Source organism: Coloeus monedula (genome assembly GCF_965178545.1).
Source record: "Coloeus monedula genome assembly, chromosome: 9".
Taxonomy (NCBI): Eukaryota; Metazoa; Chordata; class Aves; order Passeriformes; family Corvidae; genus Coloeus; species Coloeus monedula.
The window spans coordinates 18,739,144-19,027,501 of NC_138789.1; the positions used below are offsets into that span (position 1 = coordinate 18,739,144).

The 288,358-nt window shown below is 37.5% G+C and overlaps 1 protein-coding gene across 2 annotated transcripts; it reads right to left on the minus strand.

The window, feature by feature from the left end:
- Positions 1–27,179: 27,179 nt before the first annotated feature.
- Positions 27,180–183,041, minus strand: ADGRL2 (adhesion G protein-coupled receptor L2). Of its 2 annotated transcripts, none has more exons than XM_082286729.1 (21): positions 182,499–183,041; positions 150,796–150,968; positions 98,648–98,861; positions 78,088–78,197; positions 71,664–72,464; positions 63,576–63,872; positions 62,931–63,034; positions 61,903–62,088; positions 60,222–60,260; positions 57,155–57,338; positions 55,145–55,267; positions 54,676–54,881; positions 53,420–53,593; positions 52,181–52,390; positions 50,994–51,214; positions 49,649–49,715; positions 41,643–41,734; positions 39,591–39,759; positions 35,840–35,968; positions 35,321–35,417; positions 27,180–29,150 (listed from the first exon to the last, which is right to left on the minus strand). In XM_082286729.1, exons 2-21 carry the CDS (start codon positions 150,866–150,868, stop codon positions 28,396–28,398), a joined length of 4,251 nt encoding a protein of 1,416 aa, XP_082142855.1. In that variant the 5' UTR covers positions 150,869–150,968; positions 182,499–183,041; the 3' UTR covers positions 27,180–28,395. The 2 variants fall into 2 exon arrangements, with proteins under 2 accessions (XP_082142855.1, XP_082142856.1); XM_082286730.1 differs by lacking the exon at positions 27,180–29,150 and adding an exon at positions 32,194–32,234.
- Positions 183,042–288,358: the final 105,317 nt, after the last annotated feature.

Genomic DNA, 288,358 nt, shown 5'->3' on the forward strand with positions numbered 1-288,358 from the left:
TCAAAGTAATAGAATAAAATGTTTACAGTCAACATGGGGTTAATGCTTGAAGCATTGCTGATGGTGTGATCACAGGCTGAAAGTATGGGGATATAAAGACATGTTTGGGATGCTCAAATTACTTTTCCCTTTGTCTTGGGAGGAGAGGCAGGGCAAAATAATTGAAATAAGCATTATAGCAGTGCTTCATTTATTTAGATTTCTAGATGTTCAACACTCTATTGCCCCATGTTTTTTGTTTTTGTTTTGCAATACATAAACAGCTCCAGCTGTAAACATGACATCTCCTTCTTCTGTGCATCCAGTCAATCACTTTCGGGAGATTAGAAATGAAACTGTTTTGCATTTTCCAATATAATAGAGTTGAAAGCATTTAGAACCCAGTAAGTTTAATATTGGAAGCGTGAGCATGTTTTTTTGTAATAAATTGTGTCTGATATTTGCTCTAAGTAAATGATGAAAAGATCAACTTCAATGAAGTACATGAGAACAGGGATTCTAATAATGAACTTCATGTTCTCAGAAGAAGAACCTTGGAATCATCTCAACTGAGGCCTTTGAAAATATCTGCTGTCCTTGATCAAAAGTACCAGTAGATAAAGGAAGGTTGGAAATAGATAGAATCCTAGAGGTAGGCCCTGGAAAATTCTCTCCTACCTGGCTTTTATTACAAGCTAAAGAGCACTCCAGACTTGCCTTGGATGCAGTTCAAAGCCTGGAGTGTGAACATCAGGTAAATGCCTGAGAGAGATAGAGAGATAGAGAGAGAGATAGAGAGATAGAGAGATAGATAGATAGATAGATAGAAAGAAAGAAATTTATATGCCTTTATATATATGAACATAAATATGTATGTATATGTATATAGATATCTGCAGCACAGACTTCCAGTGTTATGTGATTGAAGCTGTGTGACCTTCTACGTAAACCTTTTCTCTACCTGCTGTCCAGATCAAAGCTGAAGCAGAATGCAAAGTCACAGGTAATCAAAGAAGTGAGCTCCTTTTTCAGCTGTTTAATTATTAAAGGAGGTTTCTACCTAACTTGTTTTCTGTAATATAATCCATGACACTGTACTTTAAAATCGATAGTTCTTTGGTTAGGACTGAAAAATGTAACAGGACATTTCAACATCACTGGAAAGGACTGATTCTTACGCAGTACCTCACCACTTGCAACTACAGTTCAGAAATGATGATTCAACCATGGTATATTTACGCCTGAAATCTCAGTAAGATGCCATGGGGAGTAATAAAGGCCCAACCTTTTCATATGCAGTACCTCAAAGAAATGGACAAAAAAGAATAAATAATGTTGCAGCTCTTACCCTAAAATTAAATGTATTATCACAACAGTTGTCTGTCCTTGCCTTGTGCAGTATCAGATTTCACCTTGTAAGACAAATACCTGAGCCTTAAATAAATTTCTAAATAGAAAACAATTACTGGGATCCTTGATTATTTTTCTGAAAATAGGAATGACACTTATGTAGCTGTTAGAATAGTGAAAGGAGATCTCAAACTGTCATTATCAGAAAACATAAACCATGTACTAGAAAATGCCTCAAAAGCAATGGAAAGTGATGGGTGAACTGGCCAGGCCTCAACAGCATATCCTGTAAACACCACTGTCAGACTGACTCTGGTCTGCTGTGCAAGTCTGCCTGTATCCTACCACTCTTGTGGGGAAAAACATGAGGTTTTGCATGGGGGATATTCCACAGAACCTTTCACCATGTGGTGTTCAGGCAGTCTTGGATTAAAACCAGCATGGATTCAATTCCTAAATGTCAAAGTGATTTCTGGCTTTTGGAGTCAGTAGGAAAACCATGGTAACTGGTTTAAGGTACTGTTGGACTGGATCTGGTCCCCATGAGTAACAAATAACAGAAGTTGTTTAATTCTCTGCCCTTCTGCATTAACTGTATCTTTGTTGTAACCTTTGATTTAAAACCTTCCTTGAAGATGCCTCAATCCCACCTACTTCAAAGCACCGTGTGTGTGAGACCCCAGAGTGGCTGTTGCCTATTCGGAAGAACAGCCAGACCTTGAGGAATGTACTCAGCAGCTGAGGTCTAAAACAGTGACTGAGGAGGAGACTGCAACCTGTGGGTCTCAAAATGCCCCCTAGCCCTACAAAACAAGTATTTGCAAATGTAGTAGAGGAAAGGGAAGCTAGAAAAGCTGGTCTAGCCAGGTTTTCTTTTTTCAACAGGTGTGAGGACTGGCAAGAAGGAGGATGTTAAACTCATATTCAGTTAAAGAGAACTTTAAGCAAGTAAATAATTTGTTATCCTCAATGTAGAAGGTGTTGTGCAGGATATGATTGAGGAGGGATTTATATCAGACTCTGTTCAGGGAGTTTGTGTATCACGTGATAACTGGTACTCAGCATGTCTGATAAAAAGGATTGTGGAAATAATTTTTGAAAGTTTTTTTTTTAAGTTGAGTTGATTTATGATTTGGAAAAATTCTTCTGAGTCTCCTCAGAATGTTATAGATGACATGGAACCAAAAGAAATATAGTGCACCATGTAACTAATCTTTTAGCTGCCCCAAGATATTATTAGTACCGAAGGCTGTGGGCTGAGAATGGGAGCAGCTTTTGAGAAGTGAGGGAAATATTTCTATTATTAAAATGGGGCAACCTGTGTTATTCATCCCTGGCCATTTGAAAGTGTGTTATATTCTTTTATTAAATCATACTGCTTTTATTAAGAAAATCCAAGTGGGTCCTTCTTACTTTCATGCTACCTGTAGAATACACTGAAGTTCAGTTGGGGAAAAGAAAATCATTCTGCTTTCATCCCAAAGTACACCTTATTGAGAGTTGTAAATAGACTATCCTCTCATATGCAAACTTGCAAAGCAAGATTTGTGCCACTCGTCTCAGAAAAAGGCAATTTGAAGTTGTACTAATGTCTTTGGGGGGATATAATTGTCCAGAAGAATGAAGGTACACTAAGGTCTAGGATGCAAGTAGGTAGAAAGTTCATTCTGATTTAAGCAACTTAGTTATTACTTGGATTTGGTGGAGCCAATAAAGTTTGTGCAGGACATTTTTCATGGTCCTTCTTACTTACGTTGAGCAAAGACTGGTGAATAGCAGCAGAGACAACTGTGCTTAGAGCCAGAGATTGCAGCTCTCAGCCTCACTTTTTAGCTGCACAAAAGTACAGCTTACCACTTGAAATTTCCAGCCAAGATGCTTCTCTGCACTATATCTATTATCATGCACGCTTTTCTGCACTAAATAAGCCGTTTTACTAGAAAGAATTCACCACAGGAAGTGGTAATATCATGTCTATTTAAACTGCATACAGTCTATTTCCATATGAGCATTAAGATACTAGCTAAAAGACTTGCAGAACACCGGGTGTCTGTATTGTTTCCTTGGCTGTTCAAGACTTGGAGAAGCTATAAGTAGGTGTAGCTCAACTAATGTCAGTAATAATCCTAAATCTATAGTTACTTGGGAGCAGATGAGCAATCAGGACATTTAAAAGCTGCAGAATGTTGTGAGTAGGACATGTGAAGGACAACAAAGTAGCAGCACAATGCTGCTATTTGGGTTTTCAAAGAAGACATGCAGTTAGATGATATAGGAAATCACTGTGCGACTCAGTCATTGGAGCTGGCTGAAATGACCTGTGTTGTCATGTCTCTGAAATGCTGGGATCCTAAATCTCCTCCCAGGACAGTGCAGTGGGGGCTGACACTGTGTTACCCATTACATAGTGTTTGTGTCACCAGTGCAGTCAGCCAGCATCTGGCAAATGGGAAAAAGTTTTCTCATCGTCTGTGGAGCTGAGCTCCTCTCTTGCCTCTCAGAACAGTGTTACAACCACCAAAGGCAGAGATGGGACTGCAGTGAGCTCTCATGTGGCAAAGCTCAGATATGCTATAGCTATTGCTCATGTAGGTGTTTGTACTCTTTTATTGTATGTACTACTTTTATTATTAATTATTAAATATTTATCCAAACAAAACACATTAAACAAGAATTAAGTAACTATTTTCCTCCACCTCATGACTCTGTAAATAGGGAGGTGGGAGCTTGGACACGTGAGCCTAAGTGGCTTCAAGGCAGAGAATTGTATCCAGGTTTTAAAACTGATGAATGAGCATGCCTGGTCTGTGAGAAGCCTGATCTATGTGATTATATTTCCTAGACAAGTCTAGAGAATGAGAAGATCAAACAATAGTCTAATTTGTGAATCCAGACTGGACTTTGGTGGAAATTTGGGATCGATTTCATTTACATTTATTAGGATGTGTGATTCATGAACAAATTGCTATGTACAAAGTGAAATTAATGCATCACCTGCAGTCTCTTGTGTGCTGTACATGCAAGCAATATTAGCCATCCCTCAGTGTTGGAGGAGGTATTGTTGATTAACATTCACAAATATTCAAACCCATGAAAACATATGCATGTGATGATCCTTATGAGTCCCTTCCAACTCAAAATATGCTGTGATTCTCTGATTCTTCTATGAAAAAATTTCTTGTTTGTCTGTTCTGGACTTAGAACCAGTAAAGGAAGATGTTTTCTGGTGGAAAAATTAAATGTGTGTGTCAGCCAACTGCTTTCAAGACTGGAGAGCTATTGAGTTATGTAAGTGGACTGCAGTTTTACATGAAGGGGTCTGTGGGATTGGAGCTGTCATGACTGTGCTGTCAGGAATTGATAATCGTTCTGCTAATGAACCTTTTCTGCTAATGAGCCTTTTCTGCTAATGAGCCTTTTCTGCTTCCTATAACTGAACTCCCCAATATCCTCTTCTGCAATACTTAATATAGAAGCACTTGGATATTTCTGTCTATAGTTCTGGATATCCTCTGCCTCTTGCTAATTTCCCTCTAGAAACCTCTTTTTGAAGTTTAGACACTTGAATAACTTAAATGACCTGACTATCAATGAATCAAAGCCAGATGTAAGAGAAGTGACACAGGAAGCATGTTTATGGCTAACAAGCTAATTGTGTGTGAACAGGAGACCAACATTGTAACGTTGACTTTGACACTAAATGTGCTACCAAACCTCTTTGTGTCTGTATTCAGTAGTCCACAAAATTAAGATGATGATACCTATTAAACACAACTAAACAGTGTAGAGAATTAATTTATTAATGTTTACAAAGGACTTTGATATCCTCTAGCAGAAGGTACTACACAATTTCTAAGTGTTAATTCATTATTCTCTATTATCGGATTCAATAGGACATGTAGTATAAATCTTTAAAAAAGCAAACAAAAAGCTAATCAGGAGTCTCTTATTCACACTGTCAAAGCTGGTAATGACCAAGCAGTCTTGTTTGTGGAAGTACAAAAAAAAAAGTCATCCATGCTACTTGATATGTTGAAGCAGCAATTAGTACACATTGTAGAGAAAAGAAGTGGAGCTAGACCAGAAATGAGCCTTGATGAGCCTAATTGCCTTTAATTATCCCTAAACATTTTCTTGTTGTCTGTCCTATAAAGGCAGAAGAAACCCTGTCGTTCTAAGAGGAAATAAGGCTGGGTTTTGTTTTCGTCTCTTAGAGGGACATAATAGCCACCATGGAAACATGTTCTTAATCAACGACATTAAACTCCTGGCTGCTCTGCTTCTCTTGAAACTGCCTAGCTTCATTATTGTCATGGGGAAAGGGGAGGGGAGGGGGTTTAATCACTATTTAGCTTTTCTTAGCAAATTAAAATATTAATTACAATACATATTATTTTATCTTTGCTAAAGCTATTTGTAAGTATTGGTGAATAAGAGCTCATTTCATGTTGGAGTAATTTATTCTCAAACTATTCAGACTTACGTTTTTCAATTCCTGTTAAAAAATCATTGGGTCATGAAACACTGTATTCCAAGAGCCAAGAAAAAACTAAAATGTGATTACTTCAGTACATTCAAATGCCATGGGAAGCTGAGCAATGGAAGGCTAGATAACTCCAGACCAAGGACAGATGTTTCTCTTTTATTCATATTTACATGATGGAATGCAGTAATCAACCTGATTTTTTTTTTAATTTTCCTTTTTTTAATTTCACAGAATAATGGAAAAGAGGAAATTTTTGGTAAAATAAACTATCATAAAAAATCCATGGCCTCTGCAAATCTACACCTCTCAAAGCTTAAATATTAATTACGTTAGTTTGGTTGGTGGAATACAGAAATATGAAGGGATTAGAAAAGTGATTTATAAAATGAGCAGATCAGCACTATTATGCCTTTTCTTGTGAGCATCAGATAGTTTTTCTTGGTGTGTCTGTGCCGAGACCTTTAATTTCTAAATAACTGACTGTGTGTTTGAGTGTGTGTGTGTTGAGTGTGTACAAGTGTGTAAGAGTGTAAGACACACACTTTCACACACTCACATCATTATCTGTTCCTTTCACCTTAAAAAGCAAATTCTCTAAAAGTGTGGGTTATGTGTGCAGAGAGGGTCAACCAACCCAAACAATATTTTTAATTGTAGCCATGGGATATTCATCTCAGAAGACATGCCATGAAGTCAAAGGATTTTCTTTTCGTAATTGCAGAAGCCTTACACAGACTTCCTCCTAGACATTCTTGCTGACCTGCATTATTGATGTGGTCTGGTTCGCTGGTCTTTATTTATTTTGTATGGCACCTTGTTCTCCTGCCCCAGTGCCATGTCTTCTGAATCTTTTCTGGTTGTTCTCTTTATTGTTGCTGTTGTTCTTATGGTACTAGTAAAACCGAGAAAAACACATTATGAAGCCTGGCTACAGCATGCCTTCTGACAGCAGAACCAAAGCATATGATCATTTCTCTTTCCTTCTTTCCTACCCAAGCACAGATAAAACCAGCATTTGCTTAGTCCTGCAGGCCTATATGTCACAAAATTCAATTTTCTTTTTTTGTATGTGGGTGCTCTTGCCAGGCCCGTAAACGTAAGAATTTTTTCCCAGACCCACACGATTGCAACGCCATCCTTTTCTTGCAACTTACCGAAATTTGTGACTCAGGAGATGAAGCTGGGTCTCTAGTCCAAGATTTTTTGGAGTGATGGAATACTAAATATTTTACATCTTGGAGGCTTCAAGGGTTTGGACCATTCTGTAGGACCATTAAATCATTTTCTGAGTTATTTTCTTCTCCCATGCTCAAATTAATTTTCCTTATTGCATACAAGCAAAATTTCACAAGACTTCCACCCTGCCAAACCGTTCAGTTTAATTTTCATATTCTATAGAGCATACCTACTAAGAGCAGTAGCATGTGGGCTTGATATAAGCAATGCCTTTCCCCACACTTGGGTTGTCACTTTAAAGAGTTCATTGTGTTACAGCTACTCACAGACCAGATGCTCTTTGCCATAGTTGCTTTCCCCTTGCATTCAGGATGTGTAACTTTGTACAGAGATTTACAGAAGTGGTTTAAACACATACAGCTTCTGCTATTGCCTTTACAGTTACCTCCCCCATTAGGTTTCCTGGAGCAACTAATGTAAATTCCTAGCTGAACTAAGAAATTAAATCCTTAATAGTAAAATATCTATATTATCTGCTCAAGGATGATGAATTGGTGGTTTTGTGTAGGATTATATACATCTTATGTGCAGATTTTTGACCTTCCTTTAGACATATGTTACTTATGTACTTAGTGAGGAATGTGGTTGGCTTTCCAGAAGGAGCTTGGATCAGGCCCTTTGAAGGCTTTGTTTATGCTTCTCTGTGGCAGAATCAATGCAAGAGAGCAAATGATTGCTATTTGCCACTTTACCTGTGTCAGCACAATTTTCCTATGAGCTGAGAGGAAACCAGGAGTTAGAAGGATTTTGGGGGGTAGAGGGGAGAGAAGTTAATAGATTCCATATTAGTACAGCTGCCAGGTATGTAGCATTTTATTTGCTCTGTGATATTTGCTTGCTGTATATGAGGCAGCAGTTGAACGGAGGGTTTAGTCCTGAAATCAGGTGTAGTAGCTGGTCTGCCACAGAGTCCAGTTTGGATTGGAAGCCAGAAGCAGCTGATTTTCAAAGGGAAAACCCTGCATCTATGTCTCACCAGTCCCACTGATTTCACAGCCTATGTAGAGGTCTTAGCTCCTCTTTTTCTCAAAGGTACAACTCTATCTTCCTGAGGATATTGACTTTGAAGAATGGAAGGGTTGTTATGATCCCCAGGTCAGGGAAGACTGGATTTCCCAGCTCTCGGTAAGCTTAGAGAGCCTGAGGTGGGATCCAATAGCCTGTTCTAGAAATGCTGAAAGGTGGACAAAGCATCAGCTTCTTCTGAGTTCCTGGAGATCCTCTTGATGTAGATTTTTTCCTTTTTTTTTTTTTTTTAATGCGAATGAGGGCTATATTCAAAACCTTTTAGTTTCATATACGGATACCTAAAATTATGTGCAACTTACTTTGAGCCTAGGAAACCTAGGGACAGATGAAGAGATCTTACTAAGTGGTCATCTTAAGCTGCCATCAACACTTCACTGCATCCTTCTGTGACAGTTGTTTTACTAGATTGCATTTCTGTTGGTAAAGAAGTTGCCCTGAAGATAAAGAAGCCTCATTAGACTGACTGTGTGAGGTCAGCCATGTGCAGTCTGACATTGACCTCTAAATTTGATCATCAAGAAACCCTTGACCTTTATGCCATTTCAAAATCACACAAATATAATTGTGTTGCAGTGTGATGATGTAAAAAAGATAACTAAGACAGTGCTAGCATAAGAAATACTTCAGTGTCTGTTGAGTGGGCCTTTGCCAGAATAAATATGTTCTGTTCCTTGTCAGAGTTGTTAAGTCCATCTAAGTGCCCAGCAGTATGGCTACACAGCTTCCAGCAATTAGCTATTTATTTCAGAGGTAGCTATTATTTGTGGAAATGCAGGGTGCAAGATATCCTAGGAACATCCTCCTTATGTGGTACAGTTATGTTAATCCTCTTAGTTCCTTCAGAGTCTGCAACCTGGTGAATCTGTGAAGGTGCCCCTTAAGAATAAGTAATGGAGAATAGAAAATATTCTAGTATGTAAAAGGTTAAATTAGATTGTTCAAGGAAGCCTGACTCAAACCAATGCTGTGGTATATGAGAGTGAATATTTTCCACTAACATAATTTTTTCAAAGTTTTAATTTGTGTTTTCAGTGCTACCAAGCATGGAAGCTTCTGTTTCAGGCAGGATCAAATGGGAAACAGTAACACACAGCCAAACAGCAGTTCAGTATTGAAAGCAGAAGCCTTGACTCTGGAGGCTATTGAGCTGGTATCTTAAAGTGTAAAAACGTACTTCTGAAATTGCTAATAAATCACCATCCATGGTCTCCAAAGGGCAATTTTGTTTTGTATGCTATACTTTTGCTTATATTAATTAGAACTGTCCTCATTTCTGATCTTTGCTGTATTTTCTTCCTTCACTTCTTCCATTACTCAGCTGCAAGCTTGTGTTTTATGTGCAGAGTAAAAGTTAGTCCTGTGTAAGCAGCTTGTATGTGGTTTATGTACCACTGAATTTTACTCTACTGTATTGAACCACAGGTGACTGAAAAGCTGCCAAAACTTGTGTCCACTATCAGCCTGAGAAGGACATCACCTCTTAGGCAATGCTCTATTGCCTATTGTGGCTAAGAATTCGTGTAGCACTGTTATGAAATGGGTTCTCAGCCTATAGCATTTTCAGACACAAAGTGGCATCACCTAACTCAGTTGAAAACTCACGGACATTGGAATTGAAAGTTATCTTCTGCTGTTGTAATAGATTTACTTTTTTCCTGGAAAAAAAAGAGGTAAATCCAAAGGTCGTGTATATATATATACACACATATGTATACATATATACCTATATATACATATAGTGGGCAGAAGTACCTCTGATAATCCATTGGAACTCAGTAAAAGATAAACCAGATGTATTTTGATATATTTCTGAAAGTGTCATATAAAACACAGACAATGCAGTTCATACCACTGAATGGTTGACTGTGCATGAGTAGATGCCTTCCTTCATTCAGGGAGTCCCCCTATTGAAAAATCTTCCTGGAAACTTAAGTCCAGCCTCCTGTCTTCTCATTGGCAATGAATTTTTAGTTCCTACTACCTGTAAAATTGAATGATCAGCTTTTATCTGGCTTCAGAGTTATCTGGAAAAAAACCTGGAATCTTCAATTGCAGCTGAAAGTGAATTTATTTCTAGCATTAGACGCAGGTTCAAGAAGTCCAGTAGTGATGAAATTTTGGATATAGTCCAGCCTCTCTTCTTACAGTTGTGTTTGACATTTCAGGGTTTATTTTATTTTAAATAACCTTCTTAACTATGCTTTCAAGATAGGTTTTCGTTTTCACCTGTTTGACACTGTCAGCAATGAAGGCCAAGTAGTCAATACTTCTGACTTAAGATTTATTTTGCAGCCCAAGTTTGGCTTTAAAATTTTTCCCACAGTGTAGTAGATAAAATTAGGATAGAAGAGAAAGATGGAAATGAAAACTGAGACTCTAAAGATATCAGAACTAAAGTCCATCTTCTTCATATTATTCCTAAATGTAGTGAAAGGCAGCAAGAGCACACCTGGCTAATTTTCCCTGGAGGACTCTTCTCCCCTTCATGATGAATAACAAAGTTTTAGTTCAGCCCAAAACTTCCAGTTTTTTCTCCTGGCAACAGGTAAAGTAGTTACCATGTCATAGTTTGCAGAAGCTCTAGAGCAGGCACGTAGGTCTTGCTATCATTTTCCAAATCCCTTATTTTCAAAGAGGGTGGTTGGAATTGAAAGTGTTTAAGTACTTGTTTCTTTTTGAGGAGGACTCACCTGACACGTGCAAGTAACCTGAGTCTGTATGGAAAAGCAGACTTAGAAACTCAGGAAGATGCAGCTTGCAAGGAGAGGAACAATCTTCTCCTCCCTGAGTGCTTCTGAAGTCCAAAAGTACAGGAAAGAACTTTCACATTTGTCATCCCCAGACTCTGTACATGAATAGGTATATTATGAAACTGGAAAGAGCTGGGTCTTTTTTTGACAGGTAAATGATAAGGTTTTGAGTTACTCCAAAACACTTCATCTTCCATTTGTACTAGGATTTCAGAAAGTAATTGTTCCTTTTGTAAGACTTTCTACACCTTCCCGTCACCCTTAAGTTCCTATTTCTCTGTGTACCAGACCTTTTACAAATGGCAGTCACTGCAGATATGGACATTAAAAAAGCCACTGATGTTTTGAGAGTAAAGGTTGTGACTTTGAAAGAGATATGAGATGTGTATATATGTTGTATTTCGTTTTGATACTGAACTGTAATATGCTTTTTTAAATTTGTCAGCATTTGTATGGTATGGTATAACATTTGTATGGTAACAGTTTTATGCCTTTAAGAATATCTATGTGGTTGAAACAAAGATGAAGACTCATAATTCACAATATTTCCAATTTAAATCACAGAATTAAATACAAACATAAAAGGATTTTTGTCATTATCTCCTTGCTTGGTAGAATGATAATGTATTTGAATATAAAATAGCAAAGGTTGTAATATCTCACTTTTTTCTGCTAAACCGCTTCATAAGGTTGTGTGTCTCCAACAGAAAAATATCTGAGAGGCAAGATGTTCTAAGATGAGGTTAAATGAATGAAAGTATTGTGGATTTTCTGAAAATTGTGAGCTTCACAAGCACTGTTACATATTTTACTGTCTTCAAATCAGCAGGAGTGCAAGTCCTTATCTTTGCATATAATTTTGCTGTGATTAATATTAAATACTGTGTGATGTTTTAAGGATCATGGCCTCAACTAATAAATATGGAAACATCTTCAACTTCTGTTTTCTGTTTAAAGGAATTAGACATGTAATAGCAATTGCTCTGTCTCTTAGAATGGTCCCCTGAAGTCCCATCTGGGATGCTCTCTGGGCAGATGTCTTCACTCAGTGTCTAAAATGACCCTAGATACCATTGTTTAAGCACAGAATTATTTTTGTTGTTTATTGCTTGGCTGCTCCTTGTGTCTTAGAGGGGCAGAGAAACCTCAGATGTAATTAGACAGCCTTGGAGATTTGCCCTATGAGTGTAGATCCAGACTGTGGCTTTCTCCCAGCTGGTCCTGAGGCTGAAGCCTGTAAAGGGCCTGGTGGGAAGCAGCTGTTTAGGAATCTCTTGAACCTTTAAAACAAACCTGCCCCAGAGACCTCCCCAGTGTCCTGTCGGTGCTTAGGCTGGTCCGTCCTCTCTGAGCAAGGACTTTGGCCCACTGCCTTTGATCAAGAACAGGGTACAAGAGACTTGTTTGTCTGAGTCTTTCTTCAGACAAATTGCTCCAGAGAAGAGACCATGAACAGCTAAACAAAATAATCATTAGTAAAAGCATCTGTCTCATCATTTTGGAAAAGTATTTAAGACAAAAATCTTGAGGGAGATTTTTCTGCTATATGAGGACTGTTCTCCCAAATGTCTTCACTTCTGAGCTACATCACCAAGTACACATTAAATTTATCTGTATTCAGTGGATTAATACAGAAGAATTTTTGATTTTGATTTTTGAAGTTTCCCACAAGCTTGAAGAATTATATGAGAAGAGAGTCTGACATATCTCAATCAAGATGGGTTAAACAGGAATTCAAAGCTGAATTCAGAATTGAAAACACAGTTGCAGCTAACCTGTATTCCTTCTGTTTTGAGCAGGAATTGTAGAACTTCAAAGTTTTTTCTCAAAGAGATGCTGATAAGAAAAAAAAAAGGAAAAGCAAAATTCATTGAAATTACTTGCCGCAGTTATAATTTATTTATTGTAACAATCAGTAAGGAGCTCTACAATGCTGATGTTAGATAGTTGCCTGACTATATTCCTAAATCTGAGACAAGTTACGATAATTTCTAAGTAATAGTGTCAGAACTTTGTAGCAGGACTGTAATAGTGACTCAGACAAGAATTTAGCTAATAATTTTCATTGCAGCAAATACTTTAAAGCTTTTTAGGTACCTAAAGATACCTTTTAAAATGCAGCTCCTTCATTTTGGCATTCTACCAAAATCTCAGTCAGAGAGATGCCTTTTGCAGCCTGTCAGAAGGTCAGTAAATTCAGTTTATTTTAAAATAAAGAACATTTAGATAAGCTCTGTATTATTCTTTAAGTTTAGAATGACAAATTAGGGGAGACTTTCTTTAAAAGTTTTCCAGGGAAGGACATGACTTGTAGTTAACATTGTCAGGACTATAGCTCTAACACACTTTTAAAATACATATATTAATTTTATAACTTCACTTTATATTAGTTTTATGCAGCTCCTGTGAAACTTTTTCTCAACAACATAACATAACAAATGTTTTTAGGTACTCCCTTTTAAAGGTTGAATTTGGAAAGTAAACAGGAGATTTGAGATATTGATGTAAATGGAATATTTTTATTAGAAAACTGTCAGGATTTGTTTATTTTAAAATATGCCAAATTAGCTACAATAAAGATTTCCACCAGCTCTTTGTTTTTCACATGACAGAAAGAGGACCTATATTGGATCCTTCCTTCAGTGCCATTATGTCTTCATGTTTAAATATCTCACTGGACAAATACTTGATCTTATTTTAGTCCATCATTAAAATTCTCACGCTCCTAAGCCAGCATGCTCCAATGTTTGGTTTATTTGATTTGCTGTTTCAATTTTTTCACAATTTTTTGCTTCTATTTCTTCTTCTGTGATTTTTGTAACTCTGTTGTCATCCTGCTTCCTTTCGGTAAATTTTTGTTTTCCAGGGGCTCATGTTATATTCAGAGTGTTAATTTGTCTCAAATAACGTTGCAGCCACAGTGAATAAGCTTATCAGCCCTGTGAGATTTCTGTCCTTTCCTCCTCTTAATTTTAAGCACTTCTGGGAAAAGAATGGTGTCTGTTGGTTTTACTGTTTGTTGCCTCCTGAGTGCAGATGACCCATTGTGAGAGAAAGCAATGAGCCGTGCCGTGCTACTGAGCGCTGCAGAAGTCAGGGTATGATACTGAACAAACTCATTCTCTGTCCTTCACTATGATTTGTACTATCCCACTCTTTATTGAATTAAATGTGTTAATAAAGGACTTATGTAGCAGCTAAAAAGGAGTTGGCTGTCATTTATCAATTAATAACCCATGAAAACTGGCGTTACATAGTGGTAGTAATCGTACCCATGGTGTTAGGCATATGCTACATAAAAATGCAGTCACCTTGAAATAATATGGACAAATCAGCTTGTAACCTACAGAATACTACTAATAATGTAGTTCTAAGCACTGTAGGACTGAAGTTTGTCTCTTAGTCATCTGTGGATAGATTGTGCAAAATTTTATTTTTTTGTTCAAGTTTTGGGTGATCAGATTGGTTGAGCTGCCTTTAATTCTGAAACCAGGGACTCCTCTTGTACATCCTCTTACATAAATGAAGTACCTGTAATATTTCTTGGGGAGGGCAGAGGGTGTGTGTCATGGTTCATGGCAGACAGGTGTGGAAAAACAAATTTTAAGCAAATTGGTAGGATTTTATTGACTTCAACAGCTAATTCCTACAGCCATAGAATGAAGGCCGTGATATGATACAGTTCTCATTGCTATTCTCTTCTAAACCCAGGCTAATACAAGGTCAGCTGCAGTCATTTTACTGCTAGAGGAGAAAAGGGCCTATGCAGCTGCTGGGCTGCAAGTGGTATTATGTGCTTCAGGTCATTCGTGCTGCATTAGACACTGCTGCTGCACAAGCTTAGAGAGAGAATGGCATGAAACAGGAGTACATTTCTGCTTGGTAGCACTTACCTGGGCTTGCTCTTGGCTTTGGAATGAATGAGAAAACTTGGAAAGAATGAAGCTACGTTATACAATTATAGCAGTCTAGCACAGAGGTTATATAAAATGCTGAAGTGTCTGCCCTCTCCTCCTACAGTACTGTTCAATGAAACTCCTCTTGGCTCACACCCCCAACTACACCAGTGTAATTTAATCTTCTTGGACTCTTGGCTCTTTTTTGGCAAAGTCATTGATTCAATGAACTTTTCCTGTTATGACGACTGGAACAGATACTGAGACTGTTCAGACTTTGTTGCCAGAATGTCAGACAATGAATGCAAATGATGGCACAGCATTGTTTGTGTTTACGTTTTCAACATCCATTGTCCTTTCTGTTCATACAGAGGAAGGTGTCGTCACTTGCCAGAAAGCTTGCAGTTGACACTGCTGGGTGAGGTGTAACGAGAGAGTAGCAAATAAGAGCACAAAGAGGCTGAAGTAGTAACAGCAGTGTGATGACCTAAAGCCTGTTTAAATCAAAAGCAATATGCTCATTGACTGCAATTATCTTCGGAGTCTAGAAAGATGATGCAAGGAAAAAACCCCAACTGATGAAATTTCAGATTTTATATATCAAGTTATCCACTCTTTCAATATGCTTTGAGCTGAAAATACAGTGAGTTACTTGGGACAACAATTGTCTTTTGTCTTTATGCTTTGTGGTATCTGGCATGCATAGGGAAAAGGCTTTCATTATACCCTCTATACACACCTCCAGAACCACCTCCTTGAAATAGTAGAAGCTACAGTACATTTGTAGTTCAAAATGTTCCTTTCTCTGATTTTAACCTATTGCTTAATAAATGAAAATAATATGCACCACACTGAAAAAAATAAGCACAGGCATTCATTTCAGAGTTGGAGCTATTTGGATGAAACTATAAATGTGGCAGTTGTGCCAATAACTAAACAATACTTTTTTAGCTTTATTGTTGGAGCATTTTACACTTCAAGTGAATGATATGCTTCTGATCGTACTCTGTTGGTGTGTACTCTTTGTGATTGTGTCAATATGACTAGTTGCTAAGGTTGAAATAGGTAACTGCCACTAGAAATCTGTGAAAGCAAATTAATTAAAATACTTTGTTATGTAAGAGAGCGCTGTCAAAGTTCCCATTTTGTGTCAAGTTCAGAGAAATGCTAAAATGCTGCCCTTTGGAAAAAAAAAATATTCTTTCAGCTATACTGACAAGGATTCACTTCAGATTTTATTCCAAATTCATAAATGTGTCTCGTGTAAAAATCTGGGCTGTAAATGCTGCTACCTCTGTGCAATAGGACAGAGGTTAATGGCCTCTGGAAGCACATCAGCATAAGGAGAAATGAGGTCAGGATATAGGTAAAGATTATGTTGTCTGGAATGTGAAATCAGACAGTCACACTTTTTTTGTATAAGCTGTAGCAGGTAAGTTCTCAGATAGGATGTATGTGACAGAAAAAATTTGGGGCACTAGGTAAAAGAAGCATCTCTGTTGAGAGACTTATTCCCAAACCAGGCATTCTGGTGGACATTTTGTGTCAGGGCCCAGGAGGGAGGCACTGGCCATATCTACTGGGCACACGGTGTTGCTGTAATTGGCTCATTCTTCCTGTAGATGAGGGATTTGTTGTTAAATCCTTTCCAGGTGATTCAAAGCAGAGACATCAACCCCTGATGTCAAAAGGGTGATTGCCTTAATTTTCCTTTTGTACCTCCATCTCTATAAAAAGCTTTCAGTTGGACTGGAGCAAGTGAACAACTGCTTTTTGCTCCAGATACAGCTTTGAGAATACAGGTTTTAAGCTTCTACTGACAATGAACATGGTTTATCTGTATTTCAGACAGTTGGACGAAAGCACGAGCTCCTCTAAAGACAAATGGTGTGTCAGCGGCCAATTGCAGGAAAGATAAAGGATTCCAAAGGCTGTGAATATTGCAGTCAACTATCCAGGGCTTATTTAATATCCTTTTATTCCAGCTTCTTTCATCACTTTAGTCTTTGCTAGTCAGAATATAAGTTGTTTGGCTGAATACATTCACAGAGTATGATACAATAACTTCGGCCCTATTTCAATAGAGAGTAGATTACCTGTATGTCTTGCTTGCCCTTCTACTCTTCTTCTGTTTCTATAAAGCAAGTCTCCCATCAGTCTTTTCCATTTTCTATTTTGATCATCATCTTCTTGTCTCCTTTGAGCTACTGTGAACAGGAACTGAAGATAAAGTGTGTGTTTATAGGTAGCATTTTAAAACAGCTGCAATTTCAGTGCTGGACCAGCCCTCTGATTAGACAAGTGGAAAAGCTATGATGTATACTCTATAATAAATGTCAGAGCAAAGAACTAAAAAACATCCTATTAGGAGCTAGCAATAGCCAGGAAGTAAAAGAACCTGTGTCAAAAAGCAAAAAATTTCAAGAGCAGAACAGAAGTTCAAGGGTGACAAAGAAAAGGATTACAGCCACAAAGAAAAGGATCACAGCCCTTTTGGTGAGTAAATACTTTTAGACAGGTATTGATCTAGTGGGCGAAAAACAGTGTGTGCTCTCCTTTGTGAAATAGCACTTACTGGGGGTGATGCAGATGGAACAAGGTTATGAGTGGTGAAGAAACAAAGCATTTTTCCATGGGGGAAATAATTTTGAAAAATCGAGGTATTTTTTGCCTTTATTTTTAATGTCCAGTACTCAAGTCTAAGAATCAACAAACTGAGATACAGAAAGATTCCCTTAATGATTCTGAAGAGAAATCACAGTCTCACTGAAGTCAGCAAAAACCTTTGCCATTGATTTAACTGGGGCCAGGGCTTCACTGCAGGCTTTGCTGTTATGATCACCAGTCTGGTGCTGATGGCAGAACAAAACATGACAACAAAGAACTATATTGCAGAAGTTCCCGTCTTCTGTTGTCTTCACTTTACCTCCAGTTGAAAATGTTATTTATTTGAGGCCCAGTGCTGGGCTTGGAGTACATGGTACCTGTTATTTTCTACCAACTGGATGAGTTGACATGGATTCCTTTACTCTTAGGGTCATTTGGCTAATGAAAGAAACTGAATATGCATAAATATAAATGGATGAGTTGTCTTGTTTCCTACAAGGAAATAACACACTAAATCTTGTCATCCCCCACCCCCAACTGTTCAATTATTCGTTACCTGTTGAGAGAAAATTGATTAAGTAGTGAGCATTAAATTTAGCAGTGATGCTACAAGAAGGAGTGCATGGATGTGGAACAGCACTGTCTCTGCGATAAGGTAATAAAACAGAGGGGGTGAGCAGCAGAGAGAAATGGCAGGAAATAGACGGCACCAGGCACCAGCCCTCACTCTGTTCCCGTTAACTGGTGCAGGACCGGAATAATCTCACAGACCTCAATCAAAATATGCTAATTTTGGATTGGCATAAATTGAGTCAAAAACTTATTTGGGCATAACCTACATGCTCTGCCACTCCCTGTTGTAGCAGAACTCCTGCTTGTGTACTGACTTGTAGCTACCATGAAATGATTTTGATAATCTGTCAGTATTTCAGTAAAAATATTCACTGATGTTGTATCAGGAGGCTGCAGTATTTTTCCATAATTCACCAAAGCCCGCCAGGTATCTTCCTGATCTCTCAAATGTAAGAGTTAGGAATTCAATTTCATTCATGATATTGACTTTTTTCAACTGGGTGCTTTCAGTAAGTCAGAATCACAGAATGATTTGGGTTAGAAGAGATCTTAAAGGTCATCTACTTCCACCTCCCCTGCCCTGGGCAGGGAGCCTTCCATTATACCAGGCTATGCAAAAGTCCTGCTGCCTCTAGCACCCAGGACTCACAAAATGCAGAATTCTGAGCAGATTCACATCTGGTGAACCTTTGTTTGGAGCTACCACTTTTTTCTTGCCAAGAATATATACTACTTTATTCTGTGGCACATATAATATTCATTCTGTGGCACATATAATATTCATTCTGTGGCACACATAATACTTCATTCTGTGGCACACAGCAGACAGCAGCATGTTGAATGACCATGTCTCTTGGAGACACTTTAGGTCACTTGTCCTGTTTGTGAGGACAGGTGAAGACTAAATATTTAATATGCAGAAGCCCCTTCCCTTGCGTGCTTTAAGCATCATCACCATTCTTTCACAGAATGTACCTTTTCTGTAAGCAAGTGGTGCTAGGTGTCTGAGGATGTGAGGCTGAATCTTTGTACCATCCATGGAGTACATGAGTCAAGGCAAAAAAAAATGTCCTTTAAATTGCACCATTTGCTAATGGATGCCTTCATAACCCTGTTCCTGGCTGGTGTTGCAAAGTAAGCTACCTGCTTACTTTGGATGTTGGACTATTCAGAACTTAGCTTGGTGTACTTTCTGACCATTTCAAGAGCAGTCTGTATCTTCCCAGTGAACAGAGACCTTGAAAGCTATTCTATTCCTGATATATTTAATCAGAAACATGTGAAACAGGTATCATTTTCCGTATCACAGAGTGAAAAGTAATGAAAAAGGAATTCGTTTTTATTGGAAGGAAATGTTTATCTAAATAATTTCTCTAAACAGTAAGTTGGCAAGCGTTCTGAACCTAACTGATTGCAACTAGTTTCTGGAAGACTTCTTTCAAACTACTGAAACCTATGAATCAGTATGTAAAGACACAAACAAGGCTAGTGTTATTTGAACAATTTTCCAGATCCTAATTCCTCTGCTCTAAAAAATATATTTGATGTTTCCTTTTCCTGACAAAGGCAAATCAAATATTAACTAAATACATTTCAATGGAGTCATCATATTCTATGAAAGAGCTGAGGAGCGGGCAGAAAGAAAAAGAGGAGTTGTTTGTTTTCACCAGGGCAACCAAGTGCTTTTCTGTGTGTATGTTTAGTGAGTGAATCAGACTGCTTTAGCACATGATTGCTTAGATTGATAATTATTCAAGAAACAATACCACCTTGGGAAAATCTATGGTAATAAAAAAGAAATCTGGATGGGCTGAATAACCTTTTCAGGCAGATATTTATCTTCAAATGAAGTTATTTCTTGTACAGTTTCTAGTCTTCAGAAAATGCATTATTGGTTGGTTAGAAAAAAATCAGACTGTTAGTGTTTAGAGTCTGGAGTTCAGGGTGGCAGTGAGATAAAGCACTAATGGATGGTATTCTCAGATGCATGGAAGGGAAGATTGTTAGACTTTAAGTGTAATGTCAAAGTGGCAATATGAGCTGAATATGTGCATCTGTACTCAGTGACAACTGTTACCAATATGAACAGATAGCAGGTTCTAATTAAAGTTACAAGCTAGAGGGAATAAGCATTAAGAAAAAAAGAATAATTCCATGAATAAATAGCACTTGATTTATCAGTTCACTTAAAAGGTCTAAAAATTAGTATTTGAAATTAATTTACATACAGCATCTGTCAAACCATACAACAATAATGAAGTCAACCTAATTAGAACACTTACAACTACAAGCATATTCTTATCTTGACATGGGGAGACCAAGTAGTCTCCTAAGTGCCAGCTAATGTGCATCAAACTTTTGCTGAGACCTAGTAAGCTACCTGCTTACTTTGGATGTTGGACTATTCAGAACTTAGCTTGGTGTACCTTCTGCATCTGCATTATGAGCAACTTCTGTGTGCTCACCATAAGCAGGGTCATTCAAGCAAATTACACAGCACTTTGCAGGACTGTAACTGTAGGTTCTCCTATATAGTTGTCACTTCTACTTTTCCTTACTTTTAGTATTCATTCAGGACAGTCAGTAATAATTTAAATATGAGACAAACATTATCTCTGCACATATTTTTAGAACTTCTAAGAATGGATATAGACTAGACTCCTTAAATGATGCTGAGTACAGTACTGTGTGTACTTACAGCACCCCTGGATGGGTAAAATTGCCTTGCTGGTACTAATCAGCCTTGTTCTTAGGGAAGGGTGTATTTGTAGCTTTAGGAAACTTGCCTAGATAACTGATGGGAAGCTTATGGTAAGGTGAATCCCTAATCAACTTTCTCTTGCTAGGTGTTTTGACAGTTACCTTCATTTTCAGTGATTTTTGTGAGTAGTAGAGTTTTGGTCCATTGAAGTAAGTTGTTTTTGTTATATTGGATTTTGAAAGTGTGCTTTGAAAATTTCAGTACATTGGAATGAAAAATTTCTTGACTGCTTTCTGTAAGCATATTGTCATCCAGCAAAGCTAGGTCATACCCGTGAATCAGCAAGTTTGAAGAGTTTGAAATGCCTCTCTGAAGCATTTTGTCAAATACCCAGACAGATTGACACTACTGCGATTTTTCTGTCTTGCCTTGAAGGGGCAGCAGATAGTGGTGCTGTAAAGAAGAGAAATGAGAAAGGGCAAAATTATTTCTGCACCTCATTTGCTTTGTATTATCCTTTTATTTTCTTCTCTATCTGTCTGTATTCCTCTTCCTCCCCAGCTTTTGAAAAAAGGTCCAGGCTCTTTCAGCAACCTCTAATGTGCTTGGAAACCTTCACTTTTTTGTATAAACTTGCACATGTTTGGGCTTTGTCATGGAGATAACCCTGTCGTCAGTTATTTCAGCTATGTTCTCCTCAGGAAGGATTTAGCAGTAGTTTCACACTAAGCTACTCCCACCTGAGGGAAATGGGGAGTTGAGAGCCCCAGCCAGCCCTTGCAGCCATAGTGTGGCTGTCACTGAGCACGGACACTGAGGGAAGCAGGTGCCTGTGAGCAGCTGTGCAGGGCGTGCTGAGGGCTGCCCACTCTGCCAGCCCCAGTCTAGCTCTCTGAGCCCCTTAGCTGGCAGCTCTGTGTGGGAATTGAGGGTCCTGACTGCCCAGCTTTGGCTGGAGAGCACCTCACACCACCTTGCAGGTCCCTTGGCGTGGTCAGTGCCTTGAACATGGCATGGCATGGCCCTTCTGCAGCCTCACACAGTCTGTGCATGGGAGGGACACCAGGCCTAAACTGTGGTGTTTTTGGGTACAGGCAGGAGTTGTGACCCTTTCTCAAAAGGAACGATAAACCTGGTGTGGTCAGAGCCTTCAGCTGCCATGCGATTAAAAAAAAACAAAACAAAACAAAACAAAACAAAACAAAACAAAACAAAACAAAACAAAACTGGGAGAAATTTTAGAACCTGTTTTCCATAGCAAAGGGATACACATGGGCACACAGAGATTTGGAAAGATTGCCAAATGCAGCTCCCACTGCAGTAATGGCAGATCCGTGGGTGCTGCAGAGCCCTGGTGGTGGCATTTACACCACAAAATTACTCCAGCCTAGTTATTGTTAGGAAGGAGCTCCTTTGTACCCTAATTCCTGGATTATGGCATTCAGGGGCTGCACTGGTAAACACAGCAAGGCAGTGACACTGCTTACGGTGCCTGGCTTGCCTTGGCTCACTCTGCTGCAACGACAGGGCTGCAAATGCACAGTCACCAAACTTGGGATGATAAAAAGGTTTTACTGACAGAAACATACATGTCCTCCAGGTTAGAATTAATTCTGTCCCTGAAGTAATGTCTGTGGTACCTGGGATTTCAGTGCCTAAATTCCACCAGTTTCACTGTAAACAGTGCTTTTTGGGTCTGACATCTAGCAGATCCACATTTAAGCACAAACTGCAGAGGAAACATTGCCAAAAGAGATGTAACTGCTTAGGGCAAGAAAATTGTGCCTCTCTAACGTACTAAAATTAAGTCAATCGTGCAGCTGTTGAGACTAGAGGGAATGGTTGATGTAATTTATTTGGATTTAAAAAAGAAAAAAAATCCATATAAAAATATCCCTACCAAGAAGCCATTAAAGCAAATGAGTATTAAGGAAGTGAGAGCTAAAGTAGTTGTGCATTAGAAACGAAGAGGTAGAGCAGGATTAAGTGGTCGGGTTTTTTAGCATGGCAAAAGGCTAATGGTATAGTGCCCCTACACTGTTCAACTGGTGCTATCTGAAAATGGGGATGAACATGCTGTTGGAGGGGTGGCACTGTTTGCTGTTAGCAGAGAATTACTTCAGTTAATCAGAACTAGGGAAGATTGTGATTGACCTGGGTTAACAAAGTGAATAAATGGGCAGTGTGATGCAGATGAAATGCAATGCTGAGAAATGCAAGGTTGGGAACACATTCAAGAGAATAATTGGAAGTATTTGTAGGCTTTGCTGGGCTCTAAATTAACCATAACTATTTAGGTCATTACTTACTATGACCAGCGTAGTGGAGTAGTGTGTTGTGAAGGGATCCTATGAAAACAAAAAATAATGTGAGACCGTAGTGGGTGGCAGTAGCACAGAACAGAAGATACAACTGCCATCCATAAATCAACATGAACAAATCCATAATTATGTTCTTGCCCTGTCTCTTAAAGCATACTGACAAAAAGTAACTCTGAAGACTGGCAATTAAATAATTAGAAAGATGAAGGAGGCTTTTCGTTTAGAAAGAAGTTAAGTAATAGGAGACAGAGGGCAAGTATTTAAAACAACAGTGTTAAGAATACAAGCTAAGAAGCTTCTATTTATATTGCCAGTGCAAAAAAAGAAGCAAAGTGGTTTATTTAAATACAACTAACATGAATTATTTTCATGAGAACCTCATTAACCTTTGGGAATCATTCTGTTAAGCAATCATGGAGGCCAAATGTTCAGCAGCATTATATTATTTTAAAACAATTCCAATGCTACCATAGGACTGGAACAGTTATTCCAACACTATCTACAGAGATTCAGCTTCTCCATTAGAAAATAGAGTTACTAAGCTGCTGCCTCCTATTTGGAAACCTGAGCTTTTAATGTGCATTGGTGTTTTTGTGCTCAGCTTTGTTGTCTAAACTTTGAACTGGTTGGCAGTGCAGTTTACATTGTGCCAGGGCTCCTACTCCAACATATAAAAGGAGGCGTGTACCCAAGGAAGAAATGGTTCAGTACACAAAGTTTGCTGTAGAAAAATTTTCTTTATGGAACTACCTATTCCAAGTGTAATTTATGTAACTGTGACTTCCCCCATCTGGGATCCCAAAATGATTTCTGCAGCAGCTGGTGCACTATATTGAATGGTCCTTTAAAATCTCCTTGCTGCTGAGTTGAGGCTTGTGTGATTTTCAGTAGCATTTATAACCACTCAGGCTGCACCATGGTGTGATCCACTGCACATGCCAGGAACTTTGATGGGGAGCGGCTGAGATTAATGATGACATAATACACTAAGAAGAGATATTAATGCTCTTAGGCATGAATTAATGAAATACCATTGAGAATTTATCCTTCATGAATAAAAGGATTTGGAAGTTGTCGTTCTAAAAACCACATAAAGATTTTACTGAAAAAAACCCCAAACACTGTTGAAACAGACAGGGTCCTAATGAAGCCTTACTCCAGATTTTTGGTAGTGCCAGATGATTGAGCTTCAGCCATTAACTGTATTCCTACTCATTTACAACGTGTTTGTGTAAATGAAAGGTACAGATCTCTTGCTTCCAGGACTGTGGCAGTGATAATTTTTATCTCCAACTCAGTGCAAAGCTGGATTCCAAGCTGTGGTGTCATTGTAGAGTAGAGACCTAGCATACCAGTGGCCTCCATAAATCTGGGATCCTCATCCCACAGTGCAGCCATATAGCAAGATCCTTGCTTACTGAATTGGTAGCACTGCTCGTCATAAATGTGGAGGGTGACTGTGACCATTTATTTCTTAAAAAATTAAGGTATGCTTTACTGTGACCTCTCTGGGGTAAGTGTCTTTTAGGGTTATCAAAGAACTAAAGGATTACTGCTGAATCCTGTAATTTTTAATTCTTCATTGTCCCCTAGAATTAGTGAGTTAAAATGTTGCGTGTCTCTCATTATGATTGTCTACCTGTAGCTTCTCTTGATTTTAAAAAGTAATTTTATTCAGGGATAAAGCTTTACTGTATGTTGTCATATAATCAAGTCTAGAAGAGAAGTTTTATTTTTGAGGCAAAGTGGGATAACACCAGCTACAGCACACAGGGACTGTTTACTTTTTTTGTTGCTCTGTTAATGTTTGTTCAGAGTAGTTAAAAAAAAAATCCTTAAAACTTAGGACATCAAGTATGACACATATTTTATCCATAACTTATGGCAATTTGAAACACCTTTTATTGCCTACATAAGTGAATATATGTAAACTTTATTAGTAACTTCATTTCAAATTTAAAATAAGCAAAGGTGTATTGTAGAATTTACAGATAAAGGTTAGTTTTATCTAAAAAGTTATTACCAGTGTTGCATTTCTTCATGTTATGGTTCACTTATGTAGAATTGAGATGTATTTTATATTAAACAATGCATAGCACCATTATACAACAGTTCACTAAATGCACATCCCATTCAATCTTTTGTAGGAATTAGTATAACTGGACTGAAGTTACAAGGAAGAATTGAACTGAGCCAGTAGGGTTAACACTGATACTAACAGGAGATTACCAGCCATAAGAAAATTACAGCTCTTCTGAAAGTGCCTAAAACAGCAACATATGGTGGGCACCATCATAGAAACTGGTTAACTGATGACTCTGAAGAAACACTCGTTTCCATTAATTCTGCTGTCATTATTTCACTATTCTTGAACTCTTCCTCTGAATTCTTCTGTCCTTCTGATCCCAAGACAAGATGGCAGGAATGTTAGAAGAGAACATAAAGAAATTACAATAAGCTGTCAACTATATAATTATACTGTAACCTACTGCACTGAGAAGTTACACCAACAGAAATTTGGCAATGTATTGGCTGCTAGCTAAACACAGGACACTCACTAGCTCAACATTAAAAAAAAAACCAGACAGGCTCACTAAAAAGCAACATCTACGTTACAAAGAAGCTAACAAAAGAATTCCCTTATGATACTTAGGTTCATCTTAGGTTCATCAGCTGCATTTTCTTGTTTTAGGAATACTTGTTACATTTGCAATTGAATATGTATTTAAGATCACAATGCTACAAACCTTTCTCCAGTATGCAGTTTTGCCACCTTTAGTTAGACACAAAGGAGTACTTGCTCGAACTAGGGTTGAAGATTCTGCAGAAAGTTGGTGATGTTATTAGGTCATGTGTACTGTAATTACTTGAGCACCATAATTTTGAAATCCTTAAGAACATGATTTCAGAAGGCAGCAAGTATGCTTCTGTCTGACAGACTAAGGGAAAATTTTTGCTCCAAAGAGTCTGCTGTATACCCTGAATCAGAACTAAGTCTTTTTTCATAGAGACTTCAGATTTTTAAAGCATCTCTACTGAACAGAAGTAAACTATTTCTGATTAAGTTTTAAATGTTTCAGTGACTTTACTGCAAACACAGTAACTTCTAAGTGTTAAGGAACTTACTGGCAAGAGTTACCAGTAGGGCTGATGGTGGAAGTTGCTTTTCTCCTCATGAACAATTGTTAGTGTCACAGTCCTGAACAGATATATTGAGTTACCTGAACCCCAGGGTTCCATGTCAACCTGGATTTTAGTTTTTTAGTTTGAACCTTCTCAACAGCAGGAAGTCTCACCCAAAACATTCTTCTGAAATCCAAACTTCTTAAAAATTCATTGACTTATCTTCCAAATGGACTTTATATATTCCAGTGCATTAGAAGGTAACAATTGATACAGCTTTCAAGTGATTTTTTGCTGTTATCATAGAGTCACAGTGGCCACACACAAAACTGTAGCCTCTGTGATGATGGGGCATTAATTTATTTGAAAGAACACAATTTTGGAAGTGGTGACAAATGCAGTCCTTGATGCTATCATCTTTGAAAGGCCCCGGATGAGAGGAACAAAAGAGGCTTGGGAATCAACAACAAAGATTTCAGACTTCCAATTTAGCCACTGATTTGTAGATAACATCTTGGGCATCAGCTGCCTTCTGCAGTTCTCTAGCTTGATAAAAATAGGGACAGTCATGCTTATTCATCTAACACAAACCAGTGCCATGATGGATGAATTATTTAGATAGCACTCAGAGCGCTAGCCAAATGCTGCTTATTCATGTTTTCCCCACTGCAACAATGTATCTTCATCACTAATAATTAACTGCTAATTACTGTTGCTGAGAATATGATAGTGGCGTTTACCACCTTATTTTTAATTTCAGTGCAGATGCCTACTTAAGAGTTATGTAAATACATGAAATTACAGTACCTTTTCCTAATGACCCTGCTATATCTGGGCTTGATCCTATTCAATTGTGACAAAAGAATAGTAAAGATGACCTGTCTTCTGTAGAGCTATAGACAGTTCTGTTGAATTCTCAACACTTAAATCATGAAACGTAAAGACGCCATTCTAGGCAGGACACATCTGGGTCAAAGGACTGCTGATGCCAATTATGCTTTGTACATAATAATGCACATTTTACCTATTTGGAAAAAAATTCACATTTATTTACTGTCAAACAGGTGTTAAACTTTACACTGGATATTAGTGATGGGCTCATTATTAACAGGTTTACACAAAGGGATGAAAAAAGCAGAATTTTGTTGAAACAATTTACATTTCATTAGATTTTTTATCATAAAATAAATTAATTACTAAATATAGGCAGAAGGAATATGGAAGAGTAATAGTTATGTTTTATTTATTTTTTTTTAAAGGACAGGCACCTTTTATTCACGAGAAAGCTTGTGAGAAGTGTCCAGTGTCCCCTTTACCCCTTACCACCCAACCCTGATTAAAGAATGAACAGGGAATTGAGTTACAATCTTTGTTAGCTACACCAAATTTGTGCAAGGCTTGGCATAATTGGCTTCTAAAACAACTTTCTCCCCAAATTATGTTTTTTTGGCAATAAAAATTCAAAACTTAAGAATAAAAACTAACTAGTCAAAGCAGAACACTGTTTACAGTGAAAAATAAGTGAAAACAGGTAGAACTTGCATTTTAAACAAACTATCGTACTATGAACAGTGTAAGAAAAACAGCTTATAACATATGTGCAACCAAGAGCTTTTCACAATATTTTCTTCAAACTCTTTAAAATTATTTTTTAATGACAATTATATTTCAGTTGGACACAAATGTATTTATTTTACCCTAGCAATAGAACAAAATATAATTTCTTTAGCCATTTTTTCATGAGAACGGTTCATTGTACAGTTGAGGAAATATATGAAATAAGGCCTGTGGCTTGATTGCTAGTGGTTAGACATGTATTCAATCTTTGCCCTAATGGAAAAGATTTGCAGTGAACTGCAAACTGATGCAGAATATCTCTCCTGCTTTTGCAAGTCTTGTCAGGAATAGTAAGGTACAGTAAATTTGTCCCACAGGATTTTAAAGCCTACGCCTTGTATATAATACAATGTAGGCCTAGGAAAAAAAAATGGTGCAGCCATATTTACAAATTTAGTTCACAAACTGCTGCAGTAAAATGGCTGGAAAGTGTTTATTTCTCTTTTTTTTTCACAATTTTGTTAAATTCAGCAGCAGAAGATATCTTAAATACCTTGTTGGTATTTCTTTTCTTTGTAACAAATAATTCATTTTAGTATACTCTGTGTATATACAAAGTTTTTGTTTATAAAAATTCACAGAACTGCGAGGTCCAGTCATCCCTGTTACTGGAGAACCACAGGGTCAACAGAATTGTCTCTTCGAGCAGATATGAGGGAGCCTGCATGGGGCCAATTAAGTCTTTTTAATACTTGAACGTGGCCTTTAATATTTCTTTGCTACACTATTAAAGGCTTGTCACTAGTTGCATTTGTCCTTCTCTAACATCTCCTTCTGGAATACATCCTTCTTTGTTAATGGGAATGATATAGCCGTCGCTATTACCCCTGCTGATTTGATAGTACATCTGAAGCTGATGACCAGCTCCTAGGTTTGGCATGCTCTTGTAGTAAATGTCCTCATTTTCACTCCTCCTGGAGGGAGAGAGGTCTTCTTCAACATCGGGGCTGCTCTCTGGGTAGGGAGAGTCTCTGAGGTTGGGCATGCTCGTGTAAAGAGAGTCTCTGTTGGGGGACTGGAGGTGGTCGTCAGCCTCGGCTGTCAGCTGTGAGACGTAGCTGTCAGTTCCCTCAGTCTTCACTTTCTTCTGGGGCTGGTACAGAAGGGAGTGAGTCCGCTGAGGAATGAGTGGGGCCTCCAGCTCTTTGTGGTGGAGCTCCAGCCCGGGGGTGTCGCTGTGCATCAAAGATGAGGCGTCTGCCACGATGGCGTCATCTTCGCTACTGCTCCCGCCGATCACAGCCTTGGCTGGCAGTGCCCGCTCCAGGTTGTGGTTCTTGCTGCTGCCCCGCAGGTTGTTGTGCACTAACTCTGAAATGATCATTTTCTCAAAAGCAGTATCATTCAGGCTTAGTCCACAGTCTACAACTTGCACGCTGTCGTTATAGTCTCCATTGCGCAATGAGTAGCTGTTGTTGAAATTACCATTTAGCGGTAGAGTATCCATGGCACTTGTATCCCTGGCATTGTTCAGTGAATGTCCTGAAATGGAAAAGGACAGCTCTGGTTATTGCCTGACATGCTTTTATCACTTCATTTTTTTTTCTTTTTAACAAAATTCTTTAATGTAGTTCAGGACAAAGTTGTACTTGGAAGTAAAACTTGAGAAAAGTTAGGTTATTGAACATTCCCAAATGTAAACAGTTGCACACCTTATAGGAAAGATGCATTCTAAAAATAGTAACGTGTGTTTCCTGTGGGGAATAGTGGCATTTGAATTTCTTAATTTAGTATCAATTCTGTGACTTTTCCACAAGGAACTGTTCACTCCATGCCCTTGCATATGTAATGCAAAGCAATTCATTTGGAAACAACCGTGTTTTGAAGTACACCACCATGATTTAGAAAAAGAAAATTAACAGAATTTGTCCTAAACGACACTAAATTAAAAAGGAATTAGATCACAGACATAACTGAAGGTAAATGTACAACATAAACCCACATAACTGGCAGGCAACTACTTTAACAACATTTCTAACATTTTTTCCTGGTTTTTTTTTTTTTTTTTGGAGATGAAGTAAAGAAAAGAATGAAAAAAATGGATAAATACAAAGAATTTATGTTAAACAAGGACAGCCATCTTTCACACTACAGGGACCAGGGCCCACAAGCACCATCCAACAACACGATAGACAGCAGGTGGAATGACTCACTTTGGACAACTCACATCATGTCTGTCTGCTCAGGCTATCTGGCCTAAGAGTAGCTGATATATAAAAGAAAGTAAAATGATTTATTGTAACATGATGAAGAATTACTGAGCTTCTCAGCAACTTAGTCAGAGCAAGGGTTCAGCAAATTAGATTACTAAGCAATAACAGCTTTTCTTTTCCCACTTAACATAATTTTTTTCACTAATATTCTGCCTGCCAACAATGGCCCCAGGCTCCTAAAGGTCAAAGTTTGCCTGCAGTCTGCATCAGTCACAGTGACAGCGCTGAATGAACCAGAATAGTTAATTAAGAGTTAGGCCCACAGCTACCATGGGCATGGAAGTCAAATGCAGAAATGTTAGGAATTTCTGTAAGTATGGGTCACAGAAATTAAATCAAAGAATAAATATTAGTTGTGGAATGGGAAGAGGAAATCAGCCATGGCTGATATTTCATAGCTGTTGACGAAATGACAAATTGGGTAAGTCTGCTGAAAACATGAGAAGGAGTTTAAGAGGGGGAAAAATGAAGTCTTATGATGATTAAAGTCTTTATGCTTTGGGTTTTGGCTTTTTTTTTCCCCAATAACTTGATAAAGAAAAGGTTTTCCTATAGACACAAAGACATGTAAACTATGACAGCACAGTGCTTCCCAAGCAAAGGAAAAAAAAAAGAAAAAAATAAACTTTGCAAGAAATTAAACAGTCTGAACCATGGAAATCAGATGGTTAGAGCATTCCTAGAAAAGCACTTTATCTACAGATATGTCTGGAAGTAAAGAAAGAATGAAGCGACTTTACTGAAATGAGACTGACCACTGTGAGGCTGCTGCATAATATGCAAGGCTTGGAGGAGTATAAGGGAAAAGCTTCTTGAAAAAGATTTTACATTTTCTCATTTTGTGGATTTTTTTTTCATAATTAAAGCTGCAGCTTATCCTAGAAAATTCAATATTCTCTGGAAATATTGTTTTCAATTAAAAAATAATTGCATTTTCTCATGAAAAGATTTTTGTCTTCAACTTTAAGGAATAGAATAATAATTTCCAAATAAATTCTGAGCAATTTGCAAGTCATTTTGCATTTGTGTTATTGTTAACTCTTCTCCATGTGTATTGATTTTAACAGTGATGAGGGTTGTTTGAAAGGTCTCTTTAAGCTTTGATTAAACAACTTTGCAGTTTTGCAATTCCATGTATGTTCCAAGATTTTTCTTGCAATGGATTTAGCTGTGCAGAACATATGGCATTTATAAAAGTAGACAACACATGGACCACATGCTGGATTCATTTCCCTCATGAAAGTGATTTAATTCTGTAATTTTAATTTTATTTTCCTCTGCTAAACAGATATCAAAATACATCTGATAACCCAAAATGAGTTTTCTATGATATACTGCAGAGTTAAGCATGCTAGAATATATTCAAATTGGTTTGATGAGGCAAATTTTGTTGCCCATGATCAGGTAATTCATTTGAAATCTTTCATAGCCTGTAGCAAGATTACTGTAGAAATGTAAAAATATAAGTAAATTGTTAAGCATTTCGGCATGACACTGCTTTGGTTTTAAACAGCAAATTATTTCAGCATTGCATAACTTGTGTTACCAATAGGGTTTGCTACAGACCTCATCTTGTTTCCCAAAAAGCAGTATGCAAGTACTTTTTGAATGTGGAAACATTTCATTTGCAAATTGTGAACCACTTGCCCGCTGAGTCTACTTCATGACCGCTAGTTATGTTTTAATTGTGCCCATTAAGAATCATGCTGAAAAAATTTACATTTGATAGGCAAAGTTAAGTTTTACTCCCATACTTGTCTCTCTGTAGGTTGCTAGAGGAAAGCATAAGGAAAGTAAGAAAACAAGAGAATGAAAATAGAAACTACAGTTCAGTTAAAAAGGAAACTTGAAATAAAAACTGGAAACAAGGTTTTATGAGCTCTTTTTCAAAGATTTATCATTCCAGTTACACTAAAGTGATCTTATGACTCATCAAACAATATCTGCAAGGTATTTACTGATGAATTGCAACATTGCTAAAGCAAGTAGATAATGTAACAACAAAATGTTAGGTAAATGATGACACCCTTTATTCCTACAGAACTAAACTGTTCTAACTGTTAATATCAAGATTTTCCTACAGGAAAATGATCTCCCATAAAGCTGCACTATACTATAGTTTAGATCTGTTTGATGCTGGATACAGTTTTCTACACCGGGGTATCCAAAGGTGTCAAGATGCCTTGCACTGCTTTTGTATCTAATCCATTCCATAAGCAGGATTTTCTCAACAAGCTTTAGAGTCAACCTTATATTGCAGAGACATGATACCTCTAAGTGATATATATCTTGAAGATGGGCTCTCGGACCATGTGGTGTCAGTCCTTTAATAGTATATTAAGATTTATGCCACCTGTGTTAAAAACATGGATAATTATTGGTAAATACTGTTAGGGCAAAGGCATTACTATAATATAGTGCAGTTTTACAAGCTGACATTGGCAACACTGTATTTCTCTGATTTATTTCAGAAATTCAGACTGTATGGCTGGGGTATTGCAACTTGAGTTTCTATCTAGGGAAAAGAGGGAATTTGGAGCGAGCCAAGAAAAGCAGTTTATTCAGGAAGTATAAGCACACCTGGTGAGTTAAACACAGGAGCTGAAGGGGCATTACATACAACTGTTTCAGCGAGCAATGTGTTATAGGGGTTGTTAGTGCCGTGTGGTCGAAGAAGAGGGTTTGTTAGTAGGTAATTGCCAGTCATTCCTAAAGCAAAAGAAACAGAAAAAAAAGTCAGTTCCTTAATTTTAGCCTGACAGTTTCAATAGAGAATAATTTTTTATTCATCATGAACCACAAAGGATTTTGAAAATGTAATTTAGCTGAAAATTTCTGGGTGTATTTGAGCTATGTATTTGAAATGGGAGCAGGAAAATACAGTTAGATTCCAGTAATTCATGGGTGCTGTCCAAATCCCCAAAGTAAACAGATAGTGAAAGTGATATTTACTAATGTATACAAAATCACTGTTACACAAGAGTAGCAATTAAATGTTTAGAGATCAAGGTACTACATAAAGCTTTTGGAACTTTAAAAATGATAGCATGGAACACTTCTGTCCAGAACTGAGAGAACTGAATTTCTCAAACTGAAAGGTATTGAAAAACCTCTTATGACAGGATCAGAGCTGTTACTCATTTTATTAAAAACGCAGAGATACTGGAAGGGAATTGCTGTTTTCAAACAGACAGTGGATGACAAATTGCAAGAAGCATATCTTAGTATATGCAAAAGTATGCATGCTGAGGGGAAAGCAAAATATTTGCTCTAAGAAATCAGAGCATTCACATTTTCTCCTGGGACATTCATGCTGCAAATACATATGCCAGGTTTTAAAAAAGAATTCCTCAAACAACAAGTTTCTTTAAACTATCAGTTTACAAACAATGTAAGACAAAGAAAAATATTACATGAACGGACTTCTTTAAACCAAATTTACATGCTAATGCAATACCATTTAAACAACTCTCAGAATAATCAGAAAAAACCCCAGCATATTTTGAGAAACTATTAAAAAGTCAATCAATCTCTGATTTCTAGCTACTACAAGAAAAATGGATTGGAATAATGACAAAAAAATCCCACACAAAATGCTGTCATTTAAAAATTAATTTAAACATTTCAGTAAGATAAAATCCAAGTTTCTTTTCTATTACTTTGCAAAGCAGTATATCAGGATCAGTGTATTACAGACCCAAGGAAAACTAAAGAGACAGCTATATTTTTAAAGTATAAATATTTTTATTTGGCATGATATTATATATTTCAAATACTAATGCTTTTGTACTCCCATAGCTACTTAGTAGCAGAAATGAGCAGGAATTTTTAATACTCAGAGAATTATTGTCTGACTATGCAAATCTTATTTGAAAGTTTGTATTAGTGATTAACTAAAAAAATTATCACAGCTTTTTTCCATTGTAAAGTACTTCTTACTAGAAATAATAACTGAAATATATTTTGCTTGGGGTTGTTTTTGTGTACTATATTTAACTTGGTTAGAATTATTGTGTGTAATTTATAGTTAAGAATTTTTTTCAATCCAAATTTCTTTGCCACAAGAAAAAAAAAGCTTAATTAAAAGTTTTATTTTTATTTTAAAGGAAAAATGACACTTGTCATTAATTATGGAACTACTCTTATACGTATGTATCACTGAGATAGTGACAATATTGTAACTGAATAGAGTTGATACCAATTTTTCTAATCATGGCAGAACATCTCCAGTGACTTGAGCCTGGAACTTGAAACAGGGAGAAGATTCCAAGACCTCTGTTCAACACTGAATTAACTTACAGAGCTGCACAGTTAGAGCAAACCTCAGGAGTCAGACAGCAAATTAGGGTAAATACCAACTTTATGTGGCTTGTGCTTTTGGAACTTTCATAAGACATTGAAAGAGACATGAAAAAATATACATTTTCTACCTAGGAGAAGTTACTTAATTTTGATTTTTGCTTGAAGAACACGCAGGATTTGTAAGAGGGGTGGGAAGAGCAGCGAGACACACGTCTTGCCCACTTTCTATAGATCAAATAGCAAATATAGAATCATACTTTCTGATACCTTTTCCTTTGCAAACACCATGATTTTTACTTCCAAAATGAATGGAAGTTAAGTACATATCCCTGCTATCAAATCCTGAATTGGAATTTTCCGTTTAAAACTTTCTGAGTTGAGCAGGAATAGATTGCAGTGATTGCAGTGAGACCAGGGCTGCCTGCTCTTCACGTAAGGATGTGGGTAGAAGAACAGGCTTCAAACCTGGCTTGCACAGAGCAGTCCTCTCTCCACTGCTGGCTCAAACTGCCTTAAAAACACAGGGGGAAGGGGAGAAAGGGAGGGACAATCTGTCTCAGTTAATACCCTTGTCTTCTATCTGGACATGAGAATGAGGTTACAGATTTCAAAGTCTATTTGAGCTGAGAAGTTTTGAGTTTTGACTTCTCTGTGCCTGAAAATCTGGATTCTATTCCATGTTACAGATATGATGCTCTTTGAAATAGAAAAGATAAATGCTTTACAGACATCTTTTGCATAGAAATGATATCAATTAGATTTCACTGGGAAAATTTCTGCACCTAAAAGTCAGTCAAATATGCATTAAAATGTTACTGCACTCATATTTCTATTTCAGATTCAACCTATAAAGGTTAGGAAAGATTTAAAATTATGATCTTGCTTTTAAGCTAAATTATTGATGAAACTAATTCAAATACATTCCCATGAATTGAAGAATTCAACTTCTATAGCAGGGGCCAGTTAAAGGAACATGGTTTTCAGAAGTGCTGGTGGATAACTTTAAAACTCTGCTTTTAGAGAACATTTGTTCCAGATTTTTTTTTTAAACATTCTTTTCATTTCTTCTGTGTTAAATGATATAAAATCTGTATTAAATTTATGGATTCTAAAACTGAAATGTTCCCAGTGACTGACCTTGATTAAGTGTTGAAGTGCTGTTGATGTCACCTGAGATAAAAGACGATTCCGATTGTTTTCTCACAGTGTCATTCCACATCCTCCTTATCCGACTCTGTTAACATAAAGCAGTGAGACAAAAGCATAGTAGGTTACAAGAAGATTTTTTCCTACTCATGTGCCATTATGTAGAATACTTCTATTAATTTTAGCCTAGAGAAAACCATTCTTCTAGCACATAGTGAAAATTCCTTCTTTTTTTATTAAAACTCTAATTTATTAAACGTCATTTAAATGAAACATGACAGTATAAATTTTCCTATAAACCAGCCCCTAATTAAAAGAAAAATTAAGGTGTTTTTATTAGACCAAAGTAAAAGGAAATGTTTAAAAAGAAATAATTCTACTATGCAGAAGCATGTATTTACCATCGAAGTGACAATTATGAGAAGACAATTAGTCCTTCTGATTGGAAAACATCTCAGTAGGCTTTTCATAAATAAGGTAATTAAAAGATGCTGTCAAAATCTTTGTTACCTGAGTGCCAGAGGAATAGCGAGCACTTGTTCTCGTTGTCGATGCCTTCACTGAACTGTGGGGACTCTCAGTTGGAAGTCCTCCACAGCAGTAGGAATGTCGGAAGCATTTCCCATATTCCTTACGTACCTATGGGGGAAAAATTGCTTAGCACACGAAATAGTCTTACACATGAACCTTGCATTGAAACTACTCACTTTTCAAGCAAATAGATAATTCTTGTCTTTCAAATTGCTGGCTGTTAGCAAAACCACTTATTTCTCCCTACTCAGTGGCAGTATTAGCAGCTACCCAGGAATTTTGAACCCATTATTTCCAAGGTATACACACACTTCTTAGAGATGACCCTGAATAATCATTACTGAGTCAGTTACAGAATTATTTTTATATCATTTTCATTATGTAGATTGATATCGTTAAGTTTACCCAAATTGAATGCTGGCTGAAAATAGTGGTTTTTGTAAGAGCTTTTAGTACAGAAAGCTAAGAAAGCCTGTCTTCCCATCCTAGCAGGCAAGAAAGGCTGAGCACTGCTCAGTACTGCTCCTTATGTGATGATTTCCAATAAAAAGTGCAAAACTTGCAATGCCTGTAAAGGCATTTTCATATAGAGTTACTCTGTGTAACTCATCCAGCTGCTGCTTCAGATGGTGACATCTGCTCTGGCACTGAGCTCACAAACACCACTGCCCCACTGCAGGCACAGCTCCAGCTATGCTGATGGAGGCATTTGTCAGTGTTCCAGTCACATTTTGAACCATAAGGGCTGGGAATGAAGCACCTTTCACTTTTAGGACCAAAACATAAAATTCTAATTCCTGTCTGTGTTGAATATAGAAGTATGAATATACCTATGTTTATGATTTTTTTTTTTTCTGACAGAGCAGCAAAATTAATTAATGACTCCAGTATCTGGGCTGCATTTATTCACCTTCTGTTTCCAGAAATCTACTGGAAACTTTAGTTTTCTTATGTGTGATAACGATTGCTATAAAAGTAATCAGGATCATTTACAGAGCAGTTAATTCTCTTATATTCCATGACTGCTTCACTGACTACTATTTTCAGATAACAGAAGAGTGTGTACATGTCTTGGCAGCAAGACTGTATCACTGAAAGGACACAGTGGATAGAATTTGTATAGATATGTAAGTCTAAATTCATAAATCTTCCACCAGATTACATGGGAATTTAAGTGTCTCTTCTCCATCAATGAGACTCGTGAGTTTCTGTGAAAAGTGGGATTTCAGCTAATCTGGAAATTCTGCCTGACCTATGAATAAATAAGACAGAAAGTTATGTGTATGCAAAAAGGGGACAGCAGAAAATGCAAAAAATTAAAGTGTGGATTTACATGCGTAATGTGCTGTTTTCGACTGGAGTTTTACTCACAGAATACATACTGTGATGTTTCTATAAACCACAAGGTTGAAGAAAAGCTGAATAATTTGTACTTTAAGCAAGACACAATAACTCAGATTTTTATAAAAGTATATGGTACATATTTTAAGTCAACCCCTATCTATATCAGCACAAAAGACATGTAAAGAATGAAAACAGAAATGAAACAACTCAGAATTATAATTTTTAACCCTGTAGTCTGGGAAAAAAGGTCTACATAGATCATCACTAGGTGGTATAATACCTAAGAAAATACATTCCTGAACATTAATGGATATTAAATGCTCTAAACCACTACACAGTAGAGACAATAGCAATCAAAACTGTATTTTTACCCAAATACCACCCTCCAGGGTTGGTTTTGCCTAATGCCTATATTGCAGTGAATGTACATTATCTGTCAGGACTGCACATCCCACTGTCATTATTTCTAAATTATAGCTTGTTGGAAACTGATGGAAGCAACAGCACTATCATCTCGTCAGAACTGGAAACATAATAGTTTCCACTTCCACAATTCTATTTCTCTGTTCAATTTAGTGACCAAGTAGTAATAACAGAATAAAAAGACTACATTAGCTATGCAGACAGAGGATAGGACAATATCCAGTCAAAGGCAGTGACACTTAAAAATCTAAAATGGCAGCTTTAACATTCTTTCAGGTATAAATCTTATTGCTCTAGGTTATGATTTTTCACACCTGACTGGTATTTTAATATTGCTTTTTGCTGACTCCACTTTATATAAAAACAATGCACAGCTGTAAAAAGAAATAAAAAAGAAATCTGTTTCTGATTTTCAAGTCCAATACAAATAGTAAAAAGGGAAACATTATATGAAACCCTAACCTAGAAATTATTTGCATTTTGAGAATGTTTGCATTTTCTTCCCTATCTTCCTTCTTCTCTTAGGCTTAATCTTCTCTTTAAGTGTGCTTTTTGTTCTCTCCAACTAAGAGGAGTGTCATGTTCATCTGGGTAAAATTCTATCTACCAATCTTTTCCTAAAACACCTCTGAATGCCATTGTCTACACCAAATTTAGAGATGCTGGTAATGTTAGAGCTGGTACAGTTGAGAACATGAGCACAAGATTTTTGTATTTACACAACAATGCTTTATCCAGTGGTCTCAAACCATCTTAAAAATATCAGTTAATTATGTCTCTGGTGAGCTAACTATAATGGGAGTTAATAATTGCTAGGTCTCCAGCCTAAAATTGGTAAAAATACTTAGAATATAAATATTGCGAATTGGGTATTTCCAAATGTAGGACATACTGCATTTCAAGTTAGGTTTGTTTGGGTGGGATTTTTTGATGTTCATCCTTCCTCTCAACTCTCATTACTTCCATTTGTCCTGCCTTCTAACAAAGGCTGTCAGCTTTTCCATGCACTGTTCATTAAAGAACCTCTAAAGCATCCTTGGAAGCAATCTCCACCTTCTGGGGAAGAGAAGGGGTGCATGGAACCCAAAAAAAGTCCCACAGGCTGTGCCCTTCACTTTCCTTCTCTCCTGCTGTTTGCTCCTCTCTCCCCTTCAAGCTTTCTCTGTCTCTCTCTCTCCTTCCAGCAGATCTGCTCCTTCTGGACCCTTCTGCTTTCATCCAGTGAAGGGGAGCAGAACTAATTTAGCTCATCCCACTCGTGAGGAACACTCCAGTGAAGAGCACAAAGCTATTGGGATATTTGGGGGAGGCATACACTTGGAAAAAAAGTAATGCTGTCATCTTTTCCATCTTCAGAAAACTATTCCTGTTAGCAGCTGTCTAGCATTAATGACTACTTTTTTCTAAGGTGTGTCAAAGTTCATAATAAAATTAATTTTTACATCCCACTTAATTTTGTAATGAACAAGCTCACATAGTACAATCCCTGCCTATCACCCACAGTTTTATGTGGCAGCTTAATGGGATCTCAGGAGAGTTGCTCTGCCTCCATTGGAGAAAAGAAGATCATTTCCAGGCTGATATTGTAACTGATTCTTTGTTTGCAGCACTGCAGCAAAGGCAGGACTTGTTTCATGTGGACATAGAAGACTTTTGGCTCTAAGTCCAGGCTAAAATGTACCACATTACCAGTGTCAAACAGTACATTTTCTATAGCAATTTTCTTCACAAAACCTCAAAACTTTTCAAGCCCAGGTTGGAAATGCTGCATCCATGTTAAACCTACCTGGGTCACAGAGCAGTTACATGACTCCCACCAGCACAAACAGCAAGAACTGCTTTGGAATTCTAGTTCCCTCCTCAAACTACTTCACATTGCTAATTTTATCTCTATTTTCTTAAGAATTATGTGTGGCATTTCTAAGGAGTTAGGGAACATTCATCTGTGGTTTTGGTAACTTACTTTCTTTTGAAGGGCACAATGAAAGATGAAAATAAACATTCCTTGGAAAGCATTAAATACTGTGAAGAGATATGTCATCACCACGGTCCCCTCATTTATAAACAGCAGACCAAATGACCATGTTAGGCCAAGGAGACACAGGAGAGCAAATGCACCCAGGACCCAGGATCTGTAAAAGAAAATTAATTTTAGTAACATTACTTATGAGAATGTACTTTGCCAAATCCAATATTAACATTTCAGTTCCTGCAGTTGGCTTTTACTAGTTTCACATTCAAATGTAAAAATTCCTTGGGTTTAACCTTTTATCTATCAAAGAAAGAACAATTCCATTTAGTACTCTTAGACTCCAGTGAAAACAGCAAGAGTAGATATAACCTTTGTCTTTCTCAAGAACAGCATAGGATGTCAGAACTATTTTGAAATGCAGAAGTATAGCACAAGCCCCACCTACTCCATTGCTTTATCTGCTTTTAGAGAAGAGATTGATAAATCTGGCTTAGCCACTAATCACACCATATATTTTAAACAGTGGTGCTGCCATATGACACTAAGTAATGTAACACAAATGCATAAAGGTTAAACAGCAGATTAAAAGCCTAGAGCCCAAATTGCTAATGCTTCGATAAACTCAGCTAAACTGAAGCTAGAGGATGTAACTTCCGCATGAAGAAACCCTGCTGAAATGCGACAAAAATATGGATATTGCTTTACAGAACAATCTAAAAAAGATTCCATCATGAATAAGTTAAGGAAAAGGAATTGTAGCAAACAGCACAGAATGAAAGGGAAAGGGAATTTAGTCAGTGAATTCCACATCTAACTAATGATCTTACTTGATAAATGGCTTATTATCTTCATAGCTAGAAAGCATTATAAGCAGAAAAGAGAAACAAAATTATTAGACAGAATTGAAACAGAAATTAATAAGAGCATTTTTAATTGTCTATAAAAATTAGTCAAAATTAGGAAATTTAAAATGCAGAGGCAAGCAATTTAAAATTATAAAGGCATTATAATAGTTTAAAAGTCTTTAGCAAATCAGGTATCTCAAAAATAGTTAATTAAAATTAAGGGATATCCACAATATGACCGAGTTTGTAAAGTTAAAAATCATGCTAGAAGTTTGTTAATGTAGGGTTCTATCTTACCCAGGTAAGTCCGTATTATAGTAGCCATCACAAACACGGTAATTACTGGTGTGGATGAGAAGACAGAAAGAGGAAAAGGAAGAAAAGAGAGAGATGCTAAAGATTAGCTCTCTCTCTCATCATGCAACATGCAATGAAGCTGATACTGACCTATCTAGAACATCTAGTTCACAATGTTATCCTTACTGAAAGTCTCCCTTTGCCATTTCCAACGTTCAAAGCAGATCTGTAAGACCCTTTCACATCCAACCCTCAGTGTTAGAAAGTTGCACCATCCCTTCAGTGTTGGTAACAAAAACCTTGAATACAACGTAAAGCTATACAGAATACAGTAAAAAGCTATCTAAAGGAGCAAAAAGCTGCCAAAGCCTTGTTAGTTATATAAAACTTATATTACTCTGCAAAAGGGATGCTACAGTAGAACACCATGATAAAGTAAACATTTGTTAAATTAGCATGAAAACAGCAGATAATCTTCAAGTTAACAATAATAATAGAGTCAATTCTCTTGGGAGAACAGGATTACGAGTAGAAACTGCTCAGAATCCCTAAATCAAAAAGTCATTTAACAAAACAAACTTAATATAATCATATCAGCCATGCAAACAGGAACATAATTTTTGACTGCATTTTAAATGCAAATGAAATTACTACAGTGCTGTGGCATTTCCGTGAAACAGTTTCTTGGCACTAGTTCCAGGCTGAAATTATCTAATTTTGACCGGCGTTTGTGACATTACAGCAACAATGTGACGAAAGCAGGATTGGCTCTGTTGGCTTCTAATTGACATCTGCAGTTGCTGGGAGACAATGGCATGTGCTCCTAATGGAGAGTAGCTTTCAATCAGTTCAGCAATCAGAAAATAATCATAGTTCTCATACTTGAACACAAAGCACTTACTTAATGTTTTCCAACCTGCTAGAGTCTGGTTTCAAAGTGTTTGAGTGCTTCACCATTTTGCACAATGTGATCACCAGGAAGATAAGATTCAGCTGTCAAAACAGATAAGAATGAAATTAAACTACTTCAAGTAATAGGCTGAATAATGATGATGTTATCAGCTAAACAAAAACCCTGTAGTTTATTTCCAAGTAAGTAGTGAAAATTGGTAACTATATTAGATGGTCTGCAAATGGTGATTGCAAGTAAGAATGAGAGGATAAAAATATTAGAAGTCCTTGTTTCACCTACTTTCCCAAATGCACCACATCATCATGAACCACCATATTTAACTCGTTCAACACTTGCCATTATCAGTCTAGCTCTGTCCTCCAGCATGCTGTGCTCATCATCTGCTCACCTTTACCTGTCACCTCTGGCCCTGTTCCCCATCTCACTCTTCAAGGACTGTGGTCACCCCTTTACTGGGCTATACTAGTTGTCTTTTTATCACCCCATCCTGGTTTTGAAATGTTTTTCACCTTTGCTGGTTTCTCCTTTTTTTTTTTTTTATTCCCTTTTGTTCTCACAAATCCTACTGGGGTCTTGAAAAGAGATTAAATGTAACTGGAGAAAAAGAAAAATAGAGAAAAAAAGAAGAAACACAAAGATGTCGCAAATGCATCAGACAGTGCCATAGACATACGCCGGTGGTGCACCCTCCTGCTGCCCTCTTTTCCTTTGTAGTCTGGATTCTGTCGAAGTGAGACTGTGTGTGCCACTTGAAGGACTGTGGCATCTTATTCTTGTTGTGTCATTCATATAGGTAACACCATGGAAGACACTGAAGGAAATGTTTTATCATTTTCTTATTGTGAAACAGGATAACAGAGATCAAAGGTACTGGGTGCCTTTCTCCTATCGATTTCAAAGCCTGTGAAAAGCACTGCAAGCCAAATACAAGGGTGCCTGAAGAATATGGGCTGAAAAGTGGTATCCAATTAATTTCAGCAATTAGTTTGTGCCGTCCTATATCACACAGACAAGTCGGACAAAATTGTATCTTTGAAACCAGTGAGAGCCATGTCCTTTCAGGGAGAAGACACATATCCTTATCTTGTACTACAGTGGTCCACATGAAGTGGCTGGAGCAAAAGCCAAGAGAAGATGGAAGAATGGACATGCTTAGACATCCCTGTAACACATATGTTAGATAAAGAAACCCATTCCTATAATCTTCCATATCTATATATATATATATCTATCTGCAACTGGTTACTGATAGAGCAGGTTATATCCAGTCTCTCAATTTGGGTAGCCTTTGGTTTGAGACACCTTAAAAATTTTCACTGTTTTTGTAACATTGGGGATACCAGTTCATGCCAGAAGTGTTCCTGCAGCTGTGCCTCAATGGTCAGAAATGTCATCGAAATCCTAATAAAGAGCTGGTCTTAATCTTGAAAAGATGAGTATTTTGAAGGTTCTGATCCGAGTCTGTTAATATGACATGTATTACAGAACCAATTCTACTGCTATGGGAAATCACTCCTGCTGCTGTCTCAAAATCAGGATGGACAGCATGAACTATAATGCAGTTCTCAACACCAGAAAAGTGTCTGGCAACTTTTGACCTTATCATGCAAAGTATAACATTTTTACAATTGTATGTTGAGATTAATAGAAAAAAGTGTTTGTGATGCAAATAATGAAAATAAGCTTTTATGATTGATTTCTGTTTGTGTTTCAAGAACTGGCTGAAAATACCTAACCTTTAAGCTGATGTATGTACATGGTGTAGGTTAAGCATATTTCCATTGCTGCAAAATGTAACAGAAGTGTCAATAATTCATGATCTTGGTGATTATCTTTTATGATTCTTACAGGAAATTACTAACCAGATGAGCAAAACCATTTCACTATATCACTGTGATCTCTTCCTCTTATCTAGGTTTTCATTGTATGGCATAACTTCATTGGGAAACTTCACGAGAAAACAAGTTGCTTCTCTCCCTCGCCGCCTTTACACCTGACAGGACAAGGGCTCTGCACCTGATCTGACCCTCAGTTCCACATCTTTGCACACTGACTTTATTTTTCTTCATTTAAAAATGTTTCTTGCACAATTTGGTAGCTGACATAATGTAAGCTTTTTCAGCCTGCTTAAAATAAAATGCAACCTCAATTTGCTTTTTGTGAAAACAAAGAGATTAAGAGCTAAGATGCATGCCCTGTGTCAATCCTAATATGTACATCAACTTTGGCTGCAACCTATGCATCCAGGAGTGCACAATCCAGTTCAGAATAGTATTTACAGCACAGCTGGAAGCTAATCCTTGCCTAAGTAGCTACTCTGGAGTATCTTGTATTGTACGGGCATCATCATTCTTGGATCAAAAACTCATCGATATGGCTTAGCCCACAAATGACTGCTTTATGAAACAAGAGGGGTTTATCCTCTGATTCTTTGTACAACTGAAGTGCTGGTTTGCCACACGACAAATAAAAACTTTTATTCACGTACTGAGGTTCCTTCAGTGACATGTGAGCAGACATGGCCTTACCCCACAGACTGAGCCAAGCTCCATTGCATTAGGTTTTATGTAGGTACTCAGCTCTGTCTGGGTGTATGTCCATGCTGCACCAGGGAACAACTGCACAAAGCAGTTTCTTAAGTGACACTGTAATTATAATTTATGTACAGACCCACAAAACCAGCCCACAGAAATAATAATGCTGTATCACAGCAGCTGAAAAAGTCCTTCCAAGAAAAAAGGAAAAATGCTGTACTTGAAGACAAAGTAACTATGACAACTGAGCACATGATACTTGTTTCTCCATCATTGTGAAATATTGCATAGTTTTCAGTTTCAGCAGTCAAAAGACCATGGTTTGCCACTTGTTCTAACATGCTGGCATCTCTGTCACACATTATATTGTTATAAAAACCCTATTTTGCCCACTTACGGATACTGTAACCAAACCTTTCTATAGATCTGTTTTTGGCTCCCTTACTGCTTTTCATCTAGAAATTGATTGTTTTGAAGGAACTCATGAGTTAAAGATTTCGGGCATGCTGCCTTTTTTTTTTTTCTTTTTTCTCATGAAAGGTACTAAGCAGTGAGGGAAGGGAACTTGTTGGAAAATAATTGCTTTTATAAGGAATAGCCAAATTACTTTTCTTGGTGAGAAACATGTAGCGGGGGAGAAGAAAACACAGAAAGAAAACACAGTTTTGTATTCATTTGTACAAGCAAAGCTTTTTCAGCTCTGAGCAACCTGGTCTGGCTGAGAGCTGAGCCTGTTTTGAGAAGGCTTGACCACACATCTCCTGAAGCCCCTTTCAACCTGAACTGTGTCTGTGAGGACTGAACTGTTACTGATCTACAAAAATGAATCAGTAGATGTTTTCCAAGCTTTACAGATGGTCTAAGACACCTTTCTTTAAGAAGAATGTTCACCACAAGCATGCAGTACTCTGAGGTCATACAAAGGCCCACATGAATGGCAAGATGGACTTTTGAGAGCAATCTTCTCAGAGAAAAAATGGGCCTCTGACAATGGTGGCATTACATCACTTCATGTAATATAAATGGTTAGTGACTGCTGGGCCTCATCCTGACAACTGGGCTGCATTCATCCCAGATGAGCCAAAATCTGCAGCTGAACCTCTTCTTCAGTGTTAATAAAAAATATATATATGTACATTGTGCAAACAGACACACAGATGCACAATGTATACATCTCAAACAGTCCTAAAATTATACCCTTAATCAAGTCTGCAAAATCTCTCTCATGCTGCGTGTCTGCAAATCAGACCAACACTCTTTCAAAAGCTAAAAACAAGGAATTAAAAATCTGGTCAGGCATCAGGTTTGGATTTGAAGATTCTGCTATGATAACAAAAAGTGACAGAACACACAGCTACAGAAGGTGGAGCTATAATATGAGATCTTTTAAAACATTAGCTGGTAATAGTAAGCAAAAATTTTGAATCGGTAGTGTTTAATTTATGTTTATGCTTGATCTAGTTTCCAAAACTTACTGTCTACTGGAAGAGATGGCATACTGGATAGAGAACTAGCTTAATCTATACCCTGAATCTAGAATTTTGTATAAAGTAAAAAAAGAAAAAAATTAGAGTATCTTCTAAAATACTAGTTCCTTGTCATCTCTTAATATGACTAGTGTAATTAGATAGAACAAAGCGAAAGAAAATTGATATATATTAAAAAATAACAAGTTACTACTTTAAATATAAAATATGAAGAATTTTTTTGGTAATAATCAAATGCAGCACCCTGGAAGGCCATGCTTGTTTTACAGGGAACACACATATGGCCATTTCTCATTTGGATTATCAGAAGAAACTGGACATGAAAGAATGTGTAAGTAGGAAATTTGTCTTTCTGGCCCCTGAAACCTATGTAATTTTGAGAGAGGGAGTGTGTCCAACTCAAATTAACTTTTTAAAAAAGTGTGTGTACTAACCTGCACAGGAGACTAATCAATTTGAATTAGTTGCAGGTACAATGAATTAGTAGCAAAATAAAACTAGATTTTGCAAAAATTATGATAAATTTCCCCTGTAATTAATAGATAAATACCATTTATCAAGTGTCTACTATAGAAAGATAAACATGTATTATTTATAAAAATAAGTTTACAAATACAGTCCATTTTCACATGTAGGGCTAAGTTATGTGTGCATCTGTACATCCACTGACTTTGGTAAGCAATACTTCAACTGGTGAGAACATCTAACACATTCTGTGTTGCTGAAATGGGGCATCTTAGTAATTTTTGCTTAGGCAACCATTGGTAGACTAATCTGTGAGCTGGGAAAAGCAAACTGCAACAGTTTTGGCTAAATTAAACCGACACCACCTGTTCCTTGGACATGAATGAGTATGGATCTACATAGCAGTCAAAGTGCTCCGGCTTTTCTGACCACAGATTACAGAAGTGCACTGTTTGTTTCATAGCCATGAACCTGCTCAATGGAATCACGTCCGCCTTGAGCTTAGCAGCTTAAAATTCATTCCACACAGCCTGCAGTGCTGACATGGATATGATAAGACAGAAGAACAGGGACACCACTCTGAAGTAACCTAGCTGAACTGCACATGTTCTGACCCTTTTTGAACTCCCCGGAGCTTTTGTTACCTGGCAAATGCAGCTCTAAAACTGCTCTTGTATCTCCAGATCTTTGCTCTTAGCCATGCAGAAGCCTATTTCTCCCTGGGACTGGCAGCGAGAGAGGTGCTCTCTGAAGGCTTCTAAATGAGTGTGCACACTGAACTCTTACTGCACGGAATTAATTATTAAAGATGCAGATGGAGCTGTCCAAATGATAAGAACAGCTCCTGACGTATCATGATCCAAGCTTTCATTAAACCATTTCAGGCATACTAATGGTTTCCCACCGCTCATTACTTACATGCTCTTTTCTCATAGATATAATAACCCTGGTGCCCAAAGGCATGACAGGCTATAGAAATACTGAAGTTAAAAGTTCCTCAGAAGATGTACTGAGGAACTTCATACTTCCCCCTCATACTTCACGTTCTCATTTTGTGCAAAAACGTGCACAGACACAAGTACAAATGCTTATAAATTCAGAGAAAAAAAATTATAGATTAAAATAGAAAGCAATACTGTCAAAAAAGAGTTTATGTGCATTGACAGTACTATTAAACCGAGAAACATAAAAGTGATTTGAGCAACATGTTAAAAAGCTTACCAAAGAGAAATTCTCACATGCTACTGACACTAAGTAAGCTGCACTACAAATATAGCTCTTTGGTTACAGTGCACATGACATATTATTTTTCAGCCACTACACTTGTCACACTTCCTCCTCTGGTTTCTCTTGCTTTCTCAGCTGGGACGATTAGAGGGCAAAGCAATTGCCAGAGAAGAATTACTCCCAGGAACTGTGCTGTGATTGCTACCTGCTGTTTCATATTTTTCAAGTTGGGAATACTGCTCCCAAAAGCCTTCTGCGTCTCAGTCTAAATGATTTGCTGGAGGATAATAATGTCATGGCCAGTAAATAATAGTGAACTATGTCTGTACATGGTCAATATGATTAAATGTCCTTCACCTCTATTCTCACTCTGACCTGGTTACGAGGAAGTGAAAAAGCCGTCAGCAAAGCCCAAGGCTTCCCATGTGAAATGCTATTTTAGAGGAAGGGAGAGAAATATCGGTGGCTTAGCAAAATACCCCCAGTAACAATAAAATAAGGAACTACAAACAAAAAGCAAAATTATCACCACACAACCAGAATTGAGGTGACTTAACTATTGCAGCATGAAACTCAGAACAATTTCCAGAATAATTACAACAACTGCAAGGAGCAATTTTATGCTGAAAAATATTGTCTATCATATTGAGCATACTAAGCCTATCTTTCTAAAACTTTCAATTGCAATTGTAGGTTTAATTAAAAAAAGAATCCCCATCATTCTGAGATACGATTTAATTTGAATGTATTTAGAATAAACTGTACAGTTATTATGGTCTATACTTAAATCTTACAAACACTATAATTTTTCTAATTCATCTCATACACACATTAGTTTTGGCATCTATGCCCATGTCTTTGAAAATATGCCAATGAACTCTAACAACTTCTACATTGTACAACTATCTTTTCTTAAGTGACCGCTCAAGGATTCAAATAGTTTTTGATACAAACAGAGTAAATGGAACCAAAACCTTGGCCAGGCACATTTTAAAATAGAAATTGCCATAATCAAAGTTATCAGTTTGTACTGTGAATACAAAAAGTGCTGAAATAATATGTCTGGCACATAGATCTATAAAAATCAAAGAAATTTCAAAATTATGCCTGATGCATATGCTTCACACTGAAAAAACATATTTCTGAATATGGAAAAATACAATTCCTGAATTTTGAAATTCAAGTGAACTGAAATTCTGTTAACATTTCAAACTCTACTACTGTGAAACGGCAGGAGAACATGCAACTATTTAAAATTTCAAAAGCATGAAAACAGATTAATTAATCCTTCCAAACTATCAGCAATTATGAGAAAAGCTCTCTATGTACATAGGCCATGTCCCCAGCACCAGCCTTCTACAATATTTCCCAAGTATAGTCAGGCTTTAAAGATGCAGAGTTAGCAGAGAAAACCAAAATGAGAGGCAAAATGCACATCTCGAATTCACTTTCCTCACAAATTCCTCCACTGTTTAGTGTTGGTATTATTAGTCTGAAATAAATGGGAGAAGTTTTCTCCCTGGGCTGACACATGACTAAATGCTTTTTACCTGAAGTGCTCAGAGAACTGGTAATTGATGTACGAATGCAACATTCTGTGTTACGTGGACACTGGGGCACCCAGTTGTGGGTGCATAGATGGGTGTGCAGGCACACAGGGACTTCAGCAATGAATTTGCACAGGCTTTCTACTGGTTATTTAACAGCCCATTATTTATGCTAGAACAGAGGAACTTCTATGTCTGACAGGCACTACGTGTAACACAAATACGCACAGAAGTAGTCATGGAAAAATGTGCATATGCAAATACACTTACAAATACTGTGTAAGTGAAATGGAACATAAAATTTATTTAATTATCCAATGCATTAGAATACCCTTTTGAGATAATTATGTTGGGTAATTAGCAGTTAAATTCTAGAATGTGTACAGTAGTGACTCAATTGAAAGCAATAATAATGGTTCCTTTTAAAAAACCCCTGTGTTTAGTACTTCATTGATCTTTCATGTGACTACACATGTCAATATGACCTTCAGAATTCAAGCCATTAGGAAAAAATGGCTATGCTGAAGTGCCACCACAGCTTTGACAATTAATCATTTGGTCAGTACTCTTTAAAGATTTCTACATATTTATATAACCATTGGTCACATTACAAATTGTTTATAAACCTTTTCATGGAATGTCTTGTGAATAAGGATGGCATTGAATGAAATTTTATATCTTTTTAGCTTTGCTGGGAGGCAACCTAAAAGGAAAGGGAAAAACAAAGTTCTTACCAGAATAATAAAGGTAACAGGTCCAATGAAACTCCAGATAAAATAGTTATCTACATGTAGCCAGCAACTATTGTGGAAAAAAGAGAATGAAAAGTGAAAGGTGCATTAGCATCACAGTCCAATAAATGGAAAGTGCGAAAATACTTCTTAAGGTAACATTTTACCAATAAACAATTATGAACATTGCCCAGTATCACTTATTCCATGGACAATACCTAACCTGAAACTCTTCTGATGAACCTTGTATAACAATATGATTGAACCTGAAACTATATCAGCAGGAATAACTAACATAAGGAGAAACAAAACCAAAACAAGGTCTCCTTTCAGTCAAAAGGTTTGGTGACAGGTGCTATCATGGACTAATGAAATTAACATCAGTAACTATTTTTTGCAGGCTTCCCATGTGATCTTCAAAATCTGCTTTTAACTTTATATCATATGTGAACTGCTCACTCCTGAAGAATATGAGACAGAAAATGTTCAGATGCCATGTTTTGCTGAAAAACAATATGGTATAAATAACATGCCCCATCTGGGAGTTGAACACTAGAAAAAGAATACGTAAGATACCAGACTAAATGACGTGTAAACCTGTTAGGGCAAACTTCACTTAGCAATTCATTTTTCATAAAGCCCAGTTCCCTGCTGAATTCTCTTATTTGTCTTTCATCAGTAGCAAAATCAAGCAGCTTTCTTGTAGTCAACAGTATCTTCCCGTTCTGTAACTAATTTCATCAAAGGACAAAATAAACACTACTGAAAGGCAAATTCATGCCTCCAGCAACTCAAATCCTCAGAAATGTTTTCTGTCTACCTTCTGTCACTTCCTATATATATCTGTATTTTTGTAAATAAAAGGCAGTGGCTAATTTTAATCCCACTCTACTCGTCTGATAAAATACTATTAAAATAAAACATAGAGGTTGGAATATTGTACTGCCATAATTCAGGCTGAGAGCTAGCCAGAGGGGCAGCTGAACAAAGAGATCTAATGAAGCATTAGCTTAAAACTGGGTGGTTAAGCTTGTCAGATACTTTAAGTTCGGAAATTTTGCTTAATATACATCTGAGGACAAGAAGTTATTTACTTTTTCAATTTGTTTCAGGTCAATCTTCTGTGTTAAAAGAAAGACCATAATTTAGAATCGGTCTCTCTAGAGTACAAATCCCCTGAACCTAGAGAATTACAAAAGACTTGATTGTAATTTGTGCACAGCATTGCCATTCTCTTACCAATAAAGCTTTCAGATGGTATTTTAGTCTGTCAGGGACCCTCTGACAGCTAATAGGCTTTAAAAAATTATTCACTTGAAAAACACTCAGGTCACTTGCAATTACTTACGCTTTCTCTGTTCCGTAGCTCTTATAGTCAATAGCTGCTGAAACACCCACTACTGTAGCAGGGAAGAGGTAGCCAGCAACATAATAGTACTTCTTTCTAGAATATTCACTTTCAAATACTTCTACTAACATTAGATAAAGCTGCACTCCTTCTAGACACATCCAGGCAAAGGCTGCCAGGAAGAAAAAGTGTAAGAGACCTGCAAAAACCGGACATGCAATCTGCAAAGAAAGAGAGAGATGGAAATGTAAACCACAAAACCTTCACATCATTACCTCTCCAACTGATCAGTGTGCAAGAAAACAGCAGATAGTTCTATTAGAAATCCTTCACAAATTTAGGAGCATTTTTCCTATCTCAAAACATACTCTGAACATTTGAAAAAACTAATATGTGCTCAGTAGCTAGAGAAAATGAATTAGCTGAACAGTGTGAATGAAGATAAGGAAATTGCACCCTCATCTCCCAATGATCAATTACAGAGTGGACTTTTTAATTTTATAAGCAACTTTTAAATTTTGAAACTGGTATGGTTTTAGGACTTACAGTTTAGATAATCCTAGATATGAACTGTTGGTTCTCTATGCATAATGTGATACTGCTTATTTAAAATTATTAAATGTCTGCCCAGTGATTTTTGTCTGCTGTAATTTGGAAATTTCTACTGTTGTAACAGAAATCAATTTGGATTCTCTCCCCATTGGTCAAATTCTGGATGAAACTATGCTAGATTATTAAATTTCAACCCAATGAATCACATCAGAATTAATTTTACCAATACTACCAAAATACCTGCTTGAATGTGAAGTGTAAAAAATGTGTATACAAATAGAAAAGGCTTTGTACTAATATATATATAAATGTAGTCAATAGCTGTTAAGAAATTTGAATATGTATAGGAAACATCTATGTTCCTAATAGTCAACATTCAATTTCATCTCCTTTTTCAAAAGTCTAACCACCTGCTTTGTTAATAGTCAGTGTTTCTCAACTGAAAATGAAAAGCATATTTTGGATGGATATAAATACTATGTATGAATACATCTTCTTATTTTCATGCTGAGCTTTTATTTCAGCCTTGCTGTGTTAGAATGCTGAAAACTTGTCAGTGTTATCATGTTTTAATTCAAATCTGTTTCAAACAGTCATTTCAGAGAACAAGATCAGTACACAGAGAGAAAACTTACCTTGTACTCTGTCTTATCGATGCCTATTAGGAAAATGAACTCAGCAATGAATAGGTTGATACAAAGGTTCTTGTGAATAGTGTTACGATCACTTTGCAGGCCACGGAAAAAACAGAATGTGAAGATGCAGATGGCCAGGCAAACAAGAGAGATGACAATTCCCACCCAGGTGATGACAGTGAGGAGCAATTCGTGCACTCCATCTTTGTACTAGAAATAACCAAGAATGGAGAAAATTAATATGACTCTTTATGAGTATAAACAAAAACCTATTTTCACAGGTAGCATCCAGAAAAGTTACTTGTTCATTACATGAGATGGGCAAAATGTACTCAGTAATTTCTCAGTCTCATGTCAGCTTCCCAGAAGAGCAAGATCAGGGTAAGTAGAAGAGGAGGAAGGTCTGAGAGAAAAATGTGACTATTTTATCTAGATTAGATAGCATTTTTACTTTTCCTATGGCTTACTGGAGACTGGTTGGAAATACGAGCAGAGAAACATAACATTTTTAAGGTACCACTAGACTGATCCAAAGAGAGAGGAGAGCTTTCCCTGGGACTTCCTATGAGGGCACATGTTCTTTCCTACAGACCTGCAACTCCACAGCAGAGAAGAAAGCAATGTTTTACACACTGATCAGGACAAAATGCAGAATATGCTGCACGTGTGATTCTGGCTTCAATCTCATATTTAGCTAAAGGAGGTTCCTTACTTCGGTTCTTTGCAGCAACCTTTTTGAATACAATGGCTTTATGAGAAGTCCCATATCCCTGCAAATATTGCATGGTCTGGGCCCCCTGATATCCAGGAAGTGTTTTAAATAGACAACAAAATTTCTGACTATGAAGAGGTGTTTAAACAACCAGTATGGAAGTTCCTTGACCTTCCTCTTTAAGGAGAGCTGGCACTTGTGCTTCCAGGGAACAGCAGCCACAGCTGTTTCTACAGATACTCTGTACTGAGGGAGAGTCTATAAAACAGTTGTAAGGTTGGTCAGTAACTTTAAAATACGGCTTGTAGAAAACTCTTGTCCTTCCTTGTTATTTTTTTCCCCTGTTATTTTGCTTGCAACTTTATGGATGAGGAAGAAAAGTGCTACAGAAAGCAAATTGCTTAGGAAAGAGTGGGTAGGAGCTATAAATACTAAAGAAACTTCAGCAATTTTGGATCTTGCTAAAAATTTAAAGCTGAGTCTTTTAAGTTTGTTCCCTGCTGATGGCTAGAAACATCGTTACCTACCACAATTTCCCGACGAGCCATAAGAATTGCAAAGTTGGTGAGGTGACTGCAAGCACACGTTGTATGAGTTTTATTTGTGTCAACCAGTTTGCAGCCTTGAGTTGACCAGTATCCCATCATAGTCCTCTCTGAGTAGTTCCAGAAGGAACAATTTGCATTGAAATAATTGTCAGGCTGGGAGATAAAAGGATAACACAAAATGAGGATTTTACACACTAAGATGGCAATAACAATCGTTTAATATGTGTAAAGGGTAATTCAGATTAAACTTTGCATGTTTCGGACAATAAAGTTTTTCATCAGCAAAATTGTGGACTGTGTTGCACAGGGAAGACATCTAGTTTAAAAGGGACTTTATAGTCCGAAGCACTCTGAAGTGTAGTCTCAATTACTGTAGACCCAATTTTAAACAATTACAATTACCATCTTACGATTTTATGCATGGACGGCACATTATAGCTATTTTTGCTTTCTGGAAAGTTAGGACTGTGAATTTATTCTGAAGATATTTTTTCCTGTAATTGACAATTTAAAAATAGGATTTTTTTCCTTTGATTCTCGCCTTTGGTCAGGCCAAAGTCATGTGAACAGATATCACAAAAAAGTTCACTCTTCAATGCCTATCTACTTTGATGAAAATCAATCCAACCAGATTTATAAAAACAAGCAAAATGAGAGGAAAATCTGACCATATTTTCGTTATCACAGTAGTGATTGTTTACTTTCCCCACATTGAGACATGAAAAGAGAAAGGGCCAAACTTAAGACCAAAAAAGCACATCAAATAAAATACCATGAAGAAAATATACATAAATTTAAAGTAAAACAAACCAAGATACCATACTTTATTCTTTGCTGAATAAATGAAATTTAAACAATTTGTATAGGTTTCCATAATTTGGTCCAAAATTAATGTATAAAAAAAAGTGTCAATAAAACTTACTACATCAAACCATCAAGAATCTTAACAGTTATTTTCTACCCTTCTACTAAGGTAAGAGTTAATTTTCAGTTAGAAACAAATTAGTCATTTACATTTTCATGTTGATGACTGAATTAGCTTTCATTAAGAATACACTTAAGTTCTAATAATCACTGAACCAGGCTCATTTAATTTTATGTTCATAGACTTAACTTGTGTCTCTGACCTAGTCCAACATTTAAAATTCAAATGGAAAAAAAAGGTTATTTTTCTGCATTGCTTTTCTCTCCTGCTGATTTTATGACCTTCCCATTAATTCATTAGCATAACTCACATCAATGTGCTCCAGTGTGAAATGCACGGGATCAGTCAGGTACACCCGGCTCGACTCCTTGTTGATGGAGGCCGCGATGACGTGGGAGTTGACGGCGATTGTGCTGTTCCGCCCCGCCAAGTCACTGCCTAACTTTATGGTTGCATTTTCAGTACTGAGGAAACGACCCAAACTTTTGTAAATAATGAAAACCAGTTTTGCTAACCCTACAAACGAAAAAAAAAGCCCATCATCATCACGCCACAGAGGTCTACAGAAAGACAGCAACCTGTGCTATATTGACAATCAAGCGTCAGTAAACTGACAGGTATTTTCAGGCTATGGATTTGAAGAAAAACGACCAGGTACCCATGATAATCTAGAAAAAGCCACAGAGCAGCTTTGTTGTGTTTTGTTTTGATGTTTTAACCAGGTAATGTAGGTTTTATAAAAGTTAATGGCATTCCACTGCTCCGTGCCCGAGGCTCACCGTTCCTGCTGTTCTGTTTCATGGTGCGTGCAGAGAGCTGAATCCAGTTGCCTCCTTTACCAGCCTGAGGAAATCTCAAGTCCTGCACCTGGCCCTCAGTAGAGAGCACTGCAACATCCAAAACTGAGCAGACCAGAGAGAGAAAAAAAAGAAGCGTTAAAACAGGAGAATGCAGAGAAAGTCTCTTGGCCAGATTACAATATGCCAGACGACAATCTTTCCCCCCAGTCTTTATTTAGTTTTCTCACATGGCTGTCTGTAAGGCAGATTTGTACTGCATGCTTCAATCACACAGACTTAGCTTCTTTAACTAAATCTAGTGCACACTGCTAAAATGACAGCACTCCAGTAGTGATAACGACATCAAACCTTGTTCAAATTTGTGCCCACAAAACATCCACTTAAAGATACCACACATGTGTTGCAGTAAAATGCTAGTTTTGAAGATCTTAATGTCTATGCAGTATCCTCTGTTGACAAATTTAGAACTTTAAGTATTGATTTAGATATAAAGTTTTTTAAACAGTCAGCAAAGAATACATAAGTGGTATGCCATGTATTTAGCTAAATCAGTATACACAGCAAAAAATTATTTCTGATTTTTTCCTAAATCTAATTCTGTATATTTATAGGAAACCATTTCATTAGCTCTGCTAAGAAACATTTAAATTGAAAAATCAGATGCCACTCAACCGTCCTTAAGCATTACTTTTATAACACACTGTATATTGGGAAACTTTCATGGGATTACCACTGAATGCTGGATTTGCTTGGATAGATAAAATCATATAGGTGAGAGTGGACAATTGGCTGACAAAATCTGTGTTATATTAAACCAGACTAGCTGCAGGTCTGAACTGTAGACTAACAAAAGGTATGAAATTAGGAAATGCCTTCTCTTTCTCCAAGCCATACATATATATGTGCACCAGGAATTCAGTCTTGCATGGCATCAGGAAAGCATTATTATGACATGAAGACAGCTTATCACAAGAAGTAATATTCAGAGTCTACTCGGCTCCATGGAACTGCTTGTGTACATCCCGAGGCAGACCTATGATTCTACCCACATTCCTTCAAAACAACTGGTGCAGTTCCTTTGATAACAGACTGTAAGACTTTTCCCCATACTTTCCCAGTATCTTCCTACTCAATTAAAAACCAGGCAGAATCATCTTCTACAGTTACAAATATGCAGACACTGAAACGTGAAAAGTCTCATTTCTGCAGTCTATTCCAAGTCTCTATCTTTGTACTCTGCATATTAGCAGACTTTCAGGTTCCTTGTACCTCACTGAGACTACATTAATCTCTGTAAGAAGTCAAAGGAATTTTAATTTTATGCATAGCAATGATTTTTGCTTTAACACATCCTTCGCAACAATATTTGCACATCTCTAATACCAAACCCCTTCATTTCTCTGTCACCACTTAAATTCTAAATTATGCTCCAACTATCTCCAGCTATTCTGCAGTCTCTGGAGCATAGCTATTCTGCATTATGGGAGATGTAGTTCACTGAACACATTTTTACCTGAAGGCAGTCATGTTTAATATAAACATTTGGCCTACACTGAGTGCCTAAAATATTTAACTGGCACACTGCATTGCAAAAAAGTAATTTAAATTCATCAGGAACAGTTTGCATTTAACAGAAAAGTATTTTCTGCAGCTCTACAGAAAGCAGTTACCTCTAAAAAATCCATACCCTGCCTTTTAAGTACTCTTCATATCCATACAGTCTGCTAATGATTTTTCAGTGATAAATCAACTTTGCAACATCAACTACTTTCCATTTTTTACCGTACTAATGACACTAAAGAATAAGGCTAATTTCAAAGAACCAAACAAGAAAGGTGTGTTTTCCCCACTTTGGAGCGCTCACCTTTCCATCAAACGTTGCACAGCTCAGCCTTCAGAAAGTATGTCGCTATCTGGAGTATTCTTTCCTCCTTTTGTGTAAAGCAATACACAGCACTTTAACTTATGCTTGAAAAGAAGTTTACTTACCAATATTTTCTGTGGGCATTGAGACTCTACTTGGTTCTACAAGATTATCAGCCAAGACAAAAGCCCCTTCTTCTAATGTATCAAGTAACATTGTTGCTGCGTGGGCTTGCTCTGAAGAATTCATGTCCTTCCAGGACTCCAGAGCTTCAGGCCTGAGCAAGTTGTCCACTGTATCCACAACTGCCTGCATTCATTAGAAAACTATCATTAGGTCTGAAGCCCTAGGCAGCTGGGGAAAATTTCCAATGTTATATGGCAACAATTATAATACTTAACTGTCAGAATGATTTACTGTGATTTAATGGCACTAGAACACTATTTTCAACATTAAAATATTTTCCATCCTCTTGTTGGATTAGCATGAATAGAAGCGCAGCTAGCCACTAGCACTGTGTGGTCTCTAAGCGGTAAACATGCAAATTTGACTTGTTTTGTATCAGATATAAGCATGGTATTATTAATGTGCTGAAAAATGTAAAAATAAATGCCAGAAGTCTTGCCTGAAGCTTTCATCTTAATGTCAAAATGTATAAATTCGATTTAAAAATACTAACGCCAAAATTAGCACTCTGCAGTTTAGGCTAAAATGACGATAATACTCCTCTGGGAACTGAGCCCTGCCAGTGCAGCCACAGCACTATAAACTACTTGTCTATGACAAACTGCCTTCTTTATTACAGGAGGCACGAAATGAAGCTGACTCAGTGGATATAAATTAGCCCTGGCTACTCTCACTCCCCCTCCTGTTCCTGTACCTGTTCATAGATACTTAGAAGGATTACCAACTCCCATTCCTGCACAAAGGTCAGTTACAAAAGGAAATCAATAAAGCAAACAAGATGTCCACTGACCGTCCCTGTTCTCAGTGACGGCAAAACTGCAAAGCTGAATAAAAGCTGGTATTTTAAAAATTTTTACTTGTAACAACTCTATCATCATGTTTTAAGCTTCACTGAGCTGCATATAAGGTAACAATAATAAGGAAGAAGAAGAATTCAGTGACATGATTACGTTATTTTACAAAATAATCCAATCAGAGTAATCAGTTAATCAATTGAAGGCAGGCTTTTACATTAATGCATAACGTTGGTGTGCACTGAGTATGCTGTGCACTGAGTACACCAGGCACTGCTGTAACACCCTGTTTACTCTGTCCCATTTACCTGCTCCTAATGTGTCATTAAGCATATATATAATTTGTTTGATCAATTTAAAAGCATTGGAAATGGAAACAGAACACATCATACAAACAGAAAGATGTCAGTCTGGAATACTATATTGTGCAAACGAATAGGAAAACTTGGTCAAGGCTATTGTCAGAGCAAGATTAATTAGCCTAATCCATTTTAATATCCTCTTTCTGTCTGCACTGTGAGCCACCACAACCTTCCTGGCAGGTGGAAGGTACTTCGAAGTGGCATTAAAGCCTTTTTTCTTTCTCTAATGGGAGACAGAATAGTCAAAATGCTCACACTGATACTGCTGCAGCCATTAACTGGAGTGGAACAGAAATTGGTCTGCAGAGGCCAGATTCATTAGTCACTAAGAAATACAGATTGGAGCCTCTAATCTGAGGTACAAATGAATCCTCTGTCACAAAGTGGGAACTTGCTTCATTTGCATAGTGTAAGTCAGCTTTTGATTTGTAATTTCAAGAGGTTTATTAGTCTTATCTAAGCAGAGAAGCCCATTTGAGACCTACAGAAAATGACACCAGTTGGAAATTAAGGTTCTGCTCTGGTTTCTCATGTATTGCCATATAGCGCTGACGGTATGCATTCATTGATATGACATGCTTTTCGTTTATTATGGGATAACCTAACTCTGCATTTTCCTTGTGGAAAATCATCACCAGTCCATTAATATTTCTGAAGCACTTCTCCTCTCAGACAGAGGCAAATGGGTGGGAGAACCCCACAGCCCCTGTGACACAGCTGTTGGAGGAGCCCCGTTACCGCTCTTCTTATGATCCTATTTAGCAACAAAAAGGAAGCAGAAAAACCCACTCTACTCAAACCATATCTGCTGGATTACCCTTTACTGGTAAAAAAAAAATTCAAATAACCTATTACAATTGTTATTATTATTAGAGAAATTAATTTCTTTCCACATATTTGTCTCTTTTTTCCAAATTTCTGTATAACTGGACATCTCCCATCCATTCCAGGGCTTTAGGATAAAAGACAGAAGTGCCCTGTACAGAGAAATCACTTTTCAGTAAGAGTGTGAATTTTTTTATTGTGTTGTAAAGTATTTCAAAATTCTTTCCAAAAATAATTCTTACATTTCATCTCAGAGGGTACAAGTCAAAATCAGTATTTTAAGAGAAGTTTTGAAAAAATGTGCAGTAAACTCTTTCAGAGCCAGGCATGTCTGTTCAAGGACTTTTTTCTCCCCTTCATAGGAGTGAGGTGGCATTGCTGGCATTGTACTGCAGAAAAGGAGCTGGCCACTGCAGGCAACCATTCTACAGCTGATGAAAGGAACTGGAAATCAGGCAGCAATGTGTTACACGCCTTCTGTATAGCCTGGTTAATGGGACACATGCCAGACATTTTACTAGCGAAGTTAGAGAAATGTTTTCTTTGCTTTGTATCCTCAAGTCACTGAATTGTAACAATTCTTAAAACTGTAAGAAAGAGTGATTTTACTAGGCATAAGAATACACACAAAGCAAGCTATATAATGTACATTTTTCACGCAAGCAAACTAACTCTAAACAGTCTTTGATATAAAATTCTACCAAGCTGAAGTAATTTCTTTGAGTTGCCAGCTTTTTTCCCCTACCCAAAATTTTATTACAAGAGAGATGTTACTTCCAATTCAGATAATAATCCTTTCTGCTCTTTTAGTTTTAAACAAGTTAAGGTACAAGAGGTATGAACTTTGATCTTAATTTTTTTTTTCTGAGTGTTATACCTGTGCAAAGCCAACATTTGTAAAGTTGATATGGGGCACAATACACATTTATCAAAGACTGAAATACATAGGATCATGCAGCAAGATGATAAAGCGTGGCAGGTTGCTGAAGCAGGGAGAAAGCAGGGTGACAGCACAGGAGATATACCTTAAGGTAAGCCCTGCACGTCTTCTCTCGTTTTTGGAGCTTTTTAATAAGGAAAAAGAAAATCAGAAGTTAGAAAGATTCTGGAAAACTTCAGAAAGAGAAAAAAAAATACTCTGGTGTTTCAAATCCCGATTCTGAATGATAGCCTGGACATTAATCTAGTTTCTGTCCACGATGACTACAAAAAAACATCACACAGGAAATGTTTTTTCCCAACTGTGGTTTAAGCCCAGCTGGCAACCAAATACCACACAGCCGCTTGCTCATTTGCTCACCAGCAGGATTGGGGAAAGAATCACAAGGGTAAAACTGAGAAAATCCATGAGTTGATATAAACACAGTTCAATAGGTGAAACAAAAGCCGCGCATGAAAACAAAATAAACCAGGGAATTAATTCACTGCTTCCCATGGGCAGGCAGGTGTTCAGCCATTCCCAGGAAAACCAAGCTCCATCACATGTAATGGTTACTTGGGAAGACAAACACCATTACTTCAAAGTCCCCCACTTCTTCCTAATTCCCACCAGCTTTATATGCTGGGTATGATGTCACATGGTCTGGAATACCCCTTTGGTCAGGTGGACTCAGCTGTGTTCCCATGCACTCCCAAATTCCTTGTCAGTTTGGCAGTACGAAAAGAAGAAAAGGCCTTGATGCTGTGAAAGTGCTGCTCAGCATTAACAAAAACATCTTTATATTATCAAAGATATCAAAGGTATATTTCAGCACAAATCTGAAACGTAGCCCCATACTATCCACTGTGAAGAAAATTAACTCTACCCCAGCCAAAAGCAGCACAGCAACAAAGGTTGTCTAGATTCAGGTGTCTAGATATCTTTTGCCCAAATGGTGGGATTTGTACGAAAAGGTCGAAGGAAAATATCTGTGTGTGGGCACTTGATCTGTCTCTGGGGAAACTATTTTAAGGGCAGCTAGGGACTGTAAATAAAACTATTGCCAAAATAACAGAGAAGTGCATGGATCTCTCTCTCTAAAGGAGGATGAAAAAATATTTTGTCTGTGGCTTGCTGACTAGGCTGACGCAAGGAAGAGGCTGAGAAACACAGCATTTCCTCTGAGAAAAAGAGGAAAGGTAATAACACTGTAATTTGTATTTAAACCACAAAGACACATTTTCTCCGAAATGTTTCTTGGAACATGTTTCCAGAGAAAACATTAGTTCACGTTTTAGGTATGTGTAGTAAGGCATTTTTATAAAGATCAATTATAAGTCATGTTGGTGTCTTTAGAAGTCTAAGAAAGTGCTATTATTCTGCAGGAAGTTTGATTAAAATAAAACCCTACACCTATGCGGAATCCCACTGATTTTATTACATGTTCAGGGTTAAAAGGATCACTGGATAAACATGGTGAATTGTTACAGAATTTTTGAGAGCTAATACTCATTTCCCTCACACTAGTTATAATGCATTCCAGATTTTAATATGGGACACAGCTATGTATTTTAGGACCAGTCAGCTATTGTGAATTATATCTTATTCCCTAAAGAAGGTAATTACAACTTTCTGCTGTGTATTTACTGCTGTTTTCTCTCATATGCTTATTCCAGACCTATACACATGCAGGAAAAAAGTATAGATTAATATTTCTGAAAGGGAAAAAATACAAAACCCAAGAGCAATTGTTATCCCAGCAGGAGGAGGCAATGAGAGGTGTGTACCTTGTTATAACTCCTTCCAGCAGAGTCTTTTTCACTGGGCCGTAGTTCCTGAAGCTGAGCATCTAAAATGTCCACGAGCTGTTCCATCAGCCTTACTGATGAACTAACATCGCCAGCAAAGACCGGTCCTTTGGTGTGTTTAGCCAGCTCATTGGCCAGACTAGCAGCATTTTCTCCACTTCTGATCTGAAATGACAGTTTATATTATCTCAGCAGGGTCCCTTGTTCTGCTTGCGGCTCCTAATTCCAATTCCCTGTGTACCTTTGTTGTGGTGAAATAACCATTTGCACATATACTGAAATCTGTAACTAATTGAGACCAATAACATTCTCTTTATCTCAGAAGATTAAAGGTTCTTAGATCCGTGACACACAAAAGCAGTTCTTAACAGCCATCAAAACCAGAAATCTGAGTGGGACTTTTGGGCTCGATCTTCTATTCATCCTCACTTTTATTTTACTGCCATTATCAGACAGTAAGAAATCTGTTTGTTCATACCAGTGATTGAAGCATTTGAAAGTCAAGTAGCCTTGTACTGACAACAAATTATCCAGTTTTCATAAACTTTTTAAATCTCAGTAGGGAAGGAAAACACAGAAAGTGGTTCTGTGCTCTAATCCCACTGTTATCAATGCACTCATTGACAAAAATCTATTTATTACAGTGTAATTTTTACTGAAAAAAAACCCCCTTGCCATAAAGCACAGGTTTTGCTGTGTGATTTATAGTATTTGATTTTTTAAGCAAATATTGCTCTCGCTCTTTGAAAACAAGCAAAGCCACTTTGTTTTAAATAGTGATGAGAACATGTAATCACAAATTCAACAGAAGAATTTCAAGAGGGCATTCTAAAACACACATAAGAACCAAACTGTTGGCCAGTGCTTTGCACATGGAGTACACATAAATCCTTCTACTTTTAATGAACACAGAGTAATAAGGACAGTTTCAACAAACTGAATTATTAATGCTCAGAGTTAAAATCCTTAATCACCAGTGTACGCCAGATTAAAAGGTTTCAACCAACCTTCTGAGCCAGCTGATTTACCCAGTGTGAGGTACAGTTGCTAAGATCAGGGCCTTTGGGGTTCCACATTCCCGTTAAGACAACGCAGAGATACGAGGCAGTTCCTACAACAGATGTAGAAAACTACAGTGAAATGGAAACCATTTTTCTGCATGCATTCTGGAAATTGGCTTCACTGTCCTCCTAAACAACATTAAATTCTGAATGCTGCTAATGGTAGTACTTGACAATAATTGACAAAAACTTAAGGAAATAATGTAGATTACAAAGAGCAATAAAAAAAGACAGTGAAAAGTACCAGACGTTTTCTGCAAACAAACAAAAAGCCCTTGATTTTTCCTGGAGCTCATCCAGAGGGGAGTTCATAATGAGAATGGCAGCTGTAAGCATATTTCACAACAGTCCTCAAGCAATGCCCTAAAATTTGACCTGGATTCTCAAAAGTGCAAGCGCAAGGTAATTCTGTGCCTACACTCAAGTGACGTTTGCAGATTATAACTTGACCATAGCCTGTAGATACTGCACCCTCTGGGTAACAAAAAATCATGTGACAGCCTGAGATTAAAAAAATATTCCTCATGAGAGTGCTGCACATTATTTTTGAAATGCGTGCTTGAAATCAAGATATATTTTTAAAGGCAATACCTCGTGTTCCTTTGGGACAAGGGCGTTCGACCATCATTCCTCTTTGTGTTTGGGGCCAGCTAATCCCCCTGGCCTCAGTCGGTTCACAGAATCTCTCTGGCAAAGGGAAAAAACTTGTCACGGGAGGAATTTTGGTTGTGGAAACTGGCGGTGGTGGTTTGGGTCCTCTGCTTCCTTCCTTTGTTCCTCCAGCTAATGTTGTGCTTACAGGACCTTTCTGTGACGTAGTGCTAGTGGTTGACACTGTGGTTTTGTAAAGCTCTGCTGAAGAAGTTATTGTCACTGCTGTGGTAGGCACTGCACAGGGAAAAATCAGAGTAATAACAAAGTAAATTACTTCAGAATTATATATAAGAAAAGTTATTTAAAACTTATTTATGCAGCTTTAAAGGATTCTCTGGTGTCTCCTTTCCTTTATCTTAATATTACTCATTGCTATTCTGGGTGTTTAAGATATAACTTTGACTGACTTTTTTTGGGTGTTTTTTTTTATTCCCAGCTCACACTGCTACGACGTTTCAGCACATTCTCCAAATAATCTCTTCTGTAATAAAAATTGATAGTTACATTTCTAAAAGCTTAAAGGCATACTAGTGAGTTATCAGTACATAACAAACACGCTCAAAGCAATTAAAGATTACTTAATCACATTTGCAGCAGGAACAACTCAATAGACAGAATAATTTGAATCAGTGTGCCATGAAAAATGTAGTCCAGCTTTAACAACAAAGGCAGTGGGCTGTAACTAACGAGACCATTTTTGAAAAACAGACCCCAAAACTTCAAGTCACCCAGTACACACCTTCCAGGGCAATAATTATGATAACATCTTCCTACCCAGTAGTCATTCTGCTTGAGAGAACTGCAGCACGCCTGATTAGCTCCAAACAGAGGCTGCACCCAGCAGGTACGTGTTGTTCTCCTCTTTGAACATTTGGGGCCTTAACATCCTTTTTTGATAAAGCAGGTATGAAGACACAACTCATACAAGCCCATTGCAAAGACTGAGGTTTCCTCTTTTATGAAACACCAGGACAGGCTTAGGGCAAATCACTCCAGCTCAGGATGTGCAGCCGCTCCTGCACTGACCCACAGCAGGAACTCATGGCTGGAGCTGCTGAGGTACAGCCCAAGCCATGCCAGGGTTTTCAAGCTTTGGAGAGATAGTAAAAGTTAATGCTAGTGGAGTCTGGAATGCCTGTGCAACACCTTCACATGTATATTGAGAAACAATGCAAGTGAGCAAAGTAACTGCAACAGTTATCATTATTTCCAAATCTTCATTAGTGTTCAAAATGCTTCACAGGCACAGAAAAGTACAGATCGTTGTGCTGAGAACAAATATGCTCATGAAAAGTATTTTTTGCATTTTTCTTCTGCTTTTTTTCTTGTTCTGCTAGGCCCTTGAACTCTGACTTACTGGAAAATAAAGCTTCTCTAAATTAAATCATATATAAAATAAAACCAAAAAAAGAGCAATCTCACTTTTTTCAGCAGTTGTTTTGTAAGTTAGTGTTTTGAATAATATTAAACTTCAGTAGTTCGGCAAATAATTTTCTCAAAACCCTTTCTCAATTATGTTTCATTTATATTAAGAGGTTTAAAATATTAATTTATCTTTTTATTTTCACATGAAGTTAGGGTGGAGTTTTTGAGCATCATGATCTGTTTTTCAAGACTAAAGGCAGATATCTGCTTTTTATCCCTCTCCTGCTCACAAATGAGGAACTTCTGCAGAGCCTGTGTAATTGCGCTGAACTTGTGATACAGCCAGCTACAATTGAAACCCTCAGATCTGTCCTGCAAGTGCTTGCCTGACATCTTGTGAAACTTCTCTAATTTTGTTTTGATTACAATGCATCCAGCCTTCTAGTGCTTCCCCAATTAACATTTGTCAAAAGCATTTGCAATCATTTGCACAAGTGTCAAACAAGGCCTGCTGAATCAGGTCCTCGGGAAGAGGGAGCTCGTGGGGATGAAAAATGATGCAGGGGACAACCAATTATTACAATCCATCCCCTAATACACTCTGCTAATTAATATATATTTAATCATCAAAATATGTATTAGCATTATTGCAATTACTATTCAAACCCTGTCATGTTTAGGACAGTTTTGTCTCAGGAGCAAAATATCACTGTTAGAATTTGCAAAAACACTTTGAAATTCAGCAGTGGGGGAACAATTTTCAGAAAATATTTGGTGTTGCACCCTGAGCTAAAATAATTCTGCTGTCATTACACAACTTTAGTTAGTACAATTTTCGTGCTATCCATTAAAATCAATTTCAAAGCCTATGACCTATGATTCAAAAATGACCTGCATAGCACAGTAGTACTACATACTTAGAAATATATTAGTAATCCCACATTGTAGGAGAAAGACTTTAAACCACCTCTCTCAAAAAACTGAAAAAAATTGCAGACAACTTCTAAGAGCTTTTCTCTTTAATCAAATTTTAAAAAAGAAGTCAGCATATTTAAGAATGCACCAGGAAACTTCAGACAGTGCTGGAAGTCTGGGAAAGAAGGTGGTTGAAAAATAAGAAACAACACATCACTTCAAGGAATATATCTAGCTTGTAGAAGGCAGGTCATTTTGTCTTTAATGACCTGTGCAAACTTAATCTGCTTGGCCATTCTCCTGAGCTGCAAGAAGACACATGACAGCTGCCACCACCTGATGTGTCTCCTTCTGAAAGCTGAGGGCGGTGGCATCTGCGGGCTCCCATGCACTGCCTTGCAGAGCACTTTGCCAATATAAGATAATGGCAGTGATGATTAATAGGCTGCAACTGAGAAAAACAAACTCCATGTCAAGGTTATTAACCTATTGCTCTAAGCAGTAGGGTGAAGATACGTAGTTTTTGTCCAACTCCAAAAAAGCCACTTTTACAATGCAAGATTCTATTTTGACTTTTTGACTAGGCTTGATATGCTGAGGAGAAAACCAAAACCTCTTTTGCCTCCTTTTTTTATTAAGAATAGGTGCTTCTTATTATCAGTTGAAGACAGTCTTATTAAAATTAAGAAAATAAGAGAAAAGAGCAGTAAGAAGTAAACCCAAAGACTCAAACTGAGGCATAATTAATTTACATTTGTTTCATGCAGTTCTTAGCAGCTGATTTAAACAGTTATGTATCCTATCTGTTACTAAAAATGAAGACACCACTGGAGTAAAACTTAACACCTGTTTAACAGTGTGATGTCTATAAAAAACTTAATTGCTGTAGGACAGCAGGGGAATAGTAACTTTCTTTCCCCAACTGACAGTGAAGAGCAGATTTAGAGAAGGCCCACAAGCTATCTAGTATTCCTTGCCAACAGGTTTTTATTCTAAGCAGGCATGAAACAAGCTTTTAAAAAAAACCTAAACCAAGCTAAATCAAAAATATCCCCACCTAAAATACAACTCTGACCTTAGATTTACAATTGTGTTAGAATGCCCAGATGATGTGCCACTTCTGAAAATACTAATGGTTTCATTCTCACCTCTGGAATCCAGGTCATTTGAGAAATCAGCTGCATAGATTTTTCAGTTAAACGTATGTTGTTATAGGTATTTCAATTTATTCGGACACATGAAAATCTACGTGCCCACCTTTATTCTCAAAAGGGGTCATACATGGAGAAGCTATGTAAAGCAACAGGGATCAGAAACCAGTGCAGATCACAGTTTTCCTGCCTTCTGCTTATTACTGCTCTGTACCTGTTTTCATGCTTCAGTGAATAGCAGGGACGGTACTAAGAGTCACCTAATTACCTATAGGTCCCAGCTATTATGTTAGCCAGTACTCTATTGACCCTGCCAAATCCCATTCAATTGAAAGTGAAATGTTTACACAGCCATTTATTATCATCTGAAAATGATAACAAATGTGACAAAAAAATTAGCAAAATACCTGTGGTTAAGAAACGTGCTATCTGGTCCCCATTTTTCATTTATCTTTAGTCTATTAGATTTGATATACCAGTACAGACCCAATTTACTTAATTTGCTGCATGGCTTTATTGTAGGTTCTTGGTGTTGCACTAGTTCCCTATTACTTCAAGCCTTTGGTGATGCTACTCTCTGAGTTTCTGTTCTGTCCACACTCACAATATCCGTGTCTTCCTGCAGTGATCCAATAATACTTAATGATGGGTATCAGGGTACAAAAGGGGAGAAAGCTTCAGTCTGAACAGTTAGCACAAATTGGGATGAGTGTAGATGAAATCTCCTCCTAATGCACTAACACAGAACAAAAGGATTTATCTTCTTTTTGTTACCAAGGAAACCTTACAATGTAATACTCATATTCACTTCTTAGATGGAAAATTCCCTCATTCTTCTTAGTCTTTTAACTTAAAATTCCTTTAAAAGTTCCTATTTCAGCAAGGATTCATTTGGACCCTTGGTACTTCCTGTAGAAAGAATGTAACTGGATATATCCACTAAATTTACCAAGGATGTAAAAACTCTGGTATGTCTCATTTTTTTCAGTGGCTTTTTGCAAGGCCTGATGTGTTTTATTTAATTTTTAAATTAGGGTTTGATTTTTAAATGCCTTTTACACTTAACCTTATAAAACATGCTCTTCTGCAACATGTGAGTGGTACTTGACAGCTGTAGCTCTGAAAACCATTTCTACATCTATACCAGAGATGCAGCAGCTGCAGGCTGGATGTTTTACATGTAGCATTGTCTTGGCAGACACCTTGCAAATGCATTGTCTTGGCAGACACAAGCAGTGCAGAAACAGAAGGACCCCTTGCAAACACAGCTGGGGCATTTGCTCAGCATCAGATGTGCAGACGTGGAGCTCAGGGACATGGTTCAGTGGTGGACTCGGCAGGGTGAGCTTTATGGTTGGACTTAATGATCCTTTCCATCATTCTATGATACATCTGTGTACTATAATTTCCAAGAGAAGCAAGAAGAAAAAATAACATAAAAAGAATGAGGTTAAGGGAGGCATTTTAAGGGCAGCAGACCCCACTGTCTGAGTACTAAAGCAGTAGCCTGTCTGTAGCACCTACAGTTTTAGAAATCTGAAGAGTTTCTCCTGAAGATTAAGAAAATAAGGATAGATGGAAAGTTGCAAGAAGAGAAGATGGTGTAGCTGTGCAGCAAGAACAAGGTCAACATTAGGTTAATTGCAGTGGTATTTCAGAGGTTTCAAAAGAGAGATTTAAAAATGAAAGAGACAACAAAGAAAACAAAGCCAGGAGTTTCAGGACATGGATGAGCCCAAGTTTTGGCCCTGGAGCAAATGTGAGGCGAAAGTGCGACTCAAGTATGACAAATTTGTCTTTCAGATAGGAAGACTGGTGTTTTTGAAGCACTCAGTAGCTGGACATTGCGGTATATACAAAAACTTAATAGCCAAGACAAGATAGGGAAAAAAATAAAAATCAGTGTATGTCTTATCTATCATTATTTCTCACATGGCAACGGAGAGAACACAGATTACTGAGTCTTCCACAATGGTCCCAAGTTAACCATTTGAAAAGAAAAGGCCATGACTTCCAATTTTGAGACACTGACCTTGTGACACCATTAAATACTTGATATTAAAGTACTGCTGCAAAGGACACTAAAAGAAGGTTCTTGTGTTAGGTGATGTACAGAATGTCATCGTAACTCCTATGTTTTTGAGTAGACGGTTAAGAAATCCGAGTTGACCACAAAAAAATCAAACCAAATCAGAATTAAAGAAGCACAAAAATGCCCTTCATCGTGTGCTTAAAAGCTGATATAATTCTATATGAGATAAAAAATCTAAATGTGTATTACACATATAGATCCTTTATGTAATAGTCAAAAGACTGAGCTTCAATTTATACAGACTTTATGCTGAAACAAAGAAGAACTGGAAATATAATAGAAATAAATATAAAAGTAGATACTGTACAGAATTTCTCCTTACTCTTACAGCAGTACATCTCAAGGACAATTATGTTAGATAATTTTTCCTTTCATTTAGTAGTTTCTAACTACAGGCAATTGGCTTAGGCAAAAGAGGAAATGACCTGAAACATATTCTTAGATCTGCTATGTACATACCCATACAAAATTAAAATATTGGGTATTGGCTTTATCTAAGGAAAAATACAGTGTGAATATATGCATCATATGCTCAAGTAAAATGAGTGTCTTCATATGGTTTCTATATTTTAAAAAGACCAGAATCAAAAGATATCTACTGATGTCCTAATGCATTTAAAACCCAAACTCATAACTTACTCAAATATTTCTTCTCTGTCTTCATGGGTGAATGGGCACATGGCTCAGAGGAGAGGCAAGCACCCTGCAGTGTGCCCTGGACCCATTTTTGCCTCGGTCTGGTTGGAATAAACTATTTCTGCTCCTGCCTTGCATGCCAGCAAGGAACCCAGGAACAGAAAAGGGTGCTGGTGGATACCCAGATCTGGTTTTGAGAGCAGATGGGATGTGGCTAGCACATGCACTGTAACTTAAGATCTTAGAGACTCTCTCATAATAAAAACATCATGAAATGTCTTACTGGAGACCTTGGAGGTTTACTAAAGCAAAGGAAGGATTCCACAAAGCTTTTTCTCTCCCTGCTTTTCCTTTACACTTTTCCTTCTATGCAATGACTTAAAGATTAGCTTTTTCACAGCAGCTGCCTGAACTGCAAAAGCTACTTAGAGCCTGCACCTCCATTTTCTCCTCTTAGTTTTAAAGCTCTGAAGAATTTAGAATGCATTTTTGTCTCAATTGAACTGAATGGAAAGTGGCATGCATGAGAATGTACAAAATGAAAGCTGTAATTTTTTTTTAATTACATAGGTGGTTTATCTCTCTGCTAAGAGCAACCCCAAAGCCTCCCTGAGGAATGGACTTGCTCGATGTACAGAGAGCGAAGCTGGCCAGTTCCCCGAGCACCTGAAACCTGCCTGAGCCTGGCCATATATTGCCAGGGAGGTCTGCAAGAGACTGGACAGATCACCCTTGGCTCTGGAGATCACTAATGTATTGGTTCTATACCGCCCTGTTCTGCTGCCTCATATGCAGTTTTGTACCTGGAAAAGCTGTATGTGTGTTGCCATAATTGTATGCATATTAGAGTTTGCACTGCTGTGCATGAATCAGCTTTGCTGAAGCAGGACAGCTACTTTTCATGTGGAGAAGCCATTATTACTACTTTTTTGAAGCAGAAAAAATGGCTGCCAAACATGCATAGCACTTAGATGAGAGAAATGAAGTATTACCTTCATTGCTAAAGCAGCTTATCAACATTCTGTTCCTTGCTGCATACATCTTCTGCCACAGAGCATTTCTCCTGGTATTTACTCTCCTCTGTAGATGTAGATGTATGTGGCTGTGCCTGTTCATGTCATTTTTAGGGATTTCTGAGACCTAAAGACCTCTGTTTTTCTTTTTCCTTTTGACAGTTAGTATCTTCCCTTTTAGGTAGTAGCTCTAACTTCTACTGAGCTGAAATGCAATTGTAAGGGACTTACTGAGAAATCCACTAAAAAGATGTCAGACAATCTTGTCTAACCCGACATTAGAAACTGTGCAAATAAGGCTGCGGAAAAATACTTATTCTTGGTATTGCATGTTAACCCCACACGTCTCCTCTGGGACCTCCCAGCACACACTGCTCTCCACTACTGGCGCCAAGAAGTTAAAAGGTCTGCATGTATGCTGTAATCAATTCAGAAGCAGGTAATACCGAGCGGATGGGAACAGGCTTTGGGCTCAGCATGAAGCAACTCCAACTCAGTTTAGCTATAGGAGTCAAACTGACTGATGGTATAAAGCAAATAATTCCCCAACTCATTCTCAAACATAGAAAAGCTACACACTTGATTCATAGAAAAAAAAAAAAAAAAAAAAAAGATAAAAGATAAAAAGAATAGCACGAGCCTGTAAACCAAATAAAGTAATTCTATTTCTCTTCACAGGTTCTGCAAATTTGTCTTGCACTGCTGTAATGCTGTACAGCTCAGCACGGTGCAGACAAACAACCCATCCTTTCCTTTGTGCCATGAGCTAAATCTCAGACTAAAAATATTGTAACATATTTCTGCGAACGGAAACACAAAGAGATCAAAAAGGAGAAAGAAAAGAAATTCTTACCTTGGGCAGGATCAGGTGGGCCAAACTCCAAAGAGTATCGCAGAATGAAGTTGTTATTCCACACATACAGCTGGTTGTCTCTGGGGTTGTAATCCACTGCGGCGATGTACTGGTACTGATTGGGAAAAGGAATGTCCACGTGCTCGCCTCTGCTTAACCTGGTGTTGTAGATGTAATCGATGGCATTCCTGCCGGTCTCGCTCTCGTTGTCCTGATACACTGACCGCACCACGTACAGGACACCACATATCATGAAAGCATTGGATGCTGCCCGCTTGTCGTAGGTTGTTTCCCAGGTGGCTTCAAAGCGCAGAGTGTAGGGGTTCAGCTGGCTAATTACTATCATCCCGTTGTTTTGCTCCGTAGCATAAATTACCCACAAGCCATTTTCATCAACTGCCAAGTCAATATCAGTCTTTCCTCCCCATCGGTATGGAGAGGTGTCATGGTAATTAGCATAATTGATTATGGCCTCTCCACTCTTAATTCTAGTCCTCAAGTCAAATTTTACTATGTTGCGAGTTCTCTCCTTGTTGAAAAAGACAGCACCGTCATACACTACAAATCCAGTACCATCCACTCGGTTTGGGAGTTTGTACGTCGTCTGCTGGCGTCCGTTTTGGAAGTCCTCTAAAGAAGCATATTCTATCAAAGTATCGGTGCGATACGGAGTCCATGGCATGAAGTATATTTTATCTGCAGCCTGGAGAGGGTCTTTGCACCAAGCACCTGCTTTTTGTTCAGCTTCATATAAATACGGCGAGTCCACAATTGCTTTCAATGTCCCCGGGCAAACAAAAACTAACAGTCACAGAGAGAAGTAAGACAAGAATTACGTCAAATTAAGACCGTCTCATAATAAAAATTTAAAATAAAAAGAAAAAAATAAAAAGGTAGGTAAATCATAATGACTGTGTCAGGAAGAAAAAAAAATCAATTTAATTTGCACTAGATTATACCTTATGTTATAATTAATGCAATTATCACCCTTTATCATCCACTTTTCTTAAAGTTACCATGTTCTTGCTGTACCAGTGTGGAAAGTGGATGGGAACTGTTTTCACTAGTACAGACCAAGGCTCAATGGCATACACAGACAGCTGAAAATGTAGAGCTACTCTTGCATTTTCATTTCAGACTTTTAGTGAGTACACATTAACTCTCCAGAGCTTTTAACTGGTGTGCAGCAGTGTGCTAGGTCATTTCAGTCCAAAAAAAATCACATCAACTTGTTTAGAACTTTAAGAAGTGGTGAGGCTGAAAAAGGAGGTGCCTCGATTAAAAATAAAGAACAAAACAAATCATCAGGTATATAGAGAAAGCAATTAGGAGCAGAGAAAACAAAACACAACCAAAGCAATGAATGAAACAGACCAGGAAACCCTGTAACCATGGCATGCTATGGAGAGGGTTCTGGAAGCCAGGCAAGATGACACTTGATTAACAAGAATTTACCCAAGGGTGAGAGAAAGAGAGGGAAAGAAAGACAAAGAGAAAGGGAGAGAAAAAAGCAAGGGAGTCTTCCCTCCAGCCCAAGTACTTCAGACACTATACCCCGCCACCTACTTTAAGCAGCCAAGTCACTTTTTTGCAAACAGTCGACTTCTTTATGAGGTGTACTTATGAGATCCTGCTGATTATCATAATATAAGAGTGTTGTGGGGAGGGGAAGGGAAGAGGTTAACATCCATAAGGCACATAACAAGGAGCTGGGGTTTGGACTGTATACGTTATTTACCTTTTTGCTCCACTTCTATTTTAAGCATCGGAAGAAAAATAAAAAAGTGCAAGGAAAAAAGAAAGAAGATTAACATAAATTGACTATTAGTCTAAAAGATTAAATTAGTAACAGACGCTAAATATAGGGAGAATAAGAACTGCACTATATTGGATAAAGAGAAACAGACAACAGGATAACCTAGCAGGAGAGAGATTCTACGGTTACACAAATGAACATGGATCAATCATTTTAGTAGATTAAGGAGGGAATACAGATTTGCTGGCATGTAGTTTCACTTAGTGAACCTGAATAAATAATGAATTTCTTTACTAGTACATGCTATACACACTCTTCTTCTAAAAGTATAATGCTAATGAAGTTGTTTTTTAAGCAACATATGAATTTATCATATATGTGCAAGTGCACATATACATATTATATTAATTAGATAATTAGAAATAAAAAATTCACTATATTAATTATATAGGTTTGCATATGTGATATTAAACCTCCCCCCATCTTTGTCCCACACATTTCCCTGCTTTTCTTTCTTATAAGGAAAGCAGCTTGCACACTTCGGCTCTCCTTAGGCTTTATTCTATTTGTTTTCCTGAATGTTTATCTTGAGACCTTTTGCCACTTCTTAGTCTATAACTGCAAAACCAGACTAGAAGGAATAAGCAAAAACATCTAGGAAAAAAAGAAGCAAAAGCACAGTAAGCAAGAGGAAAAGAGAAGAAAAAATTAACAATTAGCTCATTCAGATATTCTCCAGCATCATCGATTAAGCCCGAAACAGCAAGCTAGTATGCAAGGACAGCCATATTGTTTAAAACAAACATCCATCCTGCCACTATACACAGAAGACATAAACGGAACCCAATTAACAAAGTTATATTACTATAGCAATTTTTCCCTCAGGAAGTTTTAAGGAAGTTACAGAAAGATATATAGCTGAAGCCCAGCTAGTAAATAGCTTTTCAATAATTATTTGCAATAAAACCTATTTCATATACACTGTGGCCTTTGAAGCATCCTCCCTTGGTTTCATAAAATGACCTGGAAAATGACAGATGTACCAATCTGTGTAACAGTAGCTGCTGATACCAGGGAAGTGTATCAAAACTATTTGCACAGCTATTACATTTTCAGTATTACAGTATTAGCCTGAAGAATGCCTTTGTATGTTTCATATAAAGTTTTGGATTTCCAGTTTCATTTAATAAAATTACATATGATTATTTTGAAAGTGATATTGGCTGATCTGATCTAGTGTTTCATCAGGAAACAATTTCATAACTTTACAGGGGAACCAGAGGGGCTTAATATTTTCAAAATGAACAGTAGTTTTCCTAGCCTTTGTACTGTTATACATCTTTAGGTACAAGACTCGCTTTTCTGCAATTTGTAATTCTGGAGTTATTCAAGTAAACAGAAGATATATTCTGAGGTGAATTCTTGGGTTTCACCATTAGTATTAATGACTTTCACATGATTCTGTTTGTAAACTTCTATGCATGTGCTTATTTCTCACCAAAGAGCAATATTGATATTCTACCTGCTTAGAATTAGTAATAGGAGAGGGGGGGAAAAATAGGGATAACTAAAATCATTACCGGCATGTCTGCTCTGCAAGCACTGGTGTACAACAGCTGTACATTTTTCAGGGACAGATGGGCTTATTGAAATAAAAAAATGCTGCAAAGTCCAATCAATACAAACAGAGAGAGAATAAAACACTTTAAAATGTTTTCTATTGAATTCCTGACTCCAAAATAGGCTTAAAATAAAAATGCACAGATGTACAAAATGGCACTTTTGATGTTCTTCTTTATAAAATGGCTGACTTCTGTTAGTCAAAGTGTCAACATACATTGTGCAGCATAAGTGAGAGAAATGTCAAGTGCAGTACTCTCAATTTCTTTGTAATTTAATCAATAACACTCTTATTTCAGGACAAAGCAATGCCTATAAAATTTGTCTGGAATTTTAGTTGGAGATCCAACTGAGTATCTGAAAAGTTGTTTTGTTGAGGTTTTTTTTTTTGTTTACACTTTGAGATGCAAAGAAGTAAGCTTTTATTAAATACTTTCAAACTTAATTAAATTGACAAAATTAAGTACTTTCAAATGAGTAAAGCAGCCATGTATTTTTGGAGGCCAGCAAAACATAGAGGAGCTGATAAACTGCATTTTGTACAAGGGTGACAGCAACTCCAGTGCGTAAGGACTCCCACCTTTCACCACAAAACCTATTATGACTGCTGTTTTTCATCTCTCGTGGACTGAAAGCTACCACAGTGAGTACTGCAAATTTTTCAGTCTTACAGTAGCTGAAGATGAAATTCAGAAAAAGTAAGAACTATAAATTAACTTTGGTTAGAAGTGTTGTGATCACTGAACTCCCTTCCTGGGCCCACAAAAGCTTATCCTACATTCCTAATGAGTCTCTTACACTGAGACAGCTGCTATTTGCAAATCTAATAATTTCAGTCATTCTGTAAATTTAAATATAGAGCACTGGAATAAGTAAGGAAATAAAACTTTAGACTTGATAGCTGGAGTTTACCAGGCATCAAAAAAAGAGACTTGGAAAAATAACAGGATAGGCTTTTTGGGAAAGGGAAGAAAGACGGTCAACAATCAAAATGGCTACTGAAGCACAATGTGATTTGAAATCAACCTTCAAAACTTATTTTAGTAACTGGCAATCTTTTGATGACTGGTGGTAATGACAGGTGATGCCTCTTACAGTTCTGGAATTGGGCAGTGTCATCACTGTACATGCTGCAGTTAACAAACTCCAAAACTTATAGACTTTGAAAAACGGGAAAGTATCCCGAACCCTGAATTATGATAGACACAGAATTACAGGGTTCAAAGGGTAGGCCAATGCAACTGACAGTAAATAAAAAATAAACACTTTAAAATTAGAGTAACTACAAGTTAGAGTACAGGGTAGGCCGCGCTGTTGCACTATACTTCTGAAACTGGAAAAGAAAAGATTCCTGGAGACAGCAATACCCAATCAGTAGAACATATCCACACTTCTCTTCCTAAAACAGCACAAGAAATTATGTTTGAACATTATTTGCATTACATTTTTTCCTTTATGAGCTAGCCTACTGGAACTGGAAACGTTAACTTCTTGTCACTTGACTGACCTCATGGTTTGGAATCAGATGCACTGCCCTCTTTTCAGAGAATTTGGGAATGAAAATAGTGCTAAAGCAGAAGTGGTCTTTGTGGAACAAAACTTTGGTTAGATTGGGGTAAGACATCACTCCTCAAAAGTGGCACGAGAAGAACAGTTACAACAAGCCACCAATACTACACACAGGAGGAATGGTACTAGGGATCACTGTTTGCAGTAGGCTTCCAAACCTACAAATGGTACAGGGAAAAAAATCAGCAAGCAACCATTTCACAATGACACAGCAGAAATGAAGAAAAACAGATGATCTGTGCTTGGCCTTTGACAACAGTGAAGGTTCAGTGCAGTGAAGCAGTACAGAGCAGTATTTCAGTTTCAGAATTCTAAATTTTGCAGGAGACAGTATGGACAGTTTTGACATAGCTTTGCTTATGCCAGAACTCATTTCCTTCCTTTTTCAATATATACTGTCACCACAGTGTTTTTGCATCTCAGACTTGGCCTGTTTCCTGTACCAACAGAAAATACGACTTTGGTTAAGGATTACTGCAGATCAAGAAATTCACACTTAATAGTAACTCAAGGGAATGATCAGTGCACTGCTCAAATTCCATTGCAAGCACAGCTATTTTTCTGTCGAGTTACGGGACGAGAGAGAAGTCACTGCAAAGAATGACCTTACAAGAAAGCAAAACCAGTTAAAAGTGTAGAATCTGCAGAACTTTCATGATTGTGCACAAATACCAATAAAAAAAGGCATTAATTATTACAAGGAAATAAGAAGTATGTCTAAAGCTACTGAACTTTGGCATTGCAAATAATATTGTACAAAACTGCTGAAGTAGCCATAACTTCACATTTTTCTATCTCAATATCATTTCACTATTTAATTTGATTTCAGTGAAAAACTCTATTTTAGTAGCTGATTCAAGGCACAACTGATATTTTGTCTTTAAATTAAAAGCGAACTTTTCTTTCTCACTCTTTTCCCCTCTGCTTTTAAAGAACACAGTGTGAGTACCTTATTAATGAATTATTCATTCTGAATATGCATTCATTTATAACGAAGCACAAAATCCTTTTACAATGTCCCCCAACTGGGTCACTTGCCTCTGAATGTCAGTGCTGGGTTTTGCTGTGCACCCAAAGTCACCACAGCAGCAGGTAGCCTTTCAAGTAGATCATGATTAAAATTGAAGTCAATTCCTGCTTTACAAGTCTGTGAGCCAAGCCAATTTGTCAGCAACTGGTTGCGGGCAAAAGTACAAATTTCTATCTGGTCTATTGAATAGCTAATTTGAGTTTGTTTTCTGGAAAAACAGTAGCCTTAAAAGCCAAACACTTAAGAACACAGACAGACACTTGGCCAGCATCACACCATGGCTTCCTTCCACACTTTGTGAAGCTAATTGGAGGCCCTAGTCTGCAAGTGCTTTGCATGCATAATGGGTCCATGGGCCATAAACATATGCTTCTTTTCCATGTAACAGCACTCCCGCTTCAATTGTGAGGGCCAGAGGAAGTGAGCAAGAATAAAAAGATTATACTTACTGTAAGGAACACATTCATACTGAACTTCTAGATATTTGTATGTTCCAGGACAAGGATCAGGAAACACATCTGACCCAGTAACTACTATACACTGTGTTCGGTTGTTGCACCTGTAATGGGAAAAGAAAGCAAGCTAATTAATTTAAAATTACATTTAATTTGCAAGTTCATACTAAAGGACTACATTCAGTGCTAACTCTCTTCACACTTGGGCAGTTCAATCTGTAAGACAACAAAGTTAATTAATACTAATTAGCCAAAGTCCAAAAGAAGGCTTCAGGACAATATTTTAGTTCAGGCTTTATACTTTTAAATTTGGAGATTGATGTTATCTTCTGTCCCCATTGGTAGAGATAGCTGTACCAAGTACCAAGTTTATACTGATTTGATACTATTGTTCAAAAATATGAAAACAAAATGCAAAGATGATATAATTGAAAAAATGTGCAATTTTGAATAATGTATAATAACAACACTGAGTAATTCCTTCCATCTTTAGAGAAACACATACTGCTGAACGGTTTTACATCTCAGAAAGACTTTTCTTGTGATTCAAGGAAATTATTTTGGTTGGAAGAGCTACTGTAGACAAAGAACGTTAGCATTTCCATTTTAATTATTTTAGGAGCAATTGGTGGACTCTAAGCTTCCTCTGCTAGGCTACAGGAAGCAGTAAAGAATGACCACTTGAGGAAATAAGAAAAACAGTTAAAAAGAAGAACTGCAAGAAAATTAATTAAAATGTACTTTTGAAGAGACTAAAACATAAAAAATATTTGCTTTACAATGAAAGAAAATGCATTTTGATACAAAGAAGAATTTTATTACAATGCCTCTAATTGTGAGGATTTACCGAACCTAATGTTTTTGAAGGTTTTTTAAACTACTACTACTACTAGATTTTAGATTATTATTATTATTTTTTTCAGAACAAACAAAAAAAAACCAACCAAACAAATATTACCTTGGAGGTTAAAAGTGAAAAAAAAAAATCACCTAACCTTGAAGAGATGGTCAAAATGTAATACAGAAAAACAGTCACAAGGAAGAGGAAGAAAAGAAAGAGAAGGTCAGGGAGTTTGGTGACTAAAAGGCAAAGAGCTTGGCTGATCTTCTCAGGGGTTAGTTTTGTTTGTCAGCAAACTGAATAACAGAAGTCTGAACTTAAGTAATAGACTAGCCTTTGACTCCAGCTGTACATCAACTTCTCTACTGCCCTACTTCTTCCCATACTCCCTGAATACCACATATCCAAAGCTAAAATAATCTGCCTTGTATCAGTGGCTTTCCACAGCTGAACAGTGCCAAGAGGTATTAGAATAATTCATGCTACCTCATAAAAGGTAGAGCAAACACAATTCAAAGAACTCTAATATAAATCACTTCCTTTTTTATATAGTAATCAAACTAGCACAGAGCAGGTCAGGACATGCTGTGTCTCTCTGCTGAGAAAACTTGGAAACAGCAGCTCTTCTTACTCGATCAGTTAACTCTTCCTCTTTTTTTTTTTTTTTAGTTGCTTATTTCTACCATCATAAGGCTCATAACTGCAGAACTAATTGGAAATAGTCAGGGATTTCTGTACATACACAACCATGGATACGGATAGAAGGTGGGGAATCCACCTGCCACCTTTTCCAGAAGGCACAGCCAGGTCCCCTGCACAGCTATTGCACAAATAATGTTGCCCCACTCCCATCCCAATGGAACAGTCAGTCAGTGCAGCAGCTCGTGCAGGATGTTAGAGAGTCTGGAATGACTCTGACACATCCAAGGGCTTTAGACCCAGGCTGAAGGGGGAAAATGTGCAGCCAGCTTGCTGAGAAAACCCCTGTACTCAGTCTGTAACGCTGAAAATGTACACACAGCCCCTCCCACAGAGGACAAAGTGCTGCTCTTGTGTGGTGTAGAGGGAGGCTGTAGAAGCAGGAGAAGGCAACACCGCCCCAAGCCTCGCAGGCCTCTCTGCAATATCCCTGATACAGCGTTTTTTATGTGCCACACCTCAGGTACACTAACCAGCATGAGAAAATCTGGGATGTAAGATTTTGTAACAAATTTCTTTAAATTAGTGTTTCTTTAGCAAAAACCTCACGCTGAAACCAAAATAATTCCTACAAGACTCCTCCTGGTACATCATTCAGTATGATGGTTTCCACAGCTTTGAGCTGTGTGAAAATTTTATTTTATACTCAAATGAGCAGCAATTAAGACAGAATTATTTATTTGTTATTTATGTTGGGAGAAATTGCTTGAGAATGAAACTAACCAAGGTCGTATTTAGCGGTGGGAAAAAGATGGACTCATTTCCCTGTGAAGAGTTGTTTTTTTCAGTTTCATTTTCCCCCAGTAAAAGATTCATAATGCTGTCATCAGCCACAGAACTGAGAAGAACTTCATGCCAGATTTTATCAAAAGGATGTGTAACAAGAATTCAGAGGAAAATGCAGGTTTTTCTCTTTGTACAGTAAGTGTCAAACTTCAGGCATTGAGCAGTGTTTATAGGAAATTGATGACAATCTAAAAACTTTTACTATTCCTTTATGAAAAATTTCACCTGCTGTGCATATGGTCAACTTTTGCCCACCTTTGGCCAAACCTAGAACTCCAATTACAAAACAATGAGCTATACCCACTGCTGCAGTAGCTACCAGGCCCACCAGCACTTCCTCAAGAAGTGCAATTACTTGAATGACTATATGAATAGTGTATTTGTGCTTTAAGTTGTAGGTTTTCACATTCAAATCACTGATTTTGCTGCACTGTTGGCTGTATTTTATAAAACCTGAGTAATTTACAAGCACTTCCAAGATTTCAAATTAAAGACACTTGATTATGATATTCACAGTTTAAAAAGTCTACATTCAGGTAACTATTTTTTACATAGTTAGAGTTCATATTTCCATTAGAGTGAGACCTTCAAGAAAAACCCACAGCAACTATAGCAGCTGTCAATCCCAATTCATGGGTTAAAGAGAAGACGTGAAGAATGAGTGGAATTTGTAGTAGTAGTAGTTCTGAGACAAGTAATTCAGGGAATTTACACTACTGTGATTTGTTCTATGGATAAATTAAAGTCTCCTGTTCACTGCACTGTTTTTCTTTGTAAAACCAGGGATACTCCTCTGTTAGCTTTTGGCCTATAGTTCTTCTGCTATCTGCAAAAACCATTTTACAAACTGGTAAGGGTTTCAGCTGAGCTTCTTTAAGTCAAGAAGCACAGAACTCTGTGGTATATTGGACAAAAGAGACTCCGCTCTCCACAGAACAGCACTAATCAGCAGATTATCCTACATGGGACAGATTATCAAAGGTATCTCATCATTGCCATAGCAGAACTTCATTATTTTGAGAAACCTCTACACTTAGTGTGCTTGAAGAAGAGGATATTGCACTGTTACAGTCTTAAATCTGGTGACCTATTCATTTTTGTAATGGGCAAGCATCTTTTCTGTCACAGGATTCTCCAAAACAAGACTATTGTGGAAATAAAGTGCCTGGAAATTTGCAAAATTGGCCTAGACACCATCAGGAAAAAAAATCCAAACCTCAAAAACCTGAACTGACAAGTAACTTGGAAGTCCCTCATTCATTTTACACAAAGTTATTTTTTCCACACGATATACTGTTAATTTGGTCCATCTATTCAAACACTTTAAAAATTGTTCCAATGAAGGTGTTATACAAATCAGTTGTAATTTCTGCAAACTTAAGAAGACAAATCACAAATACTTTGGTGTTTAAGTTCTCTGTAGCTTTTAAGTAACACTTAAGTGTTCTGCAACCTACGTAACTGCATACTTCCCCAGCCTAAGTTAAAATAGAGACATTTTCAGGGAGTTATGTACAATCTTAAAATTCATATGATCTCACAATGAGAAATGTTTTCACTCTCAAGAAGAATTCACAATATTCACAAAGATTTATGATACAATGACTTTGTCATTTACAAGGAAATACAGCAGATCAGCAAAGAACTCTGTATAAACTCAGTAACAGTTAATTTAGGTAAGGTAATATATGAATTAAATTTGAAAAACTGCTAAGGAAAAGACTACCTGTAGTAGTGAAAGAATGATAATTCAGGTTCTTGTGCTAGCAGCAGCAACAGTTTTGCAAGGGGAAATGCAGGAATTACCACTATTCTCATGAATGCAAGGAGCAATTTTGTACTCTGACACTCCTTTCTTCTGTATTTTAGTATGAATGAAGAAAGGTTACATCTTCATAATGCACATGCATCACTTAGAGTAATCTAAAAATCAAATGGAGTGGTTAATTAACAGTTACAGTATAATATCTGAACTCCTTTCACCTCAAGAAGAAGACTGTGCAAATGAGGAATGGCCCTTCACATTTCAGATGAATACAGAAAGAAAAGAAAGCAAAGCAGCTCCAGCAGGGCTGTTATTATCTTCTGCTCATGATGTAGCCATGTCCCTGCTGCATCCATCCTCTCTGCTCAGCTTTAAGGACTGCTGTACTTTCCATGATAATATGTTTGTATTTCAGTTCTAATCTTGACTTGTACAATTCCCAACAAATTGCTTTTGCTTTTTTAAAAATTATTATTATCTTATGCTTATTATTGCATGTTTTCACGTGCAATGTATAGAGATGAGATTCCATGTGCAATCTATTGTGTGAGGTGTTTTAATCAATAATCTTGTTCTGCTGATTAAGCAGGGGCTTCTGTTTTGGCAAGATAACATTAGTTTCTCCTGTCATGCTCCCAAAGCTATTGAGAATCTTCAGAAGATCATTAGATATGCTACAATAAAGCTTTGGTACATTCTCTTTTCTTTCTTAAATTACTTCTTCACTGTCCTATTCCTCGTCACTGCTGGCACTGCATTATTATTACAGCTCCCCTGAAACTTGCACTAGAGCTATGTCTGCAGGCCATAGGATGCCATTTTCAATTGAAGCTTCTGCTTGAAAATATAAATTAAGAAAATTTCATTATCTCCTGCCAAGGGCCATTATTCACCATTGTTCTAAGGAAGATTAAAAACGCACAGTCTATGGACTTGAACAAATACTCCAGCATTAAAATGAAAAACAGTGTATCATGACTGGACCAGAAAGTGAAGCACTGGGATCTGAGATTCTGGAAAGAAATTAGCACTGCATGGATCAAACCAACTGACTAAGGGAAGAGGTCATCTTCATGGGTAAGTCACATCTGACACAAAAAGATACAAACAGATCCTTTTCAAGTGGTTCTTGCAGTTTGCAAAAATAAGGTATGTATGAAATAATGTCCACATTGCAATTTATCCTTCTAATGCTTTTTTTTAATGCATGCATAACTTTGACAAAGATAGTACACAAAAAAACCCCATCATGTTATTTTGAAAAGGATATGGATAAATGCATAGCCAAAAAAGAACTATCAAAATAATTTTGCATATTCCTAATGGTGTATTTCTGTAAATGCAGCGTTTCCTTAAGCAGGGTAAAATGCAAAACCAGAAAAGTCACATTTAATAAAGAAAATTAATTTTTACTAACATTGATACATTATAAAAACTATTTTGGTATGTTTTGAAACTTTCAAGTCAGTTCTGACAATATTTCTCTTTCAGCATATTGATTAAATACTTAAAAGCCAGCACGATGGCATGTTCCTGCATATCGCCTGCAGCAACCTGCTTAAACACCACTTGAGGCACGTAAACTCCAAGTTGTAGCACCACATACTCCATATGGTCTTCTTGTTCCTTATTCACCCTGGGTGAGCTGCAGTCTGAGTAAAAAGATATGGGAATATGGGATGAATGCACTTCATGTGATGACTTACACTGAAAAATTCCTGAACCTCATTACCCAGAGTAAGTAGCTGTCTTTACAGATATATTTCTAATGGTCTACAACTGCCATGTGAGAGGTGTTTTTGCTTTTGTATGCATATTCACTAAACCTCCACTCCTGTCATTAAATGCAAAGTTACATATGTATGAAGAAGTTAGATATTACTTAAATGTTTTATTAATTTTGTCTTGGAAAGTATGTACAAAACTTACATATAACAGAGAACAGAGATTTTATTTTAGGGGTGTTTAGATACATAAGTATACACAAAGACATGCCACACTAGATAAATTTAAAGGAATGTATTTAAATTCTGAGTTTCAAATTCACCTCACAAGCCATACATTATTACATACTGAGACCTAATGAGTGAGCAATTTAAGCCTAACCAAAACCTGGAAAAAAGACCTGCTAAGAAAATCCAGCCTTCCTATAAAGCTTGGATTTGAAGCAGGATTGGCCAGCCATTGCTGCCATTTCCACAGTGCTCAAGCACTATCCTTCCCATGCAGGATGAGTGAGCAGGTGCATCCTATAGAGCCACATGCTATTAAGGATAGATATATAATCCTGGGACTGGCCTTTTAAAACCCAGGAAGACACACTGAAAAGGTTGCTTATTTCTGTGTAAGATTTTCTAAAAATTATTTTTAAGTTAGAAGCCCCAAAACTATTATAGGGGAATGAGCACGCAAAAAGAAAATAGCACCTATTTTACAGAGCTCAAAGAGAGAACAGATTTAGTGAGCTGTGCTTGGTAGTTTTCATAATCTAAGAATAAGAAGGAGATACATGAGCAGGTATAATAGCAGAATTTGGCCACAAGAGCTGTGTCTAAATATTGGTGACTCTCCTACGACTGCGAAAGCAGTGAGGCATCCTAGAGCTTGGATGGAAAATTCATGAACCAGCCCTGGGATTTTCCATGCACCTGGCAACATGACCATTACAGTAATAAATCTGGGGGATTTGGATGACAAACATTTGGGGCAAAGAAAGAAAAGGCTTTTTTCCTTCTGTTTTCTTTTTAAATATAATATTAATGATTTGTTGAATCTTCCTAATTATCAAGTAAACATATATAAGGAAGCTAAATAGTGTATAATTAATATTGTAGGAGAAGGTGCACCATAGCCTTGTTTCCATTTGCCCAGTAAAAAAATGCAGTAATATTTAATTGTGCTTTCCTCATACAATGTAATCTTGTGGGAGTCTGAGGGTACGCATTAAGCATAAAAACTCCAAACAGACATTAAAACACAGCATAAAACATGCAACTCCCATAGGTCTCTTCTTAGAATTACCCAGTCTGATTCACTATCAATGAATGTGTATGGCAAAGTAATTTAACAATATTTCTTGCTTTCAACCTCTTCTTACAACTTTAATACATTTAGTTATGACCCATTTGCCCTTTGGTATTCATGTCTCTAAGTTCAAAGCAATCACTGTTAAAATGAGGAATCTTCTCACTTACCCACCTCTAAGCTATCAGAAACAGTTTTTTCTTGTTACAGTTCATCCTTGTTCTAATACTTTGCTTATTGCTGTAAATGCTATTATTATGGGGTTATCATTAACCTGAAACTGGAGCATCAGATAAAACAGGGAGAAGGGAAAAAAAAGAAAAACAAAAAGAAAATGAGGATTCCAGTGGCATATTTAACTCCTGCTTTCTCTTGGTATTTTTAGGTGCTTTCATAATTCCACTTCTCTATCTCTGCTACTTTCTATCACATATACCAAAGGCCTACTAGACCAATCAGAGCTTGTGAGGAGATGGCTGTAAATCAAGGACAGTAAAACTAAGTATCAAAGATGCAGTGATGTGTGCAAAGTAAATGGAACAATCTCCTGGTGAGGTCTTTGTAGGTGCAATCCTAAACCCTGTAACAGTATGAAGAAGAAGAGACCTGTTCTTTAGAGAAAGTGTTCCTAATGCAACCCCACCTGACAAATAAGAAATGAAAATACAGTAATTTTTCATAATAATAATATTTTTCATATTATTTATGTGGATGCATATTTGCAAGCAAGCTGCAGCATGGGATTACAGGCAGTGTACATCTTAGAACACAACTAAGCCAAGCAGATCCACACTGCTGAAAAGTAGTAAGTTCAAAAGAACCAATTAAATGTTTCACCATTTAGACAAAATAAATAGCCTGCAGCTATGCTTACTTACTAATGAAAACTTTACTAGTGCAGCATCGTCGTATCTGAGCAATTTGCACAGATTATTCACACTGAATGAGCATGAGTGCAGCAGCATGCCTTGTGTGTTGAGCAGGTTTCAGGGAGAAATGTGGGGCTGTGTAATAAACCCAGAGCTTTACGAAGGGGCATTTATTTCAGAGACACAGTGCTAGAACAGAGCTATAGAAAATCCAAGAGAAAATCCTGAAGCACAGTGTCTGATCCTTAGGAATAACACTGCAACAGACTTGCAGGAGAAGAGACTACCAGGTAGAGAGCACAGGATAAGAGTAAAAACCCTTTAAAATTCTTTTTTTGCAGCACTGTCGATCTTTTTTATCCATGGCTTGGTACGCAGCATATTCATAATGTAGTTAAAAGTTATTTAACTTAAGACAGCTTCTGAGTCATTATTAAATGAGTAACTGGAAGAATTACAATACTGAAAACATGTAGCCTTATCCTTCATATTAATTTGCACAGATCTGAAATACATTTTAAACAATCACCCACTTTAATTACTAAAATCAGGTATTTTAGATGACAGGTATGATTTGCTACTGCAACTTTTGAAACACAGAAGCCTTCGTACGCTTTCAATCCTCACACTTCCACCAGACCTCCAGGTCTGTGCAATGCAAATTCAGCGTGATTCACAATCGGTCTCCTGAGTTTAATACCTCTCTTCTGCTTACAGAAATGCATATTCAACAAAAAACTCTTTTGCCTCTAACAGGAAATTAAGATTTTGTCATTTACAGAATTGGCCATTGAGACAACCAGATGCCATAGAGCCCTTTGGTTCCCTGTGCAACAGGAAGGATGAGGACAATTTCACACGGGGCATGCAGTGGGAACAACCTTAACTCAACTTTAACACATGCATTCACCTTGAATAATTAAAAATACTATAGCCTGTATCAATTAGGAGAAATTATTTATAAAAATGTTCACCTATTGCAGTTGGCATATGGAAAAATGATCATATTTTTAACAAGGGAAATGGGAAATCGCTATGGGATGCCCTACTTAGATTAAATTAGCAAGATCTTGTTATCAGACCATATAAAAGATGCACCATAATAAGACGTGACCTTGCAGAACCTTGGAGCCAATCTGTGATTTTTTTCCCCCTATAACCCTTCCTAATTATCTGCAAAGTTACAGACCCTTTTGTGGCAGATTATTTTTCTGTGAATAGTGAGGGGTTTTGGGCTTTTAAATATTTAATTAGTCTTCTGATATGAGAATTGTTGCACATGCCAACTGCTTCGATTTTCAAACTGTGTTCATCCTAATTATGTTCAGATTTAGATTGGTCATCCCAAACCTCTCACTCTTGTAATTATTTACTCCTTAAAGATCATTCAGCAGAGAAATATTTTTCACCCTTATGGCTCTTTCTTTCCACAAATGGCTTTTCTGGTCCGTTAATTACCCACTCAGAGGATTAGAGTTTGTAATAATGCAAGAGATCCTGCATGTAAGATGAGTTTTACAGGGTGAAAAAGAATAAATTGTTTTTTGTAAACTTGCCTTGGGGAATAACCCCTTTTTGGGTTATCGTTTTCATCAACAGAGGCCATGTGCCCACTGCTGCATATCCACCAATTCCATAGGGCTACAGAGTGACTCATTTATACAGCTCAACAGAACTCAGAGCAAAATGCTGAGCAAGAGGCAAAAGACAGTTTGGTTATTTTAAGAGATTTATAAAAGTGCAATCCGCTAGCAAGAAGGTACAGTCCTTTTTCTCATAATTTTTAGTGCAGATTTCATGGCCTTAAAGTTACGCATATTTAACTGGTAACTAATAATAAAATTACAACTTTTCTCATTTCATCTTCTGATTTTTTCCAGAAGTGCTGTCCCTTGGTAGATCTTTAATCAACCCTGTAACAGTGGTGTCATTTCCTATTAAAATGTGTCTGAGAGTCCTCACTACAAGTACTTTCTTTTCTTCTGAGAGGAATGCCTGTCACAAAAGCACTGTTATTCATTACCCACAGGGATGTCTGGATCTAATTATCATCTGGAAAGCTTGCAGGGCTTCCAGGTATAGGACTTCCCCTGCAAAAGTATGCTGTTCTAACTTGGAAAGCACAATCCCACTTTTTCTTTGCAATCTGAAGTTAAGGGATTAAGTTACTAATTTGAACTGTTCACTCTGATTCCTTGAACTTCCAGTTTTAAGCCAAACAAAGTTTAGGGGACTGCTTCCGTTTGCTTGTTCCCACATCTGCAAAAATCCTGTATATTCTGCAGCTGGCTTTTATACAAACCAAGCAGATTCACCACTGTAAAACATGTATCAGAAAATTCACTAGCCTCACTTTGTCAATGCACAGAAAATCTTTAATTGTGTCAAAAATATTCATGATCTAATCCTTTTATCAAACTGTCTACCACTGAAGGAGTCTCATGTGCCTGCACAATTAAAAACCGCATGTTAGCCATACATAATACTGTGTTACATTTGATGCAAATCCTTTACTATTGAAATAAGCATTGGGCTGACAGCAGGAAGTGGCTGATAAGAAAGCAACAAGGCACTGCTGATGGCATTCATGATAAGTGAGCTCTAACTCATATGAGTTCTGTCTACAGTACATTACCCAAAGTGCTCCTGTTTTAAATGTGACTCCAGGAGGTGTTCTTTTGCTGTATCTCTGTCACAAAGGCAGCAAAATTATACAAGAAAGCTAAATACACAAAGTAAATTATGTTTTTCATACCCACCAGTGATGCTGGCACCAGAAAAATATACTGAAAGTAATATCACTGCTGCTACATCCTAGATGAGAAAACACCTACAGTTTCATGAGTGTAACAGTACAGTTGAACTCAATGCCTGTAATAAATTCAGTAAACAGGGAAAGATTATGGGTTCGGAACTGTCACGTTATTGCTACACTTACAATTCAGCCTACAAGAAAGTATTTAACAGACAGAGCACAAACTCTTGAGTTTTGGTGAAACAATTTTACAGTGCTGCAAAAAGGTGTGTATTAAATACCTTTCCAAATTGCTCCTTCATCACATAGAGATATATCACAAGAAGCAAGGTATCTGAGAAGCAATGAACAGTAAGGTTAAAGATCATAGATTACTACTAAGAAAGGAATATAGATGCCTTTGCACCTACTACAGGAAAATACACATCTTCCAGATGAAACGTTGTACAGGTTGGTGACACCAAGCAGGAGTAAGACTTCTTCCTCCAAGGTGGTCAAAGTGCATGACTTTGGTCAGGGCAGCTTGCCCAATGAAATGATTTTTCTGCCTAATTTCTTCTCTTTTTTTCTGTTTAGCATGTATATGTGTATGTGTATGTGTGTGTGTGTGTGTGTGTGTGTAGTAGAGCAACTTGAAATTCAAAGGTTCCTATAGTTACTGTATTACCCAGTAAACCTGAAAAAAATGGCTTTCCATAGTAAATCTGTAGTAAAGCTTCTGTACTGCAAGTGTATTGTAAATCAGGTTTGACATAGAAAAAAATTCTTCGTGGTAAGAACCTTTCCTTCCCATTGATATGTCTAGAGTGGGCTAAAAATATCCCGAATACTGAATATTTGGTCTATGTAACACTCTTAAGACTGCATTAACTTCATTGCAGTAACTTGTTTTATAGGCTCAGTTCATCATGACCTATAAAATGTTAAGCTGAAGTGCTTTAAATATCTGCTAACACCATGTGCAAGCCTGGGAGTACAAGGCACTGTGCTGTGAAGCGGCAAAGACAGTGCTCTTCTGAGAAAGTAGCACACACTCTTATGTCACTGATATAAACAGGGTAAGCCTGCTCAATAATGTATGAAACACGCAGCCAATCTTTATACAAAGCAGGAATTCTAGTTGAATTCTTCGTGTGATTTTATTTTACCAGTATGACATTAGCTTTTGAGATTGCTTCTTAAAACCATAGACGCTGAGTATCTCCCTAGACTAAAGGACACACACGCAAACTCCTTTCATTCACAGTTATTACACAAAGGAAAAAAAAATTAAAAAAAGACTTCTTTCATTTGTGGCAGTAGTATTTTTGCTAATTATTGTTCTGCAATATGGAGAAGATAAAATGCAAAGACGGAAATTATCTATGTCTTTCAGTAATCACGGCCCATTTATTAAGCAATTAAATTGCAATTTTATTATTAGAGAGGAAAAAAAGAAATGCTGTAAAATACCACTATTGCTTGTATCTTTGATCCTTAAACTCTTCCATTTCAGCAACCTCATTAATGTCAAAGTGTCATGAATATGGCCACCCCTTTTTAGAATGTATACCCTGGGCACAGGCAGAATCTATGGAATTCAATAAAGAAGATTTTTCTTGTTGAATTCTACTAAAAGCTTAATTGAGCCACAAAGGTCAGAAGGTTCTTTTTATTGTAAGTAGGAGATTATTCCATGGCAGAAGGAAATTTACAGAATGAGATCTGCTAATTTCTATGCTACTCTGTAGACAGTTTTTAATTTTTAAACCCATGTTACTCTTCAATTTCTTTCCTCTGAATTAAACATCTTCATTCTAATAATCTTTAAATTCTATTTCCTTTGTGTTACTAATGAAAACTTTTCACTTTCATGGCTACTGTTGACTTTTAACACTAGAAAGTACTCATAATTTACTTACATGTATTTAATTCATATTAATCTGTCCTAATTTATGATCCATACCCTGCTCTGCCCACCTTCATGTACCTTTTCCATGTCAGTTCTGTTTACTAAGTGATATTCAACAGATTTCCTATAGTGCAATGAACCTTAACAGGCAGCTTTTAATTGCCTCGCATAGGAAACCACATCACTATTAATTCCACAGCAACAGTATAAAATAAAACTATTGCTTCTCAGACTCCAGAGCAATTAGACCTCTCGGCTATTTGGCTAACTCTGCTTCATGATACCCAGTGCAGTTAATTATATTTTTTGATGTTAATAGTCTCTGTCAGTTTCAAGCATAACTCCTCTTTGATGAATATTTAAATTATATTTGAATAAAAAAATAATCTTGGTTACATTTCATATTCAGCAGTCATCACAGCTTAATAAAGGTCTCCTCAGAAAGGGTAGAGATAAATGGCTATATGAACACATGTATGAAGTCCTAAATCAACTTATCTGATAATGTAGCTGTTCTGGCTAAGTATTATAGAGGTTTTATTGGGGTGGGAGGAATTAATAGGCTTCAACTATTACATTATTATTATTCTATATGAACTAAATTTGGCACAGCAATATATAAGTAAATCAGAATTTTTAATAATAAAGTTCTGACTGCAACTGAACCAGGAACTTATATTGGCTAGACTAGAAATATGAAAACCATGTAAAATTCATGCAAACTCTTTCAAGAGGACACAAAATTCAACTGAACAGTGCTGAAGCTTAAGCAATGTTGTCTCAGTCAAGTTCTCAAAAAATTAGCAAATTACTAAGAGAAGTAATTACATACCCAAAACATACAGTACGTGATTAACTGGGCTAAACAGTGTACACACTTAGTAGAGCCCATTTCAGCAAGCAGAAAAAACCACAAGAAAATCACAGGCTGAAGCATGTATTTTGTATGATGCTCAAATACACAAGCAACAGCATATAATACTTAAAATTTTATTTATACATATGTATAGTTCATTACATTTATTTTCACCCCATGAATAGCAAGGAATGACTGATGAGTATGTATATATGATCCTGCCAGATAACAGATCTGCTGACTTAAGAAGAATTTGATTGTGGTTTGCCAATAATAAAGGAAGAAAACTACTTGAATGTAAGATATGAAAACATTAAACAGAATGTCAAGCTACATCCTAGTAAAATAATGAATCCCATCTTTGTTGAAGCAAACTAAATCTAAATTTTAAATGTAATTAGTTGGTATGAATGATCCTTTTGTTGTTTCTTTTGTAGCTTGTCCAATGTCGTGACTACAGCCACGCGCCCGTGTGTTATGTGCTTGCACGTGTGTAGTAAAATTTCTTCTGCAGAAAATTAAAATAGAACACACTGCAAAATGATGATCAAGTACCACTGACAGCTATTTCCCCTCACCTGACTGCTAAGAACCTCGTAATATGAGGATTTGTATTTAATTTACTAAGTAAAACCATGATAGAACCACCCCATTAACAAAACCTCCTATTTTTAATGAGTAAAACTAGACCTACTATTTTCAAATTAAGAATTAATGATAGTGAAAATACACAATGCCAGAAAAGGTTCATCTCAGTCACGGGTACTGCTGTTTTCTGCTGTAATAACGCCAAGAACTGTGGTGTGTTTCAGGAACCTTCTAGGCTCCATGATTATGCCTTGTTCAGGAAAACAGTCTACATGTATTTCTGCTTTTTTATTTGTATTTGAGTCATAACTAAGTCTTGTGACTAACACATAGAAAACAAAACATAAATCAATCTGGCCCCAGCTCGGTATTGTGAAAAGTTTAGTTTCAAAATAAAGAGCATTTTAAGCTTCTGCTACAACAAAATAGTCACAGGGTTGACTGCTGTACTAAGAGCTATGTCTGTTTCAGATTAATTAAACCTTCATTTTAAAAGGGCGCTTAAGAAAAAGATATATAATGTTGATAATGTTGTATGGTAAATGTTTTGTGAAGCAGCTGTCAGGAAGCTGAAACAGAAAGCGCTGTCATGCCAAAGCAAAAGGTCCTTGTTAGTGAGAGCAGCCTCAGTACCACAGAACCTCCGATTTGTGTGAATTCCAGGAACGTACCCAATCCACAACAGCCTGTGCTACCCTGTCATCAGCACTGGGATTTCTCTGACATAAAAAGGAAAGACATGCAGAAAGCAGAAAAAGGCAAGGTGTGCCTCTTATTCGAAAACACTTTTCACCTCATAGTATCTTTAGCAAAGAAAGGCAACCTTCGGCTGCAGAAGGAAAAGCAAGGGAAAAAGCAAGGATAGCAGCAGGGGTCAGCAGAGCCCTTGCCTAAGCCTGGCAGACCCCCAAAGTGCATTGTGACATTATCTCAATCACAGGCAGCTCCAAAAGGCAAAGGATAAAATCCAGCCCGTGAAAAAGGCTAAGTCATACCAAGAAATGCAAATCTGAAGTGTGCTGCAGTTTAAACACTGAATCAACCATGGGCCCTGTCTGAAGGCACTGTTTTTGAAAGAGGCTCTGAAATGCTTCTCTTTGGAAGTCTTGCAAAGGCTGGAATTCAGCTCTGCAGCGACCCTCTGCATTCTACCAGCAAAGCACCCTGTGCCAAGTTTCCTTCTGACTACACCTCTTTGCTACGATGAAAGAGATTCATTGGTTATAGATTTTACCCAGTGTCCACCCAAGCCTGGAGTCCAGTGGAAGATTTGCTTTATTCACTCACATTATGGAACAGACCAAACTTGTTTTTACTTGAAAGGACACTAATATGGTGTGACAGTGCTTTCTCTGCTGACCTGACAAACAGGAACAGGAAAGAGGGCTTGAGAGATGAGTCTTCTTTGGAACAGACCTCATTTTGTTTTCTTTTAAAAATGTCTTACTCATTTATATAAACGATTTTTCAAAATGAGCTATTTCTTGGATGTGTGAATAGATGGAAAAGAATGAACATCTCCAGTCTCCCAATCTCCCATGGGTTGGATTAAGAAAAAATAAGTCTTAGGAGAAGGAATGGGTATGTTCCTTCCTTCAGCTTTCCCTTGGTCACTCAGCGGGGCAGGGGCATGTCACTTAGATTCTGAAAACCCTCTGCTGAAGTGCAGCTGTCTTGCAGAGAGATGATGGACATAACAGGTTAAGAGCATTGCCATGTGAGAAAAGTTCATGGTAACAAAAACCCAGGCATGAACTCTTCACTGGTGTCATGATGGACATGGTAATTGAAGGTACATGTGTTGCTTGTGCTATAGATAGAACAGGATACATGCAACAGAAAAAATAAACACTGATGAAGAGGATTTATTCCTCTTTTAATCCTTCGGTTTTCTGCAGCAATGTTTTAAAACGGAAGAGTATTAAAAAAATTACAGTTGCCTAAGTTCATCTATTATACCTGACATATTTTTATGTTTAAGCTTACCTATGGAAAATGAGGTTTGCTTTGTTTGTGCAGATTTAGAAAGCAAAATTATACCAATTAACTATGCTTAGTAATGATGTAAAGTTCACAAAAGCCACAATTATAGTATAAATTGTACGTGAAAATAGAATTTAAAGGCTATTTCAGTGCAGAAGTGATGTAACTGCCTTTCTGTTGCAGATCAAAAACCAGATCAAAAATAACTGAATATCCCAACTGTGAGAGCACTGTCTTTTAATATAGATGTTTACATGGTCTGCAAAGGAAGTTTAAACATTTCGAATTTTCTTCTTTTCAACATTTGTTTACAACAACACTCTTGGTATCAGATCAGAGAGCATACAGTTCCTATTTAAAAATTCAAGGTATTTTAGCCTTTGCTAGGAGGGAAGGCGTCTTCCTTCTAAACTTAACATTAACTTGGCTGTCAAGAGTAAATGTTTGAATTTTGCATCTAGGTAAATGATTCCAGATTCTGAGTGGATAGGCTTCCTTTTCTTTAAACAAAAAATAATAATTTTCTAACCCCAACAATAGCTATAAGTACAACTGCTTAAAAAATAAGGTGTACAGATAGGAACAGGACCCATCATTTTTAAAATATGGGGTTTATCGAAATTTAAAATTATATTATTCAAAATTGTTATCTGCCACACCATCCAAGAATATATTTAAACACAACGTCAGTAAAAAAAAAAAAAAAAAAAATCTAACTGCACTGTCCTTGAATCATGAAGATAGTTATAGTGTCCAATTGTGACAATAAATAACCATGAACTTTTCCTAAACAAAAAATTTAGGACTAGGAAAAATTATTCCTACTAAACAACCCCTATTTTTAATTCAAAAAGAATGGTCCCAGCATGCAAGAACCCAACTTAGCATCTCATTATTCCTCTATAAAATTACATACATAAGAGACTTTTGATTTGAAATATATTTTAAGTATGTACGCAGAAGTACTTTTAAATATCCATTATTATTTTAACCTAATAAAACAGACCCCCAAACTCTGTGTGGTACCTAGGTAACCTTTATGCTTCTCCTAACAAAAAGCTATGATCCAGACCAGGGCTTTGAAGTTGACATTGGAGACAGAAAATCTTCAAACACCCAGGTGGTTTGAACAGAACTCATGCGATCCGCCTGCAATCCGCTTGCCACGGAAATGGGTAAGACAAGGTCATAAGTAAATTTTATGCTGTTAATTTTCAAATCTCTGCCATGCCTAAAAAGAGCAGTATTAGCCTTATCAACTTCCAAGTTTCATGGCAGTTTCTGCTACAGCCACACAAACACACTTTATGAGCAAGCAACTACAGCAATTTTCTCAGGCTGCTTTGCATAATTTAATTTGTTTTTAAATGAAAAGGAAACAGAGATTTGTCCCTGCTAAAGGACAGCAGAGCACAGAGGAGTTTGACTACTTTAAGATCTAACTGCCTGAAACGTGGTTCCTCTGGCACTCACTTATGCTACTTGCTCACCAAATATTCCAGAAATAAGCTTACTTCTGTACTGAACTGCAGTGTGTGGTAGAATCTCTCAAACTTGACAATATGCAAACGCTGGGGTTAATTATCAGAGAAGTGTGAAAGAGGAGAAGGAGTTTCTAAAGGTCTAGTCTCTTTCTTCAAAGCTTTAATTTTAACCATGACAGTCTAAAGTTTACATAGAATCTAAATACATCTGAAAGACTTTATTCTGGAATAATTGGGATGTAATTTCAATCAGGGACTAAAAATTTAATAACTACTTTACAAAGGTAAAAGCAAAGCAATGAAGTCATTAGTGTTCTAGTCAGGCTTCCCAGGAACGCATTAAGTTAAAAATCTTTTGAGAACTGCTGAAAAGAAAGAGGTAGAAAAGATTAAGTAGCAGCTCATTCTGAGAAAGAAGAGCTGATGCATCAGTGGACACCGGCAAGGTCTGTGTGCCACTATCTCAAATTCTCTAGAAGGGGAGCAGGGCACGTGATTACACGGCTTTGTGTTAAACTGGAAACCTCATCTTATTTTTCAATCTTCAGATTTCACAGTATTGATCTCATTAAGTTAGTGTTTTCACCTTGTAATTGCAGTAAATGTAGTTGCTGTGCAAAAGCTGTGGAGTAATGTTGCAAATGAATAATGAGTACTTAATAATTGCTGTGGAACTACATTTAACTGTATGTCTAAAATGAATCGAGTGGTCAAATGCAGCGGTAACACGGTTGACTGAAGTGATAAAAACAGGTCCTTAAAAGTAAACACTGCAAGATTTTAAGTAGAAATACAGATACTATTGCTGATTACTTCTAAAGGTAGGGAAGAAAAGCTTTCCCTGTCATCAAAAGTTCTTTTTTTTTCCTATTAATTAAATAAAAAGGAAAAGCAATGAACTTGATAGTCCTTCAGGTGAGACTTCTCTATGCAATTGCTGCCATCAAAATACAGCTGATGTGTTACTTTACTAGATCAGCACAAGGATATATACTGAGTGCGAAACAACAATTTTCCTTAGACAACAAAAAACTACAATCACCGATGCAGTTATAAATAAATGAGATATAAGAACTTCTAGTATTTCATAAGAAATTTGCAACATTCTTCTATGCTTGCAATATAGCACAAACTGAGCAATTTTGGAAAAGATTAAGCAAGACAAGAGACAGCTTTTCTACTTAATGACAGGATCTAAGAAAGAAAAATATGAAAGCAAACTTCCAAATTGCTATAAATGTCAGACAAAAAAAAAGAGAACAAAAATGAAAAACTCTTAGCATAGATAATCTGAACCAATGTCCTATATGTGATCACAACTTTATTTTAATTTTGAACAAAGCATAAAGGTAGAAGATGGGGGAAGTTCAAAAATAGACTATGCTATCATAAACTTACAGCTGATTAACTGAAAGGACTGAAAGGGAAAGACAGAAATTTCAGCTTTCCAGTAACAGTCTGATGTCACTTCAAGCAAGATTGTGCCTCTGTATTTGTCTCCGACTACCTTAATCTGTATATTTGCTGTGAACATAAGGACGACTTTGATCAAAACACAACATGCATTTTACACAACAAGGAAGTCTACAGAGAGGCACTACATTTACAAAAGCAATTGAAGGTGGTTTCAAAGGGAGTTGACAGATTAGAGGATGATGACACTGCTGCTGCAGTCTCGATGGAAATCTGGCTTGATCTAATTAACAACTACGAACTAGAACCACAAGAAGATAATTCAAACATGATTTAAAGAAGTTATATTACCTTTTTAATAGTGTAGTGATGGAGCCTTTCCCTTACTGATCACAAAACAAGTCACAGGTTCAACACAGAACAGGAATAAAAGACCTGATATCCTTAATTTACCTCCAGCATTTGAAATTGAAGTCTGAGGTCCAGCCCAAATATTTGACTACAGAAGTAGAAAACATCCACATATTCACATAAAAATGATAAAAAAAAATTAAGAGTCCCACTCATGAAAACTCGACTGAATTGGTAAATCAAAATGGAAAGCTATTTTAAAGAGGTGACTATGTTATTAAGTGTTACCATGTTCAAACGGAGGAAATGAAGCACAGCAGGCAGGGCAACCTGCATATTTCATTTGACACATCTGTGTACATGCACCAGAAAGCTTCCAGGTTATCCCCTCCCCTTTCTGTTCAGATTCCCTACCCTAGGAAAAAGACACTGGGAGGAAAACTTCCAACCAATCCTGAACTCATTCAGGCTTTTAGTTTAAGCCAGTAGCAATGCCAGTGACTGATTTGTGCTGACATTTCCACAACTGTCAGTAGTAGGTGACTGCTGCCTGCAATTAGCACAGGACTTCCTCTGAAGCTGAGCTCTCATGCACCTTTTGCACTAAAAATACTTTTATTGGCAGTTGGGAACGTGATTTAGAAGTGAAATTGGCAGTGCCAGGCTAATGGTTGGATTCTATAATCTTAAAAGTCTTTTTCAAGCTAAATGATTTAATGGTTCTTGGTTGGCTCTTCTGTCTTCTCTGAATGACGAGCACTGTCACTAAGAGAATGTAACTTGTGCTTATATGCACATGTATGCTTGTACACACATGTATAATGACATATAATCATCCTGGCATGTAATCATCCTGGCATTTTCTATTGGAGGGAACTACTGTTGGGAACTATGGCAGTGATTTACTGCATATACTGAAAAATACAGCAGGTATTTGGAAACATTCTCAGGGCTGTTTGACCACCTGAAAGACAAGGAGATAGGGAATCACCAAATAACTGAATTGTTTCATTCTCCTTGAAGTTATCTTCCTGCTTTTTAACGTTTGTTTACAAAACTTAAAAAACCCCAAAACCTCTAATTGCAACTGGTAGTTTTTATTTCCTTTAAATATTATTAGATAGAAACAATACTACCTGAACAGCAAAGTGGCAATTACAACTCAACATTTCTTACAGTATATACCTCTCTCTGTATTAATGCAGGCATTTTTCCACTTTGGTCCTCACCATGATATGTGCATTTTTACCTTTGTGTCATAATTTTGTAGGCGTCTGGAAGGAAGCATTCTGTGTTCTCCATCTGGAAAGGGTCAGCATCACAGATCTTGTCGTCTGTCCGTCCATAGTTAGCACTTTCTATCATGATAACATCGCTTCCTGGACACCGCAGGTCAATGGAGTAGCCTTCACAGGAGAGCTCCCTCCTAACCAAACCAAACGGTAGTGCTGCTCGGCTGAAACCTTAAAAAAAAAACAAGGACAAAATGGGATTGAACCTAAAGGATATACTGCACTGGACTGTTCTTCTTCTGTCACATAAGCACTAACTCTCATGTGCTGAAGGAAGTGCATCTTTACACCGTTTGACCCGGTACCATGTTAAGCGAGGCATCTTTCATGGAACTGTCACATCCCTACACCACGGGTGCTGTGTCCTTAATCTGGGAAAGGAGGAAATTCCTTTTCACTGCTTCTAATCCTGGGCAGAGCAGACAGTGGTGCCTGTCTGCATGGCTACACTGCACGTTCCAGTTTCCACCTCTTTTCTCTCTGCTTCTGTCTCCACTCCTTGGGCACAGTCAGACAGGCTGTGTCTGGAAGCGGGAAGCAGCAGAGCAGGCAGGATTTGCAGAAGTGATTTTAAAAAAGAAAACAATAGAACCACAAAAAAACCCAAAGCCATAGTTCCAACTTCCAACTTCATTAGTCTTTCTTACTTTGTGACTCCTTTTCTCCAGGAAGAGTTGGTTACTTTTGCTTAGCTATTTTGTGACCTCAGCATGGACATGATCCAATATACATGCTGACACTTCACCTAGTTGAACTCCAGTGCTCCTTACCGTGTCTTTTACATAAATTAAACTACATATAGATAAGATTTTGAAACAAATACAGAAAGTATCAGTACCACAGATGTGTACTGTATAAAATCTTCCCATCTCTCACAAAAATGATGTGTTTCAGAGAATTTTAATTTTTAACATTTTTCTACATAAGAGAATTCCTAAACATAAGTAACTTCTCCAATGAAATAATTTAGAAACAAAACAAGGTTCAGCTATTCATCCAGATGTTTAGACTTTTAGAGACATTTCTTAATGCAAAAGAATATATTACATCAGAATAAAACTATCTGTATACTACAGTTTCTTGTACACAGTTACTGATGGATTATTATTAAACAGTATTTCTGTTTCTTACAAAATTGTGTGACTTTTGGAAGATGAGCTGAGTAATGTGGTAATGTTAAAAACCTATTTCTTTAAAATAGAAAATCCTAAACTTTCAGCAGAATTTCCTATTTTTAAAAAATGTTTTCATAATACAGTAGCACAAGGCCATTAATATTTCTGTGCAGGCTTTTGGAGACCAGTTGTGACAGCAAAAATAAATAGCTGCTAAGTATAGAAAGTTGAAGCTCTATGGTTTTTGAAAACAAAGAAAATAAACTTTTGTTAAAAAGTATGATGCATTAGAAGAAGCAAGGAAGCAAGTATCTAAAAAAATCAAGAACAACTTGAGATAACCCCTTGATAGTAAATTTTCCCATGAACCAGAGGCCATCACTTTTTCTACTGAATTAATATCTGTGGCTTAAAACTCCTACTACATGAAGACGATTATTTAAGACTGCAAAAGTTTTTTATAATGATCATGCAAGTAAAAGGATGTGGCTCCCTGGCAGCCAGAGCCCATCTTCTCATCCACCCCCCTCCTCTACCTGCATGTCCCTGCGTTGCCCTTGCACCAGCACCAGCTTTTGTACAACTTGTGTAATGAACTTATGCCAGAGGCTGCTCTGATCCTTACCTCCCTCTCCTGCAGGACACTGATGAGGTCCCAGAGGAGCAGATCTTTGAGTGGGTGTGAATTTGCCCAGCCACAAGGGGAACAGCTGGCCAGGGCCCAGTGACCAGGTCTGCCTTTATATTCTGTGGAACCATATCCTACAGGAAACCAGTACTGTTACCCTGCCAGTATGTTTCAGTAATTTTTAATAAGGGAAGAAGCCATATTGCTGTGGAAAGCATCAAGTTCTGTCTCAAATTCACTCCTGGCCGTCAGTTCAGCTGCACATACCATGAGCAATAACAAACACTATTATTAGAGGCTTGCTGAGGTGCCATGGGCTGAAAGCTGGAAAGACCTAAAACACGAATGCCTGGCATTAATACCCTACACGTTCCTCCCATGCAGCAAATTAGTACAATGAAGACAGAGTCGCTCACGGCTCAGTGAGGGCGTGAAACGGGCACAGGGAGGGGTACATGCTGAGTCCCCACCACACGTGAATACAGCAGCTCCTCTGATTAATTACCATCACAACAGCCACAGTGGGATCAACTGTAATGTTGCTAGTCACTGCCATTCCTACATCCTACTGCTCCTGCCAAATGTAATGCCGACCCTAGGAAGCTTATCCCTCCAGCTGGCAGCAATGGTGCCTGGATCTCCTGTAGTCAGCAGGGATTCCCTGGCCTGCGGGACCACCACGGCCTGGCTGGGGGACTCCACCCATCCCACAATTTTTGTATTTCTATCAGCAAGAAGGGGAACAGCACCTACAGCTGTCCAAAGAGGTGTTTGCACCAGGGCAGGAGGAAAGGGGCACAGGGCACATCTGCTGAGGTGTCAGTGGCTCCATGTGCAGCAGCAGCTCAGGATAGTTATGGGGTCAGGGCTGACAAACCCACACCCAGCTTGCTGTGACCAGCACTGACCCTTACTGCAGATCCTGCAGCACAGGCTCCACTTCTGCTAGGAAATACTCTGAATTCAAACACAAGACCTCTGCAGTTTGCTACACAGAAATCAGCAGCCTGCAAATCTTACTCCATCATCTATGGCAACAGCTATAATGACTATGAATGTGTTTTATCCTTCCGTTTTTCCCCCTACAGGCATCTGCAAAAAGTTCTGTATTAGGACAAACATTAAAAATATTAGAGCAAGGTTAGATCACTTCACAGGCAACAGAGGACACACCTGAGATTGCAATGTAGGTGTTACATTGCAAAAGCAGCAAGCAATAAAGCAAAACAATGCAGCGTACATTAGGTGGGAATGCTGCTCTAAGGAATCTCTGTGGTGCAGAAAGAATTTTAACTAAATAAAGTAAATAAATTCAAAGTCCACTAGCAGAGCTGCTGTGATCTTTATGCTGAAGCTTTATTTGTAATTTTTTCCTATCACCAAAGAAAAAATAAGTGTATCAACAAGCAAAGTGTAATTCAATCCATCTTGCAATCCTGACAATTGAAGAAAGAACTTGTGGGAGGCCCTGTAAGCGAAAAATCAATATTACAGCTTTGTGCCGTGCAAATGTGAATACTGCCAAATAGCAGTGCTTAGGGTAAAATGAACTGTTTTGCTCCATTTTCTCCTCTCTGAACAAATGATTTTGAAATGACAGCTTTTTTTTGGAGCTATAAAACGTCAAGCAATAACTCCCTGTGCTTTAGGCAAGTGATTGGAATAAATACCTCTTGGCAACAGGTGCAATGACTTAGGACTGAAATTCATTTACATTCAGGAGATAATTCCCGATAAACAGATGCACTGCCACAGGATGGAAGTCTGAACAACCGGCATCTGAATGCTTCAGCATCATCCCAGAGTTTTTTAGATGTAAGTTATGTGGCTCTGTCAATAATTACTGTTGTCACCAGTAACTTTGTATCTCCAATGCAATTCTGCATGAGTATTCCCAATAGTGTATTTTCTTAACCAACTTGTATTAAAACTGCTTCTTGCCTTACCACACCTCGAACAAACCTATTTTGTATGGCTGTCCTCTGGCAGCTGAAATCAACATTCTTCCTCTTCCTGCTAATTGCTTCAAGGCAAACTGTGCCCTGGATGACACCACTCCTGCTGTCTGCCACCCAAAACACTCCCCGACTGCAAAGGCCTTTCTGGTGCCTGGGCTGGGACTTCCAGCACAACCTAAACATTAACTCAAATAAGTGTCTATTACCTAATGCAACATATGCTGTCTCTGATTCACTCCTGCTTGTGTATGTTAATCAGTGCTCTATGCCAGTTTTTAATTTTTCTTTTTAATGGAAGAAGATTAACACCTAATGAGGAAATAAACATTATTTCTGTCCTGCTGACCATTTTGATTATAGAAGTTTCCTGGCAAACGTATGTTTCCTGAACATTTTATCTGCTCACAAATTAGTTGAGTGCAGGCTCTTTATTGAAAGGAGAAAATAAACTGCTTTTGTAAAATTGCATTTCTAAGGAAAAAAGGCAGAGGGGATGTTTAGTGGCAATATACAGTCTTTAATGCTTTATTGAACAATCCATATAGAAAGACAAACTGAAAGGAAAAATCGCAATCAAAAATCCTCTTCTGATACTTTAGTCTATGAAATGAAAAGTACAAGTCCTATGAAAGAACTGTAACTCAGAATCAAGTTTTGGAAGTACGGTAAAGTCAAATTTGGCTAAAAAAATTTAATTTAAGTTTGCAAAGCCTTATTTACCATTCCACTGGTTCCTCCAGAGAAACTATTTGTCTTTACAAAGATAACCTAAATTTGTCAAAGTGCAAAGAAAAGTTAATAATTCACAGCATCCTGCCCACTAGCATACCATCTTTCTGAGCTGTCAGTAGTAAGAGACTGCGCTAAGTTTGGTAGATAAAAGCAAAAAGGCACCACCACATTTGAATGTTCACCCAATAGAGAGGAAAAACAGTGGAATGTAAACAGGCTAACATCAGTACTCAACATCAGAAGTAAGGAACCTTTGATTAAAACTTAAAGCACAGAGAAAGTCAACACGGAAGTATAAAATTATTTCAAAGAATGCAGATACTGGAAGAACTGAGAATCCAAAACAAATCTCTGCAGAAATAAATATATATGTCTCTGTGAGCAAGGAAATATTGCTTCTTGTGTTATTTGGCTGTAACAGAAAGGTCTTTTGAAAAGAGCACATCTTTTCAAACAGAATGTTTACAGTTGTCTCTTTCACAATCTCTTTTATTGTACCATATCATGCAACATGATGATTTAAGTTCTACACAAGATGAAGTGATGTGTCCTGGGCAGCATTTCAATAATATATGTTTAACAAATGCAAAGCCCAATGAAACTGTGCTGAGAATCCTCTCCCTCTCCAGAGAAGTGCCTACGTGCACACACGGGAGGGTGCACAGAGACAGCTGAACACACATCGCCATCTGAAAATAATGCAAATGCTCAACATGGGCTCCTCAAAGCTTTTGTAATTCCACAGACAAGTCTCAGCATCCTGCAGCTTCTAAAGAATCCCATGAACTCTGTCAAGGAAGACTTTTCTCCCCGTCTCTCAGCACTGTATATATTTCACACAGACAAGCATGTTATTTTGTTAAACAGCTTTTAAATTATCCAATCCTGGTCAACAGATCACTACCAACTACTACAAAAGACAGAGGCAATTTAAATGACAACTGTGCTTTCTCATTCCATCTTTGAAGGAAAAAAAGTCATTCTGGCAAGCATGTCTATTAAAAGATTACATTGGCACAGTAAGAGCTTCTGACACCACACAGAGGTCTGGAGTTCACAGCACTCAGCTCCTCTTTCAGGGAAACCCAGCAGCCGTGCACAGCCAGCCCGTGCTGCGGCCCGGCACACAAAACCCCACTGTTCAGTCGGGGTCAAAGCAGGCAGGAAGTGATCATTTTAAAAATATTCTCCTACAGCTGGACTCTCTGCCATTTTTTGTATATACTCTATGTTCTCAATGAAGATGCTGAAAGGAGTGGACATCAAGAGAAAAGGGATTATTTTTTAGCAAAGGAAAACTGTTTTCTAGTAAGAGACATCTCCCTCATTTTTTCAAACTCATTCATAAAAATGGGATTATCTCAAAACAAGGTACATGAAAGTATCTCAGTATCTGAACTTTAACAAAGAGGCACAGAGTCCTAAGAAACAGACCCGACCATTTAAATTACATTGAAGCCAAGCAACTTCTTCACTGAATAAATGAGCTCTGAGGGGCAATTCTTAACACTGGTTTCTAGAATTCTGCTTCTCAGACATTTCATATTTAAATTACATGACTAAAATCTGGAAGCCTGTCTCTTACAAAACAGAAATATCAATTCATATCAATAAAAACTTTTAGAAATATTAAGTAACTAGTGAAGGCTTCTTATAGGTTTTTTTGTATGTTTTATTTGAACATGATTTAGCCTTTTAAAAAATTAAAATTTTCAAAATCTTTGTCAAGTTTTAATGTTTTTCAAGATTCAGTGTGAGCAGCAAAATTACAACTGCATGTAATTTTCTGTAATTATATACTTAATATTCAATATACATAAACATAAAGTATGTATGTCTGCTTAATGAAATTCAGGAGAGAAGCCAGAGTTACACCCTCTGACTCACACCAGGATGGGTCCTGCCTTCCAGGTTCACTGAAACTTATTACAATTTTCCTTCTATGTTTTCAGTCTCCATGCAATTCTCAAATATAACCCTGTGAGGCTCTCTTCAGCAAAAAAAAAGTCAGGGCTTACCTACTTTCTGCACCTTGTTAAATGATTCAGCAAAACCTAAAGAGAGCAGCAGTATCTGTGCCTTTTAATCTAACAGCGTCGATCCTTCCTGTATACTGCTGGCAAGGATCTTATTTAAATTCTCCTAAACAGCTCTCACCCCTCATTCAAAAGGGCAAGAATGCGTCTCTCTGAGTCAGCAGAACTAAGGGGTTTTTTTGATTGTGTTTTTGTTAGGGTTTGGGTGTGTGGGGGGAGTGTGTGTGCACTTTAATAGCACATAGGAGATGACAGAGGACAGAGATGAGTGCTACACTGACAGACCTGCAGACCACAGTCCTTCAGTCACCTGGAACACGACCAGCCAGAAAGCAGCCATGCACACATCCCCACATTAGCCCATTACAGCTCAACCCTATTTTGAAGGAATTGCCACTACGGGAAAAGAGATAGTTTGGTCTTCATGCCCATTTAATCCTTCACCTGCCTGCTGAGGCTGCCATTAGAGTGCTAATTAATGCTAAACTGTGAAAATGGGCTTCTGCACTTTGAATCCAGCCACACTGAAACTGGAGAAAAACCACTAATTCCTTTAATGAAAGTCACCAAACCAGAGTCTGGTTCCTGGCACCATTTAGCAATGCCTAAAATATGGCAGATGGAAACCATATGATCTAAACGTGAAAGTCTAAATATCTAATACAAAAATATGTGTTCTTCAGTTCTCACTTAGCACCACATTTTATTCTCATATGCGTGCACCTTTCCCATCCCTTTCAGTGGAGCTGTATGCATGAGAGCAAAACTTTGCCCACTTGATCTAAAATTATCCCAGTTTAAAACAGTATTCATCTGTCAATGATATTTCTTTTCTTTTGCCAGCCAGATGTCTGTTCTCAGGCTGCAAGAATCTCCTTCCTTTATTCCTTCACATCATACACACTTGATCCTCTGCCAGCTCACAAAAAGCACTCTATCCTTTTCTTTCTTGCATTAAATACATTGCATCTTCAAAATTTCTAAAGGCAAGTAAGTCCCATGGTCTTTGTAAACCCCCCTCCTGAAGGTTATCTCCAGTTTACCAACTGTGAACTCTCTGAGCACAGCACCTGTCAGGAAGGAGAAGCTTCTGAATCAGAAACAACCACTGAAAAAGGGAGGTAAGACACAAAAGCTGATGTGTCAGAAATGTTGTGTCAACAGGATTTCCCGTTGAATTATTTCCTCTGCACAGGATACTGGTAGCAGAATAAAAATAAATATTCTTTTATTTTCTATAAAAGTGTATCTTGACAACAATTTATATTTCCAGTTATCACAATCATTTTTTGATTGTAAACCATGCGTTAAGGACAGGCAGAGGAAGAGGAAGAAAGGGGAATTTCCATCATCAGTGTTCAGAGTGGCCAGCTGACAAAAGAAATATTTTATTCCCATCGTTAAGAAACCCAAAGCCTTGTCACCGCAGAGGCTGAGAGAAGCCATGCAGAGATGTATCATTTCCTTGGAAATATGTGCATTGGTAAAAGCCAAATAATCCCAGCAGGTGACATACTTGGTGCTAATAATAACCCTCAGTGTCCTGTGTACATCGCCTTCTTAGCAGGCTATACCCTAACCTATGTAAGAAAGTAAAATATTTAATCTCACTAAAATACCTGATAATTGTAGCTCATTTTAAATAAGATGTTATTCTACAATTGCCAGAGTTTAAAATACCAAATACAGCCCTAGTGCTAAAAAACCCCATAGGTTTAATCATTGTACAATTGCTACCACATGGCAATATTTGAGATCACAACCATAAACTTAAAAATGGGGCATTTTCTTGTTTACAAACAGAATTATATATACATTAGAAATGGAATCAAGAAATAATATAAGAGTTCATATACTCTCTTTTGTTTCAGTAAAATGATGGGGTGGAGTCAATTGTCACAGTATAATTTATAGTGGAAAAGTTATATGGTTAATTTTAATGATGGCAAGCTGCTTAAAGAGTGCTTATGAGCATGCAAATAGCACAGCAACCCCCTTCTCATTCAGTATAGCTTCTGAATCATTTCAGAGGACTCAGGGGCAGAAAGCAGAACCCTTGGAAACATAAAGACAGGGATCCTGCAGATGAAACTGCTAAACCAAAATATAGTCATACCTTTTGAAAACAAGAAGAGCCATGTGATGAATGTACTTTAAGGTAAATGTGCCATCACTTTAAATGTTCCCATAAATAGATATGAAACAAGAGTAGCAAGCAATCTTGGAAAATACCTGTCAGAGTGAAAAGCTTTCTTCCTGACCTTACCTTCTATGAAATATTTGTGGATTTTTGAAAGACTATTATAGAGAGGAGAGGGATGTAGCACACAGTTTTTACAACACAGGTTAAGGTTCTGGCACATTCTGTGAATCATGAAATAATTCTACACAGATACTTAAGAGCGTCCTCTGAATAATAAATTGCATGAAGAAAGGAAAACTATTTCATTTTTTGTAAACAATGAGGTAATTTAAAAACTCGTAAGGAATACATGCAGTTCTAACATGCTCCCTGGGCAGCAAGGAGTAAGAATGGCAACACAGGTACCAATTCCAAAGTAAATAAAGGAAACAGGCACCTTTTCCACCTTTTAACTGCTGTTAATCCCCTGTAAAGGAACTGCATATCCATATGCTTCACTGCAAACATGAAAGACAAGGGAGATAAAGGGACAGGATAATTAAATTCCACCTGGACTCAAAATCAGGGCTTCTGAGTTTGAATTCTGGTTTTTAGTCGTGGAATTTGTGTGTCTTCCTCACCAACCTTCACAATGTGTATGGCAAGAATGCTCTCAGCTTTTAGAGAATCAGCAGAAGAAGGTTCAAATGAAATGAAGGAAAAATCAGTATCCCTGAAATATCTGAGTACTAAGACAGAAACCAAGCAGTTTTACATAATTACCTGTAGAAGTTCCATATTTAATGCTATTTATATTGGAAAGTAACAAGACGGATGAACAGACACTGTAGCACAACACAAAAAGGAAAAGTTTGCATTTGCTGATTATTTCAATTTAGAAGGATGCATCTAATAGCTGAAAGACTGTTTCCAAAGCTGTGCATTGATCTTAATACAACCCATAATGAAGGCAAGGGCTAGGAAAGCTCTGCACCACACCCAGGAAAATAATCACTGTTAGGTGCTCAAATATAAACTCAAACCCAGCAAAATAGAAGTGCTGCACCATTACTACAGAAGTGGAAGGTAATTTCCTCAGTAATTAATTTGCATGCTTCACTGTCCCAGGTCAGAGTTTTCTTCTAAAAAAATCTTTCCCCACATATCTAAAGCAAGTATTTCAGGAGAGAGCTGTGAAGTACAGAAGACCTGATTGCTCCACTTTTTTCCACCCCACCTGAAACGACGCTTTCCTACCGAAAGCAGCATGTTCTCGTGATACATTATTTAGGTGTACAAACAGGCAGTCGGCTCCTGCCAGTCAGAGGGGATGGCTCCAGACCTCGCTGTGGGGTCGGGAGGGAGCTCCCGGCTGCCCAGGGCTGCGGGTCCCCCGGCCTGCGCATCCCTGCCGGCCCCTGCGCGCACCCAGGGCCCCTCCTCTCGCCCACCTATTTGTGTTGTTGCTGCTTCTGCAGCGGTGAGTGTTCTTAATCAAGATAATTTTCATATCGAGCTCAGAGCATGATCAAAGCAGCCATTATGGCAGCATAATTGAGGAGGGAGTTGTTAATCTGATGGGGATGCCAAGGAGGGAAGGAGAAGGTTAGGGGTGTCCAAAGGCGGCAGGAATGAGCAGGTGTTAGGGTAACTATTTAAATTAGGCATCCTGACAGAATCATTTATAACAGAGGCTTTAGACTCCCTGGAAGGCACTAAAGCTGGATATCCTATCTATTCTACTCAGTAAGCAAACAGCATTTCTTTTGGTCCAAACAGTGACTTTAGTAAATCTGCAGTACTACAAAGTGAGCTGCATTTAATTAAACTGTTCTCTGCAACTTATACAATGCCATAGTACTACTGCAGTGCCTTTTCTATCTCTGCCACTCCTGAATTTGACCTCCAGATCCTTACTGGGATTCAGCAATGTGTGGCCCACGTTCTCTTTAAATATACAATAAAGGCAATATTTGATCTCCAAAACCAAAAAGAATCCTATTTTCCACAACGGTTTTCACATACACAAGCCTCTAGAAGACTACAAGGGTACTTTATGAATCAAATGCAAAATACAGAAACAGCATTATCTCCCACTGAATTGCTGTCATCTCTGAAGGATGTGTTGGGATCCAACATTATACAACTCTTCATAGTAGCAATTTTGTAATATTTTATCTACTTGAAAATAATAGGGAATTTTAGGTAAGCAGAATCTTAATTACCTCAATTAAGTTCTCATCCTGCATCGCTAATATCATTGGGAGCTTTGTCATTAACCTCAACGAGTGCAGGACAGATTCTTTAGAATTTAACCTGGATACTCAATATTCTTGTTCTAATGAAAAATGCATTAATGAGCTTCATTAGACTACTCCATTTTAAAGAAGCATCTTCCCTCAGCAGCCAGCTTCCCTCAACAGCCTAATGGGGCACTGGTGTATGAGTGAGCCAGAACTTGACACAAAGAGTGTTTAGGTCACTGTAAATCTTTTTATTGACTCAATGAACTTCACGTTCAGCCCACCATGGGAAGAGCAACACCTTTTGACTCACTTCAGGAACTCCCTGAGGTGGAGATGCTAAAACGTGTATACACTTCTGAAATTAAACTGGAATGGTGCAGCTGAAAGGCTCTATGCAGTGAAATAAACACAATTAAAACAAGAATGCCTCTCTATAATTAAAAAATGACACAAGTTTACTACATAGTCTTCACAGAAGATCCTCAATGCATTTCAAACACTACCTTTTTTCCAGTCATCTACTGGGACACATTATGGGAAAACCAGTGATCTTCTGTGACCTTCATTTTACTTTATTAAATGCAGCAGACTCCTCATGCTGAATACGAAATAAAAAATATGCAACCCAGGAAAGTACTTTGAGAAAAAATGCCCTTTGGAGGACCCAATTTCAATCTTGATCTATAATGATACAAATTTTCCAGTGACATTTGAATAAAAATCTCTATTATTTATATTATTGTGTTCAGACTTCTATTCTGAATTACTAAATTTGGAACTGGCCCTCAAGATCACAATTCAGTCAATGCTTTATAAACATGGGAAATACATATTTGAAATACATGTCAAATTAGAACAGACTAGCTGTACTCCCCAACTTTAGCCACAATTTAGGAGCTATTTTCCTTTTCAAATAGCTATCCAACTGGTAGTAGTAAAACCCTCCCAAGTATCAAAATATACTCTTTGTTTACACAACAGCGGCTGATGTATTGCTAATAAAGCCTTCAAGGAGAAAATAATGTGAATTGCCCAAGCAAGGGAAACTGACACTTGCAGATATTTTATCTTTCCCACAGCTCTAAGGACAATTGAAGAGTATCACTTGTTGCAGTCCCTTGAAAAACTGGGTGTGGGGACAAGGTTAGGAGGTCTAGTATTTCTGCTAGTAAGTGCAGATTAACAAGTCCCCACCCAACATAGCATCCACTGAATTTCAGTTATCTGCTGTCTGAGCAACCTGCCTAAAATTCCAAATGCTCAACACAGAGCCTAATTTGTAGCTGGTTTAGAGCCACATCAATGTGGGATAGGTGTAGCTGGTCATAGCAAAAATGCAGGGGTATTCAAATTTGGAAGGGAGGGGACTTATGGAAATCCTTCTCCCTAATTAAATCAGAGAATGAGAGTTTGAAGTGGTAAATAATAAATCACAAAGAATCCTCAATCTGGTTGTCAAGGAAACCAGTATGCCTCTGCCATAATTGCTGTGAGCCCAATCTTGCCCTTTTTGACATCAAGCCTTATCATGCATTCTGGTCAGAGACTGAGAAAGTGGCTTTTCTATTCCTCTTAGGCAGGAACTCGGGCTCGCCTGAGCGGGGCTGCACACGGCAGCTCTTGGCGCCGTCCCTCCCCTGCCTGCAGATGGGGCCGGACCAGTGAGCCCCAGCACAGCTCCATCAACTCCTGGCTGAGAAATGGGACAGCCAGCTTCATCGTGGCATTGCAATGCCACACCAGCTGTGTTTACTACGAAGACATTCCTAATTTACTGGTGCTAACATCTTCAGCCTGGTTATCACAGCCTGTCACAAGTCCCTGGTATCTGTAATTCCCTTGTGCTCCTACTCCCTTAAGCACACTTCTGGAAGCAGGAATCAGCCATTCATTTCACTCATGGACATGTAAGATGCTTATGGAGGAGATGAAGAGGGAAAGGGAAGTGCAAGACAAAATATGCTTTCAAAAGCACAACAAAATAGATTAAAAACTGACTCCATGCCAAGCCATTCAGATAGCTCAATGCATCATTGTCTTTTTCCTCTGCGATGGTAATTACCTTCTATAAACATATCCAAACTTGTTTTTTCCTTCTGTTTCTGGTGTAATCACACATGGCCACTGGACACACACCAAACTTCGAGCATAAGCAATTCTTAGTGCTTCAACACCAGGAAGGCCAAAAAGGGAGGATAGCTATATTAGTGTCTCTATCTCATCCTTCAAGAAATCCTGAAGCAGATTTTAAAGGAAGTATCTTCAAAGTAAGGAAATAGGAGGAACGAGGGCAAGTACATTATGTTCCCAGCTGACTTTAAGGAAAAGAAAATCTAGAGACATGGGGAAGAACTGTGAGAATGAAAAAAACCCATAAAAACTCCCTTTACAAACTACAGAGAGAAAAAGACTACCAGAAAGATTACCTGAAGATTCTTCGAGTCTTCTGCAACTAGTTGACTGGTTCCTTGCTGTTTTACCAATGGATAAATCTTCTTTTCATTCCTAATCTAGTCCAAGCAACAACCACCAAAATAATTTCCTCTAATATATTTTTATAAATTTAATGTTAGCAAAATATGTAAAAGTAGTAAGACAGATACACCCTTGTGATTTTAATCCTTTGTTGTATGCTATTCTAATGATCTTTGTTTCTTTCAGTATGTCAAGAATGTAAAGGATTCAGCTCAGGATCCAAGTTTCAATTGGACACTGGCGATACTCACTATAAAATTCCAAAATTTTATCTTGACATCACATTTGGGTAAATGTATTTTTATCCATTACTCAAAGGGGTATGCTAACAGCACTTTCCTCTGTCTGCTCAGCTACTCAGAAATGGCTATTTAGTTTTATTTAAACTAGCAACTGTCTTCTTTTTTTTTTTAAGTTGGTAGATAAACCAAACATCTCAACAAAACATATGGTGTGACACAGGTTTTCTGCTGTAATATTCAACTATTCAAACATTAACTAAGGACATTGGTAAAATCCTTTGTTCAACAGATCTGTAGACATGCCATGCATAAAAAATAACAAATGTTTGTTCCACAGCAGGCTCAATCAAAGCAAAATAAACTCTCCTCCAAACCCAATCCAAATCCCTTCCATACTCCTCTTCCAAGGAAATACGATGCTGGTGTTTGGTAGCTAAGAGAGCTTGAACTCAACTTTGACCGTTGTTCAAAAACAATTCATGGTTGCAGAGTATCATGAGATAATTCAGGCTGAAGTGGATTCCTGACTCTTGTTACATGCTCGAAATAGTCTTTAATCCAAATGCTTCTTATAAAACTTAAATCACGTATAGGAAGAATTCCACATAATTTAAAAACTGAAGCCCCTCTAGTTCTCATCCAGTTGAAAAGGTACAATTATGGATTAGTTACAACCAACTACAATAATGCACATTACTCTCTGTATCACTGTATATGTATATAAAACTTGATTGCCTTACCAGAAAAAAAAAGATAGTAAAAGTTTCCATCAGAAAGGATAATACGAAAGCAAATGATTGAGCCATTTCAGTGTAAATACATTCATTTGCAGAATACACATCTACATCCATCAGAAGAAAAAAGGCCTTTAGCTGATTTACAGATAATTTACTATGGCACACTCTTACCACTATTTTATTCTTATTTGAAAAATTAGTCTGGATTCCTGAGCACAATGACAGGAACCAGTTTATTTTTATGTCTCTTCCTAAATTTCAGTGATCTTGAACCTTTAGGGCTAAACATCTCTGTGACAATCTGTTTTTATCATCCAAGAGTTTCATATACTTCAAGATTCAAAGAATGGTGTCACTGGCTTTCTCAGTGACACATCATGCTGGAGAAGGAGTTCAATATTACCCAGGACCTGCTCCATCATAATCCACTGTGAAAAAAATACCTCTGTCTCTTCTGTTGGTAGGGAGCCATGATAAGCTGATATTTCTCTCCCTGAACAGTTTCCCAGGTGGTCAATTTGATTTGTCAATTCTTTAGAATTTTTATGTCCTCTGAGCAGTATCTATCCACCATCTTTTGTCTTCACCTTTTTGCTTGGACTCCTGCAATCTTTAACAAAAGCCTTCAAACCTCTTATTCTCTATAACACTGAACTCTGGACTTGAATAAGCTTTGCTATTGTGTGGGGAGTTTTTGCAGAGCATTATTGGCTCTTTATCTGAAACCAACCTGCTACTCACACCATATAAACTGAAACAGGGGCAGTTTGTCCCGTAGCTGTGGCAGCCAAGGGCATCCCACCTTTCTGTCTGTGCCAGCCTGTGCAGGGCAGCAGTGGGATGCTGCTCCTGTGCTTCTGCAAATTTCTGCTCACTGTCTGAGCTTCAAATCAGCCAAGAGCTGTGCTGCAGGGTAGCGCCAAGCTGAGCACTGGCTGCTCTAAGAGGTTGGGCGTGGTACCACTAAGCTGTAGATGAGATAGGCAGTTTCTGAACAATTCTGAACTCAAATGCAATTTTAATATGTCCCTGTACAGCATCATGCTGAAATATCCACAACTGGCTCCTGCTGTAGTTATGAAAAATGGTTATTAACTGTAATTGGCCTAAGATACTTTTAGAGAAATTATACCTTCAGACTTCATCACCTATCTAAACACCCTCTTTTTGCCATTACCACAGACATTCCTCTATGAAGAGATACAGGAAATGTGTTCTGTATTTCCCCAAAGAATACCAGCTATATTAAGCAAAGAGGACTGGAACCAAAACACAAAAAATTAAAAGCACTCTGAAACAAACTGGTGTTGATGCTTATTTATAGGTAACTTATCCATAGGCCTTTTTCTGGGACAGTAGGAAGAGACTGAAACTCCAAAACAGCAAACCACAGTATTCCCCTATGTGAAAATTGCACAAATTTTAAGTTGAGGAACAAGCTCTGTGTGCAGGATAATGTTCCACTGACTTTCTTCTTTCTTTCCCTGGTCCTTCTACTTCCAGGTCCCTGATAGGATTAGATAGAGTTCACAATCCCCAGTTCAAAACAAAAACTGTCCGGGTATCAGATTCAACATAAAAACATCCTAGCTGTATGGGACTGGTAATTTTAAAGGCTACTACTACTAATGATTTTGAAAGACAAAGCATTTCTCATTGTCATGACAATTGAACCGACTTATAAATCAGAAATCCTTCAATTTTTAAAGTCCTGTTTTAAGCACTTCCTGTTATTCTTTGGACACTAACTCTCTAAAAGCCACAGGTAATAGCATATCAGAAGACAAAACAAGGGTCATTTCACCTCAGTAGCTCGTGAGAAGCTTTATAAGGGCTTTCCCATCCTCTTTCTTCACCTGCATAGCAATAAACCAACCAGCGGAGTAGACAAAGGAGCTAAATTTGTGCAAGCCTTGCTCAGTAGGGCTGCTGGAACTAGGACACTGAAAAACATCAGAGTGGAGGCAGTTTTACCACAAAAACCCCAAATTTGGCACTAAAATGAAATACCTGACAGTTTGGAGTCTAAAACTTGATCAGTTCTGAAGGTCTGTGCTTCATGAAAAGTAGCCACTAAGACACCAGCAGAATAATTCAGTGAACTGGAATCTGTGGCTTCCTTTTTTTTTCCTGAAAATACCACATTTCTTCTTAGGCTTGCCAACAGTTTGAACAAGTAGCCTTTAGAAAGGAGTGATTTAGTAAACAAACCAACAAAAAATTAACTTGTGAATTATAAGTACTTGAAATAGAATCTGCTGTGCCCACAATTCATATTAACATGGTAAGATCTTACAGAATGCCTTTTCAAGGAAAGAAATATATTCCTTGTGTGTTCAAGTATAGAGCCATAAACCATATGAGACCCTATTTATTTCAAATTTCCCATGATGCCATTTACTCCAGCTTTTAACCTTTTATGTGACATTGAGCTATTTTACAATCATAAAATAGTAGGAAAAAACGACCTGTTAATTTGAAAGGGACACATTACAACATCTCTCCCCGGCACTATAATATTTTAATTTCTTTTTTTCAAGGGAAACCAGTTGGAAAGTGACCATCTGCTAGTCTCTTAGCACTATTCAAGCAAAGCAATGCACAAAATGTCCTCCTTTCCCAGCTAGAGTGGGACCTTTAACTGAAAGGAAGTTAGGATATTGTCATGTTAGTTTAACAGATTGATTAACAACAAAATTAAATCTCCATTTTTAAAATTATTGTTAAATATACTGACTAAAAGGTGACATTCTACAACTGCTGCACACTGTGTGACATCTAGAGCAGTACAAGAAATCTGAACCTTTCCAAGAAATAAATCAGTATTATCAAATTTCCTAGGCAAATTGTGTTCTTCTATTTTGAGTGTTAAGCTAAATGCAAGCACACTTTACAAGTACAGTTCTATTTCTCACTTCAAAATACACAATGTGCTTTGGACACTGAGTAAGTTTTCAGTATCACTTAAGGTTTTGAATATTTCAAAACAGTTGATAACGGCAGTGAAAGAGGAAACTTGACAAGCTCTCCATGCTGATAAATATAGAACTTTTTGGATGAGTAGAGCTCAATGGAGCTGTAATCTTGGCTGGCACCTGTACATGATACTATAACACATACAGCTAGAACTGCAAGTTTGTGAGAATAAATTAAATTAAATTCACATTCATGTTAGCACTTTAAAAGATGTTGTCAGTACAACTTTGTATGCATGCAAGCCACTGCACTTTTGAAAGTTTTACCCTAAATGTTTAGAATTCAAGCACGCTGTGTCTAAGGGTTAGGAGATATACTGGCCGTATCTCAGTCGGCCTTTACCCACATTATTCACATCTGTACCTCCTCAACATGCCTAAATAAACTGCAAATTAGGCTGAAAATGAAGTAACTGCACTTCAAAATGTTAAATTCTAAATGAGTTTATCGTATCTGAATTGTGAAATATAGCAGATGTCAAATGCCCTTACCAAAATGTATTCCACAGTTGCCTTAAATCTGCAGTATATTTTACTTTAAAAGCATTTTTTTCTCTTGTTCTTTTTTCTAGTCTCTCTCTCCCTATCAAAAAACAATCAAGCAATTCAGGAATTTATACCAGCAGCAAAATACTTGCTAAACATAAAAGACAGTTTTTTGCTGTTTTATGGAATAAATGGATCTTTTTGACCAGCTATTAATGACATAGTAGTCATATCCATTTGCCCAATAAACGTGTAGGTCTTCCTGCTTTCCTTATTTTTATTTATAAATTTCATAATGGCAGTAAGGCACTTTAAACTGTATTTCTCAGGGAATACTGCACTTTGGGGACTGTTAAAAGTCACTTTGCCTTCAGCCTTTATCGCCCTACGTGAGGTACAATAAACACTAAGAAATGGGCTGCCTATTGTGTGCCTTGTTATAAAGTTCACGTCCAGCAATTCTCCTGTCCTTTCTGTTTGAATTTTCTTTCTTCCCAAGCTTTTCTCAGACATGTTCTTAGCAAGTCTAACTGATTCATCCTAATTCTGGATGACAGACTGGGTTGAGCAGTACAGGCTCCAGTTATGCAACAGGCTCATTCACATGGCTACAACCTCACCTACTGCTTATTCAATTCAGTTATGGCTAGGGAGTACTGCTCACTCATATGCTGCATTCTGGAGCTTTTTTCCTAAAATATTGCACTATTCCAGAAAAAATTTCCTGTGCTCTTTATTGGTGTCCAGTAGCCACATATTACCAGACTTCAACTAAGTTAAACAGACCTTGCTCACGATGTTTCTCAGGACCCAGAGCACACTTTTAATAGAAATTCAAGGAAGGCTGTACATCATTTATGTGATTTCTTTACCGAGGGGTAAGACAATCTGGTGGTATTTTGCAAGGTACAGAGAAAAGTTCTAGTCAAGCAGTAAACTACAAAAGCTATTCAGAAGACAGGATGATGCTCTAAACTTGCTAGGATGCCATGCAGACATTCAAAAGCCACGATATCTAAAATTGTCTTGGTTCTTGAATTGGCTGAATCAGACAAGAGAATGCCACACAAGACTATAAACTTGCTGTGAAGATAAAATTGTTAATTCTCTACATGGCTCTAATACTCATACAAAAAGTCAAGCACACACATAAATATGTATTTATTTGCTGTTATGTTAATTTTGTTAAAAAACATCAGTAGTTGATAAGCTGGATAATGTGTGCAATTTTGAAAGGCTTTGAAAACATAGATGTCTGACTTGACCTTATGACTATTTTCTCCTTCAGGCAAACCAGTATTATAACCAGAACAACACAAGAGGATGAACATTGTTGGGGAGTTGCTCACTGTGCCTGTCATACCCCGTTAATGCAACTTTGATTTGCCTTTGTTCTGACAGTAGCAAACAGCTGCTTGTAAATGAGCCACAGTCCCTGGGCTGCCTCCCATTATTCCACACTTTTGTTTGACAAGGTCACTTGCTGTGGGGATTTTGGGGAGAAAGAGTGTGCAGCCTATGGAATTAGAGTTAAACCACAGGCAACCCAGCTTGAATGCTCTTATTATATTTTTTTTATAGCACCAGCAAAGCAAAAATAACAAAGAGAAAATCTTCTACTCTGTGAGCAAGTCAAACTTTTCTTTTTCCCAGTGTTCATTTCATAATCCTAAAACTATCTTACAAAAAGCAAGTCATGTTTCTATAAATCCCCTTTCATTCAAATCTTAACAGGATTTATATGAAAGATGTATTTAATTACAAAACAGGATTAACAAAAACAGATTAATATTGTTTTGTTCATCCACTGCTACAATTCATCAGGAGACAATACTGAGCTATAGCTAACAGCAACTTTGACAAACACTGCAAAAACATGAAGAAACAATCTGATTTATGCCAGTTTTCACAGGAAATTGATTTATTTTTGATAGGAACTGAGGCACATCAGTCTTCCAGAAAGAGAAGCATCTCATAAGCAAATTACTGCTATGATAACTGCCCATTTAAGGGCAAGCAGACATTCCTGCCTGGGGTTTTATGGTGCTGAATTAAACTGTAAGATCAGTTTACGAAGACATTAGGATAGTATGTGGTGCTATCAAATCATTCCTGAACCTTCACTTTCCAATTTGACCTGTGATCTTAGTGGCAGTGAAAACTGTCATTTAGAGTAGCCTGTTTCTTTGTTACAACTGTTGCTTTTGAAGCCACGCATAAACAAGGAATAGGTAGCAAATATTCAAAGGGATGGCTGATGCTATGGGAGGAGACAGCCAGTGGCAGTCTGCAACCACAGATGAATCACAGCAGTGTGCTTTCAAAACTTACAAGCGAAGAGAGAAGTGGACTGACTTTAAAAACACCTTTCAGGCTCTTCAAGAAGGGTCACTGAAAACAATGAATGGAAATCAGTCCAAAAACCTCCCCCAGCAGCCAGCTATGCTATTCCGAAGGGACAGTCCCGATTGTTCAGATTTTTATCTCATCAACCCAAAAAGTGACTGAGCTCTTCCTGTCCTGCATCCTTTGCTTCCTAGTTCTTTGTTTGGCCACTGGAAGAAATGTCTTCATCACAAAGGCCTCTGCATCCGCATTAAAAGGAAAACTCACAGACATTTTTGGAATCTTTGATTTAACTTCTAAGTCTCGGGGTGTTCTCAGCAGAAAAGCACAGATGACTGTTAGACAAGTTTACATGTCTTCCCTGGACTCGCTGAAAATGCTGACTGAACTTGGAAGATTAGATTTATGACAATAGGTTTGGGTTAGGCAGCCTTCTACTCTCTTCTTTCAGCTAATTCATCTTAAATCTCACTCTCCACCACAAATCTGCCAATATGCAGGTAAGAGAAGTCTTCTCCAAGTTTCAGCTGGAAGTAGTTCCCCTTGTCAAATGAGAGTTACGAAATACATAGTTAGTGACATATCTGAAACATTCTCACTGAATTACACTTGAATTTACCACTGCTAACAAGAAGTCATCAACAACAACAACAAAGTCTAATGATAATTCATGATAACAACACGCACTTTCCAATAAAGCACGCTGAAAACACTCCAGTAGCTGACTGCCAGAGTGCAGGATGGGAGGTTGTTAGCCTCATTTGTATTCAAAAGCAGGCAAATCACTAAAACTCATTTACATCCTTCCATCTCTCTTAGTTCATGTCAACAGCAGGTGGTCTATCGATACTACCTTTGAAATAAGTAGGTGGCTTAAACTGCCTTCAAATTTCAGTAAAAACCCTGAATTATAGAATAGACCTTGAGTCTTAACTTTCCTGTTTTCTTTGTGTGGGCTGTAATAGAACATGAGTAAGTACAACAGGCACTTTGTTCGTATTTAATCTACATTAAAAACTAAGTTTTGCACATAAATCTAGGCACCTTAATCTTGAGCCTTAGCAGACAGTTGCAGACATGACCATTTATGAGCCCAGCAAAGCGAGTTACAAGTTTATTTGTAAAGGTTTGAGTAAAATCCACAACAGATTATGAGAGATTTTTAGAGATGATTTTTTTTTGTTAAAACACACATTTTTGGGATAAACAGATGAAGACCGACTGTTGAATCCTTCGATGCATGTGTTTAAGTTTCCCTGCTGCTAGCCCCCTGGGAACTACTCCTCTGAATAGATTACGTTCACTACACACTTCTAGGGACATATGTCTTCTATTTTTCTTTGTGGCATTGTGACTATTTCTAACAGTCAGTTTAAAAACACAAATGTCTGTTGTCAATCAGGACCAATTTCTGATGAAGTGAGAAGAAACACTGCCTGAGACAAGAATCAAGGCCATCTTCATGCCCAAAAGAGTACACAGCCAGCAGTAAGCAACATCACAAATGTGTTATACAAATCCAGAATAGATTAAAGTAACTAAAAGCAGCATTTGGTCGCTTTTCCTCTGTGATGTTTGCTTTCACATTTTGACAACTCCCTCAGAATTTGTGTGAAATTCAGTGTCCGCCAGAATTACTACTTTGATGTCTGCTTTCAAACTTCCAGAAAGAACAGTGACTTTTGAAACACAGAGGTCAGTAATAACCCTGCAGACTGTGCAGATTATGCTAAATTAACTCCCATATTTTGGTCAGCAGGTGGAGAAAGCATAATACACTGTCCCAGTATCCCTGAAAACCAAAGCTGGGGTCAGTCCCCACAAATCCACTGCAAATTCAGGGGCTTTGTTTATTACTCTGTCTGGATTCAGCTGAGCATTAGTAAAATCTGACATGCAGGATTTGCATTTAAAGATCTGGGTAAGGTTTTGTTGCTAATAAATAAAGATATCTGTTTATACAGTTGGGATTTTTCTATGTGACAAATGGTAAGGATGCTGAAGGTGTCCTCTGAGCTACTAAGCATAAGAGAGCCTGCACTTCACAATGAGTTAAAGATTGTTTAAAGACCAGGACAGTCATTAAGCTGTATTTACTGTCTAGACAGGAATAGCTCCACCTAACCATTCCCAAAGGTTGTTAGCATTTCTAAAAATTAAGCAGCAGCAGGAAAAGGTTAAGATCAACTTACTAATTAAGTTACACTCACAGAAATCTGGAGAGGGGAAGGGAATGTAAATATGAATAGCATCCCCCAGTCTGAGTCCCAATCCTTAAATACAGGTCTTGCTTTTACAAAGGAAAACATTAGGACTGAGCATCAGTGTGCAGAGTTGATGCCCAGACATGGGGCTGCACAAAAATGCCATTAGCCTGAGACAGATAAACTCCAAGGGGTTTCTTTTATCTAAGTTACTGGTAGACACAAGCAGTGTTTTTCTTTCATTTCTTTACAGTACATATAGTGTACTGTAAATCTGCAGTACATTAGTACATCAGTAGAGTACATTTGCTGGTCTTTTGTAGCTTTTGGTGTCAAAAGGTGAATTCAAGATAACTGCCAAACAATGAGGAATGTTCCAAGCCTACCTTATGATGTTAATTGTACGATAAAAGCAGATATTTAGGTCACTTCCACGGTGCTTAGCAAATTCCCAAGGGCACTTGACAGGAAAACAGAACTCCTTCAAGGAGCTACACAAGCAGCAACCGAGATAAAAGAGATCCCTTCTGGTGACAAGTATTACTCAGAAATCCCTTAGCAAGTGGTGAGACTGGATAGTCTGAGAGATCCCTCAGACTCCCAGGAGGGACAGAAGCTCTTCTGCTCCACAGGTTCTTGTAGGTGGAAACCCTGAGTAAAGCTCAGAGAGGTCTCTGGTTTCCCTGCCCCACAGCTCTCCCTACGTACGATCCACAGCATCGCTGTGCTTGTTTACATACCGGAGATGAGAAGAGTCTGTTGATACAACAATAATAATTTAAATTCTAATCCAAAGAATAACTGCATAAGCAAAGAGCGGGAGGCAAGCAGAGCCACTGCCATCCATACCTCTGGAAACAGAAATGATGAATGTAAATCAAATTGTTCAGAATCACTTAAATTGCCAATTTAAATCGAAGTCCAATTATTTAAATTGTCAAAAAGAAACCTCTATTTAGATAACCAATTTATCCTTATTTACTTTTATCTGTATTTTTATTATAAAAGAAAGGATAACTCAGTGATTGTTAACAAAAAATACTGATAAACATAGATTTTAAACTGAATTTGCACTTCCCTTTCTCAATTTGTAAATTTATCTACCTTAATGATATTTCATTGGCGATTTTTATATCCTTCCTCTTTCTTATATTGAAAAGAGTAAATAAGAACTCTTTTTTTTTTAGTTAAATGAGTATCAAATCTTACTCTTACTTATGTTGGACCTTTTCTGGGAAAAAAAAACCAGACTGGAATCTACTAAACACACAGTTCTTCAAATCTCGGGTGTTATCGCCACATAAATTAGGTTATCCAACTTGTTTCAATTACAAATGGACATATTTCAAAAGCACTTTTTCTGGACTGAAAAACTGAATTGTTTGGGTTTGGTGACCAGGTCACACACATTTTTAAAACCTGTTTAGTCCTATCCTCTCACTTCAAAAAAATTAGTTACAGATCAGAAGAAAAAAAAAAAAAATTTTTTTTTCCACTTTCACTGTTCCTAGATAACTTTAACTTCTAACAAAGTTGTCACAGAAGTGAAGTGAACAGAACAAATGGAAACTAAAAAAGAAATCCCAAACTATTTCTACACCTGCAGAGGACAGCACTCATGCCTAAAGCTAATTTAGCACCTCCCAGTCTTTTGTTCCAGACCAAGTCAATGCTTTCACTATTCCTCTTTCTTAGAGAAAGCAAACCGGTAGGGCTTGAATATTGCTTATTAAATGCAACCTGAGAAGTGCCCGCAAGGCAACCCCAGCACCTGCAGGCACCCAGGGCTATGCCCGCCCACCCCGCCCTGGCCTCCCCCTGCCCTTCGCCTGCCTGCTCCCTGCCCAGGCACAGGCAGGTGAATAAAAACAGCTCTGACTCTCCTGACATCACTTCTGCTAAGCAGACACTAATGACTTTTTTTTGTTTTTTTCCTTTCTCCTACTTCCCCGTGGGCAGAAGTTGATAATGAACTCTGTATATTGCATTGGCACTCTCACTGGGGAGAAATATACAAACTACAATTCCACCTCTTCCCTGCCCATCTCTTTGGGCGGGTGGAATAATGGTGATCCCTACATTTTCTTCTCCACCTCCCTCAGATAAAAGGTTAATAAACCACTCAGCATTTGCTTTTCATGGAAACAGTATGTGTGGAATAATTAGCATTTTCCAGGTAGCACAGTAATACCATTGTGAGTGCTCAATACCAGGTTGTTCCAGAAACCTATTACAAAACTGTAACCCAAAAGCAGTTGAAGATTCATTCACTTCAGGACAGAAGAAATAATTCTGGCTACAACTACAGCAATAACTTGACCTAGAACTGAGCAGAGACAGACTATTGCATCAGATCAGAAGTATGACCAGAGCTGAGTGACCTAGTTAGAAGCGTTTACTCTCCTCTGAGATCACTTACAGCAAGCCTTTGTGCTTTAAGACAATTTATACTTGATCAAGGTTGGAGGATACAAATCTAACATCAGTGCTGGGCTATTCTAGAACTGCATCTTGCAGGGTTTCTTGTACCTTCCCTAAGCAAACTACTGACAGGATGGGCAGGTGGATCCGTTCAACCTAGAACTTCGGGTGGCCTCAGAAGAGATAAATGTTCATCTCTTATCAGTCACAGAAGACACTCTCCAAATTTCCAGCTCCTGTGAGTGCACCTGCATGGGAGTATTTTTGTTAAAAAGTGGGAGATGGCACCAGTAGCCAAACAAGAGCCACTCCTGGCAGACTGACCTCTTGAAAGATGCTAAATGCAGGAACAAGTGCTCACTTCCAGATCTCAGGCGGAAGAAGGTGCCTGCAAGCAGCCCTGAGTGCTAACTCAGAACTAAGTCCCAAAAAACTCATTCTCAATGGGCTAGCAGCAGACAGCTCAAGATCAGACCACTGCCAACTTCACACCCTGCCTGGGGGTACCACTAAAGGTACAAGGACCACAGTGTTCTCCTGAGAGTGGGACCACATAACTAACATTAAGCAAGACCAATTGCTGTCTAATCTCCAAACCTCTCATGCCAATATTGCAAATGTCTAAAGATCACTGCTTCCAGAATTAGCAGTTCCTTACTGATAAAAACTGATATTGAAAAGAAAAAATGCAAAGATCAGCTATATACATGTATATGCCAAATAAAAGAGGCCAAAACTAAAACCAAACTGAATAGAGCATCTCAATCAATCTGTACAGTCCCATTTGTATGATTGTATTTCCAGAAAGGCATCACACAGTTTCAGAGCAAGACATCTGCCAAACTAATGAGAGCCCAAGAGTCAAAACAAAAGTACAAGTAAGTACTAAGAAATCAAAAATCCCCAAACTGTTAGGTAGACCCTATTGTCTAAAACTACCAGTGCTTAGGAAGAAATTATTTCTTAACTGTAACATAAACATTTACAAAAGATGGTATTTCTTCATCTGGTGTTCATCAGAAACTTTTGCTCAAGTCTCAAAGCAGCAACCCGCAATTTTTGCTTCTTCCAGCACAAAAAAACAAAAGGGGCTGTCACCGGGGATGGGGAAAAGGAAATCTTGAAGAGCTGGCTCAGAGTAACTAAATACTTCAAATCCAAATTTTACTCACTTCAACATGTTTGGAAGCGATGCAGGTTGGCCAAGAGCCATCCTCAACCCAACAAGTGTACCTCACCAGCTGGCATGACACAGACAAGAGCCCCCGACACCTCGGGAGGGAGCAGTCGGGAACAGATCGGGTGAATTAATGCAGCACTCCAGGTTGCGTGCCTGGGCAAAACTGTTTGTTCTTTGGCTCCAGTTTCAAAGTCAGTCAGTATTTAAACCTCTTGTTCTCTAGCTCAGATTTCAAAATCAGTGTTTATGTTTTATTGTTTTACAGTTCAGCAAGACAAAGCACAATTAGCTTGTAAAATCCTATACTGCCTGTCTTCAAGGTTGAGGAAGGGTGAGGAAGCACAGTGTTAACAGTGAGTAGTTACACACTTGGGCAGCTCTGGGCACACTCAGTTTTATGCCATAGTACTCAGGCAGCTGTTGAACTTGCTGTAAACCAAGATGGATAAAACTGTGCAGTCAACAGCAAAGTAACCCTTGTCTGCATTTGCAAGGCCAGGCCCACTGAAATGCCACATTTCTGCTGCCCTGGGAGGACTTATGGATGTGCCAGGGACTGGAGCAATTTTACCTCTCCTTAGCTAATTAACACAGTAAGTATTTTGATGTAGTTTGTAGCTACAGCTATGTAATTCAAACTCTAGAAGTATTTTGAAAGGTACTAATCAGTGGTTCAAAAATACTTATTGATACACTGTAGTGGTATTTATTTTTTAAAAAGTGTGTATGGGCATTCCGGCTATTCCTAAAATAGGGAAAGATACAAATGAGAAAATTGTTATTCTACATTACTTTCCACAAGATATGTGACTTTAGCCAGAGGCTATCAGTCTTTAAAGAACACTACTTTTAGAAAGCTTAGCCACACATTTTATTTTATTTTATTCTACTTTTCTTGGTAGGAACATACTTGTACAAATGTACAAATGTGATTGCCTTGACTCCTGGCTCCAGACCTACAAGGAAAATCCACAAGTGCAGGCATGCAGTTGTTTTGGAAGATCTCAGTTTATTTTCTAGCAATTATTACCCACTACTTTCAATGATGCACTACCAGATTACCCATTCCAACTGCTTATTAAAGTATGAACAGGGTATCTCAAGTCTGTTATAGACATAATCCTGGAGATGCCTCTTCTAGTCTCTGGACAACAAAACACACATCCCAAAACATCAGTGCTCCATTACCCTTTCAGGCACATGTGGTACCTTCTAGCTAACAGCCCAATTAATCATGAGGATGTACTTGAAAAGGAAATTGAAATCTTGTTTGGATAATGAAGTAGAGATTATAGGATGCCTAAGAAGAAACTGTGCCATACAAGCACAAATGGAACATGTTCATCATAGTGATGTAATACACTTACTACAACTTAAAAAAAGTAATTGACAAAATCTTAATTAGCATTTTACTAATTAACAACTACAGGTAAAAACAGATGTGGATAGATGAAGGGGTGTGAGGACTCTAATAGGGTCAAATCATATGCTGTTGAGAATCCACATAAATTAGGGTTTTATTTATAGTTATTAACTCCACAAAAATGTTTAAGATGGGCATCTTTTATACACAGGTTGGATTGAAGAGGTTGAAAATGAAGAGGAAAAGGTCTTTTTGACTGAAGATAGAACACATCTTAATACTATCAACCTACAGTGGTCAAACCTAAAAATACATTTCATAGTCTGTCTTCAGAGTTTCTTTTTACATTAAAGAATATTTGAGTCCATCTGAGTGAGGCATCAGACTCTAAAAAAGGCAGACAGGGAACATGTTCACAAGCTCACCCTGGTGTTGTTCTTCTACAGAAGATGTTGGATACATATTACTTTTTCTAATAAGGTAAGGACTTCACAAATACAGAGTAAAAAATAATATTACAAATTTTGCACTCTGCATTTCCATCCAGCCAAGTGGCAATTCGTTACTTATTCCTACTGCTACCTTTTAAGTAATTTTTTTAAACTATTCACTGTATTCAAAATAGTCAAACCTCATCATGTAGTTTCTTTGAATTTACTTTCCAATACAAAAGTATCTGTATTTCAGTTACTTCAGTTTTGGTAGTTATAATTGTCTGTATTTCAGTATTTCATTTATTCCAGGAAACTGTAATAAAATCATTAAAATAGGACAATATGGAGAATGTTTTTCCTGCTTAGGAAGTGAGCAGTCCTAATCATATAAAAATCTTGTTTATTATAATTTTAAACACACAACCCTCATTACAACAAATTTCTGGGTTTACACACCTGAATCAAACTTTCAAAACTGTAATGAGACTGATGAACACTGGATACCTTTTTCATATGACCAGATGCAAACCTACTGTAGCTCTGGTCAAAGACACTGTGCTACTGAGTAAACAAGACAACAGCGCGACCTTTTTGTGTTGCTATCCAATTCACAAGTAAAGAGCATTGAAAGAGATTACAGGAAAGCCTTAAAATACCCAGCATTATACCTGTTTATGTTTCTGCTGGCTCTGAACATACAAACAGAGGTAGGAATTAGTGGAGCACTACATGCTTGTCAGTTCCATGGTTTATACATCTATTTTCAGACTCTCAGGAAAACAGCAGACATCTTAATAAGAGAAAGGGAGCAGTGTATTCACTGGTAGCAAAGGCATCAAACTAAACTTGTTCTCATTTAATGAGGATCTGTCCAGAAATCTCTCACCTGCAGGAATAAAGCAACTACCATGATGTTTTAATTTCATTACTCTGCCTTAATTTAATTTCTGGGTTTTTTTTAAGGAAGCAAGACCTCACAAAATCACATCTATCAAAGTACCTAACAAAAAGGGCATCGGACTATTTAAAAGGGCATGAAATTCCTCACTCACATATAGTCTCAAATAGGCTGGTAGGCTCTACTTTCATGGATAAGCACATCCTAAAGAGATTACAACATCTTAGGCAAAAGGCTATTGAATTACAGTGTGGATTAAATTACAGAATTTGGTAAGTGTGTATTATCATATATCAGCACATCCACCAGTTTAGTTCAGGAGATAAGTTACTAAAACTATGCAAGAAGTTGAATAGCCTCTTATAACAGTTTGATGCAATATTGACTTTTCCATTTTTATTTCCAAAACAGATTTAATTTCATTTTCCTTATTTAATTCCCATCAATTCAGACAATTCACAGACTTTTTTGGCTGTTGAATGTCTTTGTGCAGAACACATTTAAGTAACTGAGTAGAAAATTCTGTCATAACCACACTTTTTCCTTATAACTATTGGCAATTATTCTCCTAGCCCACTGTCAACTTAATTTTTATATATGAAGACTGGAGAAAGAAAAAACATTACAGGAACATAGAGAGCTATCAGTACTCAAGCATTCTGGGTTACTACTCACCCAAAGCAATTGATTCAGCTTACCATGAAGTCACATATTTAGTTTTTGCCCCTCTGTATTAACAAAGGTTTCATAATACAAATTTTGCCTTTTCCTTTTAGTTGCATACAGAGGTTATTAGAATGCTAAAATAAAGTAAAAAGACAAGCAAAGCAAAGAGGGCAACTCTTCTAAGCACTCAGTCCTGTTAATTCTTATTAACCAAAATAATATTTCTAGGATATTTGTACACTACAGGGTAATATGAAACAAGCCAAACTATAACAATGCAGAACAACCAATTTAAGTATATACAAAAAAATGTAGTTTTTCTGGAACTGTTCAAACATAACCCAAAAAAGAAACAGCTATATTCAGCCTCTGGGAACTTTAGCTAGACACATTGTTTTACATTTATATTAGAACATAAAACATAATTGATATTTTCAGGAAAAAAATGTTTAAATCAGATGAGGAAAAGCTGCTTCAGCAGTAACTTCAAGCTGGTCCACCAGAATGCAATACTGTCTCTGACACACATATTTCATATCTGGAGAAAGCAGAGTATTTCATAGAACCAAAACTGAACTACTAGAAAAAAAGGAAACTAGCACCAGTAGCACAGTGGCATTCCTTGTAAGAACATGAAGTTAGAACTGTATTTCAAAACATAAAATCCGACAAAACAGCGAAAATAAGTTTTTCCCACTAAGAGAACATGCTGCAAAATATGTTTCACCAGTCCATTTGGCCTGAGGGGCTGCAGTCTGAACAATGATCAGGCCTGATCATATAATAGCACAGCAGAATTTGGGATCCCAAGATTTCTTTTTACCTGTAATAAACTATTGTTCAGTTCATTCAGTAATGGAACATTCTACTTGGGCCAATAATGGCAGCTCAGGCAAACAAAAGAAGTCTTTATGCTCCATCTAGACGTTGCAAGGTGCTTATTCAATTCCTTCTGCATCAGGGGCACTGTTCCTTACCTAATATGTATACACTTGCTGAGTGTTATTCAGCCTTTGTTGCTTCTGACCCTCACTTGGCATTTAATTCCCAGTCCACCGGGGTATTCATGCTTGATGGCACTGATGCACACACTGAATGCTTTATTTATTTAATGGCACAGGGAATGAAGCTATAAACTGTATTAGACAATATCCTGTTTAAAGATGCCAATGGTGGGTGTTGCAGCATTAGTAACCCACATCTGCAGCAGTGAATATGTCACTGGAATTTAGAGGACAGTATATACTGATTATAGATCAACATTGCAATAAGGAAAACAAGGTTCCAATTCAAAATTCCATTTAACATTTCTCAGGAATATTGTTATAGTACTGAAAATGTTATGCATGTGTTTATGTTCTCTATCTCTTAAAGACACCCATTAATCTTCACTGCTAGAAATTTTCCTCCAAATACTACAGTCCCTACTAAAAACTGCTGATACTACAATGAAATTTCAGTTATGTCTCTGTGTAGCTATGCAGAATTGTTCTAAAGCACAGTTCTTTGTGCCTAAAGCAGTAGAGAGCTGATTGCAAACAGCTCACGTACAATTTGACAACTAGTGAAAAAAAATACTGACTTTTATTCAGTTGAACATCTTTGTCGTTTATAACAACAGAAGTAACTTCACCTACACTGGTAAGGTTCAGTCTTTCTCTTAGTTAAGGTTTTCCAAACAGCGAAACTAATGAATCTTATTGAAATATTATCTCAAAAGGTTTATTACCTAAACCCAAACAAACAATATTTAACAAAAATAATGTGAAAGTGACCAACACAGTTGCAACTTACAGAAACCTCTACAATCAAATATACTGACTAAAGTGAAATATCACATAAATGCTAATAGGCAACCACAGCAAGAGGTATTTTAGAGGAACTTACAATTATTCTGGAAGCCTGGGACCTAAGATCCATAACAGCCTATATCATCCATTGTTTTTAATTATGTCTTTTAAAAAAGCTCCCCTGCTGTGTTTCTGAAATACTAATGCATAAATGGCCTCCACAGCTACTTGGCATAACTCATTCTAATTCATGATTCCAAGATGGTATTTTCAGACTATTCCTTCTTTTCCAGCAACTACTTAACTGGAAAAAAAATCATTTTGTCTTAATTTCTATTTAAGCCATCCATTTGAGGCATAAAATTTGAAATGCAATAAATGTCAAGTCACAGAACATAACATTTACATTCTGTTTCTGCAGAATTCCTAAAAGAAATTTTAAAATAAGTAAAGCATGATGATTTTAATATTTACTTATAGGAAAAAAATCTCACAGTAGAAGTTTTACTTGTAAGCAGGATAGGGTCAACTGGCTTAAATTTGGTTCCAATTTTTATTGTGCTGTGCAAGACACAGAATTTTAAGATTAGAATCGCATACGCTTGAAGTAAAATGTTCTGCTCAATACAGTAGGCATTTCCTAACTGCACTTCCATGTTCAAATGCTAAAGGTTGATAGGTATATATATCCTATAAGCTGTGAACTTTAACTATTACTACTAAGAAGGTTATGCCCTTAAGGTTCCAACAAAACATACTGGAAGACACACTTAAAAGGGAAAGATGCAACGACTTTGTGTGACCTGTCCTCTGCAGGATTACTCCCATAAACAATGAGAGTTTTTTTCTTTCTTTACCTCTTCTTATTCCTAAAATACTACCGATTCTTTTCTAAAGAATACTGCCTTTAAGAATTGCATAATTTGCATAGGAGAATTACCATTGTTATCTCCCTGAGAAAAGAAGCGCAAGGTAATGGAAAGGGAAGGGAGTAACTGAACGCTTGGGGTCATAAGGACTAAGCCTTAAACAAAGACAGAATACAGAGTATTCATGAATTTGCAACCAGTCAAAATGTGCCAAGGACTGTGTTTCCTCTCTGTAAGGTCTTTTGTGCTTCGTGTAAGCAAAAGTCAAGCCAACCTCAAAAGCAGTATCTGATTTTCTGGACAGTTTCTCTGATAGGATGTAGCTGGGGCTCTGTTTATCTGAAATAATGCTTGACAGCTGCATCCCCCAAGCACATGCTCGAATACAACATCCCAAGATGTGTGAAGCATGTATAACAAAATGAAACTTAAAGCAAGACAGCCGAGTCAGAGTAAATCCCTGTTTCATTGAGTTCTTTCCTGACTGAAAGACGTGGAGACTGTCTCTTGGTAACTTACAGAGAAACCAGCAGGTCTAGGGGGGAATATAGTGCCATTCTTTGCCTTTTTCTTTTTTTTAAACATTGATTTTGAACAGCACATTAGAAAAAAGGATGACAGAATCAATAGAATTTAAGATGCTCTTGTAATCTGAGTTTAACTTCATAGTAACACCTCTAATCAAAGGTGGGGAACCCTTTGTGGCATTTTGACATCTACATCTATCATGTGGATATGGCTTTTATTGAGCTGAATTAACAGCTTTACTCAAATAATTAAAATCTAGCCGCCCAAAATGTCAGAGTAAAAGTAGTTTAGCACTTCATCTTTCTTGTAAAAGTGTAATTTTAATCTCTGCATTATGCCAGCTGTTTTGTGGGTTTACAATAAAAGTAATCAAGCAGTAGAACAGAAAAAGAAATTGTAAAACAGCAAAAGAAATAACATCACAGTAGCCTGCCACATGTTGAAATTAGCACCAATTTTACTCCATGGAAATTAAATCCACCTATAAAACTGATAATACCTCAAAACTGTAAGCAAGGGAATACTTAAAACATCAAATCCAACCTGGGTTCTATTTTTCTCCTTAAATAAAAAGAGTCATAAAAATCCCTCATTTCCTCCCAGAAGTGGAAGTAAAAATATCATGGGTTCTATCCTTCAATTTTTCTTCTCACATCCTGTTGCTTTGGAAAAATCTGATTCTCCAACTACAAATGGAGTTTAAAAAGACTGAGGCCATATTTTCAAACGGCATAAACAAGCATCACCACAAAAAAAAAAAAGGGGTGAAAAAAAGACTTTGCCTTTCATCTTTGCTGCTCCTCCCTTGTTTAGGCTAGGTGTTTTGTGGTGTGTGCTTGCTTTTTTTTTTTTCCAGGGCAAGTGGATCACCCATGCTGAATAACTGATCAGGGTTCAGACCACATTTTTGTAGGGAGGGGCAACCTAAAGTAGAAAACAGGTCCCAGGGACGGAGAGACGGGCAACATGCTTTTTAAGTGGTCACACTGGCTTATTTCAATCGCAAATGAGTATAATCTCAGGTTTTTATTACACTCAATAGTTGAAGGATTTTGTAATTTAATTAATAATTACTGAAATATACACAAAGCAACACATATTGATAGTCCTCCATAATAGAGATTCCTTTTCTGTCTATTACTTGTACTGGAGTACAAGACCATTTACACTAACAGATACGACCTTTAAAGATGATGGAATAAGTGTGAGACAGGGCAGGCTAAGGAGATGAAAGATGATGCCGGTGCCACAGTCATTTTATGTTAAAGGCTCTGCTTATATGTGTAATTCATACCACTGAAGTCAGAATAATTTGAGAGCTGAGTTTTCAACAGCCTTTATAAATGATGTGTTTTGTTTCAGGAAACGTCGTCTTCACTAAAATGCTGGTAACATGTATATAATTATGTCAAAATAAAAACCACAGTTTTTAAAAAACTTCAAAGTCTTAATTTTAAAAATAAGCTACATCTCAACGACTGTTTTTTTTACTACCTTGATGCCAATTATTTTGAATTTTACTGATACATATCTTTGTTTCAGCCAGGTTTTTTCCTTACTAACTGCATTAACAATGTTAACAAGAGAACCATATTTTCCATACAGATGAAAAAAAAACCCTTCATAGTCATGGGGTTTTTTTGTTTTTTTCCACTTCTCTTATGGTTTAAAATGCAGAATATGTATTTCAAATTATGAGACTTGTACCACAGCAGCAGAGACCCTACAGCAAAACACTTCCAAAGTGCCATGCACTGTCCCTAGATGGACAGCATGGCTTCTTATTTATTTCAGTAGGAGGCTCAGACAGGAAAGGAAGGCGAAAAGAAGGAAAAAAGTAATAAGCACCTGGGGAAGAGATTAAATTTAACCAATAAAAAACTAAACCCAATCTTAAAGACTTCTACTCATTTTGGGAAGGTGCTGACACACTTCTCACCTCTGTAAAGTAAGGAGTAATGAGACAACTTAATTCTTTCATATTTCGATAATGCTCACTATGCCTATAAATTGAAGTTAAAATTCCTAGCAAGAAATTTTCACTGCTGTGACTTGGATCCAAGTCCGAACAAGCATCTAGGCTGATAGAGCTGAGATAACTCACAGATCAAATTTCTAGGTTAAATTAATACATCCCTCTAGTACTCCTTTTAGGCTGAGTAAGGTGAAGTGAATTTCATTAAGAAAATCTGGAAAGTGCTGTTTGAATTGGCAAGGAAATAGGGTAGGCTGGTGGGAGGCAGAGACTAGCAGCTGAACACATCTGCAGCCTAAACTCCAAACCTGTCCAGAAAGCCACAATCCTACCGGGTGAAAGGGGAAAAAAAAGATACAAGAATATGCACTAAAGAATGCACTCTTATCTGGACTGGCCACTAAACCAACATTAACTTGAATGTTTTGATGCTTCTGGGAGATTAAGAATTGCCCCCAAGGGAAACACTGCAAAAGAAAATAGACATGAGTTCTAAAAAATTTTTTCTTTTTTTTAATTGTAGACAAGCCAGAAATATAGAAAAACAGCTGAAGGGGAAATTAGAGAGAAAATGAAAGTCCTGTAGACAATGAGGAACTAAGAGGGTTCTGATCTTTCCTGTGATTATTACAGCTAACAACCCAGTTAAGAGAGATGTTAAGATACTTTCCTATTTCTAACCCCTTTAGAGCATCAACAATGCAAAAAACACAACAGACAAATACTTTAATTGTAGTGCTAGTTCAGTTGTTTTTACTCTTTGTTTAAAAGTATATTGTGTTCATATGGCTAAGTGTTTTTGTTTGTTTTGCATCAACCCCACTCAAGCTGTGGAAAAAGCTGGAGTGGGTGAACAAAGGCTTTTCTCCCTCAGACACCTTCCAGATATTCCAAACCTCACAAAAACGGATTACAAAAACTGTAATATTTGTCTTTCATTATTTTGAGGTCCCATGTGAGAAACTGCATATTACTCATTACAAAAGTCTCTTGCACGCAATTATTTGGCCTGAGAGGCTGCAGCTTTTTCTGCACGAGAAGCATTTTGCTCCTCCCACCCTGCAGGAACATCTTGTTGCAATCTGCCTCTTGCCAAACGGGGCACCTTGCTGCCTGCGAGGCATCAGCCAGGGAACATCTTTCTCTGGTCTGACACTCATAATCCCACTTGCCAGGCTGCTGCTGGCAATTTAGCAGGAAACGTATCCCAGCGCTGTTGCTCCCATGTCCTGACCACGCCCTGTACAGGTTAGGTAGGTAAACATTTTTAGTCATTGAGAGGTGTGAAAGGATCACCTTTTTGATTAGAAAACAGAAAAAAATAAGTAAAATACAAAAGCAAAAATGTAGAGCTTCCTTCCCAAGCAAACTCTGACTAGCTCTTGCACTTGTCTTGGTTCATTTGCAGGTGTTTGAGCTCCTCCTTTACCCATAGCTAACTTGCTTCAGAGAGTTACTCGCAGCTACATTTCCTCTGTTCCTTTGTTAAAGATGGAGTCCCCCCAGGGCTGCTCACAGCACTTGCTTAGGGCTACCTTCCTCTCCCTTCCATCAAAACTCTCCTATTAGGCATCTCTGCCTTTCACAATTTCCAGAACTAGTCATATCAAATACAGCTATGGAAATTTGTATTTCCCCCTTCTGCTTTCTGGAGTAAAAATTTATTTAAAAAAAAAATGCAGTTAAGTAGGACACCACACTTCTTGAAACAGGGCATAATGTTTCATTCAAGTGAGATTCAAGATTTACTATAATGTAGAACTTCAGATTATAAATCTCATATATTTAGAAATATTCAGCATATACACAGCTTACATATTGCCTAATGCCTCTTTTTTAGTGCTTTGGCTAGCATTTACACTGCCTCTCCATGGCTGCTTCATACCAGTTGGGAAGTCTTGTCACTAAAAAATGCAGCTTCCTCCAGCTGAAACTTAAGTGAAAGCAGTAAACAAAACAAATCTCCAATTCTGCTACAGTTGTAATAACCAACTCCTTTGTTCAGATTCAGATCCATTAAGATCCAGTAACAGAAAATACACCATGTTAAAAGGTGAACGAATACAGTCTGTGTTTCTTAAAATAGCTGATCTATTATTGCCTTCTGCAAGAATCCAGCCTCTTCTGCACAACCTGAACACAGAAAGTGCCATCCTCTGGCAACAACTGCTCACTATGTGAATAATGAAATCATAAGAAAATAGTTGAGAACAGTGACAGCTATATCTTGAAGTAGAACTGAACTGCACAATAATGTGCTTAAATACTTTTCAACTGTTGACAGAACAAAGGAGATTACATGGTGACCGTAGGAAATACCAGTATGATGAAAACAATGGAAGAGTTTATTTCTGTAGCTCAGCCTCTATCTCCCCTTACATATTCTTCAAAATAGTCTTCATGATATAAAGCTGAAGACCAAAAAGAAAGTATAAAGCCAAAAGGAACACACATTGCAGTGCAAAAATTGAAAAAACCAAACCAACCTTCAAATAATCATTACATTGGAGTTACAAGACATAATACAGTATATTACTAAAGGCAAATAGTAAATTTAAATTAAAGGATATAGAAGTTAAATTTGCTTAATATAATAAGATTAGAATTTTTATTTAATATTTTTCTTAATTCGAAGAACCACTGTTCTTAAAATATGATGTCATACATATTACTCTTAAAAATCACTTAATATTTTTCCAATATAAAATATTTCACTATGAATATTTCCCATTTATTTAATTTACAAGCATGTTTTTGTATTACGAGTTTTGGAAAGGAGTGAAAAAATTGTGGTTTTGTGAAAGTGTCCAGTTTTCTCTGAATTCAGTTTGTTTCTACATGATCAACCACTGCTGAACTCATAAATATCACAGTAAAACTTATGAAACTGCTACAACAAATATCATAAAGAAAATAAATGAGAAATGGCTGATCTGACTTTCTGCTCAGGCTATTTCAGGATGAACAGATCAGCTTCCCAGATGTCTATTCATGCCAGGACTGGGAAAGCCATTATAATGAAAATCAGAATTAAAAGGTCTGGGGCCTTACCTGGCCTGGAGGTATTCTCTGAAAAAACCTGTTTTTCCTGGTCTAGGAGTCACAGAAAGAACTGACCCCTTGAACAAGGTAAATGAGTTCTTCAGAGGCCTGGAATAAATTCCTAGGCTCAAAATGCTTTTTGGTCTTTGCTATTTCCCCATTTCCTTCAGGTTAATGAACTTCAGCAGAAACAAGAGCTGGAAAACACCACTCTCACAGTCTCATAACTATGTTTTAGGCACCTAAAATACAGGTACAGTGCCTAATGGCATCCATTAACACACTTTCAGTAACACCTAAGAACCTACAGCATGCACCTACAATGAAGTAGTTGCCTCCATCTCTAAGCATTATCAACACTTTTAAAAATACCTGCTCTTAGGACAGAAAATTGAAGCTTTGTAAAAACTAGAGCACTGATGGGAGATTGAGGAAATAGTTTCAGAGTTAATTTGATCCATCATAAAACTGCATTGCATGTCCCCATCAATGCCCAGCCACTTCTGGGGCTTGGAAACAACTCAGGTGGGTGCTGGACTAGGGCCAAGCCCCAACTCCTGTCAGCATAAGGCCACTGGGGTGGGGGGGATCCAGCAGTCCAGGCTGGGGTGCAGGAGGAACATCCCCATTCCAGAGCAGGGCAGAGAACTCCTGGGACTGAACCCATTGAGAAATGGGGACACTGTAACCCCAAGCCTGTGAAGCAAACTGACCTGTGCAGAGAACATGCACTGGCAGTAGCTCAGACATGCAAAGAGAAGAGATCTACTCCATGACACAAAACCCCACACCCTGAGGTTTCAGGCAGCCTGATTTGCATAGAGTAACTGCATGCTCAGGTATTTCTCCAGCCTCATTCCATTTGGGACTACAGGTTGGGGCTTCTTTTTCCCTTTGGAAAGGCTGGTTTTGGGGGGCTTTTTTTCTTGGTTTTGCTTGTTAGGTGTGGGGTGTTTTTTCCTTAATTAACAAGCTGCTCTGCAACAGCTCCTGAGTGCTAGTAAATATTAACTTAAGAAGTAGAGGCAAGAAATAAAACAAGTGTGAAGGTGCAACTACTAATAAAATTGTCTTGGGCAAATATATATAACTGAGATGCTCAGTTCACTCAGGTTCATGAGTAAAGACCATGAATTTTAGACTGCATAGAATGCCTAAGAATGAAAACTGTAACTCCTATAAGAAGGGTAGAAAAATGCAAGGAGAAATCATAAACAAACAGATGTTGCACTTACTCGTAGTAAGGAATGTTCTGTACAGCATTAAAGTAACCTAAAAGGGCAATTAGATGACAGCAACATTTCTGAAGTTTCTTTAGATTCATTTTAATAAATATCAGGTAAAGGGAGGGATAATTTAGCTGTCTGAATTACTGGATTATGAATTAAATGGTTCCTTTTAACATTCTGTACCCAAACCACAGTCCTATTAAGCATAAGACTGTAATGTGAATTTTTAAAGAATGAGAAAATATTATCAGTTCTGCAAGTGATTAAGTCTAGCCCAAAAAGAACATGTAAGACAAATGCTTTGGAAAGCCTGCCTTTTTGTATAAATGACAGATCAAAGTGTTATTAGTAAAATTATATAATCCTGTTAAACTGGATCCTGGAAAAGAAGTACCAAAAGGCAATTTAGATTCTACCTCTTCCTTAAACCACCACGTTTTATTTATTTTAATTTGCAGGTCCTTGCTAAACTCTTACTGGCATGCACGCTCTTTTCTTTCCACTGCAATCACAAGACAGGACAATCAGGTTTGTTATCACAAACCCCTCAAACATAACACACACATGCATACATCTTTCTTGGGTTGTGGAATAGCAGTCTTCTGCTTTTCACACTCACAAATTTTATAAGGACAGAAAAATTCTCACAAATTTATCTTCTGCTCTTCACTGAAGATTTAAAAAAAGAGAGAAAAAAACCTCATACACAGATGGATGGAGATTTCTTACACATTCTGCACTCTGTATTGTCACCACAGGACCACCTGCAGTCCTGCACTGTCCAGATAGGTGTTCTCAAAAACACCTGGGTAAGCTGTTTGCCCAAGGACTATGTGCTGGAGATAAGAGGTAATTAGCAAATGAAACTGTTCCTAGCACTCCTCCTTCAACATTAAGTGCAGAGCTGCAGCAGCAAGCTGGCACCTGGTACAGGGAAATGCTAGATGTGATCATTTCAATTTACACATTCAGCATTACATCCCATATGCTTGTCAATGTGAAAGTGTCAGTGATAACAGAGGTACCCTAAGAAACTGCTCTGTTGAAATGCTGACATGAAGTTTTTATGTATGAAACAGACCCTCTACTCTGGACCATCTGTAACTTCTTCCATTTCTCATGGGGCATGTGTTGGCCATAAAATCTTTCCATTAAAAAAACATATAAAAAATTAAGCTCGTGTTTAAAGGGAAAATTTTAAGCCCTTAAACATCCATAAACCAAATTTATATATCAAAGTATTTTTCATATAAACACACTACTTGCTCAGCAAGAATAAAAAAATTGCTGAGCAGAAAAACTTTGTTGCAATTAGATACAGCAAAATTTATAGCTGTGCTGCAAAATTAAAGGAAAGTATCTGGCACTATGACTTGTACCAATATAAAAAATTAAACAAACTGGCAAATTATGACGGTTTTGTCTCTTGACTCTGTGGTATGCTTTTCCATGCCCATATTCTGTACACATCTGAAACTCACAGGTGTTTTTTTCCAAAATGCTTTCCAATGGTTTCACAACCAGAAATTTCTAAAGTACAACAAAAGTAGGAAGCTTCTTTTGTGTGAGAAGTGACAAGTTTGCTGAATTAGGTGACCAACTAAGGCTAAGCAAGACAATGCACAGAAGCAGAATGATTTCCTCTGCACAGCTGAGGTCTGTGAGGTGGCGCCGATCATCAGAAAAGGATGATGGAGAGGGTGGAGGGAGAGAACAGGATGGCAAAATTTATCAGGCAGCAGTTTTATTTATCATACTCCTTAAATGATCTGAAAATGCATTGAGAAGTGAGAGATGGAGAAATATTCTCTGTGATAATCTCTTTAAAAAGTAAAGTTGACAAAAGACAAGGAGATTAATGGCCACAGTAATGCACTCCAAAAGCTAAAAACACAAATTAAGTATTTTTTTAAAATCCTAAGCAGTGAGTCAAGAAATATCTACTGGTCCTCAATGACAGTGGCTAATTAAGAAATGTACAATTTCTTATTTCGTAAAAAAAAAAAAAAAAAAAAAAAAAAAAAAAAAAAAAAAAAAAAAAAATCTTCTTATTTCTTAAATGGCAATTTCTGTTCCAGTAAAAGTACTTGCACTCTTAAAATCCCTAAAGTAGTCTTGAAAAGGCTAGCTTATCTGGGAAATGAACCATTTGGAAAAACCTTGTTTTCCTCCTCAGGACACAAAATCAGATGCAACTCTGAATCAACCCAACCACACCCTTATAAAGACACAAAGGCTGTCTTCATATTTGCACTTGTAAACCCTTGCAGACATTGGGATACCCTTCACCATCTTCATAACTAAATCAAGGAGATTCAGGCTCTAGATACCCTGACTTTAAATGACAGTGTCCCACAAAGGAACATTAATCATGTTAAGTGTCAAACTGGTACTGTATTCTAACAAAGAATGACACATTTTAGACCATTTTTCTCCCTTGAAAAGAAAATGCCCATTCAACTGGCACAATGGTTTCCCAAGCTTCAGTGGATGCATGGATCTCACTGGTTTTTCATCTATTTAAGGGTGAAGCACTCTGACAGCTCCACCATGACCTATACCTCTCCCAGTTGTCCAATGCCTGGGTGACATGGTTCAGGGAAGAGGCTGGGGGAAAATTCTTCCTAAAAGAGAACAAAAGGCTGTCTCCTGCCAGTCCTGCCTCCTGATCAGTCCATCACAGGGGTGCCAGAGACTACAAGGGAGGTGATGGGGTGACAGAGCAGGAGCCAACACTTTGGACCACCATCAGATGGAAATCCTCCAGCTCAGTATCCTGTGGCTCACCCCACCCATGTGCAGGTACCCTCTGTGATGTCAGCTCCAGGGCAGGAACGTCCCCTGCCCAGGCGCACGGATGGGCTTTCCAAGGCACACTGCTCACAGCAAACATCTTCTGATAATTAAATCTTAATACTTTCACTTTGGAAAGCAAACACCAGACACAGAGAAGCTGTACACATCTCCCCATGCTCCAGAGACTTGCCTAAATAACTTGTCAGCAGTACTATTTGAAAGCATGTAACTTTAATATGTTAACAGCAGACATATGATCAAAAATATGCATTTTCCATAGAAAACTGGAATTTGTCAAGGGGGAGGAAAGAGATGCAAGTGCATTTATTATTGTCTAATTTTATTGTTTTAAGTATTTATTTGGGATCTAATCTAGAAACTGATGTTATACATTTTAACCATATGCTTTATGAGTGGGATTTTTTTCCTCCCTTTAAGCAACATCAAAGCCTTCCATTACCCTCATCAGAGGTACTCCAAGTTCTGGCCTCCTAAACACAACAAACACAGAAAACAACTAAAGTGCTTCTCCTAAAGTATCTGACTGTGAGGTCTAGGTGTATATTCAAGTGACACATGCAAAGCTGACAGCTCTAAAAACAGACTTAATAGCTTAGGTTGCAGACATGCTATTGTGTTGTCAGCAGAATAAGCACTCTTGTAACCTTCAATACATTGGTTGAGGAAACTAAAAAACTTGAGCTTGGAAAAGGGAGGAAAAACAAAATTAAGGATTCTAAGTCTAGGGAAGTTAGTCTACTATCATCAAAAGGAGACATCTACCTATGCTGCAGATCTAATTCAGGAGGCATGACTTCATAAATGCTCAAAAAATAAAAAGGAAATTTTAGCTGAGCATATATGTTCACACTGTCAAAATATATCTATACCTATACCTATATCTATGCATAAAACTACCCAGGTTTAAGCTCTAACTATGCAGGTAATTTGTTGAAAACTTAACTCCCAATGAAGGGTATATGTGTGTGTGGGCATTAAAATGGGAATTGATTCCAGAGGCTTTTGTTCCAATACCTCCTCCACTTTTAATTCCCCCAGGTTTTCTTAAGAATGTATCATAATTGAGAACTATTTTCATGGAACAGTAATTGTAAATAAGTGGGATGTTGGAGATGAATTGTACGTCTAAAAATGATTTTATGTCTAAATCATTAAATATCATGCAGTGAACATAGCATCTTTTGCCCATTTAAATGCTTGACTGGCATAAATAAATATATATTGAAACGTCCTTCTAAGAACAAAATTTTTACTTAACAAGCTTCTAGGGAAAATCCACCTCATGAGGCCAAACCAAGGTACCAAAAAAAAATGCATTGTCTTTTTACTGATAGATATATTGTTAACACTCAGGAGAATTGCTTGTGAGCAGTTAACACCACCCTATCAAGATATAAACATGTTGCCAAAAATTCTCAAAATCTTCAGGAATGAGATTTCCTTGTGTTATTTCTTCGTAATGTCATTGGTAACAATTCATTGGCCCTTATCAGACAATTCCCTTTTTCTATCATTCCATTTTTACCTGCCTAATCAGTTGAACAAAAGTACTTTATGTAAAACGATTCCTTTAGTTGCCTTAGCTACAAGTCCCTGCAGTATTGTATAATTGAAATCTACTCACGTAAGTTAGGAATAATTAGGCCCCAAAATTAAGCCAAACACAAAGTTAATTCAAATAGTCAGCTGCTGTCATTTAAATGGTTACAGGGTTTTATTGTAGCTTAACATCCTTGAATGCTTCTAAATGCACCATTTTTCCCCTCTGTTACAACCTGATCCTTTGCTCCAGATGGAAACAGGATCAAGAGAATGAATTTTGATTATGTCATAATCATTCATACCTTGACCAAAGATTTTCTTTACTAGTTTTTCCCAGTTATTGTCACTAGATTTTCCTATTTTATTTTTTAATCAGCCACATAAAAAAAGGAAATAAAAAGTATCAAAACAGATGAGGCTCAGAGGTAAATAAAGTCAGAATCACTGAGTCTGTCAAGTGACATTAACATGATGACAAATTTTTAATAGCAAATATTCAGAAAGTCTCTCTTCATACTTCAGAAAACCTTTTGTAAAAAGAAGGCAACATAGAAATACAGTTAAAATGGATCCATGACAAATCTAAGACCTAGAAAATAATGCATCAAAGAGATGAGACTAAATATCATAACAGGAATTGTTCTCAGGACTGAGTTAGGACTCTGTTGACTTATCAGTGTTGAAATTTGAAACAATTTGTACAGAGAAAATAATTGTTATATTGTTACATATAAAACAGAAGATAATTGCTACAATTTAGATTACTGTGTAACCAGTAAATGAAAGACTGCTGGTTAGATGTATTTCTGACTGTTTTTCTGTAGGCACTCAGTTTACACTGCAGAACAAAATGCTGTATCATAAATCCTTCAAGACAGTTTACATATGGATGACTTCCAGCCTTTTGTATTGTGAATTTTTTAAAATGTACTGATGCCTTTTATATATAGGAAGATATACATACATATATAGATCTTTAGACTAGCGTAAAGATAGAGAAGATTACTGAGCACGATTTGAATTGAAGGCCTAAACCAAGCAGTTTATGCATGATATAGTGTGCTGATTTTTTTTTTTTTTTCCCAGCTGGTGCATTAATACACAAAGTGATGTTTTGTGGACCCTGTCCATCTTTATGGGTAATAATCCACATCACAAAACGCCCGTTTGCCCTCTAGTACTTTCTATACCTCACTCTTCACGCATGCCAGTTTCATCTGTTGCAAATTAAACGATGCAAAAGCATAAGCAACAAACTGTTCAGTTTTATTTACTAAAAGCATATTTATCTTAAGCCAATGAAAAGCATGATCAGTCCTCAGCCAGAAACCCAGACTCTTCCAACAGACTTTCAATGGTCAATGTTACAGTGTTGCAGAATAAATAGACATTTAATTCTTACAGGAACACTTTGCAATTAGAGGCAATTCACAAGCCTAAGCAAATAAGCTCAATGGGAGAAATACTGAGAAAGGCAGATATAGTCACATGAACAGGATCAGTGGCACACAGGAAAATCTGACTGAAGCTCATTCAAAGGATGGTTAAAACAGAAGTGATATGAAACAGCACTGAAGCCTATAAAAGGCAAACATTTCCCATTTCTTTTCCAACTAAAAGTGCAACACACAGGCAAATCTGGATTCAGTGTCAACTTCCTCTCAGGTTTCCTAAATGAATTACCTAATTCAAATTTAACAAGAAAATTGCTCCAACAGCACCTTGCATTAATTGTACTTTCTGCTGGAAGAGAACAGAACTACCTAACTCCTGAGAGAGACATCAAAATCCCTGACAAGGGAGAACACAAAAGCCAGCTTTCCTTCCATCATCAAGATCCCTCATAAAACTCACTGAGCGCTGTATCCAACAACTGAAAGTTATGTGGTCCCCCTGGGTTTCTCACATGTATGGGTTGCTCAGGCAACAGATGAAAAAAATTCATTTTGCTTCCCAACTAGTCTCTCCCACACATCTTTTATACACCAGGAAAACATCAGGGATTATTATACTAGTATAAATTGAGAAAACAAAAAGAATGAAACATTCCCAACCACCTGGACTAGTCCAAGCTCAGAAGGAAGAACCAGGGAATATCCCCTACCACTACCAACACTCTCATGTACACTTACATGGGTTGCCTTAAAGTCACTGGGACATGTATGAATTGTCTCCCTGACTGAAAGGAGCTATAAGCAGATCTAACATTCATACAGCTCCATTTCTTTATACTTCAAATGAAAGCAAGGAGGTAGAGCTTATAGAAACAGACAGAGCTTTAGCACAATTGGGTTTTGAAAGTCAATGGAGTAGTTTGAGACTTCCTGGAACAGCAGAAATGTGGAATGCCTTGCGCAAAAGGATTTTTTCAGCTCCTACTGTCAGGAAGAACTGCATATTCAATATATCATACTGTGTCTCTGGATTTCAGGTATGGCTCATTTACAGAGGCATGCATACAAAATATATCCTGTGTTAAAAATGTAAAAAGTTTAGTATTCCTCAAAAAAATGAATTATGATTAGAAAAGTATCCAGCACTCAGGAGTCTCATTTGAAATATCTACCCAAACATAATAAAACAAAAAAACCAAAATCACAAGGAGCAACTATAAATATTCTTCTACAAAAACAACACTGATGAGTAAAAATAACACCAGTTAACCACTGCAAAAGGCCAGACAATTTTTAAGTGTGTCTTCACCACTGTTAGGAGCTCCCATCCTATGAAGTGCCTTTGTAATGGGAGTATGGGTGGACAAACCAAGAACTTCTCTCTGTGAATGGTTTTATCTCCTCTTCCTCATGTAACACAATCTGGAACGCTATCACAAACATGGAAGCAGGCACATACATGAAACATATTTTAGAGCCATTTGTGTAAGTCCTTTTTCTGCCTTCATCCTACATATGCTTCCTGCTATCAAGACATCCATCCATGCAATATACAATTAGCACAGACTATTACTTTCTGTGCCATTTACTCACAGAGGCAGGCCATGAGCATCCATGGATCTACTTGCAAGTATAAAACCCATTATGTGCTTGTAGAACTTGGCAACAAATATTAAATCTAAAATCATTATACTTTATGATAATTTTTATAATCTGATCATAAGGAGACTAAATGTAATAAGAAAGCCAGTGCTGAGGCACTCATTGATATCAGATGCTTCAGGCAATTATACTTCCATTTTACACTATGACCTGAAAGTACAATATAAACAATGTTAAAACTATATAAAAATTCTTGTTACTAAGATGAGCAGCATTCTTCCACTTGAAAAAAACCAGAAAAACTAAGTCATATATTGTCCCATATTCAGTAACAGAATACTAATAAACCCTATTTGCTTTGTAAAAGACGTGTCCAAATTCTGGTACTGTGTTCCTGCAAAGGTCCCTTATAATAATAAACTAATCTAAAATATTCCCAGATTTATATTTAACAACAAAAAAAAAAGCCCCTTAGGCAATGATGTCAGTGCAGGTCAGCTGAAGGTTAAGTCAATCCCCTCTCATTGCACTGGTCATCAGCACAGCTCACCTCGCCCACTGAGACCCACCAAGGTTACAGAAACTAAAGTAAACTCCAGTAGAATCCTAGAGGGCTCTAAAAATACAGCATCTGCCCTTAGCACAACACACTGAACTTCTAACTGTTTACACATTACAGGGATTTTTTCTTCTTCTGAATACAGAGCCCAACAACATGCAAAATCTCCCCTCATAAAGGAGAATGTTTTTCAGTAACTGAGAAGACAGCACATCAAAATAGTAATATTATTACTCATCTCATAGTAATTATGCATTTATACTCTTTTCTTTGCTTAAATTGTAAGACTCCTACATTAACACTTCCTAGCAAGTTTTCATTTAAATGTAAGTACAGTATTTAAAATGGTTCTTCATGCATCCTTCTACATGGCTCTTCTACATTTTAAAATAGTGGTGGTTTTGCTTTGGTTTCAAAAATGTAATATTACAGCATAGAATCCTGCAGACCTCACTGCTCTGGAATATATAAAAGGTTATTTCACTGCCAGCATGTTAAAGCATCTCTGGATTTTCCGGGCAGTCTGTCAGTCTCTATTTTCTGGAAATACAGTTGAAAAGCTTAACAGACATTCTTCTTTAAGAAGAAGTTTGGTCTTGCAGTTTAGATCAATTTTCTTTTTAGAAGATATGTTGGGCCTCCCTCAGAAAAGAAAAGAGGGATGTGCCAGGTAAGTATGCACCAGAAAATCCCACTGAAAAATGGCATGATCTTTCAGGACAGAAAACAGGACCCAGTGCAGCAGTTGCTTTCTTCAAAAAAATTCTGCATAATCTGCATTAACCAATTAGGAAAACAAAAATTTGCTAAAGAATCCTAAACCATATCAGGTATACATGATATAAATAAAGATAGTATTAGGCTTATCTGACTGATGCTCTAAAGGGCAGGCAATACCTGTGTGGCCTTAGCATGCTGGGCATGCTTACAGATGCTTTGCAACCTCTGTAAACCAAGTAGTTCCTGCTAACTGGGTGCCTGACAGAGAGTTCTCACTGTGATAAATTCCCTGGCCAGAAACTAAATTAGTGCTCCTATTTGCTCTGGTGTGACTTCATAATGGATTTCACTCCTTGCAGAACCTTAAGCCACTAATTAACAGAAGTTGATTTCTACTCAAGTCCATGGTACAAGTTTTTTATGATTTTTATCCTGGGCAAAATCCTACTAATACTCCCTAGTAAAGGTATAGGAAAGCTGACGTGCTTTTATAGTTTGTTCAGTACCTGTGCCATGTGCCTTAGACACTCCATGTCCGAGTGGCCTGACAGGAAGGTGAAGAGCTGAAGTAATACACTAAAATAGCAAATATCTTTGTAGTGGCCCAGAGTATGTTATCTGAATTTAGTATGTCTTTTCTTTAGTAAATGCACTAACATTGAATATGCACTTAAAACAGCTTCCAATTCAGCACTCAGCTCTTTGGCTGGCGTAACTGGAATTTACAGGAAGATATACTTTTCAGCGTAATGCTCATTAAAACAAACATCCAGAAGCAAAGACAAGCTGGATTTCTTTAAATAACATTAATTCAATTTAGGAAAACAGAATTAAATAGATAATGAAAGCATGATGCTTCTTCCTTTGGACAAAGCATAGATAATAATTCATAATAAAATGAATTTAAATTGTATTAAACCTTGATTAAAATAGAATGCTAGCAAAGAAAATTATTTCAGCACTTCCCAAGCACTTGTGCTTTTCAAGCAGCAGAAGAGAATAAAAACAAATGGCATCAGAAGCTAGTCAAAAAGGTGGACTTTGTAAGCAAGATAAAGCTTACAATACTGAAACCTGCACAGTCCAAAAGCAAATCTTCACCATGATGTTAAGCTCTGACATCTTTTTTTCATTTGCATATTAGTGTATCTGTCTTAACTTGCTTGAAGAGAAACCAATAATACATATAATAAGCTTTCTACTCTGCTTTGCTATGGAAACAAGACATGTGTGATCTCACTCTCTGGCTTTCTGTATTTTCTCAGATAATTTTTAACTTGTTAGATGATTTCACCCTTAGGAAGGGGGAAAAAATGAGGGAAAAAAATAGGTGGTGTCAAAAGTAATTAATTTCCTAGAGTTTGTAGGAAACAGGTAAGTAAAGGTGCAGGACTCAGCTGCACAGGGCAGAGCAGGAAGCCCCTCCTGCAGACCAGAGCCATGACAGCGTGGGACAGACACAGGCTCTGGCACAGCACAGAGGGAGCTCTGCTCTGCCCTGGGTCCCCAGGCCACGCCTCACATGGCCACCACGTCCAGCCAAACTGCTTCCCAAGGACTGTCCTTTCAGTCTGCCTTTTGCAACAGAACCGTAGTTTGAAAGACATGCCTGTATAAAACATGCTAGAAAAAGGCACAGGAAACTTTCAGAAAAGATTAATATTCCAGCTCGTGACACTTGAGCTTTTCATCCCTTTTTCTAGCCTCTTGTCTCTTCCTCATTTAGGGCCGCAGTGTTTGCTGTTGATGGCAATAACAACAAACACAACAATATTGACCTGTTGTTGATCAGGTGTACCAGCAGTGTGTAATAACTCAGTGTGGTTTTCCCGCCCAGCTGTCAGCACTTGTCTGTTCCAGGTGAATTTTACCTGCAGGAATGGACTGTTTCAAGAGCAATCCCATCTGGACTGCATAGCCAGGAAAAACAAAAAGGAAAACCAAGACCTTCTTATCTGAAGATACGATTCCTGTTTGGATAGGCAACACTAAAAGAAAATTACAGCCTTCGTATAACTGTGCCTGCTTGCTAATTCCCTGGTGAGTTAAAGTTAAGGCTGTGAGAGTAATGAAGCCTTTTCTTGATTGGAAAATGTTTCATTATGAGAACAAATGAATCACTTGTCCATACCCAGGATCCTTTCCCCCGCCTTCGTCTCCATTAAACTGTACAGAAACATTAAAATGTAACAGCAGGGAATTTAGCCAGGTTTTATCTCCCCCAGTAACTGTAACAACCTTCATGTACACATCAGATTTCTGTAAAAAAACCTACGTTCCAAGCAAGAGAATTAAAGATTTTCTTATTTCTAGCAAAAGTTAGATGCTCTTATTTTAACCTTTGTTCATGTTCGTACTTCCAGGCATGAAGTGCTACTAAAGCATGTTATACTTGGCATCTCTTATTACTGAAGCAGAAGGCAATGTAATCTTGTGAGAAAGTGTAATAATGCAGTATTCATTTTTCTTCTGTGGCTGGAAGCCAACTCTATATTAATATTCATTTCCAGTATACAGAGCCCCAGTATTTCATTTATTTTAAGAATTTACAATTAATTTGGTATTATTCTGTTATCTGCTCCCAATTTCCTTCCCTGTTTCTTGTAGCTGAAAAAGCAGCCCTTGTATAGACTTTAAAAAAGTAAATTCACAACTGAAGCATCAAAAGATTGCTACTGGCTACTAAAAGCAAGAAAAACAGGGACAGTACAAAATGAACTTGAAATATTGCAGATGACAATGACAATTAACTCTCTGCAAATGGCAAAAATTCCATCTGCAGAAGTTCCCAGTTGACTTTTTCCTTTCCAAACTCAGCAGATAAAACACTCTTTACAGCCTGCTGTTTGCAACTGTAATGGAACCACAGAAAGTTCACCTGTTTTCCTTTCTGCTTTCAAATGTTTTCAAGCACCACAAAGAATTAAACTGCAAGTACCTGAATGCATGTAAAATGCATTAGGTAGAGGGATTTGAAGCAATTGCAATAATAAAAAAAAAAAAAATTAGTATTTTAAAACTTCAGAAAAAAATGCATAGCTAGATGTCTCCGCTTCCTACACCTTAGGTTTCACCTAGTGCAACCACTTTTGCAATATAAGTGCATTTATAATTAGCACCAGTTATTACCAAACCAGCCAGTCATAAAGTTTATAACTCCAATCTCCTAATCCTCATTTACCTTTCTTACCTCAGAAAGAGGCTGAAAAGCATTTTACCTTCCAGCTGTTTGTACTTACTTTCTTATACCAGTAAGATTACAGCCAAGTCCACAGCCTGGACAGACACTGAGAGAGCAGCGAGTACAGCAGCTCCCAGATCAGGAGTCCCACCAAGGATGAAACCACCCCAGATGTGCACAGGAAACGCCAGCTTCCTACTATATCCTGGCAATATTTAAGGAGGGGAGGGATGGAAAACTGACTGTGAAAGCTGTTTAACTGAAATGAGACTTCCCCAAGTTCAGAAAGCTTCATGAAGACTCTGAGGACACACTCCCTGAGAGATGTGTATGTTCACACATGCAGATGAACGACCTATTCCAGCAAAGCTCGTCTGTCGGCACAACGCACAACCCAAGCTGTGCAAGTCTAGGAAGAAAGCTTAGGAAATTACACAGTGAGCGTGGAAGGCTGCGTCAAATATTTGATTTTTTAATCTCAGGTTTTGTCATTTTTAGGGACTTTTCATTTATATAATAGTACCTTTTTACTTATACAGATTTAGGAAAAAAAGAGAGGGGCAGGCAGGGTAGCTTTCCTGAAGTATTTCTGAAAATCTAGCCTTAAAATTCAAAGAATTTTGACAGAGTAAGGTGTGTATCTGCTTTAAAAGCTGGTGACATCATGACAAAGATGCAGCAAGGAAGTCTACATATTATATATCAACTACTGAATGTGAGATGGCATGGAGATGCTATTTTATTACTAAACCAATCTTTTCACCTGCAATCTAGTCAATCAAAATGCTTACACCCAAAAATAGCCTCAAGTTCTTGACGAATATTTGTAATTCAGAATTAATAAATAATGTTTTTCTGTTCATTCATTTGTGGTCCTCTGTTTATTAAAAGGGCTACAAGAACAGCTGTGGAGACAGACTAACTGGATGAAGTATAGTTTATGAAGAAAAACAGATAAAGAATAGATAATGCAACTTCTTAAAAAAAAATCTTTTTCCTTCCTCATCTCTTAAATTTAACAGCTATTTTAAACACATTTGATAGCAGTGAAGTATTTTTTCCTTTTTCTAAGAAAAGCAAAAATATTTTCAAGTAGATGCTATTTCTGTACGAACTTTGAGTTTTATTTCCTGAAATTCAACTTGCATAGCACTAATCTTAATGAAGTGTTTGCCATTTCATTTTCAGTGAGCCAAATTAAAAAAGTAAAATGGGTATTTCATTTAGTTGTTTTATATCACATCTAACATGTGCATACATTCCTTTTAAATGGTTGTGCGATAAGAATAGATAAGGAAGGATAAGAAGGAAAGAATCCAAAAATAAGGCACCTACCAATCAAGGCTATTAATATTTCACTTGCCTGAACACACTGCGTTTCAATTTCAACATATCAGACTACCAAACCCAAAAAATCTATTTTCTTTTTTCGTCATTAAAAAGGGACAATCTGAGTCTTATATATTAAACCTAGAATATGCTACAGATACATTTAGTTTTACATCCTCAAACTTCACGTTACCTAACAGAAATTAATTGTACAGTCCACTTAACTCATCTGCAAACTCAAGTAAAAAATAAACTAAAGCTTACCTTCAGTACACTGCAGGAAGCTGATAATGAGCAGAAACCAAAAACTTTGCATTCTGCAGCCAGAAGACACCATTATTGATCCCTGTAAGAATTTTCTTTGTATTCCTTAATGAATCCAGTTATAAAAGCCCAGGATCATCGAAACCAGTGGTCTGCATTATTCATCTTCATAGCTGGAGTAACAGAGAATTTGGAAGAAAAAGAGAAAAAAATCCATCAGTATCTGAACACCAATAATTTAGAATACCAAATTTTACTTCACACAGGGACAGAAGATTTTAGTAAAAACTGACAGTACACCTGCATTGTAGCTGGGAATTTGGCAGGTTTCTGGGATGGAATCTCTCAAGGTCAACGATCACTAAACACAATGCCAAATAATGGTATGTGTTAAGGTCGAAAGTATGAGTGTTATTGATGTATTTGCACTAAGATGCATGAAAAAAACCAACTGGAGAACATTTTTACTGAATATAAGAAATTGGACCTGTACATGAGTAGGCTATGCTTTTCTGACTCCACAAATCTGACACAACCTGCGTTTCTCTACCTTGACGAACCATAGTAAAATTAAATCTAGGGCACTACCATATTTCTTGGGGATTTGAAACATGGAGTGGCTGAGAACAACACGGCAACTCCTCTCAGCAGGAAGGCTGAGCAGGTCTGCTCCCTGCCATGGCTCTGGCGTTGCCTTCCTGCTACACAAAGATTGTTCTTCTTGGATGAGAGAGGCAGTAACAGCTGCTTTGCTGAAAAAATACCCTCTTTGGTGAGGCAGGCTCTTCATATGACTGCACAGCTAGCTGTATTTCTACACAATAAACATCTTCAGAGAAAAGGGAATAAACAATGGATGAGACCTTCGCCTGTCTTTATCCTCGGACAAGATTTGTCTCCTACTGAGAAATACAAACTGAACTGCTCCTGTAAACGACATACCAAAGGAAGAATTCTTAAAACTATCATTTGCATTTGAAAAATATAATTACAGTGATAGAGTGCAGTTGCTGTGCTAGAAGATTTGACAGCAGAGTGCTCCCTTTTGCTAATGACTCTACTCTCTCACCAGCCAGCTGAGTAACTACACACATCCTCTTCCATATCTCACTGTGTGAAGCTAGGTCATGCTTCAGCCCTGACTATTACAGAGTCTGGGGAGCTAGAGAAAAATTAACATCCATAAAAGAACAAATTATTTTTAAGTGGAAAACTGGCTCTACATATTACAGATATGTGAAACAACTCTGGAGAACACTGAACACTGCAGCAATCATAGATGCAAAGGGCTGAGCCTGGTGTCACATTGGCTTGGTCTTTCCAAGACAAAAGAACAGGACTGTGTGGATGTGTTGCTGACATATCTGAAATTAAAGTTACTTTAAAACCATGTAACAATGACGACGTAAAAATTTAAGTGGCAGGATCCAAGGGCCACTTATGATTCTTATGAGTACTAGCGCATGTTAAGGGCTTTAAAAATACATTTACCCTTTTGGCAAGGAGAAGTGGAAAGGATGAAGAGCACAAAATGCCAGATACAGAAATTCTACAAAATGTTGATCATTTTCAGAAGTAGAAAGTGTATATTAGTCAGTGCTAATCAATGATAAATTTGTTCCCTGAGCACACTAACAGCAACAAGACTGACACTCAGTTTTTTCCTCCAGGAGAGAAATATGGGAATTAACAGAAAACATTATGGAACAATTTCTCTGGCTCTCAAGGAAGGCAGTATATCTGTGGAGATTACTAAATAGCCAAGCAGGTTTCTTTACTTGACTCCTCTTTAAGAGAACTGGGGCATCCCTCTCACAACACAAGTGTGCTTGTGATTCCTCACACAGGGAAATGAAGGAAACGATATCTGAGACCATATGATTTTATGTTTATTGATACATAAAAATAAGCCCTTTTTCCAATTTCCAACTACAGATAGTGCTCTTCAGTCACAGGCACTTTTTTCCCCGCACATATTTCAGCGAGGAGCAGGCAACAGCGAACCGAGCACAGGATGGCTAAAGCTTGGCTCTCCCTGGCACATGCCCTTGTGCCCTGAGGTACAAGGTGTGATCTTGACTTAGATAGTGATACACCACAACCCCAAAGTGATTATGAAGAGACAGTCACATTCCAGCTCTAGATCTTTTACACTGGGCTGAAACTCTTTTGCAACTAAAAGAAAATAAATCTAAAAGTCCGCAAAGGATGTACTGCATTCAGCAGAAATTAAAATTGCAAAGGAGCTCCTGCTGAGTTAAGAAGAAAAAATTGCCACCATGATCTCCAAAAAAAAGCCCTGGAGATAGTTCAGCTAGAAGCTTGGGACAAGTTTGGATTAATTTTTCACCTGTAGCACCCAAAGGAAAAATCATAAAACTATTTCACGCACACTACAGACTAATCAGCATAATTTCAGTAAGCAATCAGAATAATCCAGGAGAATGGATGATGAATAATAATGGCTAAAAGTGAAATTAAATCAGCCTTCTGATTGCTCCCAGTCTGTCCAGAAGCTTTGGACTTCCTGAGACTCAAGTTTTATCATTATTTCTGTAACATATCACTGCGCTCCCAGATTTTGAGACATCTTTCTTCAAGTGGATAGTGACATACCTGTGCTTTATCATTCTCAAAGTCATTACTTCCTTGCAGGCCTTTTTAAATTGGAGGGGGGAGGAAAGAGTTATGTTAAAAATAAAAACAATAATCAAAGCATCACTTGCAGTAAGACCCAGCATCTCCCTAGGAAAGAGTTGCAAAATGTATGCCAAATACTTTACTTTTTTTTTTTTTTTCAATTGAGTAAGAGCTCTTGACCTTCTAAACCGACTTAGCTACTTTTATAAGGACCTAAAGTTTCTGAAAACATATTGATGTCTTTGTAACACCAAAACCAGCAGAAATTATTCAATTAAGGAGAAATTGTGAGCATTTTAAAAGACAAATTTAAGTGTTTTGTGTAATATATTGCTCTCTTTAGGTTGCTGTAGCCTACAGACATAGAATTTAACTCAGTGTGCTGCTGCAAAAAGAATTCAAAATAAACTAACCAGCTCATACGAGATTATCAGTAATGCGTGTTTATCTAAAAACCCAAGAAAAAAATGAAATAGAGTTTGAAAACTGATGCAATAGGGTTTGAGGTTTCTTCTTTTCTTTTGAATAAGTTAACATTTTCACAGCAAACAAATTTTAATGGAGCCTCCGTATTTGAGAAACTCTGTGTGGCTCCAAGTAAAAGAACAGTGCAGTTCCAACTATTCATCAGCATAACAAAAGCTAAACCTGAGAAAGGCATCCAGACATGAGCTGGAGCCAGAGAGCACTTGGACTAAAGACACTGCTGTCAGCCACATCCTTCTGACCATCCATCTATCAGTGATACAGAGACTGGCGGTGGCATCTCACAACAACAACAAATCCCAAACCAAACGAGGAGAAGCAGGAAAAGACGTATTAAGTTACTTCTTTGTAAACAGAAAAAGGAGACCACATCGAGTGGCTGTCCTGTGCAAATAAGTTATTTCCCCTCAGACCTTAATAAACCTTTTCTCTGCATGGCTGATTGCTTCAGCTTGTGGGTGGGGCAGAGAGAAACTCCCTAGAGCAAAATCTTGCTTGAATTTCAGAGTGCAATAAAAGCTGCCCAGAAAATTTCAGTTGTAACTTAAATTCCTACCTCTGGGCCATACTGCAATCTCCCACAGGAAAAAAACCAACCCCCTGCTGGAAGTAGAGTGGTTCACCTTGTTAAGATTCTTCTCATATGCACCCTTAAAGAAGGCTAGATCAGGAATAGAAATGTTAATGTTCAAACCTGTAACACTGCAAAGGTACCGGGCATCTCTTCCTACTGTATTCATAAGCTGTGCTCCAAGTCCCCAGTATCCTAGTGCCCCCGCCTCGCTTCCTTGTTCTTCTGTGCTTCTGAAACTTCTTACAGACAGAACATGACCGCTGCAGAATACATGCCACTGCTGGCCATCCCTCTCCCCGCAACATTGCTCAAGAGCACCCCAGAGATAAGAGAATGCTGCTCCAAGCGTGCTCCTTGAAATACTTTCATCTTTGAAGAGAAAGACCTCTAAAGGACTGCTGCGTCCCAACTCTACTCTGTTTAACCTTCCCAAGGTTTTATGTTCAAAAGCCAAAAAAGGGTCTTTAAGAGCTTCTGGACAACTGACACAGCATGCTCAAAAGCTGCCTTTTCCCTCCTGTTCTGTCCAGCTTTTCAGGCAATTAAGACAAAGGAGAACACAGAGATCTTTCCAGCTAAGCAAGGATGTTTTCTTTAGCTAAAAGTCATTCAGACTAATGCTGATGTATTTTAGAGTATAGTGCTTAATTTTCTAAGTAATTTTAGAAACACCACAGAGCACTTGCAACCTCAGTGAAGCTTTAACATCCCTATTACAGAAACAAAATTTATACTAGCTTTAAAGATGATGAGGCACAGGGAGGTAAGGAACATCAGGCGTAGCTGCACAACTCATACATGCCAAGGAACTAGCAGGACCAGGCAGTCCTTTCTATAAATCCTGTGTGACCTACCTTGCCATACATGCAGCACCCCCACTGCCTTTCATAACCCAGTTTATGAAACTAAGTAATTCTGTAATATATATGAGCCATTCTGCAGAGGAAAGGAGGGGCAAGAGAAGGCAAGGGTGAGTACATATATACTCGTACAATATAATAGACTACTTAGTCTCCTGAGAAATCATGTGTCCACGTGCTTTCCCATCATAAGCTTTCCCAATTTAAAAAAAACCCAGAAAGTCAAACTTCCCATAATCTGTAACATAAGAATTTAATTAGTGGTGTGATTAGTAAAACTGTCTAAGCCGCATTAGTAAAATACTCGAATGAGACTAATACTATTTATGATCCAAGAGCTACTGTTTTCTACATATCTGCAATGAAATCCAGCTCTAGTTTTCAATATTGAACATATCTTCACATGCATTCAATATGAGTTATTCCTAAGTTTTCAATACGCTTATTCAAAAACTGATTTACATTAATAACTCCACGTTAGTGCTACAGTACCAGATTGTAGAAAATCTGGTTATGAGTTTTAGCTATGAGACCTTACAAAAAAAAACCCCTGATGACAAGCAAGACTACGTGCTGATCTAGTTAGCCTCCTTCTGCTACCTATGGTAAACAATGCCTGATCTTCTCCAATGAAACCAGCTGCATATTGCAAGGAGAAAGGAAAGACTAACTCTGCTACATCTAAAATGGCTAACAAAGACTTCTTTTCCCTTAAAAGCAATTTAATGCTCATAAGGTAGCAGGGAGTCTTATCTACAGTTCTGTATTCAACAGTCCCTATTAATTGTCACCTTGAACACTGGATTTCTAACCCAAAACATTTCTTCCTGCGTTACATGGAAAGAATACAGTATGAGGGAAGGGAATAATACAGTAAGAACAAGACTTGACCAAGGTCATCCAATCTTGCTACAAAAATTACTTCAATGCATTCAGCCACATTGTGCTCTGAAGTTACATGTTCATGCCTGAGGAATGCCTGAAACAGTGAACAATAAATGTGTATCCTTAATTGACAAACACCCCAGAAACACCTGAGTTCCCAGCTCATCAGTGTAACAGATCATTCAAAATATCCAATCTACCTAAGCAAGACATGACACTAAACAGTGCATGGACACTATTTTAACAGTGGAACATCACAATTTAGTCCATCAGTCCCCAGCACCTCAGTGGTCTACCACAATAATTCACAGAGAAAATAAATAGGATTTGAGAGGAAAAGACAAAGATTTTCCTTTCTTGTCAGCACTCTAATTCAGCTTGGCCTCACTCTTGTGTTTTACAGACACGTTACACAGCGGTCCATTCCCAACAAGCCAGCTTTGCCCCTTGTTAACACAGGATAAAGCCTGGACACTCTAGGGAGTTCTCATTCAATAAGCCAGCAAAGTAAACCTTTGCTAGCGCTAATAAGAATGGCTTTTTTTGGCTCCAGGCACTCTCCTTTTGCCAAGTCTGAATTTCTGGTTTTGCCTTTGATAAATGCTCAGAATCAAGGCGGGGGTGGGGGCAGACAGGGGGTGCCACTCAATCCTCATTGCAAATTCCCTCTATTTCACCTGAAGTGACACCGTGCCACTACATGAGAACACCTCCACTCCAGCAGTGCAGGTAAAACCTTTCTACCACTTCTGCCCTCTGTGTCACTACAGCTTCCTGGGGACTCAAAGATAAATCACCACCACCCAAAGAAGGGGGGAGGGAAAGGGATGCTTTAAGTCAATTACAACCGTTATCGGCTGTAATATCTTAGTGTCATGCTGAGCATGTTAAATATGCTGATCACTGTGGACACCAGAGGCACAGTCTGAGGCTGTTTGCCATTCTCTTCATTAAACTGCAAAACAAATAGCTCTCATTTTCAAACCTATGTAGGACAGATTCTATGAACATCAAAAATAAACAAGAAAATAATGAGTATCGTTACAAAACCACTGAGAGCCACATGACAAACCTAAAGAAGCAATTGTAACAGCTGAAGAAAATTCAAAGGCTTTTCAAACTTCTCAGAAGAGAAATCCTCAAAATAATGTATTTATATTAAAGATCTCATTTCTTTCCCCTGGAAAAAAAAAAATCACTAGACTAACATCAACCAAAGACACAGCAGTCTTGTAAGACAGGAAACTGTTTGCTGACAGCCTTGACAAGGCTTTGCAAAGGCCCCTATTTCTCAAAGCTGTTATGCCACTTAGCTGATCTCTTTTTTTTTTTTTTCTTCCCCTCCACTGTTTTTAACAGCTGAGAACTTGTTTGAAGTGGAAGTAGACTGAAAAACAAAACAAACAAAACTAAGTCCTGGGACTGTGGTCAGACATGTCAGTACCTGTGAAGCGACATGGTGTTTCTCTAATTGACTGCAAGGATTTCAACACACCTGATCCTCTTTATGGCTGCTAGGCCCTGGGCTTAGGCACAGAGATGAGCTCTGATACTGAGTACTGAATCCAGCTCTGGGGCCCTCAAGATAAGAGTTATGTGGACCTGTTGGAGGAGGTCCAGAGGAGGCCACAAAGACAATCAGAGGGCTGGAGCACCTTTCCCATGTAGACAGGCTGAGAGACTTGGGGCTGTTCAGCCTGGAGAAGAGAAGGTTCTGGGCAGACCTTACAGTAGCTTTCCAGCACCTAAAGGGACACATGAGAGCTGGAAAGGGACTTTTTACAAGGGCCTGCAGTGACAGGACAAGGGGGAATGGCTTTAAACGGGAAGATGGTAAATATAGAGTAGATGTTTGGAAGCTTCTCAGTATGAGAGCGGTGAGGCACTGGAACAGGGTTGCCAGTGCCACATCTATGGAAGTGTTCAAGCCCAGGCTGGAAGGGGCTTTGAGCAACCTGGTCTGGTAGCATGTGTCCCTGGCTATGGAAGGGGGGTTGGAACTAGATGACAATTTAAAGTCCCTTCCAACCCAAACTGTTCTATGATGCTGTCTTTCGCAGCTGACACACACTGAATTAAGACAACTCCACAGACCAACACAGAGCCAGCAAAACATGCACACATTACTAACTTCCAAAATAAAATCAAGTCACAGGCAAGAGCAGACAAGAACACAGCACTTTTATCCATGCTATAACCAGGTGAACGGGGGCTGTATAGTCCCAACACACTGGACCTCTTGGGGAATGTGCTGCAGCCTCAGCATTTGATATTCATGCACAAACCCCAGTTTGGTACCACCAGCTCCCTGGAAACTACTGCACTGAAAACTTCTTTGCTGAGCACGTGCCAAGAAATATTACCAAAAAGATTCATGAAGGTGCTGGTTTAACATCCATTTTAAAGCATCCATTTTCTATCAGTTGTTATGATCATACTTTATGATCATATTAAGTGGTCTGTATTCAATACAAATGATATCGTTCCAGTTTCAGGAACAAGCTTGAGTGTGCAGCAAAATCACTTTTTGATTATTTTAAAAAATTCTATCAAACCCCTTTGTTATTGCCAGAGAAATACCAACTCTTTATAAGCAACTGAAAAATATTTGCCATTTTAAAAGGTCAGAAGCAGCGGGCATATAGATACAGTCACCATGCACCAGCTGTAGTTTGGGCAGATCTTTTCTTAGAGAGGAATATTATTCTAACATTAACATCTGTGAGACCATGGCCTAATCATTGTGCAGTGAAATATGAATCAAAATCAATGGTGGCATCTAAGATGTAATCTCTGCTGTGTTTGGCTCACTGCACTGAATCCTTGACTCATAAATCATTGTTACTAGCCATTCAGTGAAATCAATATTCAGATTCCCTCTTGGTCTATACATATGACCACTAAATGAAATAATAATGACCAAAAACTGTCATATATTAGGTTATCAATATTACCAAAAGGGTTTTCTTGGGAGCAATGAGGTAATCTAGGATAAAATAGACCAGATGAGCCTGCAAAGAAATGTGAAAAACCTGTGACTGTATAAAGACAGCAGGAGAAAGGTAATTTTAAATATTTCTTCTTCCATCATATGCTCAACTATTAGAATTTATCATAGCAGCACAATAATGCATTTTATGAAAGACCATTTCAATAATGCATGCTTTTAATCATGTTTTAAAACATGCTATACCTAAGCATCTATCTTTTTCTTCTTTCAAATAACCCCTTCTTAAGTTATTCCTAGCTTTGTTTCTTTTCTGTTAAGCACAATGATCAGAGAGTAGTGTTTTCTTTCCAGCAGCCTGATGGTCAGGACATTTAGAAGACCACATTTTAGTTCCACTAAAAATCACTACCACCGAACAAACTTCAAGGAGTAGTTCCGTAAAGCTGTATTTTCCAAACCATTTAGTTATTAAAAGGCAGTGGCTCATAACTTGCATAGAAACCTGAGAAGAGCTGTGTGCTACCATCCCATACTTGGCCATGAGCCACAACAAAATTTCTAATTTCGACAACAGAAGGGAAGAAGTCTTTAACTGCTTCTAAGCAGACAAGAGATTCTCCAGGTAAATATGACTTACAGGTAGAAATTCCACTGAATTTACGTAAGCCTTTGGAGGACTTCTGCATGGACTTCCTAAGTACAAGAAGACGCAGACAGTGCCAGAAGACACATCTTTCAGGTTCAGCACCTTTACATACCAGTAGCACTTAGGAGGGCAGAAAACTCTAAAATCATGATATAAAAATCAACAAACTCCTTGTTTTTCTTCCCTTGTAACTGGCTTTTCTCATACACGCATTCAAGTCAAAAACTCAAGGGTGAGAAGTCCTCTATAGTACTGCACACACTGCACTAACTCTCCTCCTTGCACCTACACACAAATATACCACTGAATTACACACCTAATGCTTGCACATCATGGAGGATGGGAGAAATGTATGCAAAAAATTTGGTAAATAAATCCTCAGGATCTATTCAGAAAGAGCCTGATTCTGCAATGGAACAAAGGATTCAATTCTCTTACTGGATGATGGGCTCTGTAAGGACATACAAGTTGCTGAGGTGTATAATGGTGCAACTGTAGCTAAGAGTATTTTCTTGTACAATTTAATAAGCAATGAACATTCAGGTGAAAATTCTTAACTATGCAAGACAGCTGAATAAGTACCAGTCATTCATCAGAGCTGCAGCACTCTTTCAACTGGGGAAAACTGGGCTTTCTTATTTATTCACATTATAACAGAAAAATAGAAATTATTTATTTTTTTCTTCATTTTGTGGAAAGTCTAAGTCAAGAAACTATAATGATTACATTTGGAGAAGTTACAAGCAAGAAGAGCTCTAAATTGTAATTCAGCAGGAAGGCTCCTTCAACTTGCATGTACCACTGCTTAAAACTCTTCTCCCTAGCAGCCTACATAACATTTTCTCTTTTGAAGAGAAATTTCTGAAGAAATAAAAAGAAAAAACTCATGTATTGTGGAAACAGTGAAGGTCTCTTCCATGCATGGTGAAAAGGGAAGTGTGAAGTGATATCTTTTAAATATTAAACAAAATGGAATAGGGGTTATCTCCATTACTGCCATGCCAACTACCACGAGCACTTGAGGACAAAGTATCCTGAAATTGCTTTCATGCAAAGAATTTTTAAAAAGAATGAATACTTTTTAAAGCATTCAAGAGAATGAACCCTTTCCATTGGAGTGACTGAAAACATTATATTTCCTGTACATTTAAATTTTTTTAATCATCCATACAGATGAAATTTAAGATACATTTTTTAACACATTTTTTAGCAGCAATGTGACCTCTGATATTCTGTGGTTTCATCAAGCAGACCAAGAACTCTGCGCCACACATTTTACAATTTCTTTTAAATAATATAGCTCTTGGTGGCTCAATGTGACAATGACACTGTTACTTTGGAAAAAAATCATATTTTTCTTTAATTAGGTTACATCATGATTTTAGATGAATTTATTTAGCCTTTCATAATTATAAATACTTATTGGCTTTTATTTTGTATTCTTTTACTAGAAATTAAAGAGAATTGCTTTTTATTAAAACACTGCTCTTCATACATTCTGCTGCAGTTCATGAACTGTATGTGCAACTACAGAAAAAATAAGTCTACATTTGTCTATCAACAGTATTTATAAATGAGAGAGTGGAAAGATTACAAAATTTTAATAAGAACATTATATTATAGTAGCAATAATCTAGGTGTTTTACTGGGAAGTGAAGTGGATTACCGTAAATGAAATTTTTAAATGTCCTTTCCATTTTATAGATAACAAAAAATGACTCTTTTCATGTCTCCAGCGATAAGGATACATGTGCCACACATTTAAATGGTGCCTTCACCCTATCCAACCCTGCTCATGAATTAATAATTCAGTGACATTAATACAAGAAGATAAATGATAAAGAGGTTATAGCAAAAGGGCCAGTGGTACACATATACTTCTTTTAAAACAGCTAATACCTCTCTGCCAATTACAGCTAGAACTTTTTTACAGTTTGCAATGGCATTTTTACAATCTGAATAGCAGCTTATGCACACACAATTTCACACAACTCAAGCTTAATAAATCTCCTGCTGCTACCAAACAATCATTCTGGGGGATTAAAGTGCAACATCTGCTAACATTAATAAGCATTTTACATAGCAATATGTATAAAAGCAGTTGCTATCAGTCTTCTGAAAAAGCTTCCAGACTAGTTTGGCATAAATTATACCTTTATCGTTCAACTGGTAACTTTAGCTTATGGCAACAATAAGGTAGCTATAATGCTATATAGCTGGAAAACCCAATGAAATTATATACGGATTGCTATTATCCTTTGTAGTGGAATGATTTTCAAAATACTTGAAAAATAAACAAAAAAAAAGTATGTATGCAAAGAATTTCAGGTAAGAACCTGGTAAAGTCGCATAATTTCAATACTTAGAAGAAACCAAAGCTAGCATTCTGTTTCCAAGAGACAATTTCTCTCCTAATACCAGCTATAACTTTCTAATCCACCTTGGGCTTTTTAAATTTTTATTTGTATTTCTATTAAAGCAGCATCTACTCTGAAAGAATGCATGCCTTCCCAAGGAGTAAAATAAATATCAGGGGGTTTATTTAATTAGGAATTCCAGCATACATTTTTAGGTAGAATTTGGCAAATGAGCCTGCTTTGGAGTTGAGAGATGTGTAACATCAGCTTGAGCCAAGAACACAGTTGGCAAAAGCGGCACAAACTTTTACTTGCAGCCCTGCCAAGGCAACTCAAGCCCTGCAGTTCAGCTGTGGACAGCCGAATGCCAGAGCCTGCCAATCACCCTTCTCTGGAGTGAAGAAAATGAACAAAGTCATATTCTAGCTTTTAAAAAACCAGATAGGTAATATGCATTGTAGGGCTGCATAAGCCCTACAATCCTAGTATTTTTCAGAAACTGAAGAGAATCAATAGTCAACTTTGCAATAATAGATATGGTAACACTTAGAATACCTTCTTATAGTGCCCCAAGATTACTTTGTCATATGGACACGTAGGCCAGTATCTGCAAGCTCATTTCTTTCATGAAAGAATAAATTTGTACAAAAAACATCCATTTATGTAAAAGGACAGCAAACTGGATCAAACACATACACAGAAAATATTTAATACATTAGTTTTAATTCTCAGTTAATGTCCCCCGATTTACATTACAGTTTGCTTGAACAGGATTGTTTTAACATTATTTTTTAAGTCAAAACATTGCTTCAAAAATTACTATTATCGTATTCTCCTAACATCGCCCACATTCTTATTTGACACGTTTTAAGAGAGATGAAGAAAATCAAAGCAATAAGATAATAAAAGATTCCAGCAATGCCAGTGCTTGACAACTAACACTCAGGGCCTTTTGATGATATCAGGCTTTAAAAGTACCCAGAACTAGGGCTGGAGCCAGGCTTAGCTGAGAAAAAAGCAGTCATTACAGGACAGAAGGAAAAAGCCTAAAACAAAAGGGAAGTACGTTAAGTGTGTATTTTCCTCAAACTGATAGTTTCTTTAGGCTGAAGTCCGCACCCGAAATTCCCATTCATATTTCGAAGATCGGAATCACTGTTGCTGGAGGAAGCACACGAGGATTAAGAACCAGGTGCCTCAGTGCCACAAACAGTCTTTCTTAAATACAGCTTGAATTTTAGATTACTGTTTTAAAATAAGTTTTTATTAAGTTACTGTGTGCTGCCTGTAAAAACACAGCTTTATATTGAAGTGATGATTTCTTCATTTTTTTTATTTTATAATAAAATGATATTGGCACATGATTTTCTTTTCAGGCTATTTCTTCACCTGCACTCTAATTCTCACATCAGACATATCCCCGCCATGTGCCAGCCTTACATGTTCTGGAAGATCCACTGCTGCTGTGATAGTCTCATGGCTGTTTCAAATCCAGGTCACAACTTTCCACAGTTACTTAGATTAACATTTGCAATCTAATCTATTTTAACACAAGAATTCAACAGCGCTGAGACAAAAATGAGGTGACTTTTTTGCTCAAAGAGGACTGAATATTAAAGATGAAATTTAACAGGTTGTAATCATAACAGTTTGTAAACACCGTAATATATATGTCTGCCCTAATTTAGTAAGATGGAATTCTCACATAACACTCATCAAACTGAGCACAAAAAAATTGTTCTGGCATTTCACTAAATTAAAATCTTCAGTCCCCACAGCTAGAATGCACAAATTTAGATTTTATTAATACCTTAAATCAAACTCACTTTTATGAAAGGCAATTTACCAGTCATCTTCTCTTCCGACAGCCAAGAACAGAACGGGGTCTTAAGCATATTTTTACAGACACTTTGATGACAGTCTAACCTTTTGGTCTGATTGCTACTTTTAACAAAAATAGCATTTTCTTTGAAATCCAGAAAACTCTTGTTTTCATGAATACAGCTTTAAGCCTTCAGTGACAGAGTGGCTGACAGCTCAACAGATAGAAAGCAAATTTAGGGGAAGCTGTCCCTGTTAAGAAAATGCATGCCATTTTACCAGCTTCTCATTCAGCAATCTGAAAAACTCCAAATTTAATCTAGATCACCAGATTTCACATCTTGTCCAGAGATACGGTATTGTGCCAAACCTTCACACTCACAAAACCATTCGATTAATACACATGCTCAGCAAGCTACCTTGATTTAACTTGTGCTCTATGTACTTTAATATTTTCAATTCCTATCACTAAATAACACTATCAGCAGTCAGCATTACAGGGACTTCTGCAATAGATTGCAAATCAGATGCACAATGAAATCATCATCAGGTAGCCTCCCTCGTGCTGCCAGTTACTCACCAGAAATCAGTGAGTGTCACACCATGGGGCCGGGCTAAAAAACAAAAAACGGGGGGGAAAAAAAAAAAAAGAAGGGGAAAAAAATAAAAAAGCAAGTGAGCAGGCAGAGCGGGAAGACGGCACTCCCCCCCAGCTAGTTTCGAGTGTAGAGGAAGCGGGAAAGCCCTTGGGTAGCGCGCAGAAGGAAAGCAGGCAGACGGAAAGGGAAGGCCTGAGACCGCCGCCGCCGCAGCGCGGGCAGGCTCACCCCGCGCACAGGCCGGGCGGCCCAGCAACAACGCGGGCACCGAGGCAGCGGGGGAAGGCTGACGGCGAAGGAATGCAAGTCAACAGGGATCACAAAACACGCGGCACCGCACAGAAAAGGGAAAGACCTGCTCGCATGAAATATCTGAGCGTTACTGCATTTCCTTCAAGCGGACTGACAGCATTTAGCATCAGCTGCCACACTCCCATAACCCAGTCTGCAGAATTTACTCCTCTCCAGGACACAACTGCAAGCTACACGGACTACAACTATTTGCTTTTAAATCCATATGAAAAGCCCACCAATGCACATCAGAATGCATGAAACTCTTCGGACAAAGCAGTAATAAATGTGCAGACAGAGAACGAGACCAGGGACACTCGATGCTACCAGCGGGGCCAGCACACACGTGCAATGAGATGTATGTCTGCATCTGTACCTGCATACAGTTAATTTGAAACATTTGCTGTGCTGCAAGCAATCATTCTCTATAAATGACTGATGATTTCACAGCGCCATAGCAATATTCTAGAAGAGGCTGATGATTTCACAATGCCATAATAATACTACTAATTAAAAAAAAAAAGCTGACCACAATTTCAACACATCTATTGCCCATTCTGGGATTTTTTTGCTTTGGTTTGTTTTTTCTTGGTTGTTGTTGTATTTTGTTTAAAATTCAAGTTCAGAAGAGGTTGCAACAGCAGTACATGTACAGCTTACTTATGGGTCACTACTGGGCTGACCTAAGATTTTATTTCTGGAAGAAAAAAAGAAAGACAGGAGGATGAATAATACACATGAAAATGGAAAGGAAAAAAAACCAAGTCAACCTAAAGGTCCATCTTCTCAGATATGTAAGAAGTGACAGACAGAGGCATGACAGAACACTTCACCTGACACTGCCTGGTTATCAACATACTCTCCAAAAGTTATTCAGTTTTATTTTAATATCTCTTCAGTCAAAAGGTGATTTGGCATTTTTGACCTTAAAATAGCAGCTTTAGAGATCTTTAAAAATAAAAATATCTAGTCCAAGCCTACCATGGTATACAATACAAGAACAGCTTGCAGCAAGCACAGCGGTAGTTTTCAACAGCTAGAAATTTCACCCCAATGACTTCTTTTCTCCACAATAAAAAACAAATTCACTGTGACAGTACTATTTTACAACAGCTAAATTAATACTAATTTTTAGCTTTTGCACAGTGTTGTTATTTACTAACTAGAACACGCAGCTGTACAGTCCAGTTGGCTGAGAGCAGAATGAAGGAAAACAGGCTCTTTCTGGCTAGCAGTCATCCATGACTCTGGACACACATTTCTTCTCCTGATCTCACAATGTTATCACAAGATAAACTGGACACTTTTTATTTTTAAATAAGTAACATTTTAATAAAGACTCAGACATATGTGTACTCAAGTATATACACATTCATGAGCACATATTTACTTACTATTGGTAAAAGTTTGTTATTATTTAATCCACTTTTGAAAATATTTATAAAAAACAGTCTCTAAGAACAGCTTAAGACAGTTAAAATTAAAAATACATTCATCTAATTATTTTCAAATATTTAAATATGCTACTAAATCTTGCATTTGTGTCTAGGAAGGTATTTATCTTGCAAAGACCGCTAACAGGTCTAACTTCCAAATAGTAAGTACCGATTGCTTCAACATTCGCAGAGCACCAATTTCTTAAAACCTGAACTTCCACACAAGTCCATTTCCCACTTTTTATTTTCAGCCCCATTCAATAAGCCATAATTCAGATTTTTTTGGGGGTGTGTTGTTATTCCATTACAGGTACCAGAGTACAACTCATTAAACTGGGGTTGAACAGGCTGTGGTATGGGAAGAGAAGTACCACTGCTCTCCCACTAAGGACCAAAACATCAATAATTCAAGTGTATTGGGAAGCACTATTCAAGAAGACAATTAATTTTTAAGAATGTGGTAGGGATAGTAACAAACACTGCAAAACAATTTTAAATTTTACAAGACTCGTCAACAAAGCTTACAAATATGAAGCTTTTGAAATAACAAAAATCTACATCTCTTCTTGCTCCAGGTTAAAGAAAAATGGACTCTAGGAAACAACCTGGAATCCAGCCAGCAAAAAAAAAAAAAAAAAAAAAAAAGGCATCGTCTGTGACCCCAGCTGCTGCACAGGGAGGATCCCCCCAGAAATTCACTAAAACTGAAGAACACCTGAGAACCCAACGACTTAAGGAAAGAAAAAGAAAACAACACTCTACCAGGCAAAATTAAAAAGGCAAAATACACCTATCCACTAAGGTGTCTCTATTTCCTACACATTAGTGAAACCGCAGGGACTCCAGCCATTGCTTGGGATGCTCCCAAAAGCTTCCCGGGGTCCCCTCACCATTCCCCTGCAACCCTGGGCAGGGAGCATGGCTAAAGCCTCCCCCAGCCCCAGTACACATGTGTGCCCTTTCCAGGAAGGAAGATAAGTAAATCAGTGTTTCCCATGGAGCACAGGATGAACCTTTCTACTCATAAGTGCTCTTACTGTTTCCATAGCAAATGTCATTTACATGAAGGCATTATAAAGGTTCCCACATGAAAATGCATGGCTGGCATAACTACATTCTTTCAAGTTACTTTTCCTCCCACTTGCTATAGTTCTTAGGTGAAAGGAAAATATCGACAAAAACAGGACATGAGGGGGACAAAAGATAACCACAGACTGAAAATCATGAAACTGCCAAGCCATTTACAAAATTCCTTTTTTTTTTTTAAACTTTAACTCCTCACGGCAACTGGGCAGCCCAAAATCAACTACAGAGGGTAAAACACTTTAATTTATAGCCTAAGGGTTCTTCCACGTTTAAAAGGAAGGAGCATGTAAAGAAATACAATATCTTTCTCAGCCCGTCTGTTCTTTGAAATGTCTTCATTAAAATGGAGATTTTGACTTTTTGACTGTGAATAACAGGAAAAGGACAAACCTGGTTTCCAAGGATCTTCATCTGCAGACAGCACACACAAAGCTCCCCCTTCACTCTCACAACAACTGCACTTACATAGCACAGGCAGGTTTTCAGGGGGAAGGGCAGATGGGACCACCTCCAGTTCATGATGATTAGCTAAATTAGTCCTAATTACACCTTCATTTTATCATGAAGCAACTGAGAGAATAAAGCCAAGAATTTGGACCTGCAGGACAGAAGGACTCATCCTTCCCCAGACCCAAGGGGCAGCCATGGCGGACACCACCACTGCATCCAGGATGACACAGCCCATGCCACCAGAGAGCTACAAGTCACAAGCCTGCAGCAGTAAAGCTGTTCCTTTTTTTTTTTTTTTTTTTGAGGAGGGTGGGGAAGTGTGGAAACCTCTTGTATACACTGGCATTCAGTGTTTCACCTACACTGCAGTAAAAACACAACCTTTTCAATGGTTAGAAGAGCTCGAGTGAATGTTGGAGTATGATACCAGGAGGTACTCCTGTATACCATCTGTGATCCCCACTGTAATTCCACTAAGCATATTGGCCCAGTTAGTATAGCAGCAGCTAATATTTCATATATGCACAAGATCTGAACAGTTTTCTTTTAGGTAACTTAAATAATGGCTGTAATAAAGTACTTAAGGGTACACAAATCCTATCTCTCACCTGTGCAGAGGCTGTGAACACAGTTGTGCAAACTGCTTAACCACAGCACAGAAATTTCCTCACTGCCCCATGTATTTTTCGTAAACCCTTACCAATTAGTTTTAATAATCTGTTAATGCTGCAGCATTATTTGGTGTATTGGTTATTATGAATCTATTTAAAATACAAACAGAAATAAATTACTAGACATTTTCCAGCAGACCTACTAAAAATTTTCATTTATTTGAGTCTGATTCAATTAACATTAGTACTTTGGTAACTTTTTTTTAATTATGTAAAATTGTATTGAACAAAAAATTGTTTTAAATAATTGTTTCATATATTGAGTGATTTTCTCTGGAAAATATATAAGAACTAAGAAATTTACTGACTATGGAATCTTAGCGATATATCACATGCTGGGGGAAATTAAGCTAAATATAATTAATATTAAATCAAAATTTTCAATTGGCTGTTAATTAGATAGATAGTAGAAAGATGCTGAGTTCACTGTTAGTCACGATATTGTTATATTTGTTTTTTAAATTCAAATTTGTTCATAAGCAGTACTTGCTCATCATGCCACTGTCCAAAAATCACTGTAATCAGAAGTAATACCATTAGAAGTGAAGATGTAGGAAGGATATATGAATTCTATACAGGTGACAGAAGCATAAGGAAGAATTTTATTCACAGGTATACTTGAAAGGTTATATTGGTTTTATGTGCTCTGCTCGGCAGATTTTTCAGTCATGAGCCAAGAACTGCTGATTACTTGCATCCCATTTGCCAAATACAAAAGCTTTATTAGTCATAACAGCACGGCTGTTCCAAAGAGACAAAGAGATATAAATAATAATAAAAAAGACAGAAGAAGAAAAAGACTTGCCCCTTCTTCAGGTTTAGCTGTCTGTGGGCAGTTAAGTATGACTTAGTGTGGCTTCACTTCTAATGCACACTAAAGTAAAATGACTACAGTGTGGATTTGTGCTTTTGATTTGTTGTCTTGCAAACAGAAAAATACTGATTTTAAGACACCATTCATAAAGGCATTTGTACAAAAAGAAAAATGGTTAATCTATCTCACAGTGATATATACACATTCTGAACAGGTTTCAGGAGAGCACATAAGGCTAACAATTTGGTAAGAATATTTCTGCATGTATTTTCATCTTTCAAATGTAGAAATTGTCTTCTAAAACATGAGACAACTTTTTTTAATGATAAATATGTGTAAAACAAATCCACTGCAATCTATTTTAATACTTTTAAAATTAATTATAAATGCTTGTAGTATTAAAGCATGGATAAGATACTTTACCTCTTACTGAATTTTTATGCATTATTCGCCCTTTTATTCTAAGTACTGGCTTCTTCTCAGCTTGGGTATCACAAGCCAAGCGCTGCCCTCAACAATGCAGTCACAGTTCACGCTCTTAAATCGGCTGGAGCTCCACATTCACTGGGGGTAACATTCATCCTTTTGTGTCTTCTTTTTACTTACAGACAAAAGATACGATCGCTTTCCACAGTTCAAAATGAATGAAATGCGAAGCCAACCTAAGAACCTACAGGAGTCTGTCTAAAATAGAAAATGTTATTCTTCTTCTGAACACAAAACTAAAGACAAAGTTCCAGAATTTTGCACTAGATGCAACATGCATGAGCTACTGGTCACACATGAAGCCATACGCTGCTACCATCATTATGAAAATAATGAAGTTTTGAGTATTCTTTTTAAAGGAGATTTGAGGTCCCGGTTATTTTCCAGTAATCCACAAAAAACAACATTTAAGTCTGTGTGCAACTTCTACTAGCACATTTTCAGAAGTGGAATATTTCATGTCAAAAGAAACATGTACATCTTTTCTCTGATAATCAATAACAATTTAAAACAGATGGGTACAGAATCTTTCTATAGAAACTCTTACACATAAAATTAATCTAAAGCATCCAGGAAATGTCGTGTCTTACAAATTTAACCAGTACTACTACTGCATGTCTACAATGTATGGAACATGTACTGCAAGTTTTTTATACAATAAGAATTGTCATCTATATGTTTTCTTAATTTGGAATTACCTTTTTATAATTTTGGTACAGGAAAACAGGGAAAAAAAGGTATTTTTAAACATTAATTATTTCAGTATTTACTGAATTACAGCTCAAGATATCATCTTAGAATATGTGGCTGTTTCATCACACTGCCACGCAGACTGCCGTACTACTCATTGCAGTTATTCATAAATGACTATATAACCTAATATATTTTGTTCAATTAGTCCCCATAAGTGTTTTTTATTGACAAAACATAATTCAGTTTTATTAAATGTGACTGGAACATTCCTTCTGCCAAGTAAGTGAGTATTAATGTCTCACTTTTTTGTTTTTTTAAAAAATAGATGGAAAATTTTAAGAATTAAGGAACAGCTTGAATGTCACTTACATAAAAATTGTACAAGTATGACATTATTGTCACTTTTGTTGCTTGCAGTAATTAAAAAAATTATCTAAGTTACTTATCACCATAAAAACCTGGCACTAGTGAAAGAGAAAACATGTTACGCTACAGCTAAACCAAAAAAAGTACATTATTTTATTCAAGAAGGCTCTTCCAATGTACCATGTAAATTACTATTGTTCTTCCTGCAAAATACAAGACTGTAAAAATATATCTTAACCCCAGCTGCATTATCCTCACAACAGAACTAAAGTTACATACACGTCTTGATTTTTTATATTGTATGGCAGCCTACACTGAGTGGAACTTCTGAAACATCCCTACCTCACCAGGAAAGAAAAAGACAGACTGTGTAAAGAAAGATTATGTCCAGGGCCTCTCCACAATTCCTCAACAAGATTAAATTAACAAACCTCTCTTTCTTCATCATGACTAATACATCGTATTTTCCCATGCAAAAAGGATGGTACAACTTTTCAACTCCTAGCACCTACCAAAATCTCTATGAAAGACATAATTTACAGATTTTCTGTAAATCTTACCATTATAATCCTATTGGGGTGTAATTGCTGTGGCTAATATTCTTACCCTGTTATGAAAATGCTCAACATAAATGTGGCACTGAGTTGTTAAGATAATACATGATCATGCTGTGAGAGGGTAATACCTATACAATAGCCCTTGCCAATACCATAAATCTCTTTATTAGACAACAACCTATTACAGGAGATCTACTTAACTGTTTCCCTACTTAGAGGGCCATTTGGTGTTACAATAACAAGCTGACTTTTCACATTAGCAAGGATTAGCCAGTATAAATAATAAATTGACACAGAGTTACTACTCTTTTAGATATGGTAAATCTTTCCTGGTGTTTAAAAAGAGAATCCAAACTAAACCCAAGACCACGTTAGGCTGAACGTATACTAAGTTTAAAGTTCTGTTAGTTTAAACTAACAAATAAGAAAAAAAAAAATCAACTCTTGGACTGATTTATGCCACAGATTTATCACAAGAGAGCATATTAGAGAAAGCTGTTTCTGTTTTATGGAATGTGCATACATACTGCTTTATTTCCTAACAATATCATAGCACATCATCTTTAAATTTACTGAAATATTTTAAAGCAAAATGATTGCTGCCATTTTTCCAGAGATAAATAGTACAGAATTCATCCAAGTACTATCTATTATGCTTCTTGCTCAGCAAGTGAAACTATATTATATATTAATTATTTTCTTCTCTGAAGTCTTCACTTTTTGAAGGATCACACACTTTCATCATCCAGATAATTACAATACAAATTATAAAGCCTGAAATACACCAGATGATTTCTTTCATTATGCTAAATTAAGGAAAAGTTACTACCTAAAATACAAATTTCTGATTCTTCAAGCTAGTTTTTAAGTTACAATTTACAAACAAACTTAGGTTAAGACATTCTTTGCTCTTTGTTGTCAGTATTTATTAAAGCTTGACACAGAAATCCTTACAACTGTTTGCCTGCTTTAGTCCCCGACTCTATCAATTCATCAATTATATTTGGATGAAACTCATTCACCTCTTTATATTTTAAATAGAGAAAAAGCAAAATTAAGCATTAGCCTTGCATCAGCAGACACCTTGACTATGATTCATAACACTGCTTGCATAAATAGAAAATACTTACCTATTGCTTTTTGGCTACCACACTACTCTGCACGAGATGTGTCGAAGACCTGAAAGTATTCTGCTGTCTCTCTCATGCTGATATGACATTTTTAGAATCTGAGAAGACAGTTTTTGCAGTAAAAATCTGCTTCCTGTCATACAGAATACCAAAACTGTCCTCTTGCACCTCGACCAGCAAGAATTGTTTTCCTCAGCTCCTTTTTAAACTTTTGGTAAAAAGGCACTTCTTTGAAATATGAAGTATCTTTTAAGTTAGCTTGTGCTTACTGATGTTTTAAAATCTTTGCCCGCTGTGATTTGCTGTTACTGATGGACAGCCTTTTTAAAAGCTGTCTTGCAGAGCCTTTCTGCTCTGCATAACAGAGAAGGCACTGTGAAATGAAATTGTACTTACTGGAAACAATTCAGCCCTGAATGCCTTGATTACTCTGATTATCTCATATACAAGCTCCCTCTGCAGGTAATAATAAGAATGAGCAAAAATATGTGAAAAATGTGGGGAACAGCCGGCATAGGAAACCAAATAATCAGTCATCATTTTAAAGAAACTCCCCCAGAAATCCTTCTCCAATGCTATCCAGCATAAGGAGGTAACTCAGAAAACATTCTCTTTTTTTTTTCCTGGCTCTGTGTCTGTGTCTTTTTGTCTCCTCAGAAAAGTTAAACATTCAGCTTTAGTCTTTCCTAAATCAAGCCACACAAATCTCTTTTCCCAAAGTTACCTAAATGCTTTCAGTGAAAAAAAAAAAAAAAAAAAGAGAAAAAAGAGAAGAAAAAAAAAAGAGAATGAAAATAAAAAAATTGTTCTGCTTTTCCAGAACTAAACAAAAATGAAAGACCACCCCAAACAGTAAAACAAATTCATCCTATGCTAGAGATGCATTTCTCTAACTGAAAACCAACAGCAGCATCCCTTCATTCTATTTACTTCATTCTATTTACTGCTGGGAGGAACAACCTAATGCCACTTTTGGATACAATTACACAGCACTCCACCTAAGTTTAAAATGCAATTGAACCGAATGGTAAGTTATCTTGAAAATTAAATTTTAAAAAAGAGTCCCTATCAATTTAAATCAAATCATGAAGTAACAATGTAGTTTTCATCCAACTGGAAGTAAATTGTTTTTCTTCCAAAAGACATTACCCTTACCTTAAAATGTCTCAAGTTTGTTGGCCGTAATAGCATGAGCTTTTTAGATAAAAATCCCTTCAATGCAAATGGGACAAAGCTTCAATGAATGAAGCTATAAATATTAAGTGCATTGTAATTAAGCCTTCATCCTATCTAACCTTTATCACACACTCAAAAAACTGGGAAGCCATCAGCCAACATTAATTTCTCTTCTCACACGGAGAGAATGAACGTATGCCTGTGGTTTTGTTTCTCTTACAGAGCAAAATCTCTCTTTTTGCAAGTAGTGCCCTTAGATTCATAAGGAACACTCATAAAATAAATGCATATGCATTGGGCATAAAGTCACATATGCCCTATGTCAACTTTAATTTTCACTGGGAAAATAAACTCCAAAATACAACCCTTCATGGTTTCAATATCAGGGTTGGGGGTTTTTTTTGTTTGTTTGTTTTTTTTAAAGAAGGGGGATGGGGGGAAATACTCCTGATATTCCAGTATGGCTATAGCCCTTACATAGGATAAATGTAAGACAAATTTTGGATGTTCACTTCAAGATGATGAGACTGCTGCAAATAGAGCTTTTCTTTGTGGATGGAAAATCTTTAACAGTTGGATCAGCAACCAGTTACTATGAGATACTCTTATACACCTGCTAAAATGAGGGAAAGAATGAGAAAATAAAGCAAGCAGGGGAAAAAAAAAAGTCAACAACTTTTTGGAGAGATGATGCTCTGTTCAAGCATGGGTAAGATTACTGCCTGAAGGGCAAAAGGATTTCTTCTCAATTTCAAATTATGTCAGCCTGCACCTCCCCTCTCTCTTCAAAACAACTCCCAGCCTCAACCCATTTTCCTGGCACAGAAGCTCAGCCAGGAACACACCACTGCTGAGGCACTTTCTCTCCTTTCAGCACTTTATACTGATTTACACAAGAATCAGCCTCACCAATTGACAGTCTGCGTTTAAGAAATACTTACTAGACTGAAGTAAATAAAAGCTGCCGGAGACACTGCTAACAAAATAGTTATGAATTGGTCTTCCATAGAACACTCATTTGAAGATGCAAACATTATTCATTCTGGGAAAGCAGGTTTTTCCAAATTGGTCACTTCACACAGAGAAAGTTGAAAAAATAGTGTAATAGTCTAATGAAAGGATGCCTGGATCAGATGAAAGAAATTCTGCCTACCATCAACACAGGCATCGGGAATTTGCCAGAGAAATGCAGAGTCAACAGCAGAACTTGTTCTCAGAAATATTTTCTTAAAATGTCGCTTTATTTAGAAGCAATACTGCCTACTGCGAGGGAATTGTTTCTGAACACTGCTCACCCCGGCGTAGACTGCTATGCTGTAAAAAATTACAAATGTGATACTATAAGAGAATATACAGAAAAGTGAATTAAAGTCTCCTTCTGGCATGTGATTGCTCTCCAGCACTGCAGCACTGATTTCACAGTAAGGCTCTCTCTCTACGCACACCCGAGCCCATCAACAGCAAAGCAAGTCTGATAGTCAGGAACAAGGTCGGTCATCCCCTCCCCAGCTGCCAGAAACAACTTTTAACAGTAATCGGCGTTATTATTCTGTCATCTGGATTCAGAGCAGTAATCGGTGTGAGGTGTCGACTGATGGGAAAATACCAACAGAGGGCACAAAGGAAAGCAGCAGCCCAACTTAAACGAGAGACTGGGGATTTTATCACATCCACAGGCAACTGGATAAAGAGAAGTACTCTTATTTTTAAAGCATAATTCTCTGGTGATAAATCGTTTTGCTGCTACTTTGCCGATATTATCTATTTTTCCAACAGTTGCACACACAAATGTAACTGTCCCTGAAGAAGAGTCACCTCTCTAGCAGTGGTGAACACTCAGTGTCTGGCTAGTCCCACACTGTCCCCACCACAGGAAGCAGCAAAGAAGCCCAAGAAATGGGAAAATTCCCTTCTTTACCATAAAAGGTATGAACACTCCCACATCTATCTATGAATCAAGACATCCCTTATTTAAGTATGAAACAAAATTTATATAGTATCAGAATTTGGGATTTTAAATAGCACTCTTCATTCATGCTATTTCATTCCAGCTTTTGTAGCCCACTGCAATCAAGTAACACATCATTAACATATAAACATAGCAAAAAAACCACCCTCATCTGTATTACATTTTAGAAAAACTGCTCCCTCTTGTCCCTATATTGCCTGTTTTGCAAAAGGAAGTATCTTTCTTGGGTGATAAACACATTGTAGAGCAAGGGTAAAGAAAAAAGATTTCAGAGTTATTTAGTACACCAAGGGACAAAACAGGCAGACCGAGACACTACCATATTTGTATGAGGAAATGGCATAAAATAAATCTCTTATGACGAAAAAACCCTGCATTACATTAAAAGGAAAATATTACTAATACTGCATCTAAGTAAGAAACACAAGTAGCTTCTTATTAGCTCTAACTAGATTTTCTCTGAAGCTAGCTACTCTCACTACTGAAACACAGACATTGATACTTAAATCTTTTTGTGTAAATGTTAGCGTTTATAATGTGCTCCTAAGAGATTAAGATTAGAAAAAAAAATAACCACACAACCAAGACAGGCCCTATTTTTCTCAGCCCATGATCACTTGTCAAGCCATGATTAATGCTGTGCTCTGTAGAGGGAGACATTACATCTAGGCTACAACAGACCTAAATTTTACCCTCAGGCAGAAGTCTTGATTTAAACATCTCTATTCAAAGTGACATTTGTCCTCTCTTTTCAACCAGTTTCCTCTGAAATTCCAGTAAACTGACTTTGTGACCTACAAATGGTCCATTGATTCTAACTTGTCGTGTTGCCTGTCCTTGTAGCAAAGTTAGTTTTGGTGACTGAATGAAGCAAGATGCTATGCATTCAAGAAAAATACAGGAGCAGAGTCCATTAGGTGCTCTATTAAATGCTCGGTTGGATAACAGGAACTAGAATTTATGGTTATATGGATTCCAGCTTACACAGAAGAGCTAAAGATGAATACTGAGGTCAACATTAAAAATCAGAAGATATTTTTATATTGAGAAGTAACAATGGCCTTCATATTCTGAGGTGATGAGCAAAGATTTTTTTTTTTGTATTACAGACAAGAACACGGGCATTGTCAGAGCCACCCTGAAAAGTAATTACATTTTATCTCTCGCCTTTCACTCTGAAATGTCTGCTAAGGTATTTACATTTGTCTGTTACGAGAACAACAAGTGAAAAAACTAGTTGTTATCACTTATCTCAAGTAAATACTATTTCTCCAGTGAATGGTATTATTCCATCTGTTTTATAAAGATATTGTTAGATCCTCCGATTTATTGTAACTGCTATTGTAGGAATAAAAATAAGACATGCTTATACCTTATAAAGAAATAGACAAATAGCAGACCTGGACATGTAGAATAGTCAATATCCTTCTTACAGAACATGAAAAATGGCAACATTTGATAATATTAAGCAATTTAGACAGTGCTGGCAAGTTCCTACTAGCCAAGGTAATCTTATTTCTGGTGCTTTTCAGGGTAAATTGATTTTTTTCCTCCTCTTAGCTGCTCTGATAATTGAACAAACGTATACAAGTGTGATGGGATTTTACCTAGCAGACAACACACAAAGCATTCCCCAAACACGGAGTATCTTACTCATAAAAAAGGATTTTTGTTGTAATTAAACAAACTGTATTTAAGCTTGTTTTGTGCCAGAGTAACAATCAACAGCATTTTGCTAGAGACTGCACTCTACCTGCAGGTGTTGAGCATTGTGCTTGCTTCAGTCAGGCTGCAATGCTTTTTACTATCATGTATTTCTAAATAATTTGGGTAAATGGCAAGCAAGAGTTGGTTCAATCATTAGAGTACGTCATGAAAATCAGAAAGAAAGTATTCATGATGTATGCATATTACATATTCTTTTAAAACCCATAAAATACTCCATTTAATGTAACAATCCGTAACCTGGAAAAACTACAATTTTGAATTGGAAGACTTTTTTCCTTCCTCCTTTTGGAATCAATTTCTAGTTAACTATCAGTTTGCATCTAGAGAATGCTGTCAGACTGTAGCACTCACTAAGCAAGTGTATTTCTATAACCAAATTGCTGATATTAAGCGGCACAATCTTCCCAATCCATGCTGTAGAAACACATCTTGTATATTACAGGCTGAAAGAAACCTGAACTCCTAGAAAATTATCTATTGAAGACGGCTTTAAGCCTGTCATCTTTCACCTTTTAAATGAAGAATGTTAAAAAGAATCACATTTTCTAAATAAAGACCACAAGTATTTTCTATATAATCAAATATAATCAAATTAAATTGCAAGTTACCAATATTCCAGAGCCACCTGCTGCTTTTACTTTAAAAACCATTGGAAACAAAATGCAGCTATCTTTGAAAAGTATTTAAATATTAAACATGATTGTTAAGAGTATTGAGAATGGCCTTAAAATAGGTTTTTGTTTTTCAAGTTTTCTTGACATCCAATTACAAACATGATGGTTTAAATTTTTTACTTGTTTCAAACTCAGGATGTTTTTAAAAATAATAGACAGCTTTTAAGTTTAAAAGCTGCACGTAAATACTTAAAAAGGTCAATTTCTTGCAATTTCAAATCACTTTTGTACATCACAAACATCAATTCTAAAAGATGCTTTGAAAGGGTCTGTTTAACATGACACCTCCAAGTAACATGACTGACTGTAAATTTCACTAGCCTGTGCTCTGAAGTATCTTGGTTCGTACCTGACTGTCTGCCTGTGCATGGATATGACTTCCACTACACACCAGACATAGTTTAACTTCTTCCCTTGCAGCTGACTAGGTAAAAATCCCTATTTGTTACTTCCAGTTCCTGTATAATCAGTTATCCACAGCTATTCCTTAGTGGAAATGCAGAGGAATCATAGAGTGTTTTTTGATATAAAGTGTTACTGCTAGGTTATTTGTCATTAACTTCAGGCTTGGCACAATCCTCAGCAGGAGCCATACTACAAGGTAACAGTATTTTCTTACAGGTATGGCAACATTTTACCTGGACACAGGATGAAAAAGGGCCTGCAAATACATAAAGTTTTAGTTCAAATTTCAGTAAAAACTTACGGTTGTGTTTCTGTGCTCTCTAGATGTTAAACAATTCTTTCTACTGTATGGTTATTATGATTTACATTAATTTATGACACACTACCTAGAAACATATTTCGAATAAAACTTCGATAAATATTTTGCCTAACTAGAGACTTCTCTCTCCAAAACCCTTAAGTGAAAATTATGGACTTTTTAAAAAAGCTGTACTTCTAACTGTAGTAAATTTTCTTCATCACAACTATTCTCATTTAAAAAATCTCTATTCATCAAAATGTCATGTCTATATGTCGCATTTTTAGAATAAAACCAACCATATTATTACATACTATTAACCTTAAAGACTACAAACTCCTAGGACTATACTACCCTGCTTATTTAAATTTTAATAAGGTGCTTCCTTACTAGAGACTAGGATTCCTGAGTAACCCCCTTTCCTGACTTTATGCATTAAAAGTGGTAAGAGATAAATAAAACATTGAGAAAGCTTCTGAAGTGATCAAATAAGAACTAACTAAGCAAACTTTGGGTTTTTTAAAGCTTTCCTCTTGCTCATTTTAAGAAGGGAAACACCCAGAAGCCTGGTGTTAATGTCTCTGCTGATTGTGAAAATTGCAGCAATAAAAACTCCAACTGCTTGTTTTAAATTAAGACTTGCAAGACTACATGTGAGATCTGTATCTTTACATTAGTTTTTATAACATTTGGAAGTTTGGTTGCCTGCTTTGATGTTGGTCTATTAATGAGCAGGGGAGCCAAAAGCCAGGAAAAAAAATGTTTACTGGAAAGTCTCAAGTCAAAACCTGAAGTAATTGGTTTGTTCTACCCCACATGATTCAACATCCTGATTCCCCCAACTACCAGCTCCCTAAGCTATCTGAACGTCTATGCTTTTTTACTGTTGCAAACACATAGTAACCCACAGTGATTGAAAATGGCAGCTGAAGTGCTGCTGCAGCACGTTAATTTTTCTCTAAGTAGTCCAATTTTGTCATCTGAATGTTGAAAATCTTCTTTTTACTACTTTTTTACCTTTAGAGGTTCGTCGAATTTGGGGTTGCCGTCACATAAACCGAAGTGCAACATTTCCAAGACAATTTTTAAATTATCCCTAATAGCTGAAAGAATAATGCACTTTCTTTATAGCACTCTGCATTCAAAGCAGACTAGTTAACAGCAACTTAAGTGTGATAATGGCAATTACATCAATATGTTCCTTTTACACCACCAAAAGGTACTACTTCAGACAGCTAAAGACATTAGGTAAATATACTGCTGGAAATTACCTGAAAGTAATTATGTCATTTTAGGACCACTAAACGCATCTATTTACAAAATGCCCAAATAGCCATGTCCACCTAGGAATAACAGAAATCTATATAAATTACTTGATCAACTGCAGTGTTTTTCACCATGACCTACCATATATACTCAGTTCCTTCATTACATGAAAGGAAACTGAAGCCTGAAATTGAATATCCTACTCTAAAGGCACATCACTTTCATGGCAGTAAAGCAACACCCCCCAAATGGTAAACCAGAAGAAAAAAGAAAATTATAAAACAAACAAACAAACAAAACCCCCCAAACAACAGACCAAATGCTGCCTATCAAGGACTTTAACCAACTTTTTAAAAACACAAAAGATGTGTTTTAGTATCTGTATCATTCAAGTAAAAGGTTTGGAAAGAAGCAATACGCAAGGAAAGCATAGGAAGTTCTTTCTTGCCAGAGATATAAACCAGAATACAGTTCCCAAGAAACATCTGGTCCCTGGAAAAGGTCCCAACTTATTGATGGATAACTAGATTTTGCTTGGCTTTTGGGTTGCTGGATTATGAATATTGATTTGCAAAGGTAATAAAAGGGTAGGCCAGGCCACATCCCCTTTCAAACTCAAGAAAACAGTAACAAAAGAATAAAAAACTATGAACATGTAATCTCATAAAACAACTTGCAATGCGATAAATGTTCTACACAGCCACCAAAACAGCACTCCTGCCATAGCTGGTTTCAAATTATTTATGATAGGGTAATACTAACCACAAATTAGGTTATCTTAGTAAACACAGTATCACTGATTAAATGAGATTACAAGAATTACTCATTTTCACTTTTCCTGGAATGAAAAGGAAATGGGAGCATATGGCCGGTGGTGATCAAAACTTCTTTTAAAACTCTCCATAAAAATATCTATTATTCCAGCTTATCCACCCATTAAGGAGGGAAGCATATTTGTTTCAAAGGCCTGGAACCGAGAGGTCTTTTATTACAAGATTTCATTTGTTTTCTGAAGTAATTAGAAGGTCTTCCCCATTCAGCCCTCCACGCAGAAACGTGTAGGCCAAACCCAGAGCATGAGCGCGGTAGAAAGGGCTTTCTATATCCCCCTCCCTGAGAGCAGGCATCAGAAACCACGCCACCGTGCCTGTCATAAAAGGTCACTTTTTTTCCTCGGAACAAACCATTAATCAATAGAGTGTAATTGTCCGAGCGCTCGCAAGGGCTCTGCAGCGGAGGGACCTTGTTTTTCACTCGCATAATTGCAAAACAGCAAAAGTTCAGAAACATAACCCAAATCCACCTCCCCATTTTGCCCCTTTACAATTCCCTCTGCCCTTTGGGCCTCTTCTTGGAAGCAAATGGAAGACAAGCTGAAGTTTTCTCAATTGAGCCGGAGCTAAGAAACCTTTGATATGCTAATACCTTCCTTCAAACGGTAAGAATTCACACTTGCATTAATTCAAACAATTTCTGCAGAATGATGCGAAATGGCACCTCTTTTCGTGGCAAGCAACAAAAGGAGGGAGCCGGGGCGTCTGAGGAAGCCAAACAGCAGAACATTTGTTCCGCAGGATTCCTTCCGTCGCGCACAGGGGCATTTCTGGGCAAAGAAAACACACCTGAGCACCAGCAGAGCTCTTTACTTTCTGACAAACCGCGCTCAAATCCCAGCAGGGCCGGCGCAGACTAACAACAAGATGTTATTTTTAGAGCCAGACACAGCAACGGTGCCTCATGACACACTGTTTTCTGTCTCCAGATGGCCCCAGATTTCTACATGTGAAAATAAATAGAAATAAAAAGAAAAAAAAAAAAAAAAAGGGGGAAAAAAAAAGTTGTTCTCACCCCACAGCCGACAAAGGGTAATTTATTCCTCTTCCCACAGCCACCCCCCACCTCGCACGGGCTGGGAGCCGGGCGCTCGGCAGAGTTACACAAATAAACCCGCAACAGGTAATTATTTAGCGAACGGATGCAACTTTGCGCGCTGCGCGGGGCGCGCCGCGGAGCGCCGGGCCTGCTGGGCGGGCGGACCCCGGGCGCAGCCCCCGCGGCGGGGCGGGCGGCGGTGGCGGGCGGGGGCGGCGGGACCCGCCGCGGCTGCCGCAGGTCCCTCCGCAGGGCGCGGGGGGGCGGCGGCGGAGCGCGGCTGTTCCGCGCGGGCGGAGCGCGGCCGTGCGGAGCCTCCGCGCTGCCCGCGCCCAGAGCCGCGGGCTCACCGAGGGGCACAGTGCCCCGCCGGCGGCGGCCCCGCGGCAGCGGCAGGCGAGGCAGACCCTAAAGTAAGTGCATCCCTGCCGGCGGCTCGGCAAGGGAACATCCAGAAGTCAGGGAGCAGGCGCCGGCAGGAACGCGCGGCGAGGCTGCAACGCGGGGCTCCGCTTACCTATGTCTGGGAGCCGAAGGCGGGCCGGGGTCTGTGTCCCCGGCGGGACCCGCGGTCCGGGTCAGCCCGCCGAGCGCAGGGTTGCGGGAGATCGCGGCGGAGTTAGTCCCGGGGCCCCGGCGGCGGCGCGGGAGCGGGCGGGCGGGCGGTGGGATGCGGCGGGTGCGGGCGGCAGCCGGCGCTGCGGCTCGGAGGGCTGGGGCAGCGCAGAGCAGGGGCGTCTTCTTCTCCACGCAGCCGGCCGGGAGGGTCTTCTGGGTCTAAGTCAACATTTTCCTGCAGTTCCCCACACTCCGCTCCGCAGGAAACGCGCGATGCAGCCAGGCTCCCGCACGCACGCACACAAGAAATAAATTCAATTAAAAAAAAAAAAAAGCCGAAATGGGGAGGAGGACGGGCGCAGCGCAGCGTGTGCGCCCAGCCTCGGGAGTCCCTTCTGTGAAGCGATCAGGAGGCGATGCCAGCAGCTGGGGTAGCGGGGAACAACTCGAATGTTACAATGGACCCCCTCCTCCGTGTCTCTCGCACCGACCGGATTCACATCTCCCGGGATGACATTCTGGCCTCTGGCGGAGTGCGGGGCCGGCCCCTCCTCGGATTTTCTCCTCTTCCTCCCTGTGCTGCTGCCCCGCCAGCGACTGGAGATCGGGCGCCGGGCGCTGAGCGAGTAACGCGCGCGGTAATGGGAAAAACGCAATACATACACACACCAAAAAAAAAAAAAAAAAAAAAAAAATCCCAATGAATGTATGGCAGCCTCTCCGTGCTCGTGCACCGCTCCGTCTGCGGCTGGGGAGCGCCAAGTCCTGACACGGACTCTCCGCCGGCTCTGAACTGGAGTCACCTCCAGCCTCCTCCCCCTCCAATCTCCACCCCTTCTCCTTGCGCTCCCACCCCTGGGCTCAGCTAATCATATAAACATATTATCACGTAGAGCGGCACCGGCGAAGGACAAAAATCTCTCCCTTCCTGTCGTTTTCAGTCCCCCCCGCCCTTCATTCATTTGGTGGGGGGGGCTGAAGGCTAAATAGCGGCCGCTCGGCACCAGAGGCCGCGCAGACCGGCTGCGCGCTGGCGCTGCCCGCGCCGCCGCCGCGGATGCCGAGGGGTGCGCACCGCCGCGGAGCCGCTCGCCCGCCGCCGCGGAGCCGCTGGGCGCCCCTGCCCGGCGCCTGGGGCCCCGGCGCTGGCCGGGCCTGGGGCCTGGGGCCTGCCGCCACCCCTCCCTTCGCCTCCCCGGCGGCTGCAGGCGCGCAGGCCGGCCGGCCGGAGGCGTCCCCGCCGCACCTTCGTGCCCGTACCCGACCGCGCAGCGATGCCGCGCAGCCCGCCTGGTGCGGGGGCCCGAGCGGAGCTGCCCGGCCGGCTGGGCTCGCCGCGCCGTCCCGGCTCTCCGCACCGCAGCGCCTGTCCCCCGCCTCCCCTTTCCCGGCATCACCCAAAAATCGTTCACCGTCTGGGCGGGTAGCGAGAGAGAGCAGGCACGGCGGGAGGACGGGGGGTCCCGGCACCTCAGAGCCTTCACGGCTCCGCTGCTCCTTTCCTTCTCTGCCTCGCATTGACATGGCCCGGCTTCTGCCCGGCAGGGACGGCGCGCCGAGGCACAGCGATGCATTAGGGAAAACATGTCAGGGCACGGTAAACAGCACTTGGAAGCGATTTAAAAGGGATACTCAGTTGACTCACTGCTGTGCTCGGATACAAAACGCAGTCTAGTTGCGTTGTTGCATTCTCCCAAAAATCTGCTCTTGGAAACCAGGTCTGGGATTGCTAATAGGGTTTGGGTTTCTCCTCTGTATGGATACAGAACGCTGAGGATCCGCTCTGACCTTTCAGGATGTGCAACATGGGCAATTCCCAGCTCTCAAGGTCAGGGAGAAGCAGCTGGGCATTAGCGAGGGCCGATGCCAGCGGGGAGCGGGGCCGTGTGCGCGTCCCACGCTCCGCGCCCGCGCGGGGTTGCGGTGACCAGAGGGAGCGACAGCCGCGGTCAAAGCAGCTCAGACTTGACCTGATAACTGCCCCCTCCCTTTGTTTGGGGGTTTTAGCAATCCCCTCCCTCGCTGCAGCACTGAAATGAAATCCTCTCAACTGCATTTACCCTCAGAATCGTATCTACTAGGCAGGACCACTTGGGGGTTGATCAACTGTTTTAGGTCCAAAGCACATTGACAATCCAGTGTACAACACCCCGCACCACAGCACAGAATCAGGATCATTACCTTTGTTAATGGTAATGATTTATTTTTTTACTTAATCATTTTGATGTCTCTGCATACCTGTGCAATTTGTGTTTAGAAATTGTAGCATGTATTAAGAGAAACATGACACGTTAAAAGGAGACTGGATCTTGAAGACCTTGTAATATGAAGTAGTGAGAACCATAGAGCTGGTCCAGGGCTCTTCAAAACCACATTAAACTTTCAACAATGCTAGCAACAATCTTGGGGATGAATATTTAAAAGTCACTGAAATATGGGTATGCCACAGCCATGCTGGCCTTCCTCAGTTCACGGTGTCTGTCCAGGGGACTGGGGAGTGCAAGAACAATCTCAAGCTTTTAGGACCAAAGGAGTAGTTCTGCCATAGTAAGCAGGACACCTTCCTGAGGCCTGTTTCAACTGGGTTAAATCTGCAAAATGTCTCAAAGCCAAACAGAATGGAAGGACAGATCATCTGTCTATGCAATAGTTTTGTACCTACTGTATATAGTTAAAAGTACGGGTTACTGTGAGAGCAACATACAGCAAAAGAGCAGATTCTCTATTAAGTTCTTTGTGTATTCCGAATATAGCCAATTGCCCTTTCTCACTGAAAGCATCCTTATAAACACCTGTATAAATCCTAAATAACCCCTTATGCATTTCTAATGGAATTAAATTATACAGGCATTTTAATGTATTTTATTAGAAGCTGATTTTCATTGAAAGGATTGGATGCATCAGTTACAGAAACATGCTTAAAAAGAGGGTCATAGAAATATAAAGATATACATATTGACTTGCTATGATTTTACCAGAGTTTTAAATTGTATCATTAACAAGTCCTACTTTTTTCTTTTTTTTTTTTTAATAAATGTATTTGCAGATAAGCAGTGATAGCCCTGAGCTAACAGACTTTTGCTAAGTTGATGAGAACAGGATTTAGCCAGAAAACTGTCGATAATACAAGAATTATCTGGGGTTGATGGTTTTCCTTTGAGAGGACATGAGAGAGAGAGGTTCTTCTGTTTGTAACAAAAAAAAAGTCTGTTGGGTTCTCTAAATTTTTTTCTGCCCACAAAAAGATTGAAAAGAACTGCAGAACTAGGCTTTGTGCTAATATTTGCAGAAGTCAAAGTGAATTCACCTATATGGATTCAAATGTAGGACTGAAGTTCATTTTCCCTCTTTTCATCAAAAACTTCTGGAATCATATTTCTCTCTACATGCAGAGATGGAGTTTTACAACTCTTTTACAATGGCAAGCTGTAAAACTGAGTTTTAAACAATTGGTAAAAATGCAGAGACCTTTTAGCATTTGTTTCGAAAACACATGTTTCCATTAATTCTCATTAAAATTGCATTAAGATATAAGAATACCTGGCAGAGGTGTATATTTTTTTGGCAAGTATAATACTATTATTTAAATGATTAATTTTACTTCCCATGAATCAGCATATGTTTCTTTAAAAGAAAAATTGTACACACATGTACCCAAGGCATGCTTAAATCTGATCCTTTAGTTTTTACTCAGCCACAATTATTGCCAGATTTGAATATTAATATGTAAGAAGGAATTATAACAAATCAAGTTCCTTTCCACTATTATGACTTCCTACTATTTGCTTTTTGACATATCCTTATAAATATGAATCTTATTCCATACAGACTCCACAGAGAAGTACAGACAAGTAGATTTTCCTTAAAATCTTGCTTTGCTGCAACAGTGCAAAATATCTAGCTTGAAAACACAACAAGAAATGTTGCAATCTTATCAAAATAATTTGCAAAATTTTATCCCCACTCTTTAACTAATGTTAAATTTGTATTATTTCATGTTAAGGTGTATATTCTGTGTGTATAGCTCTCCAGTTATTTTCATAAATCTGCTGGATGATGTCCTTGAAAAACTAAAAGCAAATCCATAGTAATTTTTAAAATAAACACAATTGTGTATAAATTAGCATTTCCAGGGACTATGTGTAGGACAGTAACAACTGGAAAAGATTTAACTGTCAACTGTGTACTTGAAGGAGATGCATCTGAGAAAGATGATTTAACTTGTGGCAAAAATTGGCCAAATTATGATGTCTGTAATATGATCTTATAGGCTGCTCTAGCTTTTTTTTTTTTTTTTCCTCATAGAATTGCGTCTTACATCTGCCTATTCTTAAAAAGGTTAATTTAAAATGTTTAAATACCTCGATAAATAATACTTTGTATTGCCCTAAGTGTCAGTTCTCCCATGAGTAATGGTTTACACAGATTTTATGCAGCCTATTTTTTTATTACTGGAGTTTTATGACTGAACTTTAAATACTAGCGACTGACATTTCCTCTTATCTGTCTGTACTCCTGTGAATAACGTATCAATGAACCTGTAATTAGATGTAATGTTGGCAAAGACTGACAGAAGAGGTAGTAAATATATGTATGCAGTAACATCAGCTAAAATTGGTGTACTAATATACAGACACAGTTTAATTGCTGTGATGTAAAGACTTCATTTTTTTTCCATGGAAAAGTAACAAACCATTAAATAACTACCATTTCAACATAAAACAGAAAAGAGAAAATTTCGCTTGTTTTATTTAGGAAAATCCCCAATTAATTTTGCAGGCAAATTTATATAAATAAACTGTGAATGATACAAGCCATAATAGGAAATATTCAGTGTATTGCCTTAAAAGTTTGGAAATATATCTTGACAATTACCGGTCTTTTAAGCTAAGTAATTGATTTTAGTGTCACTTGGGGAAAAAAATGAAACCCATCAATAAAATAAGAGAATTCTGCAGCTGTTCCTAACAAATAAATGTAATATGAATTTGCATTTTGCATAGTTTACTTCAGTAATCAATTTTAATGACTCATAATCTATATCATTATTTAAGAAATGACAAAATCATTGACTTACTTATAACACTTGCTAATTGTTTTTAAAAATAAATTCTACACATGACTAAGGAAACACCCATTTCCACTTGCTTTATGTTAAATCAACATCTAACCACTCATGGTGATTTCATTCAAAGAAAACAGAAGGAACACATTAGCTGTGTGGTTAAAGAGATTGATGGGCTTCAAACATTTTAACCATGGATGGTTTTTTTCCAACTGTAGAGACGCATGTTTTTAATTTAAATAGCTTCAAGAAAATGAAGATCATTTTATTCAACAAAGCTGTTTTTTCTTGTTTCTTAGAAATTAATTTAATTTCGTTTAATTAAGTAATATTAGAAACAACCTTGTTCAGAGAAAATGCAGCTATGAAACAAAAGCATGTGTACACCATATTAACTCATATTCTGAAGCAGAATTTTGTATCACATTAAAAAATTAGAAGAGATCAATATGATTTTTGCCAGTAAATTTAGATGCAGTTTTACTGCAGTTTTTTTCAGTTACCTCTCCACTCTCTGAAGTAAACTTGGGGGAGCAGTGGAGCTCAGTGTTACTGAAGAAATACATTCCTTTGGAATTCAGGTATTTTGGATGTATGTTGGTGGAGAAAAGTTTACAGTTTAATGCTGCAGTCATTTACAAAGGCCAAAGAGTTTTCAAGACTGAGCTGTTAGGAGGCACGTATTAGGACACATTTAAAAAGAAATGAGTTCAATTCCGTGTTTTCATATGAAAAGCTCAGCACAGAAGCTTAAATGATCATCCCAGGAAAGGAACTGCAGTACTGAGCTTTTGGGGAAAGAGGTATGTCATGAGATCCCAATTCTCCAAATAGGTTTGCACATTCTAGGTTCCCTTTCCTCCAACTGCTGTATCTGTATAGGCACACATTCTGCATTTGGGCAGCAAAACAATGTTTTGTTTTCGTTTTTTTTAAGGAGAGAAGCCCAAGAGAATACTAAGAAATTAAAGAGATTTTTCTATTTAAAATAAATGCAATTTTCCCTGACAGGCAGGGAGCTCCTTCTCCTCCTCCCCCTTATGGAACTATATTATACAATTTGCCATGACTTTGCTCAGTCTCTGTAATATGCAGTGAGAGAAGTACCCTATGTCTCAGACTGGCATGTGTGGTGATCTCTGAGTATTCTCACCATCTCTTCTTACCCTCTTGCAACCCTCCTTCTTGATATAAAAGAATGGCAATAATTTGCTTTATCAAATTCCAATTGCATCTGGACTCCAATCTAGAACTTATATTTATTACATAGTGCTTTTAAGTAGCATATTACCTAGGTTTCTGGCCACTCTTCCGTTGCTTCTGTACCACAAAATGAAAGGTAATGCAAAAAAGATAAAGAATTCCAAGGTAAACCATTATATTTGCAAGTACGAATCCATGAAGGCTTTACTCTTCTTATCCAAACACCTTACTTAATCTGCACTGTTAAAATCCATATTCTTGATGGCACAGGCCAAGGTTTGAGGAGATGTGCACAGCTTTACAAACCCTTAAAGATTTAGATGCCTACACTGGGGTCAGGTTACATTTACGTTCTTGAGAAGTTATGGGATAAAATACATCAAATTCTTGGACCACAGGTCAGAACTCAGGTCTTCCAATTTCAATTGATTGCTGAAATCATTAAGCTACAGAGTCACATTCTCTCTGGTGTTCTCACTTTCTAGCCCAGTGACTCATGAATCATCTTCTGCCTGGTGGAAGACTTCAACAGAAGAAGTGGAGACTATTTCCGTCTCCATTCAGGTTGTGAGTTAGAGAATTGTTTACTTGGTGAGAAATGTGCATTTGAAACCCTTCAAGCAGAGGAGAGAACTGAGCCTGTTTCACACACTGGACAAGTCTCTAACTCTCTGCTAGTTGTAGAATAAAGCTACACCTTTAAAAGAAAGTGATGATTGCTGCTGGGTTTAGTGGGAGACTAACTGCATTCATGGGTGTCAGATGCTCTTAAGAGTTTGACTGTCACCTTTAACTGCTCATCTTTGTTTTACACAGAGCCTTAGCAATAATATAGATGCAGAGCTCCTTATTCTGGTTTATCTTGACTGAAGCAATATTTGGCATGAGGAGTATTACAGTGGCAGGAAAATTTGATATAAAAAAATATGGAAGTGCCTGTTGAACAGAGACATCTTCCCCAAGTGGACAGCATTTAACCAGAGTAGTCTTTAAACTTAACGGCTTAAATTCTTTCCATGTTTCTCTTTAGGAGTCAAGTTGCAGAAATTCTATACATTGCCTACATGAAAATCTGGTCCATAGTCATAATAATCAAGTTGAGAGATATGGTAATAGGTTATGAACAGGAAAGGACAGGGTGCTCACAATCAATCATGAACAGAAAAGAACCTCCCACTGGGACTGCCTCACCTCATGATTGCAACTTTCAAGTTTCCCTTACCAAAAGATGGGGCATGAGAGCCATATTTGCTTCCAAACTTGCATATTTCAGTTCACTTTTCCTGTTTTCCACATGTCTCAATATGTGTTATTCTGTCAGAGAAAATGTTTAATTTTTAATTTAGAATTTTGAGTTGGTAGCTTTAATCAAGGCAGTGTTACTTGTGCTTTATATACAGTTATCTGGCTCTACCCATTAGTTCCTCATGCCAGTCTGGAAGTGCTTTAACCTCAGCTGATTGGTTGTACTTGGTTTGATTTTGTTATGTGGTTTAACACAAGGACTTGGTACCTTATATTTTTTTATAAGATTATATTTTTTCTTATTACTGATTGCCATTGAAATGGTGAAAGTTATGTGATTGGCTCCCTCTGGAGCAGATACCAGAGATGCATCATGGATCACTGGTCAGAGAGCCTAGACACAGCAGCAAATTCGGTCTCCCTCCCCTCCCCATCAACTTTGCACAGCAGCACTGCTTTGCAATCCATCTCAGCTGACATGAGCAGAGCATGGAGAGGGAGGCCCAGATTTGTTTCCAGGCTTACATCTTCACATTTTGTTGTGCTTGTGCTACATTGCCAGGTGTAACTCTGGCAGCTGTAAAGAACAGTCATTTTCCTTCACCGAAACTGCCTATAAAAGCCTCTGTTTCGGTAATGATTTGTTATATATTACAAACACCTGCAGCTTGGGGAATTAATATCACTAAGTATAGGGATCAAAGATATTCCACCTCTTTTTTTCTTTAATTAAATGATCATTTACTTTTGACAGACCTCAATGTTTTTGACAAATAGATTTGAATCTGATTGAAGGTATGGCTACGCCTTTCTAAAAACACTGCAGTCAAAGAATGACATTAGTACCATGCTCCTGTTTTGAGGAATGTAGATTGGCTGCTTAGTACTACTGGTAATTATAAATAATAAAATGTATTCAATAATTAATTAAGATGCTATTCTTCACCTTACTGTGAACACTGACTGCTGTTTGTTGACTACTCAGTACCAAAATATGATCTTTTTGTATTATATCTGGCTAATCATAGTACTACATTTAATATATCATTAAAACAAGACACTCAAACTTTTATGACATGCTTGGAAAGCAAAGTAGCAAAGAAAGCAAAATAGCCCCATATGCATTTACACAGGAATGGGAGAATTTTCTGCATATGCAAGCACTAAATATTACTGAAGAATAAACCACAAATTTGCACTGCTCCATGTAGGTACCCAGTTTCGCCTTTTGGTTTTCTCTTTCTGTGGCTCCTCTATATGGCTATGTCAGTTTAATTTGCTTTCATCAGAATTTTTGTTGACAGTAAAATTAATGTGCAAATTTCCTATCAGTTGTATATATTAATATAATTCCCTCTCAAATACAGTTCATTGAAATTAGCACTGCTAAGAGGTGGGATACATATTCATACAGTTATTTACATAAATCCCATTCAGCTTTATGTACCCTAAGCTTTAATGCAAAGTATCTACTACTGCAGGTAATTTTAGCACAAGCAAAACAGCACATAAGTGACATCTGACTTCCCACAGATTGGGTGTCTTTTAATAAAGAGATTATTTTAAGAGAAAAAATTCTGTTAGAAATTACATTTGTGACATAATTTTTATACATAAAAACTACTGTCTTTACAACAAAAAAATGTTGAAAATACTGATGTGTTTCTCCAAAAAATCACACACAATTGTTTCTTTTCAAATTACATAAATTGTGCATGATGCCTCATTTGTGATAACAACGTAAGATACTGTGTTAATAAATTAATAAACTTTTCAATAAGAACTTTATATTATGAAGCAACTTATATGACAGAGTATACACTAGACCAAAAAGTAAGTTTTATAAAAATAAGTATGTACTGGGAATTGATTTATGTAGCACAGTATTTTTATCAGTTCTAGTGACAAAAATATCTTTAAAATCAGTTGCAATACGTGTATTGATCGCAGATTATTTACTTGGATTTAGAATGCTAACTATAGGAAAAGCCATTAGGTCATTATCTATAAAAGTTTAGGGAGTTCAGGCACCATCTATTCGTTGTTGTGAAAAGCATTTGCTACTAAAAATATAAGCTGGAATCTACTATGTGCAGGTGCAGATTCTACTTAGCAGTGCAGCTCTGTGTAAGTTTTCCCTGGTAAACAGAGGAGCTACAAGGTCACAAAACAGACAATGGCACGTCTCTTAGGCTTTACTGTACAGACTTGCAGTTTTTATATTTCCCTGAGCATAATGCTGCAACACATGACTTACAGCAGTCTCTATTTTTCACAATTTTCCAGTTAATGAAAGTAATGTTTAAATACTCTGAAGTTAGATTATTAACTTCTACAAAATAGAAACAGATGTGTGTCCCAGTATACCATTAAATTTATGATTTACATAGTATTCTTGAATACAGCTGAGCAGAGGCCAATGATTCTAATTTGCTCTAGATTTACAATAACCTGATCTGGTTTTTGTAAGTACTGAAACACTTTAAACAAAATTAGAAAGCCGTTGTGCTTTGTGTGATTAAAGATGCAATTCCCTTTGGGGTAATGAGAAGAGTTAGAACATGTTTCTTTCTTTATGGATGTTTCTATTATAAACACGAATACCATATATTATGTATTTTTGTTACTATTTCCTTGCTTTTAATTATAAAATAAACTGATTGAGTCTTACTGGAGTTACACTGAAACAATGCCAAATTCTAGCTAAAAAATGCATACTGAGGTTCATAAAAATCCTTAAAATTCTTCTGAGGGCCTTAAGATCTTGTTAGAAAAATACTAGTTCCTTATAGCTTGCAGAATCCAAAACATCTCTGTGATTTAAAACTACACAGTTTAAAGAATTATTTAAAAAGCTAACACATTTCTCAGCTTATTATACTATGTTAATGCACAGCATTTTACAGGACAGAGTTTCTGTGTATTCATAGCATTTTACATCTGGAGATACAGATTCACTGTCTCTAATGGCAGAAATCACAACTGGAATGAATATTATTGTTTAAAACAAGGTGTGTCTATGGGTAGAGATCAAGTTGTGTTGTTGTGACACTAAACACTGAAGTTTTTTAAAAAGAGGCAAAATGAGATTAGATCTGTCAGACATAAGTAATGCAGGAAGAATACCCTGTGTACGAATATTTAAAGTCTGTTTCAAAGATTCTGAAAATCAGAAGCTAGGCTATAAAGATTTAGGGATTCAACATTAGTTAAAAATTAGATAATTCCAAATTGTAATCTGTGACTCCGTGGTCAAAAATATAGGTCATTTAGCATTGTAATTAACTTTTCACAGGGAAAGGTGTCATAGCAAGGAAGTGTATGCATCTATTTAATAGGGACTTTTTATAAGAATTTTTAAAACTACTTAAATTATTCTTTGCATATTGCACCCCAAAAATCAAATGGATTTTATGAACATAGAAGTAATGAACCAGACCTTTATTTTACATATTACCTGGAATATAATATTATTTCATGTATTATATTATTCATTTGCTATTTTACATAATGCATTGAAGATAATATAGGCTCAATATTATATACTCATTTTAAATCATACTACAATATATGTATTTATATTTATCTTTACCTCTGATGAAATGTTTAATATTGTTAATCCTTTCATTTTAATTATATATAATTAACCATCATTAAAACAGGAGCATTACCTTTTAATAAAAATTTAATCATACATTTACTCAAGCATGGGATCAAACTGCTACGCAAGGATGACATGCCTTAAAAGTGATTGAATGAATTCAATTTATTTGGTCACTCACTCTTCCAGCTCACTTAGAGATTGCCATCTGTGCTTCACTCAAGAGATCTGCAAGGGTAAGCTCCCACACTGCTACCCGTTGTTTGACGGGGGATTGCAGTGTTCGACACTCGTACGGACGGAGCTGCAAGCCCAGGGCTCAGCCTGGTGTTGCTCCAAGCTCAGGTTTCGGTTCCAGCAGTGCCCCCTGATAGCTCTAGCATATGGCCCCTTACAGGGATTCTTGTTCTGGGCCGGGGCTTGCTGTAATGGAGCACTGGTAGAGTTACTGACCCGGGCAGACGTGTACGCACATAGCTCATTTTAAGAAAGGATGAGGATTGCTATGGATTTTTTTTTCTGGGGGATCTGGCAATGGCAACTGGAATGAAAAAATGGTAGGAGAAAGATTTTTCATCGTACATTGAGGCTGACATGCATATAACTGGACAAATTTTGTGGTTTCCTCTGAACTTTCCGGGAAATTTTTCTGTTAAACACACAATTACCCATACACAAGGCATCAGGCTGACAACAAGAGATTGGCAAACACTGTAATTAAGTCAACTTTAGGTTGTGTCTAGGGAAGAATTAATATTTAAAATTGTTTGTTTCCTTCTTGAAAAAATTAGTATGGATATGGAATAAATTATTGGTAGGAATGAATGGCATCAGGACACCAGAACTTCATACTTTTCACCCGTAACTTAACATAAACTGAGGCCCCTCTTCTGCAAACACACGTCTAGGTCAGCAAACTTCCGCTGAACCAAGACCATATCCCCAGTCCTACAAATACTTATTCCCAACAAAAATATTAACTTAGAAATCAAAAATAAAGGCAAATGTGTCATCTTGTATTAAAATTAGTGGGGAGTTTTGGAGAAGTTTTTAATTGTCCTGATAAATTCATACTAACTCACTGAGGCCCAGATTGTGGAATTGTGTTTGCAGCAAATTGTTCTTCAAGAAGCCCTGTGTAATTAACTTGGGAGGCTGGAGGTAAAAACTGCAGATGAGAATTCCATATGTCTGAGGCAAAGCACCTGAAAGGAAAACTCACAATTTAATGACAGAGCATGGGATGGCCATTATAGGAATATATTGTATTGATAAAAAGGGAAAACACCTGGTCAACAAAGGTTTTGCAATATTTTTTCATATTAGTTATTTTAAAGTCATATTAAGCTGTCAGAAGACTTCGGTTCATTATGAACACTCTGTTTCTTAAAGATGCTCGGTGAGTCTGGATGCACTTAGGATAATTTATTTTCCAATCAACTCTGAGTTGCCCAGACTTACTTCTGTTGAAGTCAACTTTTATTTTTCCAAAGAGAATTAAATCAAGTTTAATTTTTCTTCAAAAAGAAACTTAGTTATGTTTCTTAATTGTCAATTTTCTTCATACAATTATTGCATGACGAAATTTTCAATAAATTAACACCCAATAAATTTTGTGATTCCTTATATTAAGCCCACTCTAAAAACATTTGTCTGGTGCAATTACTTAACAACTCAGAATAAGTGAGAAGTTCAAAACTGTATTTATATTAATTCTGAACCTTCCCAATGTAGTTTAAAGTTAATATCCAAAAATATATTTAAATCGAAAAGGGGACTGTGTTTTAAATGTTTCTGGTATTTTAAATGGCTGGAAGGCTTCATACACTGAAAAAATATTAACTAAAAATACAGTGGACCCTTTTCTATTCTTTTTTTTTTTATTATTTTGCAGGGGTGTTTCATATTAATATTGACATGGATAAGACACTCCAACAAACCTGAGATGGATAACAAGGCCATTTTGCAATGGCTCTTTTGTTGAACAGTGAAAGTGTGAAGAGAAGAGCAGCATTGGACTATTTGGTTCCTGAATATTATTCCTCTTGTCACTCTCTATTGCATAAGATTCCAGTCAGAAAGTTTAAGTGTCTAAAATCTATAGACTGCCTGTTTTCAGAAAATGCCAGAACAGAGATTTCAGTAAAAACATGTAGGAAAACTTTCCACCTTGTGACAAGACGTTTTTACTTCTGCAGAACTGGTCTTCATTGAAGAGCTGCTGTCTTCATTATTTAATTTCTTTGTGGAGCTTACAGTCAACATGATCCCGTTGAGTTCTTTATTTAATATGTTTCAGAGCACAGGACACCTGCTGACTTCTTTAATAACGAGTTGTCCTCCATTGGCTTATATGTGAAAACTGTTCAGCAGAGGCAAGTAAAGAATAACCTTAGACATTAAGACTGATTCCATTAAAAAATAAAATAAAACTATGTCCAGGCTCCACACCCAAACTCCCTAAAATAAATTTGCAAGGGCTTTTCACAGCATGGAATTCAGGCGGGTTTTTTTTTTAATTGAATTCTGTTCTGTGTAAGTGCAGCTCAGTGGAATTCAATTTCCATGTAGGCTCCCAGGAAACAAATACATGCTAAGTATTTTTATTGCTAATGTCTCGGATTTAGTTTCTTAAGTATTTTTTAGATTTGACTGTGGACAGAGTTGCTAATGTTTACCGTAACACAGGGCTCTGTGACTCTCTTTGGAGAAGGGACTCTTGAAAAAAGAATTGGCTAAAGCACAGAAGTTTAACAATGAATAAATTCCAAGGCTTTGTATTGTATTAATAAGGATCAAATTCTACTTCTTTGTACAAATCCTATGAATTCAATAGAAAATCTCCATATTCCCAATTCAACCTATATTTTTTTGTCCCACTTTAAAATATCTTCCCTACTTTGTTGGAAGCCTCTTTCACACCTTGTTAGAAGTATGGGGTTGTACTGTTACAGATGATTCAGGGAAGCCCTACACTGAGTCCTGCAGTTTGTAAGGGAAGTAACCCCACTAAGATCAATGAGCCCTGCTCTGAGTAGATGGTAACTAAAACAAAGAAATCAGACTTTGACCAATTACTTTATCATAATTGGCCTTATTCTGCACTCATTCTCCCATAATTCTTTCCCTTCTGCTGAAACACATTATTTTACCACAACCCACCAAACTCAGGTGAAGAATAAAAAGCATTGCACAAATGAAAATTATGCTCAGGCACTGTTAACTCACACTCAGATTCTTCTTCAATAGAATAATTTAAAAATGCTTTTTGTTTTACAACTATAAAGAAAACTGTTGACTGATAAGGCAAAATGTTAAAACAATTAACTGTTTTACGTTTTTTATGTTAACCCTTTATTTTAGTCAAAGAAATACTCTGAACCAGAGGTTCAGTCTTGTTAATTATTTTATGTTGCAATAAATAAATTAAGCAGTCTTTATCCACGCTTGGTGTTATGTGAAGGATACTTGTCTGATGAAGGCGCGTGAGCTCCCACCTCAGATTCTGTCTGAGGACCTAATCCAAAGTATGCCCAAACCTCTATTAGAAAACAGACTCTGCTTGGTTTTAAATCTGCTTCCCTCTTCTCTATGAGGAAATGTCTCAATTTACTATATTGACTACTATATATAGTCTATATTATCATTATGCCCATGCCTCTATATTCTATATTGTTTATTATCTATTGCCTGTTTGTATTATATTGTTGAAGAATCTTTAGGTGTTGGATGAATGGAATTATTATTTTGTAATTGAGTATTTTTAGTAGGTAAGTTTGTTGACACGTGTAAGGTTTATTAATACTTTTGTTAGGTTTGTCAGGAAATAAGGATATGGTAGAGATAAATGTCTTTTTAAAATCCATCTTGTAACAACTTGTGCACATAACCTCTTTTCAATTTCTGCTTACGAGTAATCATTTTTATATGTGTTTAAATCACATTTCAATTTTCTGTAGACACAGTTCTTACTACATAACATATACCATTGCTAGTTTTGCAAATATGTTTTCATTATTACTTTGTAGAACTGAGACAAAACAACAGCTATTCTGCAGGATGATAGCAATGACTACCAAAGGATTCAAATCAGGATGGACACTGGAGAGCACACAGAGCAAATGGCAAACCTGTCCCAAACAACTTCTGTAGCACTGCCTCCTTTTGAAATCACACAAGTTTTACTTTTCAGTCTTGGTGGGGGTTGAATGTCATGGGAATGGGGGGAGGACACCAAACCCCACAGAAATCCCCAAGCTGAAGTCCAGCAAACCACCACCACCGTTTCAGTGCCTGATGCAAGGATGGATCTATGGGGCCACTGTGCCCTGTACCTGCCTGCAGGTACAATCCACCAGAGAGATGCTGGATGAATTTAGGTCTGGCAAGTGTCAGGCAAAAATAATTGTGAACACATCCTGCCTAGGGACTTGTGTGGGATTCAGGCCTGACTTCAAGCCCAGCAAGGAGGTGCGAGCAATGTGGGTGTGCCCGCACTGTGGGCAGGACAGGCCCTTGGTCCTTGCCCTTCTGTGCCATTCCCCACAGGCAGCTGCATCAGGGTGGCCTTGGAGGAAGGCTGAAAACTTCAAAGATGTTTTGCCACAGTTCATCTTCCTTTTATTTTACTGTAATTCTGTATGGTGTGGCTAAGAGGGTCACAGACAGATAAAATGAGACATATTTTTTTCATTTCAGCTCGTGTCTCTTCTTCCTGTGCTCCATACAAGAATTTTGTAGCACATAAGGAAAAATGTTTATGTATTGTCTAAATCAGTCTAAATAAAATGTTAAAGGTGACAATCTCTTTAAACATTACTGATCATTACTTACAAAACTATATTTTAAAATTGTGAAAACAAATGCTTTGACCTTGTGAGCTATGGAAATATTTAAAAAACAAATCTGCTCTGCTTTTTTGGCTAATAGTTGTGATTTGCATAGTTGAACCTTGAATGTAGTCATAAATAGCTACAGAATCCATCTTGGCATGATGCCCAGCAATGTTAGGGTGCCAGACAAAAAATCGGGTCAACCACTTACCAAGTAAGTCATTCTGTCTCAACAAGGTGATGTCTAACAAAGAAGCTACAAGGCTGAAGACAGCTAACATATTCAGCTGCTGTTCAGAAAGACAAGAACTTTTCATTTATCAGGATAATCTAATACTCATAATCAGTACACCAAGTGAACTCCCTCTTGTAAAAAAGAGAGAAGGCCCATCAATTGTTTTTGCTAATTAAGATGAATATTATTCCTGTGAAATGAACCAAAAAGTTCTGTGTAACCATAATCCCAATAGAGATCTATAATCTCAAAGAATAATTGCAGAGTTTTAATTGAGAAGAAAAGTGAGAACTATTTTTTGTCTTTTTCAGTTTTTAGCTGCAGCTGTCTTCTGTGTGTGTTAGTAGGTCTTTTATGTTCTCAGTTTATCTGACATGATTTTCCCTATATTAAAACTTGTGGAATTCAAAATTTATGACAAAATGTTTATATATTTGATGAAATGTTACCACTAAATGCCACATATTTAGGAATAATTTGAAGTAAAGGATAATTTATTAACATATATAGAAAAAAATCCATTTTTAGATTAAAAACTAGATGTTATGACTACTCATGGTAATGTGCATTTAATCTTTATACATTAAGCAGAGATAAAGTTAGAAATGAGAAGGTAAGTGTATTTTCTTAAAGAGATATTAATTATCTATTCAACAATTTATTTTATTCTCTGATATTTATCTTGGTTTTAAGATTAAAAGAAAGCCTTGCCATGTTGAAAGGAAGTAATGTGACAAAGCTCAGTTTCCCATTCTTCAAACAAAAGATACCCGACTTGAAAATACATTTATATTTGAATTAATATTTACATAAAGGAAATCCATAATCAACAGAGTAACCCTGTACTCCTGGGCAAGTCAGAGAAAATTCATTGAGGTGTACACAGTTATACGCATAAAAATTAATTCTACCCAAAATAATCCATTACTGTCTTTGTTGTAGTAACCCTTAAAGTCCAAGCTTTTGTCCTATCTACTTCACTTATAGTGTAAATCATATATTTGTCCTCAAAATAAAAATAATTATAATTTCACTTAACATGCAAATTTAGAGTTATAAATTACCTCAGATCAGGATGCTGGCTGAATACACTCGTTTTCATGAAAAAATGAAACGTTCTGTCTCTCTTCTTCCCTTCCCCCAAGCCTTCTTCACAAAATCAGCCTCAGGCCAAAATGGTTTTAAGTAGACTAGAGCTGCTGGTAAACACTTACCTTTGACAATATTTTTGTCTAATGAACATTGCAGAGAAGGGTGTATGCAGTGCAAGTGTCTGTCTGTGGCTGCAACCTTCGTACAATCCTTGTGCCAAGGGCCCACTGCTAATAGGCAAATATACTCAAAAGAGGCAGGCCCTTTGATGGTTTAATCCCAAACATACTTAACTGTCACATAGTTAATCTTTTAGATTAAAAATGCCTCTTGAGTTCTTCTTGAACATTTTTATGTTTGTGGATGAAAGAGGTTAAATGTAGTTCTCATGCCTGTTTGGACTGTTCTTTTATTTTTCTTTTTTACTTCCCCTCCACCCCTAGTTCAACATGACTTTTCCCTTTCTTTAATCACAGCTATGCCCCTGAAGGATCTGCAAGCATGATAATTCTGAAATACCCCATTCTTTCCCTCTTAGCAGGCAGGTAAAAGTGCATTACAGACCTTGCCAAAGCAGAACTCATTGCTGTTATCAGAGGGGTAAAGCTACAGGTCAAAACCACGTGCATCCAAACAGCTTCACCTGCAGGTTTTACTTTCCTAGAAAAAAGTTTCAAAGAACAACCAACTCTCCATGTTGATCAGAAATAATTCTTAAAGGTCATCACAAAACTTGTGTTTTGGTGTTGGTTTTCTTGAACACTGGCAACTTTGATACTGCTTCTATCAGATATAACAAAAAATCAGTCCCACATATTTTAAATATATCATTGGTTTAAGCTCTGATGCATTAAATTTTGTGAATAATCTCCTTTTTTTTTATGGAGACTTAAGTTCTTTTTGGGATTAGATGGAAGATCTCTGAAGTGTAACACTAAGAAGCACATTTTAAGTCAGAAATTGTGCCCCAATGAGATATATTTTAAGTAATATTTCTTTCCACTTTAGCTTCCACAGTAGTTTCTCTTCATGATAGTTCTATGTTGATTTCAGACTACATTTTTATGTAGTGGGAAAGGATATTTTTTTGTAAAGTGAATGCCCAAGACCTGTTAGAAAACATTTCTCCTTAACAATGTACTCATACGATTCAGTAGTTTGCTCAGAAGTGTTATTTTAGGATGACCTTTACACATACAGGATGATGAATTTTTCCTTTTATTTGATTGTAAAGATGTTATGATCAAGGGGCAAAATAAATACTGCCTTTTTCAGCCATAAAAAAAAAAAAGAAAGATGAAACCATCTTTTTAAAACAACGTGATAGCATGCAGAAGTGATGTCTATGTTTGTAAACTACATATTTTTAAATTCACACATACAGCAAAGCTCCAGTGAAACGTAAATAAAAATCAATTTTATACAGTTCAAATAGTAAAAGACACTATGAAAGCCACCCTTTTTCAACCTGTAGAGGAGAGCTATTTATGTTTAAGGGAATTTATACATTACAAATAGTTGTTAATGAAAATAAATAGTTGAGCATTCTGTGGTCATCAGCATTTCTAACAAGGATGTTAAATCCTCCCATATTTTCTTTTGAATAATTAGCATAATGTTCTGCAAATCTTTTCTAGGTAGCTTACAGGATTTGAATATTCAAATATTTTCATCTGTATAAGCCATATAATTATGAAATTGTACAGTTTTTTCTCAAGCAATTTAGCAATACTTTCTTACAAGAATTTACCTTCTGTTCTTTGTTATCAGAAACAGAAAAAGCTTTTTGCTTACCAGAAAAGTAGGAATTCATCATTCTGCCATAAAGACCCTAGAAAGCAAAGAAAGTGTTATTAGTTATTGTATTCTTACCTGCAGGGATTCTAACAGCCAAACAGTGCATCAGCATCAAAACAAAAAACGAAAATACATGTTCAAATCATAGATCAATAGTTTAATGAAGTTCCAAACATGTATTATATGTACTTAGCAGGTACTGGACTAGAAAAAAACCCAGGCTATCATGCATATCTGCACGATTTAGAACTGGCATTTAGAACTGCGTGCCAGCTGGAATTTATCTGCATAGTTTTCACAAAATACAGACACAGGATCTTGGCATCCAACTTGTGACTGTATTTTTGAAAATAAATCCATGGGCTTGCTGTCACTCTGCTATGGAGTGGGAGAAAACAGGAGCATAAAGGGTTGTGATCAGAGGAGACAATTATCAATTACATGTTAAAGCCTTCCTTCCTAACTCATTGAGAAATTTGTATTAGTATTGAGCAAATTCCATTACTATTAAAACAATTAATCAGCCTTTACATTTTGCTTCAGAATATTATTGCTCATGAGTTCTAAGTTTGCAGTGGTCAGACTGGGGTCCTGAGGAAGTACTGAGTACACCCCACACCTCATCAGCATGCTTTATCTGTGGTGTGAAAATGAAAGAATGGATCCTAGTTAACTCTCTTCACTTCCTTCTTTTCTATGATCCCTTTCAGTCTGTTTTATACCTGACATCATGGCTATTCTGTTTTCTTTAGAAAGAAATGAATCACTGCTACCATTCCCTGTACTACAGGCTGAACGGAGAGGGAGTGATCACTTTCACTCAGTACCCACACAGAGCCTCTCTGTGATTTCATGTGCTATATGTACCAATGGTGCACTTTGAGAATAAAAGGTTTTCAGGATAATAGGCTAAATTCTGTGATCGTTTCTCACACAGAATACAACTTTACTCCTGCTGAAATGGCCAGAGTTAGATACAGAATCTGCCTCATGTATAGTAGTTTTCTGAGGTAAAACAGTTTTGTGCCAAAGAAGGAAGAACACTTAAACCCCACTTACTATTCTTAACTTTTTTCACTGTTTGAGAAAATGAAATCTTTATGTAAACATGTGAGGGAGAGAATTAAGGAATTCAATTAAATATTATGTTGAAAAAATGTTACTAGAACCAAGAGATCCAGTCACAGGCCACTTAGAAAAAAAAAATGTTGAGGTCTGAGTAGGACTATAAACTTCAAAGAGGAAAAGTAAAAACTCAAATAAATGATAGATCAGTTCCAGGTTCTCACCATGAACACATGTACCACTGGATGAACTATACGTATTTAAAGGTAAGGGAGACTCCAGATAGAGAAGAATTCCACAGTACAGTAAAGAAGTTATTTCTGTTCAAGGAGTTTACCTTGGGCAAAAAGGGAGTTTCCAGGGTGTGCAGTGCTGCAGAAATTCAGACTTAATCTAGGCTGTGCACAGCACAAGAAATAGGGAGCCTGGCTAAAGCTCGTGTAAATTAGAACAATCCCTGAGGGCTGCTCTATTTCATGTGAAGATTCATTGGCCTGTAGCAGCCTTGAATTTCAGCATCTACAGAGGCACCTTAAAGCCGCTTTTACTCCATTCTTCATGGGCTACACCTCCTTCTCAGTGCCTCATCTCAAATCTAGTACAGGATATTTCTTTTGCTCCATTTATAAAATACAGGAAAACAGGGTCCCTCTCAGCCAAAGAAACAATATTTCACGTAAGCTCAAAATGAATCCTTTGAACATCTGTTCCAGTGGAGCCAAGTTCCCACAAAGCACTGGCTTCTGTGTGCTTCCCATAGATCTCTGCTCCTCAGCGCTCTGAGTTTGCAAACATGCTGTTTGAGTGAGGCACACATTTATCAACTGCCTGTTTGGGACTCTTACTAAAAAAATCCATTCATTTCAGCAAAGCACTAGCTCCCTTTCCTCCATGAAGTTTTGGAGTCCCCTTGCCACAAAGCTGTGTTGTTTTTTTTTTTTTTTCCAAAGCTATTTGTAAACCAATAAAATGTCACTACTTCATAAATGAACAAAAGCTCTCATTGACTTCAAAAGGATTATATTCACAAGAGATTTTGTCTCTAGTTCTTGCCTGCTTAATTATTAAGATTCTAGAACGTGAGTTAGAGTGTTGTAAGATAAGAACTGAAAATTGTGGGCCTGTCCCCACCTATCAGCCAGGTATGCAATCCACCAGGCTGATACATGACCTGTTCAGTACTTTCACACGAGTGTCCTCCTAAAGGCATTGCAGCAATGTTTGTGCTTAGAGTTAAGTATATGTTTTAATGTTCTACTAAATCATGGCTTAAGTACTTACATGGTTTCAGATGAGCACAGCAGCTGAAAGTAAAGTAAGTTTAGTGTGATGGCTAATGTATGAACTCTTTTTGGACACAAATAATTTTAACAGGCTGTTTGCTGCTATATAGGATACAGAATTATTAGTTTAGAAGAAGTGAGTCAAGGTTTTTCCTGGTGCTTGTTTTCACTGGCTGAAATAGATAACTGGCTGGGTGTGTGTATGACCACCCAGCTCTCCAATTTAAAGAAATGCTAACAAGTCTTCGATTTCCTTTTTGAAAAATCAGATTTTTCTATTTAGGTTATAACTGTTTTCAGTGCCTCTGGCACTAGCATTACAAATGTCAGAAAGAAAAAAAAGATCAGCCATGTAGTTCCTGTTTACTCACTCCACTTTCTGGAGCATTAAACAAAACTGCCCATTTCTGATCACGGGCTCCTGAAGAGGGCAGCACGTTCTAGATATTATTGAACTGTAAGCTTTGAGGTGACAGCCTGGGCTTCACTGCACTGCACACGGAGGAAGGGCGAATAAAACTTTCTGGATATTTTATGTACACACTTCCCACGATACAATAAGTCAGCAAAAGTCCTAGGCTTTTGACCAAGGTCAAAACTGTATTTGGTTATTAAAGAGAACATCCAAATTAGATACCTGAAGCAAAGTATTTAGAAAGAGAGCAGCGAAGTACCAGCAAGGAGAACTTTCACAAGGACCATGTTTTATCTTTAACACTGTAGATAACTTTTCCTATTGGCAGTGCATTGACTATCAAAACTACTAAAGGGGTTAGATTTAATTATCTCACTTCTTTGCACATTTCTTCTCAATTGCTATGGCAACATTCAGTTGCCTCAGCAGCAATGTACACTTTAATCAGATATTTCCTCACTCATTTCTCTGTGCACCACAGCAATGTAGTCAAATTTACAGCCAAACCCTGATGCATCTGATAACACCTCCTAGGAATTAATGGCTAGGTTTCCCCTGCCCCTCACCCATAGCCACAAATATTTCTAGAGAGTTTTGCACTCCAATGATAAAAGCTTTAGGAGTTGAAAAGTGTGTGTGCTTCCCTACTTCACTGTATCTTCCCTACTTCACTGATTTTATGTTGTCTTCTGTCACCACTCCCTTTTCACAAGGCTTCTACTTACTTGGGAACTCTTCCCATCAAGCAATGGGCAGGTCTTCTGGTCCCTGCAGGAACTCTTTCAGGGCTGAGAACAGGAAACATAATAATTGGGCAGACAATAAGGTTCCTCCCATATTCCACCCTGCCCTGAAAAGCTTTTTGTTGGATTACTCAGCCCTGATTAAATGCTTCGTCAGAGTACATCATAGTTCTTTAAAGTTCTTGGCCCAGAAACCAGGAACACGGGCTAAAATAAAAGTAATTAGAAGTGATGAGCAGATAGTAGGGACTCCTTATTGAAATGCAGACAGTAAAAAGAGTCAGGAAGCTAAACGTACATGGGGATTACTAAATTCAGGTTATGGGAAATCTTGATATTTCTGACACAGAATATTGTCTGGTTTGAAAACATGTCACCGTCAAGGTAAAGGGCAAACAGAGATAAGTTCCTAATGCTGCCTTAGTGTCTGTGGTGAAAAACATAGAAATGCATTAGAAGGATTGAATTTGTTTGGATTATAGTCAAACATTTAGGAAAGAGAGATAGGCGTAAAGCAGTAAAACTTAATTCTGCATATTCTGAAGATTGTCATCAGATATCCAATTTTGCTTTTTTGCATTAAAGGAAATATTCTACACTGCTTTTTGTTCTACATGTATTTTTCATAGCTGTTCACCTGTTTGCATGTAATCAACTATCACAGCTCACTTTTTAATAAGGTCTCAGATTACTGCTGTCCTAAATATTTTTGGAAACCCTGGGTAAGTACAGAGTTGTCTTGGACCATTTTGTTCCAGAGAGGTGTTAACAGATTCAGAACCACTCCACATCATGTCAATGATAACAAAGTCTGATCAACATCCCTGACCATGCAACATAAAGTCACTTTCTACAGTTTATCACCATGTGAGCCATAGAAGCTTTTCTAGATGTTTTGTAACTCAGTATACCAAAAAATACAAGTGTCAATTTATTAGGAAATTCCAGGAAAAACTCTGCACACTCTGCTTTCCGTACATGACAAGGGATCTGATCCTATATTACAAGGAAGTTCACAATATATGGGATGTTTATTATGGATCTGGGGGAGACTTTTCCAGCTGAAGTACCAAAACCAAACATTTGCGGGCCTATGTCACATGACATCACTGTCTCCCAATCAACCACTGAAGTTGTTATTTTTTTAGGATTCTGAGGAAAAAGTTAAAAGTTATAGAATCTACAATGCTTTTTGACATCAGTACTTCTGGAGATGTACATATATTGTCTTTGGAATTAATAGGTCTAACCTTATAAATAAAAACTATTTCAGTTTCCAGGACTGCTCTCAGTAGCTTAAAAAAAGTATCTGTTGCAAATTTGTATATATAATATGAGCTTTATATATAACTAAACACAATATGTAACAAACAACATTGTGCTGTAGGGGATGCAAAGATCTTTTAAAGTTCAGATTTTGAAATTGTATTGGAAAATAAAAATTAAAAAAACCCCAAAACTTTAAACCTAAAAATTTCAATATCTATGAATAAGTAAATATTACAAAATTTTTGTAGTATAACTTCTTCCACTCAAAGAATTGTTTTAAAAGTTGATTCCTGTAACTTGGGAAGAGCTATGCTGATTTCCACCAGCTGAGAATCTGGTACACAGTCTTTATAATAATATTTTTTTTTTTTGCTGAAATTATCTATGTCATAAAATTAGAAATCTAGGCCAAACAATCGATTCCTTGTTTGAATACTTTACCTGTTTGTGTTCATGTGAAATAACCAAAAGTAAAATATTTTCGAACCAGTTTTTGGTGAGGGTGTGATTTCCACAGGGTACAGTAGAATTCAATACAATGTAATCTCTAAACTAAGGCACATCACACAGTTCTGTAGGGGACACAAAGTTCTCACTAGGTTTCTTATCAGCAGTTTACAAATTTTTGCTATGGGCTGCCTTTAATTTTCAGTAATAGTTTGTTTCCTTCCCTCCTTTCATTCCTTCTTTAAGTAGATTTTTCTTTAGTCTGTTTTAACCTAACCCCACCCCTTCCCTCATTCTGAGTATAATAAACTACATTCTTTATAACTTAAAAACACTCCTGTTTCCCTCCAGCACAAGCAGAGCTCCTGGCATCCTCCCACTGCCCAGCAGTTGTCCTTCCCACTTCGCCAAGAGCTGCTGTGATCCAGGTATTCATCACAGAGTATCTTCCTGGTCAACCAAATCAAACATTTTCTTAGGAGAAGTGCCTGTTTTCCTTGACCTTGGCTCTCTGCAGCCTGAACATCTTGTCTCGAGGAGAGGACACAGAGTGTGGCACCTGTAGCTGCTGCAGGTCCATTTCTCATATGGTTGCAAAGAAGGGAGGAATTTGTGTGACAGAGACAGGGTAGGATGACAGAAAAATTCAAAAGCTGAGTAAAACTCTGGAGATTTTTATTTTTTTTAATTCCCACTTCTCTAGTCACTTAGTTTCAACTCTAGTTGAGTTTAACGACCCTTTCTATAAAGACTAATCAATGTTTATGCAAGTGACCATATTATTTTTTTTAAAAGCTTAACCAAACTGGAGAGTGGAATTGCTACAGGGGATGCACTACTCAGTTTTTGTGTATGTTATACACACACACATATGTACATGCATACACAGAATTTATGTATGCTCTTGCTGTAGCACTAATACTCCCTAAAGGTATTATTATGTTGTAAGACAAATTAAAATTAAACAAGAGGTAAAAGTGCACATGAACTGAAAACTGTTAAAAACGCCTACAGGCAAGACAGAAGTGAACAGCAGGAATTTATCCAGCTGTGGGTGCTTTGGAGTTCCTCTGGGCCAACTGACTGTACTCCCATTTCTGCTGCAGGAAATGCAATTTAAAAAAAAAATCATATAGGTGATGTGAATTTCAAGCAAAATGACATTAATATTTTTTTTTCTGCCTGTAAGATAAAAATGAAGGAATTTCTGTAAAACTCATTAAGCTGCAGGACTGAATGTGGAGGGATGGACGTAATACGACAGAAGAGCCCAGAAACAGTAACAGAGATATATACCCAGGTCAGAAATGTCATAGCAGGTATGTTTGCTGACAAGCACATCTAATAACATGTGGAATCAGTGGATTATATGAGATCAACTTTGAGAACTTTTGTAAAAAAATCTGTCCTGATAGAGTATTTCTAAAGCTAAATTGCAAAAGAGGTTTTTTTTTGTACTGGCAGATACAATGAGACCCTATAAAGGATACCTGAGAAGAGCAGAACTGACATGGCCAAAGGTCTGCATCCTGAGATCAAAAACAGAATCATAAACAACTACAGTAGTAGTAGCAGCATGTGTTAAATATGTACTAAATTTGGATGTGCAAATCACGTTTTATGTAGGTGCAAATGGATGCACTCATTAGAGGTGAAGGTGATCAAACTGAATAATTATTTATCTTTGCGAGTAAAATTGTTAGGTTTACTACTTCCCTTCATTCAAACCTTAAAACAATGTATCTCACAGAGAAAGAATTTGCTATGTAAATTATTACGTGTTATGCACTGAGAAAGAGAAATGACATGGCTTAATATCACAGTCACATAATGAAATAAGGAACTGTACTCCAACCAGTTAATTCAGCTATTTTTGTGACAGTGTTATCCAACAGTTATCACCATGACAATGCATCTTTGTTGACTTAGAAGTGCACAAAAATGAAAGAGCATTTGGACATGGAGACAAGGATATGAAGCCATGGTAGGAAGGAAGATTAGAATTGTAATTCTGTCTCATTTTTACAATACTGGAATCCCTGTGGTATCACTGGAAGTGCTCCCAATTTCCACCAGGACAAAAGAAAGCATGTCTTCCTCTGATTCTACGTACTTGGAAACTATATCTTTATAACAGCTGTATTTATAGTCCAACAGCTATATAATGAAAGGAAATATGTGAAAATGAAAAAAAAGTATTAGTACATGCATCAGAATAACACAACAAATAGGATGTGGCTTTCTCCTAGTGAAAATAGAAATTAATCTTTTCTGCTTTGAGCACTTTGACTCCAAGTGCAAGTCTTATAATCTAATTGGTATTGTAGAATCACATAATGTTTACATTGGAAAAGACACTCAAGATCATTGAGTCAAACCATTCGCCTCATGCTGCCAAGTCCACCACTAAACCATGTTCCTAAGTACCACATCTACATGTTGTTTTAACTACCTCCAGGGATGATGACTCAGCCACTTCCCTGGGAAGCCTGTTCCAATGCCTGACCACCCTTTCAGTGAAGAAATATATCCACTCTAAACCTCCCCTGGTGCAATTTGAGGCCATTTCCTCTTGTCCTTGTATTGCTTTGTACTTGTCAGAAGAGACTGACCTTTCAGGTAGTTGTAGAGTGATAAAGTCAGTCCTGAGCTTCCTTTTCTCCACGCTTAACACCACCATCTCCTTCAGCCACTCCTCGTAAGACTTCTGTTCCAGTTCCATTGCTGTTCTCTGGACTAGCTGCAGCCCCTCAATGTCTTTCCCAAACTGAGGGCCCCAGAACTGGACACAGCACTCAAGGTGTGGCCCCACCAGTGCTGAGCACAGGGGGACAATCACTGCCTTGGTCCTGCTGGCCACACTATTGCTGATCCAAGCCAGGATGCCACTGGCCTTCTTGGCCACCTGGGCAGAGCTGGCTCAGGTTCAGATGCTGTCAACCAGCATCCCCAGGTCCTTCTCTGCTGGGCAGCTTTCCAGCCACTCTACCCCAAGGCTGTTGTGCTGCATGGGGTTGTTGTGACCCAAATGCAGGATCCAGCACTGAGTCTTGTTGAGCCTCACACAATTGGCCTCAGCCCATCGATCCAGCCCATCCAGACCCCTCTGCAGAGCTTTCCTGCCCTCCAGCAGACTGACAGTCCCACACAGTTTTGTGGTACCTGCAAACTGGCTGTGGGTGCCCTCAATCCCCAAATTCAGATCATCAGTAAAGGTATTAAACACAACTGTCCCCAACACTGAGCCTTGGGGGACCCCACTAGTGACCAGCCACCAAATGGGTGTAGCTCCATTCACCACCAGTCTCCAGGCCCAGCCATCCAACCAGTTTTTTAGTCAGTGGAGGGTGCATCCATGCACACCATGGGAATGCAGTTTATTCAGGAGAACATCGTGGGAAACTGTCAAAGGCTTTACTAAAGCCTAGTCACAGCCTTTCTCTCTTCCATAAAGCAGGTCACCCTGTCATAGAAGGAGACCAGGCTGGTCAAGCAGGACCTGCCTTTCAAAAGCCCATTTTGGCTGGGCCTGATCCCCTGTTTGTACTGCACCTGCTGTCTGATGGCACTAAAGATGATCTGCTCCATGACTTTCCCCAGCACCGAGGTCAGACTGACAGACCTGTAGTTCCCCAGATTCTCCTTCCCCCTCATTTGTGTAGATGGGTGTCATATTTGCTAAGCCCTTGTCAATGGGACCTCCTGGGTTAGCCACGACTGCTGGTAAAGGACAGGTGTCTTGGTCAGCACTTCATGAATATTAAATGCAAGTAGCTGAGATTCATATAGATTTTCTATATGAAACTAAACAATTTGTATATATGAAACTATTTCTTCCTTCAGAATAGAGCTCTGTGAAACAAATCGAACCTTAAATGAAACAATAGCCTCAAAGACTTCTGACTTTATAGGGCACTTCCATGCTTAAAAGCACCAATGAAAAATGTACTGGTTTTGCTCGTCAGATCTGTTCTTTGGACTAAATCCAGATTTCAAGTTATTGGGAGAGGCTTTTACTTCTGGATCAGGCCCTTTGTGTATATTCACATTCATGTATGATTACTTTAGTGGAAAAAGTGGTTTTATTCCCACTTATGATGAAGTGAACTGAATTCTCTTTTGGCATTACTTACTGTATCAACAGTGAAATTTATGCAGTCACAGTGCATTTAAATTCTGTACTATAATAAAACGGCATTATCCCAATGAAGGGTAGCAGAAAAATTACTAACATTTAACTGGGAGCATCTTTAGTAATAACAAGATGCATAAGATAGAAGGAATACCGCCTGGTCTCTTGAAGACCACTTGAGTTTTCCAAGTTCTGCAGTCAAAAGCTGTAAAATATATTTTTATTAGTCAACTGAGAAAGTTAGATAAATCCTATGAGATTAAAAGCATGTGGAAATCTATTCTGCCATTCTAGCAAAGTAATTTTTCATGATGCAACTGAACTGAAATAGTTCCTTTTGTGAAACAATTCAATTGTTAAAGTATTTCTGAGTATGAGTAGAATGCATTTAGTAAAACTCACTTGTACCCTTTCTATATTGTTGCTTTCTTCAGCAAAATTTGGCATATACTGTGTGTTGACATTTTACTTATTACATGCAATATTTAAAAGAACATTTGAGGAAAGGGTATAAGAACTAAGGTGCATGTTCATATGCATATTATAGTTGAGACTGCCAAAGGAGCATGGAGAAACTAGGCCTCTAGCATTTATTGAAATTCCATGGAAGGTAGGCTCCAGTGGCAATCCCAGACTACGTAGAGAACAGAATTTCTCTGCATTTATTCAGGTATGCACCTGAATTTTTGCTTTAGCAAAACTCAGTGTGATCAAGTACCGTGAACATAGGATTGAGCTTTGCAATTGCCTGAATAGCTTTTATGAGGAGGGCTTGTGCCTCTGTCTTTCTCCTCCCTTTGCTGTTCATGCCCTGCTTTCCATTTTCCACTCCCTCCTTCTTTAAGCCTCCCCAGCAACATGCTGGACTTAGCAGGAACTGGGGTCAGCGTGGTGATCAATGGCTCGGGCGGTTGAGCATTCAGCCATTGATCACACTGAATAAATTCATAGATCTCAGCCATGCCATCACCAGCAGCTGCTTCTACTTAGCCTGCCAACTTTCTGTCACCTCGAGGATTCAATGAAGTTCAGAGGCAGTGTGAGAAGGTTATATAATTCTGTCAAGAGATCATGTATTTGATTTTTTTCATCTCTTAGACCTACGTGTCTACCCTTTGGGGGTCTATCACAGACTGAGAAGTTCCAATATATTACATACCATAACACAGCAGTATAAAGAGTGCTGTATAAAATATATAAATGCCCTTCCTTTGAACAGAATAGCAGGAGCTTTCACTCCTTTCTTTCATTAAAAGAACATTACCTAATGCTGAAGAGAAACCACAGCTGTATTCTTATATGTATGCACATGCTTTGCTTGTAATTTGAAACACATTGTCAGATATTATCATATCTAGTATTCCTTCTCTCACTTATATTTAAATATTCTATGCTTAATTTGTAAGAGTAAAAGTTACTTTAATCACTTCGATAAAATATGTACAGTTTAGCAACTTTACTGGGAAAACAAAATATATTTCACCAAGCCATCAAAAGGACACTGGCAACTTGAATGCTACTTTCTCATCCAAAATCTCATCGTGCAGTGTAGCTGACCTTTTTTAGCTCTGTTTTTTCCTGTTTACTTAGCACAGGTAGTTTGTGCTCTTGCTCACATACACTGAAGTACAAAGCTGCACATTTTTGGATGTTATCACTTCCCAGCCTTATACCTTGCCCCTCCACTGGAAGATTGTAATCCCATCGACAGTCCCGAGGATCAGGGCAAAGGCTTTTCACCAGCAGTTTAAATTAGCAGGCAATGTGAATGTAGGTGGCTCAAGTACAGACACACGCTCCTCTCTCCTGTCCCTGTAGGCTGACAGCAATTTCCAGCAGAATTGTAAGATGGGACAGCTGTGAGCATGAATATCTGAAATCATGGCAACGACATCTGGCAGAGCTTGTCTGTCACAGCCCCATGGCTGAAAGGTTGGTTGGCAGTGTGGGCTCTGCAGGCAGGGGTCTGCTGGAGAGAGGTGCTGGAAAGCTCAGGCCTACAAATCCTCTCCAAACAACTGGCAGCAAAGAATGAAAATAACCACAGTGCACAGAACAATGTTGTAAAAAAGTCAGATTTCAAAGTTTTAAAATAATGCTGTAATGATTCACAGGAGTCAGGTTGGCACTGGGTTGAGTTTCTGTTAGAGGAAACGATGTGAGGGGGGAATATGAAAGTATTCATGATTAATAATGATGGCTATGATAGTAATATTCTCTGGTCTTCTGAATGATGCTTACAAACATTCATGGAGGAAAAAAATTAAAGAATTCTAGATATTTCCTAGGAATTAGAAAAAACCCTTCCATATTTTTCAAAAAAATCTTTTCTTGAATTGGTCATTTTGAAAACATTAAAATGGACAGTGTCCCTTTTAATGATACACTTTCCAAGCTTTATAAAATCTCCCTGTTAAATGAGGCTACTACTTTAACACATTCAAAGAGGTATATGCAGCTTGAAAAAGGATTCAACATCCAGGAAAAAAAGGCCATATTCTGTTATACGAATGCAGTTCCAGGGCTTTAATGAATCCAGAGAATTTACCAATAAACATAGTACATAAATTAAGTTGATATACTATGCAATCTGCAATTTAAAAGCTGATGAAAGAAAGACTTAAAGGTTCCTATTCACCATCTTGCCATTTTTATAGTTTATCATAATAAAAAATGAAAAGAAAGTGGTATCAGTCAATATTACAGGATTCCATATTAGCTTTTCACATAAACCAGGTGCAAGCAATTAAGATTATGGTTCCTGTATTTTTAAAAGGCTCTTTGTCCATTTTCTTTTATCCATTCAGTTAAAAAAAAAATCCATAGCTACTCCTAACAATTTGGGATTTTTGCTGCCTGTCTTTGCTGCCATCAGCTCTCTTCCTGAGTACTTGGTATCTTGTAAGGCCCATTTGAGTTCACATTAGAAAAGATAAAATTTTAATAAAAAGTTATGGGAGTGATATTTTAACAAAACCAATTTTAATTGAAATTACCTCAAATGCAAACACATCTTTCCATGTTAGGTTTGGTATACCCATTTCAAACCATCTCAAACCCATTTAAAAGCAAAATCCATCACTTGAACTAAAACTAAGGTGTCATTGTCACTTTAAATCACAACTCTGTATTTCAGCAATTGGCATCTCATGAAGTGGTTGTGCCACTTGCAAAATATTCAAGGACAATATTAAACAACATCCACAACCTTCCCAATGTTATTTAAAGAAAAATTAGGTTTTCTATCTAATTTCTTTGCCTCTTCAAATACTGTTATTAACATTCTTTTTCACACATCTTTGTTTCCCCTCTTTCAATTTTAATTATTTTTTTCTTTCTAAATTAATCCTTTGTTTGAACTGTTACTTTTGAGAGAAAAATAGAGTTGTACAACAAGCAGCTGAATATTTGCCAGTTTGCTTTGGGTCTTTTCATGTTCCTTCTCAGAGGCCAGATTCGACAAGGTGCTGAGCATCAGGCAACTCACTAAAAGTTGAGGGTGCTGAGAATATCTCAGAAGAGCCTAGCATATTGCAGGATCATGCCTTGCACAGCAAGTTCTCCAAGTGATGACTATTTATGTTTCACTGAATAGACTTAGCATAAATTTTAACAACTCTGATATGATTGGGATTTTTTTAATGGGCAAAGAGGAGGCATTTTTCATGACCATATCACTCAGCACTTTGAGAATGAAGTGTACAGCAATGCCACCCAAAATGTCTGGCAAAGAACCAGATGTCATAGTAACAAACACACAAATACTGGAATACATTAGAGGCAATTGCAAGGTACGTAAGCTCCTCAGTGCTGAGAAGGCAGCCAGATCACTGTAAGTCCTGCTTAATCAAATAATAGTACAAAACAAACTTACACACAATCACCAAGAAACCACAAGGATGACCCCATAAGTACTGGACACGTTTTACTATTCACTTGGATTCTATTTTTTATGTTACAGATGCAGCATTAAATAATATTCTAAATATGCATGTTAACTAAATAATAAATTTAATTATTTTTTTTTTAAATGCAACGTTAGCCTAAAATACTTACAATTTTTCCGTCTGTTACACAGATAGTTTATATTCGCTGTTTCTCCACTTCCTGCAGAGAAGCATTTATGATTTCTTTCACAGGTGTGGTAATGAGCCACAGAGTCTGCAGCTGGACCTGAGTAGCACCTGTATCACTGGGATTGGAATTGTGCAGGACCCTGTGCTGAGGGGCCATCGCTGCCCTTCTGCCAGCTGCCTTAGCCAGGCAAGGCTGCAGCACCCCTGGGAGGCTGCTCTCACACGGAGCTGTGTGACACGATCTGTCCCTGCAGGACAGAAACTCACACAGCTCACAATTACCTTGAGTTAACTTTAACAAAGGCTCACTGAAATCCTTCTTCTTAAAAGCTGCATATATTTTCCCAGGATTTTCCTTGATATAAGAAAATTATTTTTATGGCTAAGTGTTGGCATTACAACAATCCCTATAACAACTTAACTCATGGATATATTGCTTTTTCGATTCAATTGTGTGCAGTCAGGTTTTATCTACTGTACCTAAACATATCACACAATCAGGGAATCACAGACTCATAGGATGGTTAGGGTTGGAAGGGACCTTAAAGACCATTTAGTTCCAACCCCCTTCCATGGGTGTGGACAACTTGCACTAGACCAGATTACTCAAAGCTCCATCCAGCCTGGCCTTCCATGGATGGGGCCTCCACAAGTTTCCTGGGTATCCAGTTCCACTGACTCACCAGCCTCCCAGTAAATATAACGTTGATACAACACAGTGATTTACATTTACATATAATGCTCTAGCTGTACAGTAACTTCATGTAACACAGAACCTTTCATTATGAAGAATCCACCCAAATTAAAATCTTACCCTCTTTGTGGAACCTGAATCAAACAGCACCTCCTGATCATAAGAAGTATCAATACAGACAAAGATAGATTGCAGAAACAGTGGGCCTGTGGGTATCATGGAAAGCTGAAAAAAACTGTATATGAAATGTGGTTTGAGGTGTGGTTTGAGATGTGGTTTGAGGTGTGGTTTGTCTAATATGTAAATAGCACTGCCTTAGTGTTTGCTTAACTTCATGCAAACATCCCTTAAAAACCTTTAAAAATTGAACTTAAGCAGTGTCCATTTGCTTCACCACCAGGTCCACAGCAAAGTCCACAGCCCAGAAACAGTGCTGTAAACCTCACCCTGAATACCAGTAATCAGGTGTGTTACCATGTTCTCTTGGTAAATGTTGTGCTGATGATAGAATCTTGTTTCACAGGCAAAAACTTGTTTATAAAATGCTAGCAATAGGTTTCCATTCAAAAATAAGTATAGCCCTCATCTAATTACAGAATGACTTTCCATCTGTTATATCCTCTCAAAATTCTATACCTATCTGTATACACACATAATTCTAACATTCACTAACCCTATATATCATAAAAATCTATTAAAAAGTAGCTATGTTGACTTTCAAGGCAGAAAAAAGGCAAGCATTTGTTCTGAATCTACACAAGCAAAAGGACTAAGAAATACTAGATCAGGCACCAAAAAAAAGCAAAAAAGCTAACAAACTAAAAAAAAAGATTGCTAAAAGTTCCTGCTCCTAAAAAATCCCTGCTCCTTTTGAACTACTCAGCTTATATCAGAAAACATCAATGCAAATACTTAATCCTTCATAATTTACTCAGTTTTAGCAATTAAGAATAGTTTTTCCTAATCATAGTCTTTTTGTTTCTGTTTTGTTCTTTTCTAAACATAAATGCATACAATTTTTTTGCATTTAATATTTTCCTTTATCACATCTCTTCCATCTTTTTTATTGGATGTAATTTCTTCTGCTGGTGCTTTGCGTACTTTGAGCTTTCAACAGGTTAGACCTGAGGTTTGTATTTCCTCCTTATCATTCACACATATGATTTAAAAAAAAAAAAGAAAATGTATTTCTAAATAGAAAACTTTTTGATGTCTTACTGTGTCCACACTTCTTTCCATACTTCCATTAGTAAGTGTTTCAAACTTTCCCATCATTAACCTCTTTACTGTTCTGTATTCTGCCTTCTCTCTTCTTGCTTTGCATTCACCAACTGCCTCAATAGATAAAGAAAAAAGTGAAGTGGTTTGATTAAAAAGGTGCAATGAAGGCTAAAGAACGTTCCATTATGGTTTAGCTTCTCAACTTGTTTTTCATCAGTTTAAGGAAAATTAAAAACAGTCACTTGGAGATCAATGCAAAGACACACAAAAATGGTGATTGAAAACATTTAAAAACTATTTTAAAATAATTTTAATGAAAATATTTAATTTCTGAGAAGATATATCCTTAATAATAAAGAATATCTTTCTTTCATAATGTACTTCACATGTAGATCACAAGGCATGGTACTGATGAAATTGGGTAACTCAAATTTCATAGAAATGGCACCACAGAAAGGTAAAATGGTGCTCAGCCATCAAGTCAGGTACAACACCTGAACCTGCAGCACCTCGATGCTGTATCTGCTTGCCAGAGCTGTCTCCTCCCTGGTTTTGTTTTCTTAGGTAAATTGCTGAGGATAGTGAGTGAGATACGAGAAAAGAGGAAATCTAGACCATGTTCTAAATGAATATCAAAGTGACATATTGAGGTCTTCTCAAGTACACAGTCAAACTGGCTGAATATGAGAGCTCAGCAAGAAACAACTGGATGAATATGGGAGCTGAATGGAACAAATCCCCCAATTATATATGATTTCTATAACTTTATTGTTATCTAAACTTAATTTGGACTCTTCCATAGAAAAATCCAATCTAGAAAGCTTGCAGTAAAGCTAAATTAAGATGCTTGGGGGGGCTCTTGCAACTGAAGTTTACTCAAAATTCTGTAACAAAACATCTGCCTAAAGTCGTGAAATCACTCTCAAGTCTGAAATTATACTGTGTAAACATCATATTAGGGTAAATTCACTGATAGTTTCAATGCTTTATTGATTTTCTGATGTTTGGTGGTATTTTTAACAAGTTTGCTGTATTCTTCTGGGTTGTTTCTTGTAATATTGTGTATTTTAGTTGATACCCATAAAAATCACAGTGTGGTTTTATGATTTGCCCTGTTTCTCCTAAATTCCCTTTCCTTCTCCAAAACTGACATAACATGTTCTATCAGCAAGCAAAGCTTCTGGTGAATTTTTTGACCCTTTCTATCTTTTAACACTCATTCAGCATCAGAATACATCAGCAAAAATGTCTTTTTATCTTGTGAATTTCAGACATTAGATGGCCATCTCTCCTGGAAAGGCACCAGATTAGTTTGTCCTATAGATGGTTCACAGTGGAGTTCTCTTTTTTAATAACTTCCTAATACATAAATGAATGTACTGGTTTCCGCTGATTGAAAGTGCCTCTATCAAGGCACAAAGGCAGACTAAGAAGCCTTTTCATATTTCATCTGATCTCAGGTCATTGAATTGATTCTTTATATAATAGTGAAAAGACTTCAAGATTCTGTAATTAACATTTGGGGTACTGCTAGCACATGATCTTAGCACTCTCTATATTAAGGAAGTGATAACTTTTTTTTTTCTTTTTTTTTTTTTTCTGGTGGCACTGCTTTTGCTAGCTGTTCCAAAGGCTTACCAAAAATTGTATGTTTCTGCCCTCTGTGCTCTAAAATTTGTGTATCAATGGAATTATTTTCCTCTTGACATCACACTATGAAAACACTTTCTTTTGATCAGCAAACTAACAGGCTAGTTTTTACATTGACTCACAATTAGCCTAGATGTTATTTTAATTTATTGTCTTACTGTTTTTCTGAAGAACTCCAGGATTCTTAAGACATTGCTAGGCTTGCACAGGGATGTATTTTTTAATAATTGTAGTTATCATTATGTGTCATTAAAATGAAAATATCTGAAGTGCTTCAAAACAACATTCACAAGAATTTGAGGGTAAATGACACTAATCATGAGAGCACCTCAAAGTGTATAATTTAACAATACACAAAATAAGGAAAGCACAACACAGAATTCCCATATCAACTCAAGTTTTAAAAATCTGTATTGGAGCCAAGATACCTGGTGTCTTACCTAAACCTCCAGGAAATCAACCCCCAAACACTAAAATGTTAAAGATGGAGGATGTAGCTACTGAAATCCATCTTTAGGGGCTCAAAACATTTTCAGGGCACAGAGTAAGCATTTTTGATAGGGATCTCACATTAAAATGACCTTACCTGGTGAAAAGATGCATTACCTGTAACCAGCTGCTAACCCTGCCCTGACCTGCCCTGAGTCCCAAGGCTATGGAGGTGTGATACACTGTTTTCTTTCTTGGCTGCTGCAGTTTTCCCAGCCAATGTAATTCAAATGCATATTGCCAGCAGGGAGGGAGGCCATGTGATTAAGTGGGGAGAAGAAAGGTGTAAGAGCACCCTGATTTTGATCCTGATTGAGCCACTGGAGGAATCTGTGGCTTTCAGGAACTACTTGGCTTCTTCAAACCATCATCCAGTTTACTGGTCGAGATAAGAAGCCCTGCTCCAAAAACCACGGCCACACCGGCCAAGGTAAGCATTTCGTGTAAATAGATGAAGAGGAAACAAATCTCTTTTTTATTCTTTTTGTGAAATATTTCTAAATAACACTTAACGAGGCAGCTAGGGCTCAGGAAACGCAGCCAATCGTGCTCTGCAGATATAAAAGCAGTGACAGCTCCCTTCTGTCCTGAGCACCGGTCTACCATGCAGCTAATGCTCTCTGACTCCTGCAGGAGAAGGTAAAAGCTGAGGATTGTTTACCATTTCCAGGCAGGAAAGGTTGCTTATCCACCAGTGATTGAGCCCCAGCAGCACTGGCCTTTTGAACAGAAAGAGGCTGAGAAGACATACATAAGTTAAGCAGCCTTCTTGTTCCTTGAGGGGAGCACACCCCTCAGCTGAAACATGAGCAGGTTGCTGCTAAACACTTTCCCTCCTAAAAACCTCTTCTGGGGGGTAAAGCGTTGGAGAATAAACAAAAAGGTACATAAATGTAACACATTTCTATAAAATGCAATAAATAAAACATTTTTTGATACTCATAAAAGTATGATGAACTGCTCAGATAAACCCACTGCATTAATTATAACAGTACCTGTGTACTGAAGTATACATTTAAATAATAGTTTGCTTCAGAACACGCTTTAAAGAAAGCAGAGAACTCTGTTCATTTTTGGTCCTCACAAAGTGTAGTTATTTTTGGAAAGAGAATTGTTAAAAATATTAATGTTATTGGATGGAGCAGCACAGTTTACAGTAATTGCTACTGGAGTCTGTCTGGTGATTGGTGGTCAATATTTTCACATGAGACTCCCCACAAAAAAATGTGCTCTTTAGCCTGTACTAAACCAAAAAAATACAGAGAATTCGGGTGAGGAACTGGAGAGTATCATTGTTTCATTTACAGTGAAAACCGCTGCAGTTCCAGAGCTAGCACCCTGGCTATGTATCTGTATATTCTCTGAAAATAGAGCTGGCTTTGGATTGAACCATCTCTCACCAGCTATACAGAGGGGAAGTGATGTCACTCTGAAAATAAATATAGAAATGGGTTTTCTGGAAATATTTATACTTTGTTCATGGATAAAGTGCTGAATGTACAGCCAAGGAGAGTCCATTGCTCAGCTTGCACCACTTGAAAAGGGAAAAGTTTTTAAACTTGCAAAGATTCTCACTCCAGGGACTTTTTTTTCTTTTAAAATAACTGACTCTTGACATAACCTTGTCTGTTCTAAAGGCCAAACATTTTCCTTACTCCCAAGTGCTTTGTGAGCCTTAGGGATATATTGTCCCTGGCAAAACTGGGATAGCAATATCCTGGGAACGGGTGATTTCCATCAGGGACAAGGAAATCGCTCCAAACCACATTTCATTCTGGTTACAGCATTTTAATGAGATTTGCAAGCCCTTCTGAGACAGTTGCAAGAAACATTCAGCCCCAAACCCTCAATCAGAGTCCTGAAAGTTATTCTAATGTCTCAGCAGAGGATGGATCTTAGGACTCCAGTTTGGCTGTGATATTTCTTAGATGATATTTACCATTGATTAATTAAGGGGTGACTAAGTATTGACCTCCCAATTAATTCTGAAAGAAGCTGGATGACTGGAAATACCTAACAACATTTGAGGAGTGACTGTTCCCTGGAAAACAGCTTCCAAAAATCTTTCTCAATAACTTCCAAACCCCTTCATGATATGGATTTCAGCTTAATCAAGACACTCTTATTCTAATGAACACATAATTTCCTGTGAGAATATGTGCAAGTATTTATATGGGAAATAATAAAATCATAGGTAGCAATATAACTGTTAATTTGCAGTAAGAGTGTATATATGTGAATGCAAATGAAAGCACCATCATCTATCTCTCTGTGATCATGCCTCAGTCACTAATAGCTTGTTTGCAAACAGTGGTGCATGGATCCATATATTCCACTTAGACTGAAAAAAGCAGCTCATTGAGAATAGGTTCTATAACACCAAAAGGATAAAATAATAAGGGGCTGTTTAAGAAACAAAGGGTTAAGAAGCAAATCTCTAGAGTAAAAAGTGATTTAAATTTAATCAGAAATGAACTGTGGTTCAGATTGTGCTGGTTTTTTTCAGTTTACACATTTTGAATTAATGTAGCATGGATTATGTTGCATAAAGCAATGACAATACATGAATTCTATTCATGGAAATTACTCATCCATCAGCCAGCGTCAGGTACATTCAGAAGCACATGCATTAAGTTCTGCACTGTAAGTTCAAGTCATTTGTATGTGAATAATGCTAGTTGTGAAAAGGAAAACAAGAAGAGATAAGGAAACTTTGGGATCCTTCTGCACTGACTTCTCTTTGACCCAGGAAAGAACAATGAATGTTTGCTTTCCCTTGGAAGGGGTGCCGACAAGGCTACACAAACAAAGAAGCAGAAGCTCAGCTGGTGCAAATTAGGACAGTTGCATTGACTTAATGGAACTGCATCCTTTCCCCCAGCTAAAGATCTGGACACAAATGTTAAAGGTTCCTGTGCTATAATTTTTTCAGGACAAGGATCAATCATGAATCCTTTCACAAATCTTCAAACAGAACTTTTCCCAAGCAGATTTTGCAGACCTGAGTCTGATTTTCTGTTTCTTGAATGCCCCGAAATATTTGATACTTCTTGTAATAGTGTTTTTACTAGTTCAGTTTCCACATTATTTTGTTGACTCTGTAGTATTGCAGTGAAAAAAACCCTGTCAGTCCTTCCAGATCCTTCTCAGTTCACTAGCACTGTGCACTCATCAGCAATATTCAAGGGGGCCTGGCCATGTATACCCATATGCTTCCTTCAGTCCATCTCCCAAAAACAAACCACAGTCTCTAAAAATGAGCAGGCAAAGGCCAAACCTGCATTTACCTCAATAAAAAGACTGCACTCTATTTTTAAGAATTTCTTTCTGATGGAGAAACCACTTCCACTTACCTAAAAACACTAACAATTAAGATAGATCATAAAAAGGAAAACATTTGCCAAATTTTACTGCTGTCTGAAGCTCTATCTCTTATATGGGTCTGAAGTGAAGTGGTATCATGTTTGCCTGGAAACTGAACTGTTTTTAAAACAGTAAAAGAATGTTTGTAATAGCTTGTCATCCTCGTCAGTGCTATTAGTGTCCAGTAAACTCTCTCCTTGTAAATCCACAGATGTCAAAGGTTTCTGTGGATCTTTTCTAAGCAACTGTATAGTTTGGCATAATGTCTAATTGGGCAGAGGTGAAGGATCCTGGTGTACAGATCTTGGATACTGCTGTTGTCTCCTCTGTTAGAAAGTCCGGGAGTTTTCTAATGCTCCTATTTGGCAAATGCATTTTGGACGAGAGCCAAAAGACTGCTTTCCTCTGGCTCTTGGGAAGACTGGTACTCCAGAAGAAATCAATAGAGCCCAGTAAAAACAAAGGAAACCAAAAGAAGATGTCTGTTAGTGACTGTATGACTTTTGTACTTAGATGTGCTCTGCCATAGTAGCTTGTCTTTACTGTTCATTGATACTCAGATTAACACCACTGTAAGAGGGATTATAACAAAGAAAAACTTATGAAAAGAAATGTAAAAGGGAATAGAAAAAAAAAAAAAATAAAGAAGACTGAAACAAGAAGAAGGAAACAAGCAGAATGGGGAGAGCAGCCTGACTGGAAAAGCAGAGAGTCGCATGACCAGACACTGTGACTGAATCCTTCAGAATAAAAACAAGACTGACCTGTTAGAAAACTTTATTTTCAGGAGAAAAAAGGAGCAATGTTAATTTGAAGAAAGCGTTTTTCTTGAGGCAGGGACAGCTGGATGCTTTTTGTTAATAAAGCAAGATCTGTTCCAGGTAGTATTCCGTAGCAGTATGTGTATCTCTATCTGTACCCCCTTTGCAAAGGTCCCATGAAAACACTATGAAAACACTATTAAATTATTGCTTGCCATTCTAATTTTGATGCTTTGCTGAAGTTCAGAAAATGGTTGCCAGCCTAAACTGTGAACTGCTTTAAATCACTCCTATCCAGGTGATGATAAATGCTCTCTAGATTTTATCTGTAGAGTGGAAAAAACAAACAAGAATACATTACTCAACCCCTAAGATTTTTTAGAAACTGAAATTCATCTAAAGGAACACTTGAGTCCTGTCTACCCCCCACTGAAGTGATTAGGAATTTCAGCAAAATAAAGAATGAAGGTGAGACTGAAATGCCCATGTAATCAACCTTCACAAAAAATCTAATACGAAGTTAAAACTCTTTTGAGATAAGTGCAAACATGAGAGCACTGAAATAATACTGAAAGAAATGAAGGAGGCTTTTTAAAATTCCCAACTTGTGCTTTCCTCAAAGTGTAATTCAAAACTGATTAAAAGTATTAAATCCTTTTTATGCAAAGGGTTAATAACAAAATTCAAATAGTGGTGTGGTGTCCCATGGATACTCAATAATGAAAATTCAAATGCTCATTTCTTTAAGCCTTTTGTGTCCTTTTTCTAGATAATTGGTTTTTTGCCTAATTTTTGAGGCTATTTAATAACACCTCCTGCTAGACATTTCATGTAAACTCAGCAAGAAGAGGCATCGCAAGTAATAGAAAAGACTTCTGCTCATTTTAAAGCTCAAATTCATACTTTTCTTAACAAAGGAGATCCCCACTGTTAGAGTTTGGCAACCAGCAGGTCAACTGCATTGGGGAAGATTGGATTAGGGGGGCAGCTGACTGTGCAGTAAAGTCTCCACTCCAAAGCAGGATTTTTATGTAAATTCCATTATAATTCATGCTTTTTTGGAGATAATGAAATGGATACAGAACACTTCAAGGTTTCCAAGTCAGCAAAATAATGAACAGGGGCATTCATAAAGTTGATTTAATACATTTTTTTAACATTTGGACCCTTGCATGAATAGGATTGGCATTTGTTCAATGTATCACACGGAATTTGCTTTTAATACCACTGTCTAAACCCCAAAACTTTTCAGGCTATTAGTGATGTGTGAACATCAGCTATCAAGAGTTTTCCTCAGTTTAAGCTCTAATAGGCTGTATCGTTTTCCAAGTGTTTGCCTGAAGGCAACTTTTACCAAAGAATCAGCCAAATATATTTTGAAAATAGAAAATTTTCAACTTAACAACTTTATGTAACTGTCTATGAATATGCCACAGCTTTTTTTATCAATGAACTTCAAATAAGAAGAGTCTGGGGTCAAGGGGGACATTACAATGATCTTCTACTCTGTTCTCTCGCATAAGGTGTAGAATTTAATTTGTCAGTATGTCCTTTGATCATAGTGGAACCAGAACCTGGATGTTTAGATATTTCTACCAATTTGTATGTTTGCTGACTACAAAATTAAAATGTATATACATTTGTATATTTTCTATCTATTTGTAAAAGTGTGCATAGGTAAAAACTTAACATGTCTAAGCACTAAGCATTTTTAGACCAGAAATACTTTCAAATGTAGAGTTCTGCCTTTCAGTTCAGATGACATAAATACCTCTGGTGTAAAATATGCAGTGAGAATACTTCTACCAAATTGAAGTGCCCATGCCATCAGGTCTATCAATCATCTTAAATACTAGAAAGACTAAAGACTTCGTGGGAGGGCCAGCACAGAATATAACACACATGTATACCACCTAAGAGCTGTGCCAGGCCTTTGGGTACTTCTCTCCTGGGGTTTTTGTGTTAATTTTAGTATTAACCTATTATTAGTGATAGTCAGGTTCACAGTGCTCAACAGGGATATCTATTCAGTAACCACATTCAAGGCAAAACTGTACTGCTAATACTGTTAGTGTCTTTATACACAACTTCCCCATTGATATAAATTCTTCTCTTAAAGGAAAGGTGAAAATATCTGCTTATAGGACCTGAAAGAAGGAAATTATTAGCAAATATGTAAACTACAGATATAGAAAGATTAGCAAAGTTCAAAAATTGTAAAATACTGAGGCCATTGATGTCTAAAATAGTACTCTTCCCTCTTGGTGTAAGTTTTCCTTCAAACAAGCATCTATTTATTTAAATAAGAATATTCACAATACAGTTTCTCTTCAACATATATAATAAAACCAGAAATCAACTAGTGTTCCAAAAATATTTCAAAAAGAGAATTGACCAAGATTTGAACCACAATAGAGTTTGTATGATGTGAACATTTAGCTATTAAGATTTTTTATTATGATTGATGAGGCTAAAAGGTGAGTTTATGAATTAAAGTTTGCAAGCTCTGTTGTTTAATGAAAAACATTGAGAAGCCACAGAAAATCTGAGAAACAGCTATTCTTATTGTTTAGACCACAAGATCACACTGGTCATATTGTATCATTTAAGAGTAAATGTAATAGGCTTTTCTGAAACAAACAAAAGCAGTAACAAGTTATAAACAAACGTGATTTGTGGGGGTTTCATGGTTCCAAGTTGTTCATTTGGTTATAATCACATACGTTGCTTTTCCTAGGGAAATATTCAGCCAAATACACTCACTTCAGGAATAAAAAGGAAAATGAGAAGCAACACAGAGAGAGGAAACATGTTAGGATCCTGCCCTGATTCCATTGTACTAAGCAGTAATTACTCTGGAAAGTGCTATTAAGCTGAGTACTCAGTGGGCCAGGTTCAGCTACCCATATTCATGCAGATTTAACACACTGGCCATCAGCGAGTCCTCCTGGGCCGTGCTCTGAACATCATCACACAGCGAGCAGTTACTAATATGAACAGTCCCGCTGACTTCAATATAATTATGGAGAAGAAAGAAACGACTCAGGGTGGGTACAGGCGGTATCCAAATCAATCTCGACAGGAGTAAGGATGGCAGAATCAAGTCTTCTGGGCACAGCCAGTTCACTTAATGCTATAGTGAAACACAGCAAAAAGCATTTATGCCTGATAGACTAAATATCGGGATGGAAAAAAACCCCTTTTAATTAAGAATGATAGGAGTGGAAAATCTTCTTCCTAGAAGAAATAAGAATATACCAAAGATACAAGCAGAATCAAAACAACAATAAAAAGCCACTCTTCTTTTCTGTGTTTAGGAAATGAATAGAGTTGAATTGCTCTTTGTCACAGCAATATAATACTGTCTTCAGGTGGTCACTGTTTCCATGTCACCTTTGAACCACGCAAAACCCTCGTCAACATGCTCCTCAAATATTCTGTTGTTTTCTTTCAAGGAGTGATTTATAACACTTCACAGCAAGGAATGTGCCACATCCATTAAACATTAATACTCAGTTATAGTTTTCTAAATCATAGCTATCTGCTTTGTAGTCTTGTGCTTGACTTGTACTTCAGGAAAAGAAATACATATTTTTCTGTTCTGCCATGTATTTATTCAGCACCAGGCTCTACTGAAATCTCCTGAAAACAATGAGAAAATGTCTTTTTGTTTGTTTTTAAAAATACCTGACTTTGCTTGAAATACACAGTGAGAGACAGTATAAATATGAGTAACCATTTGATAAGACTTGAACTGAGACCACAGCATAATATGTCATAGCTAGGACAGCTCATGAGAGCTGCCAGAAGAATTCCCTCCAAAGGAAAAAGCCTACAATGACCTTATATGGGATGATGGGAGAAATCCAGAGAAAGTGAGATTTATCTTTAAACTGGAGAAGAACAGTGGTTTTGACCACAGAAGAGAGATGTTTCTACTGGACAGCTGGTCTCTAGCTGTCCCACCATACTCATAGGTACTCCTGCCTCTGACATCTTTTCTGAATACAATTTACTAAATCACTTGAGCGCATATTTAAAATTACGTACAAGAATAATCCCAGTGAAATGAATGGAAGTAACTATGTGTTTAAAATTAGACACATGCTTATGTATAAGGCAGAATGAAACACATAATCCTCTCAACATGGTATTTTCAAGTTGTGCTTGAAGCTTGGTGCGTGAAAACATATACAGTCCCAGAGCAATTCAGAACGCCTTACCAGTCTTGTCTGTGACACTCATTCCAAGCCATTAGATCCTGGATCCATGGGGAAGATGACTGCAGCATGCTGGAGGCATAGGCTTCCTTGAGCACTTTTTGCTAGCTATGCAGCAGAATCTGCTGTGCTATGAAAAATATATGTCTTAGGGGAAGGATTTGGAACTAATGCACTCTAGGGCATTCTTAAACTCAACAAATCAAGTGATCAAAGTATTAATATTTTTTTTTAGTACATCAGTATTTTCCATCACTGTAATCTAAGCACAACCTTCCAGCTACCATCTAGTTATACTGGACTCCACTCTTAACAACCCAGCACCCTAAGCATGGTAAAAGCCTTGGTGCCAAAAAGAGAGCTCTGGAATTCATTTGGAGGCCCTGGGAAGCCCCAAACCATACCAGTGTCTAGTATATACTGTTTATTGTCAATTTTGTAATCTATGGTAGTTATTACATTTCAAATACAAAGAAGAAGTCTGCACTGTATAATGTGAAAGAGAAGACAAAGCAACCCCATCTCAACATGTGCAGTAGACAGTAAAAGCATTTCTCTACATGTACATGAGGAAATTAACAGCATTCCCCACATATTCATTCAAAGCAGTGAACATGCTGTGCTGGAAGCACATATACATTAGAGAAGCAGAATTGCTTTAAATAATCAAAATACACAAAGGAACATTTTTCTGTGTGGCTGGAAATAACCCTGACAAATGTTAATGTTTTGCAAATGAAAGACATTCTTTAAGAAGCAACATAAAAAACGGAGCAAATTTTCAGATGCATACGAAGTAAGCTCCTGTATTAACCTGTTTTACTACCTAGATGTATACAAAGATCATTGTGTGATGAACAAGTACATTCAAACTACTTTTTTTTTTTTTTTTTCTGAATTATGAATGTATTTTGGCAAGATCCAGAGAAGGTCAACAGCATGATTAAAGAGATGAAGAAGTTCCATATGGTAAGATACTGAAGAGAAGTGGACTACCTGAGTTTAGCAGCAGATTTTGCTGATGTATAAAGCAATGAATGACAAGGACAGACCTATGTGTTTTTCCCTGTGTATATCAACAGACAAAAGAGCTTCATCCAAATTAAGGAACAGCATTTTTAGTGTCCCTGCTATTACGTTACTCAGCATATAATTAATCAGTGAAATTCGTTGCTGCAGTAAAATACTGAGATAAATTGATTGCAAACAGGATTAGTCACACACGGATAAGACCAACATACTGATTAAAACTGAATAAGATGATATATAACTTCCATTTCTCGGGCTACCAGTTTTGATTCCTCAGAACACAGCAACTGTAAAGTTCAGCAAAAAGCCTTACACAGGTATTTTCTGGGTAGGGGAGAAAAAGCGGTCTTTTGTCACGGTCTTTGAAAGGTGTGAAACATCAAACAAGAGGGCTTACTTTACTATGACAATTTCTATATTACAACTGCCTACAAGATATTTTTTTCTAATTGAGAATACTGACAATATATAATAAGTAAACAAAAACTGAAATTGAAAAGCAAGATTGAGTTGCAGCTAGTGTCTACAATAAATGAAGCTCAAATCCTGCTGTTATGTTTCTGACAACTTTAATAACAATAGATCATCTTGTTTGAGTTGCACACTGAGAGGGGGCTGCAAGGTATGTCACCCACAAGAATGACTAATGTGTTATGCTTATCACTTAAGAAGCAGAACTATCTGAATTCTACTTGCTAACTGCAGGACAATGCAAATTACCCCGACAGCACCGTGTGTTCCTCCTATACCTTGCTTACAGGCCAGGATTGCTTAGTCCCAATGTATTAATAAGTAAGTACAAGTATTTCAACAATCAGCATTTTAGCATTTGCATGCAAACTCTCATGCTGTGTAATTATACACAGTGCTGGCACTCAAATTAATTAAAGCTGATTTCTCTGTGACTGCAAACTGGTCATATCCCCAGACTTGCTCTAGTATGAAGTCATCACCCTATATTCAACATGACACTTTATGTCCCTAGCATTCTTAGCAATGCTAATATGCAACAACTGTAAATTAGGCAATATTTTACAGAGCAGCTGACAACCGCTGGTTAGTTGTTCAGTTCCTCCTCCCCCTCCCCCCGACACTTTCCACATAAAAGTAAGAAACCAGTTATTTCCATTGTGCTTGCTTTGTAATTATCTGAACAATGTAAACAAATTACATACATTGTTTCAACAGATACTCGCCCATGTTTGATTAGGGGTTACAGAAAACTTATAAAACACAAAACCCAACAACAACATCAACAATGTTTGTTTGATGCTAACGTGCAATTAGTCTCTGACAATTTCAATGTTAATTTAAAAACTCCTTCTCTTTCTCTTTTTCCCTGAAATGGCTTTTTAGTTTTAAAAGGCATGCTCTTGCCAGTCAAGAATAGGGAACTAGGGAGGCAGAGCAGAAGAGCTGACTGTTAGATTTCAGGACTCCTCATCAAATAAAGTGGAGCTGTAGAAGAGACAGTTCTTTGCAGCAGAGATCCATAAATGCTGACTTCTGGGGCAGTGCTGAGTTCCAGTCTCTGTCACAATAAAGTTGCCTGCTCTGACTTTATAATTTGGTTGAAAGAACTCTTATCTTAATATATTTTTTCAGCAGAGATCTCCTCTGAGAAATTAAAATATTATAGTGATCTTTTATCTTACAAATATGACTGCAATAGGACCATTCTCCTATAACCTTCAGAAACAGAAAATAATATAATCAAGCCCATTGGTATTTTGCATTCACAAAATTTCATACAGACTGGTTTTTTTCAGCTACAGAACTGAATTACTCCAAGAGAGCTTATGGCTTTATTTCCTTGGAGCCATAGACTGCTCTTGGTGCAGAGCTGCTCTCCTAGAGCTTCTCCTGCTTGTGCCAGTAGATTTACCATAGTGAGTGACAACAGCAGTTTAAAAGATGATCTAACTCTCACACTAAAGTAAACTCCCAAGTAGGATCAGATATTTTTTTTTCTCCACATAATTTGGTCCTCAGAAAAGGCAGAGTCAAAATATGACAAAAGAGAATTGTACAAGCTGATATCCTAATAAAGAAGTTTCTTTATGCTAACATAAATCATAAAGAGAATTTCCATATCCTAACAGTAATAATCAGCATAGGAAGTTCTCTTCCCTCAGTTGACACAGAAAGTGCTGAAATACAATGAACAGATCAAAGTCCACCTTCTTTAGCCTGAATTGAAACACTGTTGTTGCTGTTATGCTCCTTCCTTCAGTGTTGAGCATGTTTAGCTCTTGCTGGATTTTAGGTCCATTTTCATCACTTATAAAAAAATGTAAATCAGAAAAAGGCATGTTGGCTGACATTGTTTTGACATGGTGAGAACGTGGAAACGCTAGAAAGACTTATTTTGGGTTAACAAACTGGAGATATCTGAAACATAGAGTGATAAATATAGACTTGGCAAATATTTGCAGAATCAACTGAGCTTAAGCAATTAGAATATTTAGAATGCCTCTGATAATGTTTTAAAAATTAGCAATGGCCACATATTTTGTGAGTCTCCATTAAAATCAAGAAACACTGAAACTAGGCAAAGGCAAAATCCATTCCCGTATCTTTCTAAATGTTGGTTTCTTTTCAAATGCTACAGTATATTCAGATACTTCTGTTCTTTACTTGGACAGACCAGGCCCAAAGACTTGTCTCTATTCACAGAATCACAGAATAAGCTGAGTTGGAGGTACCCTCAAGGATCACGGAGTCCAACTCCTGGCCCTGCACAGCCCCATCCCCAGGACTCACACCGTGCGCCCAAGAGTATCCTGACCAGCACTGCTGCAGTGCAGATAACACTAGAAGCAAACAGTATTTTGTGGCATTTCTTGTGTACTATGCTAGGACCATAACATTGTTTGAGCCCTGTCTGCAATGCTAATTTCTACACACTGAAGTACCAACACTACTAATGCTCCAACGGAGAGAGTACACATATAGCTGAGTTTACTCCTGGGCAAGGCATAAATCAATACCAAAAAATGATAGACTAAAGGGAATTATTGTGCAATCATCCTTCTTCAGCACTGGAGATATCATTCTTGGTGGTTTTGAAAGCTCAGGTTTATGGTACTAGCTATAAATGCTATGATCTCCATTAAATATTTCAGAAGATATTCAACATCAGTGACAAATTCAACCTGCAACTGAGGCAGCACAGTTTCAGCGGCAGAGTAAGAACAGGATTTTGGCCACAAAATCCTTCCTGGATTAATGCTTTCTCAAAAATGCCAGTGAACTCAGTCCTCTAATTCTCACCAGGTTTTCCTTCACAAACCTCTGTAAACAGGATCAGTTCAGGGTGGATCCTCAGATTAGCACACACCTCATTCTTAGCCAGATGCAGTTGCATGAGTTGGAAGAGACAGGAATGAGACTAGAGGTCAGTCTCTGATGCCCAGACCTCACACAGGCCCTGTATATCCAAGAGAAGGAGATAACAAATGCAACTCAACAAAACATGACTTCAGTACACGGTGCTCTTCCATTCTGATATGTGGAAGGCCTCTTGTAAGTGCTAAGATAAGGCAATATGTAAGATAAGATGAGTCTGTTCACCATCTCTGAGCTTCACAGGCATGTCACTACCAATCAAATGTACACTAGAATTACTTGGAAAGAAGTCAGGCTGTGCCATCATGCTCCAGAGTGTGCTGCATTTCTGAGGCAGCTGAGCTATATGAAAAAAATGATAGGCACTATGGGGCCATTGAATAAAAAGCATTATGTTGTTATTCCTGTTATAAAGAAATAAATAGATTATCACTGAAGTGATCAAGTAAACTATTGCCCTTCTCAGGAATTGTTTAGATATGCCATGTCTCTCTGGAGAAAAAAAAGCATGCAGTATAGAGACCTTTGATGAGCCCATTTAATTGTAAGTGAAGGAGCAGCTTATGCTTCTTGAGAAATTACCAAAACCTTTGTAGACAAATTTTCATCTCTTCTTGTTCATTAAAAGAGGTGTTTGGAAGACAAGGTGTTTATAGGCAAGGCTGTTAAGTGCATGAACCCTCCAAAAGGATGCTAGAAATAACAACACATGAAACAATAGTTCTTTGTTGGTTCCTGATGCTGTCTAGACAGTTAATTTTAAAAGAACTATTAGAAATCCAGAGTCAGAAAGATGCAGATTTTCTAGTCCAGTAACCATGATTTCCTTACAGGTGATATGTGACCTAGAGCAAAAGAACCATATTTTTGTGGTACACCTGAGAAACCTTATATTAGACTAACTTTATGGTGAATAAGTTTAAATAAGTGAGATGCAAAAAGTTAACCTGCGGTCTAAATATCACAATAAATGCCATCTGAAAAGAAAAGCCAAGAGCAACCATGTACATCATGCATGCAACCAACAGCTCCACAGTCTACCACATAAAAAACATGTGGAACATAGCCCTGGAAAGGACCTCTGTTTTTCAAGGCAAAAAATTGAAAACCTCAATGTATCCTGTAGATTAATCTGAAACGTGGAAGCTTAGAAAAAAAGCATGTATAGCAAAGTAGCCTTTCTAGTCAAGTAATAGAGTTAGTAATAGATTGTTTACCCCAAGGACACTCTGGGATTACTCTATTTTGCCATATACAAACTGAGAAGTTTCATAACAACTGATGAAAAAGACATCAGTTATTGATCATTCAGATAATAAGGATTTTTGGTGAGCTTAAAGCATAAACGGGTCAAGAGTAAAGGAGTAAGATTTATTATACTGAGTTTATATTACCAATGGGACTAAAAGCAGCAAGCTCCTGCTCAGCTTTTATACTCTGGTTCATTTTCATGTTTTACAGCTCAAGAATCTCAAAGTTCTACATAAAGTTAACTTCATAGCTCTAATAAGAGACTGCTGAAGCTGACAGAGAAATTGTTGAAACTTATTCTGCAGCTTACTCTTTGTGACTGAGCAGATGCATTTCTAAATTTTCCTTCCCATCATTTACCAGCTCCTTCTCCACTATATTTAGGATTGAATGCTCATTTTCTGAACATTTCCCATTCTGTTGGGTTTGTTCCACATTTGAGAATCAGTAGGTCAAATGTGCTGCAGACTATTTTGTTAGACTTGTTAAAATCAAATTGGAACTGTATGATTAATGATATGACTCATCTGTGTTGGTTTGTTGTTTTTTTTTTTTAACAGGAAAGTAAACAAGTACTTGTCTAAAGCTCCACCTGCTTTGCTGCTGTTATGGTGCTGTGCATATCAGAGAAAACAATTCCCCCTTCTCAAGGCTGAACTAAAATTAGGCTCCACCTGCAAGATGTTAGTGAAATCTTACACAGCTGCATTCCAGAGACAAGTTCCACAGATTGCTTTTGGAAAGCACTGCGCATTTCTGGCAAAATCAAAATCAAACTTGTTAGCTTTTTTTGCCTAACTTTTCAAAAATGTATTATTAATGATAAATGTAATTATTATCACACTAATCATGCTGATAAGTAATCTCAAAAATAGATTCATTTAAAAAGTAATTTTACACCCACATCCCACTGTATTTAACCACTTCTTTGCAAATGCAGGCAGTAATCATAATAATACTTAGCACTTAGACAGCACTTTATTCATTTATAGACACTTCTGTGGCACTCATCACCAGAGTAACTTTATTTTCTTTATTATGTCTTCAAAGTGCTGCACTGACATTAACAAATTAATCCTCACAGCACTTCAGTGGGACAAGAATAAGTCTGATCATGCACTATTTACTAAGCAAAACTCTGCCCTTATCCACCCTCAATAACCTTTTGCTCACTAACAGAGTATGAACATTGGAACATAGATCACAAGGATTACAGAGCCCTTAAAACATATTCAAATTCCAGCTTTGAAGTGACAGACAATTGCTACTGAATTCAATAGCAGAAGGGCCTAAATAAATTTTCCTACCCTTTCTCACAATAATTCTTTCTGACAGGTGAATGCTGAATATTCCAATGTATGGAATTGTTGGAAGTGTCTACACAACTGTAAACACAACAAACCTAAACCAAATCACTATTTCATGTAGCAAATGGGAGTGAGTTATAGAGACTTTATTTTTCCAGAGGTGATGGGCTTTTAAGACCTTAATTTATAAACAGAGCTTATGCATATTGAAGACTTAAGTGAAATTTGTGTTGGTTTTCATTTGCTGTGTTTACAGAAAGACAACTGCTTGTATGAGACTTTTAGTAATAATTTAAATGGGAAGTGGATTAACTAGATGTAAGTCATATATCTAGTAAACAAAAGACGAAAACAGATATTGTCTTGTTATGTATTTGATAGCTCCTCTGTAGATAATTTTAATAAATGAGAAAATATATACTCAAAATCTGGGATGTGCAGTGTCATTAACCAGTTGTAACACAATATAATCGATACCTGTAACTTAGGACAGACACACAATGGATAAAATATCACAATTTATTTTGTGTGCCAAGATGCTAACATAAAAACAACTGAATCAAAATAGGCTACCTACTGCAGCGTGTGAGCCAACATTTTGTTTACAGTGCTTCCCAGTTGTTACTGTCAAAATAGAAATATAAAAGGAGGTTTAACTTTCAGCTCTGAGGTAGTGAACTCCTCTCTCTTAGCACACTATAGGCCATTAAAGACTTGACAGCCCCCCAAGACCGAGTAATTCTAGTGCACAATATAACAACTCACACCCCAGCGGGGTGGGAGTGGACTGGGGCACTTATCTAAGTTTCATTCATTGTGGCAGCCCAAGGGAACAGTGTATCAAGCCAGCTGCACTGGCTCAGTTCATCCTGTAACTTTACACTATTTTCCCTCTAAGTCACTACTAATCCCTCGGGTTTACATGTTTTTTTGGGCAGCATCAGAGAAAAGCAGTGTGAAATTGCCTGAAAGCCTCTTTATAAATAAGACTTATGATATAGACCAGTTCTGTTGTTGAAAGACTGAAAGAAATGCCCTTGAGAATTGCAAGAACCATTTTACAGGTCTCCTGCTGTGATGTTTTTTGTCTCTGTCTAATGACTGATAACTTCAAAAAAAACCCCAAAAAACAAACAACCATTCGAAGCTTCCTCTTCTAACTTAAGTCAAGTCTGTCTGGTTTACTTTTGGTCAGCTACAACAATACCTCCAAGAGAAAACATCTTTTGCTTAGCTATTGTGGCTATCTTGTTACCAAAAAATTGCCTCTTTTTAAAGATTTGTCTTACTCCCTGCAAAATTTTTAACACTTTGGGACAAATTCCAACCTGGCTGTGTGGGTGTGGCTGCACTGAAGGCAAGAGAAGATGAATCCACTAAAATAACAGGATTTAGTGCAGGCACTTCATGTGCGTGTTTATGAGAAGCGTACGCTGCTAGTCTTGTGTCTCTGCCTAATATTCTGTGCTACAAACTGAGACACAGTGAGGGTCACTAATCCAAGGAGAAATTTCAAGCTGACCCTGCATATTGTTTAAACCCAACCTCAGTTGTTCTTGTGAGCTTGAAAAGCCATCTCATATTGGCAGAATTGTAGTTCAGGGATAAATGTTCATTTAATCATGCAAACAACGGCTATAAGGTGACAGAAAAGATGGATTCTGCCCAATTTGGATCTTAGATGACAAACCAACCAGGTCTCATTTATAACAAACATAAACTGTGGTAAGATATTTTTTTTCTTTTTTAATATTAAAACCTGGAAAGTTCCCAATTCTCACAAAGAGTCTTAGTGTTTCAAATCAGACCAAATGCACTATCTCCTGAGCTCATGCCTGAGCATTTATTGAAAAACAGCCTTTAAAATGAACAGTCTAGGAGATGTTCCCTAACACAGTATCATCTCAATGGCTTTTCTAGCAGCCATGGCACCTGTTGATAGTTCTCAAATGAGTACCATACAAGAAACATCCCTAATGCCCACCAAACATGCAAAGTGCCAGTTGTCTTACCTTTAGGAGATCATGTTTGGAAACCTTTCCATTCTCAAGGTTCACTTTCTGGCAAAGTTTGTATGCAGCAGCTGATTATACAACAGCCTTCAGGGCTCTAATAGTAATATTTAGGATCAGTCATTAGATCATGTAATGTTCTCTTCTTGCAAAATAATTAATAATACAATCCCTATTTCTGAACTCACAGTTTCTATTTCTTTATATATTTTATTTTGGATAGGGAAAAAAGGTGTTGCAGAAAAAATGATATCTTCTGTCAATCAATTTCAAGAACAAAGTTTCTTTCTTTTTGTTAACACTGGTTATGGCATTTGAACCACACTGAAGCAATTGTAAGTTGGCTTACTGGCTTTCCACTAAGTAAAGTTTAAAACATTCATCTTTGAATGACAACTTTTTCTTTCTAGTTCTAGTTCAAGATCTTGACAAATATATTTACCTTTTAACAATAGCAAATGAATTACTAACTTTAAGACACTGTCATTTGTTTAGTGAAAAAAACAACATATCTTCGTAACTACCCCTATATGTATACCTATCTATTGGGACAAGAAACCTTGATTGGAAATTAATTTATCCTTTAGATAGAAATATGAATGAAAGAAGCACAAAACTATGTCTGCATTGATGGCTCATTGACCAATTTACTTTTGATTCTGTGATAAGCAGCATCAACTCCCTTACATTGAAACTTACAAAGTTCCTTAGCAGACAAGCTGAAAAGCCATTGCTTTTTGATGGTAATTTTTTATTAACATCAGTGACAAAAATCCTATCCAGTGGGGTTCATTCAAGGCCCTCAAAAGCAGAATGAGATGCAGAAGTGACAAGTGAAAAATTAAGTTTCATCCCAATAAATTACCTGAGTACTTGCTTTGGAATTACTCTGTATATTCTTACAAATTACAATCTATATGACACAGTATGAAATAGAAAAGAACTAATTAGTGTGAATGAATATAACTGGAAGACAGAATGACAAAAATCAGTATTTCTAATTTTTTCTGTGGAATGGATCCTCTCATCATAACAAATGGGATGTATATTTATTTAACAGGTGAGCGTACCTCCAAAAATGACACTGTTAGAAAGTGCTCAAAAAGCAGTCATCATATATAGCAAATTTTTGGATAATTTAGGCAATGGAACATTTTCCTATGTTTTTTTCCAGCATCTTTTACCTGTCCTACACACAGAACACTTGTTAACTCATGTAAGCTGGCCTTTAGGGAAGGTGTTCTCCTGCTTAGACTCAAATAGTTTTGAGTTTGCCTGGAGAATTCTGTGAAATTATAAATTAATCTGAAAAATCATATCTAGGTTTATGGGACTTAACAGCTAAAAATGTGATGGTACATTAGTGAGCCTTACTCCTACTTATGGTAAAATCAATCATTACAAGGCGACCTTTACTGTTTACTTCCATTATTTCTTTTGTATATGGATTTTCTGAAAGACATGCTATTTCGTGCTGTAAACCTGCCCTAAAAACATTGGAGGAAGAGATCAATGACATGGCCTTAAATGCTTTGTTTATCACAGCATTTTTCAGAACAGAAGTATTTTTCTATGTGGCAGAAGTTGCTTTTAACATGCAGATCAAGCAAGATGGTCAATACAGAGTGTTCCCTTTCGGAGCATTCCAGTCATTCCACAGTGGGACGCCTCTTCTTTCAGTGTCTCTAGCCCTTGGTTTCCTTTTGTACCTCAGTGTCTTTCCATTACCCCTTTACCACAAATTTCTTAGCAGAGAAATTTTCTGAATTTGGTCTCTCAAGCAGATTTTGTTCCTTTCCTTTCCCTTCCAAAAGGTTCTGTGGCCAAGTCTTTACTCTGACCTTCTCTTCCTTATAAGTAGTTGTTCTCAGGTGCTCTAGTAATCTGCAAATTGGTGCAGGGTTTTTTATTTTAGCTGAGAATGAATGAAGAGAATAGCAAATCTGGATTGTACTGCTTCAACAATATGCCATGGCCTTTTCTCAGGGGAGAAGAATAGTGAGGGAAACTTTGGGCCTATTCATTAGTTTGACTGATATTTTTTTCTTAGTTGACAGCTAGCACTGAGAGTACTTCAAAGGTATTAAAGAAGAAACAGAGGGCCAGCACATCCATTAAATCCATTTATTTAATAAACCATAAAAAGCTTCAGAGCATGAGTGAGATGTCTACAAATGCATGGAGCCAGCTTTCTCTCCAGCCTTTTACTACCACTGTTAGGGATCAGCAAGAACTCAAAATTGTAAGCTTTTTGAGAATGACAACACTTTGACTTGAATAAACAACAGTGCTTATTTATAGCAATCTGCACAGCAAGACAAGAAGGCCCAGGTTTAATAAAAACCAGTCAGACATTCTTGAGCCAGCAATGAGCAGACTTTGAGAGAGTCCAACATAAGAGGGACATCAGTATCTAACAGGTATGTAACATCCTCCTTAGCAACAGTATAACAGGTTTGGAGCAGAGCTCTCACAAAGCTGTGCTAGATGAGAACTAGATTAACTTGGCTTTACTCTCCTATTTCTCAAGATAGTCACCTCCGGCACTTATATCAGCATTCACATTCCCTTTGGTCCCTTGGTAATTAAAAATTCCTTGAGGCTAAATGGATATTGGAAGCATATGCAAACTCACTTGAAGATCTTGGCCAGTAAGACTTTGATGAATTCATGGGAACCAAGCTGGTGTCAAATCCAAACTTTCTAGAGACCTTCAGGTGCTAAATTTGTGGCCCGAAAATATTTACTTTAGATACATTATCACAATCTATATATTGAGTTTTGCAGGTATCTTGTCTAGTGTGCTACTGTGGCAAATGGTATTACAGGTCATTTCAGGGCGAAGAATAGTTTTAGTTTCCTTTTGAAGCTCACCTTGAACACTTACTGTGGAGGACAAAGAATCCAAGACCGGGTCATACACATGTCATGTAATCAGAAAGCCTGACTGTCCCTTGCCAGCTGTTACCAGCTGTTGGGCCCCAGGTGTAGGTCAGTGGGGTCATTCACTCCACTGAGGTACAGCTGTGGCTTCAGTACTGAACTGATGTTGACCAAAAACTGGCAAGGAATCATTTGGTGCTGCTGTGCTAGTTCTCATGTATTTCATTATCTTTTATATATTTTCTTTTGAGACTAACTGGGTGCTTTCAGCTTGGCTGAGGCGTGCCAGTTATGTTTCATACTGCAACTTTTTTTGTTCATTTTAATTTGACTGCTTTAAAATTCCTTGCTTGTGTTGGCAATATTCTCCAGGTGTGTGCTGGCAGTTTTCTGAGAGGTCTTCGGCTGTAATATATCAGCTGACTTTGAACTTGTCACTCTTAGACAAGAGGTAAAAAGCATACCTGAAATTATGATGCACAATCTACACCTCACACATGACTCAGGAGTTCTGTTTGGCTTTTTAGAGGAGAACAAATCTGTGGCTTTAATTTTGCAAGGTTCTGTGCACTCTCCAGAGTGCTGGTAGCAGCTGTTAACTGCCAAATGCTATTTCCAGGGTTGTTCCTCCATTAATCATTGTGCAGGTGCATGAACAAAAAACGGTTCTCTGGCATGATAAGGTGTTCACTTCAAGGAATTGAAGTTAGACAAAACAGTTATATTGATGTTAAGTCTATTCAAGATGAAGGGGCAAAAAATCAGCACTTTTCTCATGAAAAGAACAAAATAATTTGTGACAGAATTATTACAAGTTTTAGGATTTTCATAAACAGCTCTAGTTTTTTATAAGGGAGACCACAGAAAGAAAAGTTCTGTACCTTTTAATATAAAACATTCTCAGGTGTTCCTAGTACTTACTATGGTTGTAGTCCCAGATATATATTTTGCAGGTGTTAGTTTCCAAGCCAGGTCTAAAGATTGTATATTATTTTTCTCAGGGCAACTATGAAAAACAGAATAGCTGTTTCCTATATTGGAAAAAATAGCCAAAAATCCATTTATATGGATCATGTCACATAGTTTATATAAGGTAACAGCAATCTTTCATAAAGGTTTGTATAGACAGCACATCCAGGTTATTCTGAAGCAAAAATCCCATTAATTGTCCAAACAGTTTTGTGTCTACAAAAAGTACCTGATTTAATACACAACTTCGGGGCCCTACCACACTGCATGTGTGTAGGTAGGACCCAAATTTTCTTAATCAGAGTGCTTTTGACATGATAGCAAGTCTTCTGGCCTTTCCTGCATGGATCATGTGAGTTCACCATAGGTTAACAGTGCAAAGCTTCTAGTGAAGTCTCTACTGGTATTTAGGATTTTCTATGATAGAAGAAGTGTCAATGTCCTGTAAATTGAGTGCGAAACACTGAATATTGTCCAGGGTGGGATTCACAAAATTAGAGCTGGAAAAAGCTGAATCGTGATTTCAGGGAAAACCTTCTCCAAGCACAGAATAAGCACAAAGGGATCTCTTGTAGTTGTTCCCTGTTTTTGCATTAGGCAGTGGAGCTGGCCTGACTGGTCATGTAATGTCTTGTCAAGAGGCTTCCCTGATCAAAACTTTCTCTGGAGGAACTGTGCTTGTCTTTAGCATATGCCACCAGCAAATTTCCTGTCCTTGTTGGGCACTTTGAGTCTGATACTTTAGAGTGTCATCTGAAGGACAAGAACCTAGTCCTAAATGAATATTCTCTAATTTATATCTAATGTTTTCATGCAATATTGTTTTCTTAAATTTCAATTGGATTTCCTTCAATTTTCAAAACATAATTTTCTTGTTGCAAAAAAAAAGTTGTTCATCAAATAGTTTTAAGTGTGAGTTCCCTGCAGCAGTTCATGTCTAATATTAATAGTTAGATGTGTGGTACCATCATTGTTCAGTCTGTGCAAAGCCTATTCAGAGCTGAAAGTGATTTGGAGAGGAAAGTTTCAAAGGTGACAGTTGCTCATACTGCATCAAAAACCCCACTGCTCTTCTGTTCCATGAGATTTTCACCTCTATCTTGACTCTAATATATACTCTAGAAATCTGCTGTGTCTCACTGAAGCACCTCATGAGAGTCCTCATAAAAATATTCTGCTACATCATGGATGCTATGTTAATATGTAGAAGGGAAAGATACGGAAGACAGTTGTCAGGTACTGTAAACTCTTAGGGAGCTGAATGAATTCTTCTAAGGTGAGTTATGATAAGCATGAAATCTAGATTTTTCCCCCTTCAATTTTTTTAAACATTAATTATTGAGTGAATTGCATTTTTCAGTCTTAAGAAACTTCACAAACAAGGAAAAAATTTGGAGCCTGCTAATTTTCCATGAGCATAAAAACTCCTTTCAAATCTTCCTGCAAGTGTCACACGTGATTGCTATGAAAGGGAATGTCTCAATCCAGCATACTACGTTATGTACATAGGTCCACAGAGTAACAATCACAGAATGAGTCAGACGAATGCAAAACAATTTCTCTAATTTTTTTCCTTATAGCTGCTGACAGCATACAAAATGGTGTCTCCTTTCTGCAGGGTTACATTCCAGCTCTGCTGGCTTACAAAAGTAGCTTTAATTGATGTTTGATCTGGGGTCTCCTGTCACTGAGCCTGAGCTCTATCAGAATGAAAATAAAAGTAATGTATTTCTGCATAGTTGTATGTGTCACTTACCCTGACACTAAAAAATTGTGACTTAAAAATAGGTTTGAGAAGGAGCTTTACAACCCACATAGTCCAACCCTCTGCCCAAGGTGGGACCCAAAACTTCTGTAGTTATCAATGGATGTCTGTCCAATCCACAGGCAAGAAAATGCAGCACTTCCACAGCTCTCACTGAGACAATTTTTCCCAATACCTAACCTGACCATTCCCCCTGAAATGCACGACACACCCTTGGAAGAGATGAAGACTTTCTTCCTCCTCTTTAACGCTCTGTGTCATGCCTTCCTTTCACTTTTTGCATCAAAGCATGTCTGTCTTATAATAGTTTGGAACTAATTTTCAAGGGCTGTAAAGCTACTTCTTAGAACAGAACAAAACTAATACAGCTTTGATAAACTTATCCTATTACACCATTTCTTTTCACAGGTAAAGTGCTTAGCAGAGATACTACTTAACTGTAATAATGCATAATTTTTTTGACACCTGTAATTGACATCTTGGGACAATATTTGGGCAATAAATTTACAAGCACATAATGAAGAGACTAAACTGGGAGTACCATTATGTCACCTTTAGCACTTCTAGTCTGCTTTTATAATGAAATACTTGAAAAATGTTATGAGGGAATGTCATAAAGGAAACAAAGAAATATTAAGAACAACTTTTTTCAAGGAAAACTCTAAGCAGAAAGCAAAAACCTGAGGAAGTTATTGCCCTTCTCTTGATGCAGGAGTTAAAGGGAAGATTTTGCCTGAAATTGAGAAGCAGGGAGACTTAAGCTACAATGGTGACAGTGATTTACGTGAGCTGAAGGAGACATGATAGACTTCCATTAAAAAAAAAAAAAAAGCTTTTACTTATTCATAATTTAAGCATATTTTCTGTTGATTTCAAAATTCCTGATGAAGAAAACTAGCCATATGTTCAGGCAGAATATTAACATTGACCTCTAAAATGGACTCTGCAAGATTCTAGAAAATACAAAACAAATATGGAATGAACATTCTAAACATCCATGACCCAAATGAAGGGGGAGTGAAAAAACTCCAAAAACCATAAAGGTGAATCAACCCCTTGTATGTCATTTTTGTTTATATTTTTATTAAAAATAATTACCTCTGAAAGCTTTGAGGTTACAGCTTTTCTATATTAACATGTTCCTAAAATCAAAATCTAGAAGTTTTTACATCTAAAATACTAATTGAACAGTTCTAACTGTCCAATTTTAATATTAACAGAAATATCTCATATAATAAATTAGACTCATCAGGAAGGTGACAAACCCCAAATTTAGTCAGGCATTAATTTTATTTTAATCTAGATATTTCCTTGATATTCAGTTACTGTGTTGCACTGATTATTCAAATAAATTTTCACTTGCACATCTTGAATTTACTAAAAAAACCCTCCAACCTTATCTATTTAACCCATTTATTCTTTCTTGAATTTTGTGCAGATATTACTACTGTGAAAGAAAAAGTGGCATCTGATAACAACTAACACAAAAAAGGGAATCTACAGGGTAAAAAGTTCTCTGCTGAGTGTACTATTTTCTGCTGAAAAGAGAACTGTTGATGGACAAGAGATAGTCCCTGGAAAGTTGTTTGGCCAATAGCAGCTGTTAGGCAGTAGTATAAACCAACCTTTATATAAAATGTGCATTTTATGATTCCTAGTACAGAAGATCAAAAATTAAATATATGCAGGAACATAATTAAAGGATTAATGGCCAAAGCTTCTGCATAAAGGGAGAGATTTCCAGGGGAAAAAAGTGTCATAAGCATTTTTTAATGACTAGGCTTTAAAAACAAACTTGAAAACAGAAAAACAACAGCACTATTCTGCTGGAAAGGTCACATTAAACAATTCCACGCTGACTTTATCCACCTTAAGAACTAGGAACAGGTTTTACCTCTTCAACTTGCCAAGAAGTGATTCTCAGCCTTGTGGGAAGAACCATGAATCAGAGTTCCTTGTTTTCAACAGGTAGTCAAAAGAAAAGGTTCACTTATTTAAAGCAGTTCACAAATACAATGCATTTGAGGAACACATTTTATGAGTTGAACTGCCATACTTTCACTTGTAGTTTCATGTAAGTTCAAGTGGCTATTTTAACACTCCACTATGAGGAATTAGGATCTTCTTCAAAGAAATTCAGTTCTCTCTCTCCCCTCCCCCCATGAAGCACTTTCTTGTCTTGATGAAAATCCTTTATTTCTCTCTCACCACAGACAGATATGCAAGTGAAATCCCCAGTCTCTTGCACCAGCTCTTTTTTAAATAAACCATTCAAAAATTGGATGCTGGCAAGGAAAAATAGTTAACTACACCTTCTGTGAGTAGTCTGAGTGGGCTAGCCAGAGTATAAAGTAGACAACCTTTGGGATTCAGAATGGCTGAGCCATCAGGGAGCTTCCAAACACTCTCTTTGGTAACAGATAGTAAGCTCTTCAGCTCAAACTGTGTTGTCATATGTTTTATTCATGGGACATCATAAGGGCCGCCAAACAGATTATCATGTTTACATCAGGCCTCCTCAGAGAGATAAATTCTTTAATAGTTGAACTGGCAGGGTCAGTCAGTACAGACATGCCTGCCAGGCAACCAAATAATAAATAAGAAAAAAGGAAAAAAGAAAGAGAGAAAGAGAGAAAGAAAGAGAGAGAGAAAGAAAGAAAGAAAGAGAGAAGCAGAGAAAGAGAGAGAGAAAGAAAGAAAGAAGGAAAGAAAGAAAATCAAACACTGAACTATTTAATGATGTCCTTCAGCAGTCAGCAATCAATATATTTTATCACTTGCTGAAAAGGTTATATTAAGGTTTCATCATTTTAGCGGCATCATCCTTTTTCTGTGAAGTGAGTAATTGCAGAGGTGCATGGAAAAAAGCAGAGTCTGGAAAAGTATAACTTCACTGGAGCTGACAAACCTTTACAAATACTTATTTGTGATGTGTTTCTTTAGTGATTTGGGTTCTGTGTGTAATCAAAGTGCCACATGGAGCTTTCCGATTGTTTCTTGCTGGAAGTAAATGTGTTTTAGCAGGCACAAGGGCACAGAGCATTATTTTTTGTGCTTGAGACTCTAATTTTAAAGCTGGATAGAAGATAAAACAGGAATAGCAGACACTAGTCATCTACAGCTGCACACATATACAGTCACTTCATTGTTTGTATTTTTGTATTAAGGAGGCAATATATGTAAACCTGGCAAACATGGGATAATTCTCATCAGTATTAACATATGTGGCCTTTAATGGTTGTAAAGACTAGCTTTATATTTGCTGAGAATCTCTCACTTTACATTTTTATAGGTAATGTTGTTAGCACCACTTAGATTTGAAGTTGTATTCAACTGTTCCTCTTTTTCAAACCCCCCAGGTTCTTAAAATTTGTTTTTAAAAGAGAGTAGCTCCAAAATCCCAACTCATTATTGCAGCTCAAATATGTCTACAACTTTATCTCATTCTGTCTAGGGAAATCTGCTTTTCTCTGTCCACTCTCCCCCACCCCAGTTTCCTTAATCCCTCTCCCCACAAACTTAAGGGCAGCTCTTGAAACCAACCTACTGCCTTGAACTCATCATCTCTGGTATCTTCTACTTGCTTCCCTATCTTATTCCATCAAATTCAAGTTTCTACAAAATTTCAAGTGCACTGGCTTTTATTTAATTCGCCTCTTCTGTCATTTAACTTTCCAACAGCCGCCTGTCCCTTTCCTTTTGTGGGCTTCTCATATTTCAATTTGGTTTTAATTTTTGTCCTTCTAAGTCTGATATTGTTGATTTCCCTCAAACAGGCAATTGCTCTGTATTTATCTTCTGATGCTGCAAACAGTTTCAGAGAATAAACTGATCATATAGGAGTGTAGACGAAAATTAGAGTTAAGATAGGATGAAAAGGTGTTCTGGGAACGGTGTAACTTTCAGAACATTAGGTTATTTTCTATCCTGTGACACACAGTTTATGTATAATCTTTACTTGGACATAAGCCTTTCTGTACTTTTGTCTCCTCTCCTAAAATGTGAAGAGCAGTCCTTCCATCATACACTGTTTTAAGAAAAATCCATTACAAAATGAATTGGACAGCTACAACAATAATTTAAGTACCTCAAGACTTGCACCAAAGCTTGGGGTGTTTAGTTAAAAAATTAAGTAGAGCTGATCTGTACACTTCACTTAATTGATTCCTTTGAAACAGGAATTACCTCTAAATTTTAGTCAAGCAGTATCAGAAACAAGAAAAAAAAAACCCCAAAAAATTGAAGTTCATAGAAATAAAGGCAAATTGAGACTGTCCTTCAGGAAAGACATGTTTGAGTTGTGCCTTTGGCCATGGGTAAGAAGGGAGGGAGACATGGGCTTAAAGATCTATGAATAGCAGGAACATGAAGCAATGGCATGCCAATAGCTACAGCAAATGTTTGTAAATTGAAATACTGTTTTACTTTGGCGAGATCTGCTTATTAATTCACAAACAGCAGACGTACTTTGCTGGGCATACAGCTTCTATTTCCCCATTATGCACAGATTCATGGCTCAGTACCTAACATGCTGGCAGACGAAAACATTTTGAAAAAAAATATTTTTTATACATTCTGTTGTGTTAAATTCAGTTACATGGCATCCGATTAGGCTGCTGGAAGTTAGAGTGATGAATTGCAAGAAAACGTGATGAGACATAACAAGTTGCAACAAAGTTGGCCAGAGTTTAAAAAATGCGCATGAGGCAGTGAGTTAAAAAGATACAAAGGTATGAATCCAAATGATCAACTACATCCAAGTGGCATACCACAGAGTGTGAGGGGCAATACAAGAAATGTTTATTTCTTTGGTCCTGAAATGTTCCATTTTGGTCTTATACCTTTGAATAAGGAATAGCTCATGAAGGCAACAAGAAATTGAAAGAGCAGTGGGCAGCTGGTGAGACACAGAGAAGTTTTGACTCCTTCACCACGTGTCAGGAGGAAGGATGCTTTATGGGTACCATGAGCTACCACTGGGACACCAAACTGAACAGGGCTTGTTGCCCTGAATCTTTCTCATAGTTATATTGAAAGATTGTTGAAATTGTGCTGCTGTGCATGTCATAGAATATATATCTATCCAGAAGAGTCAGCAAAATTTGGACTGCGTTTTCCCCCTCAATTTGTGTTTCAGGCATTACACTATATTTGGAGTATGAACAGTACCTTTGACTTTTTTAGAGTGCAGTATGTTTAGCCTGACAGAGTATATGGAGCAAATACCTGCCTATTTGAAGAGAAAGTGGATTTAGGAATGATGGAATAGACTCTTGTGGTGTGCTTTGCTTAGTTTATTTATTTCTATTTACCAATGAGGCAAAAGGCTTACAAACTTCAGGTTTTTCTGGTCTCCAAAGACAGGCATAGTATATTTTATAGGCAAAAGAATGCATAACTGCTATATTTCTTTGTAATTCGAAGAACCTTCATCTTCTGCACTTTGTATATCATTTCAGACACTGAAAAATCTCATATAGCTTTTGGACCTGTTTCTCAAGCCAGTAAGTAAATTCCCTTTACTACTCTGTGAAGCATTGTAAAAGGAAGAGGAAGAATAGGAGATCGTTATTATATTGTATCATCATAACTATTTGAAGAAATACAGATGGAGTATTACAAAAACATGAAGCAAAATGTGGGAGTGGGAAAAGAACTATCTGTGCATATACATGATGTACATTAAGGGCAAAACCAACATGAGGGGAGAGTACTGCAGCAGTAACACAACACCAGCTTTTGGGATAACATGGTATTTTAGTGAGGCACCAAATTGAGAAAGGCACCAATCAAACTTCTAAATCCGAAGGGTAAGTTCAACAACTTCAACAGCTACTTCAGCTTTGCCTTTCAGTTGTAAGATGTTGGATGCCTGGATCAGCTGACCAGAAAAGCACTTGTAAGAATGGTGAAAGGGAATCTATACTATTTGAAAAAAAACCCACCCCCTGATACCTCTGATACTTCTCTGACACAAGCTATGTTTGGGGGCAGCTGCAATGCAACATCACTGGATGTCAAAACCCTGCACAGATGGTACCTAACAGAGGAAAGAAAACACTTATTTTCTTTGGATTCTGTTTTTTCTCTTTCTTCCTTAACTTGGGTAATCTGTATCTCATTTGTGATTGTAATAAAATGATAAACACAGCATAACTGAGGTGGCCAAGAATTTTATTCTGTCAAGAATAAAAGACCAAGTGACCAATTTCTAGTGCAGCTGTGTAAGGAATCCCTTTAAAAGACACCTTGGGGACTGATTTCAGGTGCATTGAGCATCATCACAGTGGCTTCCAGTGAACTTCTGTGTATTCTACATCTTTAACATAAAGAGAAAAGGAAAATCCTACCAAGAGGATTCCAGCATGGCTGTATTTTCTGGAAGAACAATCGAATATGTAAAAATAGTGTTACTTATTCAGACTAAAAGTCACTGTAATCCAGTGCTCAGTAAAAGACGCTTAGAAAAGAGTATAACAATAAGACAGGCATCTATTGCTGCCTCCCTACTATTATATTCCATCTCTCAGTCATCTGCAGTCACATATTCTGAGTCAGTTCTTAGTGGATTTCATGAATTTGTCTAATTGCTTTATGAATCCATGTGAATTCTATTATCTACACCCCCCCAGAATTTTTTAGCTGCTATTATCTATTATTATGTATTGTTTGATTTTAATGTGCTATCTGACAATATAATCTGAAGCCTATTTTTCTTGTATTATGAGAGACAGTGAATAATTGTTCCCTAATCACCTTCTCCATGCTATTCTGATTTTATGGAGTTTTATTATATCCCTCATCAGTCATCTATCCCAGACTGAAAAGCATCTAGTTATTCTTTGTACAGAAAACAGTTCCACACCTCTGATCATCCTATCTCCCTTTCTCTGTAACTTCTTGGATTCTAAGTGCAGTTAAAAAAAAAGGGGAGAGAAGGAGGTTGGGAAGGAAGGTTTCTAAAATATCTGGTTTGTGAGAGCACCATAGACTCAATGAAATAATTGTTTCTCTTTCTCTCTTAATAGTTTTTGCTCACGACTGAGCAGTGAGCTATGGTTTTAGTTTTTGAGTTTAGTTTTTAGGTTTTTTTTAGTTCTTTGGCTAATTTATTGGGTTGTCTTTTTTTATTTTCTCCAGCTAGCTTTTGTAATTCCAAGATCTCTTTCCTCAGCAGCAATTGCTCAGCCATTTTGCAAGTAAAGTTAGGAATGTTTTCCCTATGTGCCCTTGAGTTGGGACGCAGGAACAGGACCTTCAATATTTAAGATCTGTATGGATCTTTCATGATTTGTGGGATTTGTGGTTTCCCATTTATTGCTTATAAAGAATGGAAGAAAGCAAAACAAATAGAAAAAGAAATCTCTGTGAAATTTAAGGAGCTTTTGTGGGTTTCCTATTACTTTAATACCATATTTAATATCAAAGAAATTAAGTAGCTGTCGGTCCAAGATGGGAAAATCAATTCTTATTTGACATTTAATTTGTACTTTTGAGATGCAATGTAACAGTAGTAAAGTAAAAAGATTCTGACTTTCCTATTGGTTCATTTCAAAGCTTTGATTAAACTTTTCATTTTAAATAGTTTCAATTTTTTATTTGACATTTTTACCAAGGTTGCCAAATCTCTGTTTTAAATGAGAAAAGAGAATAAGATGTCATTTCCTATGCATAGATCCCAGGTTTTTGAACAACATTTCCTTGGAATCTGCATCAACATTTCACTAGAAATTCACAATGTAAAGAATTTGAAGAGACAGCAAAGTCATAATACAAGTATTAGACCAGCTGTATTCACCATCTCATCCTGTATCAATTTCAGACTGTTTGCAAGACAAGGAATTTTTTTTACTCTTCTATGAAAAAGCCTGAACAGTCTTATGCTGTGGAACAAAGAAACACAGGAAGGCCATGCAATGTGATTGAAAGCACAATTAAGCCCTTTCCAGTGAAAGCAGAACAGAAAACGAAGCATTTCAGGCTTCACATCTTTCTTAAATTGTGCATTCTACATTTTTTTTCTATGTCTATTTCTTTCTATACTTGCCTTTAGAAACACCACTACATGCTGTAAATATCCCCACAACCACATGTTAGTGGCTGCAACTCAGCAATGAAGTCATGTTCTCTGGTCTGGAGCTGAAACAAGATCTAAACTTATTCCCACTGACAGCAGTAAAAATACTTAAAATGGAAAATATACTGTTAAAATTAGTGTCCCTTTAAGTATCAATTGCATTATTTCATGACTGAACTTATTTAGCCATGAATAAAGCCAGATACTGCAAATATTTATAACTAAATGGTGTGCTGGCAGCAATCTGTCAAACTGGAATGAGCAGGACCATTGCCATGAGTAAGTGTTGCATGAGGAATGAGTGTTGGACCAAGCAAGGCTTCATTCCTGTCACAGGGATCTAGACAAGAGGGAACTGATCTGGAAGGAAGGCTGCACTTTCTCTCCTTGCCTCTCTGCTCTGGGATGCCCAGTCACCCATTTGGCTGCTCTTGCCTCCTGCCATGCCAGCACTGGTACCATGCAAGGACAGGACACTGCTGCCTCCATCCTGCTGAGGGGCTGTGGGCAGCAATGGAAAGCAAATGCTGCTTTGAGAGGGGAGCTACATATTCATTTTGATAGGTAATTGTAGGTGACTGCTGTGACTAACGTTTTAAATATGTGACAGAGTTAGGATTGTGAATAAATGCTTTAATGCAAATGGGTTTGGTAAATTCTGTCAGACAAATATGCTTTTGTTCTGTCAATACAGCACTGAGCAGAACACGGCCCTACTCCTTCTTTAACTTATCCAGTGTAATACAAGTAATAAATAACAATATATGCTCATGGGAGGATTTAGTAGTTAGGACATCTTGTTTATTACCTTACAGTATACATAATTCAAGCTTTATTTTTGTTACTTTCTTTTTTTTTTTTTTTTTAGTAGACTACTTTTCCATCTTCTTCAATCAGAAGTCAATAAACTACACTTTTGTCCTATGTCTAAGTTGTCAAGGTCTCGAAGAGAAAATATGTTTTAAAGGAGTAGGAGTTAATGGTCACTCCTGCACCATAAATTGCATTGGCAGACACACTAGTAGCTTGTAGAAGTAAAGATGGCTTTCTCCTTGAAAGCTCTAATGAGACTGGGGAATAATATACAATCTGTGATTCAGGTACACTGCACTGCAAATTCAGGAGCTTTTAAACAAGTTGTAATGCATAATAATACTGGAAATACATTCCATCCCTGGAAATACATTCCATCTGCTCCTTTTCTGAACTCAGCAAGATAAATACTTGTTATATTTGTGGAACTTAACTGCCTTTGATTTCTACTGCTTTCAAAACACTTAATGATTATTTTATTCATGTGAAAGCAAATGCCCTCAAGGATTGTCTTGAACTCAACCACAATGGATAAAAAGGAAAGACACCAAAATCTCCTCGAAACTTCTTGTCAATTTTCAAATAACAGACTTTTAACTCAGTTACTACAAATCTTTGTAATTCACATCATCATCATTAAGCATCATAAGTCTCCCAAGACAGTTACAGCCAATAGTGGTATATTAGTTTAATCTTATCTGATGTGCTTTCAGACTATATAGGCAACTGCTGATAGAAGAAGAAAACTTGCAAGGAAGGAAAGAATGAAATTTTAATACTTAATTGAAGAACTCTGGGAATGTCTTTTTGAAGGAATAAGACAACTTAGGACTGGATTTTTCGAAACAATTAAATGAGTCTCACTTCTAAAGACTAAAATTTGACAGATTTGTAGTTTTATTCTCACTACCACATTCTCTAAAGCTTGTGTGAAACTGATGGCTGGGCAGAAATCATAGCCCTGGAAATAACTCAATATGTATACTAACCCCAGAAGGAACAAGGTTGATTTAGTCCATAACCTGCCTTCATCTGTGACCTGCAACCTGCTCACAGCCAGTGCAAACAAATTATTTCTTTTACTCTTCCTAAGCTTTAGAGAGGATCAAACATTATAGCAGTTGCAGTAATTAAGGACTGGAAGTAGTTAATGACTACATATCTCCTTAGTGTCAGTCTTGTAACCTTACCCTATTTTCAAGATGCAAGTGTACATTCAACTACTCAGAATCTGTTATGTATTCCAGACAACTGGATCTTATTTCATAAAACTATTGCAAAGTACTTTCTAGTAATTAAGGTGTAAGAATTTCAAACAAGATAAAATTAATTCTTAAGGGAAACAATGAAAATTGAAATCTTAATAGTTGAAACATATAAAATAAATATATAACAAATAAATACAGATTACTTTAACAAAAAATGATAATTTAAAAATCTTAAAACATAAACTTCTGCTATTTTCATTGGAAAATGAAGTTTAACTCAAGAACAACAAATTTTATTTGGAAATACGAAATTAAAACACTGTGAATTAGTAGTTGCTATTCTAAAATAAATTACATTAAAATTATATTGCCAGTCTCAAATTTGAAAAAAAATGTTTTCTTGCAATCAGTGTTTCTTTTTATCTTGACGAGTTCAGAGCTCCAAAAATTTGGCAAATCTCTTATCCATACAAATCTTCGGGGAGCTCTAGTTTTGTAGTTTGATCCCTAAAATTGCACAACCTTATTAAGACAGGAGTTTATAAATGGCTGACTATTTTTATGAGAGGTGTAGATACAATTTTATACCGTGTACTAGCATTCTTTAGTCCAAGCTGTCAGAAAAGTAAAGCATTATTGCAATATCACAGCCTCGGTTTTATACTTTTGGGTTTGACTGAGGTACAGAATTATTACAGAATGGAATTCTTCCTGCCATTTATGGCTTCTACCTTGCAGTAAGAGATGCTGTCTATTCGGCCTAGTCAGGGGTACCAGGAGCTATTGCCAACAAACCCCATCATTGGAAACTGTTTCACCAACTTCCTGCAAAAGTGTAGTAGCCCATCTTGCCTCATAATTCCTGCTTTCAAATACTGCTGTTTATTATCCTCTCATTTTGAAATACGATTATATAAAACCTGTTGTCTGTTACTTGCCACTATTAGAAGACAATATTTCGGACTCGTAACTCATGAAGTACTGGATTATAGTTATTTTCAACTGCTGAGAGCCACATAATCTCTATAACAAATCCTGACCCTTTGGTGCCTTTTAAGACAGACATAGCACTAATGAACTATAAGAGCTGGAAACAAACTTTGGAAATTTGAAACATTTTTTTTATTATTCTCTGGCCATATTCTGAAGAATCAGGCTTATTAGCTGTCTTGAAACTAGAGCAGAGCCTTTAGTCCAGTTATCTCAACTGTATCAGCTTTTGAAGAACATGTTCCTCTGGAAAAGAAGTGGCTGATAACTGGGGGGAAAATTGTTACTGATCGTCATTCAGAAAAGGAAAAACCAACGCTGTACCCTCGACCAAGGATATCTGTACTTTACAGCCCAATATACAGTAATGAGAATTAAAACCTCCTTGGATTCATATTCATGTTTCAGGACACTGAGTGCAAACATGCCTTTTACCAGCTTTACCAAAGTAGGACATGCATTACCTTTTACTCAATTCAAGCCGTGCTCCTGCCACCCCTTGGGTTCATGGCTCCACGACAAGCCCTGAAGCAGATGGAACAGGGAGCAGAGCTGGAGCACCTGCATTCCCCTGCCATCCTCTCACACTTCAGCTCTGATTGACTTTGAAGTTAATTCCAGTTGTTGAGTTACTGAATAGGCCTTTGTGAGCCATCACATCACCAGTGATCTGGTGCAGCATTTTATTTTATGATGGAAGTGGGCATGGATAGACTTTTGTGTAGTCATTTTGAGAGGCTCTCACACAACAGCTAAGAGTCCTTTCTCAGGGTACTGGTGGAGGATAATTTGCAGTGATCTGAATTTTATACAAGTTTTCTAAAAAGTCTCCAGTTGACATAATAAATTAATTCTCTTCACTCTAGCAGGATAATCTATCAGCAGAGCTCATTAGCATCTTCCAAAACAAAGACTCTTCTAAAATCCTGTTGACATCCCTGAAATTTATTGCAAGTTCTATCATCCTATTTTAGAAAACAGTACTGGAAAGGACCTCTGGAGGTTAATCTGATCCAGCATAACTCAACAGGCTGTAGACCAGTGGTGAGCTGCAGGACTGTTGCCTGTGCCAACTAGCAGAAGCTGCCTCCCAATTGTTATCAAATGCCTCCCGGCAGGCAGAGCCAAAACCTGGCTCCTGACTGCTGTCAATACCTGCAGGCAGGCATAATCAGGACCTGGCTTCCCACTGCTGGCAGACACAGTTGGGAATCTATATTTGTAATTATTCCAGTGAAATTAAGATACATTTTTTAAATAATAAAGTACATTTTATTCTAAATTTTAAGTACTTTATTTATTGTCCTTCTTTCCCAGACAGGGAATAAGAGTTGGAGACAAGACACTCCATGGGCATTCTTGAAGAGGTTTGAGGATCTACTGATGACAAAACATTGTGAAAAACAGAACTAGACCTTCTCACTACCAAAGGCAGGATAAATACAGCATGCATCAATCTTGCTTCTAAATTTGAAGGTGATTTATTCTTTATATAAAAAAAAAAACCATAGCCATAATTTTATTTCCAGTAAAATAGCTAGCAGCTAACCATTCTTACTACACTTTATGCAAATTTTCATGGCATTTAAAAAAAGAAAATGTTTTTAAAAGTATTGCAAAAAAAAAAAATCTGCAAAAAGCAGAAGAGGACAAATTTTGGAATAGAAATTACTCCAAACTATATGGGAAAACCTAGATATGAGAGAAAATAAAAACTTACTTTTTGCTAAGGAAGAAATTATATGCCCTAAACTTTGAATCACAGTCTTTCACTGAGGTCTGAGATGATGACTTCCAGTTTAAAGAATCAAAAGGTTCCTATGCAAAAACTGATGAAATACCATAGTGTTACAAAATCAAACTGAGAACTTTCAAAGCTACATTTGTGCCTGATTTGGTTTATTTTATGAGATGCAAATGTCACTTGGCCTTTCACATCCATTGTGGAAAGCAGCAGACATCACCACTCCCATGCAATGCTACAAATCATCACACAACATGCTCTGGCTCTACTTTGGTCTGTTGCCCTTCCTTTTTCAGCACAGAAAGCAGTGTTTCCTTAGGATTCTGTGTTATATAATGGAGGTAATTACTGTCTTTTCTTACCTTGTATTTGGGTTTTGTTTGAGAAAGATATTGGGGGAAAATTTTTAAATAAAATGTTCTTCTGGTAGCTCCTGCTGCCTTTCCTGGAAATAAAATGCAGGTGGTCCTGCATTCTTACTGTGTATTTAGGTTGGGTCATTCTCTCCCATTCCTTCAGATATATTTTGTGTCACAGTGTGCTTTCCTAATGTGTACCAGGCCTGTGACAGTGGCCATAGTGTCAGAATAGCAGCCTTAATGTTGTCTTAGAATTATTATTATTATTATTACTACTACTGTGTATCGTTAAAAATTAAGCATACTTGGGAAAATTTATATTCCATGCTTTGTTTCTATTCAGGTGCTTGGCTTTGGTTAGAGAGCAATGTTTATGTTTTCAACCCCATGGCATGTGTTGATAAAATAAAAGAATAAATGTCTACACCCAAGCGTCACTTTAAAAGAAAAAAAAGACTTGAAATTTATTATTCCATATCTGGAATTCTGCCTTTATGCTTGAAAAGTCAGTTAACATTAAAACAACAACTGAAATATTGCTCATGCTACCAAATGCTGTTCTTGCCATTTGCAACTGTATATCAGTGAAATAAAAATTAATATGTAGCCATTCTGAAGCAAGATGGGACAATCATGAGCTTTTAGCTCAGAAGTTACCTTTGCAGATTTAGTAAAGAAGAAATTGTTTCCATCATGAACTATAACTACATCAAACAATCACATAATGTTTTGTTTGTGACATATTTATGTCTGAATATGATCAAGTTAATTGCTAGGTGAGCGGAGACCCAGGAATTTGAGGGGATTAAGGATACAAAAAGAAGCATTTTGCCTTTGTGTTTGAACCCCGGACCAGCGTAAAAAAATCCCAGCAACACGCAGAACACATCCCTGGCACAAAACCAAAGTTACTTTCCTGCCTGAAATAAATAATGAAATAGATTAAGATTCAAATAAAAAAAAAAAACTAGAGAGCAGAGGGGAAGATGTTGGAGACACATGATTTTTCTTGGGGAGAAAGACTTTGGCAATCCTGTTACAATTATTCTTGTAATAGGATTAAGGGAAAGACTTGTCCATGCATGAACCAACCTGAGATGGTTTGGAAGAGCAGTAACAAAGAATGTCTAAGGATTTCAACAGAACTACTGAATATACTACTAAGGTGACCACTTTCAGTTGTTAAAAATTTACTGGTGACACTTTTATTTTTCCGTTTTGCAATTTCAATCCTAAAATACCAATATAAATCTGCGAATAATTAAACACACACTCTCCACAGATATTTCCCGTAATCCAGAGAAATAAATCTAGATATATGATACAGCACACATTGCAGCTGAGTTCCCCAACTTACATAACAATTTAAAAGAAAAGCAGAGTAAAAGTGACATGACAGCTCTTGGAGGTCATGGCCCAGTATGTTGATCCTACTATATTTAAAGGGTAAGGTTGGGTCACTAACTAAATAAGAGCAGCACCGAAGATTTTTTGTTGTTGTTGTTCCTTTTGGTCTTGATGACCCCATCAGAGGTCTCACTTATTAAAGTGTGTTTGTGTACGGAGGCAGGTCCAGAGGGAATCTCTTAGATTATGCTCTTAGAATTCTATCTGAAATTGAAAAAACACTGCTTGAAGAAACATCATGATGCCATTGAAACTTCATTCTAACCTGGTGCACAATTAATACAGTCACTAACTAAAATACATGGCTCTGTCCCAAAAAGAGGCAGGAAGCTGGCATTGTTTTGTGGAATGGCAACAATACTATCATATTGCTCTATGTGTTACTGAACATTACAAAAAAAAGTGCAGGTTCAAAAGACAAAATATTCTTATTATTGTGGTATATTCCAGCCAAGAGAGAATAGATATTTATTTCAATATATATTATATGTCAGAGGATATATGAAAGTATAATGCTAACTTTTGACATTCGTATGCACATGGGGAATTAGAGGTACCCAGTAAAATACTGTGACCACTGGTGTTAATTCCATTTGTAACATTTTCCCCTTTTTTTTCCATTAGAACCTGTTTGAATCTTCCCCTTTCTTACTTATAAATGAATTTAAAAGGGAGGGTGGGGGAATGCAACTTAGTTGCACATTATTTACTTAATGAAATTTTATTTAAATGACAGAGACTGAGAGGATTTAGGAGAGCTGGGGAACAGATCTGAAAAACAAGACAAAACAATCCTCAGTAATGAAAACTCAAAATTCAAATACTTAAGGGAAATAATCTCAAAAACAAATATACAATGGAAGGAAGATAGTGTTTGGAAAGCACTAAGAAAAAAAAGACTGAGGACTAGTAGTGAACAGCAAATTAAATAAGGGCTTGCAATGTGATACAGCACTAGGAAAACAAACAAACGTGATTTTGGCCAGCCTATACAAAGGGATCACATTCAAAATAAAGTAGTGGAACTACATCAGAAGAGAAAAGTGTTTGTGACTATGCTGTAGAAAATAATGGATTAATGTAGGAGTATACAGGTGATTTACTGTGTTAGAATTCAAAGCTATGTGAACAGGTGCAGCTTCATAAAATTTAATAAAAATTTACCTCCTTTTTCTAGACCTGAATTTGATTCATTTTGTTCATTAATTCTGTGCCTTCTTAATCCCCATAAATTTAGTGGACTCCTTGGAAATTATCCTGAAGACTACACTGGAGACCAGCAGGTCAATGAATTGCTTTCCAGTTCTATTCTTAGTTGAATTCCCACTTTATGAGCAGACAGATCCTGCCTGCACTCCTGGCTCTTCTAAGGTAGACATGTGCAACCAGAATTCTAGCTAAAACAATTTTCTTGATCTTTAGCTCTTTTGTTCTGAAAAGCTTCAGTCATATGACATTATTTATATGGAATTTCTGCAAGCTTCTCATACCATTTTCACATGATAAGCCCCTTCTTTGGCTTGTAGCTGCAAGGATTCGGGAAAGAAGCACTGGAATGGTTTCAGCATTCTTTCAGTGCAGAAAACAGACCTGGTGACACAACTGCTGCAGAAAGGCTGCAATGTGGGCTGTGAACTTGTCTGGCTTTGCCCTGTCCCCAGCACAGCTAACACACCTCCTTTGCTCACCTGTGCCTCCTCTGATAAGCTACAGCTGCACATGAACAGTGCAAAATATCAGTGCTGGTGTGCTTGGAAATTCTGTATGTGTATCACTGAGTTTGTACTTGGCACTCCCTTTTTACCATTGAAACTACTTCACAACACGTTGGGCAGTAGAGGAACAGGCCAAGTGTTTGCAGTTTGGGAGTACTAAATCTGCACACTGTGGCAGGACCCTCATGCCCAGCTAGGCTTTTGTAGTGTTGGCCAAGAGACCAGTGGTCTCACCAGTTTGGAGGGAAATGAGCAAGTTGATTGCTAACAGCACAAGGAAAACAAGAATAAAAGAGTCTGCAATCTACTATAATTAAAACTAACCCCCAACAACCTATCTGCTTTGTTAGACAGGGTAAGCATGTGCAAGGCCAATGCTTGGTGCTCTTAAGCAAGCAAACAAACAAATGCACACAAACACGAAACAGATGTTTGATCCGTAGGAACTTTAAACTGGTGGGGTCACCGCTTGGATGTCTGCCACTTTCCATGTGGCAGCATATAAATAACGCACAGAGCCTGTAATCTATATAAAAATCTATATAGCCTAGACAGAGGAATGGGCTACAAATTTGTAGCCCAGGGAAATTTGCCGATGGCATAGAGCATAGTAGCACACCGAAGAAAGAACTCATTTCAATTTTAAATAAACATTTTTAATTTGCAATACAAGTTGGCTGCTGTCTGTCCTGTGTGTTTCAAAGTAATAAACAAACACAGTGTATACACAGGTGACTGCAGTGAAATTACAGTGGGATTATTTGGAGAGAAATTGTATAACAGGGGAATCTTTTCATCAAATATCAGTTAAATGTGGAGAAGCATTTAAAGAGAAGAAGAAAATCCACCAGGAGAATTCACTACACAGGTGAAAGAGTTGAATGAGTGTTTTTCAGTGCTCTGAGCCAAAGTAGAAATGTCTGCTTTTACTTCTAAATCCCTTTCCCAACAAGCTGTTTTAGCACTTGGGAAGGCACAAAGAAGGAACAGAAAGATAGAGAGGATGATGACAAGCTATAAATCTCAAAGCTTAAATTAAGTGGTAGGGCTAGAAATACAGTACAGTGCGTCACTTGTTATGGTGTGACAAATGGTGCTCCATTTGCTAAAGTCATTTACAACTGGCCATTAATAAAGGGGCTGGGACAGGGGATGCCACTTGCAAAAGTTCTAAAAGGAAAGTGATTAAAAGTAGCTGGAAGTCTGAGTGTACACTTCACTGTATTGGCCAAGAAAGGATTTAATTCTTACCCTTAAACATAAACATTTTACTGATAATGTGCACTGCTTCCCCAAGGATTTTAGAATCTAACCATAACAGACAATACGCCAGATGTGTTGCAAGGAGAAATCACTGGGAAAACCTTTACACAAAGTAGTTATGAAGAAGCTTTACACTTTTATTATAAGACAGAGGTTTGTGGAACATCCTCCTAAGAGTTTATCAAGACAATTGTACCAAACCCATTCATAAAACAAACCCAAGATAAGATCTCAGTGGAAATCTAACTACCTTTCCCCATGCAAGAGCTTAGATGTGCATACTCTTTACCTGATTTTCTCTTGTTTCCCTTTCCCTCCACCATGTGGAAATAAGAATTAAAGGAGACTTCTCATCCTGATGCTTAAATAGGTCACCAGTTTATTTCTTTCTCCTTCTCAGTTTCCTTCGATACCCTATATTTGGATTTTTGGTATACACTAGTAATGCCTCTTACTGCAAATTATTCTGCTAGGTTCTTAATAAAAAAAGATGTACTCTGATAGAAAAAAAATGTGTATCCCCCCAAGAGCTTTTATCCAATTCCCTCTCAGAGCTGAAATACCTTCTCAAAGGATATAGGCAGAGGAAAAAAGCATGAGCCCATTTCCCCACATACCAGAGAATCATGGAAACATTTGACTCACACTGGAGACTTTGTGGTCTGTGGTCATAGATAATTTCACCTGTTGCTTCTCTGGAACACCAGTTCTGAATCTGTTTATCCCATAATTAGAATTCAATAGTCTACTAACACTGAGTACTCAAGTGGCTGTAAATGTTATGGGTGCCCACCTCCACCATGCCATACAAAGTTGGATTTGAGTGTAAACCTTTAATTTTTGGAGTCCAAAGAGACATACAAGCTAAAAAATACAGGCAAACTCTTCACTAGCTTCACTGGAAGCTTTTGTTTGGGACACAGAGGAACACCACTTACCCAAATGAGAAGCAATACTTGCAAGTATAGACAATACATACAATTTATGAGCTTCATTATAAATAAATCACCTAAATTATAACACCACGGTTATCAGTATATAACTGGAAACAACACGCATTTTTAACTATAAAAGAGGTGGTAAAAAGGGGACAAGGACTATCATAAGCTGTTCTGTTTGGATAATGTATTTCTTTTAAATTAATGCATGTAGTTTACAAATCACCGTGCTGCACTTTGCACTATTCCAAGGAAACAGAACATTTTTCCTGATCACCTAGAGAGGAGGTGCATTAGTATTCACATTGCTCTGACATGGATCACTATTGCAGTTGCCCCTGTCTTCCACATTATTTCTGCTAACCTTTCAATTATGATAATTGTAAGCAAACAACTTGAAACAAATGGTAAGAATCAGCACAGCCAAACTGTGCCTTACTTTGTTTCTTTTGCTTTTATGTTCATTTGAATGCTGTTTGGTCAGGATGGCATTTGATTTGAATTTATCAGTCTTGGAGGAAAACCAGCAGAAGCTAATGTTTTATCCAAATGCAGACAAAACAGGCATGCAATTACAAGTTGTTTCAATGCATTTACTTTCAACAGGTAATTTGATACTCCTGCTTTTCAAGAATTAAGATGTCACAGATAAATAATCACAGCTCTTCAAGTTTGCCTCTCAAAAGTACTTCAAATCTTCTTATGCTTTTTATTTAGATCTCAAGTACATATATAATTATAAACTTGAACTTTAAAAATGTTATATAGATAAACTTTTGTAATGAAAATGAAGTTGGAAATAATAGAGCAGTTAAAATAAATGGATGTTAAGAGTTATAAGGATATTTATCAAAGTCTACATAACTGGAAACGAGCTTTGTGAATATTCTCATCTGCCAAATTTGTATTTTTTTTCCAAAGTACTAGGCAACACATTGTGTGCATAGTGGAGTTTGCTTGTTAGCACTGTTCAAGTTTTAATGTAGTGAGACCTATAAATGTATGGGGCTACTTTGCCACTATCCAGTAAAAAAAAAAGTTATGACTCTAATTTAAGACCACTGTGCATCATGGATAAATAACTGAAGGAGGTTTAAAGCAGGATATGGTCTCTACAGTCTGACTTTAGTAATGCTGAAGAGTGGAAAAAGGAGAAAAGGAAAAGGAGACTAGGAAAATTTTGGTTCATTTGATAAAAATCAGGAAAGAGTCACTCACCCTAAGTAGAAAAAGGAACTTGTAAATGTCAGGTTTAAAGTTGGATCTTATTATAATAAAGAAAAATGTGTCATTAAAGAGACTTCATTATTATTTTTTCTCAGAAATGTTAGTACTAGAACTTGTTCACTTAAGTGACATGCAGACTGTCAGTACTGTATAATAAAAGCAGATACTATTAAAGACATTATGGTATCTGTATAAATTAAACTACAAGAGACATTACATGATGGAATGAAGAAGATTTGAAGGAATTTCAAATAGTTTCCAAGTTTATTTTTTTCTGGAATAAAGTAATTTCATAAAAAATTAATATTTTTTAACAGTTCTGCCCTTAAAATGGCAGCATCCTCTGACCTATCTTGTTTGAGATAATGATGAGCTACTGAGATGACCCACCACAAAAAGTATAGTAAATAAATCCCTCTCATATTTTTCTATCAATACACAAATAGAAGTTGTAACAATATTACTGAGAGATGGACATGTTTCACAGATGAGCAAACAGATGCCAACTCAATTAAAACTTTAGCTGTGGGATGAAATTATATTAGGATTTGACATGCTGTACACAGAAAAAGAATTATTTTTTTTTGTAAATATCACATATGTAAGTTTTGATAAGCCCAGCTGATGGCAGATTGAACTGTGATTAAAAGCAAGCTGAATTGTACAAAGTTTCTCAATTAGATTTGATGACCTTAATTTACTGAAATCTGATAGTGAATTTAGAGATTTTTTTTTTTATTGAAAGACCATGAGAGTACAGTCCTATTCAGAACTCCTTTCCCAATGCATTCTTTGTCTAAGAGTGCCTGACAATTTACAATCTACCTTCATATCAGAGGCTATTGTTGAGGAAGAAGCTTGCTATTGTAGGCTGATGAAAGATCATGATACTTCTGAAGCATGAAACTAAGAACCTAAAAAGATAATGAAGGAAAGAGTATGTATGGAGGGATTAGAACACAGGTACAGTCATCACTTAAACCACAGAGCTGGAAAGGTGTTATGAACAACACTGTCTTGGATTGGCAGTGTTTATGCATCCATTAATGCATAAGTGGCAAGGAAAGAACAGTACAAAGGTTTAGGTGTATAAACAGTAATCCACTAGATAATATAGGCAAATCAAAAGAAGACTGCTTCCTCAGAAAAGTTATTCCTTGGGTAAAATTAAGTACTGGTAGTGATTTTAGCTCTAATAAGTTAGACATCTAGGGAAAACATGAAAATTTAGAAATAAAGTAAAATAAATGGGTTCAAGACTTAAAAGAAAATAGCAGATATGGAAATTCCCTGAACACTGAACAGCTAGATGACTATTTTTATATAATCTTTTCTGCTCCCTACTTCCAGATGTGCAACCCTCTCTTTGTTTTCTGTAGTATGGCAGTTTTCAATTTAATGATACAAATCTTGGGTTATGACTCTAAAGTGTAGCTGTTAATATTTTTTGGTAAACTGAATGTCCATCTAAAACAGGGCTATATTTGAATGCTCTATATTCTGCTCTTTGGTTTTCAGTTAGAACCACAACAGGAATATTAATTATTTGAAAACATCGTATTACTTTCATCTCCTGGTACCTTCCTATCTATTGATACCTATCTTGGCCTATCTTTTCTTTTTTAATCTTTCCAAATTAATACAGTTTGTTGCATGCCCAAACATGATGTGAAATACACAAAAATATTTTGTAGAGAAGACAACAGAAAGCATCAGTCCTTAAACATTTAAGTCAGACTTAGAAAAAAATATGAATTGGTGCAGCTCCATTGGCGTTAGCAATGTTATCTGATTTTTGGTATCTAAGAAGCTGCCAAAATATTGCCATTTCAATCTTGATATTTTACTTGTTTCTTTATATTGAATGTTGCAGCAGAAGATTGCTTTGGCTGTAAACAAACAGCAGTGCCTGTGAAATAGCATTCATATACTGTGGCAGTGTATAGATTAGATAGGCTTAGCAGATGCAAATCCATGTCTGTATTTTTTAAAGGAGGGAGAAAAGAAGAAAGAATATGCGAAATACTGAACAGCAGGACTGCAGTGATTCGTAACTTGCTCTCCACATGCTGTGACTTGTCACTGGTTGTTCATGACTTCAGCACAGTCTCTGGGGATTCACAAGAGTTTATGTATCAGCACAGCATTATTTCTGATCCCACTGAAAATTGCACAGAAACGTATGTGATTCAAGTCTTTGATTCCTTTCTCACAGGAATCACACAGGTATCCAGAACCGACTGAACTGCATACAAACTCCTGCAATCAGAGGAGTATAGGCTACATCCCTACTCTACTTCAGACAGGGGTAGCCAGGCTGTGGGAGTGAGTACAGAGGGCAGACCCTGTAGAAATGTAGAAACAGTTCTGTATCTGGATTACCAAAGAGAAAATATGAGGACTTGTCTTGCAAATGCACAGGCACCGCTGCACGCTCAAATGTGCAATCTGGTGACGGGTATGGACACAATCTTGCAAGTCTTAAGGACAAGCTTCTTCTGGGAGGATGGCACAGAATGATGCTTTTCGTGCCTAAGCATTTTGGTTGTGTCACTGGAACAGCACACAGAAGCAAACAGCTGGTAAGGTGAAGAAAAATGTGTGGGCGTGAGTTGGGAATGAAAAAGCAGGTCAAATATTACAAGTACTTGAAAAAAAGGGCTTTGTACCAACTCATCCTACAGGTTCAGACAACTAGTGGCTAATGTCCCAGATTCCCTTGTTAGCTGGCAGGGTAGGATAGACCCACTTTGGAGGTCCTGCTGATTAGGGGGAGTTTAAAGACTTTGCATTTACTGAGGAAGGGATGCATTAAAAGAAGGAAGGAAAGAAAAAGGCTTTCCTCTTATCATCCTTATGTCATCACCCACAGAAAGGAATTTGACCTTTGATTGAGTTGTTTTCTTGCTTTGTTTAGTAGTGAATTGTCATTTGCAATGGGTCCCTGCCATCCATGAAGTCCTAAGCTCTCTCCTATAGAGATTTACACTATGGAAGGAATGCACATCAGTAATAAAGATCAACAGGATTATGGTTACTTAATTGGACTCCGGCTAATAAAATTAACCAATAGATTTAAGAGAGTTGTTTTGTTTTCTTTTGTTCAGCATTACCAACAATATTTTCCCTCTGACTAGATGCCGGGGAAAATTCCTATTTTCTTAAGCCTTTAGTGAAGTTTGCTTTTTTTTACATTGTGAGTCTAAATTTTGGAAGTGTAAACTCTTAATAAATGTTCAAATATAAATTAAGCAAAGTGGTGGCTCCATTTTACAATACAAACCAATTTAGGGTTGCCTTATACTATCGCAGTTTGATTAGAGTAACAGTAACAAAACTCACAGAAAGTTTTCTCTTTGTTTTTAAAGTTCTGCCTCCTCAGGTTTTATCAGAGGAATTCCATATAAGACAGCAAGCTATAATTCCTTGTCTCCTCTAATATTTACTTTTGCCCAACCCATTTCACATTTGTATACCACATTAATATACTTGGAGTTATTTGAACAGAAACTATACTATGTATTTTGATTTCTGAACAATAATTGGAAGTAACAGCAGAATGTTAAGAAGTAACCCAGCTGTCTCCCAAGTATTATTAAGCCTAAAGAGTTATTGTGAATGCACAAAACTACAAAGGAATTGTAAAGAAATTATTTCATCTGTATATGATTTTAATCAAGCTTGGCTTGCTGTTAAAAGGCTTGTTTAATGAAGACTGCATTTCCCTCATGAGAGTCCTGACCGTGGAGTTCAGTATCAGCCAATCAAGGACTATTGCCGTAACAATAGCTAGAGGGTTTACCACAAAAAAAAAAAAAAAAAAGGGAAAAAAAAAAGCCACTACCGAAAAAACCACACAAAACAAAACAAAAAACCCCCACAACCTTGCATTTCAGTCTGTTTCTGATCACTTATTTAGGTAATGACAGACAACTAACAGACAAAAATAAGCTAACTGATAATTAGCAAAAAGTCTGATTGGACAAATATAAACTTAGAGAAGTTAAATAATATTTTATTCATATAATTTTCCATCCAGTTATTTTATTAAAAGTATCAGCTCATCTGGGATTTTCTTCTCTTGCTACATTGTTATTTCCACTACTATAAATTACTGATTTTATAAGGTTGAGTCAAAATCTTTGCAGCTAAACTCTTAAAAATATAATGTGTGGGTACTGGATTTCTTATTTCTAATGCAAAAACAGAGAGCTCCTTTACAGATCCATGAAAACACAAAAAGATGATTTTGACTAAAGCTGGCTGAAAAATGAAACAAATGTCTCTATCTTCTAATTTTAGGACATGCTCCTGCAAGCATTAAAAACTCATAAAAGAATACTAACAATACCAATTCCTGATTTTAATGACATTAATAAAATGAAAACTTCTACATCTGTCTCAGTGTTTGCAGTCAGGATTGGTGCTTTAGTGCCAAACTTTGAAAACTCCAGTTCACACAAATTGTTGCTTTGAAGTTAATGAGATATTTGTATGAGTAGGAGCTACTCACTTGAGCCAGTGTTTTCTGGTTTGAGCCTCAGTCCTTTCTGTTGCCAAGTGTACTTAAGTTTATAAGACCATCCATTTCAACACATTTTGTTTAGTTAAACTGAAGTACTTCATTTTTAAGGAAAAAGTTGTATTGCCAAAAATATAAACAGGGCTAACTTTGACTAATATAAATATTTGAAAACCAGAACTTTTTGTAACATCTTATAGAAACAATCCTAACACAGATGACAGAGGGAAAAATGCTTTTATGGAATAGATAGTTCAGCTGAAGGATAGCATGGAGGAAATTTTAAAAATAAATATGAAGAAACTGCTAACATCCAGCATATTTGAATCTGGTTCAGAATATTTCTGCCTAACAATTAAATGTAAATTTTTCACATTTCCAGTTCTGCAGCATAATATTTAAACTTTAAGCCGCTCTAATTAAGACAAATCATTAAATTTATTCCTATTGCCAGCTTTAAAGTTTATTTGCTAATAAGCAACTGGACAAGGGATGTGTGAAATGAATAGCTGAAGAAAATCTCTGACAGCAAAAGAGAGGTCTGGAGGGTGAAGTTGGTTTATTAGGCACCGTTTGTCATGAATGGGTCTACTGCACGTACAAAAGCAAATCCCACTACCTTAGAAGATTAATTCTGAAGGAGGCACTCGTGGGTCAAAGTATACACAAGCGTGTGCCTAATCTCAGAGAAATCAGGCTATTTTCTCACAGCAATTAAGCAGAGGTCTAGGGTTTCACCCACAGTGTATTTAAACACAGGATACAATTAAACCCCAAAGTATTAATATCTGTGCTGTGCAAAATTGCCCAGGAAATAGATTTTGCACTCTTTCAAATGGAAAGCAAGGCAAATTAAGGAGGGTGACTTTATTTGAGTAAAAATTATCCTGAAACAAATGTAAGTCATTCATTTTTAACTGTTAATTCCTTATGTACACTTTCTTCCCCTTTCTTTTTCCTGCTCTCGTAATTTACTCTGGAATGTGCAATGTTCAGTGGATATAAGCAATCAATACCATCTCATGAAAATAGTTTTGCTTTCAGGGATAGTATAATATCTACATGATAATGGTTCAACAAAAGCATTTAAAAAAAATTTTTGAACAAAATGATGCTCTGTACTGGAAATCTTTAAGATCAAGGGGAAGAGTGACCGCAGTGTCTTATTCAGCAAAAAGTGGTTACAAAAGACCTCTTTCCTCCTTCATGTCTACGGATTATTGAGCAATGTGAGTGAAAGCAACACAGAAACTTAAAGAAATTTAATGCCAATTTAAAATTTTTCTAGAGAAAAGGGAAAAAAACCCTCTAAAGACACAACATAATTTTCATTGCATATGAACTTCTCTACATAAATGTAGTAAAAATTAAATAATCATTCAAATAATAGTTTTAAACTACTACACTATTTTAATCTCCCTAAGAATCCTCTCTGATTTTATACTCTTCCACATTGTTATTCAAAATACAATTTACTTTTGTCTATCACACCTACATAATCTATTTCACTCCCAAATCACTCCATAAAAATAAAAAGATCAATCTTTCCCCTCACTGTAGACAATTGGCATGTCCTATCAGAAAAACTATTTATATACAAAGTAACACACTCTAAACTGTGATGTCTCATCTCCTTTTTTACATTTTAGAATTGTTACACCTTTACTACCATAGCAATGCACCTAGTAATATAAACAAATTCTAAATCTTAAATCTGTGTATCAAATTTTAGAAATTCTGTGAAAAATCGTGGTAGTTTGGGCTTTCAAATCAATTATGTGTTACACAGGATGCTAATAAATATTCTACAAGGTGAAGTAATATGAAGACATTTTTTAAAATAAACAAAAAAATTGCTTCTTGCTGATCACATTGGTCAGTGAGAAACTATTTTAACCTTTAAAAATGCAGCATATCCCAAAACAAGTTGCTACTTAAATAAATGCTCTTCTTGAGCGCAACTGACCTTTTAAATGATTATATCTCAGCACTTGCAACAAGAAGAATTTCACCTATTACCTTTACACTGTTGATGCACTGCATTGGGTGAATCTATAACCTTTTCACAATATGTAACACGCTGCAGAACACAAAATTACTTGCTAACTTTAATTAAATCCCTTCAGAAAAGTCCTGCTGACCTCTTTGGAAAGAAATCTTACTAAATGAAAACAAAAAAGAAATTAAATCCAAATCCCTCAACATTTGATAGCTCTAAATGAACCTCCAACCATTTCAGAAAATTATCTTTCAGAGCGCTGAATAAGGTTGCTGCTCTGAATTTTTCATAGTAAGAGTTTCAGATAAATTACAGCAAACGTTACAAAAAAAAAATCTTGTTTAAAACACCTAACTCTTTGCTTTTCCAACAATCTCTAAGGGTCTGGTGGAAGGTTTCTGAAGTCCTTGGAATAGGCCTTAAAATAGTAATCTAGTTTAGTCCTCCAGACTCTGAACTTTTAGAAGAGGTTTCAGGACAAAAGAAAGAGACAAAGCACTTTATTCACTTTACTTTCTAAAGCACCAGACTTTTTTTGTTTTTCCCTGAGAAAATACAATCTAGACCAAAACAATAGATATAAAAGAACTCTAACTAACAAAACAAACAGCAAAACTGCCCCTGAACCAAATTCACTGTTGTCATATAAATTATTGTAGCTGGCATAGAGTTGTGACCTCTTTCCTCAGTACAAAATGACAACAATGATTTTAAACTTTAAATTAAGTTAGGAGCAAAATCAAACATAATATATGCTACCTTCAAAGTCCGTGATTAATTTAAAGGGACACAAGAGTTTGCAAATTCTTTTTCACTCAGTTCAAGTTAAGGATCAGCCCTCTAAAGACAATGCTTCCTGATTACAGGAAGAAATGCAGTAAGCCTCTGCCTACACACGTGTGCAGTAAGAGTGGTTAAGCATGTGCTTAACATGAGCACACACCTCAAACCAGCAAGAGATACATTCCTTCAGTTCACATGCAGCCTGAATTTATAAACACTTTGTAGCCATCTTCTGTAAGACACAGGTGTTACAGTTCACTTTTGATGCTGAGATGATGGTAATTATTTACTGTGTTCTCAACAACATGAATTAAAGGGGAAACATAAATTGATGTGTTTTTATACTTAAAAAATCTTTATGAAGACAGTGGAATCTAAATGAACAGTGTGATGTATTTTAAATAACATTATTTGTTGCTGTCTTTACTGTATTTTTAAAATTCTGTTTGAGACACCGCTAGAGAGAAGCTTATTTATTTGAAAAATAATCTATTGAAATCTACTGTCAGGGAAGCATCCTTTAAAATTAAAAATAGCCCTCAATAATGAAAACAAATTTACAAGGAATCTTCAATTTTTTTTAATGTTCTGGGTTAATAAGCCAGTGATCTCACAAAGGATTACAATCTCCTAATATAAAACCAAAATTAGTGTCCAATAATACACTGAAGTACTGGAACAAACAAAGAATTGGAGAGACAAGAAATATGGAACTTGCTGTGGCTTTTCTCTAGACAAAGGAGATGAGTTATCTGATTGGTGTGTAATCACAAAGTTAAACAAACAGCAATAAGGCTAAACTAATTCACTGTCAAGTCTACATGTCATCCTAGCTGGTTCATTATGTGCATTTGTGACAAACAATACAGAAGAGACAACTGTACTGAATCAAATAACTTGCAACAGTTTACACTCTTATAAAACTATTTACATTTTGTCAAATGAATATTTATAACAAGTGGCTTTCCCTTCACAAACACTATAGCTCAAGCAGCTCCCATTCATTATCGTATTTAGGAAGTACAAACACTAATTCTGTGAATCAGCGGCACAGTCTGTCGTAACTTGCCAGGAAACAGGGCCTGCAATACTAATATAAAACCCAGGAGAAACGTGCTGTTGCCTCCAGTTTTTCAAATGTCCCAGCATTTTTATGTCTCCCAGTCACAGGAATTCAGTTTCAATATTCTATCTGCCCTTCAGCATAGCATGCCCCAATGAAACAGCCGGTGGAGTTTATTTTGCACTTTATCAATACAGTGTAAACCAGCATGTGCTTACCTCCATGGGGTTACTGAACCCAACTTGTCTGTGTGCACAGACAGCACTCTGGCCACAGATGTGACTGGTTAACTGTACAAGCAAGGAGGATAAATCCACACAACAATACTTCATTCACCAAGGAAATCTGCTGTGGATTACAGCTTCTCTATGGTTACGTCTGTTCTTAATTTACTGCTTTTATTCAGTTTTCAACCATAAATGAGCCCCTTATGAGGTATTCACTATGCAGAATTGACAACTCTTTTTATCTACTCGAAAAATATTTTTGGATAATAATTTATGGTTACAAAATATTTTAAGCAGTTTGAATAGTTACATTATATTCTTTCAGTACTTAATGATGCAGTATCCCCTGTAAAAATAGAGACCTGGGCAATCTATCGATTTCACATATTTATAACAAAACCCAGCAGCCTTGACCATACAGAAATACAAATTTTAAAACTGCATATATCATGGAAATGGCATTGTGTTTTTTTTTAAAAGCTCTTAAACAGCATCTCATGAGGAAATCCTGGGCCAGAATTGTGACTAAGGGCCCTGTGGATGGGAACATAAGGAAAGTCTTTTTGCAGGCACAATATTTTGTTTATGGCCTCTTTTTTTTTTTTTTTTTTTTAAAGTTTGCGATAGATGTAGATTTTAAACAGTATTCAACAGAGAAATTGTGAAGCTGTCTGTAATGCTGGGGAGGGTTACTGCATTATTTATGTTTTATGTATGAAACTGAAATGTGAGCATGGGTATTTTAATCTTGTTTCACCATCAAAGATAGTCTCTCAATTTGTATGCTGAATTAATGTGCTATCTACTTCGTAAAAGTAATCTAAAGGGACTGATTAGCATTGGGCACTCAGTGATGCTTAGAAAAGAAGGTTGTGAGTAAGCAGAGCTGCCTAGGAAACGTGCTGCAAAGCTACTGGTGTGAAGGTCTATTTTGCCACACGCTGCTATCATCCCTTCCATCAGTTCCGACATATGTCCGCAGAGGGACATCATCCATTGCAACTGTAATTGACAATAGAGGAAGGCAGCCATGTGAATGATATGGAATATTTTTATTAATTGAGACAATAGTGATGAGGCTTTAAAAAGCCTTCCAAGATGACAAAGTCCCCTTTGCATTATTTCAGATTAATTTAAAGTGTTGGCACACAAAGCTTTACAACTTTATTCTTGGCAGAATATGAGTACTTTCAGACTCATTCATACTCAGGGATTCTTCACTATTACAGAGTAAACTCCCTGTAGATAAACAAAAGAAAACATTTGAATGAGGTACTTGCAGTGTTTTCCTCATTAGCAGCTACAGCGTCTTGAGCAGGGAATGAGTGTTTTGGGAAAAGAATTCTTGGCATTAACAAGAAAGGACATTGCTTTTACAGGCAAGAACGCTTTATGGCTTTCTGATACATCCTATCACAATACCATATGTAATCCAAATAAAAAAATACAACTGAAAGCAAAATTAAGTGTTACGGTACTTTAAAAATAAGTGCACTTGTATATAAATACAGCACAGAAATGCTGAACTGATTTTAGTTTGGTTGCTTTAAATATTGCCCCTGATGTTTTATGGATTCCAGTTCTTCCTTTGTTTGCTATTTAATTGCAACTGGTTTTGATTTCTTTATAAAAAAAGAAAATGCTTTCTTTAAGACTAAATATCCTCATTTTCATTTAGTGACTGCAGTAAGAATGTTAGGTGAAGGCAGACATTTTCCGCATGCATTTGAGATTCCCCTGGAGTGGCTGGATAAAACACTGTGGCAGATACTCAGCCCTACAATCAGAGGGATTGTGCCAGCGAGTCTTTAGAGGCTTTTGAGCACAAAACTTCCCTGAGTTAGAGGTTACCTGTAATGGTGTGTGCATGCGTGCACACACGTTTGTGTGCTGGCACTGCCGCTGTGCTGTAACGATCTGGGTGCTCTCCTAATCTGCATTTATGAATGAAAGTTTTAAATTTAGCTAAAGTCAGAGGATGGCCCCAGGGCTACTATCACTTATGTTTGGTACCATGATCCAAACTTAGCACTTACATCTCACTTATGTAGAGATGTAATGGATGGCAAAATCTCTAAAAGCTTGATGAGCCTGAGAACTCAGCAACTTCTTTTGCGTGACAGATGCACATGTCAAAAAAAAAAAAAAAAAAAAGAAAAGGAACACCAAAGCAGTAAAAGTTGCTGCTGTTCTGAAGTGCCAAATTGGCTTGAAAAGAGCCACCTGGATTTGTATTTTTGAACAGCATGTGCTGCCCCAAGAATCTGCATCACTTCTACTGCATACAAAGACAGGAAAGGACTTCCCCCTAAAAATCAAATCCTTGGATACTTCCATGTATGCACCAAGTCTGTGAGGTAGCTTCATCAGCCACCACATGGAAAAGTAGGAGCTGAAACTGCTGGTAGAACATAAAATGCTTCTACAGCCTTTGGACATTTTATAGATTTATGCCCATGTAACTGAAATTGTGGAGAAGAGAAACACTGACACCCCAAAGTAGCTAACAGCTCCTAACTGGCAGTTTCATTCTAGAATTTAGATGAGGTGAAAACTTAATTAGTATTTTTGTCTCCTTTTCACTCTAAGGACTACTGAACATCACACTGCTTCAAGCCACACAGCTGGTTTTTTTTCCAAACAGTTCAGTTTCAGAAACAGGAAGCTAAATCCCCTATCTGTGTTTTCCAGCATAAATACTGCAAATCACAATAATTTAGTGCTACAGGTCTGAATTAAGCTGACAATGACAAGGACACTGTAACATAAGATCCCTACTCCACTGTGAATTCAACTTCCACTCATATGTCTTGCAGCTAAGAATGGATCTGTACTGGGACACCTGACCCAGGTGTCTGATCAAGTGTAATCCATCTGACCCATCTGGCACCTGAGCTAGCCTCTGCTCTTGCATCATTTATAGTTCAGGGCAATGTACTAATTTGAATCCTACCCCTCATTGTAGCACCTGTATTAACAAGTGCTAGTCAGGGGACCATTTAGCACTAAATTCTCCCAACAAATCACAAGTACAGAACCACCTGTGCTAAGCAAGTTCTCCTTCCCAAGCTAATGCAAAAATCTTCAGCACCTCAGAAGTCTACAAAATATACCAATTCTTGAATATTCTTTGATGTGAGGGAGTGCATTGTTAGCATATTGCAGCTGAATGACAAAGCACAGAGAAGCAGAGAGGCTGAAATATCACCAAATTATTGACTTGGATTTTTTTCTTTACCTCTTTTCTCATGTGTATGTTTGCACTTAGGCAAAGTGAAAAGCAGTCCAGGTGATCTGCTCTACAAGTCAACAACACTCAAAGATTAACAGTTTGCTTAATTAGAGTTTGCAAATTTAACCTTTGAAAATGAAAATTCATAGAAACATTCAGGTTGGAAACGACCTGGCAAGGTTGCTAAGTCTAAATTACTGCATAAACCTGTCTCAAACTGAATTTAGACTGAAAATGAAGAATCCAGCCTTTAGCAGGAATTTTAACTTGAAAGCTATTCTCTTGGAGAACCCCACAACCTCTCTGGGCAAGCTGCTCTAAAGAGTAACTATTTTCCTATCATAAGAAAAAAAAATTTCTTGCATGTAGTGAAACCTTTCCTATAACAATTTATGACTGTTAACTCTCATGATGCTGTTCTACATCTCTGTAAAGAGCTTGGCTACATCTTTTCTGTAAGGTCATTGCAGATATTGGAAGGCTGCTGTCCCCCTGGAGACATCCCTTCCCCAGGGTAAATAAATCCCAGTCCTTCAGCCTTTCCTCACAGGCCAAGTGCTCCAGCTTCTGATCATCTTGTAGGCCCTCCACTGAATTTGATTCAGTTTTTCAATGTTTGTCTTGTAGGGGGGGTCCAAAACTGTTCTAGCAAATGCTATTTAAAGAGGACTAACCATTTCCCTTGATCCACTGGCTGTGCTCCTTGTTACACAACCCCTTCATGCTGTTAGTTCTTACTTCTGCCAGGATGACTGATAACTCTGGTATAGCCTATTGTCCAATAAATTCCCACCTCCCTTCCAGAGCTGCTGTGCACCAGTCCACAACCTATGCTGACGCACAACCATTCTTCCCAGGGCTCGGACCTTGGATTTCTTCTTGATGAAATTAACTGGGTCCCATTGTCCCAGTTCCCAGTCTCTCAAAACCCATAAAATCGATGGGCATCTCCTCCTCCAGGTCACTGGTAAAGATAGAAACCAGTACCAGTATAGATCACAGAGTAGCTACACTTCCCAAACAGAGTACTAACCATGGGTTAGTACCTTTTGAGCTGGATGATCCAACCAGTTTTTCACCCTAGTAGTTCCCTCATTTAAACTGTGATGTTCCTACTTGGATGCAAGGGAAGTTGCTAAGGTCATTGTAGATGACACTCATTATGCCCCCTCCACCTACACATCTACCTGTTTCATCATAGAGTACAATCAGGCTGATAAAGCATGACTTAACTTTGTACATTTCAGTTGGCTCTTCCAAACCACCCTCTTCTTCACGTGCCCAAAATCTAACATCACTCAATTATTTTCCCAGGGACTGAAGCAAGGATGACCAGCCTAGAGTTCCAAGGTTTTCTTTCTTGATGTGCTTGAAGATTGATAGGAATTTTGTCTTCTTGCAGTAATTAGTGACTTCTCTTGATCTCCATGACCTCCCAAAGATGATGGATAAAGGCCAGTTCATCCACATGTTCTCTTAGCACTGCTGGATGCCTCCCAGCTGGTCCTGCGACTGGTACGGGTCAAGGTTTCTCAAGAGAACTCTGACTTGATCCTCCCCCAGTACTGGTAGTTTCTGTCTTCCTTCACCCCTGTGTATCTAGCCAGAGGCATGGGAGACTTTGTCACTGATGAGTGGGGCAATGAGTTACAGCCTTATCTACACCTGCTGTTACTTATTGAGCAGCACCCACTTGGCACATATCCCTTTTTACTTCTAATACAGCTCTAGAGGCTCTTGTTGAATTTGACATCCCTTGCCAGGTTAAACTCTTGCTTTACTTGCCAGTTTCAATTCTAGCTGAGGTTTGGTTTTCCTAACACTTTCTGTGCTTGTCTAGGCAAGGCTTAGTGTCCTCTCTTTCCCTTTGTATGTTTGCCTTCTGTATGTCCTTTTTGCACAGGAATTCAGTCACAAGAACATTTCAGATGCTCTCCTGATAATTAACATTTTTCTGGGTATTAGGATAAACAGTGGTGTGCTTTGTTGTTCTTAGAGATCTGCCAGCTTTCCTAAGCTCCTTCATCTTTCAACACTGCCTTCCATGGGACCCCACCTACTAGTTCCCCAAAACAGTCTTCCCTCACTCAGCCTGACACATCTTCTTTAGAAAAGCTCCTAGAAGCTACTTCATGTAAATGGCACTCCCCCTGGTACTGTTTTTCATTCCTACTCCTCCTAAAGAGCCTGTACCATTCACCCGAACTGCACTTCAGTCCTATAAGCCATTCCACTGCATCAGTCATCCCAAAGATGTTATGGCTCTGCAACCACATGTTGAGCTCCAGGTCCTCCTCTTTATTTCCCAGGCTGTGTTCTTTTGTGCACAGGCACTTGAGATTGGGCCTCAGGGTGGGATTTAGCCTTTCTGCTGGTTCCTCCTGTTAACCTACCCTACATACTAACTATAACCTCTGTTCCCTTACTTAACTACAAGGTTGTTTTCTCATATCCTAGTCCACATAGTTTAAAGCCTTCCTCATCAGGTTGGCAAGCTTGTTGTAATTGGTTTTGCTTACAATGACTGTGCGCAACAAGGTGTAGTTACCTTCTACTTCCTTCTTGAATTGCATGTAACAGCATAACAAAGATCAGTTATGAATGCTGGACATTCTGATAAGAAAAATCTTTCTCTACACTGATACAAATGTCAATAAAATCCGTTTGCTTTCCTATGAAACAACAAGCAGAGATAACATGGTTAGAGCGAAGGATGACTTTGCACCTATGTAGGTTTCAGGCTGATGCAATGACTTCTTGATGCCACTGAGCAACCCCAGAACAGGTCTGACAGGCTTCACAATTAGAATACTTCAGGATCAAAAAGTATAAAGATGACTTAAAATCCCCAAGCTATGTCAACTCCTTCTACAATTGAAGATCCGGTCCTATAAGCAAAGCATCCAGCTGTCAGTGTCAAGAGTCAACAAACCAGACCGAAAGTGTAAGCAGCTAAAACTTCACTGAAACAAAACATTCACATACTGAAATTAGTATGTTTATTAGCAATAGATTCAGCACAAACGAGAAGGCAAGAGGGATAAGGTAAATGAATACCAGATTGCCCCTATCAGGACATCAGAAAAGTGAACTGGCGGAGCTGGTGAGCAGCTGAAGCTTCAGTTTCAGAAAATGGCTCTGGTTGTAGAGCAGAAGTCCTGTATTTTGGCTGGCTCCTTTATATTCTAGAAACAAAAGCTTAATCCTAATTGACACACATATCTTCACTGATAAGTAAAAGGAACACTGGAATGCTGTATGCAATTCATTTTAGCTTGTGTCTGGGATATATTGCTGGCATGCAGTGTGTGGGGCTGTGCCAGATGGCAGGGTTGGCATCTGCAAAGTTGCTCAGTGGGCATCATGGTGCACATGCACCATTTCTTTCTAAGATTGAACTCTGGGAGAGAAATGGCAGCTAAAACTTATTCAACTGTGTTTTTATGGGTATGATCTGTACCATGCCACTTCCCGGCAATGACCTGCTATAAATTCAGCACCTAAATATATTAAGAGCCAATTTTTTAGGAAAGTCTAGGATATTTTTGAAAATGGCAATTCAGATGACTAAGGGCATTTACCAATAGGCTGCAGCAAATGTAATTGCAGAAAATTGCCAGATACCCTCTCCCACTATCTGCTTTGCCCCTCTGCTGAGTGCAAGGAATGGAATGCATGTGTTCTCAGCTGCTCAAATGCAAAGTCCCAGGGCTTAGATTAAAGGCACCTTGGTCAGCAGTAAAGTAAAGCCCTCAGACTTCTCACTGACATGACTGGGATGTGGGTGTGTGTCCCAACTTGCCTGCTCTCCAGTGGGAGCAGCAATCTCCAGCAGTGGGGAAACAGTGAGAAATGATAACATCTCACACAGCAGTTGTACTGCAAAGAGAATGTGTGCCAAAGACTTCAGGGCCAAAGGCTGAGTTGCTTAAAGATACACACAGTATGAGAATTTACATCCACTTGAATATAAGGCCTTTGTCTTTCCCTGAATCAACAAATATTTATGAAAAATCTCAGCAATCACTACTCTAAGTCTCTCATTACTCAAGTACATTTAAAGAACTAGCCACACATGAAGGGTGGAAAATTACTAATGAGCAGACAAACTGATTAAGACCCTTTGAAAATGTTTCCCCAATGACAGCGAGAAAAAATATTCCCATTTATGGATGGAACTCTATTAGAGAATGGGAAGTAAAAGATAAGGGAAAAATTACATTTAAAGAATTATTTTTGTCCTTTAATAGGAAAAGTGTAAAGCTTGGATCTTAGTCAAAACTGAGACTGAAGGTATGGATTAGGGACAAACGTGCAAGTCTATTACAAATTAAATTGCTAGTTGAATCTCGCCTTAAAAGTCCAAAAACACTATGAGGTGCAGTGACTATAATTAATGGAAAGTCATTTGTAGATATCCAATCATGCTTCTTTCTTTTAAAAAAACATGCAAAACTAATCTCACAAACCTAAATGCAAAATAACAACTGAAAAATGTGTCCTTTAGACTTGAGATGAATTTAAATAAAAATGTGTATTGGATCTGCACATTAATAAAGCCTGTTAAGCTCAGTAGAATACTTTTTATTCATCTGTGCTTCATCAAGCAGGTTCATGACCTCTACAGAACTGCAGCAGCTCCCTCTGTTCTGAAAACCGCATGGGGGAAGATGGTAAATATTATTTTGTGATTAGAAAATGTTACTGGAATTGTCATAGAGAAATATTTAATGTGGAGAGTGTGGTTCAGGAATTAAAACATACACAGCAGGAGAAAAAGCAGCATGGAGCAAATTTTACTCCTGGTGACAGGCAAGTAAAATTTAAGGATTGTCGATGACATTGAAAACAATGTGCCATGGTTGCACAGTTATCACTGAGCTCATGAAGATATTTAAGCACCTGCCTAACTTAAACCATGTGAGGATTCTCATTGTTTTAGATGAGACAAAATGGATATCTTAAATACAAGCCGATGATTAAATATCTTGCTGAATTGGTATTGAAGAACAATACAGTTGAGAGAATTTTGTCTCTGTCAAATAAGCACACATCTAAATAACCAAAGGTGTTGAATATCCACATCAATGACATTTGATGAGAAGCACAGGAAAAGACTTTGTGCAGAAAATTATTCTAACATAATACATTAAATATGTGATGTAATACTTACTAAAAGCTCAATACACTGTGTGAGCAGTTCCTTTTCCTGATTTTATTGCAGTTTGCACAAGTATGTGTATCCATGTGTGCTTTACTAGTAATCAATCTGCCTTGCTCTTTGCACAGATTACACACCAACCTATCTTTTCAGATGTGAGAGCCAAGTAGGTTGGTTAAAATATAAAAGCAGAAGCATGGTGCTGTGTCTCTCATTAAAATCCCAAACATGACAAGGATAGATAAGAATGTCAAAACAGCTCCTTAACAAAAACATCTCCCAAAGGGCTAATTCTAAATCTCTTCTCCTCCCATTCAAATTACCCCCACCTAAAGGACTCAGAAGACTCCGAGCTCTTCTGCAGCCATGGCAAGCATTGCTTCTGACTTCCATCAATTGCAGCAAGGTCAAGCCTTAACCATTGTTTTTCAAAGTTTTCAGTTTGAGTGTTTCAGTCCAGCTTGGTTATTTCAGTGATCTGTTGATATAATAATTGATTCTGCAGTATAATTTTTTTCCCATTGCTGAAATATTCTTGATTAGCATATTGTTGCCATATACTTGTATTACATGTTCTGTCATTATCAAACAGAGACAAAGGTAGTAATGATGCCTGTGTCAGCACACACCCACAATTGCTTATGCTCAAATCCTTCTCAACTAGAAAATTCAAATCTCCATAAAGGTTCCCTGCAGCTAAATATTGCTTTTGCATAATTGCCAGGAAAGGGCTTCCTAAATTATAGGAGAGAATAAATTATAGGAGAATCATGTTCCTTACAATTCAAGGGAGGGATTAACACAGTCTCCCAAAAATTACTAATCTGAATTTAAATTCTACAATCAATTGGAGCAAGTTAAATTCAATGAAAAAGTTCTCTGCTTTTAAGAATGTCTGTTCTAGAGAGAAATAACATGGGCTTTCTAGACTTTGAATAGGTGCTTTAAACAAGTGTTCTTTTTATTAATTACTAAAAAATGCAATGACCACTATAGTTTTCATTCAGAGCAAAACTTAACAGGAAAATAATATGAATCTCAACAGACTGTTTGAGTTGTCTGTCCCTTCTTTAATCTGAGAGATTACTCAACAAAACCAATGTTCATTCAACAACATTCATGAAATCTGTTGTGGATTACCAATATCATCAGTTAAACCTGTTTCAAATTTATTGCTTTCATTCAGGTTAAATAATAAAAGAGTCCATTTGTACCACCACATGTATATACATGAATTCAGCTTTCATCATTCTCTACAGGTTTAATCCCATGATTTATGTTTTCCTACACAGTTTTGGGCAAATCTGCTGAAAAAATTTAGCCAGACTGATAGAAGAGTTAGACTGGATTACTGTGATGTGTGCCATGTTTAAAACCAGCCTGTTCTGTTTGGAGAAAAGGAAAAGTCAAGAATTTTAACACTGTAACCCTGCTTGAAGTTCTAATAATTTTAATGGCTTTAGCAAAGGAGAGCTGAGTAAGGTTGGGCAAGTTCAAAGACAATAATCTTTATTATTAGAAATACCTTAGAACAGCAAAGAAGCAAAGTTTCTTTTTTCTGCTTTTTCTTCAGTCACAGCAGGAAGTAACACTGCTTAGATTAGAGTTTTCTGACGTTTAAACAGTTATGGCAGTGGCTACATGCTAATTTTTTAAAATTCACCAGCATATTGACTCTCTATCTATCTACCAATATTTAAAAAACACAAACCCAAACACACATACAGAAAATTAAATGTAAAATGCTTCTCTTTTGTTTCATATCACAGATAAATTCTTTCATTTGAATTAAACTAAATTAAATTGAATGGCTGCACAACATAGCTGAGGGTTTTGCTAATGAGATACAAACCTTTTTGTTTTTAGGTTACTGGTTCAAATCCAGGCATGTCTAGAAACAGCTGAAAGCTTTTAACCACCTGATGGCTATGTGATACTTTAACATGAAATGAGTTTGTCAATCAAAATCCAACTTCAGGAAGTAAGTGTTCCCACCAGAAAAATAACCATCACACAACTAGAATTATTTGCAGTCTTCTGAAAGTTCAAAAATTAATGACTCCGCACCTTTTGAACTGATATTTTAGATTAAATGATTGATGTTGAAGTATGTAAAGAGTGAAATATGGAGAAGTTTACATTTGTGAACATAGCTTTCCCAGGTAAAAGAGGCTTAAATGACTTTCCTTCCTTAAACCTCCTGCCTCCTCTCTCATTAGCATCAGCTAGTGCAGCATGTTCTACAGTAATTTACACAACTCTGGGAGGGGGGAGAGGGGAGACATGACACACACAGAAATAAAGTCCTTTATCTGTCAGATGAAGAGAGAAAATATTTTAATTTCCACATTAACCAGCTTTTTAAGAAAAGTAAAGCTTCTGAAAGTTTTGAAGGAGTGTCAGTAACATGTGACATCCTGCTACGATTCATGTAGTATTCTTTGCATGTAAATAATTCCTCACTTCCAAGAATAATTGATCATGCTTGAACAAAAATGTTTTTACAGAGTGATAGATACTGATCTTCACTTCCTCCTCCAATCAAAAGGCAGAACTTCAATTTAAACTAAATAAAAAGGATAATTTAAAAATTTTGCTTAACTGGATTTTTTATAATCTCATCAACTTTTTATATTGTAATATCATGAAGATGTGAGAAGATGAAACAATAACAGAAGAATATGCTGTAGGAGCCAAGCCCAAACTCGAAGACCAAATTTAAAGGAAGTTCCCATCCTAGCACTGAAAAAAACCCAATTACACTTCATGGTGCTGATTTTAAATTAAAGGAGGCTGAAGAATTTTGGCAGCTGAATCACTTTTTTTCAGGTTGGGGACAAAGAGCTAGAGTGAATGGAGTGACATCAGACTGGTGACCTGTCGCTAGTGGGGTTCTGCAGGGCTCCATCCCTGGCCCTGTGCTCTTCAACATCTCAACAAATTACTTGGATACAGGAGTGGAAGGAACACTAAGATTGCCAATGACACTACACTGGGAGGAGCTGTCAACTCCCTCAAGGGCACAGTGGCCCTGCAGAGAGACCTTGACAAATTAGAGAGATGGGCAGCCACCAACTGTACAAAGTTTAACAAGGGCAAGTGCTGGATCCTGCACCTGGGATGGGGCAGCCCTGGATGTATGGACAGACTGGGGAATGAGGTGCTGGAAAGCAGTGTCACAGAGAGGGACCTGGGGGTCCTGGTTGATGGCAAGTTGGGTCAGCAGTGCCCTGGTAACCAGCAGGGCCAACCGTGTCCTGGGGACATCGGGCACAGCATCGCCAGCCGGGCAAGGGGGGGATTGAATAAACTTTAAATAATGTCACTGGCTGCTAACAAGTTGGAGTTGGGTTGTTTTGGAATTCCAAGGAGGATTTGAAAATCAATCATTTAACCATTCTCTTCCCTTTTTATTGCCATGTGCTCTCAGACAAGGCATTCTCTTTTCAACGGCACCATTTACCTTGTAAAAACCAGTGCTTTTACAAATCCTAACACTACAATATTTATGTTTAAAAGCTCAAAGAAACAGTGATGCCATTTCTCTGAAAGAGAGAGAAGTAAAATCTAACTTGAGTTCTTATCAGACTGGAGCAAATTAGAGTAATTAACATTTTGAATAATCCTATTATCTTTAGAACTGCCCTGGTACTTATTAAGAATCAAAACCCTATTTCTGCTTCAATACTCTCTACTTCTTGCACACTAAGTGAAATTAATTTCATGGGGACAATCACAGTTCACATTAATGCACATAGTGAAGTGGCCTTTAAAATGGTGCAGAAAACATTTTCAAGGTTTCAAAACAATCCTGAATTTTATGATGTGGTGATTTATTTCTGAGGTAACAAATCCTGCAAAATTACAGAAGATGACTCACAGTGAATTTTCAGAAGATGTCTGAGTACAAACCAACCTCTACTCCTCTGAACTAATGCATGATTGGACCCTCTAACTTCAAAAATACATTTTGTTAAGTTTTCCAACAAGGATGTCCAGAGAGCCAATGATGACATTAATTTTAATTTTCATCTTGAATTCAGATTTTAGTTACTTTTATGTCTTTTATGACATGTTGCTATCGGTCTGACTTTTTTTTTTTTTTTTTAATAAAACAGATTAGTTTGTTTAGCTTTCAACAAGCACGCAGCTATAACAAAATCTTACTGGAAGTTAGTGGAAAATGTAGCCTTCAGAAAGAGACTGGGACGTGCTTTAGCACTTGTGCTATATTTCTCAGTATGTTTATATTGCACAGCCAGCTCAAGTGATTGGCATCTACATCTGAACTCACAGCTTAGCTCAGCCTGAGTTTAAAGATTCCCACAGCAAGGTCTTTCTCTGTTATACATCCTTGCTATTTCCGCATATCCCAAGGGTGTAGCAAAGCAGTTTTTATGATAAAATGTTCTCAAATTCTTTCCCAACAAGAAAGTTCATTTCTACAGTAGGTGTCTTGCCCAAAAAATTTGCTGAACAGAGGCAGACTATCAGCACTCAGAAAACTGTCACTTGTTAAGTAACCACCCTCAATAAAATTCAGCTTGGTCTTTAACTTAAACCCTCCAGTTTTGCAATCAGTGATGCAAATTGCTGTGAATAGGGGCCTGACCACTTTGCACCATAGGAAAGGGGACAAACACAGTCGTGCTGGGGCTAAAACTGTAAAGATGACTGCAGAGACACGATGACATAATTAGGGAGAAATTGTGGGGAGTCTAAACAACAGCGATGGGTTCTGAAAAATCACTCAGTTGTACCAATAAACTGGCAGAACAAATCAGTTTAAATAAGCTGGAGAGGCAAAGCACAGCTGGAACGACCAATTGATTCATTGGGTCATGATGCACTCATTAGATCAACCTTGTTCCAGCTTTCCTCAGCTCTGCTTACTGAAGCTTGGAGACCTCCCTAGAACCATGCCCCAATTCACTAAGGCCTTTTCCAGTCATTCCTTTTTTCCTTCTGCTCAGTGGAAGAAAAGCATTTGCTTTATTAAAGGCTCTCTGTAGCACTAAGGGGGATAAATATGTCTCCTAGACCCTAAAAGCAAGATTGAACTTTTCAGTGCAGTCATGAATAAGGCATAACATGTAATAGCAGTGTATTTTCCAAGACTGAAACTCTGGAAATAAAAGATCACAGGTTTCTGAAAGATTTGTTGCAGTTAAGGAGGGATCAGTTCAGGGATATTCTACACTCTGTGTTACAAAGAGTGGTCACTTCTACCTGTATAAAATTAACATAGCAAGGCAACTTTTACATGGCTAAGACAAAAATAATCCCTCCCTTTCCTTTCCTTTGCTCCACAATAGCTACATTCTTGCAGTTACTCAGTTTTTTCTCCTTATCTGGCTTGCTAGCTGTCCTAATCAGCTATAGAACAGGGCTTATGTGGGGAAGGGAGAAGAGGGCTGCTACAAAGGCCAGGTTTGTCCGTCCTTCCTTCCTTCCTTCCTTCCTTCCTTCCTTCCTTCCTTCCTTCCTTCCTTCCTTCCTTCCTTCCTTCCTTCCTTCCTTCCTTCCTTCCTTCCTTCCTTCCTTCCTTCCTTCCTTCCTTCCTTCCTTCACAGTTACACATAAAGAAAAAATGGATGTGAGGAAATAGGCTGGCTCAATGTACAGCCTTTAGTTTGGACAGCTGGAACAAGTGAGTGAGCAGCATTAGCTTTTGTTCCCTTTCTTGGCTGATTAATCAGGACAAGAAGACATACAGAATAGGTGTAAAGGGATATGACAAGAATTTGGACATACTTTCCATTTTCCTAAGAACTGCAAAGATGGGAGTGAATGAAATTTAGAAATATGTTGATGCATTGTGCTCCCTTGCCTGCAACGCTTTGGAAGCTTTACTGACAAGTTGCAAAGTCTTCATTGGAATTCAGCAAGCTGTGATGAGAAGACCTTGCTTTCCAAATCTTAATGCTGAAATTCCATGCTTGAAAGAAAGACTGACAACAGACAGACAAAAAAAAAAATTAATACACTGCTTCTTGTCAGTCCTTTGGGACTTTTGAATAGCAATTTGGCATTCTTTGCCATTTTAGTAAACTGAGAAGAAATATAGGTTTGAAAATTGAGAAAGGACTTGAAGCAAACTTGCCCTTGACAAATCTTTCATTACAGAAAATTCAAAATGTGGCTACTAATGTTAGCTAAAGATGCCTTGCTGACAAGTAGAACCATTTATTATCCATATTCTCTTAGCAGCACTTACTGAATAAGGTGTGTGCTAGTGGCAAGAATGTTTGATAACATTAGGAACAGCTGTGAACATCAATCTGCCACTGCTCTAGGACAGAGGAGCTTCTATTTCTAATAGTTGGCTCTACAATTCGTAGCACCTGTCTTGGGCTTCTCACTTATACTGACCCTTGAGTGGCCCACTTACTGAAAAAGGAAGGAATTCAACAGGACTCTTTCAGGAGTTAATGAAACTACCTACACTGATGCAACCACAATTTGGGTGGCATGAAGTAGCATAAAAAAGATAATTATATATTATCTTCAGCCTGGATGAAAGGATGTTTGCTAGTCTTTCTGAATTTCAGTCAATGAGTGTACATGCTTTTAATACATACGCGTTCGCTCACGCACTGTGGCTTATTGTGGTGAGTAGACAGACCACAAAAGTGAGGCACAAGGGCTGATGCAGCTCTCTTCAAGCAGTGAGAGCGCTGAGCCTTTGGCAAGAGTCACCATCTCTAAGGAGAGCAAAAGTTCTTTGCATTGCAGCTCCCCAGGGCCCAGCGTCTCCACCAGAGCAGGGCAGTTAAGGTTATGGATTGATGTTTAAAGGACACAGCAGTTATGTGGGAAAGGAGTTAGCACATACACTGACTACCCAGCTCTGGGCCATCACTGGGTTTGGCTGGGGTTTGCCAGCAGATGTTAGGTTTTAAATATTTGACAGCACAGCCAGGGACACCTGTCTTGACGTCTCACCCTTCATTCACCCATTTAATGCAAAATTTGACCTTGTGTCCTGAATATGCCAGGAGAGACAGGCATAACCCTTTGCTTAATACAACCCTTCTCTGTAACCAGATGTTTTAATACAACCAACGCTATTTAAAACAACAAAAACATATCTCATTATTGTCTGAGGAGAAAAATGGGCCTCTGTATAGGACACATTTATATTCTGCAATAAAATTGGCACCTGGTATAGCAAAAAGGAGCTCAATGTGCATGTTACATGACTTTACAGACTTCATGTGAATAATGAAAAAAGTATTAAGTGAAAGAAGCACTGAAGTTACCGCTGTTGATAATTTTTCAAGAGTACAGAATAATTTCTTGAGAAAACAAGAGGCACTATTCATTCCATTCTATCACTTGAGCTCTGCTCTCTTTTTTTTTTTTTTCCCCTGGAATTAGTTTGGAAAAATTCAAGGATCACAGCTGTTTAATAATGACATTGTTGTATTAATGCAAATCCCCCAGACTTTATGTCAACATTTAATTTTACAATAAGTATAAAAATAAGACTAGTAGCATCTGTAGTCCTCTGGGTTGTAGCTGGCAAATGATCCGAAACATCTCTCTCCCTCTTCCCTCCTGAACATCCTTGCTGCTTAGGAGGTAATAATAGTCATAAGGAAAATGTTAACATTCGTGTGGTGTATTGAAAGAAGTTTATAGATATTGACAGTAATGCTCACGAAATAGATTATATCAAAACACCAAATATATTACCTTTACCCCAGTGGTAAGCTTTTGTAAATTGAAGTCAAATGTGTAATCGTTGAACTCTGCAAGGACGATAAAGGCATCATTGAAAGAACTTCAAGCTCTATGAATTTAGAGAAGAAACTGTTCCCACCAGCCATTTGCTCTTAATGAATTTTAAAGAAAAAAACCTACTTATTTACTGAATGACACCTCAGAAAGAATTTATAAATTCTGAGCTGTTTGCATAAAGAATGCAGTATCTATAAATCCCTCTAAATTTTAGTGCTTTGAACCCCAAAAAAAGCAAAGAGAATTGGAATTGTCATAAAAACAGGTGCTTCAATCCTAAGAACCAAGTATCTCACAGAAGAAAACCAAGGGGCTATAAATATAGTTGGGCAAAAATTACTCCAAAAAAACCAAACCAAAATAAAATAAAATAAAATAAAGTTATAGCAAGTATATGGAATTTTAAAGCATAGTAGAGCATTTAATAGAGAAAATTCTATTTAAAAATATTCTTCATGCAGTCCAATAGGAATTTCTCATAAAAATATTTTTGCTCAAAATACAATAGATGTTCCTCAAATGTCAACACAACAGATTGTTAGGCAGAGTATTAAAAAAAATTACTCCTAATTCTCAAACTTGAAAGACTAAAGCAACAGTAGTAGGACTGCCTACTTCAATACATGCAGAAAGCTAAAACCAGACATGCTGGAGTCAGTGAGAAGCACACTAGCAACCCCCTATGTAGTAGTATTAAAGAGAAAACACATCAAAACACTGGGATTGCTGGTAGCCACTGGCAGCCTTGATGAATCTCTTGCTTCACCACATCTGTGGGAAACTCCCTGGTAATGTTCAAATGGGTCAGGATTGTACTTCATGCATAAAAAGATGACCTCCACAGTATGTTTGAAAGGTCACATCTCTTAGGCAGCTAAAGCCCAAATGGGTGAGTAGGCTCTGGGAGGAACAGCAGGGATGTTTCTTTTGGCTTGGCCCCACGTGGATTCAGAATGTGTCACAAAGTCTTAGACTCCAAAGGAGGATACAAAAGACACATCTGCTGTTTCAACCTACAGCCTGTAGCAATAGTTGTGCGCCATTTGCACAGGTGCTTCGGGGGAAGAATCTGTCCTACAAACTTCTGTATGTCTGAAGCTAGCAAAGCCTTTTCTTGCACTCTCAGCTCAAAACATCAGCACTGAGCCTTACAAAAGACCTTTCTGTTTTTTTAAAAGAGCCAGCAATTTTTGCTGTTCACATTCAGGGATCCCTGTAAGGATTCTAATCCATGTGCATCTCCTTTCTGGCTTCCCCAGACACTCTACATCCACTCTGCAGACTCTGCCCTGTGCTGGGCTTCTTTTGCCTCTTTGCAACTTCATACATTCTCTTCCATGCTGCTGCCTCTGCCTCAAACAGTCAACCCTTCTCCCCATTTCCCTAGTGCATCCAATGACCTCACACCCCTTCCATTAACTCCTCATTTTCTTCCTTAAGTTTTCTTATCCTCCCTTCCCACGTCTTATCATTGCTTAAGAGCAGCCAGTGGTACTGAAGCAATTAGGCTAACAGAAATCAAACCAAAAAACATTTCCTGGAGAAACTTTTGTTTTCACACTTTTTTTTCCCCCATAGAGCTATACATGTTTATAGTAGCTTTGCTTCAGATGTGATTTGTGCTGATTAGATTAGGTTGCAAGATGCCAAGGATAGAGGCCTTGGATTGACTTTTATATTTGAAATGCCAGTCATGTAAATATGTGTTATAAATGAAAGAATACTAAGACAATAATGCACACAGCAGTTGCATCTCTATCACATCCTTTGACTTGGAAATGCTGTGAAAGATTTTGAATGGGATTGTGTGTGAAAGGGTAAGTTTATCTTTCTAGTTCCATGTAGCTGCAGTCCCTGAGGAAGTCCTCAATACTAGTGAAAAGCTG

What these genes read in the sequence shown, in the direction of transcription:
- ADGRL2 (XM_082286729.1), bottom strand. Translation starts at nt 150,868, where the DNA reads ATGGTGTCTTCTGGCTGCAGAATGCAAAGTTTTTGGTTTCTGCTCATT. An exon ending in TAAATCAGCTGGCTCAGAAG is followed by an intron (nt 62,089 to 62,930) that starts GTTGGTTGAAAC and finishes CTGTCATTTCAG; the next exon opens with ATCAGAAGTGGAGAAAATGC. An exon ending in CGTGCAGGGCTTACCTTAAG is followed by an intron (nt 57,339 to 60,221) that starts GTATATCTCCTG and finishes TAATGAATGCAG; the next exon opens with GCAGTTGTGGATACAGTGGA.